Source organism: Rattus norvegicus, chromosome 5 (assembly GCF_021556685.1).
Source record: "Rattus norvegicus strain SHRSP/BbbUtx chromosome 5, alternate assembly SHRSP_T2T, whole genome shotgun sequence".
In the NCBI taxonomy this organism is placed as follows: domain Eukaryota; kingdom Metazoa; phylum Chordata; class Mammalia; order Rodentia; family Muridae; genus Rattus; species Rattus norvegicus.
Window position 1 is genome coordinate 62903713 of NC_141538.1, and position 239240 is coordinate 63142952.

The window sequence follows — 239240 nt, forward strand, 5'->3', positions numbered from 1 at the left end:
ACCAGAAGAGGGCATCAGATTTCATCATACAAATGGTTGTGAGCCACCATGTGGTTGCTGGGATTTGAACTCAGGATCTCTGGAAGAGCAGTCAGTGCTCTTAACTACTGAGCCATCTCTCCAGCCCCGCCCGCCCCCGCCCCCCCCCCTTTTAAAAAAACATTTATCATTCATTCTTTACGACTCAATTCCCAGCATTTCTGTGGCTGCAAGACAGTGTAACTTTAACCTGCTTCCTTGGCTGGCCTACCAAGGATGAGATTCCTAAAGGACAGGGCTCTCAGACTCTCGCCAGTTCTAGAATGGCTGCTGCTTAATGGGCAATAACTCCCGCAGAACGACTGCACTGCCCACTCCACCAGAAGCATCAAAGAGGCACTGGGATCCTTCATGTACCCAGCACAGCACGCGCTGCTCTCCAAGGCAGCAGGAGTATGGGTGCAAGATTCCACCTTGACTGTGCATAGGGTACTTTTTGAAAATACCAAATCCCAAGTGTCATCTTGCCCACACCACACCCCAGTGGCCGAGTCCACTGGTCTCAAGGGAGACCAGGCTTTCGTCTTTTGTCCTTGTTCCTTTTTTTTTTTTTCCCCTTTCTTTTAACATTTAAAAAATTTTTTTTCTTCATGATGTTCTCCTGGAATCCACAGTGAGGCTCGCCGCCTCGGCGAAGCTGGGGGCCACACGCACCTGCTCCGTAGGCACCCTGGTCTGCGCACCCGGCGGCTCCTGTTCAAGCACAGGGCGGCGCCGCACTCTGTCCGCTGACTCGTGGCAAAGCTGTGCGCGTGACTCGCGCTGTGCGCAGCGCCCCAGCCAGGGAGGTGGGCGCGCCCGCGGGCTTGGCGGGCCGAACCAACGCGCCTCGCGGAGGGGCCGCGCGAGGGCTGCCCAGAGCGGACCATCGGCACCACGCCTGCAGGGGGCGCCGGGCGTTACCAACGCGCCGAGCCGAGGGGAGCGGAGGGGAGCGCCGGCGTGGGCTACCACGCGACCCCTGGAGGCGCGTGGAGGCGCGAGACAACGCCGCCCGCGCGGAGAGACGCGGCCGACGAGAAACAAGGTAGGCGCGCCTCTCCCGAGGCTACCGGGGCCCTGGACACCCACTGCCTCCACACAGCGAGGGGTCCCTCGGGACGGGGCCTCAGCCTGCCAACCCACCCTGCCCTTCGCCAGGCTCCCTGCCTGCCCGCCCGCCCCGCCCTCGCGCCTCCCCTCTGCACCCTCTGGTCCCTGGTTCTGCTGCAGACCCTGCTGTTCAGAGGTCCAAGGAACCCTCCAGAAACACAGCACCAGCCGGCCCTTTGGGCACCACCCCAGGTCCACCCCCAACCGTCTCCACAAACTGTCCCCCTCCCCCGCCCCCCGAGACGCCCGGACCAGCTCGTGCCAGCCAACGCTGAACCCACATCTGTGTCCTCCCGGTGGGAGCACAGCTGCCTGTCATCTCGGGCAGTGACCTCAGTGGGTCCTCTGCGCCCTCCGCGCCTTTGGATCCGGGTTCCCAAGTTGCTCTTTGCCTGGCGCCGGCTTCATTCCTCTTTTGCCTGGCGCCGGCTTCATTCCTCCCTCACTCTCACCCTACTTTTATCTAGGGGAAACCTTTACTTCCCCAGTGCCCCATTACTATCCTCACCTGCTAAAGGGCAAGGTGATGGATCCAGTTGTCACAGACTAGCTGTGGATTCCCAAGGTGGCCCTGCGGACACGGAGAGGGCCATACATTCACTGCTCACCTTTGTTTCCCCAGTATCCAGCACAGTGCCTGGCACATAGTAGCATAAATTAAATACCTTATGGGCAGGTGAATGAATGAATGAATGGGTGAATGAATGAATGAGTGAATGAATGAATGAACGAACGAACGAACGAATGAACGAACGAACCAGTCTAATGCAGGGGCTGCAGAGCAGGATAGGTGTGTCTAGTTATATAAAACAGGAAGGGATTGTCATATGGGGGATTGGATTAGTTCAGTCTTTCGACCTAGGAATATACAAAATCCATTCGTTCTTCCCATTTCATTTGTATTCAGACTTCTATATACCTGCTGTTTATGTCGTTGTGTTTTTGTTTTTGTTTTTTTGTTTTTTTTTTTTTTGAGGGCAGTCTTAGGGCTGCAGAGATTCTTATTGGTTAGTTCCTTAGAGGTTACCCAGATAATCTTGAAAGAGCTTTGCCAGGGTTACAGCTGCTCTTCCTTGGAGACTAGATGCTCACCCTGGGGACGAATTCTGGAACTAGTCCTAGCCCTAAAGTCTGACTCTGTAGCTGGTGCTTCAGGCAGGTTGAAGGTGTGAAGGACCTTGGTTAGGGTCGGGTTTCGGGGACCTATTTTTGGCCCAGACTTGAAAGTAGGCGGTGTTGCTGGATTATGAAATAATGCTGCGAAACGGTAGCCGTTCATCAGCTAGGAAGTACTGCCTGGTCGTCCTAACGGCTTCCATCCAGGGCTCTGTAGAACCTAAGCAGTAGTGTGGCTTCACGGGAGGAAGCCATCTAAACACTCTTCCTAGTACCCCTTCCTGCTGCTTGGCCGTGAGCACTCAAAGCTTTGTTCTTGCTGCTTTTCTCTTGTTTTTATGTGGTGTTGAACGCCCTTTGGTGGTTGTTGTTTGGTTGTTGTTGGTTGGTTGGTTTTGTTTTGCCGGGGTCTTACTTTGTAGCCGCTGGCCAGCCTTAATTGAAGTCAATGACATCCACCTGCTTCCTCCTCCCAAGTGATGTGGGCCACCACACCCAATTTGACCATCGCTGTTTGACGGTAAGCCTGCCTTGGAGTATTTTTTTTCCCTTGACTGTGTCTGCTTTTGATTCTTCTACCCATTGACGTGTCTTTGTAAAAATTAAACTTTAGATCACAGAAACTCAGTGTGGGGAGGGGCTCCTGAGCCAAATTAAGTGCTATGACTTTTTACTTTTCTTTTGTGTAATCAGTTTATTTTTTAACAGACCTTTCTACCTTTTCTGGCCCAGCCTCTGTGTGGACCTCAGTAACCCCAGATCAGAACAGTCTAGATTATTGATTTTTCTCCTCAATACCAAAATGTCAGAGCACTGCCAGATAAGATTGTTTTCCAGTTAAATTTGAATTTCTGATAAACAACAGAGCCCTATAATTTTACTTGCTAAAACTGGCAACCACAGTTCATGGGGAGGCTTGTGTATTCTATTTTCCTCTCAGGGCTCACTTGCAAATTTAGGACAATAACTCACCCTTTCCCTGTCTTCCTGTTACTCATGCACAGTGACTCTGCATTCTGCTAAAAGTCACTTGACCAAAGAGGTCATGCAGTACATGCTAGGCTAAGGACAGGCTCTGGAAAATGCTCTGACTGCTCAAGTCAAGCTTACCCAGAAGGTGCCCACGCCAACAGTGGTTTGCAGTATTGTTTTTCCTATCCAGTGAGTCTGTCTTGCATGGGAGCACCTTTTGGGTGGCCAGGTATTCACGCTGCTCTAAGGCGCTGGCTTTGGGCGTTGAGTGTGGGATTCTAACAAGACTGTAACTGATAGCATATTCTCTGTTGTACCAAAAATTACTCCCCTTTTCCTTAGGATAAAACTTCATATTCGTATTGTCGGACAGCCATCTTCATCCGTTCTTAGAACAGTCGCCTTCTTCAATTTTTACTTGTTTATTTTTTTTAATGTGTATGGGTGTTTTGTCTGCACATGTCTGTGTACCAAATGCATGCAGGGAGCCCTTGTAGGCCAGGAGAGAGTGTCTAGTCCTCCTGGGGCCCGAGTTACAGATGGTTGTGAGCCAACATGTAGGCACTGGGAATTGAACTGAGGTCCTCTGGAAGAGCAGCCAATGCTCTTAATCACCGAGTCATCGCCTTAACCCCTTTTCCTCATCTTCTAAACTGACTGCCCCAGTGAGACTTAACTCCTCACTCCCCACTTCTCATCTCCTGGGCTCAGCATCCCATTTCTGCCTCTGGATTTACGTGGGTGCCACACATAAGTGGAATCATACCTCCCTTTGAAACTAGATTCTTTTACCTAACATAATGCATAATGTTTTCATAGTTAAGGCTGACTAACACTGTGTGTGTGTGTGTGTGTGTGTGTGTGTGCGCGCGCACATGTGCAAACATGTACATGCTACATTCCGTTTGTGTTGATTATACTTTGACCTTTTATGTGTTATGAATAATGCTGGAGTGAATATGAATGTGCAGATCTGTTTGAGATTCTTAAGTTTTGTGTTGTATATAAGAACTGAGTTGCTGGCCTATATGTTTTCTAAGTTTGGGTTTTGGGGGTTTTTTTTTTTTCAGAGCTGAGGACCGAATGTTTTTTTTTTTTTAATTACAAGAACCAGCAAAGTTTCTCAGATGCTGTACCATTCCTCACTCTCCTCAGTGTGGGAGGACTTTTCCAACACTTGTGATCCTATAGGTTTTAAGTCGCTGTCCTTCTGAGTATAAAGTAATGTCGTCGTTGTAGGTCTTGTTTGTTTTGTCATTCTGTCTCACAATGCCAGGGATCAAATTCAAGCTAAGACACAAACCCTTTGTTCCACATTGAGACAGGCCTCCTGGGATTGCCGTTGACCTCAGGGTATAGTCGGAGCAGGCCTTGAGCTAGTGATCCTCCTGCCTCAGCTTCTCAGGTGGCTGCCATTGTTTTATTACAACTTTTTCATACATCCACCACTGTAAATTGTTCATGTTCTCTCCTTCCTCTCAGGCTCCTTCCAGGAGGCTTTGTTCGCCCTCCACTGATGCTGAGCTGTGAGACACGGTTTTGAACTGTTTACTGGCCGTGTGTAGCTCTTCTTTGGAGAGATGTCCACTCAAGTCAGAGCCCCGTTTTGTACTGGATTGTTTTCTGTGGCCAAGTTACATGGGTTCTTTACATATTTAAACATTAACCTGCCAATCAGATAAGTGCTTTGTGACTATTTTCTCCCATTCCATGAGCTGGCTTTTCGATAGTTTATCTTTTTGTTTCTTTTAGAGAGGATCTATTTAGGCTGGCTTTGAACTCAGTGTACAGGTCTTTTATTTCTTTGACTAAGTTTATTCTTAAGTATTTTTTTTCTTTTTGATGTTATACTATATACGGAATCATTTTCTTAATTTCCCTTTTGGTTTTTTTCATGGTTAGTGCACAGAAGCACAACTGATTTTTTCCATGTTAACTTTGTGTCCTGCAACTTGGCAGAATTTGTTCTAACTGCTTGTGGAATTTTGGGGTTTTTCTGATTGTGGGATCATTTCCTCTGGATATAAAAATAATTTTACTGGGGCTGGGGATTTAGCTCAGTGGTAGAGCGCTTACCTAGGAAGCGCAAGGCCCTGGGTTCGGTCCCCAGCTCCGAAAAAAAGAACCAAAAAAAAAAAATAATAATAATTTTACTTATTTTTTAATTTGGATGTCACCTACTTACTTATTCACTGGCCTCAGTTCCTTGGCTAGGCCTCCTGGTAACTGTTGCACAGAGCTGGCAAAGTAAAATGTAGTTACTTATAAACCCCAGTCCTTATGGATATGACGGTCTAGTATCTGAGTCCCCAGTTGACACCTAGGGAAAAAAGCTGGTCTATTAATTAACAGTAGAGAATTATGGGGCTGGAGGGGTGGCCCAGCTATGAAGAGCGCTTGGTGCCCTGTCAAGGACCAGAATTCAGTTCCCAGCACCCATCAAACCACCTTACAACTGCCTGTCACTCCAGCTCCAGGAGATCCGATTCGCTGTTTTCGGCCTCAGTGAGCACCTGCACATATGTGTGCAGATATACACACAGACACACTTACATGTAATTTTTTTCATCTTTAAAAAACAGAATGGCCGGGGGCTGGGGATTTAGCTCAGTGGTAGAGCACTTACCTAGGAAGCGCAAGGCCCTGGGTTCGGTCCCCAGCTCCGAAAAAAAGAACCAAAAAAACAAAACAAAACAAAACAAAACAAAAAAAAAAAACAGAATGGCCAAAGAAAAGTTACATTCTAAACTATGTAGTCTAAATAGAACAAAAGTACCTAATATATTTTAGAAGGATTTGTATGCCAAAATAGTTAAGGCTTTTTGTTTTCTTTTATATTTTATATCCCCATGTACACCTGGTGCCCCTTGGAAACCAAAAGAGAGCATCAGAGTTCTAAGTTGCTGGGAACCAGTCGCCTACAAGAGCTGCACAAGCTCTCAGTCAAGGAGAGTGGGAGGGAGAGTGATGGGTCTGGGCTATGTAAATGTGTAAAATTGTTGGTGGGTAAAATAAAGTCCTAGCTCCCCTCTTGCTACAATGTAGTTATCCTAGGCCACTGCTGCAAAGGCCACATTTATTTGCTGTAGAGCTAAACCGAAAAGGCTACAGCTGGAATCTTAAGAGATCATTCCAAGGGCCCTAGAATGTTTGTTGTTACTAGTTTTGAGACGTGGTCCACTATGTAGCATGGGCCGACCTCAACCTCAGGATTTCCTTGCCTCGCCCAGCCCAGACTGCTAGGTTTACAGCATGTGCCAGACTCTAGAAAGCTGTCTGTTTCTCCCACTGAGTTATGGTCCCAACTAGCAAGAAGCTAAGAGACATGGTTGGGTTAGGAGCCCGCAGCCTGTGATCGAGCTACACAGCTGTGCAGCCGTGGTCTGAGAGAAACATTACCAAACCCTCAGGGCATGCATACAGTCCTAAAATTCCTAGGACACTTGGGGCCTGAAACCAGTGAGCTGCGCAGAGCCAGCTGAACTATAGATCCTTTCCTCCTTTTACTAAAGCCTAAACTCCCTTGTCAACCTGTTTGATGTAGGCCAGAATTAAAAGATGTTTTTCTAGTCATACTTTCTTGTTTGCAATGTGACAACGTTGGGTTTGAAATAAACACACATAGAGTTTAAATATATGTGTGCATATAAACACTAAAAACTTGAAGCCTCTGCACCCCATCTCATTTGATTAGAGCTTTCTTCCTCTGTATTTACCTAGACATATGCTTTCAGATTTTAAGATGGAAAAAAAAATCCATCTGCATCACCCCTGAAATTCTTGTTGGGAAGCGTAGCGTAAGGCCCAGGTGCTTACCTACCTAAAAATACTCCTAGGGATGGGGGCTCAGCAGGTATGAGCGCTGGCTGCTCTTCTAGAGAACACAGGTTTGGTTCCCAGCACCCATGTTGTGGTTAACAGCTATTTGAAACTCTAGCTCCAGGGGATCTGAGGCTTTCTTCTAGCCTCTGCTGGCATATAAATAAAAAGAAAGCGTTTTGTTTTGTTTTGTTTTGTTTTGTTTTGTTTTGTTTTGTTTTGTTTTCTGAGACAGGGTTTCTCTGTGCCCCCGTGGCTGTTCTGGAACTCACTCTGTAGACCAGGCTAGAATTCCAAGTGCTGGAATTAAAGGCATGAACCACCACTGCCCAGCTTAAAACAAATCATTTTTTAAAATCCATAGGTAGGCCAAAAAAAATCCCCAGGAAGGGCAGATCCTGTGGGGTTCATGGACCACTCTGGAAAGTGCTGCTCTTCCAACTGTAGTCTCAGCTCTGATGATGTAAGGGGTTTTCTTGTTTGGTTTTACTGTTACTGTTTTCTTTTGTTTTGTTTGTTTTGTTTTGACTCGTGGTCTCACTATGTAGCCCTAGCTGACTTGGAACTCACTATGTAGACCAGGCTGGCCCTGAACTTGCAGAGATCCACCTCTCCTTCCTCCCAACACCACAACCAGCTAAAACAAAAATCTGAGAAAAGCTATATGGAGTGGAGAGATGGCTCAGCTGCTAAGATCACTGGCTACTCTTGTGGACCCAGGTTCAGTTCCCAGCAAATAAGTAACATCTCCCAGCCACCAGGAACTCCAGCTCAGGTCACCCTCTTCTGACACGCTCTTCTGACACCCTCTTCTGGCCTCCTGGTGCAATGAGGAGGTCATATATATGTGGTGCAGTGCATGATGCAATGCATAAATACATGGTTCAATGCATACACACAGGGTGTAATGCATACATACATGGTACAGTGCATACACACATGGTACAATGCTTAAATACATAGTACATGCATACATACACAGTACAATGCATACATACATGGTGCATGTGTGTTGCTGTAAAATTATAAAAAAAGGGCTTTTACCCCTACTACATCCAGCACCACAGTGCCCCAAGATATCTGCTAGATATCTTGCCAGAAACACACATCCCAACTCCTTGGCGGCCAGTGTCTCTGCCGCCACAGACTCTCCCAAAGTTAAATCACCACAAGAAAGAATACACAACACAATAACCTCACCTAAACATACAAAGCCCTGTACACATCCATCCCTTAAGAACATTCATAACAACCTGTAAATACGCAGAGAGGAATGTTCTCTTGGAGGCGGCTTCTCCTCAGTCTCCTCCTCTTCCCTCAAACTTTTCTCCCACCCATTCTTCCTTCTCATCCAGTGTCAGGCCTCCTTCTATCCTATACCCACCCTCACATGTATGACATCCTACACACACGGATACATAAATACATGGTACACATACATGGTACAATGCATACATAAATACATGGTGCAATGCATACATACATGGTACAATGTATATATACAAGGTGCACATGTATACATAAATACATTTGCAGTGCATACATACATGGTGCAATGCATACATACATACATGGTGCAATGCATACATACATGGTGCAATGCATGCATACATACATGGTGCAGTCCATACATACATACATGGTACAATGCAGACATAAATACAGGGTGCAATGCATACATACATGTGTAATGCATTCATACATACATGGTACACATGCATACATACATGGTACATGGTACAATGTATATATACAAGGTGCACATGTATATATAAATACATGGTGCAGTGCATACATAAATACATGGTGCAATGCATACATACACAGTGCACATATATACATGCAGACAAAATGTTCATACACATAAAGTAATTTTTTTTAAATTTTGGAGGCACAGTCTCATTATTTAGCCATGGGTGGCCTGGAACTCATATGTAGACCAGGGTAGCCTTGAGTTTACAGAGATCTATGTGCCTCTTCCTCCCAAATGCTGAGATTACAGGTATGTTGTACCTGGTGCCAATGGAGTCTCTGAACCCAAGGTCTCTCAAAAACCTAGGAAGAACTCACTCTCTTAGTGGTTTTGAAATTATAAATTTATTAAAAGGGATTGAGGGGCCAGAGAGACGGCTCAGTGGTTAGGAGCACTGGCTACCCATCCAGAGGACCCAGGATCCGTTTCCAGCACCCACATGGTGGTTCACAGCTATCTGTACCTCTAATTACATAGACTCTGGCCTCTGAATACCAGACATGCACATGGCACAGACATACATGCAGGTAAAACACAGGAGATAGCAATGTTTTAAATGTGTGGATGACTGAAGTCTAGATTATATTTATTGAGGAGTGTTTTAAATATTCACATTAACAAATTAGTTTCATGCAGAAATGCCTGGAATGTTTGTGAAAGTCCAGGCAGGAAAATGATTGGTATTTCAGAAGAGATAACATTGGCGTGGCTGGAAGTATCCACCATGGTGGCTAACCTGAGTTCACTGAGATACTGGGACAAACAATATATATCAGAGAGGTAACAGGAAATGAAACCAGACAGTCGATGATCAAGAGTTTATGGAAGGCTGGAGATGGCATGTGTCACCAGCACTTTGGAGGCTGAGGCTGCAGGGTCATGAATTCAAACCCGTCTGGACTGTAGAGGACATTTGAGGCCAGTACTGGCCCTGGGACCAGATTCTGTCTCAAAGAAGTGGGAGGGAGAGTAAGTATCAAATGGAGAATCAGATACATAGAAACATGGTGAAAACCTGGTCCTGCCACCTGCGACAGAGATTTGGTGTCAGGGGATAAATAGTAAGTAATAAACAGTGAGCTTAGTTATGAAGCCATGTAGCAGTCGTTTCTGATGAGAAGCAGTCCCCAGCTACTGTGTACTGCCCTGCCTGCGCTCCAGCGACACCGCCGTTCTGTTTCCTTTCTGACAGGGCCTTGCTATGGAATCCTGGCTGGCCTGAATTTGTTAAGTAATCTAAGTTTGTCTCAAAGTCATGAACTTCCTGCCTCTGCCTCATGCATGGTTCCTACATGCAGGCATGTGCCACAGCGCCGAGACCCTCTGTCCGCCCTTGTCTGACCTCATTTCCTGTTCTCTGGTTGTTTCTGCAAAGATCACCAGTGGACTCCACGTCGTGTGCCACCATGCTAGAGAGTAACCACTGCTGTCAGTCCCTCACTGTTTCACTAGCTCTGTCCCCGCTTCTAAACAATACATGTATGTACTCCTTCTTTACTGATTCATTTTGTAGCCCAGGCCACAGCAGTTCTTCTTCCTTCTGGGCACTGAGATTACAGCACGGACCACCATTCCTGGCTTACAGCATCAGCATGGGTGTGTGTGTGTGTGTGTCTGTGTGTGTGCATGCCTGTGTGTGTGTGTGTATGTGTGTTTGAGTGTGTGTATGTGAGTGTGTATGTGTGTGAGTGTGCATGTGTATGTGTATGAGTGTGTGTATGAGTGTGTGTATGTGTTTGAGTGTGTGTATGTGTGTGTATGTATGTGTTTGAGTGTGTGTATGTGTGTATGTGTGTGAGTGTGCATGTGTGAGTGTGTGTGCGTATGTGTGTGAGTGTGTGTATGTGTGTGTATGAGTGTGCATGTGTGTGTGAGTGTGTATATGTGTGAGTGTGTATGTGTGTATGTGTGTGAGTGTGTGTATGTGAGTGTGTATGTGTGTGTATATGTGTATGTCTGTGTGCGCATGCCTATGTGTGTGTGAGTCTGTGTGTGTGTGTGTGTGTGTGTGTGTGTGTACTTCTGAGCAGGGCCTGTAGCCCAGGTTCACTAAGATCTCACTGTTTACCGCCTATCAGATCTTGAGCTCCAGCCCCTCCCACAGATGCCTCCCAAATGCTGGTGTCCTGGTCCTTCATCCCCTAACTCAGTGAGTTTTAAACCTTTTAATGTCCTAGCATGGAAAGCAAAACCTTAGCATTTATAAACCACCTTCTTCACAAGTCCCAATCAAATTAGTATCTTGCATTTTCTGTGAGACATAGTGGTCTGTGAACACCTATTATTACTGTGCACTTTATTGTGTGACTTTTAGTACCTTCTGTCTCTCTTTTTTTCTTAATTTTCTATATGATTTGTTCCTAATTCTCCCTAAAGTCTTTGGCAGAACTGTGAAAATACCTTATAGTGTCATTTTCTGAATGGTTGAACATGTTTCTTCCTCCTCTGCCTAGAGCCTCTACCTGTTTAAATGCCTTTCAGGCCTAAGCCTAAACATCCTCCGGCTTCCCTCCTGCTCATTCTGGCCCAGGTCCCGTGCCTATTCCTTTACCGTGTTATGTTTGTGTGCGATTGGGATTCACCATCCTCTACAGCCATATTCTCAACCTCCCAAGTGCTGAGCATGTTAATACAGTTCCCCATGCTATGCTGACCCCCAACCAGACAATATTTTCATTGCTACTTCATAACCATAATTTTGCTACTGTTGTAAATCATAATGTAAATATCTATATTTTCCAATGGTCTTAGGCGACCTCTGTGAAAGGGTCATTCGACTCCAAGGGGATCTTCACCCGCATGTTGAGAATCATTGCTTTGTATGAATATAAACTTTTACCTTTTGCCAGGATTGTTGAGGCTTGAGGGAGTCCTAAATTAAAGCATTGATAAATAAGACTCTTCTTCCTCCTCCCCTTCTTCTTCCCCCTCCCTCTTTATCCCCTCCCCTTCCCTCTCCTCCTCCTCCTTCTTCTGAGAAGGGGCCTCTCTATGTAGCCCTGGCTAACCCAGAACAGACCAGGCTAGCCTTAAACTTGCAGAGCTCCACTTGCCTCTCTGCCTTATGAGTCCTGAGATTAAGGCATAGTCACCGCGCCCATCCAGAGCTTTCCAAAGCAGTGCTGTGGGGATGCCGAGGGTCGGGTGCTATTCTGTGTGGAAGCAGATTTTGAAGGAGACCCTTGCTAGCCCATGGGCTCACGTGAAGGACTCACTGTGTTCTGTTGACAGTGGGCAATTCGGGTGGCTATGTTCCTAGATGTGTTTATTGGACGGGGAGTTTCTTGATTTGCAGATAGCATCAAATTCACTCTACCTTTCTTTCTCTGTGTTCTCTTGGGATACTTCCTATGAGAGAGTCACTTCACAGTTTACAGAGAACTGAGTTGAAGAAAAGTCAAAGAGTGTGACGACGCAGTCACCTCCTGAACAGACAACAGTGGCATGGTAATGGCATGGCCCCCTGCTCGACATTAGTACCAGAAGGCAGGAGCAGGCGTTTGGATTGGAGCAAAGGAGATTCCTCATCTCTATTTATGATACTTGTAATTTACAGGGCCCTCCCTAAGTACCAGTCACTGTCTTTGACATCACAGGCCTTTCCCCGCAACTCTTCCTTCCACCCGTAAGAAAGATATTAGTGTCTCCATTATAAAATGAAGCAGAAGGCTTGGTGGTTAAGGGCACTGCCTGCTCTTTAAGAGGACCTGGGTTTGGTTCCCAGCAGCCACATGGTGGCTAACCATCACCTGTAACTCCAGTTACAGGGCATCTGATGCCCCTCTTCTGGCCTCCAGTGCTACCAGACACTCATGTGGCACACAGACATACATCTAGGCAAAAGACCCATATATATACAAATTTATAAATAAATAAGTCTCAATTTTTAAATGATTTGATACTGAAAATTTTATATACATATATATATATATATATGATTTGTTTTTGTTGATTGTGTGGTTACATCATGTAAGTATGTATGTGCATGATACCAGTGGAAGCCAGAAGAGGCCATCAAATAATCCCCTGGAACTGGAGTTGTGGATGGTTTTGTCAGTGCTGAGAACACAACCAGGTCCTCTATAGCAAGTGGTCTAACCACTGAGCAACCTCTCTAGCCTACTTTATATTTGTGCATGTTCACTACTGGGAATTGAACCCAGAAACTTACACGTCAGGCAAGACACATCTCTCTCTCTCTCTCTCTCTCTCTCTCTCTGTTCATTCCCAGTGACTTTTATGATTTAACTGTTTGGAATGCAGCCATTCCCAAGGCCCAAATGATAATTTGCATATTCCTGTTTCAGTGGGGGCTGTGCGAGGCAGGCACGCACGCTGCCTCTCAGCGACATTCACAGCCCAGCCTGCATAGCCATGCCTGAAGTGGGAAGGACGTCCGTGTACTTGCTGGGTTGCAGTTGCTATGCTGCTGGGTTGGGCTGTCGGATCCCCAAGATCCCGCCTCTTTTGGAATGGGCACTGAAGTCCTGACACCAGTGGACTTTGTTTTGGCAAAGGGGCTTGTTCTTGTTGTGAGATTTGTCTGTAAACAGATTATGCAACACTCCGTCCCCACATGAGCCTGGTGGGGCTGCGGTTGGCAGTGGGGGCGAAGAGTCATGTTCCCTAGGCCAGAAGCTCCCTACCTCTAGAGATGGCCCCAGTATAGGTTAACCAAGCAGGCAATGCCCAGCCCTTCCTTGAAATTCTAAACAGTCTGAGGAGTCTTCCAGAGGGAGTTGGAAGAACTCCCAGCAAGGACAGCAGTCTTATGTAACTTTACAGACTGCTGCCCTCTTTTCCCCCCTGCCCTTTTAAGGAAAAAAACAAATTGTTCCTCGACCAGTGCTGGACTCTCTGCCACACATCCTGCATTCTTTCCTCGATACTCAGCAGCCCTCGTGAGCAGCTAAAGGCAGAATTGAAGACTGTGGGGTTAAAGGGTGAGGTAGGAAGAGGGCTGCAGGAGGAAGGGACGTGGAGCTGGCTGTTCTGGGTCTCACGCTGCAGCTCTAGGCCCGGCCGGGAAGAAGTCCCAGAGGTCAGCTGATGCATGTGTTTCCCCTTCAGCATTCCCACACCCCAGCCAGGAAAACCGGAATTGGACTGTAAGCTGTCTACACTCTTGTGATAGCTGCCGTCCTGTCTGGAGGAAGACCTCCTTCCAGTTCAGAGAGAGCCTGACATGTATGAGGTCAGGACACACTCTAAGTATCCACTGTGTGTTAGGCTAGGCTAGGTAGCTACACCAGAAAGGATGCATGCAGCCAAAGAGGAAAGAAAACAACGCAGAACATTGTTAAAACAGTTTATAACCTCGGGGCTGTATGCGTGCTCATGGTTTTATAGCTCTTGATCGTAAGGATGACCACCAGGCTTGTATTCATCTGTGAACCATGGTGCCCATCAAGGAGTAACAAAGCTATAGGAAAATAAGGGTTACCTAGACAACTCCAGAGCAGTTTCTAGATAGCACGGAGGTGTGGGCTGGAGAGGTGGCTCAGTGGTTAAGAGCACTGACTGCTCTTCCAGAGGTCCTGAGTTCAATTCTCAGCAACCACATGGTGGCTCACAACCATCTGAAATGGGATCTGGTGCCCTCTTCTGGTGTGCCTGAAGACAGCGACAGTGTACTCATATACTTAAATAAATCTTTAAAAAAAAAGAAGAAGAAGAAGAAAAATAGATAGCACGGAGGTGGTAGAAACCGCAGGGCAAAGGGTGAGACTGAAGGAATTGTGGAGGGGCAAGTATACCTTGAGAAGTTTGGGTTTTATATAAACCTCTAAATGTATATAATTGTGTCGGCGCCAGCACCGACCTGGTACCGAGAATCAGGCGAAAGCCTACGGGATGAAAGAAACACACATACACACACACAGGTTATCGTGTCAAGCCAGGAGAGGGAGAGAGAGAGAGAGAGAGAGAGGAAGAGCGGAAGGAAGAGTAAGAGTGAGAGGAATAGTGAGAGTGAGAGGAATAGTGAGAGTCTCCTGTAGCTTTATTCACCACTTATATACCCAAGTCTCCAGGTAGAAAATAACTGGGAAGCACAGTGGGAAACCCTGGCTCGTGACTACCTGGCTCGTGACTTCGGTAACAAAAGACCAACTACGAGACCTGAATTAATTAGGGAGAAATCCCAGAAGACCAGCCTAAATCTCAAGGATAAAGGCTGAGGAAGTAAAAGGCAGAAGTGAATTGACCACCACCCAGGTGTGGTCCAGGTGTGTCAGTTCCACATGCATCAGCCAGGCTCAGCAGAGGTCATGCAGTGGAGATATCGGGTGTTTACTACTTGGTCTTTTCTTCCTGTGCCGTAAATACATGGGAGAGGCCTCTGTCCAACAATCCCATGACTTCTTAACTGTGGCCATGCAGTTACAAAGCAGCCAGGCCCAAATCCAATATGGCACTACATAATTGGACAATTTACAAAGCACAGTATGGCATGCCTCCGAATTTACATACTGTAAAATGATCAGGTCAGAGTAATCGCCTACCCGTCACCTTAAACATTTGCCAAAGTCCTCTCCGATTGTCGTTTTGTAATATCCAGTCAGTTGTGCTGTTAAGAGTTTTTAAGCCAAAGAGTAACGCAGTAGACGTCATTTTAAAAGGATGACTCGAGGTTTCGAGTTAGACGTTGTAAAGATTCAGACAACCAACCGATAATTAAAGGTTACTCTTTAGTGGCAAGAAAGATGGAGAACGGTGGACAGGATCAGAAAGACTTGATTCTTGAGATGTGGTCAGATATCTAAAGTAGAATATATATAATATATAAATATATTTAATATTCAGTAACAGAAACCCAAACTGCAACTTTGACGGGATGAGGAGTTTACTTCTACATGGCAGCTGCGAAACTCCAGTCCTGGCCTGGGAGGCGTTCGATCAACCTATAGCCCGCTAAGGGCTCACAGTCCTGGCCCCAGCAGGGTTCTGTGCTGCCTCCCGGGGGCCATCTTTATGGCCCTAGACGGTGGCTGTAGTCAGCACACCTGCCCTACTAGAGAGAGGAAGGATCCATCCTGCAGAGACTGCCCCAAAGGCTGCACACTTCCTCCACAAGCACACTCCTCTCTGGGCTACAAGGGAAGTGGGAGCGTAGAATTTAACCTGTTCAACACCGTGCTCAGCAAGGCGACCAAAGCTGAGAAAGAGTAAGCATGAGTGTTTGATTGGCAGCTAACAGTCTGGGCTTTGGGAAGGTAGGAGTTTAATTCAGTTCAGCCCAAAGTGTCTGCAGAATAGCAGAGGGGACACCAAGCACTTGAAGACACTTCTTTAGTGATGAGGCAAAGGTGAATTTATTTACATTCTAGTCTTCTGAAATTGAGTTCAAATAAGCCACCAGGTTAAATGTAAATATAACCATATTGATTTGAGGTCCATCACTAGTGTAAGAACTTGCCGAGCTCGTGACTTTTAATACCTTGTTGTTATTTATTAATAGTTTATTAATAGTCATATCATTGCAAAGGGCAAACCAACAGTTCACTGTTATTTTACAACAAAATCTAAAGAAGTCTCAGGGCATTTACCTAGTGCTCCTCTCCTCCGAAGATTTGAGCGGTGATCACCGAGGTGAGGACAGAACTTTAGAGTGAGTCAGACCAGAGCTCCAAGCCCAGCTCTGCTCCTTTTGGCTCTGTGATCGGGGATAAACTTAATCCCAGACCGTGTTGATTTCCTCAGCTGCAAAGTCAGGCTAGTATGCCTACGCTGCACGGTTATTGTGACAATTAGAAATGTGTTTATGACCAACAGCTAGCACTGTGGATCACATAGCTGATAAGTCAGGGTTAATACTATAAGGATTAACTATTTAGCTGTCAGCCATTTCTTTCTTTGCAGTACATAGTACCTGGGGAGATAAAATTCCAAAGATTCATAACCACTTCCACATCATTCACCGGCTGCTTCTCTAGCAGTTTGGTTCCTCTTTACAATGTCTGGAACGACTTGTGATAACTCGTACATTCAGGGAGTTCTGTCTCTGCTCAGAAGGACCTGAGCCCTACCCTTGGATTTTTTTTTTTATCCATATTTGCTGTATCGAACCCCCTTCCATAGCATACAGGGAAGTCAGGGAGAGGTAGGTCCCTGAGGACTTGAAAGCTGGGAATGGAGGGAAAGGCCCTGCAGGAGCACAGGGTGGTGTTACTGAGCAGAATTAGAGAGACGGTTTAGAACTCTAGAATGATAACGCAGACACACCTGCTCTCAGCCACGTGGGAGAAGAAAGTTTCTTGGCACACTCACGACAGGCAGAATTCCTAGATGTCCCGTCTTACATAGTGGAGGCGTTAGGATCTAAGACTACATACATACATACATGCATGCATGCATGCTTACATATGTTCATACATACATACAAACATGCTTACGTATGTACATATACATACATGCTTACATGTGTTCGTACATACATACAAACATGCTTACGTATGTACATATACATACATGCTTACATGTGTTCATACATACATTGATACATGCTTATATATGTTCATACATACATGCTTACATATGTTCATACATACATGCATGCTTACGTATGTTCATACATACATGCTTACATATGTTCATGCATACATACATACATACATACATACATGCTTACGTATGTTCTTACGTACATGCATACTCACTCTAGATCTGGGGCCAGCAAATTATACTCCAAGCCATGTGGTTTTGCTATGCTTTTACTAAGAATAGTTTTTACTTTTTTGTTTCTTTGTTTGTTTTGGTTGGTTGGTTTTGGTTTTGTCCAGAGAGGGTTTCTCTGTGTAGCCCTGACTGTCCTGCTCTGTAGACCAGGCTGGCCTCAAACTCACAGAGATCCATTTGCCGCTGCCCCTGCCTCCCAAGTACTGGTATTAAAGGCATGGGGTGATTTTTACATCTTTAAAGGGTTGCTCATTTCAAATTTTCTGACAGTAAATTTCAGATGTTCTTACCACAAACAAAGATTAAGTATTTGGGGTGGTGTTTATATGATTTACTTCTTTTACATTACATTCATGAATCATAACATCACTTTGAACCCCATAAGTATATGACGATGAATGGTCAATTTACAATAAAATGTTTTGTTTTGTTTTGTTTTTTTAAAGAAAAACCCAGGAGTGCATTGCAAAACCTGTAGAGACCAAATATCTGCTCTCTGGTCCTTCCTGGGTTGAGGTTGCTGGTCCTTAGCTAGGCCCCTTCTCTGAAGGAAGGTGGGTATAGTTAGAGCTGGCAAGGGAGGTCCACACATCTGTGTTGGATCTCAGGGAAGGCTGTGGCGGTAAAAGTGCATTGGTGTCAATGAAGAATAGATTTCTTCTTCTGTCTCTAAGAGTTGTAGAAACCCAGCCAGCTGAGGAGTTGCAGGACAGAAAGAGCAAAGGCTTGTGCCGGGCCTGGGGTACAGTGCCGCCTTTGTTCCAGGCGTCATTGTTACTTTCTGGGGCCTTTTAAACTGAGGCCGGTAAGTCCTGCTGCCAAATGTTCCTCAAGTGGAACATTAGCCTCAAACCAGTGACCTGGGTCACCACAATCTAGAGTTAGGTTTGCGGCTCCCCTGTAGAGCAAGGGGGCTCGTTCCCTGCTGTCTTCGTGGTTCTGCCTTCTTTCTTACACATCAGTGCAACCACTGCCTTCTTTGCTAAGCAGAGTCTTACCTGTTCACCTGCTTCTCAAGCCCACTCTTCTGCATGGCCACCATCCTAGAAGAGGGAGAGGCCCGGGAGGAAGCCAGGCGCTCTACCTGACTGCGTGAATCATTGCAGTTCTCAAATACTTTGGGTCAAATACTTCATTTCATAACATTTACATTTCCCATTTTGTTTTGTTTCCTTCAAATCTTGTCCTTGCTTCCCACCAGAAGATAACTACGAGTAGAGCCTTTTCCAGGTGGCAAACCTGGAGCTTGTGAGGACAGGTACCTGACCCGGCACATCAGAGGAAACGGGGAGACTGAAAGCTGTGTTCTGTTCCTCTCCTCATGCAGCCTGCCATGACCCGGGGCACACTAGCTTCCAGAGGGAGCTGAGCTCAGACGCCTCTATCACCAGTGATCAAATCTGGTTGTCTCTTGGGCTGCGTTGCTTCTCTGGTGATCGGGAAGACGTGCCTTGAGTGACCAAAGAAGAATGTATTGACTGAGTTCACACCCTGGCTCCTCAAGGCAGCTGGTGCCACTGAAGTGGCCGTGAGTCAAGCAGAGCCAGGAGGCGAAGGAGCCATGGTTCCTACGTGCTTGTCTGATGTTTGGCACCTCGGCATTCCTACCTGACTCGTGGCACATTTTTATCATTCTTCAGCAGTCTGCCGTGCGGAGAGTAGCCTCATTAGGCAAGTCTATATCTATTTACGCGAGCTGCCCAGCTGTCTGCTTCCTGTCAGCCTGGTGGGGCAGGGGGAGAGCTGTCAGGAGCTGCCTTGCAGGGAGGTGATGGCAGCAGCCTTGGGGTTCCACTTGCTGTAGTCAGCATATATACAGTTACCGGGACCCCACTCTATAGGCCTTTGAGAAGAGGTGACGTGGGCGCTGGCTCCCGGCCAGACAGCTGGTTTCTTGGTAGCTCTAGCCAGTTGTGTGCTGTAGGAGCACAGCCCTGCTGGCACAAATTTCTAAGAAATCTGATGTTTCTATTGGAAACTATGCAAATCAGAGGAGGGCACTGTCAGCCCGTTCTTTGTCTCCGTGTGATATTCTCCCAAGTATTCCTTTTCCTTCCCTTGTCAGCCCACATGGCACTAGCCTGTGACTTGTGACAAGGTTAACCTTGGGAACGTTGGGTGGAGATCTTCCCTGACTTTCTTCCGATCCTGTCAATCCAGCCAGTTTGCTCTCGCGTGTGTGCATCCTGACCAAGACGACCTATTAGCTCGTCCTGACCGAGAGGAGCGTTCTGGGTAGCAGCTTTCCGTTTGAGTCCTCGAGATCCCACAGACTTGGGACTGGACGCCTGCACATGACATCTGCTTGTTCCGTTTACCTGTCTGCTAACGCCAAACTGTTTCTCACAAAGCTAGCTTCTTCCAGAACTCAACTTAGCAACCTGGAGAAGCCTGAGGCCACTCCTAGAGTAGGAAGCTGCCCTACATTTGGCCAGTAACCAGTAGAACTTGATACTGACGCCAGAGTGTAAAAATAAACACCAAGTACAGTTCTGTCTTAATCCATCGCCATCAGAGCCGCTATTATTAGTCTGCAGGCTGAATAGGCAGCTGCGGTGGGCATACAACAGCCTGGATAGACCTATCCTGCCATCTTGGGACCAGACAGCTCCTCCCCTTGCCGAGCCGAGGGAGACTTGGCGCAGGAGAAGTACTCCAGTCTGGGAGCATGTGTTATAGCAGGTAACACTCGAGCCAGAATGTTTGCTCTGGGAGGTGGATTGAGAGCCCAGGAAAGCCTGCCAGTGTAGATCTGATGGACACAGGATGGTGGACTTAGCCTCAGTGCAGGGGGGAAAGTGCAGAGTCCATCTCCCTTGACTCTGTTTTGGCTTTTGAAACAGTGTCTCTCAGTCCAGACAGGCCTGGAAGCTGCCGTGTAGCTGAGGCCGCCTGCCTCTCTGAAGCGCTAGGGTTGCAAGTGTACATCCCATGCCAGTTTATTCCTTTGGCTGCAAGACGGTTTGTCTATAAATGCCTTAGACCTAAAGGCTTTAGCTTTTTCTGGAAACAGGGAAAAGAAAAGAAACAGCCACACTAGTCATCTGCCACAGAATAACAGTGGTGACACATTGTTGAGCACTTAGGTGTGATGTGCGCTCAAGCCTCCGAGGGAATAGCACAGCAGTTTACAGCCTGCTGAGGGTTAGGTCAACTGACTTCCCAGAGCTCCATAGCTGGCAAGCCCTGTGTCAGATTGGAACCTAGGACCATCGTTACAGCAACTCGTAACACATTACAGAAACTCACCCCATGAACCCTCAGGACAGAGCCCGAGACGTGGACGAAAACAAAAGTTAGGCTAACCTTGGACTTGTAACTAAAGCAGATACCATTGTCGTGTCTTTGCTGATACTACAAAGGTCGTCCCCAGTGCTCTCCCCAGGAAAGGAGAGCCGGACTCTGCCATCTAAACTCTACTGGAAAAATAAGGCACACCCAGGAAATTCCCAGAGCCCATGTCCCCACGGCTGAGAAAATGGCCAGACTGGAACCTGGTTCCCTAGGGCGGTGAGCCTGAGATGACAGTCCCACTGAGGCGGGGGTGGGGCGTGGGGGAGGTGTGCTTGGAGATTTCCTTGAAAGGCATCGAGGCTTCCCTCTGCTCTCTCTCCTAACTCCCCAACCCTGGTCCCACAAATGGTGTTTGTAATTCAATCTAGATTCCTCTCATAGCCCCCTCTCTGCATATGCGCCCTTTTATTTACAGCTCTGGACAAACTGATTGGCTAGCAGTTTGGCATCCTGCAGGCTTCAGTCCACTGTCTGGGAGGAGGGGCGGGGAGCAGAGAGCACTGTGACTTGGCTTCCCAGAGCGCAGGAGCCAAGAGGCACCGCTGAAGTAATAGCAAGGTGTTGACCACATTGGACAGCGCCAGGAGCCTCATTTGATCCGGCTGCCTTAACTCTCCTACAAATTAGTCCTTTAAAACTTTCTCCAAGCAAAGGAGGCCACACCAGGCTTCAGCACCCGCCTCTTCCTGTCTCTAGCCTCGGTGGTTTCTTGCCTCCTGCATCTGGCATTGGGAGACTTTACCCTGAGGCCCTGTTGACTGCTGTTTACTGCACCCCTCGTCTGAAGAGCTCGGTCTGTCAAGGTAGGACTTGAATCTTGCCAAGTTTCCTGACGTCTGCCTTTCTCCTTTAATCTCTGCTTGGAAGAAAGGACTTGCAGCAGGCTCTGAGTCTCTAGAGACATCAGTGTGACATTAGAAGCTGGCAGCAGAGAGTGAGGAGTGTATACATGTCTGCATACTCATGCTGAGACGCTGAGGGCCAGAAAGTGTCTGTTTTTATTAACCTTGCCTGGGAACCTTCCCTGGAGTCAGGATTTAGATTTGGTTTCCTTTATAATTATCCTGAAAGGGACCAGAAGAGTAACCAGGTACGTGCTGGCTAGATTGGTAGAAAGGACTGGTAAAACTCCCTTCCCTGCAACAAGAGACGCTGGAACAATTAAGATTATTATTGCGTTTTTTTTTATGAAATAAAGAAAATGAATTCTTGGTCAGCGCCCACTGGTGGTTTGTTCTTTTCCTGGGTGTAATTGCCCAGGGCTGCTGTCTCCACTCATTGATTGGAACCTTGGGAGCTCTAGTCACCGCAGAGACCAAGAGGCTTGAAAGCAAACGGTTTGAGTTCTGCCGTGGGTTCTTTCGGTGATGTTTTAAAGCTGCCTGCACATTGTTGGTTCATAAAAGAGCAGATAGACTTGGGGGACAGGAGGCATATCCCCACCGTGCTGTCCTGTTCTGCTACAGAGCCAGGCCTTTCGCAGTATTTGACTTTGTAGAGACAGCAGCATAAACAAGAAGACCAAAGCAGAACAACCCCTGTGCTTCGAAAGAGGACGCTATATTAGGGAGTCCTAATAAGGAAGCAGCTGGTGTGTCTGGGACAGCCCTTCCAGAACACTCCCAGCATTCTCGACAGCCTTGTTTACAGTCCAAAATAACACGAAACCAGTCAGGCCCAGTAGGTATCCTTGTCTGCTAGGAGCAGCTACGCTCCGCCCAAAGGGAAGCCTGGTGGCCGACCTTGGGCGTTGGCTACATTCCATTTGTAAAAGCGGACTCCTAGGTCACGGCCAGGTGTGTTCAGACATCTGGCAGCTGGTTTAGTCTCCTAGTAACTCAAGTCGCCTACAGCTGCAGTTCCTAACTGCAGATTCTGCGAGCGCGTGTCCCGGATATTTCCTATAGGAAAGTTAGCGTCTTCGTCTAATCTCACAGCCTCTGCAGACAGAGAACCTCAGTCAGGGAAGGTGGTTCTTTTATAAACGTTAATTTAGGAGCCTCGGACAAAGATGATTTCTTGTTTTGAATATTTCCATATGTGTCTGTGTATACACGTATGTGGAAGGAGGCACGCGTGCATTTGCATGTAGAGCCCAGAGATCCACCTCAGCTGTGTTCCTTACTGTTTTGAGGCAGGGTTTCTTGGAGGCTAGACTGTCCAGTGAGCCCCAGGAGCCCTCCTGGTTCCCTGGCCCAGGAATCACAGGCATACACCATCATGCTCGGCCTTTCACATAAATGTGTGGGTGTGAGTCCGGCCTCCTCACTCACTGGCGGTCTCCTGGCCCCAGAGATGACTAAGTCCCAACACACATCCTAACTCTGCCTTTGACCGGGTGTTTCTGTGATGTTTCCCTTTAAGGAGTATAATTCCTTTGAGTTGCAGTCAGAGTCCCCACAATGGGGGAAAGAGAGTTGTCGAACACTGGGGTTTAGCATCCCAGCCTCAACCAGGAGCAGACCAGTTTTGAGTATTAAGGCTGGAAAAAAAAAAGAATTGAAACCCATGTTCTAACTCTGACATCACTTCCCCAAACATGGCGTTGCCCTGCCCACCCCAGAGGCATACTGACAAGGACCTTAATAAAACTGTAAGACTCTTCTCTTAGATTATGATCCCAGAACACCGCCACAGTGCCTTTTAGATAACAGGAGTCACGTAGATGCCCGTCTTGGAGATGGCTTGCTTGGTAGAGCACTAGCCCTGTGAACCTGAGGAGCTGAGTTCAGACCCTTAGCACCTGTGTAAATGCTGGACCCAGTGGTGCGCCTGTAACCCCGCAAGTAGGGATGGCAGAAACAGGCAGGCACTGTGGCTTGCTGACTAGCTAGTCTTACTTGACTTGGAGACAAGTGAGTGGGCACCCACCAAATTCTGCGTACAGACGCACATGCATACAGCGCTCACACAGAGATCGTACGGGCTCAGTTGGTCCTATAGGTAGGGGTGCTTGCCACCAAGGCTGACAACCTGAGTTGGATTCTTGGAGTCCATGTGAGGGTAGAGGAGGACTGACTCTTTGAAAGTTGTCCTCTGGCCTCCATGTACCCACATACCCCTGAATGTAAAAGAAATAAATTAGCTCAGGACGCTTCTAGATCAGAAAAATACAGTTTATCATAATTTATTCTGATTTGTCTTAACTTGAGCATTTGCCATTAGAGTCAGTCATACAGTTTGGGGTGATATATGGCCAAATGCAGGTTGTTGATGTCAAATATACCTGAATGGAATAATACAAACAGAAGTACTCCCTTATTTCCAAATAAGTTCCTGAGGTGAAAGGTCAGCAGAGTGACCTTATTGGGAAAGGTCAGGGACAAAGGTACACTGAGATTACACAGTCCTCTCCTCTGTTCCTCTTTGAAACAGGATCTTGCTATGTAATCCAGACTGACCACAAATTCACAATGCTTTTCCTCAGCCTCCCAGATGCTAGGGTCACTGTACCTGGCCCCTTGGGCACCAGGCATGCAGTAGGGTTGGCAAGTAAGTAACAACAGCATGGTCTGTGGTGTGCTGACCCAAAGGAAGCATGGAGTGAGTGTTAGCCCGGCAGACATGGGGTCATCTGCCTCACAGATGTTTCCGGGACAAAGACCCTGGGCCCAGAGCTCTCATGGGAATTAAGTAGTTAGTACTCCATGCCCTTGATCCCAGATGACGTGGCTTAACCTACAGCAAGCCCCTGAAGCAGTCTATATCAGCTATCAGTAGAAAAGGCAAGCACCCCATACCGCTTCAGCCATCCCAGAGGGCTGCTACTGGCTGCTCAGGGTCGTAAACTCCTCCCTTTTCCTACCTCCCTTCTTCATTTGCTACTTTGTAGCATCAGGAGCTGTTGGTCCTTAAACAAGTCAGGGTTAGATGCGAGTCTTTGGCTGTTTCCCACTTTCCACCTCTATAACTCGGTTCAGTTCAGCATGAAGTCAGGAAACACAGAGGACAGGTCTCATGAAGAAGCAAGAAGGGAAGTGTGAAGGCCGGCACCTGGAGTCTCAGCACTGTCTCCAAAGGCTTCTTAAGGCCTGAAATCCAGAGTCTTCAAGATGGAGTCGAGGAGTCCAGATAGCATAGCCAGCCACCACACCACAGGTTCTATGTCCACAGATTCAACCGACCATGGCATAGAAATATTCAGGGGAGGAGAGCTTGCCTGAGACACATAAAGCCTTCAGTTCAATCCCCAGATCAGAAAATTGTGTTGGGGGGGGGGGGGGAGGGTAAAGGAAACAGTTTAGAGCAAAATCAAATGCAAGACTCAGTGGGAACCACCAAGCCCACCAGAAGGGGTGTCTATTTGGTTGGTTGGTTTTTGGTTTTTTGGGTTTTTTTGTTTGTTTTTTTGGTTTTTTTTTTTGTTTGTTTTTTTGGTTTTTTGTTTTGTTTTTTTTTTTGGTTTTTTTTTTTTTTTTTTTTGGTTTTTTTTGAGTGGGGAGGGTGGTTGAGACAGGGTCTCTCTATGTAGTTCTGGCCACCCTAGAATTCTGTATGTAGAGCAGGCTGGCCTCCAACTCACAGACATCTGCTTGCCTCTGCCTCCCCAGTGCTGAGATGAGAGACGTACGTGTGTGTGTGTGTGTGTGTGTGTGTGTGTGTGTGTGTGTGTGTGTGTGTGTGTGTCAGTCTACTACTGCTCAATTATTCTCACAGATGGGCCCAGAACCTGAGCAAGGAAGAGATGGGTAGTTCAGAAGTTCTTCCAGGGAAAGCAAAAGCTTTAAGAAACCCGTCTCTTTCCTTTGCCTCCCTCTCTCTGGGAGAAGGAGCTATCCAGATTCTGTCTAGTCAGAAGGATTCTACTTCTAACAACCCTGGCTGAACCCAAGCCAGCAAGAACCAAAATATGATGTGACTGGCCCAGCTCTGCTTCAACTGTTAGACTCTCGGATGGGCCGGACGGGAGACCCAGCTGAACCCTGGGTTAGGGAGGTGGTCTGCAGCCACCCTGGCTTGGAGCATCCCAACCTGCTCAGAGAGGTCCCTGTGACCCAGGGCTTTTCTGAAGGAAGCCCGCCCTGAGGAACACAGCGCTGAGATTGGGCTTGGGGAAAGGGCCTACTGGTGGAATGCTGATCCGACCTTGGGATTCTTAGATTGTTTTTGTTTTGTATCTGGGTGGGGCTTCCAAAAATCTCCTTCCAGGATGACCCTCCACCCTAGCCCAGCTGGAAACCTAACTAAAGAAAGAGCTGGGAAACAAGTAGTCATTCACTGTAGAAAAAGAATTGGGGGGGGGGGTCTGGCCAAGGTCAAAAAGGCAGCCGGAGGGGGGAAGGAAGGAAGGAAGCATACAGGCTCTGCCCAGACTTCTCCCAACACTTAGGACCCAAGTGAAACCAGGCTCAGCTCTCCCTGTTTTCACTGCCGTACGGAAAGTCTCGGAATTCCAGTACCCACTGCCCTCTGTGGCTGACTTCTCTCTCTATGCCCCTCCCCCCAGGCTAACGGGCCGCAGGGACCGACCGGGGAACTGAGTGGCTGCACTGTGGGCTTGCCTGCTCCTTTCCCTCCTCATCCCTCCCCCTTGGCAGCAACGTCACCGCAGCCCAGCAGCCGTGGCAGCAGCGGCGAGAAGGCAGGCTGAGACTGCGCAGCCTCGCTGCATTAGCTAGGATGCCATTGTATTAACAGAAATCAGATCTTAGGATATCAGCCCGGTCCCCCCTGTGCAAGCATTGAGGACCAGTGATTCAGCTGACATCGTCGAGGTAGAGCACGGTGGACGTGCAAAAGGAGCGGGAGCCACCAGGTCCAGCTCGAGGCTCCTTGCAGAGGTATGGCTCTGGGGTGGGGGGTGGGGGCTTAGCAGCTAGGCAGAGGCAGGATCATCATTAGCATCTGGGCTCTGGTTCCTGAAGGGTGGCTTTGTCTCTCAGAAAGGAAGCGTGCCAGCAAGCTCGGACAAACCCATCTCTGCATGCATGGGCCCGGAAGGAAAGAGGCTTGAGGCAATGCTGTTTGGAGAAACAAGATCTTTTTCTTTCTTTCTTTCTGGGTATTTCTGATGAAGCCACTGTCGCTGCAGTCGTCAGTTGGACACAAAGGCTGAATGGGTGGAGACCCCTCTACAGCTCTTGGAAGTTTATGCTGAAAACCACGCAGGGATCCCTGCATTTTTATCAAGGAGGTTGTGTGTCTTTTCCTCCACACACATGCATGCATGTATGCACACAGACATATCCCCTTCTGCTACTGGAGAAGCTGCCAAGCTCAGGGTCTGGATGCAGTAAGAATGAACGTTAAGCAAATGCCTCACAGTGTATGGGGACAGGGATGCCGCGATGCTGGAGGAACCTGGCCTGTTATACTCAGCCTTCTATACAGAGCAGCTTCCTAAGCCTATGTATGTTAAACTAACATCCTCCAGTCCACCATCCCTCCCTCCTGCCCTGGAGAAGACTATCAGCCCCTCTGTGGCTCTCCGCAGGACCTCAGGTCAAGGTCAGATTACTAAAGTATAGCAATGGGTGACTTTGCCTCCCTGCGAGCTCTGAAGAAACCAGAAAAGCAGCAGCTAGGTTCAGGGACCAACAGACAGATGATGAACAAAGGCAGGAAGCTTCCTTCCAGAGTTATCCTGCCCGTAGGCAGACAGATCCTTCTTCTGTTTCCACCATTCACCTTGGTAGAGAACTCGGAGACTAGACAGGGGTTGTACGGTGTGTGTCTGTCTGTGCATTGCGGGGGTGTTGTGGGAGTAGGTTAGTTCCCATCAAGTCAAGGACTGTGAATGGTGTGGAGCAAGGGGAAGTGGTGTGAGAACCGGGAATGGGCCAGGATGAGGCAGGCCAAGCCTGGGACCTGAGACCTGAAGGACAGGAAGCAGGATTGACCAGTGTGAGAAAATGGGATGACATCGTGAAAGCCGACGTGGCTGGTTCGGACTAGTTGATAGAGCCTATGTAAGTGGCCTCGAAAGTGCGTGCACCGAACAGGAGGAAACAGGTGTGGGTCATGACCGGACTTGAGGGAGAGGACTGGCCTTAAGCACTTGAGAATGAATAGTAGTAGACCCTTGAGAGCTGGACATACTGGGGCTTGGAGCCATTTCAGCTGTGATTGTGAGTGGCTGCCTATACCCTGCGACCTTTGTTTCCTCATGTGTTATGGGTATGATGACACGCACCTCTAATCTAAGTACCGTGGAGAAAGAGGCAGGCAGATCTCTGAGTTCGAGGCCAGCCTCAGCTACAGAGCCAGTTCTAGGTCAGCCAGGGCTACACAGAGTGACCCTGTCTCAAAAACAAACAAACCAACCCTCGCCACACAAATGCCTGTGACTATTTGGGGATGTTCCGGATGGAATCGGAGATTCCCAGCATCTGTACACATTGATGTCACGCCTTCCGTGCTGGCTGAGCCACTACTGTGTCTACTGAGTTAGATGTGGGTAGGAGGCTCCTCTTCTGTGAGAGCTTCCTCCTCCTCTCTTCATTTAATTAGGAACAAAAAGTATGAAGGGAGTTCATTCATCTGAGCTCTCTCTACCTGTGGCCACAGTGTTAAATTTGTCAAGTCGCTCCCAGGAAAGAAATCTTAGATACCTCACACGTGTTTTCTGTAGTGTTTGAGGCAGTCAAACATCTAGTCATGTGATTCCTCTTCACGTAGAAGTTAGAGTCAGAGTCTCAGTGGCCCGGGTTAGATTGAACCGACTATAGCTCTGTCTGGCCTTGAACTCCTCCTTAGCTTTCTCCCTACCCCACAGATGTCATTTCATTCCTTTTTTTTTTTCTTTTATGTTAAAAAAAAAGTAGGGTTCCTGGATGCATCTTAATTCCGTTGTTCACAGTGTTGTAACACTCTGTCACGGAGCTATATCTCCCTCTCTATTTACGTGTATGCGTGTTTTGCCTGATGTATCTATGAACCCTAGGGGAAAATCTAATATTGTATGTAAGGAGAACCCCCTTGCTTAGAGAAAACTATGAGTTACCGTCATGGTGTGTATTATATACAGATGGAACAGAAGAGAAAGAAAATCATCCACAATTGCTCCACAGGGACCAGCACTGTGAATGCTTGCTGTATGTTTCCCATGCATGCACACGCGCACACACACACACACACACACTACACACACGCACACACACACACACGCACACACACGCACACACACACGCACACACTACACACATACATACTACACACACACACACACACACACTACACACACGCACACACACACACTACACACACGCACACGCACACACGCACACACACACACACACATACATACTACACACACACACACACACAACACACACGCACACACACACACACTACACACACACACACATACATACTACACACACACACACTACACACACACACACACTACACACACACACACTACACACACGCACACACACTACACACACACACACACACATACATACTACACACACACACACTACACACACGCACACACACTACACACACACACACACACACTACACACACACACACACACTACACACACACACACACACTACACACACGCACACACACACACACTACACACACGCACACACACACATACATACTACACACACACACTACACACACGCACACACACACATACATACTACACACACACACACTACACACACGCACACACACACATACATACTACACACACACACATACATACTACACACACACACTACACACTACACACACACACGCACACACACACATACATACTACACACACGCGCACGCACACACACACACACACTACACACACACACACACACATACATACTACACACACACACACACTACACACACGCACACACGCACACACACACACTACACACACGCACACACACACACACACTACACACACGCACACACACACACTACACACACGCACACACACACATACATACTACACACACACACACTACACACACGCACACACACACATACATACTACACACACACACACACACACACATACATACTACACACACACACTACACACTACACACACACACGCACACACACACATACATACTACACACACGCGCACGCACACACACACACACTACACGCACACACACACACTACACACACACACACGCACACACACACACACTACACACACTACACACACGCACACACACGCACACACACACATACATACTACACACACGCACACACACATACATACTACACACACACACACACTACACACACACACACACATACACACTACACACACACACACACACTACACACACGCACACACACACATACATACTACACACACACACTACACACACACACGCACACACACACTACACACACACTACACACACGCACACACACACATACATACTACACACACGCACACACACACTACACACACGCACACACACACATACATACTACACACACACACACTACACACACGCACACACACACATACATACTACACACACACACACTACACACACACACACTACACACACGCACACACACACATACATACTACACACACACACACTACACACACACACACACTACACACACTACACACACGCACACACACACACTACACACACGCACACACACACATACATACTACACACGCACACACACACTACACACACACACATACACACTACACACACACACACACATACACACATACATACTACACACACACACACTACACACACACACACTACACACTACACACACACACACACACTACACACACGCACACACACATACATACTACACACACACACACACTACACACACACACTACACACACGCACACACACACACATACATACTACACACACGCACACACACACACACTACACACACTACACACACGCACACACACACATACATACTACACACACACACACACTACACACACGCACACACACACATACATACTACACACGCACACACACACACTACACACACACACATACACACTACACACACACACACACACACATACACACATACATACTACACACACACACACTACACACACACACACACATACACACTACACACACACACACACACTACACACACGCACACACACATACATACTACACACACACGCACACGCACACACACACACATACATACTACACACACACACACATACACACTACACACATACACACTACACACACACACACTACACACACGCACACACACACATACATACTACACACACACACTACACACACACACACACGCACACACACACACACTACACACACGCACACACACACATACATACTACACACACACACACATACACACTACACACATACACACTACACACACACACTACACACACGCACACACACATACATACTACACACACGCACACACACACACACACTACACACACGCACACACACATATACATACTACACACACACACACACACACACACACACACACACACACACACACTTCGTCTTCTGTTTCCTCTTTAAGTCGATCCTCATATTACCACCCTGGTCTGTTTGAGTCCCTGGTCTCACTGTACACCCAATCCGGCTTCGAATCCTTGGTTGGAGAAACTCTTCTGCTTCAGCTTTCTGAGTAGCTGGGACCACAGGACCTCGCCGTACTCAGCTAATAGCATAGGATTGTTTTAATCACACACGCATGCAGGTGTGAGCACACACAGTGCACACATACACATCCCATGCGCGCATGCACACATTTTGGGGGTAGGCAGGGTTTCACTTTGTAGCCCTGGCAGGCTTGGCAGGAGGCATGCACCACACCTGACTGTATATTTATTTAATTGGTTGATCGTTATTGGAATTTTAGAGTCTTGTCATCCTTGTTACCCTCATAGTGTGTAGCCTCTGTGTGTGTGTGTGTGTGTGTGTGTGTGTGTGTGTGTGTGTAGAAGGAAGTAAGAGGAAATTTTCTTGTATCTCTTATATCAAACCACCCTAAAAATATCATGTCCATTGTTGTTGTTCCTCGAAATGTCACTAAGCCGTTGTTCCCCCTTGCCTGTCTTGCTCTTACTTTATTTCTGCAAATGCCCACTCCGGTCCACTGCAGCAGGCTTTCTGCCTCACTCCTCTTGCCAGAACCATAACCTTTTGTGGGTTTTGTTTTTGTTCTTTGAGACCAGATCTCACGATGTAGCCCTTGGCTAGCCTGGGGTAGCCTTATCCTCAATACAATTCATAAGCCGTTCTATTCACTGTGAAGCCACTGCCAGTGTCCGGAAGCAGTACATTTTTTATTAAGCAGTTGTTCCACATGCCCCAGCCCTTGGACACTGCTAATCTACCTTCCATTTCAGTTGGTTTTCCTGTTTTAGACATTTCATATGAATCAATCATACACCACACGAAGGAGTCATTTGTGATGGCTTCTTTTTCTTAATGTCCTATAGGGCTCATCCATGCTGTAGCATGTTCTAGTGACTCACTGCTCTTCATTGCCAAGTAATAGTACGTCGCACGTGCATATCGCATTTGTACTAATTTTTAGCTGGTATGTAAAATAGTGAGAGACACATTTTACTTTTCATTCAGCTACCAGGCTTAGGGACTTGCCGTGTTCTTGGTTACTGTGCATGCTGCTGCTGTGAGCGCATGTACAGTGGCTTCTGTGTGGTCCAGTTCTCCCTCCCCTTGCTGGGTCTGTGTAACATTCTGAGGTCAGATGGCTTTTTTCGGGCCTGTGCATTTCACAGTGGCCCAGCCATGAGTGAGGTTTGTAGTCATCCATGCTATCCGTCAACAGTGCTGCGGGGCTGTGTGTTTTAATTTGGAGACTGTTGGGAGAGCGGTGGCATCTCATTGGGGTTCTTTTTTTTTTTTTTTTTTTTTCCGGAGCTGGGGACCGAACCCAGGGCCTTGCGCTTCCTAGGTAAGCGCTCTACCACTGAGCCAAATCCCCAACCCCGGGTTCTTATTTTCTTATATATTTGGTTGTGAGCCTAGCCTTTAACGGCTGAGCCATCTCTCCAGCCCATGAGCCATCTCTCCAGCCCTTATTTTCTTAATGACCAGTGATTCCACCCATCTTTTCATCTTGCTAAACCACACCTAGGTCTTCTTTAAAGAAGCATCTATTCAGTGAGAGGCATGGTGGCACATACTTCTAATCCCAGTTCTCTGTAGGCAAAGGCCTACAGAGATAGATTAATGTGAGTTCAAAGCCAGCCTGGTCTACATGGTGAGTCCAAGGCCATCCAGAGGTCTATAAGGAAAGAGAGAAAAAGTAACAAAGAAGTTGTGAGGTTTTTTGTATAATTTGATTAGAAACCACTGTCAGGAAGGAGTATGATTTAAAAGTACTTTCTCCCACTCTACCGGGTGGCTCCTGTGTGTGTATGTGGAAGTGAATTCATGTCAACTTCAGGGTCATTACTCGGGACCTCAGTTTTGAGACAGGGTCCCTCGCTGGCCTGGGGTTCACCGGGCAGGCCAGGCTGGCTGACCAGAGAAGTCCTAAGCAGTTGCCCATCCTTGCCTCCCCAGTCGTGGGTTAACAAGTGTGTACCACTGTGCCCTGCCTCTTTAATACAGAGTCTGGGGACCGCACTCAGGTCTCCAGGAAGCCCTTTACATCTGACCTGTCCCCTGGCTCACTTTGTACCTTTTTAGTGGTACCCTTTGAAGCACAGTGATGTTTAATGAGGTAAGAAACACCACCATTTGGTTCAGTTTACCAAGGCTTACTCTCCAGTTGACGATGGACTCCGTGGGTAGAGTGCTTGGTAAGCACCCATGAAGATCCATGTCCAGTCCTTCGCACATATAAACTAGGCATGGTGGTGCATGCCTGTGGTCCTTGCACATGGGAAGTGGAGGCAGGACTCCAAGGTCATCCTGGGCTAGATAGAGATTTGGAGACCAGCCTGTGATTCGTAAGACCTATCTCAAAATTCTTTTTTCTCATTATTTTTTTCTTCTATAACTCTTAACCTTGTAGCTTAGCTTAACTTCTCTAGTTTTTGCCTTTCCACATCCGTGCTGAATACCGTACTCAACACAGTAGCACTAACAAATCCAATAAGGAGACTTCCTCTCAGAAGTCATAATTTTAATGTGATCTAGCGTACATAATTGTAATGCATAATTATGTTTAATTATAACTTACTATAATTGTCCCTGACGCATACAGTTACTGGACATTGAGTTTTCCTTTAGTGCGTTTCCTTGGGCGTTCGTGACTCCTGACCCTTTCCTCCACACGAGGAGCCCGCCCTGGGTCTACATGCGTTAAAGTTTGAGCATCCAGTGCTGTCAAAGGCTCAGTTAAATGATGGACAGAAAGTAAATGGGGGATTCAGGGCCAGAGCATGTAAAGGGAGAAGAGAGATTGATGGTTAGGGGAGTCTAGGAGAAAGAGGTCCTGAGTCTGGCAGCCCAGGCAAAGAGAGTTCGAGGGGTCATTTCTGCACAGGGCTGAGACCAGAGGACCTCACAGCTGACAGAACTTTAGAGAGTTTCCAGCACGTCCCCGTAGTGAAGGTTCCAGGCCGCTGGTTTCCCACCTCCGCAGTGACCCTTGGGAGTCAAACAGCCCTTTCACAGGGGTCAGGGGTCGGATATCAGGTATCCAGCACAGCATTACACATTAGCACAAAGTGGTTCAAAACAGCGAAATTGCACGTATGAAGAGTAGCAACAAAAATGATTTTATGGTTGGGGGTCACCAGCACACGAGGAACTGGATTAAAGGGTTGCAGCGTTAGGAAGGTTGAGAGCCACGGCTGTAGGCTAAAACAAAGCCAAACTAAGGTACTTTAAAGGTTCTGACCCTGACCTAAACAAGCATCAGAACTGTGCTAGGCCCATGTTTGCCAGGTCTGAGAGTACAACAGGGTGATGGCTGGGGAGAAGAGTGGTGATACTCCCCGTGGAGGGAGAGGTCAACGTCAGCCATACTTGCAGCTATCCCAGTGTCCCCTCCACCGTGTTTATGAAGCTGTTAAGAGTGTCACACAGCTCTGAGACTGAGCCACCAAGGAAACAACACACATGGGCTAGAACAAGCCCCCACCCCACCCCCCGCACATATATAACAGACATGCAGCTCAATCTCCGTGTGGGCCCCCCAACAGCTGGAGCCAAGGCTCTCCCTAAAGCCAAAGTTTGATGGCCCCCATTGGGCTGCCTTGTCTGGCCTCCGAGGGAGAGGATGTGTATGGCAGAGATGTGATGCACCTGGGTGGGGGGGATACCCAGGGTGGTCCCCCAACTCTCAGAGTAAAAGAGAAGAGACTTGGAAGAGGGGCAGCATTTGAGATGTAAATAAATTAATTAATTAAAAAAAAAAAAACATAGTAGCCCACAGTAATTGGAGGGATAAGGGCTCTGGGATCCATACAGGAGGAAAAGGGTAAGTGCTGGCAGTCTTTGGTCAACTGGTAGAGTATGTTTTGAGATACATTTCTTACAAAATTATAACTAATTTCTATGAGCATATGATACGTGTCTAATGTTTTTCTCCTCATCCGTAAACTTGCATGGCAGGCATCGCCGTCCCTTCCCTTAGCACCTTGTGCTCTCCAGACATCCGTGAGTGTGTGTGTGTGTGTGTGTGTGTGTGTGTGTGTGTGTGTGTGTGTGGTCATTATTTACTGCTTAGAGGAGAATGGGGAAGGCCTGAGAGGTATCTTAGCAGGTAAAGACCCTTGTTAACAAACCTGGCATCCTGAGTTCACTCCCTGGGACTGAGACGGTGGTAGGAGAACTCCGTACACACACTGGGGCACACACGTACACGCAACCCCACGCTCTAAGTAAATAAATGTAATTGTAAGAAAAGAAAAGAGGGAACGTGTCTCTCACGTGTGCCATTAAAAGAGGCCTGGCCTTTTACTGAACTTGGATACAGGGTGAAATGAAGTGGGGCCTCGGGACCCGGACCTGGACCTGTGCGATACAGAAAGTGTTGTTACCGTGCTGTCAGAGCTCCACCTTGACCCAGACTGTTTATTCCTCGAGGATTCCTGTCCATCTGAAAATAATTTGGGGAAGGGGCTGTCCCTGATTTCCAGGGAGGTGACATTAGGTTCCCTTTCTTTTCCAGGTGCCAACCTTTCCTGATGAAATGTGTTCTGCCCCACTGGGCTCCAAAGGCAGTGTCTGGTGCTGTTGATGCCCTTGTTGGAAATTTCCAGAATGGATAGCCCCCCTAAGCTGACTGGAGAGACCCTCATCGTCCACCATATCCCCTTAGTGCACTGCCAAGTCCCAGACAGGCAGTGCTGTGGGGGCGCCGGTGGAGGTGGCAGGGGAACAAGAGCCAATCCCTTCTGCCCCCCGGAGCTGGGCCTTACTCAGCCCGACCAAGACCTAGGACAAGCTGACTCCCTCTTGTACACCAGCCTGCACTCGGCCCCAGGGGCACCGACACGGTCTTCAGACAGCGTCAAGAGTAGGAGTCGGGATGGACGAGGCCCTGGAGCTCCCAAACGGCACAATCCCTTCTTGGTGCAGGAAGGTGTGGGTGAGACAGGACTCGGTGACCTGCACGATGGCAGCACTGGTGACGGTGCCACCCAGCAGTCGTTCCACCTGCACAGCACCAGCCAGCCCTTCCATCTGTCTTCTTTCCAGCTGCCACCATCTGGCCCCGGACAGGGCAGGCCGTGGGGCGCAGCACGCAGTCGGCCTGGAGTGGTGGAGGGGCAGGAACAGGACCCAGCGACCACCTTGGGGACCCAGTGCGGCAATAGCCACTGCTGCCGACCAGAGCCGGAGGCTGAGACGATGGAGCTGGACGAGTGTGGGGGACACGGGGGAAGTGGCAGTGGAGGGGGCAACAATGACATCTCTGGCTTTTCCTTTGAACAAGAGTGGAAGCTCAGTTCCGACGAATCCCCGAGACACCCTGGGCGTTCCGGTTCGGGAGCTCAGCACTGCCACTGCAGTAGCACGTCCAGTCAGTCCGAGGCAGCTGACCAGTCCATGGGCTACGTCAGCGACTCCTCCTGTAACAGCTCCGACGGGGTGCTAGTCACGTTCAGCACCCTCTACAACAAGATGCACGGCAGCCCCCGTGCCAACCTCAACTCCGTCCCTCAGTCCTGCAGCGACTCCTCCTTCTGCAGCCACGCAGACCCTGGAGCCTTTTACCTGGACCTGCAGCCCTCCCCAGCCGAGTCAAGAATGTCTTGTGAGTCCCACCACCCCGAGAGTGGGGACAGGGAAGAGGGCTGCGGGTGTCCTCATGCCTCGTCCCCTGAGCTCGATGCCAACTGCAACGCCTACCGCCCACACTGTGAGCCCTGCCCAGCCGTGGCTGACCTCACAGCCTGCTTCCAGAGCCAGGCCCGCCTTGTAGTGGCCACACAAAATTACTATAAACTTGTCACCTGTGACCTGTCCTCCCAGTCCTCCCCGAGCCCCGCTGGCTCGTCCATCACCAGTTGCTCAGAAGAACATACCAAGATAAGTCCTCCGCCAGGCCCCAGCTCAGACCCGGACCCCAGCCAGCCCTCTGAGTATTACCTCTTCCAGAAGCCAGAGGAACAAGAAGCAGTGGGTTCCTCAACAGAAGCAGCGACCACCATGGGCCCCACTGTCCTTGAAGGGCAAGTGTACACAAATACTTCCCCCCCCAACCTCAGCACTGGCCGGCAACGCTCTCGGAGCTATGATCGAAGCCTAGAGCGCAGCCCCGCCGTTCGCCTGGGCTCACTGGAGCGCATGCTAAGTTGTCCAGTGCGCTTAAGTGAGGGCCCCGGGGCCCTGGCTGGGCCTGCTTCCCCGCCCAGGAGGGTTACCTCATTTGCTGAGTTGGCCAAAGGCCGGAAGAAAGCTGCAGGCTCTGGCTCCCCACCACTTCGGGTGAGCGTCGGAGAGTCTTCCCAGGAGTTCTCGCCCATCCAAGAAGCCCAACAAGATAGGGCAGGCCCACTCGATGAGGGCACCCGATGTAGCCATAGCCTGCCGTCCATGCCCTTGGGGCCAAGCCTGGACCTCCTTGGCCCAGAACCCTGGTCCACCCAGGTTTGTCAGGACCCCCAGTCCAGTGAGATGCTACTTCCTAGCCTCAGAGCTTCTGGGCAGGGACTCTTGGCGCAGCCGATGGATCCTGTGCCTGCTCTCCTAGGGAGCCCAGCCAACAGCCATACCCAGAGGGATGCAAGAGCTAGAGCTGACGGTAAGGAATACCAGGCTATGCGTTCGTTCCATGCCAGCCTGGACCTCTCCTTCTGGTCCAGCACATGCGCTGCCCCAGGGGTGGGGACGGGGAGAAGAGAGTGCCAGATAGATCACTAGGATTGAGAGACTGGTGCCCTGGGAAACCATGAAGGAATTACTGTGGAGACTGGGCATGGGTCAGTTGTAGACGTGCAGGGCTTAAGGCAACTCAGGGACATGCCCCGCAGGGAAGCCACAGTGGGTAGCAGGGACGTTTGTCCTCTGGTCATTGACGGTAATCCCGCACTGAAGAGCCTGAGAGACCTAGGCTGAGTATGATGGCATGTGCCTCTGGAAGCTGAGGCAGGAGAATTGCTCGAGGGCAGCCAACATGGGCAAGAAAATGAGACCACTTCCGTAAGAGAAAAACAAAAGAATAACCCCAGAACTGAACCGGGACCTTTCGTTCATGGACTCCCAAGCTTTATGGTTTATTCTGTCCTGAGTAATTACTTTAGAGCAGGGTCTGTGCTGCAGCAGTGCTGGAGAGAGGATCTGTCCTCAAGGGATTCCTACAAAGGACAGAGCAAAAGGGCAGGAAGAGACCGGGCAAAGGTGGCGGTGTAAGGCGTCGGTAACGTGGAAGGATATCTCTGCCAGTGTGGCGTGTTAGGGGGCCCAGTGATTTATATTTTAGCCTGGAAGAAAGGTTGGGGTTAGGTTTTGTAGTCTCTCTTCTAAGAGCACTCTAGGCTCACTGGAGAGCCCGTCATACAGGGGCAGAACCTGGCGCTTTCCAGGAACTGCCGCAGGCTGACATAGCAGAGCCTGGAGGGTGGGGTTGAACCACTGAAGGATTTTCATCGGGAGAGTGGCCGTGTTGCCATTGTTTGGTTTGGTTTTCTGTTTGCTTAATGGCACGTTTTGACTTGCATTTTAGAAAGCTCCTGGGTAGTTTGGGTGAAGACAGTGGAGAAACGTCTTCCTGATAGGAGAGACCGCCATGTAGAGTAGGAAGTTACTGGGAGGGGCGGGGGGGATAATAGTTAAAACTAGTCATCCAGGGAGAATGTGTGGAATTACAAAGTAAACAAGACAAGAAGCCGGGACACCAGGACGTAAGGACTGAGCAGAGCAGGTTGAAGATGAAGCTGGGCTTGACGGGCACATCTGTAATCCTGTCATGTAGGAATCAAAGGCTGAAAAATCAATCAGAAGTTTAAGACCGGGCCAGTGGGATGGCCTGGCAGGTATAGGCCCTTGCAGTCCAAGCTCGGCAACCTGAGTTCAGTCCTTAGAACAGCTGAAAGGACAGAACCAGCTCTACAAAGTTGTCCTCTGACTGCCTCACCTGTACCGGCACACATACGATGATCATTAAAATATATATTTCAGTCAGGCTTGGTGACACACACCTTTAACCCCAGCACTCATGAGGCAAAGGCCTGGTAGACCTTTATGAGTTCGAGGCCAGCTTGTTCTACATAGCAAGTTCCAGGCCAGCCAGGTCTCTATGGTCTCAAAATGTTTGGATATTTTAAAGGAGATCTGGAGAGGTGGCTCAGTGACTAAAACACTTCCCTGGTACCACAGTTGCCACCCTCGAAACCTGCAGGTACCACCAATACCTAGAAGCTGTGGCAGCATACCCATAATTCCAGACTCAGGAAGGCCAAGACAGGGACACCCAGAACACACTAGCTACGGAGACCGACCACATCTAAGAGCTCTGGGTTTGAGGTAGATGGGTGATCAGGGATCATTCCCAATCTCAACTTAGGGCCCCTGCAAGTACTCACTCACATACATGCAAACATGCATACACACACACACACACACACACACACACACACACACACACACACACACCACGTGTAGAAGAGAATGGAACCAAAGAGAAGGTGAGGAGAGAGGGAGAGACAGGAGAGGCCCAGCCGTGGAAGTACTTTCACTATACTAAGAAATGTAAAGAATTTTTAATATTTTTTAAAATATTAAGAATTTTTCTTGGGTCAGGGAGATTTCAGCCAGTAAAGGCATTTGCTGGTCGGCTGATCCAGGACTCTAAATGGGGGAAGAAAGAACTTGGCCTTGGGTTGCCACATGCCTCTTCTCCCCCCACACACACAAAATAAGGTTTACATTTTAAACTATTTTGAGGCAGGGTCTTGCGCTTCCCAGGTTGTCTTCAAACACGGTAGCCAGGGATGACCTTGAAGTTTTGATGCTGCTGCCCCTGCCTCCCGTTAGGATTACAGGAAAGAACCTCTGGATAGGACTGACGGGGTGTACTGCCTTACTGCGCAGGCTCTGTACCAGAAGAACTCCCTCCCCAGTCCCAGTGTGATTTCTCTGTCAAGGCAACCTCCAGTGACCCCTGCCACCGGTCTGTCCCCTGATTCTGTGCACTCTTTAAAGTCAACAAATGAGCTGGCAGTTCATTAAATGTGTGGATAGGCAAGGAGAAGCCAGTTTGGACATGACTGGAGGAGGCTGAAACACCCGAGACCCTGAGCAGCAGGATTGACATTTACGAAAAGGGATCTTGCCAAATCTTGATAGAACAAAACTAACAAAGCAGAGGCCAGAGTGAAATTCAATTTGCAAAGTCTCCTTGAGTTGATGTTGGGCGAGTAACAAATTGCAAAACGTGCATCGGCCGTTTCCAAGTCCCTGCAGAGGTGAGCCATGTATGCTGGTAGATTCCAGCAGCCCTCGGTCCCTCCCTCCCTCCCTCGGAACACTGAGCACTGACTGACTTTCCTGTGGAGCTCGGGATGCTTCCCAGGTACACAACACATGCGGTCTTTATACTTAGTTCGATAACCACAGATAAGTTTATTTTTCAAGAAACTAGCTTTATTATAAGGTAATCTGAGATAGAGGAGACGACTGAATCAGAAGTAGATTCGTTCATTTAACCGTCCGGTTCCTATGATGTGCCCCCGGACCCTAGAGACACGGCGACTGAGAGGATTTGGTCCCTACTTTTCTGGTAATCCTGTGAAAAGTAACAGCGAACACGTTAAGAAGTGCTTCCCTGGGGTTGGGGATTTAGCTCAGTGGTAGAGCACTTGCCTAGCAAGCACAAGGCCCTGGGTTCGGTCCTCAGCTCTGGGGGAAAAAAAAAAAAGTACTTCCCAACACTTTACAGACAGGAAAGGAAGGGGGTGGGTGAGAGCGCTCCTGGGCCAGAGGTCTGGCAGGAAGGGTGGTGGTGGAATCTCAGGCTGAGCCAGCACAGCAGGGAGGCCCCAGGCTGTCAGTGACCAGGGTGATTAAGGACTGAGTGGAGGGTTTCTAGAATGCAGGAAGATGACAGACTGTCCTCTAAGCACTGGGGTTGGCAGGGAGCATGAGTCTGAAATTCTTCTCTATGAACCTGTGTACCCACCCCTCATGACTCATTGATGTGAGTAAGAAAAATGGCCTGGCAAACCCAGCCTGACTGACATCACTGCGTGTGATGTGATGTGGGGGAGAACATGGGCCCCAGAAGCTAGACTCTGGCTCGGACGACATTCTGGGCTCTGCTGTTTCCCTGCTGAGTGATCTTAACTTGAGACAATGACTTAATGTCTCTAAATTTCTCTGATCCGTGTGCAGCAAGGTGGCTCCTACTTGTAACACAGCCAACATTTAGAGGCTGAGGCAGGAGGATCGAGAAACCAAGGCCAGTCTTAGCTACGTAGCAAGTTCAAAGTCTTAGCTACGTAGCAAGTTCAAAGTCAGTCCGAACTACATGAGAGTCTGTAACAAAAAAACAAACATAAATAAGTTTCCTGATGTGTGGAGAAAGAATTCCTGCCTTAGTTGTTGAGCCACGCCCAGGGTTTTAGGCCCCGTAAGTGTGTGTGGCGCCACCTTGTGTTTGTTTAGAGATGTGCAGCATGAGACAGCAGTCCATTGACAAATACTATGGCACCCCGCCGTGTTCTGAGCCTCGGGTTTGGTTCTGTGATTTAAGAAACACTGACCTGAAAAGTGGCTGAAAAAAAAAAAATCCCAGAGTTGGAGAACATTCCTTTTCAGAGAGAGTAGGTGTGGATTCCGAAGTTTAATGGAAGATCAGGATTGTGGGTACATAGGGATAAGACATTTGCCCGATTTGGCTGCAGGTAAACATGTGTCTTGCTGCTGGATTCGTTTAACAGCAGAGTGGAGTGTGTGAGTGAATGGACACAAGGGTGATGGTAGAGAGAGCGTGAAGTCAGCAGCGTCTTGACACTGGGTCTGTAGTGGGTCTGCCATTGACAGAAACGGGCAGGGCTGACAGATGAGAACAGTCTGAAAGCCTCCCTGGGACGAGGCTGACAAACTGTGTTTCTAGTGAGACTGTTTTCATTTAAAAAGAAAAAAAGCCGGGCAGCAGGATGGCCAAGAAGGGGAACTCAATGCCACAGGCTCGGCGGCCATCTGTGAAATGGCTAGCTACCTTTGCAAGGGAGCCCGTGCCCCAAACACACCTTGCCACCTGCAGAGGTGAGAACGTGGAGAGGCAGAAGGCAGTCCAGATCATAAGTAAAACACAGGTCGGCCTTACAGGGAGGGGCAGCATCCCCTCCTCCAGGGGGAGCCTGCCTGCACCTGTTCAGGTCCTGCAGCCCAGGCTAGCCCATCGTCCCCATTGGGTATCACCTCCTAGTTCCCCTCAGTTCTTCCTCTCGTGTGGGTTTCCGTGTCTCTGTCTCAGTCTTTCTCCGTCGCTGTTGCTACAGGGGGTGGCACTGAAAGCCGACCCGTCCTTCGCTACAGCAAGGAACAGAGGCCGACCACCCTACCTATCCAGCCGTTCGTGTTCCAGCATCACTTCCCCAAGCAGCTGGCCAAGGCCCGGGCCCTCCACAGCCTTTCCCAGCTCTACAGCCTCTCGGGCTGCAGCCGCGCACAGCAGCCTGCCCCACTGGTTATCTCTACTGCTCAAGGCTCAGCCCCAGCTCCCTCAGGAGAACCACAGGCATTCCCATCCCAGACCACTGGCCGAGGTGCCAGAAACGCTGGGCCTGAGCCAGAGACCTCAAGGCCATCACCCCTGGGAAGCTACTCCCCAGTCCGGAGTGCCGGCCCCTTTGGGTCTAGCACCGATTCATCTGCCTCTACCTCCTGTTCCCCGCCTCCAGAGCAGGCCACAGCATCAGAAAGTCTACGGCCATGGAGCCACCCCTGTCCTCCTCCTGTGCGGCCTGCCACCTCCCAGCAGCCACGGAAGGAGGACCAGAAGATTCCGACCTTGGCTGAGTACCGGCTTCATGGCACAGGAAGCCTGCCGCCTCTGGGCTCCTGGAGATCTGGCTTTACCCGGACAGAGAGTCTGGCTCGAGGAGGTGGCGAGGGCAGCATGGCATCCAGACCCAACAATGGTACGAGCTTCATCCGTAGCCCAAGCAATCCTGCATCTCCTTTGGGTGGTTTCCTCTGCCTTCCGCAGGCGTCACGCGCCCACAGCATCTGCCTAGCCCTGGAACTTCGCACGGCCGCTAGGTAGAGGTGAGACTCCGCTTCCTTCTAATTTTTTCCTCTCGTCTGCTTCCAGTCAACCACCTATCCCCCCAGGCCCTCAAGTGGCGGGAATACAGGAGGAAGAACCCACTAGGGCCTCCTGGTGTGTCGGGAAGCCTAGACCGAAGGCCACAGGAAGCTCGGCTGGCCCACAGGAACCCCATCTTCGAGTTCCCCGGTTCTTTCGGCACAACCAACCATCTGAATTGCCGTCTGAATGGTGCGTGGCCAAGGCCCCCGGTGTGCCCAGGGCAAGCTGGGAAGGGCTGGGAGACAGCTTCTCAGGGTTTTTCTCTTCTTCTTTCCAGGTCAGATCGCAAAGCCATTATCATTGACCTGCCCCGACCTGCAGGACCCCTTCTCCTTAACTGAGAAGCCTCCAGCTGAGTTCTGTCTGTCTCCAGATGGCAACTCGGAGGCCGTTTCCATTGACATCCTTCAGAAAAGAGGTACGGAGCAGCACCTGGCCAGGGACCCCTCTATCAGTACCTGCGTGCCCGGTACACGTCTTAAAACCTCAGCTACCAATAAGGAGCCCATGAGCAACAGGGCAAGAGGGAGAAGTTTGTGTAGTGTCTTTGTGAGCGAGGACCATGTATCAGGAACTTAAGGATCCGGCTTCACCCCTTCCCTTACCAAATTAAGTACCATGAGAGAGACTAATGCATAATTTAAAAATACTGGAGCCTGGCATGGTGGTGCACACCTTTAATCCACCACTCAGGAGGCAGAGCAGGTGGGTCTCCGAGATCAAGGCCCGTTTGGTCTACCTAGTCAGTTCCAGGGAAAGCCAGAGCTACAGAGGGAGACCATCTCAAAAAAATACAAACAAACAAATAAAAGAAACAAAACAAAAAGCCCCCAAGTACTTTGGTTGCTTGGAGCCCCTTTGGGCGAGAGCATGCAAGTCAGCAGATTGGGGACCAGCTAATTTGCCCCGCAGCTGCTTCAGGGTAAATAACCAAGTGGGCCAAGGGGCAGGAGCTCGGCAAAGAAGAAGGCAGAGTTGCTTGTGAAGCACGAAGGTCAGAGAGGGAAAGCCTTCCATTAAGAGAGCAGCCAACCCCTCTGGGAAGGAAAGGACCTCGAGAACCATGGATGGGGAGGGGCAACTTCCTCTCCTCCACCAAGGGGTCCACCTCCGTGGAGTGGGCTAGAGTCTCACAAAAGGGACCTGCCTGCCACATCAACTTCTCCCCCACAGGGCTGGTGAAAGCTGTCAACACCGCGGTGGACCTTATTGTGGCCCATTTTGGCACAAGCCGGGACCCTGGCGTCAAGGTATGCTGAGACTGCCGGGAGCTGAGCTATGGCCTGCAGACTCAGCTGTCACTTTCCCTTGCTCTCTTGACTCCAGAGCAGAGTTGGAACTCAGTGATGGAAGTGGCCAGGGGGATCCAGGAGGGCCGCCTAAGACAGACCAAGGTCAAGCTTCTCATGGTTGCCCCATGTGTCTGCAGGCGAAGCTGGGGAACAGCTCTGTGAGCCCCAACGTAGGCCACCTGGTTCTGAAGTACTTGTGCCCTGCGGTCCAGGCTGTTCTGGAGGATGGGCTCAAGGCCTTCGTGCTGGATGTGATCATCGGCCAACGTAAAAACATGCCTTGGAGTGTGGTTGAGGCTTCCACACAGCTAGGTGGGTACTAGACTGCCACGCTGACTCCAGGCCGAGTTTAGGGTTCCAGAAATCAGAAATGTCATCTCCAAACCCCGTCTTCTTCCCAGGCCCATCCACCAAGGTCTTGCATGGCCTCTACAACAAAGTCAGCCAGTTCCCAGAACTCACCAGTCACACTATGCGCTTCAACGCTTTCATCCTCGGCCTGCTCAAGTGAGTGCCTAGAACGGCAAGATGTGGACAGCCAGCCCCACCACAGCTCTGCTTCCTCTAAGGGTCTGGCTGCCCGGAAGGAGGCAGAAAGGGGTGTCTGCGGTGTCTCTGCAAGGCCTTGGGATATCCCCCCTGGGTGCAGTCCCTTACTCTGCATCCACCGTCCTCTGACACTTCACACCCACCGACAGGCTCCTCCACCTCAAAGGCCGTGGCCTGGCCTATTAAGAAACGAGATGGGTTTCTCGATGTTCAGGGTTTGCACACTAATCTCTCAACTCCAACTCTGCTTCCAAATCCCGCTTCAGAGCAAAACTCACCTCGGAACACGGGCCGTGGTAGTACGTAGTAGTGGTAACAGCCCGGTCGTTCCCTCTGCCCCCAGCAGCCTTTTCAGTCAGTAGTCACCCTGACTTACATGCAGGCCGCCTCCATTCCAACAATCACCCGACTTGTGAATCTCATGCTCACCCCACTCCTCACAACCCCGTTGACTTTCCAGGTTACATTGTGAGGGGAGCGGGACAGTACCCGACACAGATGTTGTTTATCTGTATTTCCTCCCCTCGTTGCCCTTCTGCACCTGCTCCCTCCTTATCTGTCTGTATCCACAATACTAAACTCCTTCCACTCCATCTTCCTACAGCATCCGGTCCCTGGAGTTCTGGTTCAATCACCTGTATGACCATGAAGGTAATACCTTACCCCCCAGTAATGGGACGTGGGGGAGGACCACCCAGACTTTCATTCTCAGAGTTTGGGGGTGACTACTTGACGTAGAACCTTGAAGCAGCAACAGACTTAGGCAGTCAGCAGTTAGGGTGGCCGTGAGCCCCAGCCTTTCTCTCCAAACTCAGAGCTGCCATTTCAGGTGAAGGGCTGCATGCACCAGTGTGGGCCGTCCTGCAGCAGGCTCTATGCCGACTGAAGCAGAGCGCACAGCCTGCATCCACATGCAGTGGCTGCTTCTCAGTGTCCCTCTCTCTTTCCCTAGATATCATCCAGACCCACTACCAGCCCTGGGGCTTCCTGCGGGCCGCCCACACGGTGTGCCCTGGCCTCTTTGAGGAGCTGCTGCTGCTGCTACAGCCCTTAGCCCTGCTGCCCTTCAGCCTGGACTTGCTGTTCCAGCACCGGCTGCTGCAAAATGGGCGGCAGCAGCGGCAGCACAAGGAACTGCTGCGAGTGTCCCAGGACCTGCTGCTGTCCGCACACTCAACACTGCAGTTGGCCAGGGCCCGAGGCCAGGAGGGTCCTGGAGACGTGGACAGGGCGGCTCCTGGAGAGCGGGTGAAGGGGGTGGGTGCCTCAGAAGGTGGAGAAGAGGATGAGGACGACTCGGAAGAGGTGGCGGTGGTGCCGGGTAGCTCGGATCACGGCAAGTGGGCCCGAGGGGGTCAGGCTGGCTGGTGGTACCAGCTCATGCAGAGCTCCCAGGTCTACATCGAGGGCACTGCTGAGGGCTCTAGATTCCCTCGCAGTAGCAGCAGTAGCAGCGGCGGTGGTGAGAAGAAGAAAGGAGCTGGCGGTGGGGGGCCATCCCAGACTCCACCCCCTCCGCCTCGGGAAGGTGTAGTAGAGGGGGCGGAGGCCTGCCCTGCCCCAGAGGAGGCCCTTGGCCAAGAAAGGGGCTGGCCTTTCTGGATGGGGAGCCCCCCTGACTCCGTGCTAGCTGAGCTGAGGCGGAGTCGAGAGAGGGAAGGGCCTGTTGCCCCACCAACGGAAAATGAAGGGACCCCAGAGCCTTCACCTGGGGGCATCAAGTGGGGACATCTCTTTGGTTCTCGAAAAGCTCAGCGGGAAGCCCGGCCCACAAACAGGTGAGTCCCTACCGGTAGACACACACCAGGCAAACCTGGTCTAAAGCAGGACACGGCAGAACCAGAATCTGTCTGCTCTCCCCTAGGCTGCCTTCGGACTGGCTGAGCCTGGACAAGTCTGTGTTCCAGCTGGTAGCACAGACGATGGGGGCCCGTCGGGAGCCCGAGCCCCGGGAGAACCTGCAAGAGTCACACCCTCCAGCTGTGCCCTCCAAACCTCCGTGGTACGCCCAGGGGAATTGAGCGTTGGGAAACTAGACTGGCTGTCGATAGGGCTTCTCCGACCCCCGCTTGTTGTTTCTCCAGCGAGGTGCAGGCGCTGTGCCACCATCTGGCTACAGGCCCTGGACAACTGAGCTTCCACAAAGGAGATATCCTCCGGGTGCTGGGACCAGCAGGAGGAGATTGGCTGTGCTGCAGCCGTGGCCCTGACACTGGCCTGGTACCTCTGGCCTATGTGACATTGACCCCAACTCCAAGTTCACCTGGGAACAGCCAAAACTGAGGCCTTGTGCATGCTGGTGGCCTCAGGGACCCTCATATCCCCCGAGACTCAGAGCCTGAGAGTCTTTCCCAAGCCCTTAGGCTTGGCTACAAAGTATGCTGAGAGCTGGGGGCCACATATCTCTGTGCTGGCGCCTGCTCCCCGTGCTCAGTATTAGTCACCCCTCCTCAGTTGTCCCAGACCTCCACCCGGAGAAGGAGAGGAGGGACACAGTGCTGGGCTGCCAAGAGTTTTCCTGGCCCAGCTGGGCCAACATTTCCATGGGTGTAGACAAGTCTGGAAGGAGGTGGCCCAGAGGCCATTTGTAGGCTCACTTGGCCGGATGAAGTGAAGATGGATAGCAGTATTGGGGCTAGAGTCCTAAGCCCCCCTGTGCTGTAAATAGGCAGCGACCAATGCCTGGTCGTCAGAAGAGGGAGGAGGAGCCCAGGCTTCTGTTTATGTATTTATTTATTTATTATTTATTTATTACACCTAATAATAAAAAGGTGCTCAGCCTCCAAACCATTTTCTTGGTGCCCCTCCCCCACCCACCTCCCTTCCTTCCAAAAGGATCAGTGAGTTAGGATGAGAAGAGAGAATTTGGAATCCAGGTACTTAGGCCAGGAGCTGTTTCTGAGTGATGCTGAGGCCCAGGGCATCATGGGTAAGATGCCCAAATGTACCACCAAACTGGAACTTATACCCTGTGTGGCCGAGAGAGTCTGTCATGTAGAGCCAGTTAACTCCCAGCCAGATGCATAGACTCCAAACTGCCCTTTAAAATCTGCCCCCAACTCCCCGCTGAGCTGCCTTCAAGTTTCCTCTCTAGAGCCAAATCAGAGATCACAGATCGGACCTGTCTCCGCCATCTGTTTACTCCAATCCCCCAAGCACCCTGCCCCGTCTGCACATATCACAGTTCCCAAAGCTTCTCACGGACTCTTCTCACCTGGCACGTAACCTCCATAGTGAGGTAGAAGACCCAGATTCTGAAAGTTGGGCCTAGGGAGTGGGGAAAGAGGTTTGGGGTCCTTCTGCACCCTGCCCCCGGAGCACATCTGTCCAAATTCCTGCAGCGCCTGGTTGGTGAGCACAGGGAAGCTGGAACCAAAGAGGAAGCGGGCACGGGGCACGTAGCCAGTGAAGCCTGGGGGCGGGGGAGGGTGACGCTGAGTCAGGGGATCCTGGGGTTCTCCTCACGCCTTCGGTCACAGCCCACTTGCTCTCACCTGACATGAAGAACTTCTGGGGGTCTGTATCATCCATGGAGTAGGGGGAGGTCTGGTGAGAAGTTAATGAAAGAAAAAACAAAATTCGGGCTCCCCGGAGACAGCGGGCACCCAGCCCTGCCCCACCAGCCCTGCCCCATCTCACCTGTGCCAACTCGTGCTTCAGCTGTGGCTCCTCTGCCTCCGGCCCTTGGTCCCTCTCCACCTCCTCCTCTCCCTTGGCCTCCTGGAGTTCAGGACTCTCCTGTGCCCCGCGCCTTTGTGTAAAATCACTCATAGCTTCAGCCCAAACCTGGTTGCAATTCTTGGCAAAAATGAACCGTGCCTGTGGTATAAAGCCTAACGGAGAAGAAGATGTGTTAGTCCAGGACATTCTCTGCAAGGGGACACCCACTGTGACCTGTATACAGACCTGTATACCCAGGGACTACGCTGGAGCTGAGCCTTTCGTGCCCACGCCTGGGAGGCGGCCTCCTCCTGGAGATCACAGGAGATCTTGGAGACCGGATGGGAGGCAGAAGTGTTCGGTGAGCAGGAGGCCAGGCTAGACCAGGAGGGCCTCGGAGTAGCTGACCAGTCACCTGCCCATAGGTCTGGCCCACGCTGAACCGAAGCAGTGGGCAGTGTCCGGTGTACCTGAAGTACAGAATCCACCCCTTAGCTCCAGGACGGACCCTGCCACTGCCACCATCCTGACACAGGCAGCAAAGCCATACTCTTGCTGTGAACTTGCAGTGTGCTTGTGTGTTCACTTTTAGACCGGGTGTCACTCTGCAGCCTAGGCTGACCAGACGCCTTTGATCCTTCTACACCACACCCATGCTTGGATCACACAGGCAGGTGCCAACCACACAAAACGCCACACACACACACACACACACACACACACACACACACACCACACACACCACACACATATACACCACACACACATATACACCACACACACACACCACACATACACACCACACATACACATATACACCACACACATACCACACACACACACACACACCACACATACACACCACACACACATATACACCACACACACACCACACATACCACACATACACACCACACACACATATACACCACACACATATACACCACACACACATATACACCACACACACATACACACCACACCATACCACACCACACACATATACACCACACACACACATATACACCACACACACACCACACATACCACACACACACCACACATACACACCACACACACATATACACCACACACACATATACACCATATATCCATACACACACCACACGCACACCATACCACACCACACACACATATACACCACACACACACCACACATACCACACATACACACCACACACACATATACACCACACACATATACACCACACACACATATACACCACACACACATACACACCACACCATACCACACCACACACATATACACCACACACACACATATACACCACACACACACAGCACACATACCACACACACACCACACATACACACCACACACACATATACACCACACAGACATATACACCATATATCCATACACACACCACACGCACACCACACCATACCACACCACACACACATATACACCACACACATATACACCACACACACACTCACATATACACCACACACACACACATACACACCACACCATACCACACCACACACATATACACCACACACACACACCACACATACCACACACACACCACACATACACACCACACACACATATACACCACACAGACATATACACCATATATACACACACACACCACACGCACACATATACACCATATATACACATACCACACACACACCACACCACACACACACACACACACACACACACATATACACCATATATACACACACACGCACACACACACACACACCCCGCTTGAGACTGTGGGTCATTTTTTGTTGCTCTTTGTCTCTTACCTGCTGGGGACAGGGCCTGTGTGATCACTGCAGCTACTCCTCCCCAGCCCCGGAACACGCACTCCTGAGCCCTCTGCCTGGGTGTCCCGCCCTCCCGCTTTCGCCCTGTTTCCATGGAGGAAGGCAACACAAAGCTTAGTTAGACCCAGCTCTTAAAGCCGCTCGCCTCCCTTTTCCATGGCACACCACAGACACCCCGGTCTCAAGTCAGCTTGACCCCATTGTCTGAGTGAACCATCCTGTATCCCAAGCCCCATTCCCGAAGCAAGCAGGAGAGCACTCTGGGGAGACGTCTTACCCCGGAATATAGTGCGGATTCTGAGGGCTGAGCCCTGGGATGAAAGTGTTGACCATAGCCATGGGAACCGAAGCAGTTCTTTCTATTTCCCTTCCAGGAGGGACTCTGGGCCCTGTGTACCGTGTCCAGGGGTATGGGGCCGGAGGAAGGGGGCGGGGCAGAGGGTGGGGATTGCTAGGGCCAAGCCAGCAGACCAGGACGGAGAGCAGCTTCTTGGTCTCCCTGGGGCCAGTGCCATGCTGGCACATGGAGCAGGGCAGGGGCTGAGGGGAATAGCTGCCTTCATCCTGCGAAGCCTCTAGGTGGGAGGCGGGGGATGAGGCCTGCCAGGCCATTTGGCTCTATCTCAAAAGATTCCCTACTTTAGGCCCTTCCTGGCTGAAGAGAGGGGGTTGTGGTACCCGGTGAGGCTTGTAGAAAGAGGCTTCAAGAAGAGTTTGAGTCATCCAGAGAGAGATAATGGGGTGGGGACGGGGCAAGCCTAGAGACTGTAGGCATGGTCAGTAAGGTAATTGGAATTAATACAGGGGTTATTTACTGGATGGCTGCTATACTCCATCCACTCATTGATATGCCCTGCTCGGCTCAGCACCCTGAGGATGGCAGGATGCACCATGCAGAAGGTCCATGAGCCTCTGGGTAAAACTGAGCCGCTGTCCTCATGTGCAACTGCAGATGGTATTGTTTACCACCTGCTCTGAAGCCCAAATTAATCTATACCTGTATGCCAGAGCTGGAAACACAGACCTGCCACATGCTCAGCAAGTCCTCTACCACCCAAGTATATACCCAGGACACAGAGATATGAACTCAGAAGAATGTGGAGCGGGGGCAAGAACTGGGGCGTAAGGCCCAGCAGGCCTTGGCTTCTGTCTGAGGGCCTCAACCTCTTGGAGTAGATACCTTAACTTCCTCTGCCCCCAACTTCTCCGATCTCCAGTGTGAGGGTTAAAATGCCTGAGCTTACTAAGGCTCTGAGGGTCAGCAGCCTCGCTGAGCTAAGTGAAAGGAGCAGCTACTAAGGCCTCAGGAGGACGCCTCGCCTTCTGACACAGAATGCTGGTGAGTGGTAACGCCGTGGGAGGGAGAGAGGAGGCCCCCACTCAGAGAGTTCAGGGAAGGAGAGTCGTGTAAGGATAAAGGACTGAAACCAGCAGACAAGCCAACTCTGCATTTTAAAACTCTCTAGATTGTTAGCCTGGGCTACTAACCCTCTGGATAAGATGGAGGAAATATGCCGTAGCCGGACCTGGGGGATAGCCTTCAATCCTCAGGAGAGACACAAGAGGAGATGAGGTTGTTTTCTGCCTCTAGATGGTCCTTGAGGTGATGGTGGAACGCTTGAGCAGACATCTTGAACCCTTGAGAATGCTTACCCAGGACATCGCCTCTGAGAGTGACTGAGCAGCTGAATTGACCCGCTTTTCTATTCCATTATTGTTAAGGTCACTTTCTTTCACTTAGAGCCTAAGTGTCATTCCTTAAAGACTTCAAAAGCTAAACAGGCTCAAAGCTAAACGAGGCAGCACACTCCTCTAACGCTAGCACTTGGGAGGTGAGGCAGGAGGATTACCTGCCTGGCCTAACATAGCCCAACCATGTCTTAAAGCACACAGTTGGCTCAGACTTTTAACCTCACTCCATGTTGAGCCTACCCACATTCATTGCCCCTCAGTTCTCGCGGCTGAAACACAGGATGATGGATGTCACTGCTTCCTAGAGTAAAGCAGACAGCATGGGACATGCAGGCGCTCAGTGTTTTGTGCTAAGTTGCTAAGACAACCGCAGCCCATAATATTTGGTGGAAATGGGGAAGAAGACTCAAGGGCAGCTGCGGATGTGGGGGTAGGGAAGAGGATGAAATAGAAAAGTGGACAGGTTACAGTTCAAAGCCGAGGGTTAGAGAGAACGGTCTCCCCACCTCCACACCCCCACCCCACCCCCGTGGGAGAGGTGACTGAGGACAGTCTCACAGAGCCCACACTCACTGTGTAGTTGTGAGTGACCCTGAACTGCTGATCTCCTGCCTCCACCTCCTGAGTGGTGGTTATAGGCACGGGCCACCAAGCCTGCAGAAGAGATAGTAGCAGTGAGACTCAGGGTGTGAGTTAAAGCGAAACCACATGCTTAAAGCAAAGTGACTCGGTGGCAGGTCACTTACTGCGTACACACAAGGCTCTGGTCAAGTCCCTAGCATTGCAACTTTTTTTTTAACAAGAGGAAACGGGTTAGGAGCTGGTGACATAGTTCACTTGGTAGGTGCCTGACTATCGTGCTTTATCATCTGCCACGCCCACCCCATAATCACAGTGCTTGGGAGATAGAAGCAAGAGAATGGGGAGGGAGTGGAGAGGGGTCAAAGTCATCCTTATCTATATAGGGAGTTTGAGGTTAGCCTGGGCTACATGAAAAACAAAACATCAGACTTTGTCTAGATGTGTGTTATTTATGTGAGAAAGTGTGTTCTCGTTAGTGGGATAGCCTTGTTTCCCATCTCTGTAAAGGATATTTGTTAAGCCCTTGAAGAGTATTCTAACCAGAAAAACAGTGTAATGGCTCGCGAACCGGAACGCTCATGACCTCTGTGCCTCCCTCCGCTAGGGGTCGCCACAGTAACACAAACCACTCAAGGGAGCTGCCATACCTGATATCAGTGTTGGGTGTGGCTGCCCACCCACAAAACAAAGGTCCAGTTAGAGAAGCCGCAGCCTGCCTGGGCCACACTGGGCCAGAATTGCAGCCACAGCTTTCAGGCCTCCCTTGATCCTCTCGTAAGTTTCATGTGGTTCCCAGTCCACTGCCTGACCAGTAAGTCACCCCTGGGCAAGCATATGTCACCAGCAGGATGAGCAAAAGTGGGACACAGTTGCTCACACCTGAAGTTCCAACATTCTGGAGAGTAAGGAAGGATTTCCAAGAGTTCAGAGCCAGCCTAGACTACAGAATGAAACCATTAATCACACACACACACACACACACACACACACACACACACACACACCGAAAACTAAAATAGAAAATACCAGACCTTTGAGAACTCTCTCCCAAAATTGCAACAAGAAGTGAGAAGTCACCACCCCCTAAATTACATAGAACACAATACTTATTAGTTATAAAAAAAAAAAAAATAGGGGCTGGAGAGGTGGCTCAGTGTTTAAGAACATGCTGACTGCTCTCCCAAAAGACGGGTTCAATTCCCAGCATCTACATGGCAGCTCACAACTGTGTGTCACTCCAGTTCCAGAAGATCCAAAACTGTCACACAAACATACATTCAGGCAAAACACCAATGCACACAAAATAAAAAATAAATCATTAAAAGGAAAGAAAGATTTTCTTTTTTAAATATAGACTCCAGGGCATAATCCCAGGAGTTAAGAGATAGGGAGGAGAGAACCGGGGGTTTAAGATCATCCTCAATGACCTCAGCTACATGGCAAGTTCAAGGCCAGCCTAAGTGGTCAATTTAAAATACATACCATAGATACAATAGAGCTGTTTTAAAAAGAAACGCTAGAATGATAGCCTAGATTCCAGACGTTTACCTTAGACGTCATGAGACAAAATAGGAGTGTTGCTTACCGGCTTGCTCCCCCTGACATGCTCAGCCTGATTCCCCATAGAACCCAGGACCTCCAGCCCAGGGGCGGCCCCACCCACAGTGGGCTGCGCCCTCTGCCTCACTGGCTTGCCCACAGCACGGTCTGAGGGAGGCCTTTGTTTAATTGAGGGTCCCTCCTCTCAGGTGACTCTAACTGTGTCACAGTGACATAGAACTAGCCAGCCATAGGCATGTGCATCCATATACATACTCAGTACAAAATGCGTCTGAGTTGTTTGACTACAAGTTTTACATTGGCCTTCTACAGTTTGTGAGTGTGGTCACGAGAACAGCCCCTGAGAAGTTACAAGACAGAGTGGGAAAAAAGAGGAAAGGAAAGGAAAGATGACTGCCCAGGGATGCTGGAGGAGACGTGTATTATAAAATGCGGGCGATCATAGTCAAAGCCAGGGACTCTGGGAGACTCCAGAGTGGGCGTGACATGACCCTGAGCCCTGTGGGGTTGGGGGGAGGGGAGAAGAGGGGACAGAGAGGGACCAGGTGCAGCAGCAGGAGGCCCAAAGAGAGCAGCTAACCAAAGTGACTGGATTGTATAGAGAAGAGCAGCCCAACCTCCTGGGCTGGAGAGTTCTGGGGAGGGGGCGGAGTGTGCCAGCTAGGAAGGCCCTGTAACAGGGGTACGGAGACCAGGCTGTTGGCATGTGCTTCGGTATGTCCTAGGGTCAAGCCTACCACGTAACACTAGACTTATGTGCTACTTTAGAAATTCACTTCCTACATCATTGTTTAGAATAATGCCCTCCTGACCTCCGCCAATGTCAACAGTCTAGCTTGAACTTAACTTGGATCACTGGAGTCTGTGCAGGAGGTGTGAACCGGAGACACTGAAAGCAGCTACACACGGGCTTTTCTTCCCCAAATACCTGGCAGAAACAACATCTTGGAGGAAGGATTTTTTTGTTTGTTTGTGGTTTCTCAGATCTCAGCCCGTCATGGCAGCAAGCACACCAGGAGTTCAAGGCCAGGCTTAGCCACATAGTGAGCTGGAGGCCAGCTTGACCTACATAGGAACACTGTTTCAAAAACTAAGCCAACCGGGGTTGGGGATTTAGCTCAGTGGTAGAGCGCTTGCCTAGGAAGCGCAAGGCCCTGGGTTGGGTTAAGCCAACCAAAACAAAATGCCTTAACCCCAATCAGTGCCATAAGACAGCAGCTATTCTTACAACTCTGTGGATTGGCTGAGGTTGGCTCTCTACCATGGGGCTGGTGAGAGCCTTTGCCCTCTTCCCACCTCTCCCCAGGTTCCCTCCTAGACCAGCAGGTTAGTCCGGGCATGCTCTCATAGCGACCGGAGGGGAGGGCAACGTGCACATCTATGGAGTTTGCTTGTATGCCTGCTCGATTGTGTAGAAAGATGCCTAGCTCGGCAGTGCAAAGCTCGGCCTGTGAGTGAGTGTTTCCAGAGACTAGATCCTGAGGGCTCTTCTCCAAATAATGCTTTCATCCACTGACAGATCCAGACTCTGAATCCAACTCTGGGTGTTGGTACGACTGCAAGGCGGGCCTGGTTGGGAGCAATAGCGGACTCCTTATTCTGGTCCTTTCCTGTTAGCAGCTCTGCTCCTGGTCTGCCTGCCTCTGCCTCCCAAGTGATCACAATCACAGATGTGCACCATGATGTCTGGCTACATGACTGAGATTTGATATAGCCTGTTACATGGCACTCTTCTGATAATAGGTAGTTGATGTAAGTTACTACTCAAAATACCCGTATAGTAAACATTACACTTAAATGTTAATATCATGGCTTTAAAGATCGAGTCAGTGACTTGGTTCAGTAGATAAAGTTGCTTGTCCCCACTCCTAATGGACCCCAGTGTGATGCTGGGGTCCACATGATAGAAGAGAAGCTACTCTACTCCGACAAGTTGTCCTCTGACCTCCAAATGCATACCATGGCATGTGTACACACACACACACACACACACACACACACACACACACACAAATAAATGCAAACTCAAATGTAATTTTTAAAATACTGATCAGGCCCAGTATGGTGTCCCACACCTTTAACTCCAGCACTCCAGAGGTAGAGGCAGGTGGATCCCAGTGAGATTGAGGCCAGCCTGGTCTACATATTGAGTTGAGGATAGCCAGGGCTACACGGAGAAACCCTGCCTCAAAATAAATCTTTAAAAAAAAAAAAAGAGGGGTTGGGGATTTGGCTCAGTGGTAGAGTGCTTACCTAGGAAGCGCAAGGTCCTGGGTTCGGTCCCCAGCCCCGGAAAAAAAAAAAAAAAAGGAAAAAAGAAAAAGAAAAAAAAAAAAAGAATATTCTGGGGAAAGCGGGGACTGCAGGTGTGATTCTGATAAGCACTTGCCTGGCCCTGGGTTGGATTCCTAGAACTGAAAACAAACAAAAAGCCCAACACCTTTGTAGAACAGCTGTTCTCAACCTGTGGGTCAGGACCCTTTGAGGTCAAACAACCCTTTTACATGGGTCTCCTAAGACCATCTGAAAACACATTTGCATTACAATTTATAACAGTAGCAAAATTAGTTATGAAGTAGCAAGGAAGTAACTTTATGATTGGAGGTCACCACAACATGAGGAACTGTATTAAAGGGTAGCAGAGTTAGGAAGGTTGAAAAGAAACATTATAAAAGGGCAAAGGCATTAATTAACATGGAGGCCTGAAAGGAGGGTACTGTGAGAGCCCAGCCAAGAGATGGGAAGTGGAACACTGGGTCAGAGGTCGCAGGGTGTGCAAAGTGCTCACGCTGCAGACAGATTTCAGCGACGTCTCAGGGTGTTTGCTGATGAGCTGGGTACAGGAGACAGGAGTCAGGGCTAACTCAGTTTTCTCACCTGAGCACTTATGGGACTTACTGAGATGGGGAACACTTAGAGGGAAGTTGGGATTAAAAGAAAAATCAAGTTTTTGTGCCAGGCCTGGTGACGCACATCTTTAGTCCCAGCATTCGAGAGGCAGAGGCAGGCAGATCTCTGAGTGTGAGGCCAGCCTGGTCTACCTAGAAAGTTCTAAGAACTACGTAGAGAGGCCTTATTTTTTTTTCTTTTCTTTTTTTCTTTTTTCTTTTTTTTAATAGTTTTTGTATCCGTTGATTTGTTCTGTTTTGGCCGTTTTGCTTGAGATAGCCCAGTCTGGCCTCCAGCTCTGTGTAGCTAAAAATGGCCTTGAATTATTGATCCTCCTGCCTTCATCTTCCAAGAGTTGGGCTAGCCCATTCATTCTTTAGAAACACATATTCAGGTGAAGGTAATGAGTCATCAATATAATTGAACAGTCTGAAGTTCAGAGGCAAGGGCAGGCCAACAGAAAGAACTGGGGGATTCCTCAACAGAGGAGTCTTTAACTTAGGGATCAACGGTTACCTCCGTTGCTGTGCAGTATACCTGACATAGACAACTTAACGAGAAAGGCTTTACTCTGGCTCAGTGAGGGTATAGTCCATCGTGGTGAGGAAGTCAGGACAGCAGGGCATGGAAGCAGCTGGCCACATGTGTCAGGAAGAGGGTCTCCCTGGACGGTGATGCCCAGGAACCTTCCTCTTCCTCACATAGTCTGTAATAGGAACTCTTATTCTCCTGTTTAATTGTCCTCTCTGAGGCTTACTGCCTCAGTCCGCTAACCTAGGCCTTGGCCTGGAAGCTTCTAGCCTCCATACAATCTAATATAGGTCTAGAATGTCTTCTGTCTCTGAGACTTACTGCTGAATAGTATACTCGCTCTTTTGTAGTTCTTTCTGAACTCTGATTGGTTGGTTCAACTCAGCTGTTCTGGTTCAAACTCCTCCAAGATGACTGATTCAACCTGGCTTCTCTCCGCTTCTCACTAAATTACTCTGCTTGGCCTCAAACTAACTTTGGCAATCTGTCCTGATCTTCTGTCTCCTTCTCGTTCTCTGGTTCATTGTCTTCATCTGTGTCTAGCTTGTTCTCCCTGCAACCTGTCTCTGTAAAATTCTCCCAGTAAAACTGCCCCTTCTTGGGGCTGGGGATTTAGCTCAGTGGTAGAGCGCTTACCTAGGAAGCGCAAGGCCCTGGGTTCGGTCCCCAGCTCCGAAAAAAAGAACCAAAAAAAAAAAAAAAAAAAAACTGCCCCTTCTCCTTTCTATCTCTTTCTCTGCGCTACTCTCTCTTAAGTAGCCTCTCGTTCCTCTCTGTTCTCATGGGAGTTGGGCATAACCTATTCTGTCAAATCTTTCTCTGATTCATCACTTGGCCTGCCACTCAATTAGGCATCACTTTCAAAAACGGGTGCTTCTTCTACAAACTAACTTTACCTTCATTGTTTGGGGTTAAAGATGTGTGCTAAGAGTGTGTCTGTATTCCAGCCAGAGGGACTAAATAAAGGTGTATACTAAGGGCTGAGCCCCACCACAACTGGAAACAGGTTTTTCCGGGACATAGCATCATCTCAGGGTTCGCAATGTGATCAAATATCCTGTAGTCCAGGACCCAAGCCCAGGGAAGCCCACCTTTCACCCAAGTGGCTCTTCCTTCTCAGCAGACAGAGTCAAGGACACACTTCACAGGTGTGCCTGAAGACTTGCCTCCTAGACGATTCCAGACCCTACGAATTGACTGTCAACGTTAACCATCACAGGAGACAATGCCAACAGTTTTGGAAACAAGTTTCATGATTCAGCCAATTTATCTTCAAGTGGTGTGGTAATTCTACTTTAATTCTACTTTTCCATGTGTGTGGTGTGCAGGTGTGAATGCATGCTTCACACATATGTTGGCCCGTGTGTGTGTGTGTGTGTGTGTGTGTGTGTGTGTGTGTAGGAGGTGTTGCAAGCACATGTAGAGGCCTGAGCCTGATGTGGGACAGCATTCTGGATCACTCTTCCATTTTATCCACTGAGGCAGGGTCTCTCAATCAAACCCAGAGGCAGGGTCTCTCAATCAAACCCAGAGTTGGCCAACACAGCTAGTCAGCTGGTAGTCAGCTTGCTCTGTAAGTCCCCGTCTGGTTGCCATTCCCATGTGCCATTTACATGGATCATGGACATCGGAACTCTTATATGCATGCTTTCCAGACCTTTAACCACCATGTTCTCCCAGCCCTACAGTGAGATTTTTACCCTGCGTCATCTAACATTCCTTCCCTATCATATTATACACAGAACTGAAACAACATGCTAACACCTGTTAATCTCGGGAAGGATACACATGGTCATAACAAAGACACTGGGAGAGGTTGTTTTGAAGGAGGCAGCCACTGACTGTACTCAGTTACCTGTTCTTCCTAAGATCAAATAACCATCCATTCTTTGAGTACGAATCTTTGAGTGTAGATGGGAATTTTTTTAACAAAGGAAAATCACCGTAGACATAGCTGATACCAGTTCTAGTCTAGACATATACAAAATAAACATTTTCTAAGATAAAACATACCTTATAAAAAAGCAAGAAGCTGAAAGCGGTGAGATGTTCCTCTAATCCCAGCCCACTGGAGGAAGTTGGGAGGATCAAGAGTTCAAGGCCAGCCTCAATGTCATAGCAAATTCAAGGCTAACCTGGGCTCTAAGGGACCCTGTCATTTTAAAAAAGAGAAAGGGCAAGAAGGGAGGGACAGAGAATGTGCAAGGGAGGGGGCAGGAAGGAGGAGAAAAGAGAAGAAAGGAAATAGTAACAAAGCTGGAAAACTGTCTTAGGCTTTCATTTTGTCTCTGCCATTAACTGTGGCAGGTTATTTGACTCATGGCTCCAGAAGATGGGTGTGGTGGTTTGTATGTGCTCTGCCCAGGGAGTGCCACTATTAGGAGGTGTGGCCTGGTTGGAGTAGGCATATCACAGTGGACATGGGCTGTAATACCCTGGTCCTAGCTGCCTGGAAGTCAGTCTTCCACTAGCAGCCTTCAGATGGAGATGTAGAACTCTCAGCTCCTCCTACACCAGGCCTGCCTGGATGCTGCCATGTTCCCACCTTGATGATAATGGACTGAACCTCTGAGCCTGTAAGCCAGCCCCAGTTAAATGTTGTCCTTATAAGACTTGACTTGGCCATGGTGTCTGTTCACAGCAGTGAAACCCTAAGACAATGGGAATTCCAAGAACACGGTGTCATCATCTGGCAAGGGACATCCTACTGCTCTATAACATGCTGGAGAGCAAAAAACAGGAAATGAGATGGGGGAACTCAGGATGAATCTGTCCTTTCATGGAGAACCTGTCCTTCCTCTCAATAGCAGTTTAAATGGCAATTAAAATTTGACATGTATGTCCAAGGTAACATGCACACCATAATGAAGCTCATGTCAAAAGAGCCTAGCCAACTTCGGGAGGTTCCCAGTGACCAAAGTAAAATGGGTGGTCCGAGCATCCACACTTCAGCCGCCGGCTCCTGAGCATGGCAGGTTTTCAATTATGAGCTCATGGTGCCCCACACAACAACCTTCTCTGGCTCCCTGGAAGAAGCTGGGAAACCAAGCGCATCTGAAAAGTGGTCGCAGGAAACATTTATCCAGCGTTTCCTGTGACTTGTATCTCTGGATGACAAATAGTTAACATGGAAACTGTGTTCGTTCTGTGTGAAAAACCAAGTCCTGAGGAAATCCCATCCCTAGGTTTGATTCTGGCTCCAGGGTTGGCTGGTTTCCGTCTGTCTGGTGAGTTGGTGCGCCTGTGCGGGTCCCACAGCATCATCCGACAGGAGAGAGGGAGATACCTATGCTGTGGGCTGTGCTGTGACCCCTGAGGCCGCAGGCTGTGGGACAGTGCCACTCACATCCTAGGTGTGTCTTCCCAAGGAATCTCCTCTGGGAGTCAAGACACACCCTAGGGTGCTTAACTGACAAAATGAACCATCAGAGAAAAGGGGCATTCGCCGGTCCGCAGAAAAGTAGAGCCCGAGGCACGCACCTGACTACCCAGCTATATGCACTCAGCCCAGAAAGTTCCGTTCTTTTTTTTTTCTTTTTTTCTTCTTTCTTTTCTTCTTCTTCTTTTTTTTTTTTTTTTTTTTGAGGCAGTATCTCAATGTATAATCCCCAAATCCTCCTGCCTCAGTGTCCTGAATGCTGGTATTCTAGATGTGTCCTATTATGCTCCGATACTTAAAAATAGAGCCTGGAGAGATGGCTCAACTGTTACAAACACTGGCTGCCCTTCCAGAGGACCAGATTCAATTCCCGGTACCCACACGGAGGCTTACAGCCATCTGCGACTCCAGTTCCAGGGTACTCAATACCCTCTTCTGGCCTCTGTGGGCAGCAGGCATGTACTGTGCAACAACATGCATGCAGGCAAAACACCCATGCACGTAAGAATAATAAAAATTGTTACCTAATAATGGGAAAAGGTGAAGAATAGATTAGTGGTTTTAAAAGATTAAGAGCTACAATTTTGAAAATCCAACATAAAGAAAAATGTAAACTTGATATTAAGAAATTATTGCTTTGTTTGGCTTGATTTAAAAAAAAAAAAACAACTTTGTGCTCCGTAGCCTAGACTGGCCTCAAACTCATGTTCCTCCTGCTTCAGCCTCCTTTGTATTTAGATTACAGGTGTTCTGACTTTTATTACTGCTTTATTGTGGTGTGTACGTCTGCTGTGAGAGGGCACACATGTTGAAGTAAATTTGTAGAGCGGATTCTCTCCTTCCACCTCTGCCTGCACCCCAGGCTTCAAACGCAGGTCATCAAGTCTTTTACTAGTTTTTCAAGGCACAACACTGTTGTGCTATATTATTTGGGGGTTTCCACCCCACCTCAGATCATTTACTCCCCAAATAAAAGACGCAAACCTTTATGTTTATAATAAACCTTAAAGCACGGGCGCTGGGCAGGTGTCAATCCTCTACACTGTTTGTTTTCTTGTCAGTAACCCCAAGATATCACTTGCCACTTTCCACCTAGGCCACCCCCACTCCAACAGGCCGGCCCTTGTGGCTACGTGCTCATAATCCACACCACCCCATGGCCACCTCTCCACCCTCCCTTCCTTCTCTCTCCTCTTCTGTGCCTGAGAGCCCAAGCCTGGGAACCTTCAGCCCTGTCTACCTCTGCCCAGCTACAGGCCGTGGGCATCTCTATTACCCAGTCATGAATTCACAAGAGCTGGCATAGTTGAGGACCTGCTTGTCTTGGAGCAACCAAGTGTTGGGATACAGTTTTTAGCATTTGAATACATACCACACAACAATGACACTATGATTTAATGAAGATTCCTTTTTCTAATCAATGATAAAATAATGCCACAGCTGTGCATCAAATAACTGGGTGCGGGGACAGACTCGTGGACAGAGCAAGATCGGCCATGGGTTACTCCCAGGATAACCACGGGTGCAGAAGATATCTGGAAGCAGGCATGTTTCCATGTGAGAAAGACAGGGTGGCCAGCATTACTGCCAATGATCATAATCTACCTCCCACCCTCAACAGCTTCTCCACCTGAACTTTCTAAAATTGGTGACATCATCCAGTTTAAAACCAGATAAAAACCTAATGATGAACCTGGCTGCTGCACTCCCCCCAACACACACACACACACACACACACACACACACACTCACAGACTCACACACACTCACTCTCTCTCACACTCTTTCACACACACACACTCACATTCTCTGTCTCTCTCTCACACACACACAAACTCACACACACAGAGACACACACACTCACAGATACACACACACTCTCACACACACACTCACTCTCACACACACACTCGCTCTGTCTCTCTCACACACACAGACACACACACTCACACACACACACTCTCACACACACTCACACACACACATACACACACACACTCACACAACACACTCTCACACAACACACTCACACACAGACACTCTCTCTCACACACACACACTCACACACTCTCACACACACACACAAACTCACACACACACTCACAAGCTCCCCAAGTTCATTAACATTCCCTCCTCTCTTTTTTTAGTGCTGTATTAGTTCAGTCTTTCATCCACCATGCAGCCTTCTTCCTAAACACTCTCCCTCACCATAACCACCACAGCGCTCTTCCTAAATTCAGCATGAAACTACTGTCACAAGCATCAATCCTCAAATATGACTAATGGGACAGAATCCAGTGTCAGTTAAACTTACCACGATGAGGTTATCCTATAGTACAAATTCCGAGTGTCTACAGACCTTGCACAAACTGTAGAAAAAGTCTCCTTCAGGGGGACCTTTCTTTGGGATGACACTGCCACATCAGTGTGTACCCAGAGCCCCTCAGTGCTGCCCCCTCCTCTTTGTGTTCCTCTCACTAAAAGAGACTCAGAGTGACTCAGAGGAGGTGCAGAGGCTTCTACAGCGCTTGGGATCTATAGAATAAGATTTATAGAAAATAAATTCCCCCCAGCACGTACTTGTAATCCCAGCACAGGGGTATCAGGACCTCGTTTCAATCGCTACACTGAAGATTACAAATAGTTTCTCAGAGTTAACTCTAATTTAATGCGATGAGTATGTTTTGCTGATACCAGAGTTCCTGGGGGAAAAAAGAACACGCATTGGCCTACTCTACTTTTCTGGAACAACTGTGCATGACTATTCTCTCTCTAAACCTGTAGGATTCCCTTATACGGTGCACTCAAGACCGCCTTGCACATTCAGCCTGCCTCACTCCATTCCGCCGCGAGGTGGCAGGAGGCTCACCGATGCCCGGAGACTTCTGCCGGGATCCAGTGACGTCACGCAACCCTGGCGATGATTGGCTGCTTCACCGATGACCTTAAGGGGAGGAGTCAGTGGCAGAGCCGGAAACACCGGGAACAGCGAAAGCCACGTCCCGAGACCGGGCGTGCGCACTCCGAGGATCCCAACCGCTGTAGAGGCCTCTGCACCTCCTCCTCTGGCCTGAGGGGGGCATACCCGCGTCTACAGACGCGGGGCGCAACCTGCCGAAAGGGGTCACCCCGCTGGGCGAGAGCTAGGGGAGGAGTCACCTTGAGAGGAGGGGTCACAATGATTAGCCGAGTCACTCTGAAAGGTCTCTTTTAGTGAAAGGAACACAAAGAGGAAGGGGTGCAGCACTAAGGGGCTCTGGATACACACTGATGTGCCAGTGTCGTCCCAAGGAAAGGTCCCCCTGAAGGAGAGCGGGCTCCGAGGGGCAGCGGCCTTTGAGGGGGCGGGATCCTGTCGAGGGGTGGGCTGTGACGGAGGGCGGGGCTTTCTTGCAGGTGCAGGCTTCCCCTAAGAGGGTTATTAGGACAAAGAAGTAGGAGGGTGGTCACCGGGCGGAGCGCAGGAATCTCAACTTTACTCAGGGGAATGGAGATGGAGTGAGGAGGGGTCGGGGCAGGTCAGGGATGCGGAGGCCAGAGGCTCCCTACAGCCCTGGGTACCACGACCGGAGAAAACAGGTGTTAGCGAGCCCCGAGATTTAGGGTGTCGGGGTCAGAAGCCCCTTGAAATGGGCAGTCGGAGTGGGGCGCAGACTGGGCAGGCAGCGGGCTTGATCCGTGGAGCCCAGGGCGCAGGAGAATTCGCGCCTGCAGTCAACCCTTAAGTCCTGTTATTCACGCCCCGGCCTACGCGCCGGGACGCACCTGAGGGGGCGTGGCCGGGCCACAGCTCGGGCTCCAAGGAGTTAACCGCAGACCGGGCCCGGCCCCGCCCCGGGCAGGCCGCGCAGCCTGAGCCCGGCGGCGAAGCGGAGCAGCAGCCGCCCGCGGGGAGCCCGCCGCCGGCGCCCGGGAGCGCCGCCGCCGCCCGGCCCAGGCCCAGGCCCAGGCCCCGCGCAGAGCGGAGAGCCGCGGCGTTCCACCAGGCCCAACTCGCCGGCGCGGCGGGGGCGGGCCCAGGACCTTCGGCAGGTCCTCCCGGAGTCCGCCGGGCGGGAGTCCCGGCACCCGGGATCAGGTTGGGCCGGCGCCCATGGCGAGCGCGGCCTGCCCGGGTCCCGGGGATCCGGCCATGTGAAGCAGGCCGGGGCTGGGGGCCCGGCCATGGCCGGGGAACGGCCACCGCTGCGGGGCCCCGGGCCCGGAGAGACTCCGGTGGAGGGGCCGGGGGGCGCAGGCGGAGGCCCGGGCCGGGGCCGGCCCTCCTCCTACCGGGCCCTCCGCAGCGCCGTGTCCAGCCTGGCGCGCGTGGACGATTTCGACTGCGCAGAGAAGATCGGGGCTGGTTTCTTCTCTGAGGTCTATAAGGTAGGACTCGCAGAGAGGACAGAGGGGCGGGACCGAGCCTTGGACGGGAGGCTAGAACTTAGGGGCCCACAGCCTGGGTTAAGAGATCCGACTAGGGCTAGCCACCTAACCTGCAGGGCACACACCAATCCTTGCCTCCCCCAGGTTCGGCACCGACAGTCGGGACAAGTCATGGTGCTGAAGATGAACAAGCTCCCCAGTAACCGGAGCAACACTCTAAGGGAGGTGCAGCTGATGAACCGGCTCCGGCATCCTAACATCCTCAGGTGAACGGCCTAGCCTCTTGCTGGGCAGCTTGTGTGCTGGGAGGGAAAGTTCCCTCAGGAAAGGAGGGAGATGCGGTCCCCCACGCCACCCCCCTCTTACAGCCTATCCTATCCTTTTCATCGACTTTCAGGTTCATGGGGGTCTGTGTGCACCAAGGGCAGCTGCACGCGCTTACAGAGGTAAGCATTGAGCATAGGCCAGGAAACAGGGAAGGAAGGCACCACACCTCCAAGTGAAAGTGTCAGTCAGTGATCTTGGTGGATCTGCTAGGAAATTAAAAAGAAGCCACCTGCCTGCCCAGGACCTCAGGACCTCCTCCAACTGGAGGCTTCCTGAACTTCTCTTTTGGGCAAACCACTTATTAGAATCCTCAGCTGGAGTTATTCCGTCTATATCCCTGGGAACAGTGCTGGCCTGCCAACACAGGATCCCCTAACTACACATGGAGTAGCCTAAAGCAAGAGCTAGTGTAACAGAAGAATGTCTGATTGTATTTAAATGTATTGGATGACATAGCTGCACATAGTCCTACCTTGGGAGACAGGGCAGCCTAGTATATAAATGGGAACCTTAGAGCACAGACTCACCCATCTGTTCTTTGTGAGCCTCCTGAGTGTCAACTCTCTCAGGAGTGGCAGACATAGAATACAGACTGAAGCCCCTTCTCTTTCCCCTATGTCCCAGTATATGAATGGGGGTACCCTGGAACAGCTGCTGAGCTCCCCAGAACCCCTCTCCTGGCCAGTCAGGCTCCACCTAGCACTGGACATTGCACAAGGCCTACGGTACCTACACGCCAAAGGTGTGTTTCACCGAGACCTCACATCCAAGGTAGGCTGGCCAAGGTGGGTGGAACGATGAAAGAGGATTTGGAGCTATTAAGTTGTAATTGGCCTGTGGATGTTGGCATGTGGGTAGAAGATATGTTAGAATGTCGGGGTGCCAAGGCATTGGAAAGAACGGGGACAGCAGGAGGGCTGAGGAACTGAGTATCACACTGACTGCTGAGTGATACTGCAATGATGAGGTGCCTTGGAGAACCGGGAGGGAAGGTTGGAGTAGTGCTTAGTGCTGTGGTGACACGGGGCTTTGGGGTCTATACTAGAGGACCAGAGAGCAGGGGATGGGTGTGTGAGGATGCTTGTGTGTGTGTGTCAGAACTGTCTGGTCCGACGGGAAGACGGAGGCTTCACAGCTGTTGTGGGTGACTTCGGACTGGCTGAAAAGATCCCTGTGTATAGGTAAGATGGCCACCCTTCTTACCCGGAGCCTCCCAGGGTTGCCCTACGCCAGTGGTGCTTTCTGTGGGTGGAGAGGAGGCTTACCCCATCCCCTTTCGTCTGGGGATGTCTGAATAGAAGATTCTGACCACCCTGCCTCTGCAGGGAAGGGGCAAGGAAGGAGCCATTGGCTGTGGTGGGCTCCCCATACTGGATGGCCCCAGAGGTATTGCGGGGAGAGCTGTATGATGAGAAGGTAAGAGCCTCAAGCCCCCCAGAGACCTTGAGAGCCCCCATCCAACAGCTCTGTTATATATGTGGAGCCCCCGGCCTTGCCCCTTACCCCTCACTGCCACCCTTCCAACCCAAGATAAGTGCTGACTCCTCCCCCTTGGCATGGCCCACTTCCCTCCAGGCCGACGTCTTCGCCTTTGGGATTGTCCTCTGTGAGCTCATCGCCCGAGTACCTGCAGACCCTGACTACCTACCCCGTACTGAGGTGAAGTAACCTCCACTGTATGTGCCTCAACCAAGAAGGGCTCTGTGGGGTCGATTCTCACAGTGGGGCACAAGGAGAGCCCACTGAAGGCTAACTTGGCAGCCCCTCCTCTGTCCCCACAGGACTTTGGTCTGGATGTGCCTGCTTTTCGAACTCTGGTGGGAAATGACTGTCCGCTACCTTTCCTGCTTCTGGCCATCCACTGCTGCAGCGTAAGTGTCACCCCTGCCCTGCCCCTAACCATGAGTTGTCTTCTATGTCTGGGGAGATAGTGGAGGAAACTCACCATCTTCTGAGCCCTGAGCAAAGCTGTCTTTATCCATCAGATGGAACCCAGCGCCCGTGCCCCTTTTACTGAAATTACCCAGCACCTGGAACAAATCCTGGAGCAGCTGCCTGAGCCCACGCCCCTCGCCAAGATGCCCCTTGCCAAGGCTCCCTTGACATACAATCAGGGTACGTGAGCATGACCTTGACCCAGCAGAAGTCCTTCTGCCTCTCCTGAGAATCAGTTATCTGGAGGAGGCTAATTGGATCTATGAGTTAAAAGGTAGGCAGTCAGGTGGGAGGGTGGAGAGGCATCTCATAGAAGATGGGTTTTTATTGCTAGAGCCCAAGGAAGCAGAAAAGGGCGGTAGAAAGGTAGCTGGAGGGGCTGGTGAAATGGCTCAACAGGTTCAGTCATTTGCATAAGGACCTGAGATCCATCACTGGGATCTACATCATGGAAGCTAAAAACTAACACCTGAAAGTTGTCCTCTGACCTCTGACCTCAGTTGACAACTTCAGTGTCCTGTGGTTCATACAGACTAAACAAGGTAGCGGGAAATAACAGTCATCCCTTCCAGAGCACCTGTAGGCTTCCCTTTCTTAAGCTCATGTCCCACCACCTTCCTGGGGATCGAGGGCCTCAGCTCTGCACAGATGCTGAGGACAGTGATCTCACACCTCTCTTTCCACAGGGTCTGTTCCAAGAGGAGGTCCCTCTGCCACGCTTCCCAGGTCAGACCCCCGGCTCTCCCGAAGCCGGTCAGACCTCTTCCTGCCACCTTCACCAGAATCACCCCCCAGTTGGGGGGACAATCTAACACGAGTCAACCCCTTCTCACTGCGGGAAGACCTCAGGGGTGGCAAGATCAAACTTCTGGACACACCCTGCAAGCCGGCCACTCCACTGCCCCTGGTGCCACCATCACCACTGACCTCTACCCAGCTGCCCTTGGTGGCCTCTCCAGAGTCCCTGGTCCAGCCTGAGACTCCCGTCCGCCGCTGTCGTTCACTCCCTTCATCCCCTGAGCTCCCCCGACGGATGGAAACTGCACTGCCAGGTCCTGGCCCGTCCCCCGTGGGCCCCTCGACTGAGGAAAGGATGGACTGTGAGGGCAGCAGCCCTGAGCCAGAGCCCCCAGGGCCGGCTCCCCAGCTGCCTCTGGCTGTGGCCACTGACAACTTCATCAGTACGTGTTCCTCAGCCTCTCAGCCCTGGTCTGCTAGACCAGGACCTTCCCTCAATAATAACCCCCCTGCTGTGGTGGTGAATTCCCCACAAGGATGGGCGAGGGAGCCCTGGAACCGGGCACAGCATAGCCTTCCCCGGGCAGCAGCCCTGGAGCGGACAGAACCCTCACCACCCCCATCAGCTCCCCGGGAGCAGGAGGAGGGGCTTCCCTGCCCTGGCTGCTGCCTCAGCCCCTTCAGCTTTGGCTTCCTATCCATGTGCCCCCGCCCTACCCCAGCTGTTGCCCGCTACCGCAACTTGAACTGTGAGGCGGGCAGTCTTCTCTGCCACCGAGGGCATCATGCCAAGCCACCCACACCCAGCCTGCAGCTGCCTGGGGCACGCTCTTAGCAGTGAGGCCTGTGATCTCAGGCTTCCAACCTTGGCCTTCGGGATACCCTGTAAGGACAGAGTGCACTTGCTGGACAATGCCAGCCCCAGATGGGCTGACTGGCTCTTCTCCCCGTATAGGGGAGCCTCAGCATGGTCTCAATGGACAGAGCACTTCCTGTCCAACCCCTGGGATCACTGGACTAGACACAGCATTGCTGACACACAAGACTAACACGTGCAAATTATTTAAAAATATTTCAATAAAACTGCCTGGCTGGCTCCGGGCCATCCATCCACTCAGCGGAGCGCCCTCCCCTGACCCATCTCTAGTTCGGGAAGTTCTTAAGGAAGGTCAAAGTCTTTTCTGGAGGCTTCTTTACTCTTCCCAAGAATAGTTTCTGGAGCAGCTTTCAAGCAAGCAGCAGGTCGCCAGACCAGAATCAGCCCTTAGCTGGGCGTGCCCAAGAGTGAGGGAGTGCTGGAGGAATAGCAGTCTTGAGAATTGGCAGGCCATAGGTTAAGGATGTAGGTCACAAGGTCTTGTTGAAGTGTCTGGAAAAATAAAGCACCAGTGAGCTCCAGTTGACTTCATTAGCCCTCATCCTATTTCTCCCCAGCTCCTCTCTGTTCCCTGCCTCGCCTGGCCCTGTGTAAGCAGACAGCCACTGGAGGTGGGGGATGAGACAAACGAGGGGACAAAGTCCTCTGGGCCTCTGTCCACACACCCATGGCTCATCTCCCTCATGCTTACCCATTTCAGTTCAGATGGATCCCATCAGGAAACCTGAGCGCCTCCAGCTCACAAATGCAGGGGAAAAGGTCTGTACACGTGTATGAGCTTTCATACCACCATGAATGGTAACATTTTATCAGGTAACATGAGCTTTGAGAATGAGAATCGGACCTGTGAAGAGAGTTGGGATATACTTTAGAGTCTGCAAGTCCCTCCTTTCCCTTGCTCTTTGTAAAACCTAGTCCAAAGCCTATGACCTGCTAGGGCCACATGGTTCAGGAACAGGTTTCTGAACTTCAGCTCCACAGGCCTTAAGGCCACAGAGGAAAACTCACCCAAGTCTTTTTTTTTTTTTTTTAAAGATTTATTTATTATATATAAGTACACTGTAACTGTCTTCAGATACACCAGAAGAGGGCATCGGATCTCTTTACAGATGGTTGTGAGCCACCATGTGGTTGCTGGGAATTGAACTCATGACCTCTGGAAGAGCAGTCGGGTGCTCTTAACCACTGAGCCATCTCTCCAGCCCTCACCCAAGTCTTAAAAGAGGAAAGCTGCACGTAAGGAGTTGGGTGTGACTTCGTGCACCTTTACAGCACCCAGGAGTCACAGACCTCAAACCCCATGGAACATGAAGTAGCGCCCTGCTTTGGGGTCCCTGGAGCAAAACTGCAGCTACTCTGCCCTCTCCTGAGACCGGTCTAGTGCCCCAGTTGGCATGGACTAAGCAAGCTGTCTGTTTGGGCAGCCTGTCAAGGCTTAGGTCAATGCCAGCACTCCTCTGCCTGAGAAGCCTTGCTGAAATCGCTTCTCAGCCTAATTTGTTTTTAGAGATGTGGGAAGGGGTCTTGCTGTGTAGCCCAGACTGGCCTTAACTCACAATCCTACCTCAGCCTCCTGAGTGCTAGGGTTACAGGAAAATGCCATTGTAATGTAAGTATGCACTAGAGACCTCCAGGCACTATGGATGGAGTATGGAGTAAGGTGCACGTCAGTGAGATGACTTAGCAGGTGAGCACCACAGCCTGGGAGCAGTCCCCGAGACGCACACAGTAGGAGAGAACTGCCCCCCACAGCCGTCCTCTGCCTGCCCTGTGGCACCCCTCCACCAACACGTTTTGTTTTTAATATCTTAAACAAGTTAATATGTTAATCAAGTAAAAGAAACAAGAAACCACAATACCGATTTGTGGGGGAGTTTTGGGAGCAGGACTTAAGGAAGTAATATGCCTTTATAAGAAACTGAGTTGACAGGGGTTGGGGATTTAGCTCAGTGGTAGAGCGCTTGCCTAGCAAGCGCAAGGCTCTGAGTTCGGTCCCCAGATCCAAAAAAAAAAAGAAAAAAGAAAAAAAAAAAAAAAACTGAGATGACAATACCTCCTCCCCTTCATGTTCTTCATGTTTTGTGGATAATATACAGTATGGCTCATCTGCTCAATCCAATATGACTTTGAACGATCTAGCAACTTCTTTAAGCCATCAGGCAGAGAATCCTAGGGGGTTCAGAGGGGTAAGAGAACAATGAGAATACAGAGTAAAGTGGGGGCACCCTAGGGGCCTATGAATTTCACTTAGCAAGAGGCCACGCCCACTTAGTACATGAATTAATTAATTGCTCCTGCATCTATCCTTCCAGTGTTACCAGACACAGGCTCACTCTCCATCTCCCCTCCAAGCAGGGAAGTGGAGTCAGCCTGTGAACTTCCGGTCTCAGATGAGTGTCAGGGGGTTGGCACTCGGCCTGAGAGGAGTCAATGAGGAATTAAGCAGGCAAGGGGCAGGCCAGCAAGCCAAGACAGACTGAAGTGGAGATGGCTCAGACATGTCAGCTCTCACGGATGCTAAACAATAGGAGCCATGGGATATCACGGGAGTGAGAATGCCCAACTATTGCCACACTTACTGGCTAATAGTGTGACTTCCATATCTGTCTTGGGGAAGCAATGTAAACCATGGCTTGTGTGCAGATGTGCACTGCCATTCCTGACTTGATAGCACACATCTCTTTACATACCTCCACCTCAAAATATAGATAAGGTCATGCTCACTTGTAGGGAATACCTAGGAGGTTCGTTGAGCACAGCCAGTTTGGAGGACAGAGATGTGCAGTATTTTCGGCTCTCCTCCAGACTTCTGGGGGTATTTGAGATGTAAAAGCACCTTTTCTCATGCTGAACCCATCCACTTGGACAGCAGGTGTCTACAAAGCAGAAAGAATATGACAGCCACAACTCTTGGGGTAAATTGACTAATTGGCCAGCTGATTGACCCTAAGGGTCTGCTCTCAATGTCGGTTTTGTCAGCTTTAGTCCTTGATCTTTGCGATCTTTTTGCCTCTTCTGAAAACATTTTACTCCTTAATAACATGGGAAGAATTTCCTAGTGGAGTTAGTACACTGTCCCTGGGTTCTGAAACATTAAAATCTGCCCTAAACTTGCCAACCTTGCCTAGCTCCCACACTGATCAATGGGCTTCTCATTCATTCATTCACTCACTCATTCATTCCATTTAATCCCTAACACATTCAGAGGTTGCCACACTCCTCCAGCCTGTGGCCACATCTCTCTCCACAACTCTGTAAGCAGACAAACTTGGTTCCTGCTTTTCTAAAAATTATGAATATTCTCCATTTCCACTTCTCTACTTAAAAATGCTGATCTCTGTTCTTTTCCGGATTACCTGTAAGAAATGAATCCTTCTTTAACATCCAACGCCCCACTCTGCTCTTGATCACAAACGACTCTTATCAGACCTAGCCAACATTCAGAAATCATTCCCTGTCCACCGCCGGACTCTCTCTCTGTCTCTCACACATGCTATCTCTCTTCCTGTCTTCCTGTCTCTATCCTTCTCTCTTCTCCCTCTCTCCTCTCCTCTCTTTTCTTCCTCTCTCTCTCTCTCTCTCCCCTACATTTTCTTATGTCTCCATCCAGCTTCTCCCATTTTTCTGTGCTGTGGCAACTTAAAGGAATTTTTTTTTTTAGTTGGGTGTGACTGATTTGAAGAGAGTGAGAGATAAACATATCTAAAGGTAGGCAGAGCCTTGAGAACCATGTCAATGAGAGAGAAAGAAAGCGAGAGAGCAGAGACAGAGAGACAGAGAGATATAGCCTAGGCTGGGCTCAATTTCCTCATCCTCCTGCCTGAGCTTCTTAAATGCTGAAGTTACGTGTCACCATGTCTGTCTCAAGATTTTATTGTTCTATTAAGAGGAAGAGAACAATACTGTTGACTTTCACATCAAGGAATTGTGTGCTCTCTCTCCATACCTGTGTCTGGGCACACGCTCGAGTGTATTTATGCCCCATTACTGCTTGGATAACTAATAAGAATGCCATGGCCTCAACAGGGACAGCATGATCAGATTTGTGGTTTTGAAGGATTTGCCCATAACTAGGGTTGGATCAGTGGTTAGAGCACTTGGCACACAAGCATGAGGACCAAACTTAAGATCCCAGCACCTGAGTGTGGTGACTTGAATGAGAATGGCTCTCATAGGCTCATCTATTTGAATGCTTGCACCCCAATTGATACAACTGTTTGGGAAGGACTAGTGACTGTGGCCTTGTGGAAGGAGGTGGGGCCAGACTAGGCTTGAGGTTTAAAAGACTCCTGCTACCCTCAGTGAGTTCTCTCTGTCTCCTGCTTGTGGATCAAGATGGGAACTCTCAGCTGTTCCTGGTGCCTTGGCTCTACCATCAGACTCTAACACTCCGAAAACACAAGCTAATTAAAGATTTTCTTCTACAAGTTGCCTTGGTCTTGGTGTTTTGTCACAGCAATAGAAAAGTAACTAAGACACCAAGTGAATGCCAAGTGAGTAGAAGGTGGGGTCAAAGAATCCTCACAGAAAGCTGGCTATAGGGCTGGAGAGATGGCTCAGTGGTTAAGAGCACTGACTGCTCTTCCAGAGGTCCTGAGTTCAAATCCCAGCAACCACATGGTGGCTCACAACCATCTGTAATGGGATCTGATGACCTCTTCTGGTGTGTCTGAAGACAGCTACAGGGTACTTATATATAATTAATAAATTAAATCTTTAAAAAAATAAAAGAAAGAAAGAAAGCTGGCTATAGCCATATTGATGAGCTCTGGGTTTGAATAAGATACCCTGCTTCAGTGAAGAGTCTCTTCATCGACTTGTGCATGCACAAACATGTGAGTGTAACACACACTTACATGCACAGAGGGGTTGGGGGAGGGGAGAGGCACACATTTACACATGTGCACGCAGAGAAAACCGAAGCCTAAAGAAACTCGAGCTAAGGACTGGTGTCTGTAATTTGGCTATCTTAAGCTTGGCAGAAGCACTAGATACCCCAAGTCAGAAAGATTTGGACAATGTGAAGTGAGTCACTGGAGACGGCTTCCTCTTCTCTTCCCACTCATGATCTGCCATAGAGCTGGGGGCACCCCCTAAATCCAGTGTGCAGCTTGGTCCTCATCAGTAACTGAGTTCACATAGCCCAGCTCTGTATGGCTGGACAAACCCAGCCACCAGAGACTCCTAGATTCAGTCTATGTCTCACAGCCACCAGCCCCTGTCTCCCTGATCCCAGAGCAGGTACCTGACGAACAGGAGGACAAGCGTCTCAGAGTGTCCCGCGTGTTCCTCAAACTCTGGTCCAGGTCCTGCCTCCGCTGCTCCTCAGTTTTCAAGCTCTCCTTGGTCCTCTGACTCTCAGCCTGGCAGTCCTGTAGTTGCTGCTTAGTGACCTCATACATCTTCTGCTTCTCCTGAAATGTGTCCTGCGTCGAGTTCAGCTCTCTCCGAGACTCCCGAAGATCCTCCACCTTCTGCTTCAGCTGTCTTTTCTCCTCCCTGAGCTGCTGCTGCAAGCTGCTGTTGGTGGCTTCCCAAATCCTGCTCACCTGCTCGAACTGCTGAGACACCTGCAGATCTGTTCGGGTACAGACTGGTTGGGTACAGCACCGCACACCCGTATCCCAATCCAGGGAAGGCTGAGATAGCAAAGTCGAGGCCAGCCTGGGCTACATATGGAGACCCTTGTTGGGGGTGAAGCTTGTTACAGGGAGCCTTGAGGACACGTCCTCCAGCTGTACCCCGGTGCTCTAAGACTTCAGCATCAACCTTTTCTTCTTTTTGAAACTTCTTGTATAATGTCCTGAACTTAAGATCTGGCTGCCTGGAGTTTAAGGAATCCTGAACTGGATAAGGATAATTTAGGGAGGCAGGAACACTCCAGGGTAGTCCCAGCTGGAAACCCAAAAGTCAGGGATGTCGGGACAGTGCCTTAGAGCCTTGCTAAGGAAAAGCCACTTGGCGGGAGAAAAGGAATGGTGTTTAGAATGAGTGAGGAATGGGGGCCCCCATACTCACAGCGAACTCCCAGGCAGATGATAGCCACCCCTAACATCAGACAGGCGAGGAGAAGGCCAAGCAAGGAGTATTGCAAACAGACTGTGGGACCTTAGGGGACAGGGATGATGGGCAGTCAGTCCCAGGGAAGAATGCATAGACAGTGAGACAACGGGGAGAAAAAAGAAACGGTCCTAAGCAGATTTTGACCGGCAGGAGTAAGTACTAGGGACTGCAACTGGCGAAAAGGATTGAGGGGACCTTACCTGACTGAAGAAACTAAATTTCATACAGGGAAGGGACCTGGAGGCACATGACTAGAGACCATCCGAACAGGGGAATTGTGATCTAGGACTCCATGTAGGAACAATCGCTACCGAGATGAGGTAGGTAGTGGAGTGGCTGGGCTCACGTGGAAGTCCCAAAGGCTCATCTGGCACAGGGCAGAACCCAGCCCCACCGCTCCGGGACCCACGTGGGTACACAGATAGCGTCTGATATCGCGGTCGGTGCCCTGCGCCGCCGGCGGGGCGGGCAGCTGGTGAAAGGCCAGCCGGGACTGCTGGGGCGGGGTACCGGGGTGAAGGGGGTAGAGTAAGAATACGCACAGCGGAGAATCTGCCCGAGAGCAGATGACTTCACGGAGCTCCAGGACGCAGTTGGTTGCTCTGACCTGACCCCTGCGGGAGGGGAGCGCCCGAAGTGAGGATGGAAAGTCCCCGTAACCTCCCTTCTCTCCAGCCCCACACCATACAGAGACCCTAGTCTGCCCTGAGCTAAGTGCTGTGGAACGGCTGCGGCACTCTCTGGACTTCATCTGCTGCCCCTGGGTCACATGTCCCTGTCGCCTTCGGGGATTTTTGAGATGAACTCAGCTAGCCTCTTGCTTGTCCCCAGAGATGCCACGCCAGGAGGTACTCCCTCAAAAGCCCTTCTTGAGTCGCCTTGTCCTCACTCCCATCATGTTCCTCATTTCTCTCCTGGGTCTCCCTTTATCTCTTCCTTATCATTTCCTTGTAACCCTTCATCCTTCTTCCACGTCCTTCCCACTCCTGTTTTCCACTGAAACCAGTCTCACACCGGGCTTCCCCGATCCTGAACCCAGCTTACCACAAGGACCTCCCACTCATCTTCCCCCTGGCTCTCTGATATCTCTGTCACAGAAACAGCCCGGCTTCTTTCTCCAAGACTGCTCTGCACTCTGTGGATGAAGACACCCTCTGTAGGCGTCCCTGGTCCTCCATACCTGCTTTGTCCGCTAGTGCAGGGGAAACCAAGCCTGGCGGCCCTCCCGGGACTGGAGACACATTCTCGTAGGTGAGTTCCCCATCCTCATAGGCCTCACAGTCTGGAAAGGGAAAAGCTCCAAAGTGAGAGTCTGGAGTGAGGTCTGTGGAGTGGGGGAGGAGAGCAAGCAGGACTTACCCTGTCCTGAATGGTTAGACGCGTTGTTCTTCAAGGGCACTTTCACAAAGCGCAGGTCTGCATAGGTGATGGCGTCAGCCATAACCCTGGGTACCTCTGCTTCACAGACTTCCAGCTAATCCACTGGCCCACACCTCCCTGGCTCCTCTCCTCTCTTAGCTATTGAGTTCTCTGTGTGGTTGTAAGGCTCAGCCCTTTGCGCTGTGACGCCAAAGTCACAAAAGAGGAAGGTCTGTGGGCAGATGGACTCAATGAAGCAGAAGAGGTCCTTGGGTTGGAGCCAGATGACCAGAGAGGGATGCTGGGGTCCCAAATACAGACTCTGAAGCTAGCTGAACTCTGTCCAGCCAGATCCCTCTCCTCATGCACCCTCGACCCACTTTGCTTAAGGTCCTCATGCCAGTTCCTCTGTGTTCCCTGCTTGGCCACGCCTTCCTGACTGTCATTCACTGAGCTCCATCCATGTAGAGTTGGGACCCTGGCTCTTACTGACCCAGGACATCACCCCAATCAACTTCATCCAGGAGGGGACCCTTAATTTGGTAGCTCAGATAAGGTTCATATGCCCCATTTTGCATGGAGTGCTCCTGAGGTAAACCTGACTCCTCCCCTCCTGCTTACAGAGCTGTCACCCTGAAGCCATCCCTGGGAATCTGACAGCTTTTAGGAGGATGCAAGGGAGACAGGGAACAAACTGGTTTTCCTCTGTGAGCATCCCAGGCTCCCCACTTCATAGCTTTTCCCTGCTGTCTACCTGACCATGCCTGTGAGAAGCTGTACCCTCCCTCTCATCCATCTTTCCCTTGATATCCTGCGGTGTCCTCTGTGCTCCCACATCAGAGCCATATCAGGAATCAGTGTCTACTTGGAGCCGCTCTGGGCTGGGCTACAGGACTAGCCTGGAGCAACAGTGGTTCTCACACACCCTTCTAGAGAGGGAAGCAAAGAAACAACGAGTGTGAAATTCAGTACAGGATACGGTGAGCTGGAGAGCTGGCTCAGTGGTTCAGAGCACTGACTGGAGTTCCAGCAGCCACATGGCCATTCTCGGCCATCTGTACCAGGCATGGACATGGTGCACAGACATACATACAGGCACAACACATGCACACACAAAATAAAACCTAAAAAGACAAGAAGGGCTGGCTATGGTTTCCTGGGTAGCAGTGAGGCTGAGAAACTCCCCCTTGTTCTTACTCATTTCTTTCCATAGAAGGTGCTGGGAGCTGAAGGTGTAGCCCAGTGGTCTGGTGAAAGTACGATGATCTGACCTCACTTCCCAGCACACACAGACACACGTGCAGTCCAAACATTCTCCCATCATGCTCGTCCCCCCAAAAAATGAACACTTGGGCCAAGTGGGGTGGTGCACACCGTTTATCTCAGCAATCAGGAGTCAGAGGCAGGCACAGCAAATCCCTGTGAGTCAGAGGCCAGCCTGGTCTACACCATGAGTACTATGCTGACCAGGGTTGTGTGGTGAGACTATGTTTCACAGAGAGAAAGAGAAGGAGAGAGAGAAAGAGAAAGAGAGAGAGAGAGAGGAAGAGAGAGAGAGAGAGAGAGAGAGGATACATTTGTAGAGGAGACCACAAGCCTAAGTTGTTGTAGTGAAGAGAAGAAGAGGACCTCCTTGATGGAGGAGGGAGACAGTGGCAGAAGGAAGCCTGCTGAGCTGAGTGCCCAGAGGTGCTCTCTAATGGTCTTTTACCACAATGTAGCCTCTTATAAGAATCCCAAAAGGCCCTCACGCCTTGAGGGTTGGAATGAGCTGAAGCTGGATGAGATATGGACATGAGAACTGCCCCTCCCTGAGGCCACATCCGCTCCCCCTCCATCAGCTGTCTGACAGCTGTGGGGAGGAAGAAAGAAAGGTAAAGTTCCTCACCACAAGCTGGATCACTCACGTGGCTGGGGGTGTTGGGCTGGGCAGGGGATGTTACTGTTAGGGGATGTGAGGAGAGCCCTTCTGCTGTGACATAGTCGAGTCTGCCCCAGAGAGAGTAGCCCCTGAAGCTGGAGAGCAAACACATGTTACCAGATGAAGTGTCTGAGGAGAGGCGGGTGTGTACACACATTTGTGTGTGTGCTTGCGTGTGTACAGCCTTCTTGGGTGTCTGGGGGGAGTGAGTGCCGGTGTGAAAGTGCCCCTGGGAAACACAACAGATCCTGCAGATCCTGAGGGCTGAGGCTGTCGTCTTTTGCCATAGCAGTGAATGATGTGACATTATCAGAAAAGTCATCGTAGGTCAAGACAACAGGTTTTACAAATTATTTCCTTTTGGTGGTTCATTAGTTTCCTAAGGCTTCTCTGCAGCTGTTAACGGTCCCTGCTTGATTAAAGTTTCCAACAGCCCGGGGCCTTCCTCCAGGCACTGTGGCAGGGCCTCCCCCAGAGACTAGGCAGTGGACTAGTGACTCCCTGGGGGCCTGTAGAGGGTGTGAGAATGAGTAGGAGGGCACAGAGCAGCTGGTGTGGAGGATGGGTGGGCACAGTTGGGGCATAGCATCTGTGGTACACAGGGTGTGGGAGCGAGCAGAGCGTGAGTGGCTGTAAAGAGGCTGGTGGGGATTCCACGGACTAGAGACAAAGTCTCAGATCTCAGAACCCCAGTATATGGATGTAAGCCGAGGTTCGGTTGTACACTGGAAAACAGCATCTATGAGAGTCTTAAGAAAGTGGCCCCTAGATGGAGCTGAGCTGAGAGGCCCAGCACACAGCATTGCCTTAGAAGTCTTCATGGGGGGGGGTTGGGGATTTAGCTCAGTGGCAGAGCGCTTGCCTAGGAAGCACAAGGCCCTGGGTTCGGTCCCCACCTCCCAAAAAAAGAACCAAAAAAAAAAAAAAAAAAAAAAAAAGAAGTCTTCATCGGGAGGGTCTGGATTTTCTCTTTATTGGTGATGGTGAACTATCTCCTCATGACATTCTCTGTCCCCTTCGGTCAGCTTGTCTACATCCACCACCCCTGGTACATGAAATTCGACAGATCCTGTAGGCTGAACTCCCACCTGACATTCCCCTACACTGGGGCATCAAGCCTTGACAGGACCAAGGGCCTCTCCTCCCTTTTATGCCCAGCAAGGCCATCCTCTGCTACATATGCGGCTGGAGCCATGGGTCCATCCCTGTGTACTCTTGGGATGGTGGTTTAGTCCCTGGGAGCTCTAGGTGGGGGGCGGGGATCTGGTTGGTTGATATTGTGTTCTTCTTATGGGGTTGCAAACCCCTTCAGGTACTTCAGAATTGATTTCTAGATGGTCTTGTACTTTACAGATGGGAAATGGGTAAGGGGAACAAGTCTCCCCCTCCCTGGGTGTGCATGAAGGCTTTTGTATTGGCATTCACATTATCTCTCAAAGGGAGGTCTGGGACTGAGTTCTACCCACACTGTCAGAAACACTACAGGCTTTAAGAACTGAGAGATCAGAGCTGTGCATTTCAGGACCACAGTGTCATCACCTAAGATCTGATAGCATGAGGCCAAATGGCAAATGTCGGATCCTGCTCTTCAAGTTCGTTCATAGTCTAGAGAGCTCATCTGAACTCTCCACAAAATGGAGGCCTTCCTTTTCCAGCAATACTTCCTCTCCTCTGCCTGACCCCCACACCCTGTACCAGAGGAAGGTCGTGTAGCCCTTGACAAAACTCCAGGTTCATCTCCCTCTTTCCAGATAAGAACCTGCCCAGCAAGTACCTGGGATCCTTGGGAGGCCCCTCTTTGTAAATGAGGTGCGCACAGTGCCTTAAGCTCCAGCCAATGGTTTACATTCGCCCTGAAAACTCCTTCCCACTCTCCAAGGTTCACATATAAATAACTCTTATTTACACCAAATAACATGTATACACACAGGGAGTTTTCACTGAAGTTTGTCTAAGAGAGCTGTTTCATTGAGTTGTCTAAAAGCTGTTAACATTAAAATCCTTAGAGAAGGCCTTCTACCCCTCTCCCTCACAGCACTCCCAACTGAATGGAGATCCTACAGATCCCAACCGTTGTTGTAAAAATATAAAAAAATGAATGGTTGTCTTTTACCCGCTCTAGGTCCAGCACCGCAGTGTCCTTAGATATCTGCTGGATATCTTTTTTTTTTTTTTTTTATTAACTTGAGTATTTCTTATATACATTTCGAGTGTTATTCCCTTTCCCGGTTTCCGGGCAAACATCCCCCTCCCCTTCCTTATGGGTGTTCCCCTCCCAACCCTCCCCCCATTGCCGCCCACCCCCCATAGACTAGTTCACTGGGGGTTCAGTCTTAGCAGGACCCAGGGCTTCCCCTTCCACTGGTGCTCTTACTAGGATATTCATTGCTACCTATGGGGTCAGAGTCCAGGGTCAGTCCATGTATAGTCTTTAGGTAGTGGCTTAGTCCCTGGAAGCTCTGGTTGCTTGACATTGTTGTACTTTTGGGGTCTCGAGCCCCTTCAAGCTTTTCCAGTTCTTTCTCTGATTCCTTCAATAGGGGACCTATTCTCAGTTCAGTGGTTTGCTGCTGGCATTCGCCTCTGTATTTGCTGTATTCTGGCTGTGTCTCTCAAGAGCGATCTACATCCGGCTCCTGTCCGTCTGCACTTCTTTGCTTCATCCATCTTGTCTAATTGGGTGGCTGTATATGTATGGGCCACATGTGGGGCAGGCTCTGAATGGGTGTTCCTTCAGTCTCTGTTTTAATCTTTGCCTCTCCCTTCCCTGCCAAGGGTATTCTTTTTCCTCATTTAAAGAAGGAGTGAAGCATTCACATTTTGATCATCCGTCTTGAGTTTCATTTGTTCTAGGCATCTAGGGTAATTCAAGCATTTGGGCTAATAGGCACTTATCAATGAGTGCATACCATGTATGTCTTTCTGTGATTGGGTTACCTCACTCAGGATGATATTTTCCAGTTCCAACCATTTGCCTACGAATTTCATAAACTCGTTGTTTTTGATAGCTGAGTAATATTCCATTGTGTAGATGTACCACATTTTCTGTATCCATTCCTCTGTTGAAGGGCATCTGGGTTCTTTCCAGTTTCTGGCTATTATAAATAAGGCTGCGATGAACATAGTGGAGCACATGTCTCTTTTATATGTTGAGGCATCTTTTGGGTATATGCCCAAGAGAGGTATAGCTGGATCCTCAGGCAGTTCAATGTCCAATTTTCTGAGGAACCTCCAGACTGATTTCCAGAATGGTTTTACCAGTCTGCAACCCCACCAACAATGGAGGAGTGTTCCTCTTTCTCCACATCCTCGACAGCATCTGCTGTCACCTGAGTTTTTGATCTTAGCCAATCGCACTGGTGTGAGGTGAAATCTCAGGGTTGTTTTGATTTGCATTTCCCTTATGACTAAAGATGTTGAACATTTCTTTAGGTGTTTCTCAGCCATTCGGCATTCCTCAGCTGTGAATTCTTTGTTTAGCTCTGAACCCCATTTTTTAATAGGGTTATTTGTTTCCCTGCGGTCTAACTTCTTGAGTTCTTTGTATATTTTGGATATAAGGCCTCTATCTGTTGTAGGATTGGTAAAGATCTTTTCCCAATCTGTTGGTTGCCGTTTTGTCCTAACCACAGTGTCCTTTGCCTTACAGAAGCTTTGCAGTTTTATGAGATCCCATTTGTCGATTCTTGATCTTAGAGCATAAGCCATTGGTGTTTTGTTCAGGAAATTTTTTCCAGTGCCCATGTGTTCCAGATGCTTCCCTAGTTTTTCTTCTATTAGTTTGAGTGTGTCTGGTTTGATGTGGAGGTCCTTGATCCACTTGGACTTAAGCTTTGTACAGGGTGATAAGCATGGATCGATCTGCATTCTTCTACATGTTGCCCTCCAGTTGAACCAGCACCATTTGCTGAAAATGCTATCTTTTTTCCATTGGATGGTTTTGGCTCCTTTGTCAAAAATCAAGTGACCATAGGTGTGTGGGTTCATTTCTGGGTCTTCAATTCTATTCCATTGGTCTATCTGTCTGTCTCTGTACCAATACCATGCAGTTTTTATCACTATTGCTCTGTAATACTGCTTGAGTTCAGGAATAGTGATTCCCCCTGAAGTCCTTGTATTGTTGAGGATAGCTTTAGCTATCCTGGGTTTTTTGTTATTCCAGATGAATTTGCAAATTGTTCTGTCTAACTCTTTGAAGAATTGGATTGGTATTTTGATGGGGATTGCATTGAATCTGTAGATTACTTTTGGTAAAATGGCCATTTTTACTATATTAATCCTGCCAATCCATAAGCATGGGAGATCTTTCCATCTTCTGAGGTCTTCTTCAATTTCTTTCCTCAGTGTCTTGAAGTTCTTATTGTACAGATCTTTTACTTGCTTGGTTAAAGTCACACCGAGGTACTTTATATTATTTGGGTCTATTATGAAGGGTGTCGTTTCCCTAATTTCTTTCTCGGCTTGTTTCTCTTTTGTATAGAGGAAGGCAACTGATTTATTTGAGTTAATTTTATACCCAGCCACTTTGCTGAAGTTGTTTATCAGCTTTAGTAGTTCTCTGGTGGAACTTTTGGGATCACTTAAATATACTATCATGTCATCTGCAAATAGTGATATTTTGACCTCTTCTTTTCCGATCTGTATCCCTTTGATCTCCTTTTGTTGTCTGATTGCTCTGGCTAGAACTTCAAGAACTATATTGAATAAGTAGGGAGAGAGTGGGCAGCCTTGTCTAGTCCCTGATTTTAGTGGGATTGCTTCAAGTTTCTCTCCATTTAGTTTAATGTTAGCAACTGGTTTGCTGTATATGGCTTTTACTATGTTTAGGTATGGGCCTTGAATTCCTATTCTTTCCAGGACTTTTATCATGAAGGGGTGTTGAATTTTGTCAAATGCTTTCTCAGCATCTAATGAAATGATCATGTGGTTCTGTTCTTTCAGTTTGTTTATATAATGGATCACGTTGATGGTTTTCCGTATATTAAACCATCCCTGCATGCCTGGGATGAAGCCTACTTGATCATGGTGGATGATTGTTTTGATGTGCTCTTGAATTCGGTTTGCCAGAATTTTATTGAGTATTTTTGCGTCGATATTCATAAGGGAAATTGGTTTGAAGTTCTCTTTCTTTGTTGTGTCTTTGTGTGGTTTAGGTATAAGAGTAATTGTGGCTTCGTAGAAGGAATTCGGTAGGGCTCCATCTGTTTCAATTTTGTGGAATAGTTTGGATAATATTGGTATGAGGTCTTCTATGAAGGTTTGATAGAATTCTGCACTAAACCCGTCTGGACCTGGGCTCTTTTTGGTTGGGAGACCTTTAATGACTGCTTCTATTTCCTTAGGAGTTATGGGGTTGTTTAACTGGTTTATCTGTTCCTGATTTAACCTCGATACCTGGTATCTGTCTAGGAAATTGTCCATTTCCTGAAGATTTTCAAATTTTGTTGAATATAGGTTTTTATAGTAAGATCTGATGATTTTTTGAATTTCCTCCGAATCTGTAGTTATGTCTCCCTTTTCATTTCTGATTTTGTTAATTTGGACGCACTCTCTGTGTCCTCTCATTAGTCTGGCTAAGGGTTTATCTATCTTGTTGATTTTCTCAAAGAACCAACTTTTGGTTCTGTTGATTCTTTCTATGGTCCTTTTTGTTTCTACTTGGTTGATTTCAGCTCTGAGTTTGATTATTTCCTGCCTTCTACTCCTCCTTGGTGTATTTGCTTCTTTTTGTTCTAGAGCTTTTAGGTGTGCTGTCAAGCTGCTGACATATGCTCTTTCCTGTTTCTTTCTGCAGGCACTCAGGACTATGAGTTTTCCTCTTAGCACAGCTTTCATTGTGTCCCATAAGTTTGAGTATGTTGTATCTTCATTTTCATTAAATTCTAAAAAGTTTTTAATTTCTTTCTTTATTTCTTCCTTGACCAGGTTATCATTGAGTAGAGCATTGTTCAATTTCCACGTATGTGTGGGCATTCTTCCCTTATTGTTATTGAAGACCAGTTTTAGGCCGTGGTGGTCCGATAGCACGCATGGGATTATTTCTATCTTTCTGTACCTGTTGAGGCCCGTTTTTTGACCAATTATATGGTCAATTTTGGAGAAAGTACCATGAGGAGCTGAGAAGAAGGTATATCCTTTTGCTTTAGGATAGAATGTTCTATAAATATCCGTTAAGTCCATTTGGCTCATGACTTCTCTTAGTCTGTCGACATCACTGTTTAATTTCTGTTTCCATGATCTGTCCATTGATGAGAGTGGGGTGTTGAAATCTCCCAGTATTATTGTGTGAGGTGCAATGTGTGTTTTGAGCTTTAGTAAGGTTTCTTTTACGTATGTAGGTGCCCTTGTATTTGGGGCATAGATATTTAGGATTGAGAGTTCATCTTGGTTGATTTTTCCTTTGATGAATATGAAGTGTCCTTCCTTATCTTTTTTGATGACTTTTAATTGAAAATTGATTTTATTTGATATTAGAATGGCTACTCCAGCTTGCTTCTTCTGACCATTTGCTTGGAAAGTTGTTTTCCAGCCTTTCACTCTGAGGTAGTGTCTGTCTTTGTCTCTGAGGTGTGTTTCCTGTAGGCAGCAGAATGCAGGGTCCTCATTGCGTATCCAGTTTGTTAATCTATGTCTTTTTATTGGGGAGTTGAGGCCATTGATGTTGAGAGATATTAAGGAATAGTGATTATTGCTTCCCGTTATATTCATATTTGGATGTGAGGTTATGTTTGTGTGCTTTCATTCTCTTTGTTTTGTTGCCAAGACGATTAGTTTCTTGCTTCTTCTAGGGTATAGCTTGCCTCCTTATGTTGGGCTTTACCATTTATTATCCTTTGTAGTGCTGGATTTGTAGAAAGATATTGTGTAAATTTGGTTTTGTCATGGAATATCTTGGTTTCTCCATCAATGTTAATTGAGAGTTTTGCTGGATACAGTAACCTGGGCTGGCATTTGTGTTCTCTTAGGGTCTGTATAACATCAGTCCAGGATCTTCTGGCCTTCATAGTTTCTGGCGAGAAGTCTGGTGTGATTCTGATAGGTCTCCCTTTATATGTTACTTGACCTTTTTCCCTTACTGCTTTTAATATTCTTTCTTTATTTTGTGCGTTTGGTGTTTTGACAATTATGTGACGGGAGGTGTTTCTTTTCTGGTCCAATCTATTTGGAGTTCTGTAGGCTTCTTGTATGCTTATGGGTATCTCTTCCTTTAGGTTTGGGAAGTTTTCTTCTATGATTTTGTTGAAGATATTTACTGGTCCTTTGAGCTGGGAGTCTTCACTCTCTTCTATACCTATTATCCTTAGGTTTGATCTTCTCATTGAGTCCTGGATTTCCTGTATATTTTGGACCAGTAGCTTTTTCCGCTTTACATTATCTTTGACAGTTGAGTCAATGATTTCTATGGAATCTTCTGCTCCTGAGATTCTCTCTTCCATCTCTTGTATTCTGTTGGTGAAGCTTGTATCTACAGCTCCTTGTCTCTTCTTTTGGTTTTCTATATCCAGGGTTGTTTCCATGTGTTCTTTCTTGATTGCTTCTATTTCCATTTTTAATTCCTTCAACTGTTTGATTGTGTTTTCCTGGAATTCTTTCAGGGATTTTTGCGATTCCTCTCTGTAGGCTTCTACTTGTTTATTAATGTTTTCCTGTGTTTCCCTAAGTGTGTTCATTTCTTTCTTGAAGTCCTCCAGCATCATGATCAAATATGATTTTGAAACTAGATCTTGCTTTTCTGGTGTGTTTGGATATTCCATGTTTGTTTTGGTGGGAGAATTGGGCTCCGATGATGGCATGTAGTCTTGGTTTCTGTTGCTTGGGTTCCTGCGCTTGCCTCTCGCCATCAGATTATCTCTAGTGTTACTTTGTTCTGCTATTTCTGACAGTGGCTAGACTGTCCTATAAGCCTGTGTGTCAGGAGTGCTGTAGACCTGTTTTCCTCTCTTTCAGTCAGTTATGGGGACAGAGTGTTCTGCTTTCGGGCGTGTAGTTTTTCCTCTCTACAGGTCTTCAGCTGTTCCTGTGGGCCTGTGTCTTGAGTTCACCAGGCAGCTTTCTTGCAGCAGAAAATTTGGTCTTACCTGTGGTCCCGAGGCTCAGGTTCGCTCGTGGGGTGCTGCCCAGGGGCTCTCTGCAGCGGCAGCAACCAGGAAGACCTGTGCCGCCCCTTCCGGGAGCTTCAGTGCACCAGGGTTCCAGATGGTCTTTGGCTTTTTCCTCTGGCGTCCGAGATGTGTGTGCAGGGAGCAGTCTCTTCTGGTTTCCCAGGCTTGTCTGCCTCTCTGAAGGTTTAGCTCTCCCTCCCACGGGATTTGGGTGCAGAGAACTTTTTATCCGGTCTGTTTCCTTCAGGGTCCGGGGTGTCTCTGGCACAGGGGTCCTGCCGCTCCTCTCTGCTGGATATCTTAATTCTCAGTCAGCAAAGCCTCTTACCTGCTCTGCTCCATCCCCTATCACACTGCCGAAGGCCTCTCTCTGAGCCTAGCAGCAATCTCTCTACCTATCTAGTTCCCAAGGCAGGTTTCCATGCCAGAAACACACATCCCAATTCTACGGTAGCCCAGTGTCTCCAGCCACTGCACACTTTCCTACACTCAAACCGTCACATAAAAAACCACACAACACAATAATCTTTGATCCAATTGGTAAGATATAATTGCCCACCTCAACATACAAAGCCCTGTACCCATCCATCCCTTAACATTTGTAATGGGGTTGGAGATTTAGCTCAGTGGTAGAGTGCTTGCCCTCTAAAAAAAAGAAAAAAGAAAAAAAAGAAAAGAAAGAAAAGAACATTTGTAACAACCTGTAAAGGTACAGTGTGGAATCTTAACATCACCCGCCATATTGTCCTGCCACGGCTTCTCTCCCTCTTTCTCCTATCTCTCCCTCCTTTCTGTTTCAGTCTCACCCTCTTCCTTCAAACTTATCTCCCGCCCATCCTTCCTTCTCCTCCAATGACAGGCCTCCTTCTATCCTGTACCTGCCCCTCACCTGTACTTTAGAAATTCAATGGGGAGAAGGTTCTGGTGAAGTCACCTGAGTCCTGAGTATGTGACTAGGCTGTCGTCCTTGGGGCAGTGGAATTAGCATCAAAATACAGATAACTCCAGGGCAAACCACAACATTTCCCCCTTTTTGTCCAGTTAAAAGGCCTTTTCACGGGGCTGGGGATTTAGCTCAGTGGTAGAGCGCTTACCTAGGAAGCGCAAGGCCCTGGGTTCGGTCCCCAGCTCCGGAAAAAAAAAAAAAAGAACCAAAAAAAAAAAAAAAAGGCCTTTTCACTTATATATAAATTGAGTACAATTATTACCATTCTACAATTTATAAAACATACAATACACTCAACACTCAGTTCATCAGTTTTGTCTATTAACTAAAGCACCTTGTCATCTATCTAAAAGACTATAATTCTATATCTGACTTATATCCTGGTTTGAGATCGTATGCCATCTGAAAAACGACCCTTTCAAATTTATTATCTTTTTCAATGCTAAACAGCTTGGGTTGTCTATGAGACTACCAGTCTTCAACCCCATCAGAAATCTGAGAATGACCAATATCTATACACATTGGAAGCCTAACATGGCTTCCAGAACTGAGAGGTTGTAGAGACAAATTTCCACTAGCACAGTCCCCTGTTAGCAGCATGTGAGCGCAAGTCTTCAGCCTTCTAGCCCAAAATCAACTGACAGACTCTTGAAATGCAGATTTTAAAGGGCTGATAATCCTGTCTTGGCAGAGTTTATCAGTCAACTATTCTGCATAATTTGTCCTTTTCTGGACAGTATTAGTCTGCAGATGAAACAGGCAGTTTTGTCCAGTGGCTGCCTAGCCACAAAGTATTGCCTCATCTGGAGGTAGAGATGTTCAAATTCTTCATTAAATCTGCCAAAGGGGAACTGTTAGGAGCACGTATGTCTCAACAAAAGATAAATAACTTTAAATCTCAAATTTTGTGGATTTCTGACATTTTGAAAGCCATCTATATAAGACAATCTGGACTGTTGTCTTTATATCTTAATATTATCTTGAAAGTACTCTCACAAACTCAGAGCCATGAATTTGCTATTTGGCCCTTAACTCACATGTGTGATCAACTCAGAAGTTTGTAATGACATCAAAAGAAGGACTGGCTCTAAACCTTGTACTTTTAAACTTTTCTGACAAGTAAATTCTATACCAAAGCAAAGATACGATTTTAGCTTAGTTACCAAATGAGATTATGACTGTACAACTCAATCTAGCTAATTCCTCCCTGTTAAATTACAACAAATTTTAAATTCCTCATAAACAACTTTAGAATAACCACTTTCAGCCCCCACAAAAGTCCAGGGAATTGGAGCAACGACTCCTCCTTAACTTCTTCAAGCTGTACGTGGGCGTTGAGATATTCTTGGGGGTAGGGGTAGGAAGAATGAAGCAAATGCTGTAGTTGATGTGTCCTGACTGGACCCAGCTGAAAGCCCTTGAGACCAGGAATCCAAGCAGGCACACTCTGTAAAATACAACTCTCAAGACAAAAGTCTAGAATGTGGGATGATGTCACAGGTGAGGCAGGTACAAGATAGAAGGAGGCCTGTCATTGGATGAGAAGGAAGGATGGGCGGGAGAAAAGTTTGAAGGAAGAGGAGGAGACTGGAACAGAAGAGGAGGAGGGAGAGAGTAGCTGTGGACAATATGGCAGCTGACGTTAAATTCCATGCTGTTCCTTTACAGGTTGTTATCAATGTTCTTAAGGGATGGATTTGTACAGGGCTTTGTATGTTTAGGTGGGCAATTATATCTTATCAAATTGGGTCAAAGGTTATTGTGTTGTGTGTTCTTTCATGTGTAGATTTAAGTGTAAGAGAGTGTGGGGCTGCTGGTCTGGGCTGCCTCACAGTTGGGATGTGTTTCTGGCATGGAAACCTGCCTTGGGAACTAGATAGGTAGAGAGATTGCTGATGGCTCAGAGAGAGGCCTTCGGCAGTGAGATATGGGATGGAGCAGAGCGGGTGAGAGGCTTTGCTGAGTTTTAAGATATCTATCAGATATCATGGGGCACTGCGGTGCGGGATCTAGAGCAGGGTAAAAGACAGCTTTTTATTTATTATATTTTTACAACAACACCCAACCATTCCGGATTCTACTTCGTCCTTCCAGCCCGGTGTATTGTGATGTCTGGACACCCTGAGAGAAGCAGCAGAACATGGAAACACAGGCAAAGCCTGGCCTTGCCCTGACTGTCCCTAGCTAGATTGATTAGCTAGAATGGATTATCAAGGCTGATTGGGGGAGGGGACCCAGCTGTGAATTTATGTGGAAAGGGGTTCACCTGTCTCATTTTGATCATGCAAGTACCAAGCAGTCATGAGAAGCTGTACCTTCATCATCACTGGCCTCGGGGAAACCCTAACCTACTGATCATGGCAGACTTAAGGACATCCAAATGTTCACACACTAATCCTAGCTGCCTGAGTATGTGACTTGTCCTGACAAAATGTGGTTGTGCTCGAGTGAAGGCCCTCTAGTTGGACAAGCACCCTTTCTATCCTAGTCATTCCACTTTGATTTCAGGGGACCTCAAAGCAAGGGCTTTTCCCAGAGAAGACATTCCAGGAGGAGGAAGAGTCAGAGAGACGAGCTCATGCAAGAGCTCAGCCTTGGTTTTAACCAAGGGATGGGACTCAGTGAGTCAAGGAGTCTGGGCAGCTTCCAGAAACCAGTAAACCAGGAAACGATGTTCTTCTTGAGCTCCTGTAAATTAGCTAGCCCTGCAGACACGAGGTTGACTTTGAACTTGTCATCCTCCTGACTTAATGTTGGGGTGTGATTTCTTTTTCCTAGAGAGGGTTTCTCTGTGTAGCTCTGAGTGTCCTGGAATTCACTCTGTAAAGCAGACCGGCCTCAAACTCAGAGATCAGCCTGCCCCTGCCGCCCCGGTGCTGGAACTAAAGGTATATGCCACCACGGCCTGTCTTGGGGTGTGACTTTTAAAGAGGCCCTTGTTAAAGTTTGCATCTCTTTCTAGTAAAGCCTTGGTTGAATTCTAGACTGTTATTTACAGGTAAGAAATAGTGACTTGTATAATCCTAGCTCTCGGGAGGTACAGGCAAGGGTAGCTGTGGTTCCACAGCAAGTTCGACGCCGGCTTGGGTTACATGAGAACCTGTCCCCCCCACTCCCCTCATGCTCTGTTCACAGTGACACGGGCAGAGCTGACCTTTACCTCGCAGTGCTCTCTGCTGCATCACAACCTGTCTACCATAAACATGGCGGCTTTTCTTTCCTCTTTTCTTTCTAAACGTCTTGCTTTATTTTATTTTCGACAGAGTCTATCTGTAGCTCCAACCATTCTGGAACTTGCTATGTCATGCTACAGTGAGAAATTTGGTTTCTTTAAGAACCCAGTTATGTTATGTGAATATGATTTTGTTTTGGTCCCAGGTGTGGGATATGGGGCTGCCTTAGATTGTCCACAGCGACTGACTATGATTTGTCCTGTGCTCTAGGACGGGCACGATATTTGCCAGCTACAGAGTTTATGTTTGGAATTCTGGGGACTCTTGAGAGGGTATAAATGTGAGAGCACTGAGAGGGCCTGGGGCAGCTGCTGGCCCTGCCTCCCTGCTGCTGGCCCTGCTGCACCCCTGCTGCCCCTGCCTCCCTGCTGCTGCCCCTGCCTCCCTGCTGCTACCCCTGCTGCTGCTGCTGCCCCTGCCTCCCTGCTGCTGCCCCTGCTGCTGCTGCTGACCCTGCTGCTGCTGCCCCTGCCTCCCTGCTGCTGCCCCTGCTGCCCTGCTGCTACCCCTGCCTCCCTGCTGCTGCCCCTGCTGCCCTGCTGCTGCCCCTGCCTCCCTGCTGCTGCCCCTGCTCCCCTGCTGCTCCCCTGCTGCTCCCCTGCTGCTGCCCCTGCCTCCCTGCTGCTGCCCTGCTGCTCCCCTGCTGCTGCCCTGCTGCTCCCCTGCTCCCCTGCTGCTGCCCTGCTGCTCCCCTGCTCTCCTGCTGTTGAATTTCCTGGATTGCTGGTTTGCAGACTGGAGATAACATAACTTACGATGAAGACTGCACTTCTCTGTAGGAACCTGATGCCTCTAATCAGCAGAAACTGGTCTAAAGAGATCTATACTCTCTTCCCCCTCTACCCATCTTCCTCACCAACTAGTGCTGGGGTTGAAAAGGATTGGAGGGAAGGGTGGTAGATATAAGAACCCAATAAAGTAGCACAAGAAGGTCCACTCACAAACAGAATGCTGCCCTGTGGGGCTCGGCAGAATGGGAAACTTGGTTCCTAATGCTGTAGAGGAGATGGCAGGGCCTGAAGGGATGAACATTCTGTTTAAGATGTCAGCAAAACGTTTATTGCAGGGTTGGGGATTTAGCTCAGTGTTAGAGCGCTTGCCTAGCAAGCGCAAGGCCCTGGGTTCGGTCCCCAGCTCCGAAAAAAAGAATAGAAAAAAAAAAAGTTTATTGCAACTGCTGCCACTGGGTTTTCCCCTGCTTTGTTCCCAAAAGTGATCTTCTCCCTCTCCTCCTCTCCCTCCTCTTCTTCATCTTCATCTTCCTCCTGTATTTCTGTCTCAAAAAATGTAGGGAGAATGATGGTGCTATTTGAAAACTTGCAAGGGGATCTGGAAGGTCTGCAAAACAAAAAGTGGATGAAATGGGAACCGAGAAGGGTCACTCTGTTCTCTCGTTTTTAAAAGGGTTGCAGGCCTTGCAACCGAGAGGTTATGGGTAAAAATGGAAATGCTTGGGACCCGAAAAGGGGAAACAAAAAGACTCAGACCTGATGACCGAGAGTGAACTTTCCTCAGGATGGAAGAGGGAAGCAAACCAGGCCAGAAGGCAGATCTTGGCCCTGCCCTGCATGGCTCAGTTTCAGTCTCAAGTCCCCACAGCCCCTGGGAAGAGTATGGAGCCAGGAGGAGCAAGAGGCTGTGCAGAGTGACAACCCGTTTCAAGAGAAAGGGGCCAAGTGTGCTGCTGCGGGAGTGGGGCCTGGAGTTATGAAGTCACCATCAGATTTCCAGGTAATTATGCAGCACATGTCTCCCAGGGGTGCTGATCATGACTATGATGAGATAATGTGGCGTCCTATAAAATGATAGATCTGAAGCATTTTAAAGAGGCTGCATTCCCCTGTGTCAAATATTAAGTAATGGTTTGGGTTACCCAAAACAGAATTATTCCCCCCAACATGGAAAGGTTTGTTCACAGCTGAGCTAGAGGCTGGTCAGCAGTTACAATGGTTAATGTCATAGAGGGAGGAACCAAAGAATATTGGATAAAGAAATAGAGCAAGGGGAATGAATATAGGTAAAGATCAATTGCTTGGTGAGGGGCAGTATTCTGCCCTACAAGAATGGATTCAACTTGCTGATATCACTATAGCAATGTCACTTGGTGGCTTTAAGAGCTTGGGAGAAGGTTGAGGAGCTTGGGAAAGGATCCACCTCATTCACTAAGATTGTACAGGGCTCTGGGACAGCCTTAACAGATTTCTTGCAAAGATTGTTGCAAGCAAAGCCATATCAGACCCTGATGCAAGACGGGTACTGGTAGATATCTTGGCATTTGAGAATGCAAACACCAAATGTAAAAGGGTTATTAGACCATCAAGGTATGAGCAGTGCCAATGGGCAAGTGGATAAGGACACGACGATATTGTCTCTCACAGGCAATCATGCCAATATAGAGGGACAAGTTATAGCTAAAGGTCTCAGATATCAAAACTGGCTCCTCAACTGCTGTGAATTCGGCCATTTACAAAAAAATTGTTTCCAAGCTGCTAAAGTCTCAGAGCTCAAAATGTCCAGTGTGGTAATTGTGAAAAATTCAGTACTTTCTGCCAGAGAAAGGAACAAGCCATTTCCAGTGGCAATGGTTTCCTGAGATACAAACCAGAAAAAACACCTAGGCTTCCCAGGGTATGTGGGCCTTGTGGCAAAAGGTACTAATGAGTGCAGGTCCAGGAGGGACATACAAAGTGATCTCTTGCCATCAGGAAATTAAATGGGGGCCCCGCCAGCTCAAGGTCCCCCAGCAAAAGAATATGAGTATTTCCCGCTGGTCAGCCAGGGAGAAAAACCTCAACTAAGCACTGATGATCTCATGCGTGCTCCTGAGCAATGCTGTTCTAAATTTGGCCACAAATTAACTTCTTGCTCTAACCCTGAAAACTCAGTGTTACAATGTAACCACTGGTGTTCCTGGGCCTTTGCCTTCATGGGCAGTAGGCACATAGGGACAAAAGAACGGATAAATTATTGTATCTCCTTTTAAAAGAAAAAAGAAGGTAGGTTATTATATCTCTCTTCAGACTAAAAAAAGCAACAAGTCTCAAATATTTTACATGGGTATGGATTAGTGTATACTGATAGAAATTTAAGGTTATATTTGCTACAACATACTCTATATGATTCAACTCTTATTTAAGGTATATGTGCATATAATTTGAATGCAACTCACTTAAAAATGTGAAGTTCTAGTCTTATGAAAGACACTACTGGAAATTGTTTAGGATAATTAAGAATTGGCCATCTAGACATTGTTCCCGGGTCGTGCTCTGCGCTTACTGCAGCCACCTTCGCCACCCACTGCCACCCACCATCTCCTCCAACGCGGACTCCGGCAGCTCTTTCGCCAGAGTCCTCGAAACTCGACTAATTCCTTACTCGTAGCATCGGACCACCGGCGTGCCCCACCATGTCGGACGCGGCAGTGGACAGCAGCTCCGAGATCACCACCAAGGACTTGAAGGAGAAGGAAGCTGGGGAGGAGGCAGAGAATGGAAGACGTGCGCCTGCCAATGGGAACGCTCGAAATGAGGAAAATGGGGAGCAGGAAGCTGACAATGAGGTCGATGAAGAAGAGGAAGAAGGTGGGGAGGAGGAGGAGGAGGAAGAAGGTGATGGTGAGGAAGAGGATGGAGATGAAGATGAGGAAGCTGAGGCTCCTACGGGCAAGCGGGTAGCTGAGGATGATGAGGATGATGATGTTGACACCAAGAAGCAGAAGACTGATGAGGATGACCGGACAGCAAACGGAAAAGCTAACCTTACGCACCGTGACCTATTCACCGTCCACTTCCGTCTCAGAATTTAAACGGGGTCACCATCGCGTAGAGAAGCAGGCCCTGCCCACCCACTGCGGGGAGTGCCACCCACAGGTGACACGCGCTCTCCACCACCCCACCAAAACCACCACATGAATTGGCAACATGGGAGGAGAAAAGAACCAGAACTTCCCAGGCTCTGCTTTTTTTCTTAAAAATACTTTAAAAGGAAAATTTGTTTGTATTTTGTATTTACATTTTATATTTTTGTACATACTGTTAGGGGTCAGCCATTTTTAATGGTAACGGGTGACCAAACCAGCCTTCAGAGAGTTTTCTGTCCTACTTCAGACTGTACTTGTGGTGTGATCATGTTCATTATACTCGAAGGAGAAAAAAAAAAAACCTTGTAAAAAAATCCAAAAACAACAACAAAAAGGCAATCTTAGTCCGAGCATTCCAGTAGCTTTTTTTGTGAATGTTCCTAGATGTACTATAAGTAGTTGGTTTGTATGAGATGGTTAAAAAGGCCAAAGATGAAAAGATGTTTTCCTTTTTTTTTTTTTTTTTTTTTTTTGTCTATGAAGTTGCTGTTTGTTTATTTATTTTGGCCTGTTTGATGCATGTGTGAAACAATGTCCAACAATAAACCGGAATTTAAAAAAAAAAAAAAAGAATTGGCCATCTATAAGTAATCAAACTGGCAGTCTTGTCAGGTACTGATTTAGTTAGTTACAGAAACAAGCTTTGTTGAGCCTCCTGGGTACGTTTTCAAAGTTAAGCAAGAAGCAAGCAGCTTTGGTCTAGTCAGATAGCTAGATAGAATGTCCTCAAACACTTTAGAGATCCGCAGAATACTTCCTTTAAGATGTTTAAGAATAGGGGCTGGGGATTTAGCTCAGTGGTAGAGCGCTTGCCTAGGAAGCGCAAGGCCCTGGGTTCGGTCCCCAGCTCCGAAAAAAAAAGAACCAAAAAAAAAAAAATGTTTAAGAATAAAAGGCTCTCCAGGGACTAAGCCACTACCTAAAGACTATACATGGACTGACCCTGGACTCTGACCCCATAGGTAGCAATGAATATCCTAGTAAGAGCACCAGTGGAAGGGGAAGCCCTGGGTCCTGCTAAGACTGAACCCACAGTGAACTAGTCTATGGGGGGAGGGCGGCAATGGGGGGAGGGTTGGGAGGGGAACACCCATAAGGAAGGGGAGGGGGGAGGGGGATGTTTGCCCGGAAACCGGGAAAGGGAATAACACTCGAAATGTATATAAGAAATACTCAAGTTAATAAAAAAAAAAAAAAAAAAAAAGGAAAAAAAAAAAAAAAAAAAAAAAGAATAAAAGGCTCTTCTGACAGAGAGTCACATGAGCTCCTGGCAGCACCCCGATCTACTTCAAAGAAGACGGGCACGGAAGAACCTCCATCTGGAGTTCGCTTTCATTGCAGCAAAGATGGCCACTAGGCAATAAATAAATAAAAAGATAAAATAAAGTATCACTCCTTACCTCACCTGCTGACAGCATTGCTGCCCAAAGTGCGGACAAGCAGGACACTGGGAAGTCAACTGCCAACTTTGCCAAGACAAGGCAGGGCAATTCTTCAAAACTCCTGCTTCATAAATAAGTCTGTCAGGTATTCTGGGCCTGCTGGCCAAAGACTGGACGCCACACTGACACAGGGAACCTTGGGTGACTGACCAGGTAGCCAGCCATCTGTCATTTCTATAGTTTTGGAAGCTGCTTGCCCTGCACTTCCTGCTTACTTGAGTACAATTTACTCTTCTCGGGTCTCTGATGGGGTTGAAGACTGGATAGTTACAGCCTTACAGTTTTCCTTATTAAAGATTGAAGACAGAAAAGCTTGAGTTGTCTAGGATCCGTGAAAATGTTTTAAGGTCTAAAAGATGTTTTAGGTTGATAAATGGAAGTTATGATAAGAAAGCGATTTAGGTACAGAACTTTGGAGTCACCAGGGCAGGATAGGGAATGGAATGCTTTCTCCAAGTTCACCAAAAACGAATGGACTGCACACTGTGAATGTAATTCTTATTTGATAGTTCTCATGACTGTTTTGATTGTTTCTAGTTGATTGATGTTAGGGACAAGGCCATTTATTGGACTAAAGGGGGGGAATGTAGTGATGATTTTGGTTTCTTTACATTATGGTCTTGTTTTAATCCCAGGTGTGGGATATGGGGCTGCTTCAGAGCGCCCTCAGCTGCTAACCGTGATTTGTCTCCTGCTCTAGGAGGGGAGTGACTTTTTCCAGATGCGGATCGTTTATGTTTGGAATTCTGGGGACTTTTGAGAGGGTATAAATGCCAGAGCCCTGAGAGGCTGCTGGTTCCTGTTGTTGCGTTTGCTGGGTTGGTTTGCTGGTTTGCTGGTTTTCTGAATTGCTAGTTTGATGATACCCTGACAATGAAGATTTGACACGGAAACTTCTGGTTTCTTTGGGAAGTGAGTTACGTCGAATGATGTTTTGCTGGGGCACACAGGCGACGAGGTGTTTTTGCTGTAGCAGACACATGAAAGGATGCACGATGTTGAGAAAGAATATAAATATGGCCCCGCAGACAGTGGGAGCTGGAGCAAGCTTGCCTCCCCCCACCTCACCAGTCTTCACTGACAGCATGAATGTGTTAGCTCATCTTACACTGAGGTGCTGAGCTTCGCCTGTGGCGAAGAAGAGAGAGAAACTCGCTGAAGAACTTCTCATGAGGTTCCTATGGCTTCTCGTCGCTTCACTGAACTCAGAGCGATGGGTGAGCCTTGCCGTTCCTATGGATTGAACTGGCCTCGCTTACTGCTAGTGGACTGGACTCAGAACAACAAAAATTGGAATCGCCCAAAAAGAACTATTTCTAAGCAAGTCCGCATCCCCTGTATCCTAATGCCCTTCCTCTTCCACTACGTCTGGTGGGTGGTCTAGAGGGAGCGGAGAGGTTGAACCCTTATTAAAGTGGGTTGTGACAAAATATGCCTACAGAAATTGACCTTGCCCATAATCCATAGGAAGTGGTCTAAAGAGATCTCTGCCTTTCCCTCTAATCTTCTTTCTCACCTACTTAGTGTTGGGGGATTGGAAGGGATTGGGGTGGAGAGAAGGGTGATACATAGAAGAACTCAATGAAGTGAGAAATATGCCTCCATAGACCAGGCTGGCCTTGAACTCAGAGTTCCACCTGTATCCGCCTCTGAATGTGGGGATTAAAGGTATACACCACTATGCCCAGCTCCTTTTTCCTTTTTAAAGTGTGTCTACATTTTCAGGCAAAGTCACATATTCATAGGCAGTGGGGATTCATGTGTGAACATCTGTGGATATCCTTAGTAGTCAGTAGTCAGTGTCAGTAGTAGGTTAGGCTTTCTCAGAGGCCAGTGTCACAGTGATGAGTTCCAGGCCAGCATGACCTACACAAAACCTGAGACCCCTTTCTCCCACCCTGTTTTCTCTCCCCTTCCTTCCCCCCACCCCCATCTGCTTAAGACGGGGTCTCACTATAGAGCTTTGGCTGTCCTGGAACTCACTCTGTAGCCCAGACTGACCTCAAACTCACAGTAATCTGTCTACCTTCCAAGTGCTGGGATTAATGGCTTAGCAAGATCTCTTCCTAAGTAAATACATGAATAAAACCTGTCACAGTAGCTTCAGAGCCAGGAGGACAACCGTGGGCCTCAGGTAGCATCCTGAAAGGGATTTGTGGGCTGTTTGATCTCCGAACCTCAAGACTGCTGGTAGATCTCTCGGCGGCTTACCTCAGGCTTTTCTATGGTCATGTCTGGAATAGCAACACCCAAGACATCTGATTTACTCCGACGGCACTGATTTGACAAGGAGAGCCAACGCTTTCGTGGAAAGGCCGGCTCGATAGCCAAACATTGGCACGTCTGGAGTCGCAGCCCTTGGCAAGTGCGGGCAGGACGACTGGCAGACAGTGTGGTCTTAGTAGCTTGCTGCCCAGCCAAGAGCACATAGCAAGACTCAACTGAAGAAGACGGGGAGGCAGGGGAGGAGAAGAGGAAGACGAAGAAGAAACCCAGACATTACAGCAGTACAAAATAATGGCTCAAAACTCAGAATGAAGTGTCAGAAGGAAACACAAGGGCATTTACAGCAAAATGAAACTGGGGACTCAAAACCCAACAGCCCCAAGGGTGGAAAGAATTTGGGGCTAAGAATAATTTATGTACTGAAGTTGAAGAAACTGGTCATGGTGGTACACACCATTAATCCCCATACCTGGGAGGCAGAGGCAGGCGGGTCTTTGTAAGTTCAAGGGTGGCAGAGTCTACTAAGAAGGCTCCAGACCAGGACTTCATGGTGCAGTGATTCTCAGCCTTCCTGACCCTTTAATGCAGTTCCTCAGGGTGACTCATAGCCATGAAAGAATTTTTATCGCTACTTCATAGCTGTAATCCTGCTACTGAGCAGTGCCTCGGTTCCTAATGGAACTGGGAATGTTTTCCAATGGTTGTGACCCACAGGTTGAGGTAGTGAGAGTCTGACTCATCTAAGGAGAGACAAGGTTATTGGACACTTCACACTTGCACGGGTCTTAACAAGTCTACCCTCCTTAGGTTGGAAATTCAGAGGGTGGGCTCCACTGGTTGTTGTCAACTTGTTATAAACCAACTAGCTGACGGAGGAAACCTGAGACAGAAGGCTGTCCCCGAGCCTCTGGCCCCGTTATCTATTTCTAACCCTGGCTCCACAACTCTTCTAAGGGAGCAAAACTCTGCCAAGGGAGCAGTCGTGGACCCCCATCGTTGTGGTTTGTGACCCCCTCATTCCCTCAGCTCCAGATGGTTGACAGAAGCAAGTGGGGAACTGAGCAGTCCATCACCAGCCACATGGTATAGAAGTCAGCGCTGGCCCGAGCTCATCCACTGAGTCACACACACACTGCAGTGGCAGTCATGGAGTTGACCACTCAGGAGCTGGCGGCAAAGACATGCACCAGAGTAGAGCCCATACTTATGGTGACTGTGCCTGACTCGGAACTCCTTATTGAGGTGGGTGAGGGACCTGGCAGGGGTGCTTGGCTCTAAATGCCTTCTGGAGTCAAACACAGAATAGGAGCCCACAGTGAGGGTGCCCAAGTGGCTCTTGGTCCGGTGCCCCTTGACTGCCAGCTGGGAAAAGGTCTAGTGGTGAGGGTTCAGGACGCTCACAGATAAAGTCTTGGTTACCCCAGGCAAACTTTGTCCATAAAGTCCTGCTTAATGGAGCTTAGAACAGGCGGGAGAAGGTGAAAATGAAGACCATCAAATCAGCTTTAGAAGCAACTGCACAGTGGGGATTTTGTTTTACTGGGCTCTTACCATACGTTTTATTTCTCTTCCTCCTTCTTTTTAAAGAAGCTGATATGAGAAGCGATGACTGCATGGATTTAATTTCTGAGCCAAGTGTGAAGGTGTCAAACACTGCCAGGGCATGGAAACCGGCACAAGAACTTACCAGGGGCAGGCACACATTCCACAGCGGCTCTCAGAGCCTCGCCTCTTAGCAAAGTTGGATTTGCTCTGTCGAAGTTATAACAAAACCCTTTGCACATATATTTCTCCTTGGGGGGAAAAATGGAGCCTAAAGCAAAGTTGAAAGAATAATACCATAAACAGGTCTCTGTCTTTCATCTAGTGTGGCCGTCAGTCCAGGCCCAATAAAAGAAGAATAGCCATTGGAGGGGGGGGTGTTCATTTGTGCATGCACACGGCTACACGATGTACAACAGCGTGGGCTGGCTTGGGTTTTTGTTTGTCTGACTTGATTTGACTTTGGGACGAGGTCTCACTCTCAGGCATGGGCTGGCCTTGAACTCACGATGATCACTCTGCCTTAATCTTCCAAGTGCTGAAATTGCAGGTATGTCCTACCACACACACACACCTCTTCACAACAATATTCTGTTTACCAATAGAGAGAATACACGGTATCATAAGATTATAATGGAGCTAAAAAAAAATCCTAGTGTCTTATTGTAACGTTAACTTTTTTTCAAATCCTATTTTTAATGCTGGTTCTTAAGTGCTTTAACCTTCCTTGTAACCCACCACCCTCCAGAGGTAGTGGAAAAGGAAGGATACCAGGGGAGGGGAGGGGAGGGGAGGGGAGGGAAGTAGACTGTTCAGAAAGGTTCTTTGGAGCATCTCCCATCTGTGTTATCTGGAAATCGGCAGCTCAGTTCACAGGTCAGCAGGCAGTGGCAGCTCGATCCACTCTCGGACACTTCACAGATACACCAGCGGTCCAGCTCAGTAGAGTCGGGTTAGCAACAGGAGTGCTATGCCCTAGCAGAGACAGTCAGGCCTCAGCCTCAGCTCCAGTCAGCAGGAGGGACCAAGAGGAACACCAGGAGACATTCTCTCATCTGTGCCTCTCAGGGAAGTAAGTGAAGATCAGGGAAGACTTGAGACCCACGAGCGTTGCACAACTAGCTGTGCCAGCCAATGGAGCTCAGCCTCCATCACTCCCTTGAGTCCTATTTATACCGTCCAAACACCACGTGTCCTCCACATGCCTTACCTCAGCACGTGCATCCAATCAGCCCGAGTCCTTGGATGCAGCAAGAAACTGCAACTCACCGGCAGAAGCTTTCTGGTGCGTGTCTCTCTATGGCGTCCTGACAAATGCACAGTGTAAGGCAGATCAGTACATGTGTGTCGGTAACAAAATCTTTCATCATGTGTCCTTTCACATGATGAAAGATGTCCTTGTTTTAGCAGAACATCCTCTCCTGTGTCTACTTCAGCGAAACATTCCTTCACGTGTTGCCTATCCAACTGACTTTCCAAGAACCCTTAAGTTTCCACTTCATCCAACACTTTCTGTTTAGATAAATGCCATTATGTTAGAGCGACCTGCAGTATTTCCCACAGAAACATGATAGAGAGGTTTGTAGACTAGGGACCAAAGGCTCTGTCATGTAGCCAAAAGTATAGAAGGTACTGCCTGCCATCAGTATACCCTACGGTGGCCCCACAGGACAAACTGCCTAATAAATCTCTTAAATGTATTCAACAGGACATGATTCTGTACACACCATTCCCGCACACTCACACATCTCTGCCTGAAACTTAGAATCTGCAGTGGGGATGGAAAATGGCAGAGAGTAAGGATGAACAAGGACCTGTCGGGGGGCAGAGGTGTGGGCAACTGGAGCCTGAATCAACCTCTTGGGTTGCAGAAAAGGTTCTGATTTTACCCAGCATGCTCCACTGCCAACTCGGGATGCAAGCCCTGCATGGCGCTCACTGAGGATGGGGGGCAACACCAATATAGTTTCCGTGTCTTCCCAGTGAGACCATCATGCTTTTTCACAGCTACTCACCTACTTAGGGCTTCTTCCTTTCAACCCACAGGTTAATCTTTGCCCTTTACCCTGCCTTATAGGCTGCACCGTGTGGGAGAACCCTGCTCTCCCAGCGTAACGGACACTACCGTCTAGGGATGCTGCTGCCCACGGTGGGCTGGCCCCACTCACGTCATTCATTAGTCAAGACAATCTCTCACAGACATGGCTCTAGGCCAATCTGATCTGGGAATTTGTCAGTTGAGACTCCCTCAGATGACTCTAGACTGTGTCGAGTTAACAGCAAAACTAACCGGGAGAGCTGACCGCCAGACAGAATGAGATGTTAAGACCCCTTCATGAAGTCACCACGTGCTCTTTTTGCAGTTTCGACTACTACTTGCAATAATAGACCCTTGGGATTGAGACTCCCATGGAAGAATGAGGTGGAACAGCTCATTGAACCCTAATCTGGATTCTAGCCATACCTACACCTCCATCCCAGCCTTGGATAATTCTGTACAAGCTGTTCTCTGGACGTGATGGAGTCTACACAGTGTGGACAGTCAACTGAAGTGGGAGCTCAAGTACGCGGTTGAGACTTTTCAGTGATGTGGCTGCTTTGGGGTCACTCCTTCTCCTGTAGTGACCCCCACTCATGCTCTGTAAGTAAACCCTATAAACTCAGTTCCCCAACTCGAATATCAAAATAAGGTTGTATTTTGGTTTGTAGTTGATGGCCCCATTGAGTAGAAATTTGTTTACATTCCCCCCCCCAAAAAAAATTCACACAAAAACTGATATTTTCTCACTATGTTTTATGGTGCTGGGTATTGAACCCAGGGTTTTTCTGCGCACTAGGCAACCACTCTACCATTGGAATGCACCCCTAGCCCCACTTCAGTAATTTTTTAAAAATAATCTTCATATGTGCACATGTTTGTATGTGTGAGTGTGGGTGTCCCATCTATCTGCAGGAGCCCTGGGGTTATAGATGCTAGCTGTCACTTTACATTCGGTCTGAGGATTCAAACTCAGGCCCTCAGGCTTGCACAAAAAGTGCTTTACCCACCGAGCCATCTCCTCAGCCCTCAGTCAATTTTTCAAATGTTTTTCAAACGTTTCCCTGCCCTTTCTTTAAGATTGGAATTTAAGGTTGGAACTAAGTTAACTATACACTTCGATTTTGGAAAACTGACGTCTTAAAATTATTTTTTGTCCTAGCCAATGAGATGGCTCAGCAGGCAAAGGCACTTGCTACCAAGCCTGAAGACCTGAGTTCTATCCCCCAGTATCCACATGGCAGAACGCAAGAACCAACCACCAAAAGCTGTCCTCTGACCTCCACATACACAGGCCTCCCTTCAAAGTAGATAAATAAATGCAATAAATTTTTAAAAAGAAAATGGGGTGATAAGTTAGTTCCATGGTTAAGAGCATTTGTTGTTCTTGTAGAGGACTTAGGTTCAGTTCCCAGGACCTACATGGTGGCTCACAATGGTTCATAACTGCCTTTCCAGGGGATCCAATCTGACCGTGGCAGGATTCGGGTACACATAAGGTGCACATAGGTACATGCATACAGAACACTCAGACCACAGAACAAAGTAAAGTAAAAAGGAAAGCTAAAAAGAAAAAATGAAAAAACATTTAAAGAAAGAAAAGAGAATTCTTATTGCATCTAAATTGCATCCGGTTTCTTGGAAGGCCCTGCCCCGCCCCCTCATGCCTGGGCTGTAGACTGAATTCTACTGACTTGAAGTCAACAGACATTTGCTTTTGTTGTTGGTTGTTTTTTTTTTTTTTTTTTCCTCCTATCTCTCGCCCATATCTTCATTGGGAAACTTTATCACTTTGCTGTGTGTTACTCTTAGGTAAATATTCATCTGACTTTGATTTATGGAACAACTAGTCTCGCAGCCGCAGAATTCCGTTCACTTGGATTTGCTCTCCTGTGGGATGTGTTTGCTTCTTTGTATCAATTGGTTTCTCTTGTTCCCAGCACTCACAAGGCTGAGGCACAGAAACCAAGAGTTCAAGGTCAGCATGGGATACATACCAAGACTTTGTCTCAAAAAACTAGCAACTACAAAAAAACGTTCAGATAGTACAATCTGGGTGTATGCCGTCGGACACACATGAACTCTTCCAGTGTACAAAGATACAGGCAGCCCCACAATGTTATCATGTTACGATTATCCTCCCACCCCAAGGAAATGAGAACTTTAGATTATGTTCACTTTGCACCTTTCTCTGTCTCCTCACTTTCTCCTCTCTTACACATCTGGGGTGTAGTTTTCTCCCCAGAATCCCAGCCACCTGATCCCAACGTTTAATTGAGATCATTTAGTCTCCATTAGAATTTCCCCTCCCCCATAGTGAGTTCCACCTGTCTTGAGTTCTTACTTAGCAAGTGTATTACACTTTATAAATAGATTTAGATACAAATATATAAGTCATGGTTTGCTTCCTCTGCTTCTCTCTTTCCTCTCCATCTTCTGTCTTGACCTCTCTGTTCTGATTCATCCTCTGTTTGCTTAGCATGTTTTCTTAAAACCTCTTCTCAGATGGGATACTTTGTGAAGTCTGCTAAGCCTTTACAGATCTTTCATCCGGTCCTTGGCTGGGTCCATGTTGGAGGCCGTTTCTCTCATTAACCCACATTCAATTTTGGTGAACTGGAACCTGCTTGCTGCCTGCAAGGGTATAAGACTTTGAGTTTTGACACGTGCTTTTTACTTGTACACGGCTGAGTGTGTTTCTTTTTCTATCTGGTCTGGAGTTTCAGCCCAGAGAAACTTCAGCTGTCATTTTTATAACCTTCGTGCTCCTTTCTCTCTGGGAACCCACAGCCTTTGCATGGCGAATTTCCTGGTTCTGTTCCAATCCCATCATTCACCACAGAATTTGCATGTCTATATTTTTGTCTCATGCTTTGAAATAGGCCTTTTTAATTTCCTCCGCTTGTTTAGGGAATTTCAGCAAAGACACTCTGCTGTCTTATCTATGGAAATTGTTAGCTTTGAGATCACTTTCTGTAGTTCACTGAAGGAGTTCCTGTTTGAGCTTCCAAACTCACATAATTTTCTGGCAAGGATTTACCCATCTCTGGTAGGTCCCTCTGCCCTCTGGTTTATTTGCATTCTCCTCATTACAGAGTCTGAGATATTCAACCGGTCAGTAGTTTGGGGGGAAGTCATAGAGACCGAGCCAACGTACTGGTTCTTATTGGAAGCAAGATTCTGTTAAGATGTGCTTTCTTCCAGACAGCCTTGGCTGGGGCTGTCCTCCAGAATTGTCTGCAGGAAATTCTCTCTGCTGGAGCCCGGCAGAGCTGGGTTAACCCTTGGCCTACAGTCCCGTTGTCAAAGTGGGTATAGAAGGGACAGTCTCATCACAGAGATCCACCCACTCTGCCTCCAGCACTGACACTGACGGTGTGCACCACGCTGCGAGGCTCTGTCTTAACTTTGAAACAGCAATGTGTGTCCATGAGCAAAGGAGGAAACACGAGGCTGTTGTGGGGGGGGACAACATTTGGTAAGGGGCAGGTTCATAAACTGGGAAGCAGGATGAACAGAAACACAGAATCAGAGATGGAGAAAGCTCCTGTCTCAAGGGAGGGGCAGGGCAGGAGCCTGAAGGCCTGCGCTACAGGTGCCAGTACCACAGTCACAGGTCTGTTCTATTAGGCCTCCAATTTGCCCAATTATCCTTTCAATGTAAATCCCCTTTATGTAGTCTATTCCTGCAAAGGCCTTTTGTCTGTCGTCTTTGTTCTGAATCAGAGTGTGGGAATGGAACCCCATTCACGTCTTAGACCCACTCTTCAGGAAGGATTCTGATCAAGGGCTCACAGATAACTACGAGGGTTCCATTTTGTTGACTTGGTACATCTGGGAAGAGGGAGTGGCCACTGAGGAATCGCTCCATTTGATTGGCCTATATGCAAGTTGGTGGGGCATTTTCTTGATTAATGATTGATGTGGGAGGGCCCAGATCACTGACGGGCAGTGCCACCCACCATGGCTCTGTGTTGTGTACAAAAGCAGGCTGAACAAGCCAATAAGCAGACTTCTTGGTACCCGCTTCAGTCCCTGCCTCCTGGGTCTTGCTGGACGAGTTTTTGTCTTGGCTTCCCTCGGTGCTTGACAGTGATCAGCACAAGGATGCTGAGCAAATCCTTCCTTTCCCATGATGCTTGTGGTTATGGTCTTTATCACAGCGTTAAAAAGTACCTGAGGTACTAGCCTGTCCCGTGACAGCACCGCCCACCGAACATCACGTTGATCTCTGGAACCCATCCCTGGTGGAAGTACAGAACTGACTCCCCCAGCCAAGCGGTGGTGGTGTACGCCTTTAATCCCAGAACCCAGGAGGCAGAGGTCAGGATCTCTGAGTTCAAGGCCAGCCTGGTCTACAGAGAGAGTTCTAGGACAGCCAGGGCTACACAGAGAAACCCTGTCAAAAACTAAAACAGAGAAAAGAGAGCGCTCTATTTGTGCGCTTGAGCACAAATAGAGCGAAGTTTTAAAATATTTTGTTTTAAAAAACAGAACAGAAAACCATTTAGGAAATTCTCTTTCTAAGAGTGGTTCCTCAGTCCCCCCAGGTTGTTACACACGGGAGGAAAGGAGGAGATTTCTCGGGTGTAGCTCAGCCAGCAGAACAGAAGAAAAGTCACAAGGAGGCAGACTCTAAAGTTCTCTGATTGCAGTGAATGGAAGTAAGTGCCTCATCAGGCAACAAAGTCCCCACCTCAGGAAATGTCGGCAGGAAGGCCTGGAGAGTCGTGCCTGTAAGGTGAGACCAAATCTTCCAACCTCTTTCTAACTCAGTCACTCTAGAAATCGATAAACTAGGCTAGAGAACACGTTACCCAACACATTAAACAAAACTACAATTTCCAGGAGCTGGAGAGACAGCTCAGTGGTTAGAAGCCCTGGCCACCCCTTTGAAGATACAGGTTCAAGTCCCAACCCCACACAGCAGCTCACAACTATCTCTAACTCCAGTCTCAGGGAATCCAATGCCCTCTTCTGGTCTCTTCCAGTACAAATCACACACACACACACACACACACACACACACACACACACACACACACACACAATTAAATGAAATTAAAATGATGTTACCAGAGTCTGAGGACAATGGGTGAAGAAACAAGCTTTAATCAACACAACCAAGAACAAATAAAGGGGTTCAGTGACTTGCAAGTTCATTTTCTTTTTTTTTTTTTTAAAGATTTATTTATTTATTATATACGAGTACACCACAGCTGTCTTCAGACGCACCTGAAGAGGGCATCAGATCTCATTATAGATGGTTGTGAGCCACCATGTGGTTGCTGGGATTTGAACTCAGGACCTCTGAAAGAGAAGTCAGCGCTCTTAACCACTGAGCCATCTCTCCAGCCCGCAAGTTCATTTTCAAGGAGCTGATGGGAACTTTGAACTTTTAAAGGAAACAAGGTAGCCAGGGTTTGCACCTCTGGCATGGGTGGGGTAGGGGATGGTCTGGTTAATCACTGTCTCAGTTATGGCTTTCTAACGGGTTCTGAAGAAGCTGTCACTGGTGTTTTCAATTGAAGTCTGTCTCCAGGAGGCAGCCTCAAACTAGGGGTGACTGCCCTTACTCAGGGAGAGGGCCAATCTGCCCTGCAAGTTTTGCTTTTACTTAGGGGGTGTTTAATCCTCTTGTAATAAAGATGTTTACCAGTTAGTCTCTCCTTCCTGCTGTCTGCAGGAGAGGGTAACTCAGGATGTTAGGCCTAGTGATACAGGCCTGTAATCCTAGAAATTTAGGAGGCAGAGGCAAGAAGAACCCAAGTTCAAGGCTGGCCTGGACTTTGTGAGACGCACAAAAGGGAAGAGACAGACTCAGAAGGAAAAAAAAAAAAATGCCGAAAGGCAAAGCGAGAGCAGAATGGAACAAAATTATTTTATCTGGTGCCTCTTTCAGTATCTTGCATCTTTCCACATCTTATCAGCTGCCGAGGACACTTGTCACCAAGCCTGGTGACCTAAGTCCTTTCCCCAGGATGCACATGGTAGAGGAGATAACCAACTCGGGCCAAATAGCATGGTAGTACACTTACGCCCAGAGCAGAGTGGCTCGTGGGGGAACAGAGTAAAGGGCAGAGATGTCAGAGGTGCCGCGTCTTTAGCGTTTTTCTCTGCTGCTCTTCCCACAGAGAATTATTCAGAACTCATGTGATCACAGGGTGGAACTCTGAAGCGAAACATGGAATCTATTGGTTTACAACCCCCAAACCCTCCAGAAGGCGGGTCTAGTTCTGCCCTGGTTAGAGCCAATGCATTAAGTGACTATGTCATCAAGACCTGGTCTCACAGGACCATCCTGCTCTGCTTCCCTCCTGGTAAGCAAAACCATCCTGGAGTTTAAACCCACTTGACGGACTGAAAAGGCCAGGCTAACAATGATGAGGCCTAGTACACACAGCGCCTGCCACAGCCTCAGTCCCTTACAGTAAGTGGTAAGGAAGTTCAGAACTTCCTGGTGTTCACGGGTCCAAAACCCTCTCCTTCTACTCCGAAGTTTTTACCTATCATCAAAGATGAGGTCAATAAGAGGGGAGCTGGGGCTGCAGAAGGCTCTGGTGACTTTCCAGAAACATCTGCCCCCTGGCTGAAATGATACACCAGGAGGGCAATAGAATCTCAAAGAAGGGAACTTGGAAGGGTAGACTAACCAGAGAGGTGTGGTTATGTTCCTTGGTTTAGGAACCAGAAAGGGAGTTGCCTTAGTTTGCTTCTCAAGTGGTTAGAATTTGTGCCAGACCAAAAAAAAAAAAAAAAAAAAGGGTGGGGGGTGGGGGTGGGGGGTGGGGAGCCAGACATAGTGGCACACGCCTTTAATCCCAGCACTTGAGAGGAAGAAGCAGGTGGATCTTTTAGTTTAAAGCCTGACTGGTCTACAAAGTTCCAGAACAGCCAGAACTGTACAGAGAAACCCTGTCTTGAAAAACAACAAAACAGAGGGGGGCAGGATGGGAGAGAGGGAGGGAGGGAGAAAGAAGGAAGGAAAGGGAAGGAGCGTGGTTCAGCGGTAGATCATTTGCTTAGCATGAATGAGGTCCCTGGGTTTGATTCCTAGCACTGAGAGGGTATAAGATAAAGAATGCAGAGAAAAAACTGCAGGGATTGGAAGAAAAATTTCAGATCACACGCCACTGGGGCTATACATAAAACAACAACCAACAAACCAACAAACCAAGCAGACAAACAAATAAACAAACAGTTATGAGTGATGTTTGCCCAGCTTCAAAGGTCCTGGGTTAGAGTCATATGCAACTCCAAACCAGGGGACTACAATTCCCAGGATGCTAATGGTCCAAGCCGCATCCCGCCTGCGCAGAGGTGGTAGCGATGCCGATTCATGCCGAAAGGGGTCACTGGAACTTACTTGGTTTTGAGCGCTTTGAGCCCAGGCTGAGCTCAGGCTGGGGTTCTAAATCAGCTTCCTGTGTTGGAGCCTTGGAACACTCAGCCCGGGTTCCTGTTTGTACGTGTGTGCTGTTCCTATCAGCTCCTCTTCGAAGCCTAAACTCTCTCGCGTCCTTCGGGTGCGGACTCTGAACCAGCTTCAGAAGCACAGCCCCCCTCAAAAGCCCACATCCCGATGCTGTGGTTCTCTTCATCCGGTGTCTGCCCCAAAACCACCCTTCCTCCCTCCCACACAATTGCTTGTCCTTGATTGCGACCTACATATCCCTTAGAGAGACCCAAGTCTCTCTAAGAGACTTTGTGGGCTGGAGCGTCCTCAAAGCGCCCCACTACCAATCTTCTCATGGACACCCATGTCTACCAAGCGCATGGTTCCTTGTTCTCTGGTTGCAAATGGAAAGGAGCGAAATGTGGAAATGAAAATCTCTGTTTTCTCTTCTGTCCTTCAAGTCCCAAAACGGTCGGTCCGGCCAGAGCTCAGACTGAAGGCGATTCCTTCCCTCATCCCCCCCCCACCCCCACACTCCTTGTGCTGTGGGAGGCTGGAGATAAGAAGGAGCTCACCAAGTTGGACTTTTCGCCAGAGTGGAATTTGCCATCATAGATGGGCTACAGAAAGTTGGAGGAGAGCAGCCAATGACATGCAAGAATGGGTTAGACGGAGCAATATATTGCCACAGGGAGAACAGCTTAAGCAGTTTAGAACTGGACCATATTTCTGTGATGGCGCTTAGATCACAAAGATGGATGTGTGATGGATGAAACGTTGTTTTAAAACCTAAATATTTCTAATACATCACTTTGTCCCCATCCCTAATGCGACACTTTTTGACGTCTTTTGACGTCTCAGTAAGGGCCCTGCCTAGCTCCATCCTACAGGCCTACAGCGCACAGAGCAATCACTGGAGCTCGTTCCTTGCTTCACTCAGTGACTCTTTTCCACCTCATCAAAAGCAGGAAATCCAATCCTTGGCACGATTGGTTTCTGTCACACCATCAGACTCCTCTTGCTTCTTTCCTTTACCTCTGGGCCCCTCGGCAACTCTACAGAAGCCTCCCTTCCTTAGCCTTGTGGCGCCCCCTGCTGGACTATTTTCTACCTTTCCATTTTTTCTCGGTACCTGTTGAGTTACTTCATCTGTGAGTTCCTCCATAGGACTCCATGTTTTCCTCATTTTAATAATTCCTAGCGTTATTGAACATTCACAGTTTTAGTGATTAACATATGGTAGTTAACTTAAACCACAAAACAAGCTTTCTCTTTTCCTCTTTTCTTTTCTTTTCTTTTTTAGAACAAGGGTCTAGAGAATTGGCTCCGGATTAAGAGCACTCGCTCTTGTAGAGGACCCTGGTTTGGATCCTAGCACCCATATGGTGCTCACAACCATCTGTAACTCTAGTTCCAGGAGAAGCAACGCCCTCTTCTGGCATTTAGGGGACTGCACATACATACATGCAGGCAGAACAACTATAAACATAATAATAAAGATTAAATTGTTTAACAATTCTCGGGGGCTGCAGAGTTGGCTCAGTAATTAAGAGCACTGGCTCAATTCCTAGCATCCACATGGTGGTTCACAACCATCTGTAACTCCAGTTTCATGGGATCTAACATCCTCTTCTGTCCTCCCTGGACTCCAGGAACAAAAGTGGTACACAGGCAGACATGAAAACAGCGCAACCATCCCTACACATGAATGTTAATAAAAATAATAAGAATGTTTAAAGGGCTGAGAAAGGCTGAGACGATAGCTCAGGGAGTAAAGTGCTTGCTTTGCAAGCAGAAGGATCTGAGTGGGATCCGGGCATCCATGTAAAGAGGACACAATGGCAGGTGTTTGTATCCCAGAATGGAGGACTTGGGGACTGATGAATGGCTGGAGCTCCATAGCTGGCCAGCCTAGACTGCATCAGAGCTGAGTAAGGGACCCTGCTTCAAAAAAAAAAAAAAAAAAAAAAAGGTAGGTCACAAAGTGGCTTGGGGGAGGGTAAAGCAGGGATGGGGGGAGGGTGAAGGCATTTCTGAAAACCTGAGCCCAATCCCCAGGTACCTACAAAGTAAAAGGAGAAAAACCAACTCCTGCGCCAATTGTCTCCCATCACCTTCTCCCACAAACACCATCACTACTACTACTAATGTGATATTAAACATTTTAAATCCAAGAAGAGAGACAGCGCCTGGCCTCCACATGTATGCACACACACATACACACGAGTCACATCGGTGCCCTCCCTCATAAACATGTACATACACACAGAAAAATAATAATGAACGACAAGAATATCTTCCCCATCATACAAACTCAGAAACTGAGGCCCAGTTACTAAGGAACACTCAGGCTATGAGTGGAAGGCGTAGACTTTGAACTCAGGCAGTCTGGCTCCCACGCCCACAGTCCTGATCTGTGGCCGACGTGCCAACAACTACAGCAAACCTTACAGAGCGGGAAGCGCAGGTTAAGACTAAAGCACTAGATGGGTGGCTCGCAGGGCAAGCTGGATAGAGGTTTTAAACTAGTGACAAGCAAAGCTATGGCCAGGACTGTGAGTGACAATTAAGAAGGTGGATTGGGGGCTGGAGAGATGGCTCAGCGGTTCAGAGCACTGACTGCTCTTCTAGAGGTCCTGAGTTCAATTCCCAGCAACTACATAGGGGCTCACAACCATCTGAGATCTGGTGCCCTCTTCTGGTGTGTCTGAAGACAGCTATAGTGCGGGGGAGGGGAGGGAACACTGGACCATTGCCATAGTGATGGGGAGACAAGAGACCAATAGAGGAATTTGGTAGACAGAATAAAACCATATCAACTGAAGTCAGTATAGGCATGGGTAGCCCCCATATGGGATGTGAGAGAACGGTTGCAGAAGCCGATGAAAGAGCTAGGCCAGAAGGTAGGGGCACAGTAATGGATAGAGTAGTTCAGGACTGGTGAGTTTTCAGACCCCACTAGCAATGGGGCAGCTCAGAGTATGAGTGCTGCAAATGTCTAGAATCAGGAATAGCACCTAGGTAAGGAGGTCTCCAGCCCTTCACCATCAGCATCTACCTCTTCAATCTTTTCCCAGCTAGGTACCCTCAGAAATGCTAGACACAATGCCAAACGAAGCTCACCCCCCCCACACACACACACACCCTGTAGAAGTCTGTTACAGACCTGCAGCTTCTGGTTAAAAGACAAACATGTTTTGAGATGCTTTATTCGAAAACCAGGAGACGCCAGAGGCCACAGCATGAAGGCTATTCTCTGTCCAGGGTTTTCGGGTCAGAAACCAAACCTGGGACCTTAGGAGCCTTCCAGCTGTGGGCTCCCATGCATGACAACCACCCACATCCTCCCTGGCGTTTACCCACTCCTCCCTGCCCACTTCCTGTGTCTGAGGAGACAATGAGGTATCTGGGTAAGCTTAGAGAGAACATGGGGAACCTTGTTAAACCCTAAAAGGAGCGAAAGGTGTGAACCAACGACTTTGGGGGCTTACAGGAGCCCATAGGAAAGGTAAGTGCGGAGGGGATCTCCCTTTGCAAATCTGTCCTCAGAAAACCCGGAGCATTCCTACTCTGAGATGTATGTATGTCGTCATCCAACTTAGGAAGTTCAGAGTAGGCCATCACCTGTCACTCAGCAAAGTCTCAATGTCCTGGAGATGGTTAGAAACCAGGCATACCCTAGCCATGGCAGCAGGAGTCCCTGACCCAGCAGCTGAGCCATGGGCGCCCACGGTTCCAGGTCCTCCTCAGCTGGGTGCAGGCTGGCTGTTGGCATAGGCTTGATCTGGGAATGAAGCACGGGCTCTGCGTGTCTGGGCACACACGGAGGCATAAAGTTCTGGCTCAGGGCCTGAGGCCTGGGGCTTTGGCTCAGAGTCCAGCACCACCTCGCAGTACTTGATGGGGGTCCCAGAGCTGGGGATCCGACCTTGGGCTGGTCGCAGCTGCAGACTCGTGTAACACGTGGCCTCCTCTGCTCCCTGGAGATGCGAGGCTGTTAGCTGGTCTCTACACCCTCGGGGATCATCCCTGTTTCCTTCCCTCCCCTTTTCTTCAGCCCGGCTGACTCACCCTGGCAAGGCCTCCGGAGGATGGGTCCTGCTCTTCTGACCTTGATTCTTCCGACAGCCGTCCTGGGACAAGGGCACAGGAATCTCGTCAACTTCTGATTGCCCCAGGCGTCTCCATTCCCATCTTCATCCCATGAACTAGGAGCCGGCCCTTGAGCCCTGTTCCTCCCCGACCGCATTGCCTACCTGTCTGTAAATAGTGCAGGTTCCCATACAGGGGAACTTCTTCCACGGACCTTCCAGAGCTGCAGCACAGAGTTTGGGAGTGAGTGGAGGACTTTTTAGTTAAGAGGGAGCTCTCAGTTAACCCATCCCCGTTATTCTTCACTCACGGTGGTCCCTGTTCCTCCTGGGTCCTTCTCCGACCACGGGTCCACTGGGACAAGAGTGCAGCCAATGAGATGAGAAGCAGCATTGTCACAACCCCAAAGAGGGCCCACAGTCCCCACGCCTGGGTGATGGAGGGAATCCCTGTGGATGCGAGTGGATGTGGGCTGTTACTACCCTACACAAACCCCTTCCCCAGCCAGTATCAGATGGAATGCGGAACCACATAACCCCTCCCCCAGGAGTCCCTGCCCCGCCCAGCTTACCCCATGCTAGATCAGCTGTGGTACAGTTGTTCTCTCTGCTCATGACTGCTGCTGGTGTGAGAGTCGGGGGTCAGTCCCACTTATGGCCTGACAGTTGTCACAGCCCCGACAACCCCAATGTCTCCTTAAACTGGGCCTCCACAGCTCAGCATCACCAACACTCACAGTGTTGCTGGTTTCCGGAGAGGAAGGCACAGAGGAGGGATGAGCAAAAGAACAAAGACCCCGCCCTGCGCCTGCACCTGCATCACCCTGAGCTCTCAAATCTCTGAAAGTCCCATGGCCCTGCGTCCCCTTCGCCAGGGAGCAGGCGCGGGCCTGAGTGTTCCGTACCGCCTGCAGCTGAGTCCATGGAGACTCTGAAGAGCAGCGGTTACTGAGACAGGACTAACGAGGACAGGAGCCCTTAGCCATGGGATGACCACCATTTCTCTCTGGCTCACATTGTCAAGAAGGAGATGTATGCCTCGGAGGGCGTGGCTTTAGAATTCACAGTTCCACTACCGGAAATGGTTGTGTTTGTTTCTGTAGCCCAGGCTGGCTTCAAACTCATTATGAACCTGAACTCCTGACCTCCCTCCACCAAGTTCTGGAATTACAGCCAATGGAGGACCATTATGCCCAGCTGAGAAATAGCTGTGTGTGTTGTTGTTGTTGCTAGTGTTGTAATCCGGAGTTGGAAGGTAGAGGAGGCTAGAGACCTTCCTTTGCAGTTATTCACTAGCTAGAGAGACTAGTAGAGGGCTCCAGGGCTCTGTTTCAGGGGTGGGGCTGGGGCTGAGTAGGGGCTAGCTCAGTCGGTGAAGGACTTGCCTAGAAATTGTGAAGACCCGAATTTGAGTCTCCAACACCCGCATAAAAACCAAGGTCAGTGGCACACTTCTGGAACTTCAGCCTTTCACGGTGGAGGGGAGACAGAGTGGATCGCTATGGCTCACCGGCCAGCCAGTCTAACTGCATCAGTGAGTTCCCTGTTAGGTTAGAGGCCCTGTCTTAAAGAATAGAGGGTAAGAGAGAAGACATAAGAAGTCAATTTCCAGGACACACACACACACACACACACACACACACACACACACACACACAGAGAGAGCTTTTTAATTGTTTTACAGATCTTGGTTCTAAATTGCTTTGAACAATGATGAGTTTCTATGGTTTGTTTGTTTCAGCTTAGCACTGGGGTGGGAGCAGGGTCTTATGTAACCCAGGTTCAATGTGCAGTGGACACTGGCCTTGAACTGCTCCACCTCCTGAGGGCTGGCACTGAAGACTTACTCAGCTAAATCCAGCTCTGTTGCTTCTCTTTTTTAAAAAATATTGTAAAACAGGTGTGTGGTGGCTTACGTATAATCCCAGGACACTAAATTAGAGACCGGCTGGACTACACATGGAGCTATAAACAAGTGAATAAAACATTGGTTCTATCTAGAACCTGATTTACAGAGCAGCTGGTTATGCAAGGGGCCCTTGGCACAAGCAGATCCCTCTACGTATGTTTGTATCTAGAATCAGGTCTTTGAAGAGTTTGAAATTGTTAAGGTTTGGTTTTGTTTGGTTTTGTTTTGGGCACAGTGCCTTCAACACCACAGATAACTAAATATTTTTACTCTTCAACCAGTCGATTTAAAATAACCAAGTCAAGCTGGACATGATGCCTCACGCCTTTAAACCTAGCATTCAAAAGGCAGAGACAGGACATTCTCTATGAGTGCAGCCTGGTCTGTGATAGAAAGTCCCAGCCCAGACAAGGCTACGAAATGTTTATATAGGAGCATCTATACATCCGTGAAATAAATAGGGATGGGCTAAGGGCAGCAGCTCACTGGTACAGCTCCTCCCGACTGTGTTCAGGACCTTGGGTTCCTCCCCAGCCTCAGCCCCTGGCTCAAAATTTAAGACAAATAAATTTGGGGCTGGCAAGATGGCTCAAAGGTTAAGAGCACTTGCTGCTCTTGCAGAGGACCCAGGTTTGATTCCCAGCAGTCACCTGAAGGCCAACAACCATCTGTAACTCCAGTTCCAGGGGGTCCGACATTCTCTTCGGACTGACAAGGGTACCGGGCAAGCACGTGTCATGCAAGCACCCATGAGGGCAAAAAATCCCAATGGCTCAGCCCTGTTAGGAGTGCCAGTTACTTTTCTAGAGGACCAGAGTCTGATTCCCAGAACCCATACGGTCGTTGACAACCATCTCTAAATCCAGTTCCAGGGGACCTGACGCCCTCTTCAGGCTGCTCTGGGCACCAGGCATGTAAGTGATACACAGACAGATATGCAGGTAAAACACCCATACCATTTATGAAATAAAAATTTTAAAAAATCTTAAAAAACAAAAATATTTGAAAACACTATATAAAATAAATAAATCTAAACAAACAAACAAAAACAGGGAAAAGTGAAGGTTGCAACATACAGGGACCAGGTCCTGGCTTCAATCCCCAGAGTCAGTAAATAAATAAAACTAAAAATTTTGGAATAGTGATTATAAATTTGAGAAAAAAATAAACCTGTTACTTAATTCCTAATTTCTTCATTCGAGGTGACCATTTGGCATTTTAATTTATATTTAAGGTTTTCTGAAATTCATTCTAAAATGTGAATTTTTGGCTAAATTTTTCCTTACATTTAAGACATTTTCTAGTCATTATTTATCTTGCTTCATATAAAAGAAACTTTTTAATAAATTATGTGTATGGGTTTTGTGTGGTGTGTGTGTGTGTGTGTGTGTGTGTGTGTGTGTGTGTGTGTACATATGCCTTTGGAGGCCAGAGGGCATCAGATCCCTTGAAGCTGGAATTACAAGTAACTTTTAGCCACCAGACCTACATGCTGAGATCCAAACACATATCCTCTGGAAGAACAAGAAATGCTTTTAACTACTGAGCCATCCCTCCAGCCCCTAAGAGAAACTTTTCCCCTTTTTTTTTTTTTTTTTTTTTTGTTCTTTTTTTCGGAGCTGGGGACCGAACCCAGGGCCTTGCGCTTCCTAGGCAAGTGCTCTACCACTGAGCTAAATCCCCAACCCCTAAGAAAAACTTTTAAAAGTGAAATTTAAGTGCCTCCAGGTAGCTCAGTAAGATTGTTATAGAGGCATGAGAACTTGGGTTTGAATCCTCAACACTCACCCCTGTGTTAGGAGCTGGGTTCTCTGGCCTGCCAGTCTGGACAAAATGGTAAGGAAGACATTCAGTGACCTTCTTACCTCCACTTGTGTGTGCATGGGTGCACACATCCATATACACTACACACAAAAAGAAATAAACTCTAAAAAAGCAAAACTTAAAACACTGCTCACCACTTCTGTCAACATGAAGATCAGCCTACTTTCTTTAAAATGTAATCATGTAATCACTAAAGTCATTAAGATCCATTACTGTTTCTTGTTCTGTAGTTAATTTAAAATTGCTAACTATATACATCTTTACACTATATGTATCTACAGAGTTCAATACTTTTAAGATTGTGTTTATATAGCTACAGAGTTTTTTATTATGTATACATGTTCGTTCTGCCCATATGCCAGAAGAGGGCATCAGATCCCAGTACAGATGGTCATGAGCCACCGTGTAATTGCTGGGAATTGAACTCAGGACCTCTGGAAGAGCACCCAGTGCTCTTAACCACTGAGCCATCTCTCCAGCCCCAGAGTTCAATATTTTTAAAATTATGTTTCCTATCTGTGTCTTGCCTGGTTTTTATTTTTATTTTATTGAAAATGATATTGCCACTTAGAGAATTTTTTAAAATATCTCCTCAGGACTGGAGATGTAACCCCATTGATAGCATACTTGCCTAATAAGCAGACAGGCTGGCAGTTGACAGCCAGTACCTAATGAATGCACACCTGCCATCCCAGCACTCAGGAGGTAGTAGAACCTAGAGGATCAGAAGTTCAAGGCCAGCTTTGCCTATATAGCATGCTCAAGGCCAGACTGGATTGCATTGACTTTTGCCTGGGTGTCAAATGCACTAAGTATAGCCTTGATTTTCTTATCAGCACTTAAAAGAGCTGATGAGAAAAGGCACTTGGGTGGTGAGATGGTGGGAGAGTGAGTTGGCAGCCAATTTGGGTTATGAGTTCGAATCCAGACTAAACTACATAGCAAGAACTTGTTTAAAAAAAAGGCAGAAGAGGAGGAGGAGAGGAAGAGTAGGAGGAGGAGGAAGAAGAGGAAGAGGAGGAAGAGGAAGAAGAAGAAGAAAGAAGAAGAAAGAAGAAGGAGGAGGAGGAGGAAGGAGAGGAGGAAGAGGAGGGGAGGGAATGAAATTTGAAAGCAAATGGATGGAGCTAGAAAAAATCATCCTGAGTGATGTAACCACACCCAGAAAGACAAACATAGTAACACAAGTGGACCTTAGCTGTTAAGTAAGAGATAATTATGCTACAATCCACAAACCTAGAGAGGCCGAGTAGTTAGGAGAGCTCTAAGCAGGGTACATGGATCTCCCTGGGAAGGGGAACTGGAACAGATGTGTTGGTTCTGTTGCTGAGGGTGGGTGGGGATGGGAGCAGGAGGGATCAGGTGGGAGAGGAATGGAGGGAGAGAGCACTGGGAGAGATGGTGAATTGGGGAGGGAGTGCACATTTCAGGGTGAGGTAGGAACCCAGGACAATGGAAACTCCCTGGAACCCATGTGGAGGGTGACCTTAGGGAGGACTCCTAGTAACTGGAGGATACAGAGCCTGAACTGGCCATCTTCTGTAACCAAGGCTTCCAGTGGAGGGACTGGGACACCAACCCAGCCACAACATCTTTGACCTGCAATCTATCCTGCCTGCAAGATGTGCAGGGGTAGGGGAAAAGCAGGCACAGACTTTGTAACAGTGCCAACCATAACTGGTGTAAACTGAGACCCTCTCATGAGAGGTAGCCCATGCCTGACACTGCCTGGATGACCAGGGACTAGAGGTTGGATAGCCCAGAGACCTAGCATACAGGGGGAGAAATCAATGAAGTCACTCCTAATTGTCACATAGCTAACACAATTGTCCTCTGCGAAGCTTCCTCTGGCATCTGATGGGAGCAGATGCAGAGACCCACAGCCAAACATTAGGCAGAGAGGCTCCAAATCGGAGCTTATCCAGCCCCTCCCCCTTGGAGCTCAGGGAACCCCTGAGGAAGAGGGGGAAGAACTGTATAAGCCAGGGAAGGGTCCAGAACACAAGAACACAGCCCACAGATCATCTAAGCAGGGCTCCCAGGGGCTCCCAGAGACTGAAGTAGAAATCACAGAGCCTGTGCTAGGTCCTTCACATATATGCCATGGTTGCTAACTCGGTGGTTTTGTGGGCTCCTAACAGCAGGAGTGGGGGTGTCTCTGACTCCTTTGCCTGCTCTTGGGACCCTTTTTCTCCTACTGGGTTGCCTCACCCAGTCTTTTTTTTTTTTTTTTTTTTTTTTGGTTCTTTTTTTTCGGAGCTGGGGACCGAACCCAGGGCCCTGCGCTTCCTAGGTAAGCGCTCTACCACTGAGCTAAATCCTCAGCCCCGGCCTCACCCAGTCTTGATATGAGGGTCTGTGTCTGGTCTTGTTGTATCTTGTTATGCCGTGTTTGGTTGATATTCCTAGGAGGTCTGCTCTTTTCTGAAGGGAAATGGAGGTGATGGCAGAAGAGGGGGAGGGGAAACTGCAACCAGAATGTATTGTATGAGAGAAGACTAAATTTTTAAAATGAATAAGTAAAATTCTCAACTATTAATTTTTTTTTTAAGTTTGGAGACAAGGTTTCTCTGTGTAGCTCTGTCTGTCTTGGAACTTCCCTCTATAGACCATGCGGTCTTCAAACACAGAGAGAGATCCACCTGCCTCTGCCTCCAGAGTGCTGCAGTTAAAGCACGAGCCACTGTGCCCTGACGTTTCATAAAAATCTTGATCGACTGATTCTTTGGGGGTGGAGCCAGAGGTAGAAGATCTGGCAATAGTGGCCAAGAGTTCTCTAAGTAGCCATCTGAGCCAGGCATTGTGACACAGGCCAGAAAGCTAAGGCAGAAGGAGTATGCGTTTGGATCTAGCCTGGGCTAAAGCATGAGACCCTTTCTCAAACTAAAGTAAAACAAAGACAAGCAGCTGGGGCTATAGCCAAGTGGTAGACTATTTGCCTGGCATGTGTGAGGACGTTGGCTAGATGCCTCTGTACCATCAAAATGAAACAACAAAACCTTATTCCGAAGACCAGGCTTGGTGATACACAGTTATAGTCCCCGCACACGGGGAGAAAAAGCAGGGGTTTCAGAAGTCCTAGAGCATGTTTGGCTGTATACATAAGGAGTTCTGAGGCCAACCTGGACTACCTCACTCAAAACTCCGAAAAGAAAAGGCAGCCATCAGGGAGAATCATTTGTACCAGTAGAATGGACCTGAATTTATTCACCCCAAACTGGCAACAACTCCAGGTTTCCATCTCTCTTCTTTCCCATCCAAGCTATCTCGGAGCAATCAGACTTTAACAATTCCTATTGCCCTGCCCTGCCCTGCCCTGCCCTGCCCTGCCCTGCCCTGCCCTGCCCTTCTGCCCCCCTCTATGGAAAAACAAGACTCCCTGTTTTAGTCATTTAGTCACATGTACCCCTTGCCTGGTGATTGCCGAGTCCTGGAGCCAGAGACGCTAATGGAATGTGTTTATTCCGTCAGAGAACTGTCGATCTAGGTGGGAAGATGGCCCTGTGTAACACAGGAAAACAAGGAAAGAGGGTGTGCCCGCCTCATCTCTAGTAAACCCAGCACTCCAGAGACTGGAGCAGGAGGATCTTGGGTTTTAGGCCAGTGAAGGCTGCTGAGACTGTCTCAAACAACACAGCGTGGAGCAGACAGTGTAACACTCTGTCTTAGTTCTTTGTTCGTTTTTGAGAGAGGGTCTCACTATGTAGACCGGGCCTTAAATTTATAGAGATCTGCCTGCCTTTGTCTCCCCACTGCTGAGATTAGAGAAAGTGGTGCCACATCTGGCAGCTCTGTGAATCTCGTGCTACTACAAAAATCCCAGCATTTGAGAAACAGAAGCACAAGGGTCAGGAGTTCTAGGCCAGCCTTGGCTAAAGGAGACCCAGAAGAACCTAGTTCTATTGACCTTTTGGGTCGTTGTGAACATTTATTCATTGTCAAGTTCTTCTAGCAACAAGTGACTAGGCTCGGACAGTAAAATGGGAAAAAAGACATAGTCCTACTCTCTTTGGACTAACACCCTAAAAAAAGAATTATAGCTATTAAAGAACGAATAAACTAGGTCAGACTTGTTTCCTTTTTCCAGACTTGTTTCCTTTTTCTTTCTTCTTCCTTGATTACTGTCATTTCCATCTGTACGTTGTATAAAAGAGCAGCCGCGCTGAGAATGAGCCCCGTGTGGTTGGTGCGTACAAGGTCGCACTGCCTGCGTCACTAGGAGAACTGACGGATGACACCCCGCCGCACGCCGCTCGGCTCGCCCCGGAGGGGTCGCTTCTTGGCGGGCTAACAGTGACTTGCGGGGGAAGCCTACGCGCGTGTGCACGCGGCACTCTCTGCCCATGGTCCGGGGACTTTCCCCTAGGCGAAAGGATAAGGAACAAGGTCCCCCGTACGTAGCCTAGGAAACAGGCCTTCAGAGCGAGCTTCCTTGTTTTGTTGGCGCGGCCATTTTATGGCTCTACGAGACGCATTATTTTATGTTTGTGGTGAGAAAATTGGTCGTTTTAGGTCTAAAAGCAACGAGCCATTGTTTTTAGGTATACTTTAGGCAGAAAGATCCCGGATACATAATTGTTTAAGAAAACTATAAATAGATAGGGCATTAATTAATGTAGGAAAGTTAGGTGGGTGTGGTTTATGCAAATATAGTTTAACCCACTCTGAGATGGGCGTGGCTACCGTGAGTGATCCAGAACCGGAGTAGTTGTGGTCTCCTGCGCGTGCGCTCTACGACCGGAGGCCCAGCGGTGGAACGCGGGGACCTCCGTGCACTATTCTGGTGGGCCAGGCATGGCGGGCGCTGGCCCGGTGTTGAGTATTCTGGGGCTGCTGCTTGTGTCTGCTCTGTTTGGCGTCCTCGGAGAGCGCCCCAACCCCGATCTGGGGGCACACCCAGGTACCAGCGAGAGCTGCTGGAGGGAGACTGGGACTGCCTGGTAGAGGCTGACCGATGGCTTTAATCCACAGAACGCCGCTCCCAGGTCGGTCCCGGGGCCACCGAACCTCGGCGGCAGCCGCCACCCAAGGACCAGCGCGAGCGGGCCCGGGCCGGATCGCTGTCTTTGGGCGCGCTGTACACCGCAGCCATCGTGGCTTTTGTGCTGTTCAAGTGTTTGCAGGTGCGGTACGGCTGTGGGTTGTGGGATTCCTGGGCCTTAATCTCCTGGGGGCGCCACGGTGCCAAGACACCGCTTCCTGACTACTTGTAAAATGAAGACTAGTTCCTTGGTTTTTCCATATTATAGGGGCATTCAAGGATCCAGAGAGGTAATGGATATAAGGGGGCTGAGAAATTGTAGCTAATAACCGTTACTTTTACTCCTCCCTCCAGTGAAGAGCGATTTTCATACTGGAGCTCATGTAAGTGAGATTTTAACCCAACTTGTATCAATATGCAAAAAATGAAGTTACTGATAAAGCACCAACCTTGGCCCAAGGGGTTAATCACTGCAGGAACAGTGTCTAGTGTACCAGACCACCAAGCGGTTTCGTATTCTCCTTGGGAAGGAAGCCCTGAAATGTGAACTGACAGTACATTCGGCTGGATTTGAAACTGTTGAAATGGTTTTGCCTCTGGTCAATTACTTGCAGTAGGAAATAGAGACTGAACTAATTAGTAACATAAAACTAGATGAGATTAACGAGCCCAAGCAGACTTGACAGGCTAGGATGAAGACTGGAATTTAAAGATAGATTAATAAATACTAGCGGGGCGTAGTGTTGGACGCCTTTAATCCCAGCACTCAGGAGACAGAAGCAGAAAGAGCTTTATGAGTTCGAGGCCAGCCTCTACAGAGCTGGTTCGAGAATACCCAGAGAAACCCTGTATCAAAACCAAAACAAAAATGTCCTATTCTATTCCTGTCTTATGGGGTTAAGCAGCCAGGAAGAAGAAGTTCAGGACCGGTGGAAGAGATCTAGGCATTGCAGCTGACGTTTTCACGGTGTGTTATAATAGCCCACTTTCCAATGAAAGGCTCTGAATGGAGGCTTGTGCTTTATCTACCCATCAGAACACTGGGAGAATTGTATCCTAAAAATAAACCATAGGGCACCGCCTTTAAGAGCAAAGAGCACTATATAGTTGGTTTTTGGGTTTTTGGGGGGGGGGGCTTTTTGTTTGTTTGTTTGTTGTTTAATCTGTAATGGGGGTAATGCGAATTGAACAGATTGAGAATTTTTTTTTTACCAGCAAAGACTGCAAGAACAGGACCTGGTGACACAGTCCTGTTATTCCAACTACTCTGGGGGAGGATTGTAAGTTCCAAGGCCTGTCTGGACAATTTAGCAAGACTCTATCTCAAAGACAGCGAAGGGTAGGGATGCTAAATAAGGAGGCAGGGATAGGAGCAGGCTTCAGAGTCCTACTGCAGGAATCTGAAGTTTCACATTCCGGAGCATGCTTCAGCAGTCTGGCCATGTGTGGGCATCCGGACGTGTCACTTCATGCTCTGGGTAAGCAGCTGGGCTAGAAACATCTGTGATTCTCTGTGGTGGGTGCCCAGAGCTCTCTCTATGGCTCCTCTCTCCACTGGCTCTTAGGTGCCTTTATCTGCTTCCACAGCAGGGCCCAGATGAGGCTGCTGTCCCCCGAGAGGAAAAAAACAAGAAGAAATCCTCACAGTCAGGTGAGCGATTAGTGGTGGTTTCTGGGAGTGGAGTAGATGGGAGGCTGCAGGAGTAACCATACCATTTACCTTTCTCCCAGAACAACAGCTGGTGCAGCTGACCCAACAGCTGGCCCAGACAGAAGAGCACCTGAACAACCTGATGACCCAGCTGGATCCCCTCTTTGAGCGGTGAGAATCTGTGGGGTGGGTGAGGTGGGAGCCAGGGAAACCAACTGAGCAGCCCCCCTGAGTGGATGTTTCTACAGGGTGACTACTTTGGTTGGAACCCAGCGGGAACTTCTAAACGCAAAATTAAAGACCATCCACCACCTTCTACAAGACTGCAAGCCTGGCATAGGGGTGGAAGCTCCAGAACCAGGTAAAAGGTTGGGAGGTATCTATCTGATGGCTGGGAGACAATGGCTGTGAAACTGGAGCAAGCTGGTATTTCCCTCACAGAAGCCCCCATACACTTTCCGGAGGACCTGGGGAAAGAAGACCAAGAAGATGCTGGAAACAGTCAGGCCTGGGAAGAACCCATAAACTGGAGCTCAGAGACATGGAACCTAGCTCCTTCCTGGGAAGTGGAGCAGGGGCTGAGGAGAAGGTGGCACAAGACAAAGGGTCCAGCAGTAAATGGGGGACAAGCACTGAAGGTTTAGTAAAAACAGTCGTCTTGGGATTGGGGATTTAGCTCAGTGGTAGAGCACTTCCCTAGAAACTGCAAGGCCCTGGGTTGGGTCCCCAGCTCCGAAAAAAAGAAAAAGGAGGAAAAACAAAACAACAACAACAAAAAAAACCAGTTGTCTCATACTAGGTCTTCCTCTGTGCTTTTCCCACTCCCAGCTGTACACACACACACACACACGGTGCATAAGCCAAGCGGGCTTCCCTTATTAGGAAAAGAGACTGCCTTTCAGAATGTGAATGGAGAAGACAGACAGTGGGAGCTACAGTTCCCTTGTGTTCCCGAGGCTACCGATGTGCCAGCCACCGAGGCTCAAACTCGGTTTTCTCATGGTTTAGACAGAAAGGCCTTTGCAAAAACAAAACAGCAGCACTTTATTAAAATCCAGTGAGGAAATAAATTATAGAACTTTTACATCATAGGAGGTAGTTCAAGAGGATCTGGAGTTTAAGGCCACCCTGGGCTACATGAAACTTTGTCTCAAGAAAAACAAAACTATGTACAGTAGCCAGGTACGGCAGCACACACCTATACACCCAACACCTGAGAGGCTGAGGCAGGAGGCATTCAAGTTCACTGTCAGCCTGGGTCACATAGTAAGATCCTTTCTCAAAAATAAAACAAACCATAGGCAACAACAAAATGGCCTCCTTTACAAAGCCGCAAATGTGATAACAGCTGGCCACAGACCACAGGAGCTTTACAGCCCCGCCCCACCCCACCCCCAGTGGCATGGCATTAAAGGGGCTTGTTCAACTGAGGCTCAATTGAAGTGCATTCCCGTTTGTTCTTGGCTCTGCCCTAGCCCTGAGGATCCCGAGTTCTGGAATTGGTAAGATTCTTCGTAGGCATGCCCAGCTGCCACGTGTACCCCAGGATAGCTGTGAATGTGGCCCAGCACATTTGTAGGTGACAAGGTCATGTTGCAGGGACACTTCTGTGGGCTGAGTTCTTCTGGCTTCTGTGGGAAGAAAACAGTCTGGGCACTAGAACACGTGCTGTATTCACAGAGGTGGGGAGGCCCTGCTGTGAGAGAAGCTGCCCCCATCCCCTGCCCTTCACAGCACGCTCCCACGGCTTACCGAATAGCCTGAGTCAGACTGTGGTACCATTGTGACAGCTCCTCCTGGTCAGTAGACATAAGCAATAGCTTCTCGTGGGGAAAGGACAGCTAGGGAGAAACCACTTAGTTCAGAGCAAGTCAGGCCGAGGGCCTCACTGGTTCCATGATACTAACTCAGGGATGAGGCTATGACTACGTATGAAACCTTAGCCCCAACAATCCCCATATCCTCATGAAAAGGGAGCTAGCCCAAGTGATGGGCTGGTCTACAACTACTTCAGGTATATTTGGGGGCCCAGATGTCCCATCTACTACTTACACTGAGCAAACCACCACAAGGTCCTCCCGAATGGCCAAAGACCCTGCTAAGCTGGCACTGGGTCATAGGGTACAGGGCTCTGCAGACAAAGGTGCCACTCTTCAGCAGGTGCAGTGGGGGCCGGGGCTTGGCCATGAGGAGCGCATCAGAGAAAAGGAAGAACATCCGGGGCCGAGGCTCCCCGGTGGGAGGCACTACTAAAAGCCAACCCTGTCGTAGGAACCAGCGTCCTTGAAAAAGAGAGCCATTACTGTACAGCTCAAGAATCCACGGGAACACAAGAGCCAGGAAGTTGGGGCAGCAGTGGGGTGGGGAGAAGAGAGTAATGTTACTGTGTGCCTATGTCGAGGGCAGAGAACAACTGCAGTCAGTTCTCTTCTTCTACCTTTATGTGGGGTCCATATGCATTACCCACTGAGCCATCTTGCCAGCCCAACATGCTGGCATTGTAGAGGAAGAGAAATGAATATCAAGGGGCAACTGAAGACCGAAGGGGCAGAGTCCGTGGCCTACCTGAAGTAAGCCCTTTTGCCTTGCGTCCACTGAGTAGAGCCTGAACACGCAGCAGATGCTGCTCATTCTTCCGATTCTGGCCGATGGCATGGACCTTCTGGGCAGTCTCACTTACCAGGCGGGCAGCCCCTGGAACAACACCCGGTGCCTCACTTCCAACAGAAAGTTGGCTTTGAGTGGCTCTTGGAGGTAAATGGCAGCTAGTCTGGGTGTGGGGGAGGGGCTCTGAGTCGGATTCTAGCTTCTTGGAGCAGTAAGGGACACTGTACAGTCAATGGGAGATGGGGACATACCAGACACTGTTGGAGGTCAGAACCAGAGAGGCAATCAGGGCAGGCAGCCCCTGCCTGAGTTGAGGAACTAGAACCTACGTGTGAGCTGTTGGTAGTCAGAGCTGTTGGGAACTGTGTTTTCAGCCAAAGCCACCACAAGATTCTCATACCTGAAAGTGAACAGTTGGAAGGGAAGGAAGGGAAGTAGAGTCAGGCAAAAGGCCCTGGCTTCAGATGACCTGAAGGTCAGCTCCCTGACATTCATTTCTTAACTGTGGGTCAGGAAAGGCCCAGCTCCTCTGTTGCCCCTCTTTAACCTGGGACTCCGAGCCTGGGCTCCCATTATACCTCCATCCTACGCTGAAGACTCAGGAGGCTGGGTCAGAGGATGAAACCAAATCCAACCAAGGAGGCTCCCACAGACAACCCCTCATCTCCCTGAGCTTTTCCAGAGAGCCTGTCTCAGACCTTGGTGCAGGTCCGTCCCTGTCCATTACCCCCCCACCCCCCACCCCCCGTTCAGGATACAGTCCTACAGCGCTGGACCTGATGCTTCAGACCCTGGATACCCATGGGTCCATGTTCTCTGGTAAAAGCTTCTTAGAAGCAATTTGGCCCAGGAAAGCAGACTTGGGACAGAGCCTACAGCATCTCCACAAAACTGTCGGCCTCAGTGATGCAGCCTGGGGTGGCTAATTCCAGCCTAGAGGGGTTTACTCACTGCTGGAGCCGCTGCAGAGGCAGAGGGAGCAGGTCCTGGAGCTGAAGACCCCTAAATTCAGGGCGACCTTCCTGAAGCCGCACAAACCTCCGAAACCGCTTATTCTTCTTCAGCTGCTCCTGGGTTAAGAGAAAGAGTTCTCATCAGGGAACGAAGTCACTCCTGGTATTACAGCCAGCAAGCTCTGCACTCCCACCGGGAAACCTGGTTCTCCTAGAGATGTTAGCAAGGAGCTGGGTTCTAATGCAAGAAACTAATTAGTTTAGGTCTCTAAAATAAGGGGGAAGGAGGAAGAGACAGATTGCAGATTACCTGAAGGGTAGTCTGAGACCTCTCTGCATTGGCAGCAAATTGGGTGTAGAGCTCTAGGTGGGGGCAGAAGCCTTGTAGCCCAGGCCCCCACTGTCCTTCTTCCAAGTAGGGAAGCAGCTCTCTGTGTGGGCAAAGGGCAGTAAAAGAGCAAGCCAACAACTACTCCACACTCCCTCATTTCCCATAACCCTGCCTCGGAGGGAGTGCTATCCCATTTTACAGCTGGAGATGAGGGCAGGTTAAGGCATTGTGCCAACCCCACAGGTAAGAAAGTTGGCAGATGAACTTGGCCTTTCTACTGCTCCCTCCCCCTGCAACTCTTCCACTCACAGGCTGGCGGCATAGATGAGCTCCCAGGTCCCAAACAGGGTCTGGCGCTCAGGTGGTCGTAGTGTCCCTTTGGCTTTCAGGATCCCCAGGAAGTACTGTGGAGGGAAAGAATACAACTTTCTTGGTTTGTAGCAAGAGGAAGCCAACGTTAGGTGCAGCCAGAAACTGTAGAAGTCATTCTGAATTCCCGACCTCCGGGAAGCAAGGTCTGCGACACCCACACCCGCACCGAGCCCCACCGTGGCCACCAGCCCCAGTTGTTCCTGGTAGCGCCGCTCGGTCTCCAGCAGCTCCCGAGCTGTGCAGACACGTTTCCGTTCCCAACGAGCACGCTGCTGTCGCACCGGGCAGCACTCGGAGGAACCGAGACTCTCCATGCTTGACCCAGGATTTTAGGCTTCCCAGAGCGTCGCGCCGCAGATTCAAATTCCAACCGCTCGGTGGGCGGGGCCGCGGGGGTGAGGCCCAGGAGCCGAGCGCGCAGCAGAGAGCGTGCGCGGGCAGCCGCTAGCGGGGCGGGGCTCCTCTGCCTGTGTCCGCCCCACTCGCCAGGGCGGCGCTATAAGTGCCCGCCGAGGTCGCGCGAGTCCCAGGTGTGGCATCGGTGCCAGGCGCTAAGGTGACACAACGATCTGAACAGGGAGAAAGGAGACTCCAAAATGCAGACATTGACAAGGCTTCAGTGTCTAACTGCAGAATTGGGAAAGTGGGGATAATTAAGGTGCCTACTAGGTCCTGAGCCCATTCCAGACAGTAAAGCGAGTCTTGGCCAGTCATTCCCAGTGCTTTCACTAACTATGAACAAAGCTTTGGACAAAAGTGTGTAAAATTTTTTTCTTCGTTTTATTTTCTTTTTTATCTATTTATCTATTTATCTATTTTATCTTCATTTTATTTTCTGCCATCGTTGAGATAGGGTCCTGTAATGTAGGCTGGTCTTGAACTGTGTTTGAGCATGACCTTGATTATATCTTCCCACCTCCAGCTTCCAAGTGCTGAGATTAGTCTCACACCATCATATCCATCTTATGAAGTGCTGGGATGGAACCCACCCACACGAGGCAAGTACTTTGTGGTCTACATCCCTAGTCGTGATTTTTTTTTTTTTTTCATTTCATACTGATCTAAGCTTGACCACCAAGTAGTTTCCAGTGAGTCAGTGATGTAGTTTGGGTTTCTCTCTCTCTCTCTCTCTCTCTCTCTCTCTCTCAATACATCCCAACCTCAGCTTCCCTCAGTCCCTCTCCCCACCTTTTCCTTCCCCAGTTCCAATACAAGGCAAAGGCTTTGCTGTGCTAATTGCATTACCTTATTAAAAAGAGAATGCTCTAAGTTTTCCTTAGGACTTTGAGGAATGGAGCTGGAGTCATGGACAGTGTGGTCACTTAGTGTGGGTGTTGGGAATCTCCCTGGAGCCAGCAGAGTCACTGGCAGTTGTGGCTACCTGAGGTGGGTGCTGGGAATCAAATCTGGGTCTTCCAGGAAAGCAGGGAGCACTCTTAACTGCCTAGCCATCTCTCATACAGATACACACACAATTCTAAAATAATAAAAGTAAATACGTTTAAATAGGGGTAGGGGCTGAGAAGATAGTTTATTGACTAAGAGTGCTGGCTACTACTCTTCCAGAGGACCCACTTCAGTTCCTATACGGTGGCCTACAGTCATCCCCAACTCCAGTTCCAGGGGATCAGATACCCACTTCTGACCTTGTCCGTAGGCACCAGACATACACATGATACACAAGCTTACACATAGGCAAAACACACACACACACACACTCACACACTCACACACACATACACACACACTCACACACAATTATAATTATATATAATTTTTAAATATAAAAAAGGTCTAAAAACTATCAAAATGGGAAAACACTGCTAGTGAGTAAAATGCCAAGAGAGAAAGCAAAGGGGACCCACAGAGCTGCTTATGCAATGGGATTCCCCCTGCACAGAAACGAACATAGAAGACTGGAAAGCTAAGCTCTCGAAACCTAATTGTGGTTTTTAATCTCTGGGTGATGTGACTGAAGATAACTGGACAAATGGGTGTCTCCCTGCACCAGACAGTGGAATGCTGACATTAGGGGTCTACAAAAGAACAGGACAAGTGGGGAGATATTTTAAATTCCCCAAGACTCTCGTGCATCTCCCCACATTTCCTGCCTTGAGCATGTGCTATTTTTGTAACTATAAAACACATGTCATATTGGAAAACTAACTGTAAGAAACATTAGACCGAGTTTGGGCTCTTAGGAATCTGGGCCCCCAGCCAAGAAGCAGGGGACTGCCAGGGTTCTAAGCTCCCTCCGGCTCTGACATTCTAAGAATTCTAAAAATGTTAAAATGCTTCACGTAGACAAGAGAAAGACAACCTGAAAGCCTTGGAGAAAAGGGGCATTTGGACCAGACTGTTTCTTCAGTTTGGACTTCAAGAAAACTGGTGACACAGTCTCAGGAGAAATGGAGAAAGCATGGCCTGGTGTCTTACATCTATAATCCCAGTGTATGGAAAGCTGAGGCAGGAGGACTGCTGCAAGTTGGAGGCCAGCCTGGGCCATGTAGTGAGACCCTGTCTCAAAAAATCAAACCAAAGGAGAAGCGAATGAAGGACTGTCTGTAGAGCTCAGGTGTGGACAAGCACGGATAATGACACATGGATCGAGTAAGCCTGAACCGGAAGAACAGAACAGGTCTGGAGACCTGGCTCAGAGGTGAAAGGCACTGACTGCTCCTGCAAAGGACCCGGGACCCCGGCTCAGTTCCTATCACCCACAAAGCCACTTGTGGCGCGCCCACACACACACACACACACACACACACACACACACACACACAAATGGAAGAATTGAAGAATAAGGGGGAGGTGGTAGTGGTCAACCCCTGGGGCACAATTGGTCTTGGGTATGTTTGAGTATGTCACCAGCTTGTGAGTATTCTCTAGGAGGGTGGGAGAGGAGCTGGGAACAGAGCCCACTGTGAACTGGGCTTGGTAGCACTGTCCATTTGGTAGAAGAGGGTGAGGCTGAGGGGACACCCTGAGGACATCTTGAAATACATCCACTTTAGTTCCTCTACACTGATGGACTAAATGGTGGCTACATAATGACATGTCCATTTCTGTATCCATGGCAACCCCCAGACTTGCAAGTGTAACCTTACCTGGAAAAAGGGTTTTTCACAGGTACAACTGAGAATGATTGCTGTCATCACATTTGTTTATTGTTATTGTTACTGTATTCTGAGACAGGGTTTTACCATGTAACATGGTTACTCATATGTAACCAGGCTGACTTCAAACTCACAGAGATCTGCTTGCCTCTGCACAGCAAATGCTGGAATTAATGGTGTGCACCACCAGAATCCAGAAGTGGCAATGAGAGAGGCTTCCCTAGAGCCTCTGAGGTAACCTGGTCCTACCAGTACACTCTAAACAAAACTTTGAAATAAAATAAAAAATTCCTTTGCAATAAGACGCCTGGTTTATGGTTTGTGGTAATTTTTATGGTAGCCCTAGGAATAAGGGTGAAATGGGCTAGAATTATAGCTATGATGTTTGCTTTCTCTTCCTCCTCTTTTTTTTTTTTTTCCTTTTAATTGCTTTTTTGAGTCAGAGTTTCTCTGTGTAGACTGTCCTGGAACTCACTCTCTGTAGACCAGGCTGGCCTTGAACTCACAGAGTGCTGGGGTTAAAGGAGTGTGCCACCACCATGTGCCACCATCCCCTGCCCTGATTTTTGCTTCCAATCCATGACTAGGGAGAAGGGGGCTTTTCTCCTGCTCTACCAATGAGTAACTGCATCTTCTGCAAACCAAGTTTTAAAAACACAGAACCAAGTGACCAAAGACTTGGCTTTACACAACTGTGGAGGTGCCCTGTGCCAGGCAGGAAGTGTCCCTGTTGGTTAGATTCAGGATACAAGAACCCAGAGCTCTAACTCGTTTTAGGGTTTGGCAGTCTCCCGAGTTATAAAGGTGCGATCCAGGATCAGAGTCCACATCTCCACCCAAACCAGGGAAAAAGCTACATGGGCAGGCAGAAGACTAAGGGACACGGAACTAGAGAGAAGAACGTTTGGAAAGTCAATAAACTATAACCAAATGTTATGCCTATAAGATCTGTGCTCTGAAACACAGAGAAGCTCTGCATAGAGGAGGGAGAGCTGTATCTAGGGGGGCGGGATCATGTGCTGCCAGAGAGCAAACAAAAATCCTGACGAGACTGAAATGCTCTGAAAGGAAAATGAATACAAACTGAGATCAGCGTTGGAGAAAGGTATCCATGCAGCCCCCAAGCACTGGTTAACTGTGTGGTCCTCTTCGTTCCTGTGGCTCTCCCTCCCAGACTAAACTAGCTATTACCACAGGCTGCCTTTGACATGTCCATCCAATTCAGATATTACAATGTTTCTTCCATGGGCCAGAGTCCAAGCAAGGTTCTGAAAACAGCTTACTATTCAGACCAAGTGATGCATCAAAATGTCGTGGATGGCGCTGACCTTAGCTTCAGAAAAGCCAACAGGATTTTGTGCATACTAGGTGACCACATTCTACTCCCAGAAAGGCAGCCTAGACTCCTTGGCTGGCTGCCTTCTAAGGAGAGTACACGGAGGACAGCTTTATTCAGACATAGAAAGTTTGATGTACAGCATGACAGACAGGCAGACAACGTGAAGTACCATGAAGTGTATCATGTTAGCGTGATCACACACACCTGAAATCTCAGTACACAGGAGAAGGGCAAGATTAGTTAGGGTTTGAGGCTACAGAGTGAGTTCCAGGCTTGGACTACATAGTGAGACCATGTCCCAAACAGCAACAAATGGGGCCTTAGGAGGTGTCATTGTGGTTTGTGATTGACAATGATTTATTTATTTATTTTATGTATGTGAGTACACTGTAGCTGTCTTCAGACACACCAGAAGAAGGCATCGGATCAGATCACAGATGATTCTAAGCCACCATGTGGTTGCTGGGAATTGAACTCAGGACCTCTGGAAGAGCAGTCGGTGCTCTTAACCGCTGAGTCATCTCTCCAGCCCCCCTGTCAAGTACTCTTATCTTAGGATACCATTACACACGCACATACACATACACATACACACATGCATACACACACATACATACACACATATATACACACATACACACATACATACACATATACACACGTACACACACATGCAATTAATAATTAAACTCCAAAGAAAAGAAAAAAGCTTCCTGGAAAAATTGCCTGGGAGCTGAGTCAAAGAATAGAAGGGGTTTAGAAAAGTAAGATAATGAAAACTTTTTTTTTTCTTCCTTTTTCTTTTTTTCGGAGCTGGGGACCGAACCCAGGGCCTTGCGCTTCCTAGGCAAGCGCTCTACCACTGAGCTAAATCCCCAACCCCGATAATGAAAACTTTAAACACTAAAAACCAAAGCGAAGGGCTGGGGAGATGACTCAGAGGTTAAGAGCGCTGGCTGTTCCCTGACCCCACACATGGCAGCTCACGACTGTCTGAAACATCAGCTCTGGGGATCTGACACCTTCATATAGATATAATGCAGACTAATGCACATGACATAAAAATAACCAAATTTAAACCTGGTTGAGCCTCTCAAATAAGGTTCCTTGGACCCTTCTATACTAGGCACTACATTTTTTTTTTTTTTGGTTCTTTTTTTCGGAGCTGGGGACCGAACCCAGGGCCTTGCGCTTCCTAGGCAAGCGCTCTACCACTGAGCTAAATCCCCAGCCCAGCACTACATTTTCTTTAGATCAGGAATCATCTAGAAGGCTCTCAAAGAGAAGCTCGGGTAGCAGGATACCTCAAGCCACGAGCTGGAGCCGTATATGTATGTGACAGGAATAAAAAATAACTCAGTGCTTTCAATTAACTTAGACACCCACACTGGTGCATATTCATTGAATAAAAATCTTAGATAAGGTCGTGCAATGGCCTTATTCTTTTATGACTGTTCGGGCCATTTCCTGGGAATGTGAGCTGCAGAACTGAAGGCCGTCTTGTATTCTATGCTGCATGCTGGGAGACAACAGTAGTATCGGGGAGATTTGGAGAGGTTCGGTAAATGTTCGGACAGATTGGGAGCCCCCTCATTCTCACTCTGTCCTGATTCTTACACCCGGCCTCCCTGTGAAATCCAGGGTCACAGTTGTCTCCCACGTGACCTCATATGAGGACTGGGCTCTGTCACATTCTTCAAAAGATTTCTTTTTATATCTCTTTACTTTGTGTGTGCGTGTGTGTGTGTGTGTGTGTGCACATGCATGTGCCATGGCACACATCAAAGGCAGAGGGCAACTTGTAGGAGATTATTCTTTCTTTCTACCATTTTTTTTCTGGGGTTCCAACTCAGATCATCAGATTCTGTGGCAAGTGTCCTGGCCAGCCTCTATTCAAAATGTTCCATGTCTCTTCTTTGTCCAGAACACCATTCTCCTTACTGTAATTATCAACCCCCTCCCCGCCGGGGCTTCTATCTCTGCTTCAAAGACGGAAACAGTTTTTACCCGCTTCCATATTTTCTTGAGGCAGAATTGTATTTGTCCTCAGTCGCTGGAGTGAGAGCTCCTCAGATAGGGAGACTTCATTTTCATTTCTGTATCCCTAATCCACAGTCCAGTGCCTCGCATGCCGTAGGTATTAAACAAATACAGCGTGCAGATACGAATGGCATTCTAGCCACCAAGACTGAGATTAACAAAGTCAGTTCAAAGTTTGGAGAGAAAAACGAATAGTTTAGATCTGGGAGCTTAGCTCAGTGAAGGAGTGCTTACATGGTACCAGGTCACCCTGGATTCAGTCTCCAGCACTGAAAAACAAACAAACAAAGCAAAAAACACGCACGCACACACACACACACACGTACGCACGCACGCACGCACGCACACAATCTGACCAGAACATTAGGGAGGAAAGCAAGAAACAAGACTGATTTCTTGGGTGAGGTTTTGAAAACCTGGGAGTCAGAAAAGAAAGTGGTTGTCCTTTGGCAGGCAGTGGGGGGAGCCCATCAGAGTCTCTCTCCTATGTATACTCAAACATTCATGCTCAAGTTTGCCTTCTACTTAGCTGCAAGTCCCTCAACCATAGGTTCCTCCAGTGTCTTTACCCAAGACCTGACTGGGCCAGGATATATGCATGGATTTCTTGCCACCTCAGCCCAACTCCACGGGGGCCCAGCTTCCTTCTTTCTCCTTCCCTGCCAGGGCCGGGAAACAGGCCAGGCCTAGCAGAGGCTGGCCAGGAGCTGGGTGGTGCCAGGGGGAACCTATACAGTGCCAGGTGGTGCCTTGGGTTCCAAGCTAAGCTGGTGATCCTGATAACCTTCTGCCTATGAACACACCCGCCTCTCACCCCAACCCTACCTAGTACTTGACCAGTGTCCAGGCTTTGGTATCGGGGAGGGGGCATAGGGCCAGACAGAACCTGTGGGACTTTGGCTCCATCTCTACAAAAGGGCACTGTGAGTCAGCCTGCTCCCCTCAAGGCTTGCTCCTCCCCTACCCAGCTCTTATTTCCGATGCACGTACAGCCCGTCCACACCGTGTCCTGGGACACCCCAGTCAGCTGCATGGCTTCCCTGGGCCTGAGCCCCTGGGTCCCTTTGTTGACCCCAGCCCCTACTGTGCAGCTGCTGCTGTTACTGCTGCTCCTAGTGTCCGCTCATCCCCAGAGCCTGTCCGGGATGCAGGGGGTGCCCTCCTTGGGAGAAAGTTCATCTGGGGAGGATGATCTGGGCGTGGAGGATCTGCCCAGCGAAGAGGATACACCTGGAGAGGCGGATCCACCCGGTGGGGAGGATCCACCTGAAGTTAATTCTAAAGCCAGAAAGGAGGATTCCCTCGCCTTAGAGGACCTACCGACTCCTGAGGCTCCTGAGAACAGGCAAGGTTCCCACAGGGATGAAAAAGGTAAGAGGTCATTACCTTCCAAATCTAAGCTCAGGAAAGCTCATGCCTCTCCTCCCCACACCGCAACCCTAGCAGAGATCATTCTGCAATTGGACTCTAATAGGTAGCCTTTCTCCCCTAAAGGGGGAGAAGAAAAAAGCCGAGAATAGTTGGATGGGATAAGGAAGAAAAAAGGGGGAAGCTGGAGAAGAAATAGAACTGAGGAGTGGACAGAGGTTTGAAAATAAGTGTGTGTGTGTGTGTGTGTGTGTGTGTGTGTGTGTGTGTGTGTGTGTGATGAGAGAGAGAGAGAGAGAGAGAGAGAGAGAGAGAGAGAGAGAGAGAGAGAGAGAGGAGATGAAAAGGGAAAAGAGAGAAGGGGGGTTCTGGAGAACACACAGGGAGCTCACAGCCATCACTCACCTATGATTTGCAGTGTGGGAAGAAGCAATTGACAAGTGGAGGAACTTTGGTTTGCTTTGGGACCGAGAGTGAGATAGAGTCTTGTTGTGTCGCTCGGATTGGCTTGCCTTGAACTGTTTTCTACCATTTACCTGCCTCTACCTCCGAGTTCTGAGATTACAGGTCCGTGTGCCACTGTGCTTGGGCTCTAAGCCAGGAACTTTAGAAAGGAAAGAGGGATAAGCGGGAAGGTGGGTGAGTAAAGGAAAAGGAAGGATGATTTGAGTTTCAAACTGAAGCCACGCTACAGACTCTAGTTTGCAAACTATCAGTAGGTCCACTGATGGCTCCTCCTCCGGTGGCCGAGTCACGGTTGATGGTAATCCAATGTAGACTTGCTACATTCCTTTGTATTACCTGTAAGACATCCGGGTCTGTGAGACCCCCTTGTCGGAGCGGGAGGGAATCTTTTTCTTTCTGGGCACTCGGTAGGGACTGGGCTGTAAGGGTGGCTTATTAATTCTTCTCATTTATGCAGGGGGTGGCCACAGTCTTTGGAGCTATGGAGGTAAGACACCACCGGCTACACAGACCCTATCTGGGAGCTCAGCCCTGGTGATCCGCCACACCAACATTCCCAGTATTAGCTCTAGACTGGACCCAGGTCCTCGCTCTACCACCACCACCCCTCCCCGCCTTCCTGCCGCCCCCCTTATCCCTAACCCCGCCTCCAAGCGTCCTGACTCCACCCCTCACTCATCCTAACGGTTCCCGGCCAAATCGCCAGACTTCTTGCACCTTTTCCTCTCATCCCAGGCACCCTACTCTGGCCCCAGGTGTCCCCAGCCTGTGCTGGCCGCTTTCAGTCCCCTGTGGACATTCGTCTGGAGCTCACCTCATTCTGCCGCACTCTGCAACCCCTGGAACTACTGGGTTATGAGCTCCAGTCTCTCCCGGAACTGAGCCTGTGCAACAATGGCCACACTGGTGAGGTGTCTGGGGCGGGACCTATGGAGGGGAGTGGCAGTCAAACTATGCTTTGGAGCTGCTCACCGGTAGGTAGACATCTCACTTGCCACTCCCCACGCAGTACAGCTGACTCTGCCGCCCGGGCTGAAGATGGTTCTGGGACCTGGGCAGGAATACCGGGCCCTGCAGTTGCATCTACACTGGGGAACTTCAGATCACCCAGGCTCAGAACACACAGTCAATGGCCACCGGTTCCCTGCTGAGGTGGGCACTGGGCTATCCCAAGAGGAACAAAGAGAGTGTGATCAGAGGTCTGGCGGCTATCTGATCCTTATGTCCTTTCTAGATCCATGTGGTTCACCTCAGTACAGCCTTCTCAGAACTTCATGAAGCCTTGGGACGCCCAGGAGGCCTGGCGGTTTTGGCTGCCTTTCTGCAGGTACCCCACTTTGACATCCACATCCTGTGGGTTCATGCATCTCGCCAGCAGAGACACCATTCCAGTACAAGCTCACGCTGGTCAATTAGCTGTCCGCCCCATTCAAGCCTTTGTCCATTCATCTAAGGCACCAGCCGGGAACCAGGAAGCAGACTACCAGAAAGTTCCCTTTAGGAGGAAGGCTGGCTTGACAGTCATAAGTGAAGAACACTAGAAACAATGGCCACAGACCTTCCCTGGTGGGAAACAAGGAGGAATACTGCACAGAGAGAGGACAGCATGAGCAAAGCTAGAGTGGGGACCAGTCAGGGAGTGCCACATGCACTCATTTCCCCTCCATGAAGTGCAGTATTCAGTGACCTCTTTGTACCTGTAGTAATCAAGAATACCACATGCCACGGTAGGAGGAGGCCAGGAAGTGAGAACACCTATAAGACTCACCAGTGTGACGTTCACAGCACAAAGTTCAGAGGCCTCGGGAGCTGCGTGCACGCATGAGTTATTAAAGTGAACACAGAGGTAACACAAGTACAAAATACATGATGGTTTTCTTCAGGAAACCATGATGCACGCACACCATGACGCACATGCACTCTCTCTCTCTCTCTCTCTCTCTCTCTCTCTCTCTCTCTCTCTCTGTGTGTGTGTGTGTGTGTGTGTGTGTGTGTGTGTGTGTGTGAACAATGAAACTATGGAAATTAGCAGGGCCTAGATGGAGAGGGGCTGGGCAGCCTAGGAGACTTTCTCCTTCAGTTTGCCATTGCTAGTTCATTTGCAAAGCAAAAGTAGGGGCTGGGGATTTAGCTCAGTGGTAGAGGCTTACCTAGGAAGCGCAAGGCCCTGGGTTCGGTCCCCAGCTCCAAAAAAAAAAAAAAAAAAAAAAAAAAAAAGCAAAGCAAAAGTAATAGAATTCGAATAAGATTGTATATTTCCAGGATTGGGGATTTAGCTCAGTGGTAGAGTGCTTGCCTAGCAAGCGCAAGGCCCTGGGTTCGGTCCCCAGCTCCGAAAAAAAGAAAAAAAAAAAAGATTGTATATTTCCCAGCATTCTTAGAGGTGAGGAATGGGGAAAGACTATGGGAACCCCTCATGGTGTTCAGGCCTCCGGCTACAGTCCTAGAAATGTCTACCCCTGCAGGAGAGTCCAGAAGAAAACAGTGCCTACGAACAGTTGCTGTCCCACTTGGAAGAAATCGCAGAGGAAGGTTAGTTGGTGGCTTGCCCAGTGGACATATATGGAAGGAGCTGAGGGTGAGCTGGCTCGGAGACTGGTGACAACTAAACTAACGAGAGACACATGGGGGTAGGGAAACCACTGTCCACTGTCCGTGAGAAGTCAAAGCCAAACTGAACATGAAATTATTCAAAGCAAGCTAAGTTGAGCCTGGCCATGGCGGCCTACGAGGTCTACACAGTGAGTTCCAGGCCAGTCAGGGCTAAATAGTAAGACCTGGTCTCAAAAACAAAAACAAACAAAGCAAAATAGAGAAAAACGAGCCAAAGAAAATGTTTAAAACTTTTAGGACTAAGTACGGAAAGCTAAACTTTTTTTTTTTTTTTGGAGAACTTTCTGTCTATCATTTATAAAATATTTTCTATTTATGAGTGTTTTAGAGCAGGGCATGCTGGTGCATGCTGATAATACCATCTTTTGGGAGATTAGCTACTTACCAAGCCAGCATAGGTTACCAGAGATTATGTCTTCATATAGACTAGGGCTAGGGCTGGAGAGATGGCTCAGCGGTTAAGAGCACCGACTGCTCTTCCAGAGGTCTTGAGTTCAAATCCCAGCAACTACATGGTGGCTCACAACCATCTGTAATGGGATCTGATGCCCTCTTCTGGTGTGTCTGAAAAGAGCTACAGTGCACTCATAGTGCACATTAAATAAATAATACTTAAAAAAAAAAAAAAAAGACAAGGGCTGTAGCTCTGAATAGAGCAAGAACATAGCACGCATGAAGCCTTAGGTCCAGAGTGCACAAACACTTCAGTTGAAAAGCTCGCTCCCTTCCCAGTAACTGAGTCATTTTAAATCTCACTTTACTAGACTTTTAGGTGTGTTGATAAACTGGAACTCATAGAACTTCTGTGTCTGTTTCTTATTGTTGCAAATATTATATATATATATTTGCAAGTTATTCTACTCATATGTGTACTCACGAGAGTGTGCTCACTAGATAGAATAAAGGCCCCCACCAATATATTGGCTATATCCCAATTCCATTTTATTCCAGTCTGGGCTTAAGTCAGCAGTCCTGCCTGGTATAGTTGTGTATTCGGATGATCAAAGGTGCCAAAGGAGGGCTTACGAGCTTTTTTCTTGAGGCTGGAGAGATGGCCTCCTCTAATGTCCAAAGCCCTTTACTTCCTTTATGCATTAACCACACATAGTGAGAAGCAGCGAAACTATGCTTGTCCCGGAAGCTTCTGAGTTGGGGGTGATCTAGGTGAGACCCCAACAGAGACCCTGTCCTGTAGGCTCCAAGATTGAGATCCCAGGTTTGGATGTATCTGCACTGTTGCCCTCGGACCTCAGTCGCTACTACCGATATGAAGGGTCTCTGACCACACCTCCCTGCAGCCAGGGTGTCATCTGGACTGTGTTCAATGAGACAGTGAAGCTGAGTGCTAAGCAGGTAAGAGTGGGCGTTGGAAAACAGGAATGTGGAAAGAAATGAGGGAAGAGGCCATGCAGTAAAGATAGACAGAGGGTCGGGGACCCCTGTTTCTTTTTGTCTTGAGCCTGTATTATCTATTAACCCCCTTCCCCAGCTCCATACGCTCTCCGTTTCCCTGTGGGGACTTCGTGATTCTCGACTACAACTGAACTTCCGAGCCACACAACCTTTGAATGGGCGAACGATTGAGGCTTCCTTCCCTGCTGTAGCGGACAGCAGCCCTGAGCCAGGTGCCCAGTTATCTCATAGCCCATGTTGTCACAACCCAGCTATGGGTCCCACCTCTTCCTGTGTCTTCCTTTGTACCAGTCTGTCACAGGTACTCATGGGCCCCGGTTCTAAAGACTTCTTTTATCTTTTCAGTTCATGTGAATTCCTGCCTCTCTGCTGGTGAGTCTGGGTCCCTCTTGTTCCCGATGCCGGTGCGGGGAGCGGGCATGGGAGCACACCCTTTTAGTATTTTAGCGCAGGAGCTAGTCTTTACTATCTTATAGAATAAATTTCATCCTCAAATCAGTGTGATAGGTCAGGTAAGAGACCTGTACCTCTCTGGCTTAGCTGTCAGAATGAGACTCCAGAAATCTGCGAGCCCCTCCCCCAGCACGCCTGTCACCTAGCTGCTAGGAGTGAGAACAGTGCTTGCTTTCCCCTTCTCCCTGCCGGTGTCATCCTCCAGATGGCCTGTTCTGGAGACCAAAGCCCTGAGGGCCGCCTGCACACTCACTGGGGAAAGGGTCAGGCAGGAGTATGGGAAGCCAGCTTGGAGGAGACCCCTGGCATCCTCTCAGGCAGCCCCTTTTCCCTTCCAGGTGACATCCTAGCCTTGGTGTTTGGCCTTCTCTTTGCTGCCACCAGCATCGCCTTCCTCCTACAGCTGAGGAGGCAGCACAGGTATCTGTGGCCCTCCCTTGGCACAGCCTTTTTTCGTATAACCCAGAATTCCAGGACTGCGAATGAGCTCTCATTCGGAGTTGGTTTTTCTGATTCTCGTTCCTTGTTCTACAGGCACAGAAGTGGGACCAAAGATGGAGTTACCTACAGCCCTGCGGAAATGACAGAAACTGGGGCCTAATGAGGAGAAGCCAGCTAAAGGAGTCTGGGAACCTTTATACAGCGGCTTCTCCGTAACCACGTAACCACGAAGAACTCATTTCCATCTTTTTTTTTTTTTTTCTTTTTTTTCTGGAGCTGGGGACCGAACCCAGGGCCTCGAGCTTGCTAAGCAAGTGCTCTACCACTGAGCTAAATCCCCAACCCCTCATTTCCATCTTTTTAACTTTCTTCCTTTCCTTAAACGATGGCGATAAGAACTTAACAGTGAAAACAGCCAAGATTGGACTCAATTCTCACTGGGTTTTGAGGATTTTTTAAGACAGAGTTTTTCCGTGTAGCCCTGGCTGTCCTCAAACTCACTCTGTAGCCTAGGCTGGCTTTGAACTTGCCTGTGCCTTCTTAGTGCTGGGATAGAGGGTATCTACCACTACCACCACCCCACAACTCTTGCTCTTACTATGCTCTACCACTGAGGCATACACACCCCTTGATCTTAACTGTGGAGTCAGGCTGGCCTTGAACTGTGTGTGTCTAGTGGTGGAGTTTGAACCCAGGGTCTTGTTCCTACTAGACAAGTGCTCTATCACTGACCTAAACTTCCAGTCCCTTCCCTAGAGCCCTATTCTCCTGTCCCAGCCTCTTGAATGCTGGGATTACGGGCATGCGTCATCATGCCTGGCTCATCCCAATTATTTAAAGAAATATATATATATAAATCTTCCTAATAAAACTCGTGTAGTTGCCTTTATTCCTCAGATCAAAAGGATGTTATATTAATTTCTTATGGCTGCTGGGAAAACAAAACAACTTCCACAAGCTCAGGGGTGTCATGCTCCTATAACTTTTACAGTCCCAGAGCCACAGGTCTGGATGAACTTTATGACTAGGCCAGGTGGCATGGGCTGTATTCTTCCATTTTAGATGTTGCCTGTGTTCCTCCCTCCTGGCCCCTTCCCAGCATTCCTCGCTCCTGGCCCCTTCCCAGCATTCCTCGCTCCTGGCCCCTTCCCAGCATTCCTCACTCCTGGCCCCTTCCCAGCATCCCTCGCTCCTGGCCCCTTCCCAGCATTCCTCACTCCTGGCCCCTTCCCTACATTACGCTAAGTCCTTGCTTCCATTGTCACATCTCCCCCTACTGCCTCTGACCTTATCCCTACCCCCACAATCGTTTCTTTCCTCTATAGCCTCACTCTGTAGCCTGCACTGGATCAAGACTCAGTCCTTCCTAGCCTTAGTCTCCATTGTGCTGGGATTACAGGTCTGCACCATCACGCTCACTCTTCTAACCCTTGAGGACCTTGTGAATATTCTGAGCCTGACCCGTTAACCTAAGATAGCCTCCTCCATTTCAAATTCTTTGCTCAGCCAAATAAGTTCCTCTTTCTGGCTAATGTGGCATTTCCCAGGATTCCAATATGAACCTTTTTGGGACAAGCACACCTAGCAGTGTGTGTTAGGAGGTTGGCATGGCCACACCTCTAGACTTCGATTCACACTGTGTGAGTCTTTCTGGCTTTTACCCTGTTGGAGGCAAATCTGTCCATTCTTGTAGTTTTGCCTTTAGAGGTGTGTCGTGGATGGTGGCTCTGCCCTGTGGGGACTAAAGGCCGGGAGAGTTCCCACACCCTTAGAAAACCCCTTCGTGCAGCTCACTTGTTGAGCCCGGTACCCGTGCCTCACAGCTCCCATTGAAAATGGGACCCCACTACAGGAATGGAGTCAGGGTTTGCTCAGTCAGGGTCCTTCCAGCTCCACTGCCAACAAAGAAAGGCTGAAAGGGCCCTAGCATGCCAGAGACATCCGTTTATTGGCCTGAGGAGGCATCTATGTAGTCTGGTCGGCAGGTAGCAGGGCCAGCCCTTACAGGTTGTTGAGTTCCAGAAGGGTCTGGTCCAAGGTCTGGTGAATCTCCACGTTCTCTTCCTTGGCACTAGCCAAAGTCTCTGTGAGGGGAAGCAGCAGGTGAGGTGGGGGAGGGTAAACATGGACAGGTTCAGGTGACACAGACAAAAAACATGTTAGAGACACTTTATGGACCTGGGACGTGTTAGGAGACCTGGGGTGTGTTAGGAGACCTGGGGTATGTTAGGAGACCTGGGGCCTGTGGTTTATGGACCTGGGGCCTATGGTAGGGGCAGATGGGTGGATTGCCTAGACGCAAATCTTGCTCCAGGCTTCTTTTGCTCCAGGCTTCGGCTGGGGTAGTAACAATGGGATGGGGAGACCTGTATTGTAAATGGGGTGCCTTCCTTTAGAAGGTTAGGACAGTTGGAAACAAAAGGAAACACAAAGGTTCAGCCAGGAAAGGGAAGGTCAGACAGACAGAATTGGGACAGAAAACAGACCTGCAGCTGCTGTGAAAGCCCCTCTTGAAGCGATCCAATATTTTAACGACCTTCACTCCAGACCTTTCCTGACCTTCTGGCCCCCTCCCCTGACCCAGCACCCCACTTCCCTTTCAGCCATTCCCTCAGATCCTGGAACCCCAGGTTGGTGTGCAAAGGCTTGTGATGGACTGCTGAGAGGGGAGGGAAGGTGTGTACAGCTACATGCAGTGATTATCAAAGCGACAGGCTGGGAGTGCCATGCAGAAGGGTCTGTGTGAGCCACCGTGTGCTGAGGGAGGAGGGCTGACTGCGAAGGGCTGAGCAGCACAGATTGAGGGTGGCAGTAAAAGCCAGGGCCTCAGGAGTGAGCCAGTGCTTCGAGAGTGAGGAAGAGCTCTCTGGAGGAAAACAGCATGGAGACCAAGTTCAGAGTTTATTAAGTAGAGGAGGGGTGGAAGTCAGTGGACGGTGGATAGATGACAGGAGAAAGCCAGTGCCAGAGTGGGTGGCAGGGGTGGCAGGCGTGTTCCTCAGGCTGCCCTCAGACTGGCTGTGCAACATGGCCAGTTTGTGCTCCTCCTGGCTGCCCCCTCCCCTCAGAGAGAATGGAAAAAGAAGAAAGGGGCCTGCGATGGCCACAGTGGGAACTCAGAGGGAAGTGATGTCATTGAGCGCGTTGTCCAGCTCCTCGCTGATGGCCTTGTACTTCATCTTCTGTGCATAGACTTCATCTGGGGAGTCCGAAGGGGGGAGGAGGGGAGGGAGCACGGGGAGAGGAAATGGAGGAGGGAGGAGGAGAGGAAGGAGAAGATGATGAAATGGAAAACAGAATCAGAGGGGTGGACAGAGGAGAGAGGCTGGAGGACAGGCTAGAAGGCAATCAGGGCTTCCTCTCCCCGGCTCTATGCTGGCTTCTTTGTCCTCTGTACCACAACTTCTCACTCCCCCCCACCCCCTGCAGTCTCCCAGGAGCCTGTGGCAGTGCTCTGTGCAGGCAGGCCAGCATGCATAAGAGGGAAGGAAGGGTGCTGACCAGGAGGCTAAAGTCCTAACGCTGGAGATAAGATGCCTGCCTGCCTGAGAAGTTAGAAAACAGGAGACACGAGAAATAAGGAAAGTAAACGTCTATCAGAGCGAAAGGGAAAGTCCACCTTTGATAATAGGAATTATAATCCTACCACAGGCCAGAAAAATCCTGCACTGCTGATTTGCCGGGTGTAACTCAAAGCAGTATCTCCCAAGAACAGTATTGTGTAAACCCCCACATCTGATCAAATAGCGGTTGGGGATATAGCTCAGTGTCAGAGAGCTCGCCTAGCACGTGTGAGGCCTTAGGTCTTGGGTTCAATCGCCGCACTCAATTAAAAAAAAAAAAAAAAAAAAGATCAGGGCTGGAGAGATGACTCAGTGGTTAAGAGCATTGACTGTTCTAGAGGTCCTGAGTTCAAATCCCAGCAACCACATGGTGGCTTACAATCATCTGTAATGGGATCTGATGCCCTCTTCTGGTGTGTCTGAAGACAGCCACAATGTACTCATATACAAAATAAATAAATAGACCTTTAAAAAAAATTGAAAATCAAATAGTTTGGTGTAAGTCTTGGGGCTACAGACAGTTCAGTGGTAGAGCACTTGTCAAAACATGTGAGGCCTTCGGTTCCATCCCCAGCACTGGGGCGGTGTTCTCTCTAATATCACTATTGCTTTGTGCTTAGAGATGGTAATTACTACATTAGTTTATGCAAGGCCAGCAACACCAGCATTAAGGAGCTTGTGGCCTGATCCTGTAATCCCAGCATACTGGAGCCAGTATCTGCCACAAATCTGAGGCCAGCCTGGTCTACACAGTAAGACCATGCCCAGTCAAAGTCAGCAAGAACTTGGAGAGGAATCTAGAGTATGTGGGCTCTTGCTTTGTTTTGTTTTTAAACCAGGGCCTCCTGTGTGATCTACCACTGGAGCCCTCAGGAATTCAACTCAATTTTGTAGATATGTATGGTGGTGTGTGTGTGGGGTGTGTGTGTGTGTGTGTGTGTGTGTGTGTGTGTGTGTATGCTATGGTGTCTGTGTGAAGGTCAGAGGTCAGCTTTGTATTTTGGTCCTTAACTTCTACCTTGTTTGAGGCAGAGTCTTATCACCACTTCAAATGTCAGGCCAGTTGAGCTTCTAGCCATTCTCCTGTCTCCACCACCCAGTTTCTATCCTATGGTGATAGGAGTTGTTGCTGGAATTGCAGACACAGACTACTGTATCCAGCTTTTATATGACTTCTGGGTATCAGAATTCATGTCCTCAGCTTGTGGGACAAGTGCTTTACCTACTAAGATACTTCCAAGTCCAGGAATATGTTGTCTTCCCATCCCCCGACCTCTGATTTGAAAAAAAAAAAGTCAGGTGAGGCTGGAGAGATGGCTCAGTGGTTAAGAGCACTGACTGTTCTTCCAGAGGTCCTGAGTTCAATTCCCAGCAACCACATGGTGGCTCACAACCATCTGTAAGGGGATTCGATGCCCTCTTCTGGTGTGTCTGAGGACAGCTACAGTGTACTCATATGCATAAAATAAATCTTAAAAAATGTCAGGTGATGGTGACGCACACCTTTAGTCCCAGCACTCAGGAGGCAGAGGCAGGTGGATCTCTGTGAATTTGAGGACAGCCAGGTCTGTCTATACACTGAGCTTCAGGGCAACCAGGGCTACACAGAGAACCCGTCTTGAAAAAATGTATAGGTGTTTTGTCTGCATGTCTGTTCACTGTGTGCATGCCTGGCTCCCACAGAAGCCAGAAGAGTGTGTGAGATCCCTTAAAACTGGAGTTACAGAATGTGAACCACCATGTAGAATCTGGGACTTAAGCCGGGGCCCTCTGGAAGAACAGCCAGTGCTCTTAACCACTGAGCCGTCTCTGTAGCCCCCTGCTCTCTGTTTTTAACTCCAGATAATCCTCACTATTGCAAACCGAGACGCAATGTGTGGCCTTACATAACTAACTGCTTGGGCTGTGGGCTGCTCCGCCAGTCTGCAGAGCCCTGGATAACCCAACTCACTTAACAGACACTGAGATAAGGGACAGGCTGACTTGACAGGTGCTGAGGAGCATCCTTTTTACCTTCCAGGTCATCGATGGTTTTCTCCAACTTTGCCACAGATCTTTCAGCAAACTCTGCTCGGGTCTCAGCCTGAAATAAAGAAGGGATAGGAGACACAGCCAAGAAAGAGGCCTCCCCAGAGAGAGTCTCCCCTAAGTCACCCTTCTGCCTCATCCCTACCCCTCAGTTTCCCGCCGCAAGTAGTCTCACCTCCTTCAGCTTCTCCTCCAGAAGTTTGATCTCTTCTTCGTATTTGTCCTCTTTGGTGGAATACTTTAAGAGACAAACACGTGCCGTCAGTGAACCGCTTCAGTGATCCTGAAACCTTCGCAGACACTGAACCCCTCAGGCTCCGGTTGATCTTCATTAAGCACCTAGCCCTCCCTACCTAAGCCCTCCCCTCCTCTCGGCACAGCCCCTTCCTCACACGGCCCCTCCCCCCTATACCTTGTCCGCTTGGGCTTCCAGAGATTTCAAGTTGTTGGTAACAATTTTCAGCTCCTCCTCTAGGTCCCCACATTTACTGCAGGGGCGTGTGGCAGGATGGAGCGTGAGGGCACAGTGAGGTGAGACAGTGGGGTGGCGCGAGCACGGGGTGAGGGGGTGGGGTTGGGGGGAGGGGTGGCACAGTGGAGGAGGGGAGGAGGAGAAAAGAGAAGAGCAAAGTGATGAGAGTGACAGCAGGCTGTTTGGAAGCTCCGCCCCCGCCCCCTCCTACCGCAGGAGAGAGACAGTAGCCTGAGATGCTGAGCTGGGGAGGGACGTGAAGTGAGAAAAGGTGCCATTGCCTAGAAAGGCCTAGAGAGGCTACTACCTCCTCCTCTGAGGCTATCAGCGACTTGAGAGCCTGGTCCATGGTTCGAAGCTCCTCCTCCAGCTGCCTGGCTCGGCTGGGGGCAGGGGGCAGCGGGCATATATCAGAGGACAAAGCCTATTCCTGTGGCCTCTGGCCTGGGGAACTGCCTGTGCCCAGGGTCCCACCGCTGAGCCCTCAGGCCGAGTTCTATCATCCCATTCGTTCCATTCACACCCGGGTATCCCTACCTCTCAGCCACCTCGGCTCTCTCTTCAGAGCGCTCCAGCTCTCCTTCCAGGATCACCAGCTTCCTGGCCACCTGAGGGGAAGCGGGAGGGAGAAGTAGGTCAGTGGTGACCACCTGGAACTTTGGGGATTGCTGGTGACAGTGAGTGGGACAAGGCTGTCACCTCCTCGTATTTGCGGTCTGAGTCCTCAGCGATGTGCTTGGCTTCTTTCAGCTGCATCTCCTGCAGCTCCATCTTCTCCTCATCCTTCATGGCCCGGTTCTCAATGACCTTCATTCCTCTGAGAAGCAGGGACAGAAGTGCGTGTGGGACCAGTGCCACCAGAGACGGAGCCCTCCCTCTGCAGTCCCTACCCTGCCTTACTTCAGGGCCCCCTTCCCCACCTCTCGCTCTCATCAGCGGCTTTCTCAGCCTCCTCCAGCTTTTGCAAGGCTGTAGCCAGGCGCTCCTGTGCCCGATCCAACTCCTCCTCTACGAGCTGAATGCGTCGATTCAGAGAAGCCACATCTGCTTCAGCCTGTGGGTCAGAGGGTAGAGGTCAAAGGACTTTTTATGCCTTAGGATCTGTTAAAATCCAAGAACAGTACATTTCTTCTCCAGAATCTTAGCTTTCTGCTTTCTAGGTCTTCAACTTATTTTCCATATGTAAACAATCCTCTACCTTTTTACCTAGGTAAAAACCTGCTTTCCCCCACAAGCTCCATTCTCCTGAGGTGGTGCCTCTACCGGCATGATGATGGGTCGGTGGGGGTGGGGGCTAGCGATTAGGTGATTGGTCCAGGTTGCTCCCCTGAGAGCACTTCAAACGGTAACACCTCAGTTTGAGGTAGATCTGATTTCCACAAAGCAGAGTCTGATTCAGGTAAAGTGGGGAATGGGGAAAAAAATCAAGACTGTGCCGCTACTAAAAAGCAGCCAATCACAAAATCAAGTTCTGCGGTATCACCAGTTGCTAGGCAGACTTCCCAGCCAGGGACTTCAGAGGCAAGCCAGGCCTGTAAGGAACTGTGGCTGTGTGGCAAGCGGCTCCCTGCCAAGGTGACAGTGGGGTGGGGGAAGGGAGAACAACTGATGATACTCAGACTCTGAATATAGAAAGAACTTTTGGAGAAGGTCCACAGAGACCCAGGCTACCCTGAGAAAGAGATATGGGGAGGAGCAGGATTGCCCATAAAGGAAAATAACAACAGCAGTGTGGGTTTTTTTTACGTGCATTGGCTCAGAGTCAGACTGTCTGTCGTCTTAGAGCCATGGCTCAGTTACTCCACACTTGTTACATGACCTTGGGCAACACTTTTGGCCTCCCGGAGCCTCAGTTTCCTCCTTCATAAATCAGAGTTAACAGCTTCTTAGGACACGTCTGAGATAATGCACTATTAATCCACAGGACCACAGGGGAGGCCAATAACTAAACAGGTTTTCTACTCCATGCTAGACTCGCTCAACTGAGCTCTCCAAGGAGGGGTCTGGGACTCTTGTGCTATTTATTTTTATTTTAGGTGTATCAGTGTTTTGCTTGCCCGTGTGTACACTGCGTGTATGCCCAGTGCCCATACGGTTGTGAGACACTGGGAACTGAACCCAGGTATTCTTCAAGAGCAGCAAGTGCTCTTAGCCCTTGAACCTCCTCTCTAGCCCCCAACCACTTTTTTTTTAAGCTGCAGTTTGTTCTAATGATAAGCCACCTATGGGAAGAGTGACACACTCTGCAGATATAACATTCCGAATACATTGCCTGCTCAGAGTCCTCCCCGCATAAATGTCAGGTCTTGTTCTCCAAGACAAAAATGTAGAGACTCCTGTAGAGGTTTAAGACCAAAAAGAAGTACTAGACTGGGGGGGGGGTTTGCAGGGGAGGAGCCGGGCGGTAGCGCTGGGGGGTGGGGCTGGCAGAGATGGCAGCCGCTGGGCAACACTGCAGAGCAGGAGAACACATCACCATATATAGAAAGCGGTTTACAGCTTGTCCTCCAGGTGCCTTCGGTACCTGGAGTTTGGCCACCTAGAACAAGAGGCCATCACGGGCACAGGGCCCAGTGACTCAATGTGGAAACACTCTGGGGATGGCATAGGGGAGAATGGTTTTGGGGGACATTGGGGGATTGGTAGGGCAACATGTGCCAAGCCCTGGAAGTCTTGGGGTCATTATAAGACTGATACCTGCCATGTCTGTTCTTCTAAGCTATGGTTGCTGGCTGCTCTCCCACCACAGGGGGATGCCACTGTTCCCAGTAGATGAAGGGCAAACAAAAGAGAGGAGAGGAATCAAGGCATCGCCTAAATTAACGGCTGTGTTCACCACTATAAACTTGGTCCGCGTTTCCTATTTATGACTGGCAGGGCTGCCGCTTCCCCAACTGCCCCCCCCCCTCGCTCCAAGCTCCTTGGGTTTCCAGTCTTGCCTCCAGCTGCACTGAGCCTAGGTTATTTATAGAGTATCAGATGCCCAGGGTCAGCTCTGCTAGCAGCTGCAGGTCAATTCCCTCCCAAGTGCCCGAGCTCGTGGGGAACCAAAACTGGAGACTAGAGGTGAAGGAAGCCCAGCCCTGTCGGGTACGGAGAGTGGAGGATGACCAATACAAACATCCGTCTCAGGTGTTCACACCGTGGCTTACGCCGCTCACCCACTAGGCCCTCCTGACAGAGGCATCTTACATTTAAAACGAGAAACTGAGGCGAGGAATGGTGAGAGTGCAGCATCTAAAGTCACATGACCAGGCCGCATCTGAAGTCACATGGCCCGGCCGCCTGAAGATGTGAGTTGGGAATGTTGGGAAGTAGCAAAGTCTGGTTGGGGATGGGCAGAGAAACCTCAGGGTAAGCAGAGCCTGCCAGGGTGGCTGCTTTGGCAACTGTGGCCCTGTCCCTCTGCCCTGTGGCCTGGCCTGGGTTTGAGGTTGACAGCTTAATGAGGGTAAATGAGGAGCCATTAGAACCTGAGCTGAGGCTCCAGGGCAGCAGTCCTGCTGGTGCCAGAGGTCAGGGGTGGGGACTTCCTGAAGGCCCCTTAGCGCTGCAACTCAAATCAGAGGCTCATCTTTGGAGCACCTCACCTCTCCTGCCAGCTGGTTCCTCATGCTCAACCCCAGCCCCCATACACACCAAACTCAGATGCAGCCCCTCCTCTTCTTTCTCAGAGGATTAACTAAGGGGGAGGGTAAACTCTCACCTCCCACCCTTACAGTGACTCTACAATGACTCACCACTCCATCACTGCACATTCTAAGGGCTGGAACCCAAAGGAATTACAAGGCTGAGTCCTAGCGGGAAGTAGTAGGTGGTTTTGATTTACCTAGTGTCTTGGGTTACTTGTGTAAACCTGCCCTCGGTGGTGTTACAGAGAGGAAACCTGTCTGTTCTGTTGCTAAGACCTGGTCCCTTTCTCCCTTCTCTACCATGCCTGGGGCTCCTCCCCAGCGTCCTAGCGCCTTTAAACCTCCCCAAGCCCACACTCACATCGGTGGCCTTCTTCTCGGCCTGCTCCAGTTTCTCCTGGGCATCCTTCACAGACTCGGAATACTTTTCCACCTCATCCTCTGTCCCCTTCAGTTTCTTCTGGAGGGCCTGCTGCTCTTCCTCCAGCTGTGGAAGAAGGGGATTTGATCAGCCGGCTCTGGGTCAGGGCCCAGAGGAAAGGAAAGGAGACAGAAGGTCTGGAAGGCTCTGTGTGTGTGTGTGTGTGTGTGTGTGTGTGTGTGTGTGTGTGTGTGTGTGTGTGTCTGTATGTCTTGGGCCGGGGTGGGTAGGGTGGGTTCTAGGAGATACTTGGAGATTGTTGGGGGAGAATCAGGGTAAACGGGACAACCCAGTCAGTAGTGTTAGGAGGCTCTGGGAGGAGAAGGTGACAAGCCACAAAGCGCTGAGACCCATTGTAGCTTTGTAATGACAGGAGTGGTAACTGGGCACTCCCTAGGTCATGGTGGGTGGGGTGAAGGCTCTACTTAGGGCTGAGCTCTGGAGGGTCCTGTGAAGCTCAGCCCTCACACTGATGAATAGGCATTGGAGAGCCGACTCAAGGCTGGTGGTGGGCAGGGGAGGTTACACTAGGCCCCACCTGCTTGCATCGGTCTTCAGCTTGCTTCTTGTCGGCTTCGGCCTGCTCTGCGCGGTCGATGGCATTCTCCTTGTCCAGTTTCAGCATCTGCATCTTCTTCTTGATGGCGTCCATGGCTGCGGTGGGGAGTGGGCCGGCGGGCGAGCGGTGAAGAGTAGGTAGACCGGGCTAGCCGAGAGCACTGATGCACCCGGGACAGGTTAGGAGGATCAAGAGGGACTGTGATGTCCCAGCAGCGCGGGCGCCTAAAAGGCGGGGAGAAGCCGGGCGGAGCCGGGGGACCAGGACCCTCCCCCACCAAGGCCCAAACCTTGTAGGGGCAGACGCACTGCCCGGTCTTGGGGCGCGGCCGCCCTTTGCGCCCACCCCTCGGGTCCGCCCCCTCGGATCCCGGCCCCGCCTCCTTCTTCCCCAGCCAGCCGTCGGAAGCAAAACTGGCTCACTGCGGGCTGTAAAAACCTTGGTCAGCAGAGGCTACAAGACCCTTGGGCCGGGGGCTCAGCGCTTCCTCTGAGTGACAGGCGGGCCCAGCGGCAGCTGCGGCTGGGGCCCCCGGGGCTATTTCAGGGCGTGAGCTCACGGCAGCTGCCTGGGCACAGAGACCGCGTGCCCTCCCTCAGCTAGCAGCAGCCGCTACCCTTAATTTAGAAGTTTCCTGTAAATCCCCCCAGATTAAATGTCTCTTGGGAGGCGGATCTCCTGCACGCCTCGAGTGCCTCAGTTTACCCCGGGTCCCAGACTCCAGGTTTGCGCTACGGACGTGGAGGTGGTGGCAAAGTCTTTCTACGTCTTTTCGTGTGCTTGGGGAAACTGAGGCAGGAGGACTGTTGCCCCCGAGGGCGGGCCTGGCATCTATTAACCTAGTGTTCCTTCCCAGTCTCAGTGCCTAAAGCCAGGTCCTCAGCGCCTGCCCGCCCCGCCCCCCACGTGCCCCGCATATTTTCCACGAGGCTGAGGCCGGGCTGGCCAGGGCGCTCTCCCCACCCCCACTCCCACCCGGGACAAGGCGCTCCCGCCCCCTCGGGCTCTGACTGCTCCCCCTTTCGTCTCTCTGTCTTTCCCTAGCGCCCGCTCTCCTCCTCCTTTCTCCCAGCGGACTCGGCGGTCTTCCCCAACGGGCTAGTTTGACTCCAAATTTTCTTTTCTTCCCTTTTTTGGGATGTTTCCCGTGGGGGGCGGGGCCGGGCCACGGAGAGCCTAAGGCAAAGCGGGGAAGAATTACGCAGCCACCAGGCATAGGGAGCAGGGAGTGGGCGGTAAGAGGTCCCCTCCTCCGAGGCTTCCTACAAACAGCTGTGGAGCTGGGCGAAGGTGGCGGGGCTCTCTTGGGTAGGCGAGGGAAGGGAGCGCTGCGGCGTCCCAGGCAGATGGGGGTTGGGGGGGTGGGGAGAGGCATCTCTCCCGGACCAGCGGATGCAGAGGGGTTTGGAGGCCTTAGATTGGCTGGTGGGCTGGGAACCAGCATGGGAATCCTGGGAAAGGGGGACTGGCGGTGTGAAGGGGACGTGGAGCGAATCCCCATCTGGTTCGCTGTCTACGAACTAGACCCACAGTGACTAGAGCACGTCTGACTTGACCTCTCCGTTGACTCTAGCCCACTGCTGTGTGTTCCCTAAACTCAGTGCAACACAAAGATGTTTCATCCATCCAATAAGACTGTGCTAGACAGCTAGGGTTTAGCTTTCTCCCCCTCCCTTCGCTTTTCATACACACAAGCCCCTGGAGATCCTTCTAGTCACTAATCAGATGGCTCCCTGAAGTCGATGTGGGCTCTGGGCTTGTTTTTCTTGCACAGTTCCTGTCACGTTCTGGGTTGGCCGGCGGGGCCATGGCCTTCCTTGTTCCTGGTTCTCTAATTCGCCTGGCTTTTGTTGCCAAAATTAGTGTGTGTGTGTGTGTGTGTGTGTGTGTGTGTGTGTGTGTGTGTTCGCCTGCGTGCGCGCCCGCGTGTGTGCTGTTTTTTTTTTTTTTAACTTAGTGGAATAGAAAATCCTCTAATTTTCCATGTGTCCCCTCCCTATTCCTTTTGTGCCTTCAAGATTAAAAAAAAGAAGAAGAAACGCACTCATATTTCTAAATATGGTAGAACACTCTTGTTTGGGTCCCTGCCTACTTCGTTAGCCTCATCTACAGTTCCCAGCCTCATTCCTATACTCAGACTTACATTCATACTGAGCAATGGACAAGGGCTGGAAATAGCCACCCATACCTTTCTTAACAGCGTCCACATTTTATGCATTCTGTTCCTTCTCTCTAAAACACCCTTCCCCGAAGCTAATTCCTAGTGGCCTTTAAGGCTCAGATCAAGTGTCAGCTCTTCTGGGAAGTCTTCCTTGGCTGCTTCGCTCCTGGCCCTCCCATCTACTAGGTGCTTGTTTTCCTGTGCGAGCTTTCTCAGCCCAGTCTCCTCCTCCAAATGCTCATACCTGTTTGTCTTGTGGGGCCTGCAGAGAAAGATCTATTATTCTCGGTGAGTCCTCAGTGATAAACATTTGGCAGATGTGTGTGTGTGTATTAATTGTTAATGTAACAATTAATATGGAGAATTTAGAGAACAAGACAGCCTAGTGCTGAACTTCTCAAATATTTTTGGTATTAGACCTCCTTATGCTCTTATTGAAGATTCCTCAATAGCTTTCATTAAAGTGGATGTTACTGTATTATGCTGGAAGCCCAGGAAATATAATGATATTTATGAATTCATTAAAAATCACAGAAGTTAAAGCCAGAGATGCAGCTTGGCCTAACATGCACCAGACTCTAGGTTCCACCCTAGCACAGCATGTACTAATCAGGGCGGTTCAAGTCTGTAATCCCAGCACTCAGGAGATGGGGATTCGAGGACCGAAAGTTCTAGATTACCTTCTACTACACATCCAGATTGAGGCCAATCTGGACTATAGTTAGACATATCTCAGACAAAAGACACACACACACACACACACACACACACACACACACCCATTACACACTATCATGTTAATATAAATAACACTTGAGTTAAACAAGTATATCCTCCTTCCTCAAATTAGTGAAGCTTGGCAAATGTACATATATTTGTTTTGTTTTGTTTTGTTTTGTTTTGAGACAGGGTTTTTCTATGTAGCCCTGGCTGTCCTGGAACTTACTCTGTAGACCAGGCTGGCCTCAAACTCACGTATATCTGCCTACCTCTGCCTCCCAAGTGCTGAGATTAAAAGTATGCACCACCACCACTTGGCAAGAAATTATTATATTTTCGTTATCTGGGAAAAGGTTGGGACAGGGTCTCATGGGTCTACCTACACTGGCTGGTCTTGAATTTTGTGTCTGTCTGTCTGTCTGTCTGTCTGTCTTTTTTTTTCTTTTTTTGGAGCTGAGGACCAAACCCAGGGCCTTGCGCTTGCTAGGCAAGCGCTCTACCACTGAGCTAAATCCCCAACCCCCTGTCTGTCTATTTTTAAGGCAGGGTCTCTCTATGTAGCCCTGGATAACCTGGAACTTGCTATGTAGACTGGGCTAGCCTGGAACTCTTTGCTACCTTTCTCTGCCTGGGACCAAAGGCGTGTGCCACCATGTCCACCTTGAACTTCTTATCCTGTCTTTTTAGGTAATCATTTACTCATACATAATTTTGTTATGTCATTAATTGGTCATTTGGAAAATACTGATTCATTGAGCCACACATATGTTCCAAATGTTGACACATCTCAATAAATGTACTATATCAAAATATCACATTCTTTAATATCTTGACTTGTTTCATTGGAGAGTATACAAATATGTTTTAAGTTTGGGTAAGCTGTGAAGTCATAGTGTCAGAGAAAAGTTACTCAAAATTAGAATTTTCACTTGAAATTTTGAATTGTATAATTGGTAACAAATACTGTCAGATTTTTTTTGAGAACAGGTCTACCAGTTCTCCAAGTCCGAGAGCCACACTTTGTCAGATACTCAAGTAAACATGCTATTACACACACACTTACTCATGATCAGACCAAATGGATCACTTAAAAGTGGGCTGCTTTTTCTCAGGAAAGCCATCACTTCAGTATGTAGAACTGCTCCGAGCATATTTCAGAGTTTATCAGAATGATTGCAGAAAAGGAGTAGTTAGTGTGGTCATAATTCTAGCACTTGGAAAGTAGAGACAGAAAGTTGAGGAGTTCAAGGCCAGCCTTGGTTACATAGTGAATTTGAGGCCAGCCTGGTCTACATGAGACCGTGTTTCAAATGACTATAACAACAATAACACACACACAGAGAAAAGAAAAGTCTTTGTTTACAAATTAAGATCCAGGGACTGGAGAGCTAGCTAAGTGGTTAAAAGTCCTGGCTACAATTCCAAAGGACTTAGGTTCAATTCCCAGCACCCACATGGCAGCTCACGACTGTCTATAACTCTGGTTCCAGGATCTGACTTCCTTACATAGACATACATGCAAGCAAACACCAGCAATGCACATAGAAAGTTTAGGGGGGGGGGGCTGGAGAGATGGCTCAGCGGTTAAGAGCACCGACTGCTCTTCCAGAGTCCTGAGTTCAAATCCCAGCAACCACATGGTGGCTCACAACCATCTGTAATGAGATCTGATGCCCTCTTCTGGTGTGTCTGAAGGCAGCTACAGTGTACTCATATATAATAAATAAATTTAAAAAAAAAAGAAAATTTAAGGGGAGAAAATAATTTAAGATTCAGGGCTGGAGAGCTGGCTCCTCAGTTAAGAGCACTTGCTGCTCTTGTAAAGGACTCAGGTTTGGTTCCCATAAGGGCTCACCATTGCCTGTAACTTCAGTTCCAGAGAACACAGCGCCCTCTTCTGACCTATGCAGGTACTTCACACATGTGAAGTGTGCACATGTATACACTGAAGTGCAGCACATGTGGGTAAATGCACATAAACGTCAAATAAAAGTCTTCAGCGCCTGAAAGGGAGAGGCCGGTGGATCTCTAGGAGTTCAAGGCCAGCATGATATACATAGCAAGTTGCAGTCAACCCAGAGCCACATAGTGAGACCCTTCTTAAAAAAACAAAAACAAGCATGATTCAGGGCTGAAGATGTAGTTCACTTGGCAGAGTACTTGACTATCATGCGTGAAGCAGGAGGCATTGAGTTCAATCTCCAGAACCAAATAAACAGGGTACGATGCTACACAGCACTTTAACCCCAGTACTTTAAAAATGGAGAACATCAAATTCACAGTCATCCTTGGCTCTACAGTGAGGGCCAGGGCAGCCTGGGTTTCATGATCTCCTAAGCGACCCTGCTTATCCGGATGTGTGTCCTCGCCTGTGCATGGAGTGTGGAGCTGGAGGTGGACGCCAGGTGTCTTCACTTACTGCCCTCTACCTTATTTCTATTGCGCATTTTATTTTCAAGACAGGATCTTGCAATGAGTGAGAAGCTTGCCGGTTAGGCTAGGCTGGCCGGCCACTGAGGCCTTAGTACCTGACAGCCCCTCCCAGCAATAGGGTACACACATCCAGCTCTGGGTGTCTACAGATCCCAAATTCAGGTCTTCAGGTTTGAGGCATCTCCCCATCCCTGAGAATGGAGTGATGGCTTAGTGGGTAAGAACTCACAGAACCAGCGTGAGGTTTGGCATTCATATTCCAGCACCAACATAAAAATCTAGGTGTGGCCAGCCCTTCAATGCACCGTTAAGCCCAGCATTGTGAGTGGTGGAGATACCATCCTAGGCCAGGATCAGTGACAGAGTCAGTCTCTGGGGGATAAGATGGAGAGGAATAGGGCAGAACACTTAATGTCCTCTGGCCCCTCACATGCACATACTTCTGTTATGTACATGTACATGCATGCATGCACATACAACATTTATACACATTAAGTGCATAAACACCAAAAATCTAGAAGACAGTAAAATCAGTTTTTCTTTCTTTTTTTTTTTTTTTTTTTTTTTTTTTTTTTTTTTTTTTTTCGGAGCTGGGGACCGAACCCAGGGCCTTGCGCTTCCTAGGTAAGCGCTCTACCACTGAGCTAAATCCCCAGCCCCAAAATCAGTTTTTATAATGTATTCAGGACTCCTTTCTTCTGAGGGAAGGTCTCATATGGTATATAGTTTATGTTGGCTTTGGACTCTTGACTCTTCTGCCTCATACTGGAATTCCAGAGAGTGTCAACATGTCTACAGTACTCAAGAACTTTTCTTTTTCCAAGATGAGACTTCTCTGTGTAGCCCTGGCTGTCCTGGAACTTTGCTCTGTAGAACAGGCTGGCCTCGAACTCACAGAGGTCTGCCTGCCTCTGCCTCCTGAGTGCTGGAATTAAAGGTGTGTTGCCACTGCTCGGCTCAAGAACTCTTTTTTTTTTTTTTTTAAGATTTATTCATTTATTAATGTCTTCAGATACACCAGAAGAGGGCATCAGATCTCTTTACAGATGGTTGTGAGCCACCATGTGGTTGCTGGGAATTGAACTCAGGACCTCTGGAAGAGCAGTCGGGGCTCTTAACCACTGAGCCATCTCTCCAGCCCGAACTCTTAAATAAGGATGTGGCAGTTCACATCATTAATCCCAGCACTCCGGTGGCAGAGGCAGGTGGATCTTTATGTGTTTTGGGCCAGCCAAAGTCATCTTCTTAAATGAAGTTGCATTTATGTCTTACATGACCATTGGTGTGATTTGGGGACATTGCCTTGTTCTGTGCTGAGATGGCTTTACTCAATAGTGGTTTTGTGCTGTGTGATGGCGAAGACTGTGAAAACGGAAGTTCTTTTCAGAGCTTCATTATGAAACTAATGTTGACATCTGGATAGCTCAAAGGGTCTTGGAGAGTCTCTAGAGAGTGGCCCTCACTGAGAACAGCTGGAGCATGCCCCCAGGTCTCCAAGCTATAGCTGTGGAAATGCACAATTTGTGGTTCTTCCTGAGAACACCACCAGGAAGTGCTGGCTGGAGCGAGCAGCTGTCCTGGGCTTGTAGCTGGAGCTCAGTCTAGATTACGGTCCGTCCATGTGGGAGAGACTTGATCTCCAAGGCCCTTGAGTCACAGTATTATGACATTGAATCTGGGATCCAGGGCCCGCAGCAGTGTGCAGTGGAGTGACCAGTCTGTGCGTCAGAGAAGTGATAATGCATCTTGATTTCCCAGTGCTTAGCACAGGCCTGGCTTAGTAAATATTGAATGAATGAATCACGGGGGACAGGAGTGATGGTAGCAAGTTGGCACTGTCCCTAATGGGCTTCCATCCACTTTACTGGGGAGGGAGCTGATGGTGATGGGTACCCAGAGCAGCAGCATATGAGAGGTGTTTTCTACTTGGAGGGAGAAATACTGAAATACGCTGGGCAGCGGGACAAACAAACCTCACACATAAAAACACTCCTAACATAAGAGGACTGTCATGCTTTGAGCAGAGGTAGTGAGTGCAGAGAAAAGCGGGAGACTGTGTATATACCTCCTTGACTAGCTTCCTCCCTGGAACCTCCAGGTAAGTCAGGCAGCTATAATCAGTAACCAAGTCTTGCCTGGCCTCTAGGCGGCGCTCTGCCCCTCTAACTAGAAAGTCTCAGACATGATCAAGTTCACCTGTTTTTTAACAAACATACTCCAACCCAATCAACAATTATACCAACGGAGAAGCCAGAATCTGGATTTTTTGCTTGATAACTGCATCAGCTAATCTTACCCATACAAGTGCATGCGTATGCACACAGACATACACACACACACACAATTTTTTTTTCTTTTTTTCGGAGCTGGGGACCGAACCCAGGGCCTTGTGCTTGCTAGGCAAGCGCTCTACCACTGAGCTAAATCCCCAACCCCTCACACAATTTTTTAAAAAAGGATCTGTGTGTACTCTAGGAGCCAGAAGTGGGCATTTATATTCCAGCTTTCCTTTACTTAATGTGTATGTGTCTAAGTGAGTTTATGTGAAGGAGCACAAGGTCAGAAGTGGGCACTGAGTTCCCTGGAAATGGAGTAGTTGTGAGCTGCTGTGTGGGTGCAGGGAACGGAACCGTATCCTCTGCAAGAGCAGCCAGTGCTGCTGAGCTCTCTCCGGTCCTTTAGTCCTATTATTTTAGGTACAGTTGCTTTTGAAAAATGGAATTTGGCCACGGACTACATCTGCACTCTTTTTATGTACTCTCTCCTGGTTATGAAGAATAAAGTGTACTGCTAGCCACAGAGAACAGCGACAGGTGCTGTCCCAGGGCACATGGAGCTTAAGTGTGGCCAGTGAGATGGGACAATGGAAAGCGGCTTTGCAGGCAGCTTCCCAAGTAGGGTGACTGACTCGTGGGTGCAGGCAGAAGGTGCTGATGGGCAGCCTGCTCTCAGCAACTCACCCCAGTGCCCCTGAGGAAGATCTCCCACCTCCTCACAAAGCCAGGCTGTAGCCATAGAGTCACCTTTATTGGAGCTTGACCTGTTGGGTTTGTAACCCTCAGGCTCCACAGGTAGCTGGGGCAGGGATAGAGTATCAAAAAGGGATGAGTTGAGCTGCTGTGGCTGTGGGGATTGGCTGGAAGCTGCTGGCAGGTTGGAGCAGCTGGAGCCCTGGCAGGGTAAAACTGAGGTATGGCAGCGTTAATAATACTCTTGGAGCGTTAATACTCTGGAGGGGACAGGCACTTGGGGCCCTAGGGTGCGAAGGCACTTGGAGTCAGGGAGAGGACACGGCTTGCAGTGGGACTGGGCAGGACCAGGCCCGGGGTTTGGCAGGCACTTTGGGGAGTGCTGGGGTTGGCAGCTTGGGCCCTGAGCAGCCCAGAAGGCTTTGGTAGTGGCAGGCACAGTCTCTGGGCTGGGTCTGCATTAAATACAGGGGTTTCCTCAGTGCTCGTCTCGAAGCTCTGAAGGCAAGAACTTGTACTGCTGCTGCCGGATCTGGGCAAGCTTTTTCCGAGCCTCTTCCAGCTCTCGTTCCTTCCGAAGCATCTCTTCCTGTGCTGCGATAATCTGAGGGATGGAGGGCCGAGGGACTCAGGAAGATGTGCATTAGGGGCAGAGGCAGGGGGATAGTGCAGGCAACAGTGTCCCCAAAAGTGTCCTCTGGGAGGCTCACCTGGGCAATGCCCCCAACCATTTTCTCCTTCACCACCACCGTCTCATTCTCCTGGTCTTCGAAGGCTGCAGCTTTCTGGGCCGCCTTTACCAGGTTATCTGAAGCCCTCTTCACTGCATTGCCAGCAGCCTGCCGAGAGAGCCAACAGCAACTCCTGAGAACTCAGGGTTCTAGTTCAGAGACCGTTATCACGGGTACACAGTGCTAACCATCAACCTTCCACAGCCTAGGACACCCGACTGGATTAGGTTGGCCTGTGGTTGTACCTGTGAGAACTGTCTTGACAGCATTAACTAAGGGGGCAGAACTATCACCTGTGGGCAGCACTACTGCTTGGGCAGGGGACTCTGGATTCTATGACTGGGAAAAGCTGAACACTAGCATGAAGCCAGGAACTCATGGCTCTCGCTCTTGCCTGTGAATGCAATTTAATGAGCTGCCTCAAGTTTTGCTACCTTGAGTTCCCAGCATTGATGGTCTACAACCCAGAATTGTGAGCCAAACACTTTCTCCCTTAAACTGCTCGTTAAGGTATTTACCGTTAGTGTCAAGAGATGAGAAGACCTCAGCACGGCAGTTTAAAGCAGTGCGGCAGACAGGACAGTGGGTCATCACTTTCTTTTTTTTTTTTGGTTCTTTTTTTCAGAGCTGGGGACCGAACCCAGGGCCTTGCGCTTCCTAGGCAAGCGCTCTGCCACTGAGCCAAATCCCCAATCCCGGGTCATCACTTTCTTACCTGAAGCCTCTTCATTGCCTCTGAGTCCTGATCTGCTTTGACCTTGCAAGCGACCAGGAGCTGGGCTGTGGAGGCAGCTACTTGCTTGGCTGAAGAAATGAGTTTCTCCTGGCTAGCATGGCCCTGGACAGCTGCATTGGCTGCTTCACACAGATTGTTGGTGGCCGCAGCCACCATACGGGCCTAGTGGGGACAAAGAGTTAAGGTAAGAATATGCCTCCCGCTTTGGTCCATTCTACTCCAGCCTCCGGGTCTACCCAACTCAGAAAGACACAGTCGGTGTTACACTCACAGCGGAAATGAGGCCCTGCGACCACTGCCCATCGTCCAGTGCATTGGCTGGAATGGCGCCCACCTGCAGGAGGAAGAAGTGAGTTCCCTTAGACCTAGGCCGTCCTTACTTCAGAGCGCCTTGTCCTGTTCTTCTGGCGCTAAGGTACTGACCTTTCCCTGAGCCACCAGCTCCCTCTGGGCTGCTGAGGCCGCCTTTACTAGTGCACTGGTGGCTGCGGCGATGGACTTGGCAGCTTCCAGGATTTGCTCCTCAAAGTTCAAGGACTCATCTGCCTCCTGTAGGGAGAAGGTTACAGAGCGGTGGGGAGTGGGGGAGGCAGAGAGAAAAGGGACAAAGGTGGAGACCTCTCGGCCCTGTGACAGGTGAAAGGGAGGGAGCAGCCCTGACCTTGGGCTTGGCCCGGGGCTTCAGTTGCTCTAGCTTTTTGGCCGCAGCCTCAATGGCAGCTGCGGCTCCCAGAAGCTCGTTCTCGGCAATAACAGTAGGGTCCTCGGGGTCCACCCACTCTGTTCCTGTGGGAAGGAGACAGGAGAGGAGGCTGAGGCAGGGCAGGGAGGTGGGGGCACTGGGGAGTTGGTTTAGCCTCACCTCACCCATGAGGACTGGAGACACAGGCTAGCTCACAGCCAACCAGGAAGCAGAGACCGTACCCTGACAAGAATTTGTCTTCCCTCGCTGTCTCTTACCTTTCATGGCTTCAGCAGCTTGGATAAGCTCAGTCACCGAGCCAGCAACTCGCTTTGAGTGTCCTGTCAGCTGCTGCTTTAGTTCTGGGTTTGGCTTCTGGAGGGTCTGTGTGGGGACAGAGCTCATGACACAGAGTGTCAGGTCTAGGTTTCACACTCATCTGTCAAACAGGGCAGCCCATGCTCCCGACCCCAGTCGCTAGAGCACAGCACCGCACGCCCTTTCCACTTCAGCCTGTTCAGGCACACACGGTGCACCATGCGCCACACAGTGAAGGGTGGTGTGCCACTCACCGGCTGACAAGCAAAAGCAGTGATGAGAAGGTGAAGGTAGAGAGGGGAGGCCAGGGGAAAGAAGACAAGAGAAGAGGAAGAGGTAAGTGGGAGGAGTGAAGACCGTCACAACAGTGGGGTCCCACAGACAGTTTGAAGTGAGAGTGGCTGGGTTGGGGTATGAGGAGCAGCGCCTCCTTACCAGCAGCACGTGGTCCAGCAGCTCCAGGTAGCCATTGGCACACTCCCGGCCAAAGTGTAGGGCTCGAAGCCGCACATCAGGTGCCACTTCTGGGTGGAAAGCTGCTTCCTGTCCACAGAGTGCAGATTAGCCTTAGAGCTTCAGGCCCCCGAACCCCTTGGTCTCACCACCTCACCAGCAGCGTTTCTACCTTGCAAGCCCGAAGCATGTCTGCAATAGCACGTCGGCTCAGATTGGCTGTGGCAATGACATCTTCCTGCCGACAGGAATTGCCAGCAGCAACAGCTTTGGCTGTTGCCATAGTAATACCCTTGGTCATTCGGATGAAATCTTCAGGGGTGGAGGTCTTGGCAGGGGGCTCTGGGGAACAGAAGACCTGTTGGAAAAAAAGAAAGACTATACAGTGTCCAAGATGGGAAGGCAACACAGCCAGGGTCTAATTTCCACATCCATGTGTTCAAAAAGCATTTTTCCTTTTCTTTTTTCTTTTCTCATATATTACATCTTAACAGAAGTTTCCTCTCCCTCCTCTCCTCCCTGTCCCTCCCCTACACTTCCCCCTCCTCCAGATCTGGAGGGCGGGCCTCCCAGGGATATCAACCAAATTCAAATTCGGCATATCAAGTTATAGCAAGACTAGGCACATATTCTCACAGTGAGGCTGGATGAGGTGACCCAGTAGAAGGAAAAGGGTCTCCCAAAACAGGCCAAAGAGCCAAGGCAGCCCCCACTTCCCAACTGTTAGGAATCCCAAAAGATCAGTAAGCTACACAACCAGAGCATGTACACAGAGGAACTAGGTCAGACTGGTTCAACCTGTGAGCCCCGAGGGGTCCTGGTTAGTTGATTCTGTGAGATGCAAACAGCTTTTCTAGAGTAGGCACTGTGGGTCAAGTCCCTGCAGATATTCCTATATCAAAGCTCATAGAGAGCAGTGCTGGTCACGGTTCTGACTGGAGAGAGACTGTTGAAATTTAAGTAGTGCCTTTTGGCCGGGATGCAGCGCAGCAGAGACATGACGGGATCATGTGGGAAGTACAGTATTAAGCAAGCAGAGTGCTGAGGAATGCAGGAGAGGCCCAACTCACAGTCTATCACCCAGTGCCCCGGGCTGTGCTCACCGCCAGTTCCTGACGTATGTGCTCTGTGGTTGCCTCTAGGGCCCGGGTGCCTTTGGTGGCCTCATCTTCCACAGCCTTCACAGTCTTGAGCAACGATGTCACATTAGTCACCATCACCTGAGGGCAGCAGAGAGTGGGGAGGAGACCATGTTTTAGAAGCAGGAGGAAGTGCGCTAACCATCCCTCCTCCTGCTGTTGCTCCTACTGCTTCCAACCTTAGCAGAGTTCTTGAGCTGCCACACTGCAGGGTCATCCCCAACTTTGCCCGCTGCAGCCTTCGTTGCACTGATGAGGTCTCCCAGGGCCTTGGCTACGTCCTTTACTGCATTGATCAGCACCACCTGTGAGGGAGAGGTTACTCTGCTTTGTGAGGGGGGAAGGGCAACAGGAAGTGAGGCTTAGGGCAGAATTAGAGATGTTAGGTAGATACCTGAGTTTCGGGGTCCTCAGCTCCTAGGCTGGCTGCACCAAGCTTGACTACATCAGCGAGGCGGGTAATGGTGGCCACTGAGGACTGGGCAGCTTGTGCCAACTTCTCCTGGCTCCCAGCTGCATTTTGTACCAGGACCTTGGTGTCCTCCACAAGAACCTTTGCTGTCTTTAAGATACCCTCCCTGGGGAGGCCCCACCAGTCAGCTTTCCTCAGAGTCCCAACCTTCCAGCCCATGCCAACCTGCCTCCCTCTGGGCACTTCCCTCCTCACCGGTGGTCTGCAAAAGTTTCGGCACCCTCACGGTTAAGTGTGCCAGCAGTAGCAAACATGATGGTGGTGTCAAGGTCAGCAATGATACCAGACACAGCACTGGCTGCTGTGATGCAGGCCTGGGTACCACGATTCCCAGCCTGGAGTGCAGCCAGAACATGGGAGACCTGTAGGCAAAGGGAAAGGGAAAGTCAAAGCTGCCTATGCTTGAGAGAACAAGGAAACAGGCTGGAGAGGTACACGGAGATGGGAAAGCCACGCCGCCCCAGGAGATCAGTAGTCACCTTCTCTGATACTCTGCGGGCGCACTCTATGAGCTCCTTCTTGGTGTAGACATCACTGGGGCTACACTGCAAGGCGCCTGCCTTGGTGACCAGAGCAGAACAGCCATGGCCCAGCTCCTGTACTCGGTGCTTGATATGCGCACCTATCTGTGAATAGCAGAGGGGACATTGATCATTTTATAAGAGTGCTCAGGAGCCTCCAATGCACCTAGAGGAACCACTGAGGATGCTTAAAAACCTAGAGCAGTGGGATGGATAAACACTTGTGTGAGCCTGGCCACCGGAGTTTGGTTCCTGGAACTCACAGTGGAAGGAGAGAACTGACTTCCCAGTTGTCCCCTGACCTCTACACGTGCATTATGACATGTGCACAGCTGCACTCACACACACACTGCAAACACACACACTAATAATGATAAACAAACACAGCTTAAAAAGAACCATGTCCCACAGACTAAGGGAGCTCTATGAAAAGTCCCCACACAGTCTTTTCTGGTTTCATATCCAAGCAGGAGTCACCTCCTACACATTCAATAGTGAGAAGGCACCATGTGGTAAGGACTGTGCTAAGCACCGTGGGGAGGAGGGAGATGCACTTGTGTTTGGGTATTTGAACCAGAGCCTGTTTGGGTTTACGGAGGGTTTGGGGATTAGGCATGTCCTACTTAGATCCAGTCACTCACTTTCTTGGGAGGAGAGCCAAGAGCTTAAGCAAGGACAAGCTGTGTGGATTTGCCACACAGAAGCACCAGGAGACTCTCGGCCCAGCAGCGGTACCATAGGTCTTACTAGGGTTGACAGAGGCTGGAGAAGCAGAACCCAGAAGCCTCTGGATCCTGAGCTGTCCCTTTCACCCTGTGACTGAAGGCTTGAATCCTTTATGTCTACACACAGCCTGCTTGCCCTTTATGGAGCAGCCTTGATGGTGTGCTGCCTTCTGTCTGACTAGCTAGAGTAAGGGAGTGTGGGACACCCCTGAGGCTGCCATGGGAAGAAGCACCATGAACTGCAATCTCCTGAGAGAAGGCAGTGTGGCCGCCATGGTTACCTCCTCATTCTCAGCAGCCACAGCTGCAGGCTTGGCTTGTGAGGCCAGTCGGCCATAGTCACTGGTCAGCTGGTTGGCAAGAGGGCCCAGCTCTTCAGGGCTGGTGTTCGACTTGGTTACCTAGTGATAAGGAAAAAAGTGAAGTTCTGACCAAGCTCAGCTCTCCCAAGGCAATCAGTCCCTTCTGTCCCAAACTTACCATTTCTTGAACAGTGACAGCTATGGCCTTGGCTGTCCTCACCATGGTTGTCTGATAATCTACGAACGAACCTTCTGGTTCACCCATAGGTCCTTCATCTAGCTGAGGGAGGAGGATGAAGCAGAGAAAGACTGTCACAGTCACTGCTTCTGTACCCAGAATCCCTCTGGTAAGCCTGTGTGTCCCCAGGTACCCAAGGCTCTAACCTGGTTGATAGCCTGGGTGATGGAGTCCACCATGCCACCAACGACCCCTGCAGCACTAGCTGCTTCGTTGAGGGTTGTTGTCAGGTCTTCTACAGCTTCTGTCATCATCTGCACAGCTTCCTCCAGGGCTTCCTGGGTGTGTGCTGCTTGCTATGGGGACAAGAGGAAAAGAGCCTGTAGCTCCTGCTTTTCCAGATTGTGCTAAAGCCTTCCCCACTCCCAGCCCCCGTCCTACCTTAGGGTTACCACCGGCCTCCTTGGCAGTGTATAGCAACTGCAAGGCAGACTCTGCCAATGTTTTCGTCTGGTCCAGAAGTGCCATCTGCTGTGGGTGGCTCAGGGTCTTAGATGCAGCACCCACTGCGGCCAGGGTGAGTGGCTCAAAGTACTGGGCCATTTGGGACACCTGAAACAAGAAACTGGGTTTAGCATCATGTACTCTTAACCTATGCCCTTAGACTCCTCACATGACTCCTTACATACCTTGTGTCCCAGCTGGGAGGCTTCAGCTCGAGCAGCACTGGCCAGTGGCTCAATGAGATGGGAAATTTCCTGCACTGCAGTGAGCATCTGGGTGTGCAGAGCCTGGAGAGGAAGCAGACATCGGTTTTGAGTGTAACTGTAACAGTGCCCATTCTTCCTTCCAACTGTTTGCATATGTGATGGTAGTGGGGACAGAACCGGGAGCTCTGGATGTGCTTCACACACTATCATTGAGTTACAACCTAGCCGCAAGCTTCCTTCCGTATCTAACTCCTTACCTGGCCCCAGAAGATTCCGGCCCTCGGATGTCTTTGTCAAGATATCTCTGAACTCCTTCTCCCTCTACATACCCTTCCCTGAACCTGAAATCTCTACTCTTGAATACATTTCTCCTCACCTCTTGGGAGATTCCTTCACGGGGAGCCAGCTGTTGGCTGACAGCAGCAAGAGAAGCCTGGTCCAGGTCCCGCAAGCAGCTGTTCAGAGCTGCAATGGCTGTCTCACACTCCAACTGTCCCGGGGCTTTGTCTCTGCATACACATCACAGGTTCCACATAAACACTACCTCTTTACAAGCTGCTATTTATCCCCCCTCCCCCCCCCAATCTGCAGTAAATGTTCTCTGACAGTGCGCCATCTCATTCCAACTCAGTCATTTGCCACGGTTTTGTCCCTAGCCACGCATGCTTTCTAACCCTTAGTACCTCATGCTTGTAATAAGTTTCTTGATGGAATCTGAGACAGTCCGAGAGTGGCCAGCTAGCACCGACCAACGTGGAGGATCCCGTGGATTGACTGCTAATGCCCGAGCTGTCTGGATGAGCCCTCCAGCACTCTCTAACATTGTCTTAGCAGAGATTACAATGGGCTCCATGGCAGCTCGGCCCTGAGGAGAGAGGTGGGACAGAGGTGGGTCTCATGACTTAAGCTTCCAAAGATGAAGTGGGTCAGGAGTTTCTGTCCCAGTGCCTTACCTCAGGGCTGATCTGGGCAGGAACGCTAGAGAACTCAGGGTTGGATGCAAAGGCACTCAGGTTATCCACAGCTTCCAGCAGAGGGGCTGTGGCCGCTCGGCACTGGGCCCGGTTCTCTTCTGTGAAGGCCCCATCTAGTGCCTGGAAGCCAACAGGGAGCCTTAGGACTAAGTAAGCAGGCGCACAAGTGAACCCAGGCTACCCACAAGGGCTCAAAGGACTGAAGAATCTGGATAGGCAAGGATAAGAGAATCTTGAAAAAGACCCCAGAAAATGAGTAGGAGATTCAGGCAGAGAAGGTGGCATGGGTCAGGGAACCTGAAAATTCAAACACTCGAAACCTTGATGGTCTTGACAAGATTGGCTGTACTGTTGGCCACCTCCTTGGCTGACTGTACAAACTGGCGCTTGGCAGTGGGATTGGCAGTCCGAGCGGAAGCCAGGCGACAGCTGTTACACAGGGCAGAAGTGTGCTTGGCCACAATAGTGGCTGCAGACAACACCTGAGGAGACAGAGGTGGAAGCGCTGTGACAAGAGCTGGAGGGAGGAATGCAAACCTAAGGGAGCCATGTCAGAGGTGGGAGACAAAGGATGGACCCTTCGGAGGTTGGTATAGGAAGCAAAGTGGATGTGTGGAGAAAAAAGTGCTCAAAGATGAACTGGGGGGTTGAGGATTTAGCTCAGTGGTAGAGCACTTGCCTAGCAAGCGCAAGGCCCTGGGTTCGGTCCCCAGCTCCGAAAAAAAGAAAAGGAAAAAAAAAAGATGAACTGGACATGAGATGGGAGAAGCGGACAACAGATAGATCCATTAATGGAGGGAAATCAAAATGGGACAAGTGGGAGAAGGGGCTCAGGCATCTCTAGAGAAGATGTTTCCTCAGTGTTATGCAGAAGTACATCAAGACTCAGAAACAAGCACTGTGTGGAAGGTGAGGGATGTGTCCCGGCCTCCTCCTCCCTCACAGGTGCTTCTGATCCCTCTTTCCTCTTGAAGTCCTTTCTCAGCCTTGCCCATGGTACCTGTCCTCTTGCATTACCTGGGCCTGGGTACAGCCAGGCTCCCCCAGACTCTGACAGGCCATCTGAATTGCCTGGTTTGCGCGGGCAAACTGTGTGGGTTCCACCAGTCCTTGCTGTCCAGCTTGGCTATTGGGGTCAGAGACACCAACCAGATATGCTGCCTGGGGAGAAGTGAACAGTGGTGGAGGGATGGGGTTAGAGAACAGACTTCTCTTTCTCTTCTGTGCGGAGAGAAGCAGTTATAAGAAACCACAGTTAACCTGCCTAAAACAAACTTTCCTCTTGTTAAACCGACCCAAACTTTTCAGAAAATTAAAAGGCAAATAGGCTGGGTATGGTGGCGCTTTCCCATAATCCCATGCCGAGGAGACAAAGGGGATGGTGAGTTTGCCAGGAGTAGTAAGTCCCCATCTCAAACAAACAATTTTTATTGAGGTTCATTAGAAGTATGTGTGTTTATGGATCACAGAATGAACAAAACAAAGTACAGAGAGGGAGAGGGAGGGAGGGAGGGAGGGAGGGAGAGAGAGAGAGAGAGAGAGAGAGAGAGAGAGAGAGAGAGAGAGCGTGCACGCGCATATGCACGCAGTGCTCAGTTGAACTCTAGCTCAATCCTCAGCAGTGTTAATAAAAGTCTCACAGCTGGTCAGTGTGATCAAAACAGAGTCCCAGCAACCTGGGCTTCCGATAGCTTCTGATGACCATGCCCCAGGAGGGAGAGCACCCCCCCACAGGAGGGAGACCGCCCTCCTACAGGAAGGAGAGCACCCCCCCACAGGAGGGAGGCCGCCCTCCTACAGGAAGGAGAGCACCCCCCACAGGAGAGAGACCACCTTCCTACAGGAAGGAGAGCACCCCCCCACAGGAGGGAGACCGCCCTCCCACAGGAAGGAGACCCTGATCCATCTCACACTAGCTTCTTGATTGACAGCCGTGAAAGGGAGAAGCAGCACGCATGGGAAGCAAGAGCTGCTCTCTGGTACACCTTAGGACATTACCTGTGCGGCTGCCTCAGTGAAGCCGCAGAGAGCCTTGGAGGCTGTGGCAATGGCATCTCCAAACTCTGGCAGATTTCCATTCTTGGCATTCTGGGAGATGCCAGTCATGGCTTCACCTAGGACCTAAGGAAGAGTGGGTATCAGGAGGTTCTGATCATGTCTACTGAGCAGAAATGTACCAGTGTTAAGTCACCTTCCCTCCCTGCCTCTCTGGAGCTCCCTGGCCCACTAACCTTAGAGTTCTCCATGACACTGTCCAAGCAACCGAAGTAGGACATGTCGTTGATGGGCTGCACTGGGTTCTCCAGGAGCTCTCGGACCGTCTGTGCAGGGAGAGCAACATGACATTCAACTGACCCTCCCTCAGCCCCGGCTCCTCCGCCCCAGCTCCCATGCGAAGGCTCACCTCTAGCTGCCGAAGTGCGTTGTCACACTCCTTCTGGCCAGGGGCTTGCTGGGTGCACATGGTGATGAGCTGGTTGATGCTGTCTGTCACTGCCCTGATTGGGAAGGGGAGTGTGGAACTGAGTCCTGGGTGCATGGGGTTGTATATATTTCTCTTTTGTTTTACTACTGCTAAGCTGGGGGTGTCTCATGAAATATCTCCTCTGGCCGTCTCATAGGTCCCCAGAGCTGAGATTCCCAGGTCCAGCTTACCGGGCAGCTGCAGCCAGCTGACTCTTGAGGTTGGGAGCAGCAGGGTCTGTGGACAAGGCCTTAGCAGCCAGAAGAAGTTTGCTCGAAGACATGGATATGCCCTTCAAGTTGGACACCACCTGGGCTCGGTCCTCCTGGCTCTGTTGAAGGGAAGGCATACATTATTCTGTTCTACTAGACTAGAGATGAAGGAACTAGGAGCAGACCCAGATTCTGAACACCCTACTTTGCTCTCAACTAGACCCTCTGCCCTTCGTACCGGGGCCTGTCCAGCCATCTCCACACCAGCTTCCAGGAAGGTGCTGAAGTCCTGTCCGAATCGACCTGAGGCCCGAGCCAGGTCCTGTGGGGTTCCTCGGGAGGCCTGCACCAGCTCTGTGGCCGCCTGATTTAACCCAGCAGCAGCTTCATTCAGTCGGCTCTGTGCTTCCTGAAACGTCCCGGTGCTTGGAGGAAGCTGCAGGGTCCGAGGGGAAGTCAGACAGATGAGTGGGGATGATGGGAAGAGAGTTTAGGAAGGGAAGGCAGGCTAGGGAGGATGGCGCAAAGCCTGGGCTTGTAAGAAGCTACAGACGGCAGGGTCAAAGGACAGGTCATGAGACAGACAGTCCTACCGAGTCACTCAGGAGTCGCTTGCTGGCATCTCCAACAGCTCTTAGGGCGTTATCCACATCTCTCTGGCCAGGCAGGCAGCTGACACAGCGGTTCAGGGCCTGCGTCACTGCTTTAGCCACCTGAGGTGGGAAAGAAACAGGGTTGCCAAAGGGAGTGATTTGGGAGAGCCCCTTTTACTCTGGGACATAGGAGTTAACCAGAGGTCCTGGCACTAAAACAGGCAGAAAGGAACTTCTGTAGCTGAACAAACTGAGGCTAGGGTCACAGACAATAATCACACATCCCAAAATACCCACAAACATCCCAAACCCACTGCTCAGCCAGGTTTGTGCCTCAGGCTAACAGATGCTTCTGTGAGCTGGACTGAAAACACGTGCAGTAGAAGAGCGTGCGCCCTGTTGGGCAGGCCTTGTGAAGAGACCTAAGCAAGGGGTGGGCCCCTTCCCAACACTGACCTGGGCAAGCCTTTGCTGGCTCTCCGGGTCCCCTGGATGGCCGGATGCTTTCTTTGCCTCCTCAATGAGGCTGCTGGCCTTGTCCAGAGCGTCACTGGCTGTGTCAAGCACAATGGCCTGCACTGCAGGATCTGTTGTCAGTGCAGCTACACCCCGTGCAGCCTGGGCAAGTGACCTTAGTCCACCTGCTACATCCCGAGCTGCAATACCTGGGCACACAGAGAAAGGTTTGCTCTATCAGCCTCTTCCCCACAAGTTCCCCGTCTCCAGGCGGCATCCCTCGTCCCATTCCCAGCCCTGGATACCTACACACCTGCATAGTTCTCGTTGCCCTGGGCAATCTCCCCCAGCAGCTTGGCGATGGCAGAGCTCACCGCTTTGGTGCTGTTGCCAAGATCTTGGGTACACTTCTCCATCTGCAGATAAGGGGATGAAGGCTCAGGTGGAGGAGGGGAAGGAAGAGGGGGGAGGGCACCTGAGAAGGTCCTTGGGGAAGGAAGGCTGGCAGTTGCATGAAGGCTCTACAGCGGGGCTGAGCAGACTCTGTGGGTAAGCGAGGGCATGCATGAAGGCCGAATCCTCACCGTCTCCCCGGGTAACGGTTTAAGTTTGCCCTCGCGAGCGGCTGCTTTTATCTCCTGCAGGTCCTTCTCTAGATTCTGTACGACGCTCAGTGCGGAGTCCATCTCCAAAGGTCCACATGCCTCCTGAGCCTGTGGCGGTGAGCAGCACAGGGAGGCTGTATTCCTGGGCCGCAGATTAGTCGACCCTCTTGGAGGCTACTCTACGACTTCTCCCCATCCCAGCCGTCTATGTGCTGCGCCTTATGTTCCACAGCTAGAAATGGCTGCCCTACCTTCTGGGCAGCAGTGCGGAGCTCGGCCAGGGCAGTGCCTAGGTTCTTTGCACACTGACTCAGCTGCATCGCTGAAGCCTGGTCCTGAATTGTTGGCACTGAGGCCTTTGCTGCTGCCACCATCTTCCCACCTGGCTGTTGGAGAACACATATGCAAATGAGGTATGTCACCCTCCCTCTAGCCTTTGAATATACATTGGTCAGGATGTAGTAAGCACTCTGTCGGGTTTGGTCTTGGCTAATAGCAGATATTCAGGTTGTGGGGAATGTAAGGTTAGGGAAACATAGGAGGGAGGCTCTGGTCTTAGGAGTGGAGTGTCTTGCCTGCAGGAAGCTCTGGCTGGCAGCAATGAGGGCGAGCTGAGCACTAGGGCTGTCAGGTTGAGCTTGGCTTCCTCGGACACCCTGCACCAGCAATGGAATCTGCTCTGCCACAGCCTGAAGGACAGAAGGTCATGAATACCTCCTTCTGGAACCCCTCTTCTCACCCCTCCCCACTCCCACATACCTCTTGGAGACTTACCTTACAGCTCTGTACCAGTAGTGGCTGGGGGCCTGCAGAGGCCTTGGGGGCAGAGGCTGCATGCTGTGCTGCAGCGATGGTCTGTGTAGCAGAGGCTGCAGCTTGTTTGGCTGCATGCTGGGAAGACAGAGTAATCAGAAGGCCAGGCACTCCCAGGCCCTGGCCTACCAGGCCCTCAGTGTACCCTAAGGAAACACTGGCTTGACCCATCCATCCCTGGCACCCCTCCCTCTGTCTCCATGCCGGCCCCTGCCCAGATCACCAGCCTTACCTCCAGACGCTGCACCAACTTCTTCTTGATGGCATTCTGTGCAGCTGCATTGGTGGCCATGCGGAGCCCCTCAGCCGCTTCACGTAGTCGCTGCTGCTGCTCCTCACTGTCGGGGTGGGCGGCTGCTCCCTGAGAGGAGACACAACCATTATCCATCATTATTTTGATTTCAAAACGCACTCTTTTCTGACTTCTCTAAATCCAGTTTAAAGCTAATCTGTTTTCCTGGTCTAATTTCGAATTACCTTCACTGAGGCTTTAACTGCCGAGAGCTGAAAACTGTTTCAGAAAGGACATGTTGTTGGAAGTCCCGGGGTACTTAATTCCCACTAGGATGTGAATCTTTCAGTGGAACTCTTGCCTGTCCTACAGAATCTTCAGAATTCTGTACTAACCAGTGTGAGCAGGAGGGCCTGGGAAGGGGAAGAAGACTCTCTGGAGAAGGGACCTCGGGGGACCTTGGTGATGCCTTCTGATGGTCTTTATACCTAGTGTGTCAATGTCTAATGTGACCTGACTCTGTATGGCTACTGGAGACCCTTGGACCAAAAGGCTATCCGCCTTCACAGGGGACCAAGAGCAGATACAAGCAGATGTGGTAGCAACACAAGGGAAGTGGGAACAGCAGAACTTCAACATGAAAGAAAAACAGAATGTGGACCCTTATGGTCAGAGTCCACCGGAGTCACAGGGCTAGATGCCTGGCTGGTGGCCCAGCTGCGGGCTGGGAGCCAGGACCTTCCTTGGGAGTTGTTTCCTTATCTAGTCTCTTCTACTTCCCACTCTCCTTGGTCAGCCCATCAGACAAGGTCCTCGCTACTTCCCTTCAGGGTCCAGTTTAGGGTCTGTACAGAAAACTATTCCTACCTTGGCCGCCTCCACCATCTTGGCGGTGGCATCAGCAAGGATCTTGGCAGCACTCAGGAGCTTCCTAGAGTTCTCCAGATCACTCTCCCCCTCAGCATCGGCCTTGATAGCATTGACCAGGTCTGAGGTGGCTTGGGCCAGGATGCGGGCCTGTCGCACCATCTCCCCTGGAACACAGGATAGCCTCAATAAGAAAGCCAGAGATACTGAAAGAGACAGACGATGTAGTCTGGGCTTTCAGGGACAGAGAAGAGATGGGCAAAGGTCTCAAACGATTTCCTGAGAGGAAGGGCAGTTTCCAGCTAGTATTTCTAGTACATGTCTTGAGAGGATGAGGCAGTCTTCTTTGAATGATTTGAGGTAGGTGAAGTGGAGAAGCTACTGTCCCTCCTTTTCTTCCTTGTTTTCAAGCCTAGTGAGCTCTCAACCATGCAACGTGCCACCTACTGCTGGGCATAACCTGGTATCTTTTTGTAAATACTCTAAGGAAGATAGCACAAGTCTTGTGCTTCTTTCTGCTTTACCAATGGGAAGTGGAGGCTCTCCATTCAACAATGAGCCTAGAGATACACAGCTAGAGTAACTAAAGGCCACTGTGCTGATCCTCAGAGGCTGGGTGGCCAGGTCTGTAAGGTAAATGTCCAGTGGTCTTGGGGTACCCACCCTGGGACTTTTGTCTTCCTGGAGGTGAGTACTCTTACCAGCATCACCCATGGAGCTGAAGATATTTTCAGTGACAGTGAGGATGGTATCAGTGGCTTGGTCGTATCGACCAGCAGGCCCAGCCCCTGTGGCATGGGCCTTCACATGCTGCAGCAGCTCATTGAGGGCCTGGGTGACAGCTGTGGCTGCTGCTCCTACCCCTCGCAACAGTTGTCCGTCTTCTGTAGCTGCTTGGGAGGCAGACACACAGCCCTCCACAGCCTTGGCCACCAGTCGTCCCGCCTCTACCAGCTGTTCCTGGCAGACAGGTGAGCTGATCGTAGGAGCTACCACCTGTGGGAAAAGGATTTCAGATGTGCAGGTAAGAGAAGGAGGCTGTGAGATAGGTCTTTGTGGTTTTCACAGTAGTCACTGGGATGGGGGTGAGGCCTTAGAGTCAGAGATAAAACGAGCAGTTTGTATGCATATTATCCAGAGGCAAAGGACACGGCAAATCTGGGCTCACCTTGGTGCAGGCCACTAGTTGGGAAGTGGACAGGGCACACTGTGTAGCTGCAGCAATAACTTGGGTCTGAAGCCCTGAATCCTCTGTGCGCTGGGCCACACTCTTGGCCTTGAGGACCAGGGCGGCTGCAGCACTAGCCACTGCCTTTGCTAGCTGCATCAGAATATCCTGGGAGAGAAAGCAGCCAGTCAGGTCTGAGACTGAGCCTGCGGTCATGGACACTTCTCATTGGCTTAAGCTGCTTCATTATTCCCATTGACTCCAATCAGAGGACAGTATATGCACAAGCAGTTAGAACCTCTCCCAAGCCCCTCTACCTTGAGCACCCAGAAGGAGAGACACTCACCGAGAACAAACCCTCACCAATAGAAACAGAATCTATACCAAAGGGAGAGATGCATGAGGCGGATACACTCGGACAGTGACGGGGAAGGAGGAATAGGTGGTTCAATGAGGGGGGTGCTTCATGTCTCCATGCTGCTCAATCTCAGTGTGCAAGGAGTCATCTGCAGTTTTTGGAGCAAGACCCTGTCCTACCCTATCTGATCTCTTTTCTTCAATCCTGTCAGTCTAGGCCTCCCCAACTCCCATCATGTCTGCTCCCCTAGGGGGTTGAGGAAGAGGCATGGAAGCGAGTGTATGCGGCTCAGAGAGGACCAAGCTGGGAAGGCCCAGGCCAGAGACCGTTACCGTAGGGGAATCGGGGGGAGATGGAGCCCCAGCCCCTCTGGGTACAAACATCTGTATGGGAAATTCAGGGTGAAAAGTCAGCTGAGGCAACTTGCCTAGGGTAGGGGAAAGGAAGGGGGCAGCTAGAGGGACATCACCTTCAATGTGGCGAGGGTGTCTTGAGAGAGCTTAAAGCTGGGGCCATGACTATGTACAGGGAAGTCGGGGCTAAGGACATCATCGATAAGTGCCAAATTGAACCAGGAGATTATATCTGTATTTAGGAGTTCTGAATTCTTACACCCGAGAGAACAGGCGCTTTCAGTACTGTATCTGGAAGCATGATTGGGCTGGTCTGGATGGGTTACCTCACAGAAAAAGGGGCTAAGTAAGGTCTAGATTTCGGATCAGAGATCACCTCCTAGGAGTGGGGGCTCTGGGAGCTGGGTTTATCACCAACCTGGAAGTGGGGGTCAGTGTCACTCTCCCCAATTTGCTGCAACAGCTCCCCACTGGCCTGGCCCACGTTCCCAGCCGCCTGCAGCAGGTTCTGACGGGGCTGTGGAGAATGGACACCTGTCAGAAGCTGCGTGACGCTGGCCATGTGCCCACAGGTCTCACTAGCTCCTGGGCAGCACTTCCTTCTTGGGGTGGAACCCTGTGTCCACCCTCACCACAGCCCTGTGGCCTCTGACCTCAGCACTGGCGGGCTGAGCGCTGCGAAGCAGTTCTGACACTGCCCCTGCAAGGCCCTTTGCTGCTTGCAGAAGGGGCCGGCCATTGCCACCTTCATCCTCCAGCAGGGCAGCCAACAACTTCACTCCACGGGACATCTCCGTCAGGTTGGAAGAGATGGTGGTGACTGCACAGCCCACTGCGGTATAGTCTGTCTCTGCAGGGTCTCCTAAAGACAGAGAGCAGAGGAAGACGCTGAGGTGGAATGGGGAGGCACCATTGCAATTAGAGGTGGACACACCCACAACGTGCCACAGCGCGTCACGGCAGTCACACATTCGCAGCCTACCTGCTGTCAGGTTTACCACGGAGGCAGTGCCAGCTGTGATGGCATCTACCTGGGAGTGGATCTCATGCTTTGATTCATCCATCTTGTTCTTACGCCAAGCTTTGGAGGCCTGAGAGAAAAAGGCAGAACCTTAGGCCTACTCTGGTTTAATCCCCCTCTCCTCCTTACAGTCCCAGCTGGAACCACTTGGCTTCTTTTCTACCGCATACTCACAGCATCCTGGCCCAGAGGGGGCAGAGCATCAAAGTCATCAAGAGCAGCTTGGGCGGCCTGCACAGCCTGCATGCTGGAGTTAATGGTTCCAGTGAGCGCCTGCTGGGCTGAAGTCTAAAAGACAGAGAAGAGGAAGAGACAGAATGGGGCATCCAAGAAAGCAAAGATCAAGTAAAGGTTGGGGGAGGCTGCTTACTCGTGACACTTAGGATAGGGACCTGTGTGCCATGACACAGGTGGGAGCGTTCTTACCAAAGGTGGCATGTGTCCGCGGTGCATCTGGCCACTGGTAACCTGCTGCTGGGCAGGCGGCATGCTCCCCACTTGGAAATTCTCAGGGCCAGAGGCTCCAGAGCGCATGATGGCTGGTAGGGCCACAGAGCCATGCTCTGCTTTCCCCACTCGGTTGTATTGCTGCTGAAGGACTGTTGACCTGGGGACATGATGAGCAGTTACAATGCCTCTGCAGTGTAGGATCTAGGGCAGGGCTTCTCAACCTTCCTAATTCTACCACCCTTTAATACAGCTCCTCATGCTGTGGTTACCATACCAAAACCATATCCCCAACCATAACCCCAATACCCAACCATAAAATTATTACATTGCTAGTTCCTAACTGAAATATTACTACAAACTGTTATACTGTAATATTATTAATTGAAATACTGCAATAAATTGAAATGTCTTTTACATTTGATATGCAGGTTATAGGATATGTGACTCCCCCTAAAGGGGTCAGGACCCACAGGTTGGGAACAGTTGATCTAGGGATTAATGAACTCTTGTTAATAAAGCCTGAGCCGGGGCTGGGGATTTAGCTCAGTGGTAGAGCGCTTACCTAGGAAGCGCAAGGCCCTGGGTTCGGTCCCCAGCTCCGAAAAAAAGAACCAAAAAAAAAAAAAATAAAATAAAATAAAGCCTGAGCCAAGGGAAGAACCATGTGCTGGAGCAATGGCTCAGCAGTTAACAGGACCTGCTGGGTTGGGGATTTAGTTCAGTGGTAAGGCCCTGGGTTCGGTACCCAGCTCCGAAAAAAAGAAAAGAGGAAAACAAAAAAAAAAACAGGACCTGCTGTTCTTGCAAGGACCAGAACCCACATCAGACAGCTTACAACCACTGTTCCAGGACACAGGGACTCCAGTTCCAAGGGACCCAACACCTGTTCTGGCCTGCAAACACCTAAGTGTGCCCAAACTGTTCAAAGGATGTAGTCAAGCCGTACTTTCCCTACTCAAGGAACGACATCAGCCCAACTCCCTTCCTACTTTTTGGGAGAAACTGAGTCCTCCAACATAGTAGACTCTTCATCTCCCTCCAGCCCAAAATGGTCCTTGCTTTTTTTCTGTAAGAAGGAAAAAGGAAGAAGAGTTGAGGCCATTAAATAAGAGGCAGTCAGCCATTTTCTAGAACTTGGGTCCTGTTTGTAGAGGACTGGCTCAGGGAGCAGAGGGCCTGAGAATGCTCTGTCAGGCTGGGTGGAGGCACTCACCTTCTTAAGGATGATGTCGATGTAGCCAGCAATGAGCTGTGCAATCTGCTCCCCTTCAGTCGTCTGTACTGAGTAGTAGCCATCCTGGTAGTCTCCAAAGTCCTACAGTGACAAGGTGGGGACTGAGCAGCATGGAAATGGGGAGGAGGAAAGGTGCCACGTGCACTTGATATAGACACTGTCTGTGCCGCCGACCCTGTAGGAACCCGGCCCATCATCCTTCAACCATTAGATTGATTTATTTATATATGTGAGTACACTGTAGCTGTCTTCAGACACACCAGAAGAGGGCATCTGATCCCATTACAGATGGCTGTGAGCCACCATGTGGTTGCTGGGAATTGAACTCAGGACCTCTGGGAGAGCAGTCAGTGCTCTTAACCTCTGGACCACCTCTCCAGCCCCACCATTGGTTTATCTCCCTCTTGAGGGGATATTTTGCGCGGGCAGTGGCCTTTCTGCTACAGTTTCATACACATGTCATTTAGACTCTTCACTCCTCCCCAGAGGATACAATTGGGAAAACATCAGCGAGTTTATTAAATCACCGTCCTTGAAGACTGGCAAAAACATCCAAAGTAGAAAACAGCATCGATCATTTCTATTTTCATTATGTGGTACTCTATCAAATTGGTATCAGTTTTAATTCATAACCTCAGAACTAGAAAACCGGAGGGAAAGAACAACTGTAAACAGCTGGTGCTGAAGAAGGGAGGCTTGTCTTTCTATTAGCTTGTCCTTACACGTCATGAAACCTCAGCTTGCTGGCTACAGCTATGTTCTGTCAACTTCCTTTTATTTGCCTTTTTGACACTGGCTGGTCTGATCCTCACTATTTAGTCCAGCCTAGTCTCAAATGCACAGCAAACCCCTTTGCCTTGGAGTGCTAAGTGCTGGGGTTATACACATAACCACGCCCAACTTGCTTTTCTTCTCTTTCCCTTTTTTAAAAAATAGTTTTACGTATGTTGTGGTACTAGGGACTGAAGTCCCTTTACATATGCTAGGCAAGTGCTTTATCACTGAGGACACAACCCCTGTGGTAGTTTGAATGAGATACCTCCCCGTCCTCACCCCTCCCCCAGTCTCAGGCATTTGATCAGTTGGCTGTACTGTTTAGGGAAGATGAGAAGGCAGGTCCTTGCTGGATAAAGTATGCCATAGGGGGCAGGCTTTCCCCAGTTTGCTCTCTGCTTCCTACCTGCAGTTTAAAATGGGCGCCCTCAGTTCTTCCTGCCTCTATGCCTGCCTGCTGCCCCACCTCCCACACTGTGATGGTGATGGGCTCTCAACCCACTATAATCATAAACCCTCCTCTGTAAGCTGCCATAGTCATGTTGTTTTATCATAGCAATAGAAGGTAACTCTCCAAGCTCTGCTGAATTTAAAGAGTGCATCGGTCACCTAGCCATCAACACACTTCATTCTCTAAGAGCTTCTCCACCTCCTCTAACCTCCACGTCCCACAACTCTGTTCTGGAGTCATATTCAACGCACTCTGCCCTAAAGGAGGGGGAAAGACCTTTGTACTTGCGCTTCTTGAACAACCCCAAGGCCTTTCCCACTGGAATCCTAGCACCCACCAAAGTGAAGCTCTTGGGAGAGGCAGCCCAGCGTTTGATGTTGGTGAGGCTCCATTCCTGGATCACCTCCTTGGTCTTCTCATCCACACGCATCACACATTCCTTGGTGATGCCCAACAGCCTGGGCACTAGTTTATTCTTCCCCTTCATCTTTTCCTGTGAGACAGAGGTTGGAATTGGTGTTATAGGTTAAAGGTCAAATGTGATCAGCTCTAGACCACAAGGGGATGCTGCCGAGGCCAGGAGGGCTAAGCTACTGTGTTCACAGGCAGGCTCAGGACAAGGGACAGAGGCATAGCCTAGGGAAAGGAGGGAGTGACAGCAATGGAGGAGTGACAAGAGACAAGATGTACACGGTCAGAGGACGTCACGATGGGAAAGAATGAAGCCAAGTCAAGGAGTTCAGGGAGACAGGAAAGGGAAGAATGACATAAGGCAGGCAGGAAGAAGGGTCAGAACTCACCTTCACTAGGAAGAAGGAGACACCGTAAGTCTTGAGGGAACGGGCCAGCTTCACATAGCGTACCTTGGCCTCAATTTCACTCATCTGCCCACAATTTTTGTGCGCCTTCAAGTTGGAAAGGGGGAAAAGTTAGCCGTATGGGGCTAATGTCACAATGCAGGAGACAAGCTAGGATGTTAACTGTAATGGCAGAGGATTATGGGCACACAGAAGGGTTTAGGAAGGCACGAGATGAGGAGATGCAACGTGGGCTGGCTAAGGAGCAGAAGCAACAATGTAAGAAATGCGGTTAAGGAACTTGCAGACGGTCTGCAGACGGTACTAGAGAGTTAAGGAGTAGGAGAGTCCAGGATCATCAGAGCTCAAAGGAGAAGGCCTTTGGGGCTGAGTATTCAGTCGGGTAAGACTTTACATTCACAGTAGTTTCAGGTGAAATAGCTCAGTGATGCTCCTATCCGGCTTCCACAGAGAAAACGCAAGGAAAATACCAGGCTGAGCCAAGCATGGTAACTCATATTCACAATCCCAATTCTCAGGGGGCTGACGTAAGAGGATTGCTGTGCACTAGAGGCCAGCCTGGGCCTCAAAGTGAGACCCAGTCTCAAACAAAAAGCAAAACCCAAAATGGAAATTCCCCAGCAAAATTGCTGATGAGCTGGGACTAAAATCCACATCTTCTGCTTTCTTTGCATAAGACAGGTAGGAGAACAGCTCGGAGGGTAGAAGCGAGGTGAGCAGAGATGGAGAAGGTAGGGTCCACTTAGCCAGGAGAGTCAAGCAGCCAAGCTCCCAGGTCATCCCAGACACTTTCCCCTACCCCATTCACCTGAAAGATCTTACGCTCTCCCTTCTGCTTCACATACTCCTTGGGCAGGAAGTCCTTCAGGCTACACCAGAAAAGGGAGGGTCAGCATGGAGTGGATAGCATCAGGGGCATGTGGGCCATGAACTGTGGGCCTAGAGGTTTGAGGAAATGTCTAGGACAGTATCATCTCTGAGAAAGACTGAGGAGACTGGTCTGCACTGGCTTCTGCAAGACTGGGGACTCAACATGAGCTCCTGAGTGAACTGTGCTTTCTGTGGGAAGGGAACTGAGGAAACTTAAATTGAAGGCTTAGTTTTCTGAGAAAGAGGGAGCCAAGAAGAGAGAAAGCTCCCTACAAGGATGACCATGCACTTAGGAAACTAAGAAAGTCTCATTAAAGTCTTTGGATCCTGAGAAATACCAGTGAATGTGATTTGGGGACCCTTTTAATTTAATGTTTCCTGCAAGGAAAATGTCCTATTTTACTTTGGCTGATAGAACAAATTCCCAGAGAATCTAAAACAAACAAAAGCCAGTTCCGGGGGAAAGGGCAGAGACACTGAACATTCCCACTTTGATGGGGTCAGTGAGGAGACAAAGGACGGTGGTGGCTGAGAGGGTGATGATCTGCGGGTGTCAACCCTCAGACCTTGAAAGAGGAAATCAGGGAAGAAGGCTTGGGGTGCAGACAGGTCATTGGGTCACAGTGGTAAGGGAGTCTCAAGCCATAACATGGACGTGGCTCACTTACTCAAGGAAGCCAGCCTTGTGCTTCTGTTCATTGTGAGGTCCAAACTGGATCTGGCATTGGAAGCCTGCAAACTCACAGGCCTTGTCAAAGGAGACAGGGTGGGAGCCGTTCAGGATGTCATCTCGTGCCTGGAGATCATAGAATGCCAGTGTATGGGCAGGGATTTCCCTGTTAACTCTGCCCAACCCCACCTCACCAGCCAACTCTTCTCCACACCTGCACATAAAGAAGGTTCAGCTGTACAGGGTCGCGGGAGTCCACATTCTGGTCTGAGTAGAAGAACTTTCTCCGCAGCAGCAACGTCTCATGCTCTTCCACTCCCTGTTCCCTCAGTGTCCGCCCATGGTCCAGCCAGTTCACTGGAACACAGAGCATAGGACCCTTTGCACCAACCCCACATAGTCCCTTGTTGCCCAGTGCCCGAGTTTTTACTTCTTCAGTGCCGGCCTTTCCTCATAGAAGTGTAAGTTGCATGACTCAGGGTAAATAGGAAATAAATGGCTGCCCTTCCCCTCCCTACATTTCCCAGGACGCGTCTCTGCTTACACTCATCGTCTGTGTGCAACTTCTGCTTTAGTTTCTCCATCTTCTTTTCATCTCGCAACAGGGTCTTGTCTTTTCTTAGGGTCCCTGTCCCCTCATCCTTCTTTTCTTCCATCAGCTCTCGAACCAGTGAATATTCGTCATGGTTGGTGATACCTAGGGAAAAGGGAAGGTTTGGTTAACTCCCCAACCATAGGTCTTTTGACAGAGTGGGAACCTCCTGGCCCAGGCTGTCACTACCAAGACCCCTTACCAATTCGGGCACAGATAGTCATGAGCATGTCTGTGACAGTCTTGGAGTCATCCACCATGATAGTCTTCACAGTTCCATCTAACATCCGGATCTTCAGGGGTCTCTGTTTTTTTCTGTACTCCATGGTGTCCTGTTGGGGCAGGGAGAGGTGGTCAGGGCCTATTTAAACTGGTTCTCTTTCCCCAGCCAAGGAGAAGGAAAGGAAAGTAAATTACTAAGTGGAAGACTACTCCAAAAGGAGGCCATTTTGACTGCCTGTGTCAGAAAGCCACATGTGCTGGCCCGGTATGTGAAAAGCCCAGGGTTCAGGGAAGGAGCTGGTATGTGAAAAGCCCAGGGTTCAGGGAAGGAGCTGGTTTGAGGAAGGAAGAGAGAGGAGGAGCAGACACAACATGGGTGCTGGGAACAAGTGACACAGCAGGTAGAGAGCACGTGGGTGGCCAATGATGATGGAGTTACTCACCCCATTTCGGAGCATGTAGTAGTCCAGAGCTTTCCCAGCCTCGAGCCAGATACCTTTTTTGGGGTCATCATCTGACAGAAATAGCCCAAAGTCGCTGGCTAAAAGAGATGGTAGATCACCTTAGACTTACAAAAACTTCACTGTGGCCAAACAGCCAGACCTCTCTCTCCCATGATCTTGGAGCACAGGTCTGAGGGGTGAGGAACTTAGAACACAATGGGGACACTGCTCAAGACCAAGAGAGTAAGGGATGAAGGATTCCTGCCCCCACCACCTCAGTAGTCAGACTCACGAGGGCCAGCCAGGGCCTCTGGGATCCGCTCACGAATCATGCGGCAGGCATCGTACACCATGGTAGACGGCTCAAACTGCATCGTCTTCACCACGTTCCCAATGCTGATCCTCAGCGAAAGCGCAACCATGGTGGCAGCTTCTGCTCTTCGGCCTGGCGATACCTGGCCAGCAGCACCAGAGCATTAGAACACACCCTCAGTGGAGTGACTCAGAGTCCCAGAGAGACTTTTAAGGGAATCACCATGACAGAAAACAATAGTAAGTTCTTTTGTCCTATGAATTTCAAAAGGTGAAGACCACTTAAGACATCCCAGAGAGAAGCTGGTCGGTCTCTATAGAGACAATAGCAGGCCTGAGATGCAGTGTCAGCTGAGGACACTGTCCTGCCTGCACCACTGGAATTCGTGCCTCTCTGGTTCCAAGTGCCTTCCTCGGCCTCTTGTTTCTGTTCACGTCTTTCCCCAACCCGCCTCTGCCTTGTCTTTTCCTTTTCCAGGGTCAGTTTTTTCCTTTTCCCTGCCCTGGGATTTCAGGGATTTCAGAGCGCGACGCTGACCTCATGTGGCCTTCCCTCTTACAGGTTCGCCTTCTTCTTGGCAAAGTGCAGCATCCCGGGGGCTCCTGAGTCCTGCAAACTTCCTGTGGCAGCATGCCAGGGAGACCTACTTGTATCCCTGCTTTCTTCCAACCTGAATCACGGTACAATTATGACTCTCTGTCCAGAGACCTCGGAAATGACCTAGTCAATACTTCTTGGAGAGGAGAAAGTTTCAGGGCCAACAGCCCAGACACTGAGACTCAAGCCTTACCGCAGTCTCTTGTACTCTTCTCCATCACACTGTCACCATCTTAACTAGGAACCCAGGTGATGCTTTCAGCGCAGCTCAGTGTTTGCAAGGCCAAATTCCCTCTACCTTTCAGCACCATGAGCAGCAGGTGGCACGCAGCCCCAAGATGACAGGTCTGCCCTGATGCTTGACCCAGTGTGCAATGGGACTAGGTGCCTCTTAACTAAAAAAGGAGGGAATGTGGCCTCCCCACTCCTCACCTGACAAACGGCTAGTCCAAGGGGGAAAGCAGGACTAAGGGAAAGACTAGGAAGCAGGCAGGTACCACAATACAGAATCAGGTACATTAGGAGGGGCGGGGCAGAGGAAAAAGACACTAGGAAAGGTGGAGTGGGAGAGTTGACAGCCTTAAGAGAAACCAGATCCAGATGTAGGAAACACCAGGGTCACTGACTAGGAGGACATTCCTGACCACATACACAGTTCAGGATTACAAAGAAAAGCAGCATAGCCTGCACTCCATCTTTACCCCAATGAAAGCACCTCCCAACCTCCTCAGCCTCTCTGCCCTCTCCTTGCTCCTAGGGGAACCTTTCCAGCAGTGGGACAGACCTGGCTGTGGAGAGTGAGGGCTGGTCAGAGAAGCAGAGTCCAAGGAACCAGAGCAGGACTGAAGGACTTCAGCCTAAGCTGAAAGTGCATGTGTGCCCCTCCGCCCCCATTTCCTCCGGACATATGGATACCCACTTCTTCCTCTGGTAAGGTCCCGATAAGAGAGTTGAGTCATGCCTGTCCTCCTCCAGGCTGAGTAGCTATCTATACAACTAATTGAGTGTGAAGGAAGTCAAGGAATTGGACATTGAGTTGGGACCAGCAGTGGCAAAGAACAAGAACCCTGGGACTAGGAGTAGAAAGTACCTGCTTCCTGTCTGAATCTGAGAGCCCTGATCCCTCTCTATCATGTTTTATCAAGAGCAACAACACCCTCCTCATGTCCCCCTTCCCAGAGACTCCTCCCCTCAATACATTCCTCAGATGCATTCCAGACGCGTTGGGCAATTGGAGGGGGGTGTGGAGGACAGGAGGTCAAATCCCAGCAAGGAATGGAATGCAAGTATACTAGGGCTAAGGAATTTTGGGGTACATGGAGAATATCACTAGTGTAGGTACCTACAAGGGGTTCTACAGAAAGATAGGGAGTTACAGGGGACAAAGGGAGAGAGAAAGCTGAAGACAGAGTCAGAATGTAAGAGGGTTGGGGGAATAACACTCAGTCTGTTACCAAATTTGGCCTCTGAGTCGCCGGGAGGGGAGGGGAGGGGGGAGGAGCTTGTGGGTGAGACTGACATATCCGGCCCCAGGCTGCTGGAGGCTCATTTTGGGCTGGACCGGGCAGCTGAAGGGCTGGGTCTGACTTCCTTCAACACAGGGTCTGTGTTCATATCCACACATGCATTCTCATTCTCGCCAAGGCCCCTCAGCTTATACACAGGACTGACTCCTTCCCACAAACTGCCTGTGCAGTCTACACGGATCTTGTCTGGTTTCACAGCCCCTACAAAGATCTATCTTTTTGTAGGTAGCACATGCACACACAGTTTCCCCACCAGTGCACCAGGCCCACTGCCCAGCTCCCAGTGTCTTGCCTTCCATTATGTGCCTTTTCCCCCATGCATTCTGCACGGCCCACGGTGGGAAGGCCCGAGGCCAAACTTTCAGTGGCCAGGAAGCTCGTTGAGATGAGTAAGATCTAGACTCTGCTTTCTGTAGGTTGCCAGCCTTCCAGGTGGGTGGAAAAGCTAAATACAGAGCTACTGAGAAGGCAGGCTGTTAAAGGAGCCAAAATGTGTACATTCGGAAAAGGGATCCGTAGGCTAGGGAAGGGGGAGTGAAGGATCCATGAAAGCTATCATTTGAAGTTAGAATTTTAAGAACATGAAGATAGTAAGAAGTAACAGCGATGTGTCATTTATTGACTATACGTTAATTGCAGTATACACATAATTTCAGTTAACCCTTACAACAACCCTGCAAGGTAGGTGTCATTATCTCCGTTTTTACAGATTAGGAAACCGAGGGAGGCTCCAGAATGTTAAATGCTTTTCCAAAGTACTTGTCCAAGTAATAAGGGTGAAGCCAAAATCCAAACCCAGGTCTCTCTGCCTCCAGAGCCCCAGCTCTCTCCATTAGGTCAGTCGAAGATGAGTCAAAGGTATCGTCCCAGGCACAGAGAATAGCATTAGCAAAGGTGGAGAGGCAGGAAATCGTGGAGGAGCGCCCAGGAAAGTGAGTAGGCAAGCTGGCTGAAGAACGGGGCACCTGCAAGGGAGCAGCGGTGGGGAAGTCAGGGTTAAGACGGAAAGGCAAAAGCAGAGAGAAGAATATGAGGAACCTAACTGACTAGAGGGGAACAGGAGGCCAAGGAAGCTTTAAACAGCGACACCCCCAGAACTGGGTTTTAGGGCAACTTTGGGGCCAAGTTAGGAGGACAATGTATTAGTACAAGAGATAATAAAGCCAGAGTTAAAGTTGCATCGGGAGGAAGTTGCCATTCAGAAGAAAAGTGGAACTGACATATGAGACTCTTCTGTCAAATCCCAGAAAACTGAGGCCCACGTTAGCTTTCTATGACCAGTACCCATTTACTGACAGCTTCAGTTTAACATAACCAGGGAAGGGGGTGGGATTAAGTTAGGATGTGGGAATGAAGCTGTGAGGGAAAGGGATGTGATATGAAGTATTCACAGGCAGGGGCACAGAGGTGGGGTTACTGACAATGTCAGGCTGACTGGGGATGACAGGGTGATGGTAGGAAACTGACACATGATGAGCGACTGAGCCAGGAGGGGAGGGAGAAGCATGAGTCTATGCATGCTGACTAAACTGGGGATGACAGAGTGGGTTCGGAGGCCGGGTCAGGAGCTTCAGAAGAGCTGGGGATGTGGTAAGCAGCTAAATTAGGCTACGGTGTGAGAGTGAGAAGACTCTGACAGCGTCTAAACAATGCTGGAGGAGAGGCAGCAAGGGGCAGAGCCAGCGGCTGAAACAGGCTGGGGAAGGGACAGTGTTGTGGTCAGTGGCAGGGTCAAGCTGGGAGTGACATGGGGTGTGGTCAGCGGCCTGGCTGGGCGTGGGATCAGTAAGACCAAGTTTCCTCTTTGGGTATCATTTCCTCTTTTCTGTTGGGGAGTGGGGGAAGGGGATCTACAACTGGACCTAGAAGTAAAAGAAGGCTCAGAAACCAGGGGGTACACATAGGAGGAGCGTTGGGGAGGGGGGTATTTAGCAGCTGACCAGGTGGTGTGCAAGCATGAGAAAGTGCTTCCCAATGATGGGGAAGCTCAGGTTTGAGTGATGGGGAAGGAGGATGGTAAGTGGCTCAGATGAACAGCAGGGGGAGAGCAAGCTAAAGACCATGGAAATATCTATAAGGAAGCATAAAGGTGTGCAATGTAGAGACAGAGAAGGCAGTGTGTGGAGAATGAGGGAGGCTGTGGAGTAAAACTGTCACCATTCAGTGGGCAGTGTTTTCTTGGTCAGCTTCCCCTCAGTCACAGGCCTCATCTTCCCATTCCCCACTCAGGACCTTGTTTGAGTCTCTTTGCATTTTCCACTTCCCACCTAGCAAACAACAGAGTCCAGAAATCCCTGTCTCCCAGTGATGGTGGCCCCTGGAAGTCTTGGGCTTAGGCAGGAGAGTAAAGAAAGTGGAGTCCCAGATGCTGGCAGTTCTAGCTGACATCCAGAGCTCTGTCATCTCTTTGGATAAAAGGAGCCTCTGTGATCACACAGGAATAAGAGAGCTCACTACAAAACAAAGGCAGCTACTTGCTGCCCAACTTCTTACATTTTACCTGTTCAGCTGTAGCTGCAGCCTTGACTCTGATGCTATCACTAATTCCTAACATTAATCCTGACTTTATTTTGTATCCTAATTCCCTATATTTTGACACTTACCCCTTTCCTAGCACACAACCATACTAATCTGGCTTTTATTTTTAGGCCCAAATCCCCTAACTTTAACCCTAAATACTGCCCCTCTCCCCAGTCCTAAAGCTCATTTCTACCTTGATTCTTAATTCACCTTCTCACTGTTTATTCTTAATACTGACCATGACAATGGCCTTTAATCCCTGAAACGAGCTTCTAAGCCAATTCCTGTTGTTGATCCTTAACCCGATCCTGTACTCTGACTTATGCTGGTCATTCCAGAAAATAATGACCTCAGTTTAAATGTCACAAACACGAAAGAGACTTGACTCATGCATGTTTAAAATGTAGTCCAGCTTCTTAACTTCTAATGGGATCCTTGCTTCCTAAACCCGACGCACCTAACTCAAACTCACCCAAAGTTTTCCTAACCACATACTCACTATCGGCTAACACCAAAGCCCATCCCCGCCCAATGCCTCACTGCCACCCCATTTCTACCCGTCCCAAAAACTATCCGAGACAGAGAACTGTCTACTCCCGCGAAAAGGGCCTGTCTCTCGCAACACGGCTGGCTTAATTTCAAACCTAAACTGAAACGTACTGTACCCTGACCTCCCCAACCGGACACAGGATATGCAAGAGGATTGGGGGCCCCGCCCGCCGCTTCCCGGGCCGGCCTGATCCCGCAGCCCCACCTAGAACCTCAGCCCAGCCCGTCCGGCCTACCTGCGCTGCCCAGCTCTGCGCCCCGCCCTGGGCCCGCTACCCGCTCGTTCTCCCGGTCGCTTTGGGGCTCCGGCCTCGCCCTCCCTTCGACACACTCTCGTCCACTTCCGTCCTGGAAACGTCCCCCACCCGCCGGCGGTCCGCTCTATGGTCGCAGAGACTGCAGGAAGCTGCTCTGGCCGCAGCTCTCGATGCTCGGGCTCCCGCGAAGCCTGGCCGCCCCCCCCGGCAGGAAGCGAGGGTGCAGAGCACTGGAGAGAACGCCCGAACTAAACGGGAGTTCCCTTTTAGACTCTTAGGGTTTTTTTAATAGCTCGCGGCGAAGGCGGATCCGGATCCTCAGAATCCCCGCCCTGGGGCGTGGGAAGCTGAAGGGACATCCCCATAATTTGCATAGCCCCTGGGACGTGGCGCACTACACAAGCCACTTCCGAGTTGGAGGGAACTCCAAGTCCCAGGATTCCACGGGACTATGTGCATCACTTCCGTTATGTTGGACGCTGAGGGGAATAGAAGCTGAGAGGCGGGTGTGGCATATAGAGTAACAGCTAGGCCCTGGTCCGGGAGTGACTAAGGTTAAGTCGATGCGACTTGACAGACTGAGGGGTCGTGCCTAAGGTTCGGAGATTGGATCTGCGCGGAGGAGTTTCTATCCATAAATATTCCAAATGGATCCTGGTGGTCAGGACCTGCTAGCTTTGGATCCTGGTGATCAGGACCTGCTAGCTTTGGATCCTGGTGATCAGGACCTGCTGGGCTTCCTGCTAGAGGAAAGTGGAGATTTGTGGGCTGCGACTGAGCAGGACATAGAGACTCCCCTGGACTTGGAGCTGTCGCCTTCCGAGGTGGGTGGGTGTTCTGAGTGGGGAAGCTAGCGATGTCCCTGAGACCCAAGGTACAGAGATAAAACAAGGCCTTTGATTTTGTTAGAACTCCGTGCAAGAATTGAGCGACTGGGAGGTAGAGGATTTACTGAGCTCTCTGCTCAGTCCCTCGTCATCGCCGGATGTTCTCAACTCTTCTAGTTCTTCTATTCTCCATGATCACAACTATTCCCTTCCACAGGAGCACGTCTCCATAGATCTAGGTGAGTGTGAAATGTTAAGTTATGGGGAAAGAGAGAGCTCACTGAACTTGCTAGCCCTACTTTCGCTTTTGCAGATCCTGGGAGCTTTGAAAAGGAGGGGTTCCGCATGAATCCATTGCGTGTGGAGGAGACAGCAGCAGAGCAGGTACTGGGCTTGGTGTTTCAGGATTACCTCACTTTGCAGCGGCCAAGAATCCCCCATACTGCTCTGACATCACCATGCAACTCTGCTCTCTTCCTCCAACCTTAGGAACTTTCTACACTGATACTGACAGAGGAAGAGAAAAGGCTTTTGGAGAAGGAGGGGCTCACTCTGCCCTCAACACTTCCTCTCACTAAGGTAAGGCTTCTGGTAGTAGAGCAAAAGCTGGAGGGGGATTGTATAACCCAAGTAGGCAAACTCAGTTTATTTCATATCGATCACTTACAAAAGGACTGAGGTCAGAATGGAAGCTGATAGTGGGAACCTGGGACGAGCAGATACCAGGGTAGATCCTGGTCTTGTGGCGCTGATATACATTTTGGCGTTCCTTTCAAAATTATCAGTGTATGGCTTTGTAGGAAAAGGCCTTGCTTAACTCCCAGGACCCACGTGATGGAAGGAGAGACCCCCATGTACAAAAGATAATTTTTTTTTTTTGTTCTTTTTTTCGGAGCTGGGGACCGAACCCAGGGCCTTGCGCTTCCTAGGTAAGCACTCTACCACTGAGCTAAATCCCCAGCCCCAAGATAATTTTTTAAATGTAGAGTAACTTTAGAACAGAGCCTTGAAAGGGCCTTCAAATGATGGCCTTGACAGATTTCGTTGCTATCTTGGGACTTCGCCTTTTGCTCAGTGGTAGAGTAGATATGCTGGAGAGGCTGAAGCAGTCTAACAACAATAGTTGTTACAAAGCTGTAACAAAGTTGTAACAAAGCTGGACTTGAGGGGCTCACACTGCCATAACCCTAGAGGCAGAGGCAGGAAGGTCCTCCCACGCTCAAGGTCACTTCCCAAGTGAAAGCATACTGCATCTAGTTTTTGTGCCCCTTTTATTGTCTTACTTCTTTTGTTATGTATGTACTGACTTATTTGGGACAGGTGGATCAGGAGTTAAAGGCCAGACTTCGCTTCATGTTGAGTTTAAGCAAGCCTGGCCCACATGATAAACCCTCTCCTATCCCTCTCCTGCCATTACGAGATGAATGAGCAGTATAGTAGTTAATAGGAAAGAAAATGGAGTTTTGGAATTATCAATAGTGGCTCCGTCCCTAGGACAGTAACTGTCTTGTCCTCCTTTACACTGGCCAAAGCATACCATAATTCTCCTACCCCTGGGATTGGAATATAGCACCTCTGGAATACTCACCAAGTGCTCTACCACTGGCTACGCCCTCCAGCCCTGGTTTGTAAGGCAGGGTCTTGTAAGCCCAGGCTGGGCTGGCCTCACACTGTGTCGTAGGTAAAGAATGCCTTTGAATTCCTGGTTCTCCTGCTTCTAGCTTCCTAGGACCAGATTACAAGTGTATGACATCACTCCTGGCTACTGTCCAGGTTTGACAAGCATTATCAGAGACTATGAGAGTTAACTTTATTCAGTTTTAATTTCTGAAAAAAAAAGAGTTTAAAGTACTTAAGATAAAGATGTTCTATATCATTCTAGAGAGCCTAGGAAAATCCAATGGGTGGAAACTAGAAGATTGATGTGGGTTTAGGATAAGGATGGTGGTAGTTGTTAGTTCTGAGACATAGTCTTCTGTAGTTCACTCAGTCTGTCCTGAAAACTACCCTAACCAAGGATGGTCTTGAAATCCTGACCTCCTTCCTCTTCCTCCCAAGTGCCGATATTACAGGCATGTACAACCACACCTAGCTTAGGAGGAACTTTTTAAATTAATTGGCAGCTGTAAAGATGGCTTAGTGGTTTAGAGCACTTTCTGCTCTTCCGTGGGGCGTGAGTTCCAGTCCCAGCACCCACATGGCAGCTCACAATTATCTGTAACTTCAGTCCCAGGAGATCTGTCATTGTCCTCTAGCCTGTGTGGGCACCAGGCACACACATTATACATATACATTATACAGACATGCAGGCAAAACACCTATACACATAAAAATAAGAAAACTCTGGCTTTTAAGTGCTGGACACGTGTCCTGTGGAGATGTCCACACAGAAGGTGAATGCCTATTGGCAGAAAAGCTGTGGAGAGAATTTCATTGGGAAGGTTAGCTGCCATCCAACACACCTATGTAATATGTAAAGGTATGACATACAGGCATATAATGATATCCCATGGGTGACCTTTTCCCTATCTTCTCTTAGGTGGAGGAACAAGTTCTAAAACGAGTACGGAGGAAGATTCGTAACAAGAGAGCAGCTCAAGAAAGCCGCAAGAAGAAGAAGGTGTATGTAGTGGGGCTAGAGAGCAGGTAAATGGGCATGGGGGAAGCTAGAAACCTAAGGTTTCGAAGGGAGGACACACAATATTTGGATATCCATGTGTCCTTGTATCCATGTTGTCCTCCAGGGTCTTGAAATACACAGCCCAGAATCAGGAGCTTCAGAACAAGGTGCAGCATCTGGAGGAACAGAATCTGTAAGTGGCCATTTGAAGCCATTCATGTTTTTAATGCTTTTTTACTCTTTCCCCTGGTCCACGCGACTTCTAAATGCAGACATCAGAGTGATGGAGAATAAACTTAAAGGTAGCTAAGGAGCAGTAAGTACCAAGTTAAAGAAGTAAGAAAAGGCTGAATGCAGGTCATCAACATCAGAGCGGTTGCAGTCATGGTCATGGGACTCGGAGAAGACACATATTGTGCTTGGCTGGACACTAGCTCTGGGGGGTTGGCCCAGGGGTAGAGAACACAGTGCTGGGTGAGGCATGCAGAGTTTAAGGCATTAGAGAGCTTAAAATAAGAAAACTCTGGCTTTTAAGTGCTGGACACTTGTCCTGTGGAGATGTCCACACAGGAGGTGGAGTTTGTTTAAGTCAGGGCAGAGAAGTTTTACTTTTTGTCTCACTAAGGGATCACAGGCATTTGTGCACAATAAAGTCATTTGGGGAAAAAGGAGCAAGGAAGCGGAGGCTGGGTCCACAGCACCAGTGGAGAGGGTGGCTTAAACAGGAGGGTTTCACTGTGACTTGGACACTAGGCCGGAGCATGCCCACCAGTTTCCTCTCTTCTCTTAGGTCCCTTCTAGATCAGCTGAGGAAACTTCAGGCCATGGTGACTGAGATAGCAAACAAAACCAGCAGTGGCAGCACTTGCGTTCTGGTGAGGAGGGGGACAAGAGACACTTTCCTTGGCAGGGCTGGGGTGTATGACCCAGAGCCCATCACCTCCCTTTCCCTGTGTTCTAGGTCCTCCTGCTGTCCTTCTGCCTTCTTCTGGTACCTGCTATGTACTCCTCTGATGCGAGGGGGAGTGTGCCCGCTGAGTATGTTGGTAAGAGGCTTGAGGCGTGGGCTGTGGTAGAGGGCCTCTTCTGTGTTGTCTCCTGACAAGTCTCTTTCTCTTCAGTGTTGCACCGCAAGCTTCGTGCCCTGCCCAGCGAGGACCAGCATCAGCCGAAGCTGTCTGCCCTACAGCCAGAGCTACCAATGGGCAGCACAAACCAGTTGGAGAGCTCAGAACATACATTCCTGGCCCCCAGCAATGTTTCCTGCCTGAACCACATGGCTCAAGCAGAGCAACCCCCGCACTGGCCACTCCTTGATCTTTCTTCAGAGATGCCCTTCTCAGGCTCCGACCTTCTCCTGCAAGCAAATCTTACAGAAAGTGGAGGATGGCTCTCTACCCACAGCCCTTCTTCGATCATCTTACAGGGCAGGTATTCAGGTTAGGTGTGAGGATATGGGGTGTCCTCAGCCCAAGGACTCCTGTCTGTATTCACATAAAAAGGAGTAGGGGAGAGCCAGCCTTTGCTCACGGGCCTGTTAGGATGCCCAGGAACTCACCACACTAACTAGTTGTATGAGCATTTTATTTATACCCATGTGTATCTGTTGTCCCATGAATAGATTTGGAGAAATTTACTGGCCTTGAATACTTCATCCACAGAAGGAATGGGAAGGATAAGAAATAAATAAGTGGTTCCTCAGCCCCTTCTTACTGGCACAGCGGGGTAGGAAGAGGAGGGGCATGATTGTCCTATTGGCTCAGGGCTGCAGGACTTGTGGGAAGAGGCAGGGAAGCCCCGTGCGGAGGCTGGGCCTCCACAGCTCAGTGGGATCGCTCTGGACGTAGGTTTACAGTGATCTCTTTGGTCCGCATTCAGGCTGTGCTGGGTGCTGTGCCTTGTGTGACTGCTGGCCGGCTGCTGTTCTTTTTATGCTGCTGCTGTTGAAGGGCCAGCTGCATGGCCCAGATGCTCAGGGGCCGCATGTAGGCCAGGGAGCGGAACACTCGCTGCTGGCAGTATGCCTCTGGGGTCTGGAAAGCCAGGCCCAGGCGTTCCCATACAGTGCGGTAACAGCCTTCAGCTGTCCGGAAACCTTCCCAAGTCAGGCCCTGTAGGGAGAGGTAGAAGCCACACATAATAGCTAGTTCTCAGCACAATTTCCTTAGCAGATAAGGCAGTAAGCTGTTTGCCCTAAAGGCAAGAACTTAAAAGGCAAGAGGTGGAAGGCATATCCGGGAAGAGGGAGCTCTGTGGATGGGTAAGATGGCATTAGGTGGGGTTGGGGATTTAGCTCAGCGGTAGAGCACTTGCCTAGCAAGCGCAAGGCCCTGGGTTCGGTCCCCAGCTCCGGAGGGGGGGGGGGAAGATGGCATTAGGTGTTCTTGGAATAAACTGAATGGCTGAGGAAGTCTTCTGGACTAAGGTACAATGGTGAGGGGATGGGAAGAGAGTACATTACCTCTTGGATCATGGTGGCTGCCAGCCCATAGACCACGCCCACCCAAACTTCATCAGACTGCACACTGGACCTATCAGGGACACCATGAGGCTGCATCCCATTCACAGCCCCCATGGCTCCTCCTGCGAAGGCTTGGACATTGAGCTCAAAGATGGTTTTGAGAGCACGGACAACATGCAGGGTAGGGAATACCTGGAGGAACGGCAAAGGCGGAGTCAGACTTGCCTCCCACCTCCAGGGAAACCCACACTTCTCTGGGTCTTCTACTCGCTCACTTCAGTGTCTCCTTCTCCCAGGCCGCAGGCCCTCAGGAACCACTGCCCAGCACACTGGTCAGACATGACGCTGCGGGACTGTGGCTGGGAGCTGCTGTCGTAGTTGTAATAGCGTCCTGGAATAGAGAGGGAGCAGAGTAAAGTTGCTGTATCCTGAGGTTGGGTTTTAAGATGCCCCAGGTTGCTTTTACTCACCGTTCCAGAGCAATCTCTCATAAGCTTCCCGGCCTCGGCAGAGAATGGAAGAAAACTTATCCTGGACATCCTGGGCCCCACACAGAACGGCCATCTGGACCATCACAGCCACAGCTGCCAGCCACAGCCCTCCGCAGTAAGCACTGGTCAGGGACAGCAGCTGGGGTGAGACTGGCAGCTCCAGTCCCTCCCACACATGAGCACTACCATCCTAACATGCCCGGGCCCCCACCTCAGACCTGGAGATCCCTATCCCCAAACCTGGGGCCTGTGGTGACCCATCCATCGTAGGTCTGGTCTGCATAGCCTCCATTCTCAATGAGTCCATCTTGGTCCTTATCAAACTTCATTTCGGACTCCATCACAGCCTAGAGAGGGATGAAGACACTGAAGACCTGGGTTCTAAGAAAGATACTAGCCATCTGGGTTCTCCCAAGACTCCAGCCATGCCCCTGGTATACTGGAAACTATGTACCCGTTCCTTACCAGACACACAGGCCACATGTCCTTCAGGAAGCCTTGATCGCCTGTCAGGTAATAGTCCCGATAAACTTGCAACACAAACTTCAGGTTCAGGTCCTTCCAGTCAGCAGTATCATGGATCAAATATGCGTTGACCCGGAGCCATGGCTCATCATCTGTTGGAGGGGAGGGGACCTGCTTAACTGCATCAGTGGATAGGACAGAGGGTACAGGGACTGACAGACGGAAGTTGGCCTTAGGGGAGTGGAATCTTACCTGGATCCCCAATATCATGAGGGATAACGTTCCTCCTTTTCACAGGCGCCACTACTCCACTCATCAGGTACCGTCGCCGTGTCAGGTCCTCCTTGAAAGTTGCCAGAGCTGAGGGAGCAGAGACGCGAGTACGTGAGGGAAAGCAGGGAATGGGCAGGCTTGGGGTGGGGCACAGTGCTTCGCTTGTGACCCCAAAGAACTAACGAGCAAAATGCAGGCCTGCTCAGGAGGAAGGGGAGGACATATTATCTGAGAGACGGTAAAGGTTCAAGGGTAGAGAAAGCTAAGAGAAGTTACCCATATCATACTGAAGACTGAGCTCAAGTTTGGGCCACAGCATGACGAGAGCAAAAGAAGCGTAGAAGTGGACATCGTATGTGTTGTACATGCGGTACTCCTGGCCTGGAAGGGTGAGAGACACACTGTTGCCAGAATCCCAGCTTTGGTAGTTCTTCAAAAGTTGCAAGTAGGGCACAGTCATCTTTCCGTATTACTATTTCATCCCTTATCCTGTCGGCATCTCAGGATAGGCAAAATCTGTCATCTCGAGTTATGTGGAACAGCAGCTAGCCTGACGCGTGCCAATCCACCATCACTCCATACCTTCGAGATAGCCAAATCGCCCATAGTCCTGCAGAATAGGGCGCAGCTGGTACATACTCCCTCCCAGCTCCTCTGGTAGGGAGTCTTCAGGAACTTCCAGCCACACCGTGCCTCCATCAGCCAGGAAGTATAGTTCATTGAACAGTGCAGATTTGTACCAGGCAGGCAAGGATCTGGGAAGCCGAGAGGAGGGAATAGCTGTTAATGAGCCTCCCAGGACAGAAGGGATGGTAGAGTTGAGAGGAGTGGAGCACTAGGTGAAGCCCAGCACAGCCCTACTGACTGCTGGGGAAACACATCAGGTCCTATTTGGAGCAAATGCCTGGGAAAACCTACAAGAGGGCGCTGTTGGTACCTGTCGTCCAGTACTGGGTTCTGCCACGCTGAGATGCTGTTCTCCCAACCTGCATACTGGCACAGGGCATAGTGGCTCAGGGCAGGCGCCACATCACCATCTGAACCAAAGAACCGTGTATACCGCCTGGGATGGAAAGAAAGACATGAGAACAGATGCCCTAGGCCAGAGCCCCCTGTGCCTTTGGATCCCGGCATTTACCTGTAGTGGACTTGGCCTTTGGCTCCAAACATGATCCTAGGCATATCCCAAGCCAGTGAGAACTCCAAGCAGCACCGGCCTCGTGGCAGCAGCTTGCTGGAGGCACATACAGCCCCAGCGACACCCTCTCCTCTCTGTGTCGGGGTGCTCTGGCCTAAGGAGCACAGAAGAGTCAGCACAGGTACCACCGCCTTGAGCCCCAAAGCTAGGGACTCCTAATTTGAAGAGAAGGCCTATTTATTTTCAGGTCTTCCACCCTGGTCCTAAGACAGGACAGAGCCTTTCTTCCCAACCCCTCCCAGTCAAGCCCCCCGTCACCAGCAGGGGAGTCCAGCTGTCCATCTTGAAGTAGGTCCTGCCACACCTGCTGCCCAGTGCTGTCGGGGTCAAAGGCTGTGGTGTAGGTTACTGTGGTATCTGCCTGTTAAGAAGCCAAAGACTGTAAAGGAAGTCCAAGCACACTGGATCCTGACTAGCTCATCTACCCCTTACACACTGTCACCTCCAAGTCCTAGGAGCAGACCATGAGAAGTAAAGTAGGTTTGGCTCAGGCTGTGAGGGCAGGGGCTCACGGGGAGAGGTATAGAGCAGGCTTCCCTTACCGTGTGTCGCGCAGCCACAGCCATGGTGTAGGGGTTCGGAGGGGTTGGATGATGCAGGAGTAGCCCCTGTACAGTCGTCCCATCCTGTTCCAGACGGAAGGGCTCGTTCCACAAACCTCCGGCAGCATCATCTTCACCTCCTAGTCCATTCCGCATGGAGAACATGATGGACACATCCAGAGTCTCATCTCCTTCATTCTCTACATCCCACACAAACACTCCTACGGGGAGGCTGCTGTCCTGGGGATAAGAGATCGGACTCAGTCTCAGTGTATCCATGCTTGGCTCTGAGCCTCCGGGTTGGCCAGAGAGAACCTCCTCAAACATTCCCTACTACACTAGACATTCCCAGGAAGGCAGCCTACCAGGGGGTCTAGACAGCTAGGATGAACTGGTCTGGGAAGCAGCGTGCTGTTCACAGCTCTAGCCCCTCCCTTCACAAGTCTAACATTTCTAGCAGCACTGGATCTGGGGAAGGGAGCGGAGTGGAGGAAGCCAGAGGACTCCTCACCTGGTAATCATGAGGCAAGATAGGTGTGATCTGGCGACAGGTGAGGGTGACATTCTGGCCAGGAAGCTGATAGACTGTCCAGGCTCGGGGATAGAGGGCGTGGTAGAAAGCAAAATAACCACACAGGCCCCAGTTCCAGCTGCGCAGGACACTCGGAAGCTCCAAGGACAGGACTTGCTGATACACAGTCCGCCCATCTCGACGCAAGCATACTATAAACTTGATCAAGAGAGCAGACAGGCTGGAACAAGTAATCCACAAGCAACACACACTTGGTCCCCTCCCCCACAGCACTCCTTTTCAGACCCTGTCACCACCAGCCCTTAGGTTGTCTCCAGGCCTTCCTCCCAGCTCAGTGAGCCAGCACCTTGACCTACTTCCTCCCACTCCAGCCAGCTCCGAGCCCTCCTCCCTTCATGCCTGATCTGAGTACCTTAGTCAGGCTTACAGTATCCCTGCCTCTTAGCTTGGTAGCAGAAAAATGACGTAACAAGTCAATATGTGCTAACCCCTGCCTAGCGTGTTTTAGTGACTCCTATAGCATTCAGGCTGAACGCTAAACTCTAACCTGGTCACACAAATACAGATATTCTCCAGCCTATGAACATCCTTCGCTTCCTCTTCATGCGCTTGCCCATCTCCATCCAGTCAGATCCCCTCATCCTTCAGGGCCTGAGTCAGACACTTCCTCTTCAGCAGGGCACCATGCTGTTATGCTCTATTCCTCTTTAGTATTTGGTGAATTATGTCACCGTATTTGTATTTTCTGTCCCATGTCTCCAGTTGTCCATGGATCACTCTGAAGGCAGGGGTCCTTTCTAGCTTACTAAAGTGGACCTCCCAGAGCTGGATGTGTGTAAAGCCTCTGTAGTACTGTCTGCTCCTTCAGTATACTCTGTGCCCACCTCATGGTGGCAGACTCCATTTTCTCCAAGTCTTATTTCTCCAGTAAAACCCTAGGCTCCAGGGAGGAGGAATGCTGAGGGCTTAATCTCTTCCCTTACTCCAAACTACACTCAGTACTTTTACTGATAAAGTTCTCTTTCCTTTCCTTCTATCTCTTTTGAGATAGGGTCTTGCTTTATAGCTCAGGCTGGTCTTGAGCTGGTGATCCTCCTACCTCAGTGCTGGGATTACAAATATGGGCCCAGCCATAAAATAATTTTTCATGTTGCTGGTAAAATATAAATGGTTAAGACTACCAACTCAGGGTTGGGGATTTAGTTCAGTGGTAGGCGCTTGCCTAGTAAGCGCAAGGCCCTGGGTTCAGTCCCCAGCTCCAAAAAAAAAAAAAAAAGAAGACCACCAACTCTCTGTCACAGAGAACACTGGCTACCATGCAGCTGTGAGCAGGTTACTAATGCCCTCTGCACCCTGTTTCCTCATCTGTAAAATACGATAATAGTACTTTGTAGGACTTTTTTTTTTTTTTTTGGTTCTTTTTTTCGGAGCTGGGGACCGAACCCAGGGCCTTGCGCTTCCTAGGTAAGCGCTCTACCACTGAGCTAAATCCCCAGCCCCCTTTGTAGGACTTTTAAATGTAAACATCTCCAACGCCTGCCACCCTGTACTAACATAGTATATGCAGGCAAGAACTACCGCAGACCCATGTTTCCAAGCAGAAGAGACAAGGCTGGGCCTGGGGTGGAGACTGGACAGTGACTTGAATTGAGAAGGGTACTGTCATCAGGGGTTTGAGATTTGCCAGTCATCTCTCCTTTGGAGATAAGCTAGAGGTACCCTCAGGAAAGGGGAACTTGCTAACTCAGGAGGGGAGGTCATCTGAGAGCTGGGGTGAAGCAGGTCATATACTGTCAATTAAGGCCCTGACATGATGTGGAAACAGAAATGAAAACCCTGAAGCTTTAGAAGAGTGAGGAAGGCTGGAGAGAAGGGCTAAAGGGAGTCCTGGGCAGACGGTCAGAGATCTGCGCGGGGAGCTACCACTGGCTACAGTGGTAATCTAGGCAAGGAGACTCAGCACAGTGCTCCTTTCTCCTCCATGACTTTATAGGTTTTACTTTTTCTCTCCCAGCCTTTTCAAATGTTCTTTTTTTTTTTCTTTTTCTTTTTAAATTGAGGGCCAGCCCAGATGGCTCTTGTCACCAGCAAGTATAGGCACTTGTCACCAAGCCTAACAACCTGAGTTTAATCTCCCAAACCCACATGTAGGTGAGAGCCCACTCCTTCCTACAGGCTGTCTCTGACCTCCACACCGATGCTACAGCATGCAGATGCCGCAGTGAACAGTGAAGTTATGCATGAAGAAGCATTGAAGATAATTTTTTTTTTTTTGGTTCTTTTTTTCGGAGCTGGGGACCGAACCCAGGGCCTTGTGCTTCCTAGGCAAGCGCTCTACCACTGAGCTAAATCCCCAACCCCGAAGATAATTTTTAGGGCCTGGTTCTCTCCTCCTACCCTGGGGGTCCAGGGATGGAATGCAGGCTGTCAGACCTGTGTGGCTTTACCTATTGAGCCATCTCACTGCCCACCACCTTTGTTTTGCCTGAAGTAGCCCAGGCTAGCCTTGAACTCCTGATCCTTTTACATCTGCCTCTCAAACACTAGGACTCTAGTGATGGTACCACCCCACGCAGTACCAAATGTTTTTAGCCAGTTTAAACGATTTAGGAATTTCTAGTCTTTGGTGGGTAGCGGCTGAGCCAGTGCTCAGAATATTAGGCAGGAGACTTCCGAGAGACTTAGCAGGGCTGTTTGTTTATTCTTTCAAGGAATATGGGTTCTGTGTTCATCTTAACTTATTGTCTATCCTGGTCCTGGGCAGGGCACAGCCTCCTGTAAGCATTTATTGAATTGGACCATGTGGATGTCTAACTGTCACATCCTACGCTAGCCAAGAGTCACTCCTCCGCCTGCCAGCCCCCTTCCTTACTTGGTCTGCAATGACTGTCTGGTGCTGGTACATTCCAGGATTAAGCTGCCAACGACAGAACTGGCCTCTCCAGCCCCGGGTGATGGTGCCTCCTCCAATGCCACCCAAGGGGCAACCTAGAAGAAAATCTGGACAGTTGGTAGAGAACTGGAAGAAGAAAGCGAGGCCACATCTCCTGTCCAGGCTCAAAAACCCTAGGGGATGGAGCCAGGCATAAACTAGAACCACAGCAGTCGGACCCTCTCTGAGAAGGGCGGCTGGGCTGAGACTCACCGTAGATCTGTCTCAGGGGTACAGAATTGAACATGTCGATGAAAGGGGTCTTCTTTTCCACCTGCGTCTTCCGGTACCACCACTTCAAGTACCTGAGGAACAAGTGTCGGTGTGAGTGTAAGGTGAGTGGACTGTTTCTTATAAAGCACTCCCTTGTCACCTCACCGTGATCTCCAACTCAGTGTCCCAGGATGTCGGGCTCCATGAACATTCCTATAATCTTAGTATTCTGAAAGCTGAGACAGAGGGATTACAAGTTTGAGGCCAGCATGGGCTATATGGTGAGACTGTGTGAGACAACAACCTAGGACACATCACTATTATCTTCCAAACCGTCTTCCTGATTACGCCAGTTCAAGGTCCCTTACTGTCCAGTGGTCCAAGTACTAGTGTAGGATGCCCTTGTTTCTCTATTCTGAGAGAGGTGATTCTTTAACTCCACTACCGCTATTTTAGCTCCAACCTCAGGAGCTTTTGTCTGTGTTGAGAGGGCCAGTTGCCTTCCCTAGCCACACCCTCCTCCACACATCCACCCAACTTCCAAACAAGCGGAGGCTGCCAAAAGGACTTCCTCTTTTAAAAAATGATCCCGGGGTTGGGGATTTAGCTCAGTGGTAGAGCGCTTGCCTAGCAAGCGCAAGGCCCTGGGTTCGGTCCCCAGCTCCGAAAAAAAGAAAAGGGAAAAAAAAATGATCCCATTTATGATTATGAGAGGTGAAAAATTGGAAAATGTGTGAGGTAGAAGGGAGACCACCTCAGCGGAAGATAACTGGTGTTTATATATCCTGGACCATTTCCTCTTAAGCCTCGTCCTTGCTTCAGCATTTAATTTTCAGTTTTCAGACTTTGTTCTTCCAAATGAACCCAATAAATGAACTGGTTATGATGGTTCATACCTGTCACACCAACATTTGGGGTTGAGGCTAGCCTGGGCTAGGTAATGAGTTCCAGGACAACCTAGGCATCAAAGTGAGAGCCCTCCTCAACAAAACAAAGTCAGAATATGCATTAGAGTAAATCTTTCTTAAAAGGCAGTGTTCTCCTGTTCTTGCTCCTTGCTCTGTAGCCAACAGGAAAATGACCAGGACTGTCATACTGGAGTAATGTCTGTATTTTCAAGGCTAGGACACCTGCCTCAGCCTGCCTTCTAATCTTATTCCTTATTCTCATTCAGGATGGGTCACTAGGCAAGCCCTGCCCACCAGTCTTTCCCACCGTCCTCTCTAACCAATCATTTTATGCCCAACACTCAGTCACATCTAAACAAGTAATTAGGTTACGTCAGCCAAGCTTTTGTTTCCTCATCTACAAAATTGGAATAACTTCTGCCGTAGCTGCCTCATGTAATCATGGAAAGATCAAATAACCTAACAGATATGAAAGCCGTAAAGTGGGATATGTGTGCCAGGTATGACTATTGCCTTGTTATGTCAGTGTTTCTTACGTGAGAGGGACAATGACCAAGACTAGTTGAATGTTACCCACAGCTCTAAGCACAGGCCAAGGCACAGGGCCTGCAGCCCACAGTATTTGATGAATTATGTGTGAATGGATGTACGAACAGTAGACACAGAAAGAGCAATGCAAGACAGACTGCATCGGGAACTGGGAGGGAGAAATACATTAAAAAGAATAGGAATGGCACATTCTGGGGGTGGGGCAAAAGGTATGGAAGGCAAGGGTGGGGTGGGAGCAAGGCTGAAGGCCCTCTGCCAGTTTAGAGGAAGTAGGAGAGCAATGGGAAGTCAGAAAGGATCAGAGACCAATTACAAGATTCAAAAATGGGCAGAGCAAAGGACTCTCTGGTAGTAAACATTTATTAAGTAAACTAACTCTGGCAAAAGGAAGAACAATCAAAACTGAACTCAAGCTAAGAGTCCAACAGCTATCCTGCTAGCACCCCTATCATGGCGCCCCTCAGTTCAACTCTTGAGGGGTTCCTCCTCTAGTTTGGCTGCTGGTCATTCCTGATACATTCAGTTTTTTTCAACAGTATCAATTCCAGCTCAAAAATGATCATTCTGAATCCTCGCCTCTGCTTTCTCCGCAGTGTAGGGCCTCATCCCATTTCCAAAGCTCTGAGTGGTGATTCCCACCCTATCCTAGTATGGGAAGCCGAGGTCCAAGGGGCTGAGCAAGAGCTTGAAGCCTCTGTGACTCAGCTCATACTTGGTGGCTCAGAGGCTGGGATGAATGCATACCTGTTCTTGACCTTATCCTGATCACATGCAATCCACCGTGCCCATCTCGGCAGTGTAGACCCCACTCTGACACGAAGGCTTGTGGAGTTAGAGTTTGGCTGGAACAATATGATTGTTAACTCTGACAACTTGGCCAGGTCTAGAATCACCAAAGACACAAGCCTTTGGGCCCGCCTATGAGGAATGCTTACTTAATGAACTGAAATGGAAGATGCACCTGACTGTGGGTGACGCCATGCCATGGGCTGGAGCCCTGGACTGGACAGAAAGGAGAAAGAGCGCCAAGTTCTAGCATTCGTTGCTCTCTGCTCCTGGCTGTGATACCATGAGCCTACCACCATTACTTCTCTATCATGGTCTATCATGGGATAGACCGTACCCTCAAACTGTGCGCCAAAATAAACTCTTCCTTATCTTACTTTTGTCTGGTTTTGACAGCTAGTTTCATAAAGACCTTGGAGGGACGGATCTCTGAGATGGGCCACCCACAGGAGCCAAATGTCCAGGCAGCACCAGGCCCTCTTCATTGGCTAGGGCTAGGGTTATGTAAGTGGCCTTCCCACCACCGGACCACAGCACTGACTGAGGCAGAGAAGGGTGCCTTACTTTGGAAGCTTTGGGGGCTGAGTTTGGCAACTCTTATGCTTCCCTCCCCGGTGCTGTGTTTACATGTGAAGTGACTCAGAATGATGCTCTGCCTTTATATCGGTCTGTTCCTATTAATACGAATGGTTCTTCATCACTAGTCATTCAGCTCAGTGGGGAATCCAGAAGCTTCTATAGTACCTGCTCTGGTGTGTCTGTAACCTCTGAGATAGGGGGAAAAGCTAAGGCTGGCTCTGGATGACCGGAAAAAGCACTGCTGGCTAGAAGTCATCTTTAGAGGTCCGGGAACATATTTCAGTGGTAGAACGCATGCTCAGTATATCCCTAGCTAAGTTTGCTCTGAACTCTTAGGCTCAAATTATCCTCCTGCCTCAGCCTCCCAAGTAGGTGGCACTCTAGGACCTTGACCAATTCCAACTTTGCTTTTTTGTATCAAAGCCATCTGTCACAGAACAGAGCGAACTTCTCACTCTCTCTTAAGGGTTGACAACAGCCAGACACAATCAACTATTCCTGAAAGCCGAAGCACGCGCTTAAATAAGGTACACATAATGTTTCAGCTGCTGAGGGTAAGGTAGACCAGAGAACCTCCTCCTCAAAAAAGAAAACACTGTATCAAGCACAACAGAGACTGGACTTCTCCTACCTTGTCACAAAGTATTGCTAATCTCAAAGGGAAGGCTGGGAAAGAGGAAGTGCACGGGGTGGTGGTGGTGTGTGCCTAAATAGGAAAAACTGACTTCAGGACTAAATGCTCTTTTTCCTGCGAAGAAGACAAGATGCTAGGAAAGAAGCGATGGGGGAAAAAGTTCTTCAGTTCCACCCTCAAAAACTGCAGGGCTAAAGAATGCAGGAGATATGGCATACTTGACTGGAACCAGGCGCCCACCTGCTTGCCTACCCTTTCTCACTTAGGGAGTCTGAATGGGAACAAAGGAATCAAGGCATTCTAGGCAACGGAATCTACTCACCTCAAGCCCATACCGAAATGCTTTACCAAATTACTGAGAGAGACGTTGTTAGCCTGAAAAGGTTTCCTCTTCTCTGCAAACTCGTGAGCCAAGCAAATCCGCCAGCCAAAAGGAGGCACCTGGTAGCCCCTAGCTTTACCCTCGTAGGAGGCCATCAGCTGCCCAGAGTCCTCTGAATTGCAGTAGCCTGGCTCATTCTGGGGTCCACTGTCCTCCGGGCTCCGGCAGTCTGTAACCCGCACAGCCTCAGTGCCTCCAGTATCTTCACTATAAATTTGTGAATCTCTTTCCGCACAGCCGATCTGCTCGGAGGCAGGTACGCAGGTTACCATGTTCACGGGATCCTGGGTCCTCACGACCCCGGTAGCCTCGGTCCCCTCTGACAAGTTTCTGACGTTTCGAAACGCCAGCGCCAGTTGCAGTTAGATGCGGTCCGGGAGGGCCCGATGATGGGGTCAAGCCGTCGGAAGTTTGTATCTGAGTAAAGTCAAAGAGCTCTTGCTGCAGCGGCAGCGGCTACAGCAATAAAGTCGCCGCGGGCTCTCCTTGGGTCGCGTCTCTAGATCCTAGGCGGGAAGGGTTGGGCCTTGTTGTCATTGGGCCGCGGTGATTAGCACGCCCGGCTGTAGGCCGACCAGCTCCACGAACAGAGGCGGAGCCGCGCTACCTGCCCGCAAAGCACCGCCCCTGGGACCCGCCCGGGAGCTCGCCGCAACCCTCGGCCCCGCCCCGGGCCGCGGCTCTAGGGTCTCCAGGGCTGGGTACCGGGTCCCTCCAGCCGGGATCCCCAGCTCCCGCGCTCAGGTGCCACCTCTGGGAAGGTGACCCGCAGCCCTGGTATCACCCGATCCCTTTCCGGCCGGAAGCACCCCGCACGTCGGACCGGAAGAGGCGCCTCAACTCTGAGATGTGACAAAGGAAGTCCCGCCTCTGCCGCGCGACAGACTCCGTGGATGCCACCGAGCTCTGAGCCGGTCTCGCAGGGGCGGGCAGGTGAGGACGACCTCCATGTGTAAGAGTCTGAGTTTGGATTCAGATACGAGGCGCGTGACGCTGTCCTGGACTAGGACGTGGAGCCTCGAGGGAAGCGGGGACAGAGGCAGGCCTGGGAGGAGGCGCAAGGGGCCCTAACCCTGGGCGCAGCGAGGTCTAGAGCTAAAGCGACGCCTTCCCGTAGGCAGTACAGAGTCAGTGTCCAGGTCCCCAAACCCTAGTGTTCCCACCCTCACTGAAACTTGAAAAAAAAAAAAACCCACTTCTTGACCCCTGGGACTCAGGTCTAGACATTACCCTAGTTTTTAAACACTCTTTCCTCCATTCCCCTGTACTGACTTCTGGCACTCTGTTTCCTTCTAGATTTGGTTCTGGAGCTGCCATGATTGAAGTGGTAGCTGAGCTGAGCCGAGGTCCTGTATTTCTGGCCGGGGAGGCTCTGGAATGTGTGGTGACTGTTACTAATCCCCTGCCCCCGACCGCCACTTCTGCATCCAGGTGGGGATGCTGGTACTGAAGGTGACCCCCTCCAGGAGGAAGCCTGGTATCACTACTTCTAAATCAGAGCTTTGGTTGTTCTGTAACTACACGACCATCACCACCTTGTTCATTGTCCTCTCATTGTAATGAAGGGCATTTTAACAAAAGATGTGGATGACAAGACCCCTTACCCTCCTCCTTTGCTCCTCCCTTTGTCGCGCCTTTTTGAACTCAGTGTATTTTTCCGTGTGTAATGGTTTTATTTCGGGGTCCCGGATTCCCTGGTCACTAAGATAGTCGCCTAACCTCAGTGATCTTGTCAGACAATATTCTAGAGAAAGCATTGGTAAAGTCAGGAACTAGCTCCTTATTCCTTCGTTTCCCTTTTCCACAGTGAGGCTCTGGCCTGGGCCAGTGCCCAGATCCACTGCCAGTTCCATGCCAGCGAGAGTCGAGTAGCACTGCCACCCCCTGACTCTAGTCAGCCAGATGTCCAGCCTGACAGCCAGACTGTCTTCCTGCCGCACCGAGGTTAGAGAGTGTGTTTGTTTGTCATGGAAGGAGGCGATGTCATTGTCACCCAAGGGTAAACTTAAGTCGTTCTTGTATGACATGCTCACCAACTTATCAGTGGTGGAGGGGAAGATGACTTGATTTACCGCTATAAGACTTCCCATATTACAGCAGGAGTTGGCGGTTTCCCTTGTCTCCACTTGCTGTGTGACCCTGGTCAGTAATGCATAATGGAGTCATCTCATTGCAGTCTTTCTGACTTGTCATAGGTGAGAGGGGCCAGTGTATCCTGTCTACTCCACCAAAAATTCTGTTCTGTGACCTGAGGCTAGACCCTGGAGAGTCCAAATCATGTGAGTGATTGTCTCCTCACCCCAGATTGCCTTCTAAGTCTCCTGGAGGGAGGACCCTGGCTGCCTCTAGCTGCCCTGACTACTGTTTCCCAACCAGACTCCTACAGTGAAGTGCTGCCCACAGAGGGGCCACCTTCCTTTCGGGGTCAGTCAGTCAAGTATGTCTACAAATTGACCATTGGCTGCCAGCGTGTCAACTCACCCATCACTTTACTCCGAGTCCCTTTGAGAGTTCTCGTGCTGACTGGTAAGTTAGGTTCCTGGAGAGATGAGTGGGGGAGGGTTACTAAGCATGTTGTGGGGGGACCTCGGAGACTCCTGGTTTTAGGGACAGTGCTGGGGATGAGAGGTAAGTTAAGATGCAGCGCTCAGTCACAGCTCCCCTTCAGCCTTCTCAGGGAGGAGACTAAAACCAGTTGTCTGTTTACATCTCTGATTCCTCCCAACATTACCCCTGCTTGTTCATTCTAGGTCTTCAAGATGTCCACTTTCCCCAGGATGAGGCTGTGGCTCCATCCAGTCCATTCTTAGAGGAGGACGACAGTGGGAAGAAGGATTCATGGCTGGCTGAGCTAGCGGGCGAGCGCCTCATGGCCGCTACATCCTGCCGCAGCCTCCGTGAGAACCCTTTCAAATTACCCCACACCAACCTTCCCTCTGTGTATCCCTGTCTGAGAAGTCTTACCACATCTCTTCAGGGGTCCACTAACATTTTACCCCATCACAAAGAAAAGCCTTGTTTTTTGCCTCTGAGACTCAGTCCTACTTGTTCCCCAGTATGAACTATATCTCGTTCTCCCTAGATCTGTATAATATCAGCGATGGCCGAGGGAAAGTTGGGACATTTGGTATCTTCAAATCTGTGTACAGACTCGGCGAGGACGTGGTGGGGACCTTAAACTTAGGGGAAGGAACTGTAGCTTGTCTGCAGGTGAGAAAGGAGCAGCTTCTATTGTGTTCGGCCTGAGGGAGAGGGTGGAAAAGGGACCTGCATAAAGACGTGTGCATTGTAGAAGTGGAAACTGGGGCTCCTCAGGGCTACCTCTAACCTGCAGTCTGCATTTCCAAATGTCTGCTGGTTTACATCTCTCCCTGCCTGCTCCCAGTTTTCAGTAAGCTTGCAAACTGAAGAGCGGGTACAGCCTGAATACCAGCGACGCCGTGGGACCGGAGTTGCCCCTTCTGTGTCTCATGTGACTCATGCCCGGCACCAGGAGTCCTGCCTACATACAACCAGAACCAGCTTCTCTCTCCCCATCCCTCTATGCTCTACCCCTGGCTTCTGCACTGCCATTGGTGAGAACCTGACCACTACTGGAGAAAGAAGTAGGGGAAGTCAATGCTGGGCCTTGGTAGGGTGTAGTGGGCCTTGATCCCTAAAGCATCCACATCTAGTCCACCCTCTGCATTTTCTCACATCTTTCCACTCACCCCCACCCCCGTGTCTTAGATGTGCTGACCTCTAAATACAGTTCCTTACCCCTGTGTTGCACTGATCTCTGGTCCCTTAGCACATTTGCTTCAGGTTACCTAGTCGTGCCCATCCCCATCCTGGGTTACTAGGTAGTTAAACTAGTATCCTTAGTAGCATCTCTGGTTAGCACCAGGTTTCTTAAAGGATTTGATCAAAGCTCTCTGACCTGTGTCTTCTCTTCTGTATGGATACAATCTATTCTTCTAGGAAGTATTTTTGGTTTGTCTGTTTGTTTGTTTGTTTTCTTTTCTTTCTTTCGGAGCTGGGGACCGAACCCAGGGCCTTGTGCTTGCTAAGCAAGCGCTCTACCACTGAGCTAAATCCCCAACCCCTGTTTGTTTGTTTTAAAGGCAGGCTCTCTCACGGTGAATGTAGCCCTGGCTGGCCTGGAGTTCCTATGTAAACCAGGCTGGATTCAAACTCACAGAGACCCACCTTTTCCTGAGCTCTGGTCAGAGAATTTACAATGCACATAATCATTTTATCCCATGTGGATCCTGGCACATGCATTGCCACATGTGTTCAGGTCAGAGAACAGCCCACTGAAGGTGGTTCTTTCTACCATATCATATGGGTCCAGATTCAGATCATCTGCTTGGTGGCAAGTCCTTTAACCTGCAGAGCTGTCTTGATGGTTCTGCGTTTTCTGTTTTTTAGTTTAGTTTCCTGTCACTGGCTTTTACTGCCTTCCAGCTGATGGTCTTTTGTTCGTTTGGTTTTTGACATTAGGGATATATTTGATATGTAGTCTCACCCCCCTCCCCGCAGCTGGCATCAAACTGACCTTGAACTTGTGGTCCTGCCTTCAGCCAGTCCTAGGATAGGTGTGAGCCACCAAACCTGACCTTTTCTGGCTTTTAGAGCGGTGGTTCTTAACCTTCCTAACGCTGTGACCCTTTAATACCTCCTATTGTGCTGACCCCAACCATAAAATTATTTTGTAGCTGCTTCATAACTGTAATTTTGCTACTGTTATGAATCATAATGTAAATATCTCTGTTTTCTGATGTTGGTTGACTGCCAGGGGTTACGACCCACAGGTGAGAACCCCAGTTTTAGAGCATCTACCTGTCTTTTTCTTTCACAGTGTCCTTGAAGTGGCGATTACATTTTGAATTTGTAACATCCCGAGAACCAGGATTGGTGCTTCTGCCTCCATTGGAGCAGCCCGAGCCTGCAACCTGGACAGGACCTGAACAGGTGCCTGTAGACACCTTCAGCTGGGACCTCCCCATCAAAGTGCTTCCTACAAGCCCCACCCTGGTCTCATATGCTGCCCCAGGCCCTAGCACCAGCAGTATAACTATCTGAAACTGGCTCGCATGCCCACCATGGCAAGAAACTGAGAACTCGACACCTGGACTCCAGTGGGGCCACTTTCCCACCTGGGGCCCTGTAGCAAGGCAGTGGGGAACGGACTTACAGCTGTAGCATTAATTTATTTATTTGGAGGAAGTAGGCAGCTGCTAGTGGTTTCCCTGGAAGTGGCAGCAGCAGTGAGCTTTCAGCAGATGGGTGAGCCTTTAGCTGGAGTGGGGGGCAGGAGCCCCACGAGCAGGGGTGTTAGCCGAGCCCCATTCTAAGTCAGGTCCTCCCCCTTTGCAGGGCAGCCGAGGGTCAGCTTTTTGCACCAGGGAAAACTGACAGGTTCCGGCCTCCTGTTGCAGTTCACACCCAGCAGGGAAGTCAATGGGATGCTGAGACCTAGTGAACCAAAGACTGGAAGTCAGTACAGTAAAAAGCCACCTTTAGGGGCCTGCCCTTCCCACTCAGCCATCCTCCCACACCCTCTTTTAGTGTCCCAGCATCCCTAGCTAAGCTCTCTACTCCCACATAAGGACCCTCTAGTGTTCCCAAGCAGGACTTTTTCCCTGCGGATCTACCTCGACTCCCCTCTTGGTGCCTTCACATTTGCATCTCGTGATGCCCTTCTGTTTACTCTCGCCTCACAGAAATCTAAGGACTCCCTGGCCATCCCTTAGGCACACCAGAGGTGTTCCCTCTGGCCACTCTTGGCTACTCACGTGTCACAGCAGCCCACACCAACAGGATGCAGACAGGTACAATGGAAGCAGTCCTTGCGGAGCCAAGATTCACCCAGAGTGAAATATTTACCCTCGTACTGGCAGGGAGCTAGGGAAGGATGAGAACTGTGTTAGCAGATGAGAACTGGAGTGTTGGCAGAAGTCTCTTCTGGTCTGGGGTAGAGGATAATCCATGCATACTACCCCTCCATACAGCCTTCCTGTTTCACAGGTTGAAGGCCTGAATGTTCTAACCCAAGGTTGGGCATCTCTAAGCCTTCACCACTGCCCTTCCCTTTCCCTTTAGCATCAGCCCACCTTACCTTGAGCTTGGAAGTAGCACTTGCTGTTGACTCCTGGGTGCTGCAGGACCAGGGACACCACCAAGCAGATGACCCTCCAGCCTCCCAGGATCCCCTTGGCCTGTCCAGCCCAGAGTATCCTTAGAGCCATTCCTGCAGCTCAGCTCTCAGACCCGCCTTGGCTTCTGTTCAGATTCCTCTGGTTTTATCCCCTCGCTCTTCTTGCCTTGCTCCTGGCCTCCTGAGTTTCTCTCTCCTTGGACTCCTGACTCACACCATGGCAGTGCCCTCTGCTCTTACAGGCTGGGAATGTTTATAAAGTGGGGACCCTGGTCCCCTGCTGAGTAGAGCCGGACAGGCTGTAACTCTGTTTCCTGAGGTGAGGGCATGAAAACAAGAGGTCCGGCTTTTAACAAGCTGTGAGAGCTGATTCATGCCCCCACACAGCTAGGAGGAGGGAGGCAGCCATGCAAGGGGCACTGGACTGGGCACTAATACAGCCAGGAGGGGAGGGGTGAAGGCCCCAGGTGGTCCCCAGATCTCCTTGACCTGCAGAGAGGAAGCATTCCATCAACCCTCCTTCCACCAGCAACAGGGGTGTGTGTGCTGGGATCCCTGCCTGAACCGGAGGGAGGCATTTCCTGGGGATGGCGAATCCTGTGCCCCAGCCAAACCAAGGAGCTGCAGAAGGGTGCAACTGCCAGTCTCCAGGAGAGCAGGCAGGCATCTGGAATGGAGAGTTTCCTTCACATCCCAGGGCAGGGTTTCCCTGGTGCACTGTGAGGAAAGGGGTTCATCCATAGGCACCCCAAATTTTGCATTTTTACCCCAAGTGGACAACAGATGCAAGATCGTCCCATTCCTGACAGTGCTTCTGCACCCCCCCAAGAGAAGTATCTCCAAATACCTTAATGGATGTCACCCCACTTCACAGAGATGCCCCCTCTTTCCTCATGATGGGAGCTTTCTAACGTCCGAGTTTCCACAGGCTCTGCAGGAGTGCTGGGCTTCAGTGCCTGCCCACTGGCTGTCTGGCCATGCACAGGGCACTTCACCTGCCACCCCGCTTCCTCACCGTATTGAGAGTAGACGTGCCAGCTCTTGGGCTTGTGAGATAGATAGCATGTGGGATGTTCTTAACACCATTGCTGGCCCATGGCCCTCAGAAAATAGCCGCTGACGGAGGCTAAAGCTCAGGCAAAAACGATGTTCTTTCCTCTGGATGGCAGTAAGTAGCTCTGTACAGCTGAGGGCTTCTGGTGTGGGCTCCCGGGTCCAGCTTCTGCCTTCACATGTATGCTTCAAGGTATCCCTACTGCCTCCTTCAAAGACCTGTGTGGTCCTGGGAGCATTTTAGATCCAGTCTTTGACATGTGGGTTGAAAGGTGGTGTTGACAAATCTGTGTTTCCATACCTTGGGAAGAGGGATCATGCCGTACCCTCCCTTCAGCTAACTTTAGGACTCTTTTTCTTATTTGGATTCTGACTTCCTTCTCATCCCCTCATGTGCACTCCAAGTCTCCTTTGTGACTACTTTGTGACCCTGGACTTTTGTTCTACCTTCCGGAGTCCCCAGTGTTGTTCGGTTCTTCCTTTCCTACTCCTAGGACGTTTACTGCGGTTTTCCATCCATGCCTGCGGTCCCGTTCACCCCTCGTTCACCCCTCGCTTTACTCATCTAGCACAGCAGATACATCTTACTAATGGCAGACCTTTTCAGGAGCCCCCTGCTTGTCACCTCTTCATTCAGCTGCTACTGTCACGTCAGCCCACCTCTGGGATGCCTTTTGCATTGGCTAGGGATGTAGTTGGGTGACAGTGTTTACCATCTAGTGTCCCAGGTTCCACCCCTAACACCCTCCCCCCCATTAAGTGGAAGAAAACAAGTGTTTTTTCAGATTGATATCAAGATAAGAACAAAGGAAAACTTAGGACACCTAGGTAGGCTCCTGGGAGCCTGGAGGGGAGAACACAGCTTCGACTCCTTGCTGTCTTGGCTGGAGAAGGGATTAGCAGTCTGCTTAGTAGTGAGCTCTGCCACTGCCTTGGGGGAACCCACCTGAAGGCCGAGCATAGACCATTTTCTGCAGTAGCTCGACACAATGCACGTGAGGCTAGAGATCCCGGAGGCAGAAGAGGCACTGGAAGTGAGACCTGGTAGGCATTAGTGTCTGAGAGGTGCGGGTGAAGGCGTGTAGCTGTGGGGACTTCTGGAAGGAGGCAGAGGCCGAGCAGAATTCCTCTCTGAGGTCATAGGGCAGTGGGGAACTGGCTGATGACCTGGCAGTGGTGTGTGCAGAGGCATCAGTGGTTAGAGCCCAGCCCACTGAGTCCCAGGGGAGTAGCCTTTGGGGCAAGGGGCAGGACAGGGTCAGGGTGAGGGTTGGCACAGGCCACCTATGCAGGGACAAGGAAAACATCCGCCAGCGCTGGGCCAGACTGTTCCAGCAGTGCAGGCAGGTGCGCACGCAGGGCAAGGAAGTGAGCACATTCCGGGGCTGAGTCAGCCCAACCCGGCTTGCTTTGCCCAAATGGGACAGAGCACTGTGTTTGGAGATGGTGGCTCAGGGAGGTTTGGGGACAAGAGCCCAAAGAAATCATGAGAGGGACTGCTTTCTGCCCAGCTGGCAACAAACTGCAGAGCCCCTAAATTCATAGCTCGAGACTGAGTAGGCAGTGAGGCAGGCAGGTTAGAGCTGGGAGGCTTGAGAGGAAGGGCAGAGGAAAGGCCCTCCAGAGTCTTGCTGGAGTGGAGGATCCAGGGAAGCCGAGGCAGGTGGTGAGGCCTCTGAGAATAAGGAGTTCACCATCCATGCAAGTCAGAGGGTATGACAGCCCAGCTAGGTCTGCCAGGGGCCGGTGTGAAGGAAGGGCTCCAGGGAGTGTCAGGGGTTAGATTATTTGGATCTTTGCAGTACTTCCTGGGTCTAAAGAGGCTTTCTGTGCTGGAATAGTTGTTCGGGTTTCTCAGGTAAACTGGAGCCATGTTGGTCTATGACCACAAAGATAGTGGATGGTGTAGTAACAAAGTCCTGTGTCTCCCATTACCCAACCTGCCACCCACTACCCCTCGCCCAAGCCCCCAAAGGAAGGCTATCACTGATAGGGCTGTGTCCATATACCTATCCCAACAGAGAAGCAGGAGTGTTGCCCCAAGTATGAGGACCAGGTGGGGCTATAGAGTGAGACCCTATTTTAAAAACAATTTGCTCTTACTAAACCTTAAAATTTTGAATAAAGATTGAAAAATCAGTGTTAAGTGTTTGATTTACAACCCAAAGTTAGGTCACTATGGTTAGTTTTATGGGGGTTGGAAAGAAGACTTTGGGTCTAAGAGCACTCGTGTTTGCAGAAGGCTTGGGTTTGATTCCCAGCAGTGCCCCTGGAACTACAAACTCGTGCTTGTCCCTAACCATCCATCCGGTACCAGGACGTCTTGATACCTTTCCTGACTTCAGGCACCAAGCACACACATGGTACACAGATAGATACACAGATGTAAGCACTTAGACACCTGGGTAAACCTTAAGACATTTTAGAGATTGGTTATATGGCCAAAATAGTGGCTCATTCGTGTACACTCAGCATGTGGGGTGGGAGGCTGAGGTGGGAAGCTCATCTGAAACGGAGCAGACTGTCAGAGAGTGAGAGCTGGCTCTGTGGTGTGGAGTGTTTCCCTTTGCTGATTTGAGCTCCTGGGCTTTGGTCTGCACTGGTGTCGGTCTCGGTTCTTATCAGCAGGACATTTCTGCTTCCCCTTCCTTTATTTGTCTTTATTTTTAACCTTAACTTTTGCTCCACAAGCCTTTAGCCTGTCCTGTGTATCCTGACCTAAGTAAAAGGTTTCTTGGGATGGGAGGCATTGGGTTCCCGTCTGCAAAGGAAAGCAGGTCCTGCTGTGTCTGCTAGCTTCCCGACTGTCTAATGTGGGCTGGTGTGGAACCATGTACTCCTGTTTGTTCTGTGGTTGGTAAGAGAGGAAGGTGAGCTGAGTAACTCAAACGGTACATCCACAGCATGGCCACTCACTCTGATTTCTAAGTCGGGATTTGTTCTGTCTCGGGAACGGACACAAATTCTACCTCGAGCCTTATGACTTGTGCTTTCTTACACCAAAGGCAATTGCAAGGCTTAAGATCTTTGTGATTTAGTTTAAAGAGCTTTAAATTCTGCAGTTGTCTTTGGTTCCAAACAAGAAAATCTGGGTCAGCTAATGAAAAAAAGAAAATGCCTGCTTTGGGCCCTGTGGCTTTGTTCGTGATGGTCCAGCCCCAACCCTGCCTCCTTCCCAGTGGCCTGCGCTTTTATTTCTCCTTTGCTCTGCTGGACTTCTTGAGAGGAAAACTCCACACCAACTTCCTCTGCTATAAATTTTCTCCTTCCTCATCTCTTCACTTCTTTCTGCCAACATACACCACTACTTATTACCCCCTCCTTCCTCAAAGCCCTGGGCCCTCTTTGGCTCCTGTCCATCTTTAACACCCTCATTGAAATGCTGTTTTTCCTTGATGTGTCCTTTGGTCTCCAAAAGGCTACGCTTTGGTTATTTATTCTGCATGGTCCATTTCTGCCTTCCTTCCTCTCCGATCGCCCTTTTTTCCTTTTCATGCTAGACCATTTCTAAACTACTTTTTACCACAGCTGTTACCTTCTCCTTGCGATTAAAATTCCTCCTCCAGATACCGTAAAAGGTGTTGGTGTTTCTTTCATTTTTTTATTATTATTTTTAAAAGTTCTCAGCGGGTGGAGACACAGTTCAGTTGCTAACAACGTGCTTGCCTAACACGCACGAGGCCCGGTTCAGGCTCCTCCAGTCATCTGGGCCTGATGGTGCTTGTCTGTAGTTCAGCACTCCGGAGGCGGAGGCCGGTGGTCAGGCGTTTCAAGTTCATCCTCATCTCCGTAGGGCTGCTTAGGTTAGTAAAGCCTTGTCTCAAGAGAAAAAAGACATTTTAAGAGCCCCATTTCCTCTACAAACTGTCCTGTCAACACCGCGTGTCCATCCAGAATTATAGCAAAGCTCATGAGTGACAGTTAAAAGATGGGCCTTGGTGGTCGGCACTGTGTAGAGAATCCATAATCATGGTGTTAGATCCTAAATGCCTTCCTATATGTGCATGAATGCTGCTATATGCACATACACAACAGCCTCAAAGCAAATACATAAAAATTTATTTAATATATCACATTAGAGTCAAACAAAATGTGTCTGGGCATGGGAGATGACACTGGGTAAATCTATAGTTACAAGTTTGGCAGCGAGCCTCTTGGTACTGTGAGAGGACGAATGGTGAGAGGAGTGTGAACGTCCCTGAGGAGGCTGAGTTTCAGGGTGAGGACGGCTGCTAAGGCTGTGGTGGAGGAAGCACCCTGGAGGTGGGTGCAGACTTGTGAGGATGGATGCCGCTATCTGCAAACAGCCCGCTGTTCTGACAGACTGCAAAAGCTGGGCATGGAGTAGGCTAAGACAGGAGGATTGCTCTGAGTCTGAAGCCAGCCCGAGCTGTTTTCATGAGATCCTGTCTCATGAAAATTTCCCTCCTGTCTCTGAGCCATTGGAGCCCTTCTTATCAGAATTTACATTATTTTTAGCTTGTAAGTTATTACATTTGTGTTAGTCCCTACCTCGGTAATTAATCACCATTTATGATGATTATTATAATTATAACTAATAACTAACCAGCATTAACCCTTACTAGCTTCTCTGCTTATCTCTGCTCTCTCTTTCTACCCTGCTGCATGATCTGAGTGTAATAATAAAGTCTTAAAATTCCACTTGTGGCTCTTTATCATCATCATCACCACCACCACCACCATCACCATCATCATCATCATGATCATCACCACCACCACCATCATGATCACCATTATCATCACTACCACCATGATCACCATCGCCACCACCATTACCACTACCATCACCATCATCATCATGATCACCATCATCATCACCACCACCATCATCACCATCATTATCATCATGATCACCACCACCATCACCATCATCATCACCACCACCACCACCATCATCATCATTACTTTTATCTCTTTTACTGTCCAGTTATTGTCCCCCTCCCAGTCCGCCCTCTTCTCATCCCTTTTCCCCCATCTCCAAGAGGATGCTCCCCGAGGCTGCCCCACTCCATGGGGCCTTGAGTCTCTCAAGGGTTAGGTGCATCTTCTCTCACTGAGGCCAGACCAGGCAGTTCTCCACTGTATATGTATCAGGACCTCAGACCAGCTCCTGTAACCTGTCTGGTTGGTGGCTCAGTGTCTAAGAGATCTCAGGGATCAGTGTTAGTTGAGGCTGCTGGTCTTCCTATGGGGTTGCCCTCCTCCTCAGCTTCTTCCAGCTTTTCCCTAATTCAGCCTCAGGGGACCCCAACTTCAATCCTATGGTTGGGTGTAAGTATCTGCGTCTGTCTCAGTCAGCTGCTTGTTGGGCCTCTTGAGGACAGCCATGCTAGGCTCGCTTCTGTAAGTACACCATAGTATCAGTAATAGTGTCAGGCCTTGGAGCCTCCCCTTGAGCTGGATCCCAATTTGGGCCTGTCATTGGACTGCCTTTCCCTCAGCCTCTTCTCCATTTTTGTCCCTGCAGTTCTTTTAGACAGAAACAATTTTGGGCCAGAGTTTTTGATTGTGGGATGGGAACCCCATCCCTCCACTTGATGCCCTGTTTATCTACTGGAGGTGGGCTCTACAAGTTCCCTCTCCCCACTGTAGGGCAATTATCTAAGGCTCTTCCCTGTGAGTCCTGAGAGTCTCTTATTCCCAGGTCTCTGGGACATTCTAGAGGTTCCCCAGCTCCTACCTCCCAAGGTGGTCTGTTTCCATTCTTTCTGCTGGTCCTCAGGGCTTCAGCCCTATTCTCATTCTCTTTGTCTCTCTGTCTCACTGTCTCTGTCTCTCTGTCTCTATCTCCCCAACACACACACAAACTATCTGGTCATGTTCTCCCTTTCCCTTCCCTGTCTCCTCTCCCCCCAGATCCCTCCCTCCCTCTACCCTCAGTGATTGCTTTCTTCTCCCTCCCAAGTAGGATTGAAACATCCTCATTTGGGCCCTTTGACTTACAAATCTTTCTTGAGTTCTGTGGATTGTATCCTGTGTATTCTGTACTTTTTTGGCTAATATCCACTTGTCAGTGAGTATATACCATGCATATCATTTTAGGTCTGAGTTACCTCACTCAGGATATTTTCTAGTTCCATCCATTCGCCTGCAAAACTTATGATGTCCTAGTTCTCAATTGCTGAGTAGTACTCCATTGTGTAAATGAACCATATTCTCTGTATCCATTCTTCTGTTGTGGGACATCTGGGCTGTTTCCAGCTTCTGGCTACCACAGATAAGGCCGCTATGAACATAGTAGAACATGTGCCCCTGTGGTATGGTGGGGCATCTTTTGGGTATATGCCCAAGAGTGGTATAGCTGGGTCTTCAGATAGATGTATTTCCAGTCTAACTTTTCTTTCTTTCTTTCTTTCTTTCTTTCTTTCTTTCTTTCTTTCTTTCTTTCTTTCTTTCTTTCTTGTGGTTTTTTCTCTCTCCCCCTCTCTCCCTGGTTATTTTATTTATTTACACTTCAAATGTTATCCCCCTTCCCAGTCTCCCCTCCCCCTTATTCCCCCCCCTGCCTCTATGAGGATGTTCCCTCACCTGCCCACCCAAACCTGCCTCAGCACCCTAGCATTCCCTTATGCTGGGTAATCCAGCCTCCACAGGACCAAGGGGCTCCCCTACCAATGATGCCAGATAAGGCCATCCTCTACTGGAGTCAAGGGTCTTTCTGTGTGTACTCTTTGGTTGGTAGTTTACTCCCTGGGAGCTTTGGGGGAGTCAAGTTGGTTGATAATGTTGTTCTTCCTATGGGGTTGCAAACCCCTTCAGCTCCTTCAGTCCTTGCCCTAACTCCTCCATTGGGGTCCCCACACTCAGTCTGATGTTTGGCTGCGTGCGTCCACATCTGTATTGGTCAGGTTCTGGCAGAGCCTCTCAGGGGACAGCTATACCAGGCTCCTGTCAGCAAGCACTTCTTGTCATCAGCAATAGTGACTGTGTTTGGTGTCTGAAGATGAGATGGATTCCCAGGTGGGGCAGTCTCTGGACGGCCTTTCCTTCAGTCTCTACTCATTATTCTCCTGACAGGAGGAATTCTGGATTATTATTTTTTAGGTGGGTGGTGGTGCCATCCCTCAACTGGGAGCCGTGCCTATCCACTGGATAAGGTCTCCAGGTTCTCTCTCCCCTTTGTTGGGTATTTTAGCTAATGTCCTCCCTGTTGGGTCCTGGGAACTTCTTGGGTCCCTGGCATCTGGGACTTTCTAGTGGCTACTCCTAGTTCCTCCCCGACTGCTACCCACCTCCTTTCAAATTCCTGACTCTCTGTATTTCTCCCCTATCTCCTCCCATATCTGAACCAGCCTCCTTTATCCCTCTCCCTCCTCTCTCCCTCCCAGATCCCTCTCTCCCTCTACTTCCTGGCATTATTTTCTTTCCCCTTCAGAGTAGGACTAGAGCATCCACATTTTGGTGTGGTCTACCTTCTTCTTGGTTTCATATGGTTTGTGAGTTGTATTGTGGGTATTCAGAGCTTTTTTTTTGGGGGGGGGCTAACATCCACTTATCAATGAGTGCATACCATGTGTGTTCTTCTGTGACTTGGTTACCTCACTCAGGATATTTTCTAGATCCATCCATTTGCCTGCAAAGTCATTGTTAATATCTGAGTAGCACTCCATTGTGTAGATGTACCACATTTTCTGTATCCATTCCTCTGTTGAAGGACATCTGGGTTCTTTCCAGCTTCTGGCTATTATAAATAAGGCTGCTATGAACATAGTGGAGCACGTGTCTTTGTTATATGTTGGAGCATCTTTTGGGTATATGCCCAAGACAGGTATAGCTGGATACTTAGGTAGAACTATTTCCAATTTTCTGAGGAACTACCTGAGTTTTTGATCTTATCCATTCTGATTGGTGTAAGGTGAAATCTCAGGGTTGTTTTGATTTGCATTTCCCTGATGTCTAAGGACTTTGAACATTTCTTTGAGTGCTTCTCAGACATTCGAGAGCCCTCTGTTGTGAATTCTGTTTAGCTCTATACCCCATTTTTAAAATTGGGTTGTTTGGTTTTTTTGGAGATTAGCTTCTTGAGTTCTTTATATATTTTGGATATTAGCCCTCTATCAGAGGCAGGGTTAGTGAAGATTTTTTTTCCCCCAATCTGTAGTTTGCAGATCACACTTGTAAATTGATTATATTTTTATTCTTTGAGAATTTCACACATGCATACAATGTATTTCCCTCCACTCCTCCCCTAACTCCTCCCATATCTACCCCACTCCCATTTCTTTTTTTTTTTCTTTTTCTTTTTTCTTTTTTCTGTTTTTCGGAGCTGGCCCACTCCCATTTCTTAAAAAAGATATAAAACTAGATTCCTAAGAAGGCTTCCAGTCTTTTGTTTGATTTATAATTCTCTTCATTGCTGGTAACAGTTCACTGGGCTGTCTTCTACACGGGACGGGCTGCTTCCTGATGCACGGAGGAGCCGGTCTGTCTGGTTTTGCTCATCTCTGCATTTTTCTCTTAGTTCTTTTGGAAACAATTCAGGAGAATTCTTTTTACAACATGACTGCTTCTGTGGTTGTTTTTGTTTTTGTGGTAATTTTTTGTTGTGTTTTGAGACAGTCCCACAGTGTAGGCTGTGATCTCTCTATATAGACAGGCCAGACTGGCCTTGAACTCACAGGCCTCCAACTCGTCCCTGCCTCCCCAGTGCTGGGGTCATAGTTACAGGTGCACACTATGCCAGGCCTCTATCTCACTTTTGAGACAGTGTCTCTCAGCTGAAGTGCTTCTGCGAGACCGGCTGGATCCATTCACCTGTTCCCATCCCCCCAGGGCTGGGGTTACAGATGCACACCATCAATCTGGCTTTTACAAGGGTCCTGGGGAGCTGAACGTGGTTCCCCACACTTGTTTAGCAAGCACTTTACCCACTAAGCTGTCTTCCCAATTCAGAGACTACTTCTCGAAGCTAAATTTTTAAGTTTTTATTTCATATGTTTAGGTGGTTTTTTTTCTTGCCTGACTGTATAACTGTGCACCACACTCAGGTCTGGTGTCCACTGAGACCAGAAGAGGGCATGGGACACCTTGGGACTGGGTTAGAGACTGCCATGACTGTCAGGTGGGTGCTGGGAATCAAATTTGAGTTCTCTGGCAGAGCAGCCAGAACCCTTAGCCATTAAGTCATCTCTCCAACTTCCCGGAAACGACTGTTTGTGAATTTCATCAAAGGGATGGGGAAGCAGATAGGAGGGACAGACAGTGGGGGACGGGAGTCGGACAATGACAGTGACACAAAAAGAATCAAGGGAGGGGGGGTTGGGGATTTAGTTCAGCGGTAGAGCGCTTGCCTAGCAAGCGCAAGGCCCTGGGTTCGGTCCTCAGCTCCGGAAAAAAAAGAAAGAAAAAAAAAATCAAGGGAGGACGAGACACTAGGTGACACATAGGGGCACTACTGCTGTGTCCTCAGTGGGTGGAGCACACTTATACTCAGAAGACCAGCAATGAGATGATGGGCCTCTAACAGACTTGAAGAATGCAAGCGTAGGGGCCAAAGAGACTACAGCTCAGCAGTCAGGAGCACCGGGTGCTCTTGCAAGGACCCAGACTTGGTTCCCAGCCCCACGTGGTAGCTCACAGCCATCTGTAACTCCAGTTCCAGGGGATCAGATCCCCTCTTGGACTCCATGTGCACTGCACAGAGACGAGGCGTATGCATACACACAGGTAAACATTCAAGCGTACGAGATAAAAAGAAATATTAAAAAAAAAAAGATGCACAATCCCAAAACAGACTAAAAACTGTCTACAGAAGTAGCTTCAGGGTGTGTCTAAGCTTTAGGATCTGGAATGAAAAGAAATTGCTAGAGATTTTTTTTTTTTCAAGAGAATGCTTTAATAATCTCCAGGCCAGCGACGGACACTGTCTGTAATCCCGGAGCTTGGAAGACTGAGGCAGGAGAGTTGCCTCAGTTTAACCCAGCCTGGGCTATATAATAAGTACCTGTCACGGTTATATAGTCAAACACTGTCTAAAATAAGACAAAACAAACAGTGTCTTTGACATACTTGGTATGAATCAAATGCTAGAGGTGAAATCCACAGGTCTGAATTTTATACGACACCCCCTTTGACCCTCAACCAAGTACTTTTGTCCTAGGCTTGACCCTCCTGTGGCATAACTGTTACATTGCCTACATTTTTTTTTCCCTGCACATCTTCCTGGTACTCCAGCTTTGCTTCCGCTCTTGGCCTCCGGTGCCAATGCAAATAGGGAGGCCTATTGGGTTACCAAGACAACCAAAGCACAGGAAACCATAAAGGTTCCCACCCCCACAGGCATCAAGCCCAATGACCGAGCTGCTTGCTTTTTTTTTTTTTTTTTAAGAGACTAAGCCATGCCTCCTACACCTTATCTCCGTAAGTCCAGAGGCTAGAAGGTACCGCAGCCCTCACCACACCCTGCCTTCCTCAGGTGGTGGGACTTAACTGGTTTGGTGAAGGACGGTGATGGATTTCATTGGACCTTGGGTCTTGAACATTTTTTCAGCGCCCCCCGCCCCAGATGTCTTCATAATTTGCTTTGGACACAAGAGTTAACTTCCTACTTCTGATACACAGAGAAGCTAAGGCTCAGCCAGCAAAGAATAGTTGGCAGATAATAAAATGTGACTTCCGTTTACGTATCATTATCAGAGCCAGTCATTTAAGCTCAGGTTCTTTCAAAGCCTCGAGTAAATGAAAATCTGCTTGCGCTTAAATACTTGAAAATGCTGAAGTCAAGCCGGGTTTGGTAGCTCATGCGTGGAATTCCAGCTCTCACTCAGGAGGCTGAGGCAGAAGAATCATGATGTCTTCAAAACCAGTGAATCCCAGTACAGCTGGACTAGAGCAAAACCCTAGTGTGTGTAGGGGAGGGGAGAGTTGTAAGATCTGAAATGAAGAAACGAGGGTGATCCTCATGGACTGTTCATGGCAGGAGGGGGCAAGGGAGAAGAGAAGTAGTGAGGCAGACTTGACAGCTCTCTTCTGGAGAAGATGTGTGGGGTGGATTGGATTCCCTTGTTTTAGCTCCAGACAGTAGAACAAGAGAGCCGTGTGTGTGTGTGTGTGTGTGTGTGTGTGTGTGTGTGTGTGTGTACATATATATGTATGTATATATGTATGTATATGTATATGTATGTGTATGTGTATGTGTATGTGTTTGTGTATGTGTATGTGTATGTGTATGCATATGTATATGTATATGTATATGAATGACAGTGATGGGGAGGAATTTTGGCTTGCTAAGGAAGACTTTCTGAATAAGGATGCTAGGTTAACGGGGTTGGGGATTTAGCTCAGTGGTAGAGCGCTTGCCTAGGAAGCCCAAGGCCCTGGGTTCGGTCCCCAGCTCCGGAAAAAAAAAATTAAAAAAAAAAGGATGCTAGGTTAAAATGAGTAAAAATTGGGGTTGGGGATTTAGCTCAGTGGTAGAGCGCTTGCCTAGCAAGCGCAAGGCCCTGGGTTCAGTCTCCAGCTCAGAAAAAAAGAAAAAAAATGAGTAAAAATTACTAGGAAGTGATTATGTGGACCACATATGCTGGTTAGATCATGGCTTATATAGAAGTTACCATTTGCACAGGTTCAGACATTTGGAGGGCATTAAATTGTTACAAGGGGAGTCATGTAAATTTAACAAAACTCAGTCTTTTCTATTACATGACTTTTTATCAACTATTCAAATTTATTTATTTATTTATTTATTTATTTATTTATTTATTTATTTATTTATTTATTTAGACAGGGTCTCACTATGTAGCCCTGGCTGCCCTGGAATTCACTCTGTAGACCAGGCTGGCCTCCAACTCAGAGATCCCCCTGCCTCTGCCTCTGCTGAGATTATGTAGAGACTAAAGCCATGCGCTCTCACGTCCAGCTTCAATTCGAGATTTTCAAGCATTCCAGTGCAAGTAGCATTCAAATAAATTTTTTTTCTAGGTATCCCTGTCAAATTTACTCCTTGGGCCATTGAATGATAGAGCTGGAAAGATCTTTAGAGATTTCTTAAGCTTTGCCCCTGGCCGCCTGGAGGTTCAAGTGTGCCTTAGACATGCCAGAGAGGAGAGGCGTGGGAGAAAGCTCTGGGGCGTTTACCCTCGTTCCAACTGGAACAATCTTGCTTTTATTTTATTTTTTATTGTGTACTTCTGTGCATGCTGTATGGGTGTGGAAACCACAGTGGAGGTCAGAGGACAACTTTATATAGTCAGTTCTTTCCCGCCCTTTGTGGGTCTGGGGATCAAATTTAGGGAGCCAAACTTGCATCTCACCGTGCCTATTAGTTTTACAAATTAGATTTTTTTCAAGACTTTTTTTTTTCCAAAAAGGGGGGGGGGCTGTTAAAATACAAGTCAAAGCCTCTGATATTGTAATATAATTTTATTGACAAACTGAGATAGGAACAGGGACACTCTGTCTCAAAAGCCACACAACCAATAAATTTTAGAAGTGGCCTTCGAGTCTCACCATATTTTTTTTTCTTGGTGGTGCTGAGGATTGTGGGATTGTGTAGGTGATAGCTAGTCACGTGTTCTGCCACTAAACTATGTCCCCATGTCTTCAACTCTTCTAATTAGAGATTGCCTCCTTCATTTTACTAGTTTACCTTATGACTCATGAGTTTGCTGGCCACCACTGTAATCTAGAATAGCACTCCTTCTGATCTATCGTATGTTTAGCCCGTCTCCTTGCTATCCAACCTCGGTCTTGTTCTGTACTACATATGCCACTGCTATCTTTGTTTGCATGCTTTGAAGCAGCTCCTTACTCTGCTACTGTTGCAGCTCTTGAAACATTGCCTCACCTGGGAGTACTTTGCTTCCCATACCCACTGTACATTGTGTCCCTGTCATGCACCCATGCAATTCACAGTAATAGAAATAACAATACAATGTAACAAAACTATCTACTGTCTATAGTGAGGCAGAATAGAAAGGGAAGGAAGAGCAGTCAATGCTCTTAACCACTGAGCCATCTCTCCAGCCCTCTTTAAAAAGTTTTAAAGTCACATGAATTTGTTTAGAGTGTGTGAGTGTGTGTGTGTGTGTGTGTGTGTGTGTGTGTGTGTGTCTTATGTGTGCAGGCATTCGTGTGCATTCTCAAGTCACAGCACATGTGGAGGTCAGAAGACAACTTGGAGGAGTCAGTTCTTTCCTTTTATCATGTGGGTTCCAGGATCAAACTCATGGTGTCAGGCTTAGAGACAAGTGTCTTTACACACTAAGCCATCTTACCAGCCAAAATTTAATTTTAAATTGGCAATGAATCAAGCTTAAGGTCTCTATCTGATCTGGGCCTCAGTCTTTTCCCCCAGACATTTTCTGGTCATCTCAAACAAAAGTGTTACCTTTGTTTACAGTGCAGATGGCCTACCTTCCTCTAACCCTGAGAACTAGAATTTGTCTTATCAATTGTAATACTGACAGGTACCCCCCACCCAGGAAGCACCCCTTGATGTCATTTATGTTTCTCAATGACCCATGGGAGATGTTAACTTCAAACCTCACCAATACCCTATATACGACTGTTGTAGGAAATAGTGCTTGACCCAGCACAGCCTGTACCTATTTGAACAGCTCTGTCTTACCTTTCTACGTTCTCTTCTTTCCTCTTAACCCTCTGATTAAATCAATATTGAAATATCTTTATTAAGGCCAGGCATGGTGTTGCATGCAGATATCTAAATTTGAGGCCATCCTGGTCTAGAGAGCAAGTTCCGGGACAGCCAGGACTACACAGAGAAACCTTCATCAATATCTATATGTAGCTATGGACATTTCAATATAGACATTGATATTTGATGCTTATATTCATGTAGATGTAGATATAGATTGGTTATAGATAGATATAGATATAGATACAGATATCTACCCCCAGCTCTACTATTAGCTGGTCCTGAGCTTTCTGTCTGCATTGAAGCCACACATCCCAGTTTGCCCTGAGTCCAGGCCCCTCAGCATCAAGTGTAACTCCTTAGGCTGTTGAAGGAGGCAGTGGGGTCCTGTGCTTCCTGACTGTCCCCCTAAACACTGACATATAGGAATTCATTTTACTTTAGGATCACGTAGTATTTCCCTTTTTTTTTTTTTTTTTTTTTTCGGAGCTGGGGACCAAACCCAGGGCCTTGCGCTTGCTAGACAAGTGCTCTACCACTGAGCTAAATCCCAACCCCACGTAGTATTTCTTAGTATTGAAAATGATCTTTTATACAATATAGTCTGATGACTGTTTCCTCTACCTCGTCTCCTACTTAGCATTCTTTAGGATGCTGCTTGTTGGCTGAGTGTGAGCCCAAATTCGTCCTGGTATGAGTCATCAATGGGCTGTGTAGTAGTGATATTAACTAGGGCAGGCCTCACACATGCTAGACAAGTACTTTATCACTGACCTCTAACCCCAGAGCCATGTGTGCAATGTGCAGTTTTTGTTAACATGATAGGAAGATAGGACATGGGCCAGATCTGATGGTACATGACCGTGATCCCAGAATGCAAAGGGCAGAGGCAGCCTGATCTAAGTAAGGAGGCCAGCAAAGGCTTACCTAGCAAGACCTTGCCTTAACCCCCAACCGAGCAAATGAATATCATGGCTTGTAAAAGGCTGCATACCAACATGTATAAATAACCCTACTTATGTCAAACATACATCATTTCAAAACACAAGAATGAGGCATAAAATTATCTGGAAGAAAACACATTAAACCGAATACAGATATTAATTCTGAAGAGAGAAAATGTGTGTGCATGTGGTGGGGGCAGATACTAGATGGAGATTTGGAGAGTATTTTATTAGTGTTACTGTGTGTAAGGTGGCCCATGTTATTTACAGGGGACGGTTGTATGCCAGAGTGCCATGTGGAGTTGGTTTCAGGAATGGCACTTGGGTGGCCAGTCTCACAGGGTGAACCTGCTGGGCATCTCTCAGGGCCCTCAGGTCATTGTCTTTCCAGACTACAAGTTGAACCCAGTGCCTGGCAAGCACTCCACTTTTGAGCCATGTCTTCAGCCCTAAAGTATTCATGATACTATCCTAAAGCATGAAGGAGAGGACCCAAGGAACCAGGCATAGAACTGACGGGGAGGCTGGACAGCAGGACTACTTAGTGGCCTGCCAGGCTCCTGCCACTGTTGACTTTCACCTCGATCCTTCCATCATAGGGAAACCTGAAATGCCAGTGGGTAATTTGGTCAGATGCCACCCTTGTGGGAGGGCTGGCAAGTGGTGAAGATGTGCTGCTTTTACGGAGTTCCCAGCACCCACATCTGGCAGCTGTGACCAGCTGCTCACATTTGTCTGTAGCTCCAGCTCCAGTTCCAGGGGATCCAACACCCTCTTCAAGCATCTGTGGGCACCAGCACACACATACTCACCACCCACCCATAAATAAAAATACTAGATGTTTTTAAAAGCAGCTAACTGAAGGGAGGAACCCCAGGGAGTCCCCATGTTCCTATGGCGGGAGATAGCTGAGGATTTTATTCTTCCAAGAAGGTTAGTACATAGAAGGTGGAGACTTCCGGGGAGGGCACAGAAAGGTGGCCTGTATGTTGTGACACAAAATGGCAGGTGTGTCCAGTGCACTGAATTCCATCAGCTCCCCTTTCTAATCTCAATGCCTTGGCCCTAGGCCTTTCTATTTTAAACCTTTGTCGAGCTGAAATCCCCCTGGTGTGGTGGTAAGACCCGCTGGTGGCTGAGAGCAGCTTGGGAAGGGACAACAGGAGGAGCAGGTAGGGGAGCGAGTGGGTTTAACCTTGGTTTTTGCTTTCCTGGGTCTTCTCGGTGTCAGGCAGTCAAAGTTGGCTAAGTTACAAAGAAATCCCACGTCTATCCAGCTGTTCTAACAACTGCATGTCCAATGGCAAACCTCTCCTACCTGTGTTGTGTTGACTGTGCAGAGACAAGTCTGTCTCCTGCCTTAACATCTAGCAGGTGATTCTCTAGGAAGGTTCAGGATCCAGGGAGATTACACAGTCAACAATGCTCTGCTTGCCATAATGGAGTCTTTATTTTGGAAGCATCAACCTTCTGATGATGCCTTCCTGCCACTCACTGAAGCTTGGAGACGGTCTTTACTTTAAAAATCCCGATGTGGGGGCTGGGGATTTAGCTCAGTGGTAGAGCGCTTGCCTAGGAAGCGCAAGGCCCTGGGTTCAGTGGTAGAGCGCTTGCCTAGGAAGCGCAAGGCCCTGGGTTCGGTCCCCAGCTCCGGAAAAAAAAGAACCAAAAAAAAAAAAAATCCCGATGTGGGGTTGGGGATTTAGCTCAGTGGTAGAGTGCTTGCCTAGGAAGCGCAAGGCCCTGGGTTTGGTCCCCAGCTCCGAAAAAAAGAACCAAAAAAAAAAAAAAAAATCCCGATGTGATGGCTTAAACCGGTGGTCCCAGCAGTCTGGAAGATGAACCATGGGATCTGAGTTCAGAGCAAGCCTGGACTATGTAGGAAGTCCCAGGAAAGCCTGAACTACAGAGTGAAACTCTGTCTAAATAAGTAAGTAAATGAATAAAGTTTAGGTTAACTCATAAGAGGTTGTACGACTCCCCTGACCTATTGTGCACTGAACAGAGAATCAAAGCAACAAGCCAACCATGTTCTAATTACCTGATAAACCTTTGCCAGTGGTTTCCTTGGCCAGTCACGACTGATAACGGCAATGACTTAAAAGTAACTTTTACTGCTTCAGAATAATTTTTTAAAATATTTATTTAATATACGTATACTGTAGTTGTCTTCAGACACACCAGAAGAAGGCATCAGATCTCATTACAGATGGTTGTGAGCCACCATGTGGTTGTTGGCATTTGAACTCAGGAAGAGCAGTCAGTGCTCTTAACCACTGAGTCATCTCTCCAGTCCCAGAATGATTTTTCTAAAAACTGTATCAATACACAATTTACACTTTGCCAGTTGTGGGAGGCTTGAGGCAAAATCTCGTTCTGTCATCCAGGCTGGCCTGGAACTCACTATGTCTTGGCTGGTCTCAAACTCAGCAATCCTTCTGTCTTAGCCTCCTGTGTGCTGGGATTGCAGGGATGAGCCACCATGACCAGTACTATAAAATATGATGTGACAAACTGACAGATATGCATGCCTATGTGCCTATGTAGCCATCTAGCTCCCATAGAGGCACAGAATAGCCCTCTTCCTCCTTTTCCTTTTTCTTTTTTTTTAAATTAAAATATATATTTGGTCTTTCAAGACTTTTACTGTGTAACCCTGGCAGTCCTGGAACTCACTCTGTAGACCAGGCTGGCCTTGAACTCAGAGATTCTCTTGCCTCTGCATACTGGGATTAAAGGCCTGTGCCACCACTGTCCAGCTCTCCTGCTCTTTAGAAGATTAATTTATCTTTAATTATGTGTGCACCTGTGTGTGGGTATGAGCACGTGGGTTCAGGTTTTTATGGAGGCCTGAAGAAGGTATCATATGCCCTGGAGTGACAAGCAGTTGGGAACTGTCCAACGTGAGTGTTTGAAACTGAACTTGTGCTCTGTAAGAACAGTCCCAGCCTTCCCTTTTGTGTGTGTGATTGGATCTTGATATGTTGCCCAAACTCAGGCATTCCTCCTGCCTCAACCTTTATCATGTCTAGGACTACAGGTGTGTGCCACTGTGCCAGCTCCATACTCACCTGCAGGGTCATCCTCTTCCATTGGAACCCAGACATCGGCTCACCCCCACTCTCCTGATTTACATTCCTACGATTGTTCTTCCTGTTGTTGACCTTCATATCCAAGGAGTCACGCTGATCTAACCTGCTTTTGGCTTCTTTAACTCAGAACACTATGTTTTCATGTTTCCTCAAGGCTTTGTGAATATCAGTAGCTTCTCTTCATGTTGATGGGCAGTGTTAGATTGTGAGAATGTACTTCTCCATGATTTGTTTCTCCTCTCATCTCTCTGTGGTGGTTTGGATCATTTCCACTCTCTGGAAGCTGCTTTCGACATTTGCAGAAGAGTCTTTGTGTGTACACATTCTTGTAGAAAGTGTTGGAGGTGTTTTATTTGAAAAAGAAAAGAGGATTCCAGCACTTGGGATAGCCTAGGATAGTAAGATGCAGAAGGGCCAGCCTTGGCTATATCACATGCTTGAAAGACAGTCTAGGCTATATGAGACCCTGTTGTGTGTGTGTGTGTGTGTGTGTGTGTGTGTGTGTGTGTGTGTGTGTGTGACAGAATTATTGGTGGTACACACACATGATCCCAGCACTCAGGAGACAGAGGCAAGAGGCTCTCCACAAACTCATGGTCAACCTGGTCTGTATATCAGTTTCCAGGCCAGCCAGGGCTACATGGAGAGTCTGCTTTTCAAAAACAGAACAAAACAAACAGAATAGCTTGCTGTTCTTTTGGGGTGGCTGTGCAACCCAGTGCTTGGTAGGGTCGTCACTCTGCGCCTCAACACAGTGTTAATCAGGTTTGTCTGTTTGTTAAACGTTGTTTTAGCAAGGGACTGGACACACTGCAGGCATTGCTTCCCACATGCCTATTAACTACCAGAACCTTATACTTGAGAAACTCAAGCCTGAGTATTTCCCCCGTTATAAACATGAATGTTTAGTCCTTATTATTGACTGTTAATGGTTTTTCATTAAAATTCACTTTACATCCTGATCACAGCCCCCCTCCTCCCAGACCTATGCTCACATACTCTTCCCCTCACTGCCCCCTCTCCTGCTCCTCAGAGAAGGGGAAGCCCCATCCCTGTGGGTACCAAAGCTCCCTGACACATCAAGTCACAGCAGGATATGCCACACCTTCTCCCACTGAGGCCAGACCAGGCAGTCCAGCTCGGGGAAAGGGATCCAGTGGCAGGCAACAGAGTCAGAGACAGACCCTGCTTCAATTGTCTGGGGACCCATGAAGGCCAAACTGCACATCTGCTGAAATGTGTAGGGGCCTAGGTTCAGTCCCTGCATGCTCTTTGGTTGGTGATTCAGTCTCTGCAAGCCCCATGGACCCAGGTTGACTCCATAGGTCTTCTTGTGGTGTCCTTGACCCCTCCAGCTCGCTCAATCCTATTCCACTCTTCCACAAGATTCCCTGAGCTCTGCCTGATGTTTGGCTGTGGGTCTCTGCATCTGTTTCCATCAGATACTGGATGAAGCCTCTCAGAAGACATGCTAGATTCCTGTCTGCAAGCATAGCAGAGTCTCATTAATAGTGTCAGGGGTTGGCTCTCTCCAACTGGGATGAGTCTCAAGTTGGGCCAGTCATTGGTCAGCCATTCCCTCAATCTCTTCTCAGTCTTGATCCCTGCACATCTTGTAGGCAGGACACATTTTGGATTGAAGGTTTTGTGAGTGGAGTGGTGTCCCCTCCCTCCACTGGAACTCCCTCCTGCCTACAGGATATGGCCACTTAAGTCTCCATATCCTCAGCTGATAAGAGTCTCAGGTAGGGTCACCCCATAGACTCCCAGGAGCCTCCCCTGTCCTAGGTCTCCCGATCATCCCAGAGATGCCCCCTCCACACATTTCCACTCCCTCTATTACCACCTGTGCCCCTCACTGACCCCCATCTCTCCCTTCTCCCTCTCACACCCAGTTCCCTCCCTCCACCCACTATTTTTATCCCCACTTCTGAGTGAGATTAAAGCATCCTTCCTTGGGTCCTTTCAGCTTCTTTGGGTCTGTGGATTGTACATGACTATCCTATGGCTAATATCCACTTCTCAGTGAGTACCATGCATGTCTTCCTGGGTCTGGGTCGCCTCCCTTAGGATATTCTCTGGATCCATCCGTTTGAGTGCAAAATTCACGATATGCTTGCTTTTAATATCTGAATAGTTATTCTATTGTGTAAACGAACCACATTTGCTTCATCCATTCTTCAGGTGAGGGACGCCTGGGTTGTTTCCAGTTTCTGGCTATTATGAATAAAGCTGCTATTATCATAGGTGAGTAAGTGTCCTTGTGGTATGGTAGAACGTTTTTTGAGTATATGTCCAGGAATGGTATAGCTGGGTCTTGAGGTAGAAATATTCCCAATTTTTTGGGAAACGACCAAAGTGGTTTCCAAAGTGGTTGTGTAAGTTTGCACTCCTGCCAACAGTGGAAGGGAGTTTCTCTTGCTCCACATCCTCGCCAGCACGTGCTGTCACTTGAGTTTTTGATCTTAGCCATTCTGTGTAAGACGGAGTCACAGAGTTGTTTTGATTTGCATTTCCCCGATGACTAAGGACAGTGGACATTTTTAAAGTGTTTCTCAGCCATTAGAGATTCCTCTGTTGAGAATTCTGTTTATCTCTGTACCCCATTTTTAATTGGGTTATTTGGTTTGTTGGTGTCTCGAGTTCTTTATATGTTTTGGATATTAGTCCTTTGTTGAATTAGGGTTGGCGAAGATTTTTACCCTTTATGTAAGCCAAAAAAAAAAAAAAAAAGAAAGACATTAAGAAAGACATCAGAAGATGGAAAAATCTCCTGTGCTCATGGGTCAGTAGGATTAACATAGTAAAATGGCCATCATACCAAAAGCAATCTGCAGATTCAATGCAATGCCCATTAAAATTCCAACACAGTTTTTTTTAGAGTTTGAAAGAGCAATTCCAACTTCATATGGCAAAACAAAAAAACCCAAGATAGCTAAATCGATCCTGTGCAATAAAAGAACTTCTGGAGGTGGCACCATCCCTGATGTCAAGCTGTACTGTAGAGCAACAGTAGTAAGAACTGTATGGCACTGGCATAAAAACAGAGAGGTTGATCCATGGGATAGAATCGAAGACCGAGGAATAAACCCACACACCTATGGACACTTGATTTTTGACAAAGAAGTCAAAACCATACAATGGAAAAAGGAAAGCATCTTCAACAAAGGGTGCTGTACTAACTGGATGTCATCAGGTAGAATATTTATCACCCCGCACAAAACTCAAGTCCAAGTGGATCAGAGACCTCAACATAAAACCGGATACAGCAATCTACACTAATCTATTAGAAGAGAAAGTGGGGGCTGCTTTGAACATTTTAGTACAGGAGACACCAACAGCTTAGACACTGAGATCAACAATTAATAAATGGGACCTCATGAAGCTGTAAAGCTTCTGTAAAATATCTTTAATCCCAGCACTCAGGAGGCAGAGGCAGGCGGATCTCTGAGTTCAAGGCCAGCCTGGTCTACAGAGTGAGTTCCAAGACAGCCAGGACTACACAGAGAAACCTTGTCTCCACCCCCCTCCCCAAAAGAATATTTCCTCAGCTTTTACTCTTTTGGGTTTTTTTTTTTTTTTTTTTGGAGACAGGGTCTCCCATGTGGTCTAGGCTAGCCCCAGAACTCACTATTCTCCTGCTTCAGCCGCCTGTGTTTTGGGATTACAGGTGTGAGCCACCTTGCCCAGCTTTAAAATTTTTTAAAAAAATTATATTTAATGGCATCTTTTGAAGAGCCAAAGTTTTAAAATTCTGAAGTCTAATTTATTGCTTCCTTTGGCTAATTATTAAGCTTACTTATTTTTTTCTGACCCAAACAAAGTATGACACATCTTTAGCCCTTTTAACCCAAGAATTTTAAAAGCACACTTTGCTGACTTCTTCTATTTATGTCTTATTTTTGTTTGGTTTGCTTCATGGGGAGGGAGGAAACAAGTTCATTGCTGTTGACGTCAGCTTTTCCTCACACCCTCAGGCAGCCTTTTCTTTGTGGAGTCAGACTGTAAAACCGAACCCTTTGTTGTGCGGCTTTTTCTGGGGGCTATGTGGACAAACATTTGTTCCTCCCGGAGAAGACCGGAGAAACGATTCCACACAGGTGCAGCTAGATAAACAGCTAGAGAATTTCCTGGGGTTGCGTGGAGTCTAGGTGAGGGGTTAGTTACAGGACTGCAGGTGTCACTCAGGTGAGTCAGAGTCCCACATTATCAAAAGCTCTACCTCAATGACTCCTGTCAACTGCACCTTGCCAGCGACTCATGCATGCTGAGAGTGTCCTCTCCGAAGCAGTTGTCACCATAAGCTCAGGGAGGGGCCTCTGGAATCTTAAGGTTAAGCACTTTGTAAGCCTTGAAAGTCCCCAGACTTCCGAGTCTCAGGAGGCTGCCCCTTCCCTCCAGGAGGAAGTGGCTAAACCACATGGCTATTCAGCTATCCTGAAATACCTTATTGGTGTAGCAACTGCAGCAGCCTGCTCACACCCAGTGAGGCAAGTCATGGTGGAAGGTATGTGTGAGGTGACGGGTGATACCGTGACTGTGAGTGAACTCACCAAGGAAGTAAGTCTGGGCACAAGGATGTAGGAAGCCAAGCACAGAGGCCTTGTGGGAGAAGCCCACACATGTCTGAGGAGGAGGAAGCGTTCGGTAGTGACAGATAAGTTGGACTTGGGGTGGAGAGGTGAGCAGGGGTATGAGCTACTGGGACAGCCATGATAAGAGTCTCGGGAAGGAAATGACTACCAAGGCCAATTGTGATTTCAGTGTGACAGACACACTGTCATCTGTAACCTGGCAACTCAGAAGTCTTCACCTAGATCAGGGCTTTTCAACAGGTGGGTTGTGACCCCTATCACAGGGGTTCTCTAAGACCATCAGAAAATACAGACATTGACATTATGGCGTATAACAGTAACAAAGTCACTGTCATGAGGTAAAAATAATTCTGTGGTAGAACATGAGGAACTGCATTAAAGGGTCACGGCTAGGAAGGTTGAGAACCACTGACCTAGATCATTTGTTTAAAAAGTACATTAGACGAACCAATCCTTGTCAAGTATTTAATTATTTATCTATTTTACTTGACTTTTTGAAAAGAGGTCTTACTCTGTAGCTTGGGCTGGCTTTGAACTTGTGGGTAATCCTCCTGCCTTGGCCTTCCATGCCCTGAAATTACAAGCGTGAGCCACCACACCGGCTCCTTCAGAACATTTTCTTAAAAGCTTGAGACAGAACCACTCTACATTGCCCTGATTATCCCTACACTTGCTGTGTAGTCCAGGCTGACTTCGAACCTCAGGATCTCCTGCCTCAACCACTGGAGGAGCTTGGGTTACAGACCGGCACGGTTTGCACCCATCCTGAGCAAGTATCTACTGAGTGAATATAGACACTGGTGGCATTCCATCAAAAGCCATGAAGTTGTACCACGAAGCACTGCCTGTCTGTAAATAAGAACACGGACCTGGCCTTAAGAGAACCATCAGGGGGCTGGGGATTTAGCTCAGTGGTAGAGCGCTTACCTAGGAAGCGCAAGGCCCTGGGTTCGGTCCCCAGCTCCGAAAAAAAAGAACCAAAAAAAAAAAAAAAAAAAAAAAAAGAGAACCATCAGGGTTTGTTGTTGCTTTGTCTGTGTCTGAGGGAACTCACTGAGGTCAGGAGCTCCCTTAGAGCTGGAGTCACGAGCCATTGTGAACTGCTCCATGTATGTTCTGGGATCTGAACTCCAGTCCTCTGGAAGAGCATGGAGTACTTTTAATCACCATGCCAACTCTCCATCCCCCCATATCGTATTTTTTTTTAAACTGGTTAGATTTTAGTTCTCTTTCTCGATGTTTATAAAGAGCTACAGTTTCAAAAGTTGGGAAGTCAGAGGTCAAAGGGTCAAAGGTCTAACAAGAGCCTGGCTGCATCATCTCATGGCACAGTATCAGAAGAAGAAGAAGAAGAGAGAGAGAGAGGGGGAGAGAGAGACAGAGAGGCAGAAACAGAGACAGAGAGAGACAGAGACAGAGAGAGAGACAGAGAGGCAGAGAGGCAGAAACAGAGAGACAGAGAGAGACAGAGACAGAGAGAGACAAGAGAGAGACAGACACAGAGAGACACAGAGAGACAGAGAGAGACAGAGAGATAGAAAGAGAGTGAGAGGGGGGCAGGGAAATAAAATGGAGAGAGACAGAGACACACAGAGAGACACAGAGACACAGACAGAGAGAGACATGCAGAGAGAGACAGAGAGAGAGAATGAGAACAGAGATAAGGAACCAAGCTTACGATTTTATCAGAGCCCACCCAGCAGTAATCATCTTGGACAATTCATTATGGAACAATCTTTTTGGCATTATTAGCTCTTATTAAAGGTTCCCCCTCCCTTTCCCCTTCTTCTTCATCTCTTTTTTTAGACAGGGACCCCACCGCATAATCTTGGCTAACTTGGAACTCACTATGTAGACCAGAATGACCTTAAACTCAGAGGTCTGCCTCCGAGGGCCGAGTAAGGAGTGCAGAGAGCAGAAGGAGGAGGCGCTGGCTCTCCTGGAGCTGTGAGCCATGCTGTGTGAGTACTGGGAATGGAACTTGGGTCCTGGGCCGGAGAAGCACTCTTAAAGCTTAAGTTCAAACTTTCCTTTTCCTCCCTCTCCCTCCCCCTTTCCTCCCTCCTTCCTTCCTTCTTTCTTTTCTTCCTTATAATCTTGAGACAAGCTCTCACTATATAGCCCCAACTGAACTGGAACTTGCTATAAGACAGGCTAGATTTGAACTCACAGAGATCTGCCTGTTTCTGCCTCCAAATGCTGGGATTCAACTTGTGTACCTCTACATCGGGCTCTCAAAAATTTGCATTTTTCTATTTGAGGAGTACTTGAACACACACACACACACACACACACACACACACACACACACACACACATTCTGTCTCCAAGAGGATGCCCCTTCAACCGCCCACCCAAGTTCCAACCCCCCCTCATCAAACCTCTCCAGTCCCTGGGTCCTCAAATCTCTCAAGGGTTAGGTGCATCTTCTCCTACTGAGTCCAGACCCGGCAGTCCTCTGCTGTGTATGTGTTGGGGGCCTCATATCAGCTGTTGTATGCTGCCTGGTTGGTGGCTCAGCGTCTGAGAGATTTCGGGGGTCCAGATTAGTTGAGACTGCTGGTCTTCCTATAGGGTCACCCTCTTCCTCAGCTTCTTCCAGATTTTCCCTAATTCAACCACAGGGGTCAGCAGCTTCTGTCCATTGGTTGGGTGCAAATATCTGCATGTGACTCTTTTAGCTGCTTGTTGGGCCTTTCAGAGGGCAGTCATGATAGGCCTCTTTTTGTGAGCACTCCATAACCTCAGTAATAGTGTCAGGCCTTGGGGCCTCCTCTTGAGCTGAGTTGTCACTGGGCCAGTCTCTGGACCTCCTTTCCCTCAGGCTCTTCTCCATTTTTGTCCCTGCAGTTCTTTCAGACAGGCTCAATCCTGGGTCCGAGTTTTTGACTATGGAATGGCAACCCCATCCCTCTACTTGATGCCCTGTCTTTCTACTGGAAGTGAACCCTACAAGTTCCCTCTCCCCATTGTAGGGCATTTCATCTAAGGTCCCTCCCTTAGAGTCCTGAGAGTCTCTCACCTCCTAGGTCTCTGGGACATTTTGGAGGGTCTCCCTTGCCTCCTACATCTGGAGGTTGCCTGTTTCCATTCTTTCTGCTGGTGCTCAGGGCTTCTGTCCTGTTTTTCCCACCCAACACCTGATAATGTTCCCTCCTCCTCTCCCTGTCCCCTTTTAACCTAACCAATCTTACTGTTTTAGTTTTTTGGGGGAGGGGGTTGTTGTTTTGTTTTATTTTAAATGCTCTGCCAAGATTTATTTTTAAAATTTTTTTTTAAATTTATTTTATGTTCTTGGGTGTTTTGCCTGCAGAGGTCAGAAGAGGGTGTCCCAATCATCTGGAACTGGAGTTACAGACAAGTGTGA

At 49.2% G+C, this 239240-nt stretch overlaps 14 protein-coding genes, 3 long non-coding RNA genes, 2 other non-coding genes and 1 pseudogene across 60 annotated transcripts; 9 read left to right on the plus strand and 11 right to left on the minus strand.

Annotated features, from left to right (window-relative positions):
• The first annotated feature begins 923 nt into the window (after positions 1–923).
• Positions 924–48044, plus strand: Rusc2 (RUN and SH3 domain containing 2). 7 transcript variants are annotated; one of them, XM_087551083.1, is made up of 13 exons: positions 924–1066; positions 21458–21564; positions 35827–37905; positions 42605–43246; positions 43420–43605; positions 43694–43834; positions 44590–44666; positions 44846–45020; positions 45110–45215; positions 45862–45908; positions 46210–47035; positions 47122–47259; positions 47342–48044. In XM_087551083.1, exons 3-13 carry the CDS (start codon positions 35895–35897, stop codon positions 47538–47540), a joined length of 4548 nt encoding a protein of 1515 aa, XP_087407209.1. In that variant the 5' UTR covers positions 924–1066; positions 21458–21564; positions 35827–35894; the 3' UTR covers positions 47541–48044.
• On the minus strand, positions 47973–51162 carry Cimip2b (ciliary microtubule inner protein 2B). 4 transcript variants are annotated; one of them, XM_087659957.1, is made up of 7 exons: positions 51022–51162; positions 50724–50828; positions 49164–49387; positions 48897–49090; positions 48752–48803; positions 48472–48669; positions 47973–48226 (listed from the first exon to the last, which is right to left on the minus strand). In XM_087659957.1, exons 1-7 carry the CDS (start codon positions 51081–51083, stop codon positions 48138–48140), a joined length of 924 nt encoding a protein of 307 aa, XP_087516083.1. In that variant the 5' UTR covers positions 51084–51162; the 3' UTR covers positions 47973–48137. The 4 variants fall into 4 exon arrangements, with proteins under 4 accessions (XP_087516083.1, XP_087516084.1, NP_001418893.1 ...); XM_087659958.1 differs by lacking the exon at positions 50724–50828 and having other exon boundaries at positions 48472–48623; NM_001431964.1 differs by lacking the exon at positions 50724–50828 and having other exon boundaries at positions 51022–51128.
• Positions 51163–64415: 13253 nt separating this feature from the next.
• Tesk1 (testis associated actin remodelling kinase 1) lies at positions 64416–70142 on the plus strand. The gene is given in 10 exon segments (NM_031578.2): positions 64416–65745; positions 65890–66011; positions 66143–66191; positions 66697–66843; positions 67171–67253; positions 67398–67488; positions 67648–67731; positions 67854–67943; positions 68058–68187; positions 68694–70142. Coding segments are annotated over 10 exon segments (1887 nt in total). The 5' UTR covers positions 64416–65541; the 3' UTR covers positions 69581–70142.
• Cd72 (Cd72 molecule) lies at positions 69805–77227 on the minus strand. 7 transcript variants are annotated; one of them, XM_087549217.1, is made up of 10 exons: positions 77045–77227; positions 76866–76967; positions 76228–76299; positions 75641–75730; positions 75172–75200; positions 74868–75036; positions 72347–72498; positions 71676–71791; positions 70314–70466; positions 69805–70114 (listed from the first exon to the last, which is right to left on the minus strand). In XM_087549217.1, the coding sequence occupies exons 1-9, from the start codon at positions 77124–77126 to the stop codon at positions 70319–70321; spliced, it is 960 nt and encodes a 319-aa protein (XP_087405343.1). In that variant the 5' UTR covers positions 77127–77227; the 3' UTR covers positions 69805–70114; positions 70314–70318. The 7 variants fall into 7 exon arrangements, 3 of the variants coding, with proteins under 3 accessions (XP_087405343.1, NP_001015016.1, XP_087405342.1); XR_015619725.1 differs by having other exon boundaries at positions 72360–72498; positions 74868–75200; NM_001015016.1 differs by having other exon boundaries at positions 74868–75200; positions 77045–77195.
• On the plus strand, positions 76141–103918 carry LOC134486932 (uncharacterized). Of its 4 annotated transcripts, XR_015620845.1 has the most exons (6): positions 76141–76533; positions 76783–76936; positions 92762–92977; positions 99800–100015; positions 100361–102956; positions 103516–103918. It is a non-coding gene; the product is annotated as an uncharacterized LOC134486932 (transcript). The 4 variants fall into 4 exon arrangements; XR_015620847.1 differs by lacking the exon at positions 99800–100015 and having other exon boundaries at positions 102679–102956; positions 103516–103687; XR_015620844.1 differs by lacking the exon at positions 103516–103918 and having other exon boundaries at positions 100361–103092.
• LOC148005761 (uncharacterized) lies at positions 92286–110128 on the minus strand. Of its 2 annotated transcripts, none has more exons than XR_015620848.1 (4): positions 109720–110128; positions 101526–101622; positions 99243–101290; positions 92286–92584 (listed from the first exon to the last, which is right to left on the minus strand). It is a non-coding gene; the product is annotated as an uncharacterized LOC148005761 (long non-coding RNA). The 2 variants fall into 2 exon arrangements; XR_015620849.1 differs by having other exon boundaries at positions 99243–100906; positions 109720–109934.
• Positions 94564–95012, plus strand: LOC148005762 (prothymosin alpha pseudogene; annotated as a pseudogene).
• Positions 110129–112942: 2814 nt separating the features above from the next.
• On the minus strand, positions 112943–114881 carry Sit1 (signaling threshold regulating transmembrane adaptor 1). Of its 2 annotated transcripts, none has more exons than XM_087550485.1 (5): positions 114413–114881; positions 114152–114195; positions 114006–114064; positions 113821–113882; positions 112943–113729 (listed from the first exon to the last, which is right to left on the minus strand). In XM_087550485.1, the coding sequence occupies exons 1-5, from the start codon at positions 114415–114417 to the stop codon at positions 113381–113383; spliced, it is 519 nt and encodes a 172-aa protein (XP_087406611.1). In that variant the 5' UTR covers positions 114418–114881; the 3' UTR covers positions 112943–113380. The 2 variants fall into 2 exon arrangements, with proteins under 2 accessions (XP_087406611.1, NP_001019515.1); NM_001024344.1 differs by having other exon boundaries at positions 114152–114290; positions 114413–114569.
• A 6848-nt stretch (positions 114882–121729) lies between these two features.
• On the minus strand, positions 121730–122001 carry LOC148005763 (RNase MRP). The gene has a single exon (XR_015621514.1).
• A 305-nt stretch (positions 122002–122306) lies between these two features.
• Positions 122307–125636, plus strand: Ccdc107 (coiled-coil domain containing 107). The gene is given in 6 exon segments (NM_001107957.2): positions 122307–122473; positions 122545–122696; positions 124145–124205; positions 124286–124376; positions 124454–124566; positions 124647–125636. Coding segments are annotated over 6 exon segments (726 nt in total). The 5' UTR covers positions 122307–122367; the 3' UTR covers positions 124850–125636.
• On the minus strand, positions 125225–128840 carry Arhgef39 (Rho guanine nucleotide exchange factor 39). 2 transcript variants are annotated; one of them, XR_015619526.1, is made up of 9 exons: positions 128645–128840; positions 128406–128500; positions 128076–128196; positions 127764–127882; positions 127142–127212; positions 126771–126899; positions 126258–126336; positions 125958–126046; positions 125225–125836 (listed from the first exon to the last, which is right to left on the minus strand). XR_015619526.1 is itself a non-coding variant. In NM_001106676.2 (9 exon segments), coding segments are annotated over 9 exon segments (1035 nt in total). In that variant the 5' UTR covers positions 128783–128799; the 3' UTR covers positions 125225–125793.
• A 3180-nt stretch (positions 128841–132020) lies between these two features.
• On the minus strand, positions 132021–137676 carry LOC148005764 (uncharacterized). The gene is made up of 3 exons (XR_015620851.1): positions 134163–137676; positions 133819–134052; positions 132021–133702 (listed from the first exon to the last, which is right to left on the minus strand). It is a non-coding gene; the product is annotated as an uncharacterized LOC148005764 (long non-coding RNA).
• Ca9 (carbonic anhydrase 9) lies at positions 135946–142587 on the plus strand. Of its 2 annotated transcripts, NM_001107956.1 has the most exon segments (11): positions 135946–136334; positions 137254–137283; positions 137532–137702; positions 137806–137948; positions 138031–138123; positions 139262–139328; positions 140605–140762; positions 140899–141034; positions 141168–141194; positions 141614–141695; positions 141810–142587. In NM_001107956.1, coding segments are annotated over 11 exon segments (1314 nt in total). In that variant the 5' UTR covers positions 135946–135994; the 3' UTR covers positions 141877–142587.
• A 1058-nt stretch (positions 142588–143645) lies between these two features.
• On the minus strand, positions 143646–152656 carry Tpm2 (tropomyosin 2). 5 transcript variants are annotated; one of them, XR_015619978.1, is made up of 9 exons: positions 152371–152593; positions 151773–151898; positions 148700–148833; positions 148479–148596; positions 148317–148387; positions 147720–148162; positions 147483–147545; positions 147293–147362; positions 143646–143800 (listed from the first exon to the last, which is right to left on the minus strand). XR_015619978.1 is itself a non-coding variant. In NM_001024345.2 (9 exons), the coding sequence occupies exons 1-9, from the start codon at positions 152482–152484 to the stop codon at positions 143718–143720; spliced, it is 855 nt and encodes a 284-aa protein (NP_001019516.1). In that variant the 5' UTR covers positions 152485–152656; the 3' UTR covers positions 143646–143717. The 5 variants fall into 5 exon arrangements, 4 of the variants coding, with proteins under 4 accessions (NP_001019516.1, XP_087406612.1, XP_087406614.1 ...); NM_001024345.2 differs by having other exon boundaries at positions 148087–148162; positions 152371–152656; XM_087550486.1 differs by having other exon boundaries at positions 147720–147795.
• Positions 152657–160711: 8055 nt separating this feature from the next.
• Tln1 (talin 1) lies at positions 160712–190569 on the minus strand. 6 transcript variants are annotated; one of them, XM_087549212.1, is made up of 59 exons: positions 186282–186314; positions 185132–185214; positions 184574–184736; positions 184282–184379; positions 183819–183948; positions 183569–183721; positions 183239–183381; positions 183023–183150; positions 182293–182353; positions 181467–181571; positions 181004–181159; positions 179421–179522; positions 179197–179273; positions 178184–178364; positions 177932–178045; positions 177719–177827; positions 177390–177598; positions 177155–177253; positions 176716–176766; positions 176026–176193; positions 175559–175853; positions 174858–175024; positions 173991–174119; positions 173720–173836; positions 173521–173634; positions 173197–173331; positions 172925–173053; positions 172654–172756; positions 172341–172549; positions 171885–172004; positions 171530–171727; positions 171271–171410; positions 171020–171113; positions 170847–170936; positions 170614–170736; positions 169633–169776; positions 168936–169097; positions 168595–168735; positions 168325–168506; positions 168018–168150; positions 167621–167722; positions 167373–167543; positions 167138–167287; positions 166932–167033; positions 166733–166852; positions 165685–165831; positions 165401–165567; positions 165128–165311; positions 164913–165038; positions 164698–164814; positions 163767–163952; positions 163577–163684; positions 163102–163207; positions 162803–162927; positions 162565–162690; positions 162413–162475; positions 162121–162303; positions 161385–161513; positions 160712–161278 (listed from the first exon to the last, which is right to left on the minus strand). In XM_087549212.1, exons 3-59 carry the CDS (start codon positions 184701–184703, stop codon positions 161153–161155), a joined length of 7677 nt encoding a protein of 2558 aa, XP_087405338.1. In that variant the 5' UTR covers positions 184704–184736; positions 185132–185214; positions 186282–186314; the 3' UTR covers positions 160712–161152.
• Positions 172941–186121, plus strand: LOC134486933 (uncharacterized). Its single transcript, XR_015620850.1, has 3 exons — positions 172941–173358; positions 185156–185274; positions 185949–186121. It is a non-coding gene; the product is annotated as an uncharacterized LOC134486933 (long non-coding RNA).
• On the plus strand, positions 190534–195901 carry Creb3 (cAMP responsive element binding protein 3). Its single transcript, NM_001395632.2, is given in 9 exon segments — positions 190534–190867; positions 190953–191109; positions 191184–191254; positions 191360–191449; positions 193410–193516; positions 193615–193683; positions 194281–194365; positions 194452–194536; positions 194612–195901. Coding segments are annotated over 9 exon segments (1164 nt in total). The 5' UTR covers positions 190534–190690; the 3' UTR covers positions 194935–195901.
• Gba2 (glucosylceramidase beta 2) lies at positions 195058–207247 on the minus strand. Of its 11 annotated transcripts, none has more exons than XR_015619524.1 (17): positions 206376–207247; positions 202598–202689; positions 202325–202440; positions 199432–199650; positions 198921–199155; positions 198637–198739; positions 198319–198472; positions 198118–198243; positions 197763–197935; positions 197457–197561; positions 197160–197267; positions 196908–197059; positions 196661–196789; positions 196422–196564; positions 196227–196342; positions 195952–196143; positions 195058–195601 (listed from the first exon to the last, which is right to left on the minus strand). XR_015619524.1 is itself a non-coding variant. In XM_087548236.1 (17 exons), exons 7-17 carry the CDS (start codon positions 198360–198362, stop codon positions 195365–195367), a joined length of 1503 nt encoding a protein of 500 aa, XP_087404362.1. In that variant the 5' UTR covers positions 198363–198472; positions 198683–198739; positions 198921–199155; positions 199432–199650; positions 202325–202440; positions 202598–202689; positions 206376–207247; the 3' UTR covers positions 195058–195364. The 11 variants fall into 11 exon arrangements, 8 of the variants coding, with proteins under 8 accessions (XP_087404362.1, XP_087404356.1, XP_087404360.1 ...); XR_015619523.1 differs by having other exon boundaries at positions 198921–199160; XR_015619525.1 differs by having other exon boundaries at positions 199432–199672.
• Rgp1 (RGP1 partner of RAB6A GEF complex) lies at positions 207146–215766 on the plus strand. The gene is given in 9 exon segments (NM_001399573.1): positions 207146–207368; positions 207732–207866; positions 208243–208379; positions 208631–208714; positions 208812–208961; positions 209186–209332; positions 209518–209645; positions 209821–210010; positions 211276–215766. Coding segments are annotated over 8 exon segments (1176 nt in total). The 5' UTR covers positions 207146–207368; positions 207732–207750; the 3' UTR covers positions 211500–215766.
• Msmp (microseminoprotein, prostate associated) lies at positions 211615–212665 on the minus strand. Its single transcript, NM_001271322.1, has 3 exons — positions 212536–212665; positions 212213–212321; positions 211615–211892 (listed from the first exon to the last, which is right to left on the minus strand). Exons 1-3 carry the CDS (start codon positions 212663–212665, stop codon positions 211712–211714), a joined length of 420 nt encoding a protein of 139 aa, NP_001258251.1. The 3' UTR covers positions 211615–211711.
• Positions 215767–239240: the final 23474 nt, after the last annotated feature.

What these genes read in the sequence shown, in the direction of transcription:
- Gba2 (NM_001013091.2), bottom strand. Translation starts at nt 206,707, where the DNA reads ATGGTAACCTGCGTACCTGCCTCCGAGCAGATCGGCTGTGCGGAAAGA. An exon ending in AGACAGTCATTGCAGACCAA is followed by an intron (nt 199,651 to 202,324) that starts GTAAGGAAGGGG and finishes CTCTTGATCAAG; the next exon opens with TTTATAGTATGCTTGCGTCG. An exon ending in CAGTCTTCAGTATGATATGG is followed by an intron (nt 197,268 to 197,456) that starts GTAACTTCTCTT and finishes CTGCTCCCTCAG; the next exon opens with CTCTGGCAACTTTCAAGGAG.
- Rusc2 (XM_087551083.1), top strand. Translation starts at nt 35,895, where the DNA reads ATGCCCTTGTTGGAAATTTCCAGAATGGATAGCCCCCCTAAGCTGACT. An exon ending in TGCAAGAGCTAGAGCTGACG is followed by an intron (nt 37,906 to 42,604) that starts GTAAGGAATACC and finishes CTGTTGCTACAG; the next exon opens with GGGGTGGCACTGAAAGCCGA. An exon ending in GAAGCCCGGCCCACAAACAG is followed by an intron (nt 47,036 to 47,121) that starts GTGAGTCCCTAC and finishes GCTCTCCCCTAG; the next exon opens with GCTGCCTTCGGACTGGCTGA.
- Tpm2 (NM_001024345.2), bottom strand. Translation starts at nt 152,484, where the DNA reads ATGGACGCCATCAAGAAGAAGATGCAGATGCTGAAACTGGACAAGGAG. An exon ending in GCCGCTGATGAGAGCGAGAG is followed by an intron (nt 148,597 to 148,699) that starts GTGGGGAAGGGG and finishes CCTGCTTCTCAG; the next exon opens with AGGAATGAAGGTCATTGAGA. An exon ending in AGAGCCGAGGTGGCTGAGAG is followed by an intron (nt 148,163 to 148,316) that starts GTAGGGATACCC and finishes CCCTGCCCCCAG; the next exon opens with CCGAGCCAGGCAGCTGGAGG.
- Ca9 (XM_087549215.1), top strand. Translation starts at nt 135,995, where the DNA reads ATGGCTTCCCTGGGCCTGAGCCCCTGGGTCCCTTTGTTGACCCCAGCC. An exon ending in TTCCCACAGGGATGAAAAAG is followed by an intron (nt 136,335 to 137,253) that starts GTAAGAGGTCAT and finishes TCATTTATGCAG; the next exon opens with GGGGTGGCCACAGTCTTTGG. An exon ending in GTGCAACAATGGCCACACTG is followed by an intron (nt 137,703 to 137,805) that starts GTGAGGTGTCTG and finishes CTCCCCACGCAG; the next exon opens with TACAGCTGACTCTGCCGCCC.
- Sit1 (NM_001024344.1), bottom strand. Translation starts at nt 114,455, where the DNA reads ATGAGCAGAGAGAACAACTGTACCACAGCTGATCTAGCATGGG. An exon ending in CAGGAGGAACAGGGACCACC is followed by an intron (nt 114,065 to 114,151) that starts GTGAGTGAAGAA and finishes TCTGTGCTGCAG; the next exon opens with CTCTGGAAGGTCCGTGGAAG. An exon ending in CCTGCACTATTTACAGACAG is followed by an intron (nt 113,883 to 114,005) that starts GTAGGCAATGCG and finishes CCCTTGTCCCAG; the next exon opens with GACGGCTGTCGGAAGAATCA.
- Cd72 (NM_001015016.1), bottom strand. Translation starts at nt 77,126, where the DNA reads ATGGCTGACGCCATCACCTATGCAGACCTGCGCTTTGTGAAAGTGCCC. An exon ending in CTTGTCCTCCTGTTCGTCAG is followed by an intron (nt 72,499 to 74,867) that starts GTACCTGCTCTG and finishes TCTGCTTTGTAG; the next exon opens with ACACCTGCTGTCCAAGTGGA. An exon ending in CTCCTAGGTATTCCCTACAA is followed by an intron (nt 71,792 to 72,346) that starts GTGAGCATGACC and finishes TGAACCCCCTAG; the next exon opens with GATTCTCTGCCTGATGGCTT.
- Cimip2b (XM_087659957.1), bottom strand. Translation starts at nt 51,083, where the DNA reads ATGGCTATGGTCAACACTTTCATCCCAGGGCTCAGCCCTCAGAATCCG. An exon ending in AATCCGCACTATATTCCGGG is followed by an intron (nt 50,829 to 51,021) that starts GTAAGACGTCTC and finishes CCATGGAAACAG; the next exon opens with GGCGAAAGCGGGAGGGCGGG. An exon ending in CTATGGAGGTTACGTGCCAG is followed by an intron (nt 48,227 to 48,471) that starts GTGAGAAGAGTC and finishes TCGGCCACACAG; the next exon opens with GGTATAAGTTCCAGTTTGGT.
- Msmp (NM_001271322.1), bottom strand. Translation starts at nt 212,665, where the DNA reads ATGGCTCTAAGGATACTCTGGGCTGGACAGGCCAAGGGGATCCTGGGA. An exon ending in GTGCTACTTCCAAGCTCAAG is followed by an intron (nt 212,322 to 212,535) that starts GTAAGGTGGGCT and finishes ATCCTTCCCTAG; the next exon opens with CTCCCTGCCAGTACGAGGGT. An exon ending in GGTGTGGGCTGCTGTGACAC is followed by an intron (nt 211,893 to 212,212) that starts GTGAGTAGCCAA and finishes TTGGTTCACTAG; the next exon opens with GTCTCAGCATCCCATTGACT.
- Tln1 (XM_087549210.1), bottom strand. Translation starts at nt 184,703, where the DNA reads ATGGTTGCGCTTTCGCTGAGGATCAGCATTGGGAACGTGGTGAAGACG. An exon ending in AGATGGTGGAGGCGGCCAAG is followed by an intron (nt 174,120 to 174,857) that starts GTAGGAATAGTT and finishes GTCTCCTCTCAG; the next exon opens with GGAGCAGCCGCCCACCCCGA. An exon ending in AGCCCCGGGCCAAGCCCAAG is followed by an intron (nt 162,691 to 162,802) that starts GTCAGGGCTGCT and finishes TTCTCCCTACAG; the next exon opens with GAGGCAGATGAGTCCTTGAA.